This window comes from Rhinolophus sinicus, chromosome 14, assembly GCF_057876585.1.
Source record: "Rhinolophus sinicus isolate RSI-liver-muscle chromosome 14, RSI-T2T, whole genome shotgun sequence".
NCBI classification, from domain to species: domain Eukaryota; kingdom Metazoa; phylum Chordata; class Mammalia; order Chiroptera; family Rhinolophidae; genus Rhinolophus; species Rhinolophus sinicus.
In genome coordinates, this window is record NC_142514.1 from 187,482,638 (window position 1) to 187,705,471 (window position 222,834).

Here is a 222,834-nt window from a genome sequence, read left to right on the forward strand (position 1 = left end):
ATGGGTAGGTGTATGGATGGGTGTCTGTATGTATGGTGGGTGGGCGGGGGAGTGAATGGATGGATGGATATGCACATGGGTGCAAGCCAGCTGCAGGTCCACACGTTATCTACCAGTGTTCTCACCTGAGAGAGTCCCAGTGGGGGATGAGGGAGGAGAGCAAGGGGACTGACATCTATTGAACGCTTATTCTCATAGAAAGTCAATGTGCTGATTCAGGTTGTACTATATCCGGCTTTTGAGTCCAGTATACAATGAGAGTTAAACTATATTTGTTGATTAAATGGAATTTAGAGTCTTAGGTGATTAGATATCTGGAAATTGCCTCAAGAAGACCTAGGAAACCTGAACATGTTGGTGCTGACTGAGTGTAATCCAATCCTACCCTAGAAAAAGCACAGGGCCCAGACAGTTTTATGGGCAACTTCTTTTAAGAGTCAAGACCATTCTTGTACTACATGAAATGTTTCCAGTACAGAAGATGGACAAAATCTCAATTCATTTTCTGTGTAATATAACCCTGATCCCAAAGCCCAATCATGATAGCAGGAAGGAAGGGAAAACCACAGCTCAAGTTCACATGTGAAGATAGATGCAAACATTGTAAATAAAAGAATTAGCAAATCAAATCCAGGAGTGTATTGTAACGATACACCATGACCGAGTAGACTTTATTTCCAGGAAAGCAAGGATGACTCAACATTAAGAAATTCATTAAGATCATCCTGTTAATAGGCCAAAACAAGAAAAAAAAATGATAATATTGATAGGTGCCAGAAACATATTTAATGAAACCAAACATGCACTTCCCGTTATAAAACATGCTTAATAGACTAGAAATAAAAAGAAACTGTCTTAACACAAGAGGACATAGGTACTGTTCACCCCATTCTGTTATCTCATCACCCTCTGAGGGGACTTTTTTCGACACCACCAACATTTCTGTAGCCAAATTCAGTGGACACTTTTCTCTTTATCAGACTTAGCCCTTCAGGAGCATTTGCTGCTGCTGACCCACCCCCATCTCATCCTAAAACTTCTCTTGGTTCCCCTTCCCATTGTAAGTTTCTAAAAAAACAGCCCTCCTGCAGACAACTACAAACCCTGGACAACAAACACACGAATAAAAACTACCCAAAGGCTCTAGAGAGTTAGAAAAAGCAGGTCGTTTTTGGAAGGGCAGTCACAGCATGGTGGGGCATCTGAATTCCCAGTAGGAACCCTGCCATCTTTCTGGCCAGAGGAACCATGAAAAAGAGACTCAGGCACTCAAGGTCTCTGGAGAGTGAGGTGGAGATCCTGGAAAGGGCCAAAAAAGGCGCTGTCCCATATTTTATGTATAAACGCTGCCCAAGTTTCCGGTGCAGGGCAATCTGAAAGCAGTCTGAATTGATATTTGACCCTCTTGTCATGGCAGGCAAGACAGTTTGCAGTTAGGACTGAATCGAGTTAATTGCCAGCTGAAACAAATACAACACATTCCAAGTCTCCACAACATAATGTTCATAGTGTCCGGGGGATACAATCCAAAATCACACGGCCTACGTGAGGAACACTTGTTTCCCTCTCAAGGGAAAAGACAGTTCACTGAGCCCAACTCTGAGGTGGTTCCGTTGTTGGGAGTATCAGAAGAGGACTTCAGAGCAGCGATGATAACTGTGCCTGTGAAGATAAAGGAAAACACATTCACAATGTATGAAAAGATAGGAAATCTCAGCAGACAAATAGAAAATATTAAACATACCTAAATGGATATTTAGAACTGAAAAAATGTAATACATGATATGAAAATCACTGGATGACGTGAATAGCAGAGATGACAAAGAAAGGGTCTGTGAACTTGAAGACAGGTCAATAGAAGTTACCTAATGTGAAGAAGAGAGACAGAAAAAGAAAATGTTTTTAAAAGAAGAGAGACTCAAAGTTATATGGATGGTAGTAAAAGGTTTAGTATGTGAGTCATGGGGGTCCCACTAGAGTAGGAGAGAGAATGGGGGAGAAAAATATTGAAGAAATAATGACTAAAATCTTCCCAAATTGATTAAAAATATACATTTCCAGATTCGAGAAGTTCAGCAAAACCCACATAGGATCAATTTGACGAACGTCATGCCCGGGCTCATCAAAGCCACATTGATGAAAATCAAAATTAAAAAAGACAGTCCTGAAAGGAGAAACCAGCACATTATATAACAGGAAATGATGAATTGCACCCTTGCCACGGACTGCTCACCAGAAGCCGTGGAGGCCGTCAGATAATGGAACAGTGTCTTTCAAGGCCCCAAATGTGCTTTCTTCTTGGCTGCTGTGGCCACTGCACCTAGTTTCCCTGTTGGTTCTTTTGGTCGCCTTTCCTTGCATGTTAGTGTGCTTTGCCCTGACTGGGACGTCTTCCCCTGGGAGAGGGCCTCCACTCTCACAGCTCAGTGATCACGCACGTCCTGAAAAGCCCCAAATGTGCACCCTGGTTCCATTCCCCGAGTTTGGGAGCATGGACCCATGTCTGCTCCACGTACCCACCAGCAACGGAGCTCTTCATATTCCAAACATGACTTTCTTCCAGGGTTCCCATCTTAAGGAACCACCATCTCAGCCACTCGGTGGCCTGAACCCAAATTCTGGGTGTCAGAAAACCCCATCTCTCTATCCTTGCACATCTGAGGCATCTGTAGCCTGGCCAACCTGACTCTTTACAAGGCAACCTCCACCGTTTCCAGGGATTGGGGGCCCCTATAATCTCCCAGTTGTGTGTATGTGCTATCATGTAATCCTCAGAGGTGGAGCCTGTTCCCCCATTTTACAGATGGTCATCAACTGCTCCTGAGTGCCCCACGTGAGACATTGTGTTGGGCATTGCCCTGTAGGCAGACAACTTGCCTGTCCTGGGGAGCTCCCTGTCTGGAGGGAGAGACTGACAACTAACAAGGCGTTTAACGAGTCGATTGCATAATTACGGGCTGCGGAGAATGACCACGGGGCTGACAATCCCACCCTCCCCAGGCTCCCGAGGCTGGGGCAGGACATGTTGTGGGCCAGTCTCTTCTAGGCCATCCCAGACTCAGCTCGCAGACACTCCTCCCTCCCCTACCAGGCGTAGGGGTGGGGCAGTTTCCCTCTCTTCCTGCCCCCTGGCCTGTGCAGCTTGGAAAGGTGCTCGAGAGGCAAGAGCATCCGTGGTGCTGACCCGAGGTCGGGGGGACAGCTTTCCCTAGGCCGAGAGTCTCCAGGCGCCAACTCTGGACCCCACTTTCGGTCTGCCTGTAACCCCAGGACAGGCCTGTGAGATTCTGTGTGAACTCAAGCCCCCGCTGGGTCCAGCCTCACTTTCAATTTTGCGTGATGTCCCCACCACGGACACGGAGGAGAACAGAACCTGTTGATGACTGTCCAGCCCCATCCCCAGCCCTCCTGGGCTTCTCATGTGAAGAGTGACCGTTGTCATCACACTTCCCAAGCTCAGCAGAGGACAGGGGCCAGGACTGGTCCTTGAGCCCTGTGTCCATGCCCTCCCGCAGGCTCCGACATCCCAGGAGCCTGCTCTGTGCCCTTTTCTGCTCCCCACTCCAGCCTCTCCTAGATTGTGGGCCCAGGAATTACTGCCAGGAGCTTGCAGGAGTGGGTGCATATGGAGGGAGGCATGTGACCTTGTGCCTAGGCTCCCTTCTCTGTGTCACAGCACAGGCAGGTCTCTGCTGGGCCTGCTGCCTGAGGCAGGAGGATGGAAGGAATGACAAAATTGTGTGATGCTTCCACCGGGCAGGGACACGTGGCAGGCCCACATGAGGTGTGGGCCAGCTTGGGACCAAGTCTGTTCTCTCAGCTGGATCGAGGCCCTCCCACCAGGGGATGGGTCTCCACCAGGATGCAGCATATAGTTTGGGCCCCACATGCCGAGGGGTCTGGGAGGTGCCCTGCAGCTCCGTGACAAGGGTCAGGCTCTGCGTGTACTCGTCCTGCGGGGCTGGGAATATTGGCTGGGCACTGCCCTGGGGCATGCGACCCCCTTTCAGGCCAGGGTCTCCCCTGTGAAAGCACCAGCCTGCAGCCTCCCAGGAGAGGCAGGCCTGGGGACTCAGGCCCCTTAATCCTGGTAATTCCTGCCACCGCGAGTCCCATGGAAACGCCTCACACAGGCTGGGGTGTCAGGCCTAATTCCCTGTGACATTCTAGGAAGTTCATTACGGAGTGTTGTGCATGAGGAGAAAGCTGGGGCAGGGCCCGTGGCGGAGCCGCACGCTCTCACCACACTCTGCTTGTAATTAGCCCTCAGCGGGTCACCAGGGGGTCAAGAGAATTCCCAGAACCAAAGGAGGCTGGCCACTCCAGGTCTGGGGAAAGGAGCTCCCTGGGCTGCCACGCGCTGTGGAAAGGAGCTCAGGAGGCACTTCCAGCCCGGACGACGGGGAGGTAAACAGATATGCGATCATCCTGTGTTCCCAAGAAGGTCACACCTTAGTCAGGAGAGTCAGGGGGCGACAGGGACACACGGGGTGACGAAGGACGGGCCATGGTGCTCCAGGAAGTGGGTTCCTCTCGGTGGGGCTGGTCAGGGTGGGCTTCCTGGAAGCGGAGAGACTCAGAGAAAGCCTTAGATGCAGGAGAACTGAATCAGGAGGAGGGAGAAGGGACAGAGAAGAAGGCAAGCCTACAGGGGCTGGGACAGCTGTCATACCAGGACTCTTGATAAAAGGGAAGTTTGGTTGGGTTTCAGGGCCGAGGTGGGGCTGGGGTGAGGGTCTCCCAGAATGTGGGGTTCCACTCTGAGAAGCTGAGACCTAGGCCCAAGGCTAGTTTCACTTCAGAATGTCCCTGATGAAGCAGAAAGCTTCATTCCTTCCATGAAACCTCGACCCCGGAGAGCGAGGAGCGGGGCCACACACAGAAGGACCACAGTGTCCCCAAGTGACAGCTGGCCGCGTGCACAAGCGACTGACAGACACACGCTGGTGGCTTTCTCAGAGGAGGATGAACCAATGCTGTTACCTGAAGGAAAACAGCCGTAGATTTTGCGGTCAGTGATCACAGTTGACGTTTCAAGCGAACAGCACAACTGGGACATTTGCACCTGCCGCTTTGGACGGACAGCTTCCCAAGCCTCAAGGACCTTACTGATGAGCCAGTGGTGAGGAAAATGAACGTGAGTTTTTGATCATGGTTGCGATACGTGTAACCTTCGGAAGGTCTCTGTAATGGGCGGGTTGGTGTTTTCAGGATGACCAGTGCAGGGTGTTCCAGAATCACTCCCAGGACACCTTTCTCTCAAAGTGCAAGATGGACCAGAGGACTTTTCCTCCAGCAAACCTTCTGTCTGCAATAACTTTAGGTTTACAAAGTGCAAAAATATGAGGTCCGACAATTAAATTCAGGAACTCATCCTAGAAAAGTGCTTCATACCTCACTGCTGAATATCACTATGGTCACCTTAGAAGTACTCCCCGTGGGAAGCTATGCACCGACGCCAGTGCCTAGTCCACCCTTCAAAGCAATTCTGGAACTCTTTTTCTGGAACGGCCATCATAGCTGTCGTTGTGTTACCCTTGATGTCCTGAATGTCATCAAAATGTCTTCCTTTCAATATTTCCTGTATCTTCAGGTAAAGAAAGAAGTCATTGGGGGCCAGATCAGGTGAATAGGGAGGGTGTTCCAATACAGTTATTTGTTTACTGGCTAAACACTCCCTCACAGACAGTGCCGTGTGAGCTGGTGCATTGTCGTGATGCAAGAGTCAGGAATTGTTGGTGAAAAGTTCAGGTCGTGTAACTTTTTCACGCAGCCTTTTCAGCACTTCCGAATAGTAAACTTGGTTAACTGTTTGTCCAGTTGGTACAAATTCATAATGAAGAATCCCTCTGATATCAAGAAAAGGTTACAACATTGTTGCAACAAGTTCGCAAACTTAATTGTCAGACCGCATAGTGTGGAGAGTTCCCGAATGCCCCCACCCAGTCGCCCCCAGTGTTGAGACCTGGAAGCACTGTGACACGGCTGTGACACTTATGAGGTTCACATAGGCCCGTGACTCAGCTCCAGGCTTCACTTGGAGCTCACCAGTATCCTCTTTGCGTTCCCAACCCAGGGCCCCGCGTCACGTTTCTGTGTCTTGTTTCCTTGTCTCTGAGACTGGTGGGTTTTACCGTGACAGCACCTGAAAGGTTCATTGATATGGCGTCAGCTCCTACATCACATGTCACTTCTAACAAAAAACCGCTTGTCGCGTTTGGCTGTAGCATGAAGGAGGAAATCCACACGCGTCTGAGAACGTCACTAAAATGCTTCTCTTCCCGACGACACACCTGTATGCTTCTCGGATGTCCGTCCACCAAAGGCCACGTCGCAATGGGCGGAGTGTAGGTGCTGTGTTCCCACCAGCCAGAGATTTACAGACGATAAAGCAATGCCACTCTTCTCGCTAAATGTGTTTTGTTTTGAAAAGCATGGTTGTTTATTTTTTTTGAAAAAAATAATTTTTGTTAATAGGCAGTATCTTGTTTCTGTGACTTTTAATTTTTTTAAATACTTTTTAAATTTCTAAAGATTCAAATGTTTTGTTAAAATGTTCATGCCTAAGTTTCAACTTCTAATACAGCAAATCACAGTAGGCGCTACAACGACAATGGAAGCCCTTTGGGACCCTCAGTGACGGGTAGGATCGTGAAGCCGTCCAGAGGCGAGAATAATGGAGAACGTAGGTCACAGAGCCTGCGCTTGGGAGCAGTGGCTCTGGGTTTAAACCCTGGCACGTTGCTTAGCCTTTCTGTGCCTCAGTTTCCCTGTGTGTAAGACAGAGACTGTGGGAGAATGGGGCTCAAACAGGGTGGACCGTGTGCTCTGTAACGGGAGATGGGGGTCAGTGGCCTCAAACGCTGTGGCAGACAGGACGAGGATACAAGTCGTTTAGGTTTACAGAAAAATTGTGCAGTTCATACAGAGAATTCCCTTATTCCCGTCCTCTCCTCCAACACACACGTGCGTACACACATACACACACACACACACACACACACACACACACTGTCCCCTATTAACACCTTGCTCTAGCGTGATACATTTGTTACCAAATTGATACATTGTTATTAACTAGAGTCCACAGTTCACAGCAGGGCGCACTCTTGGTGTTGCACGTTCTATGGGTTTGTACAAACATGTAATGACATGAATCCATCCTTATAGTTTCACTGCCTTAGAAGCCTCTGTGCTCCGTCTTCTCACCCCGACCTCCCCACCCTCCAGACAACCCCTGGTCTTTTACTGTCTCCGTAGTTTTGCCTTTTCCAGAATGTCACCCAGCTGGAATCATACAGTATGTGGCTTTTTCAGTCTGGCTACTTTTACTTAAGTCATATGCATTGAAGTTTCTTCCATATCTTTACGGGTTGACAGTTCATTTTGCTTTAGTGCTGAATAATATTCCACTGTCTGGATGGACCACAGTTTATTTATCCATCACCTGCTGGAGGGAGTTTGGGTTGCTTCCAAGTCTTAGCAATTATAAATAAAGCTGCTACGAATGTTTATGTGTAGGTTTTCATGTGGACATAGGTTTTCTCTCTGCTCTAATTTCATGTCAAATTACTAGCGAGTTATGCCAACACGATGTTAAGGTAATTCCTCCTTGTCCCTTTGTTGGACATGCTTCCTGGGCCATATGCTGTTGTTTTAAATTTGTAATGTGCTTTTTCTTCATGGTTTTCATGCTCTTTGTATAGAAGTTGGGTCTATTACCAGATTTCGTTTGTCCCCACTGAGCTGAAGCCCCATCTTGCTATCAGTGCTGCACGGTTTTGATTACGGTCTCACTGGGAGATGTTGTCACATCTGGCCTCTCTTGTTTAACCCTGGTTTTAAAGACACTTGTCCCCCAAATTCGACTCAGGGAGACCCCCTTCCCCTAACGCCACCAACATGAAGTCAAGGTCGCCTGCCCAGGGAGATTGCAGTTACCCCGACCCACTGTGACCCTGCAATTCAGAGCAGGGAGTGGGACTGGGGTGCAGACACCTGCCTTTTAACCGGCAGCCAGATAAGCTGGTCGCAGCCGGCCTGGGCACATGGACCAGTGCAGCCCTCGGCCTGTTGGGAGAATCTGGGAGTCTCGCTCCCCGGCTTGGGACCTCCTGGCAGCCCCAGGGACTTGCTCCCTCCGGAGGGGAGCCTGGACCGTGGCTCTGCCCCCCGGCCTCGCCTGCAGCTGAACGAGTCCCTGGTTCTCTGGCACTAGAAGGACTTGCCAGCTGAGCCTGGGGCTGCCCAGCCTGGAGGCCGGATCTCTCGTCAGAACAGCCTTTTTTGTTTTTAACTTTTTCACCGAAGCATAGCAGACATCGAGCTGTGCCTGACCTCTCACACCCTGACCCGGACTTCGAGCCCCTCCCAGGAGCCTCGATGCCCGTCTGTTCTGCTCTCTCCACTCAGAGCCGAATCAGAGCCAGGGCGGCCTCCACTTCTGAGCTCCCGCTGCATGTTGAGGGTTGAGCAAGGTGTAACCTTCTGAAATGTTGTCCCCACTAAGGCAGCCCCCAGCCCATGTCTCCATGGGCCTTTGCCAGGAGCATGAGACACTTACAAGGTGGTCCCTATAGAGCCCAGCCTGCCCTGCCCATTCTGCCCGGCGCCTCTCTATGTTAGCCCCTCTTTGCACATTCCCATTGACAGGGAACCCATTACTGCTCAGGACTGACAGTTGCCTGCTAGCCCCTGACCCTGGCTGTCCTCCCGGAACCCCACTCGTGTCCCCTTCACATCAGGTAGGAGCCTCCTTGGGGGTGACGCCCTGCAGGGCTGGGCCAAGCCACTGTGCTCCCAACTTAGCACATTTCTCCTTGAGGTCCCTCCAAGCCTGCCCCTCTCAGCTCAGCCCAGCTGGGCTGCAGAGTCCCCATGACACAGCCCTGACCCTGCCAGGACCCCAGGGCCGGGAGAGTAGAAACCCACCTCCTCCTGGCCCAGAATTGAATCTGGCTGCAGCAAACAGATACGGGGGGCTCTCTCGGGGGTGGTCAGCCTTTCACAGACCCTGGCCGGCTTTGCAGGAGGCCTGCCCAACCTGTCAGCCCCCCGACACTCCTTGCCACCCTTTTCCTGCCCCCACCAGGAGCCCCTGCTTAAACCCACGTGCTCGTTTCCGCGTGGGGAAACCAAGCCTCCACAGTGACGGGCAGGCTGTGTGCTGGGAGCCCCATCCTCCTGAGATGTATCCTGGGCCCCCTGTGCCAGCCCAGAGCCTGGGGACGCCACTGACGGTTTCCTGGAGGACTTGGACAGTGCATCCAGCTGAGCCCCTGGCTCCAGTCCCACATCGCGGCAGCCATGCCCTGGGGACCCCAGCCCAACCAGCCCTCACGTTTGGGGAAAAGCAGCTGCTTCCTGTTTGTGTCAGAAATGCGGGATTTTCCTGCTCGGAGGTGGAGGGTTGAAGCGCCCAGTGGGCTGGGTGCTCCTGTCTTTGTGGAGCCTCTGTTCCCAGGACAAACTTAATCACTTTGTTTTCTTGGTTTAGGTTTTGCTTTTTAATAAAAAAATGACCCTGCTCGGCTCTGGCCCTGGGGCCTTATGATGTTCCTTGCATAACAGGCATCACTTTAAAATGCTCTGCCCAAGCAGGCAGGCCTGCCAGGAGCTCCTGGGGGAGGGCGGTGGGGTGCCCGGGCCCAGGGCTGGCACTGCTGCTCAGGGGGAAGCTGGAGGAGCTGCCCCCTCCGTCCTGCAGCCTGGGCATCAGGGCCCCAGCCAAGCTCCGACCCCTGGTCAGTGCTGAGGGGAGAAGGGGCCTCCAATGCCAGGTGGGTCTGGGGAGGGGGAGACCTCCAAGGCCCTCAGTAAGGTGGCAGGTCTGAGGGAGCACTGGATACCCAGATTCCCAGGCCAGCCCCTCCATGAGTCAGCTTCTTCCCTCCCTCCATCTTTCCCCTTGTCCCCCTCCCCTCTTCCCTCTGTCTCCCAGGAAATGTGGGGGATGGACCCCTCGCACCCCCACTCTTCAGAGACCTCGGCAGCTGAGCCAGGGTCCCGCGGTCCTAGCTGAGGGGTTTCCCCATGGACAGGGTGGAGAGGAGAGGCTGCAGACAGCACCATGGGTGGCCCCAGGGCTGGGTGCCCTCCACCAGCCGCCCGCCGCAATCAGGGCCTTCCAGAAGGCCCTTCTCCATCCCGCCCAAGGACCCCCTGGACTCTCCCCTCTCCATGGCTGGCGAATCTGCAGTGGTGGGGCCTGGGGGAGGACAGGTGACAGCAAGACCTCTTCTCCAAAACAGTATCCGAGGGGTTCAGCGTCCGGGGGTACCCCAGAACCCTGGATGCTTCCCTACCAGAGCTCCCAGCTCTCAGGGTGTGGACTCACCCTGAAATGAGGGAGAGGTGCGGTCACTCCAGGATAGAGGCAGAGTGGAAGGGGGTCAGTGGGATTGGATGGGTGGGCTTGGGCAGTGGAGTGAGGGGCTCACTCTGGGGGTGGAAAGGGTCAGGGTGGCAGACAGGAGGAGGGGACCTGGGGGAAGATGGGGCTGCGGGGCGCTAGGGGGCTGCTGTGCTCCTGGGGGAGTGAGGGAGTCACACGGGAAGCCCAGTCCAGCCGCATGCAGGGTGAGGTCCCCGGGTGTCAGGGAGTGGGGAGCAGCAGCAAGAACATGGCCGGCCTGCAGCATCACCCACCGCTTCTCTTATCAACATGTTTCGCCCAGTGTGGACCCCACACAGGCAGTGTCCGGTATCCCTTGACACTAGACATTCAGTCAGGGGTGAGACCAGCAGGATCCCACTTTCATGCAGCTCCCAGGGTAAGCCGGGGTGGGGGTGGGGAGTGGTACTGGGAGGCAGGAGAACATGTGACGAGGACCTGGCCCTGTGGCAGGCCAGGCCACTGCTGCCCGTTTACCTGAGCCAGCAAAGAGATGCAGTGCTGCCCGGGGCAACGTGGCTGGGACCTGTCATTGTCAGGGCAGAAGAAAGAGCATGTGTAAAACCCCTGCAGTGGGGCTTGGAGGGCGAAGAGATCCCGTGAGCATGGAGGTGGCAGGCCCCATCTCCATGAGGGTCTGGGTCTTTCTCTTAGGAAAAGTGGAGGGTTTGGGAAAGGGTAGGACAGGACAAGTCTGCATCTTTTCAAGGGCTGGGTCCGTGTGTGTGTGTGTGTGTGTGTGTGTGTGTGTGTGTGTGTGTGTGGATGTATGAGGAGGGCAAGAGAGGGTTCTAAATGCCCCTCCCATGGGCAGCTTCTGGAGGTTAAGAAGCCATGGGTGGGTGTATGGCCGAAGAGAAGGGAGCTGGATACGGTGGATGTGGGAGGTAATGGCCAAGAAGTTAGGGCGGATACAACCTTCCACCCATCCATGATTCGTGCACCGAGCCCTCCATCCATCCACCCATCCACCCCCAACCAAGTACCTACCTGGACTTCTGGGGAGAGTGAGCTCTGGCAGGAGTATCAGGGTGCAGCAGGCTCGAGAAGATACAGGTGGGGTTCAGAGTTGGACACAGTGCATCTGCGATGGCTTGGGACATCTAGGAAAGGGGACTGGGAGGGCCACTGAACAGGTGGCTGGGCCCCAGGGTTAGGCCTTGGCTGCTGTTTCTGCCCCCAACCCTGGCCATGGGCACCTTTTTGGGGCTGGCCTCTTAGCGCCTCCCCTTTTACGGCCCCGTGTCCTGGACGCTTCATCAGCGAGGGCTGGTCCTTAGCTTCCCGGCCAGGCTGCCCCCATGCAGTGTCCAGAGCACAGGAAGGGAAGGGAAAGGGGTGCAGGAAGAGGGGCCTTGAGTTGGCAGCCCTTGGGCTGGGCCGGGGAGTAGAGTTCCAAGGTGCACCCTGTGCCACGGGGCCCATTGGTTCAGATGTTTTCTGCATTAAGGCCTGTGTGTGGGGGGGGAGAGAAAGACGCTTGACTCTCCACTTAAGGCACAAAACGACTTGGTCACTCGTTTTCATTGCAATATCTGGAAAAGAGCTGATGCTGGAAACCTAAGACCTCCCTGGGCAGAGTGCTCTGTGGAGAAGGGCGCCTGCCGGGCTGGGGGTGGGGGCTCAGACCGGGCCAGCTTGGTGGGAAACCCCACCCAGGGGCTAGGCCCGCCCACCAGACACATGCAGCCAGGTTTCTATGGCACCCGTGAACCCTGCCTGGGGTTCTGGAAACTTGGTGGGCTAATCTGGTGCTAATCCTAGCAACTGGCAGGCCTGCAGCCTCCGGAGCCTGGGGACGCTGAGTGGCCCCGAGACCCTCTGTGTGGGGCCGGCCAGTGCACTGCCCCGGCTCCGGTCCCCGCACTGGGGGGGGCTGCTCTGGGACCCTGCCTTGTGCCCCCTGCCTAGGCGCCCTCTGAGCTGTGTGGGGTCCCTGTGGCTGCCCTCACCTAGAGGTTGTCAGGATCAGAGGAGATTAGCAGGTGCAAGGGCCGCTGGCTCCCTGCTAGGAGCGGGTGGAAACCCCGTAGCATCTGGGGCAGGCTCAGAGACCCTGCCACACTCACTTGGGTCCTGGACTCTAGGTCAGCCTGGTCAATAAAACCTGAGGAAGGCCAGAGCTCCGGTCAAGGAGGCCACTGCACGTGTGTGTGCGCGTGCATGTGGGAGGGGGTTCTCCTCTGCATCTCTGCCTCACAGTCTGCCCTGCGTGTCCAATTGTGTGCACACTCTGAATCTATCCATCTGTCATTCATTCATTCATTCAACAAGAGGCAGGAAGTACTGTGGTCAGTAGCTGACCAGGGACACGTGAGGCAGCTACGTCAGCCTGGCAGTGTGTGTCTGGGTGGCAGCAGTAGGCTGCGAGGATCCCCCTGCTGTGACCCCCACCCCTCGGCCTGCTCTGGGCTGGCAGATGGAAGGGAACTGGAGTCACAGGCTCCTCACTCTGCTACCTCCGGGACCCTGCCAGGCTGGCTGACCCAGCTGATACCTGGACGCTAGCCTGCTAGGGGCTTGGCCTCCACTGGGTTAAGTTGAGGTCCTGGGTCCCCAACTCCCTGAGGCAGGGCACCCTCTCCTGGGAGTCGTGGGCTAGCTGGGCACAGTGGCCGGGGCAGCAGGGGTGGGGCTGGCCTGCTGACCCTGGCACAGGCCTGAGGGATTCCCAGCTGAGTGATTGACCCTAGGAGCCACTGTGGGAAAACCACAGACAAGGTACTGACTCGGTGTCCCCGCCCCACCCTCTGCCCTCCCCTGGCATCTGGACTCACTGTACTCTTCTGACAACTGGTATTCTTCAGGAGAAAGCCACAGTCCAGCCTGACCATGGTGGGGGATGGGCGGGGGGTAAGGGAAGGGGGGTGACCACAGAATGTGGATGAAGGAGAGAAAAGGGGAGGTGTTGGGCCTTCAGATTAGAGACTTGAAGGAGAAAGACACAGATAAGAAATGAAAGTAGTGTCCTGGACAGTGTGGGAGGAGGGGGGCATCCTTCGCCCCCCGCAGAGAGGCCCATCTCTCCGGGGGGCCTGGGCAGCTGGGCCAGGCCGGGAGCTTTGGCCTCGAGGGATAGCACCTTTTCCACAGGTGGGTGCTTTGCAAGCCGTGCAGACCCCTGGCCCTTCCTTCCTGCACCTGCTCCCCCCCACCAGCTCCCTGGCATCCAGCTCAGAGGGCCCCAGCACCCCATCGGGGCAGAGGCAGCTTGGGTGGAGGCGCGTGGAGGAGGGCGAGGCCTAGGCCAGGCCCATTGTTTAGAGAAGAAGGAACTGACCTCAGCTCCGGGAGCAGGGCCTCCCACCCCACCCGGCTTCCTGCTCCCTGCGCTGCCACAGTGACTTTGTCCTCCTTATTTGGGGACTGAGAAGCCATACTGCCTGTGTGGCCCTGGGAGGCACAGTGTGGGACCACAGGCTCAGGTGGGGAGCACCTTTGCAGCCACCCTCCATGACTCGCTGTTGCAACGTTCTAGCAAACAACGTGCTACACAAGGGTCCAATTAATTCCTCCATCTAACAGTCCATCTATCCTCCTATGTATCCACCAGCCCATCATCCACCCCCTAACCCATTCATATGTCTACACCTGTCCTCACATCTCCACTTACCCATTCACCCGCATAGCCATCTCTTCACCTACGCTTCCATCCACCCACCCATCAACCATCCATCCACCCACCCATTCACCATCCACCCATCCGCCCACTAATCTACCTTCCTTCCATCACAATTTTGTAGCACCTTGGTTTGATAATTGGAAGCTCATTGCCAAACCAACTTCTTGAAGAAATTCCTTGGCCAAGTAACAAAATGCTGCCTCATTCCATCCACTGCATCTGTGGCTTGCAGATTTCGAACCGTCACAAGTCACGTCTGAGACAAGGGTTCGGTCATGGGACTGCTCCGTCAAGACCTTCCATCTTCCATGCGGCAGGTGACAGAAACATGCAGGGGGCAGCAGGGGGGAAGGGTCCCAGTGGGGAATGGGCGTCTCCTGGCTCAGTATGACCTTGGAAGGGCACCTCACCCCTCTGGTCTCAGCCCACTCCTGTCTAGTGGCCGCCCAGACTGCTGTGAGGGAGGGTCAGTGGGGAGCAGGAATCCACCTGATACAGCATTTTCAAAGTGTCTCAAGTGGAAGCTGAGATGGCAACACCAGGATATCTGTGGAGTGTGGCTGAGCCAGGGGACCTGTTTCCTGGGAGCCAGCCCCAGGAAAGGAATTTTGCAGTCTGGGCTGCAGCAGTCACGCCCCTGGAACTCTCTGGGCAGCGTTAGAGGGAGGAACGGGGTTTTGGATGATAGGTAGGTGGCCACAAGTCAACTTATGTCTGTTGTCCCAGCATAAGCATTCGTGGGCCCCCCTCCTAACTCTCAAGGATCTTGGTTTAGACAATAAATTATATGGTCTTGGTACTGAGAGCTCATTCTATGTGAATAGAGTTTTGAAGGATGAATAGGAGTTTGCCATGTAGAGGCAGGAAAGACATTCCAGGCAGAGGGAACAGAGGTGAGAGAGGGGTGGCATGGGGTTGGTAGGGAGTTTGCTGTGGCTGCAGCTGGCATGCAGCTTATGTCCAGGACTGGTTGGCTGGAGAGGGAGTGGGCGTGGTGAGTGGAAACCAAGGGTCTCCTAGGGCAGCTGAAAGAGTGCATGTGTCTGGGAGACCGTGGGGGCTAGACGGTAGGCTAAGATGGGGCTCCTGGAGGAGGGGGCGGGAGGGGGCCAATGGCCAGAAGCAGCTGGCTGTTTGGGGTGGGAGCAGGGAGGGGAGTGGGCCCCAGGCAACAGTGCCTGTCAGAGCGGAGGGTTCTGAGAGGGAAGGCAGTGAGCCCAGGAGCCCTGCTCCTCGTGCTGGCCATCCCTGCCAGGACCTTGGGCTCAGTCTGCAAGGCGTTCTGGGGTGCGATCAGGACAGCCCCAGGTCCTCTCCCTGAGTCTGCTCTGAGTCCGGCCTGAGCCCCTCTCTCAGACCCCAGCCGCCCCCGCTGGCTTCTCAGGCTCTCCTGACCCTCCTGCCCACCTCCCCCTGCGCCTGCAGAGCCCGCTCCTGCCACCGCGTCCGCCCTGCCATTCCCTGAACCTGCTGCCCGAGAGGCATAGCTCTGGAAGCCCCTTATCACCAGCCCCCAACATCTGTCCTCCCAGTCTGCACTCGGTGGCCACAGGCATCTAAAGGACGCCTGCACCCCAAAAGCCTAGACTCAGGTGGCTCAACAGAACACATGGGGCCAACAGCTTTCTCGAGATCTTGACTTAGGGAAGGGCTGCTGGAGGCTGGCCCGGCTGCCCCAAGGTGGCTCTTGGTTCTGAGGGCTGGGCCTCTCTCCCTCACTGGGTGGGTTTCCTGTCTGGCTCCGGGAAGTGACCCGTGCCACCCCCAGCAGACGGTGACGTCGGCGTCTGAGGTGACAAGGCATGGGCTGGCACCTGTCCTGCACATTTGTGCTGTAACCTGTCTGGGCCTCGTAGGGACGGTAGCCACCTCAGTTGGGGAGGGCTGCCCTCGGAGCAGGCTTCTGGTTGGGTTGAGGAAAACGTGTGTGCAGGTGCCTGGGTGAGGGGGCACCCTTTGCTCTGCACCAGGACAGAGCTGTCATCAGTCAGGCACTTGGGACCTGGAACCCAGCAAGTAGCTGCCCAATAAGTGTGTGGATAAATCAGTGAAGACAGACCAAATTCAGTGAGTCCCTAGTTCATGGAAAGCAGGACAATTTGGAGGCTGGGGAGTGTCAGACGGAATCTGGGTCTGAGGCCTCTCTGTGGAGGGCAAGCGGGTGGCAGCCCTGGGCACAAGGGCCCTGGGAAGAAACGTCCAGAGTGGGTGGACGGGCTCTGTCCCACATCTCCTGCTCAGGCCAGGCTTCTGCACGTCTTCCAGGACTGGGCAGCTTGGCAGACTGTCAGGTAGACACACCTGACCTGGGGGCCCCGGTCCCCCTTCCCCATCACCCAGCTCATGCCCCTGCACTGGCTGGGGGCAGGGCAGATGCGAGCAGGCACCTGCTGGTACTGTAGCCAAGCAGACTGCCTGGTACCCCCCTTGGGCAAGAGCAGCACGTGGCTGCCAGGCCTGGCGTTCTCCACAGGTGCTGCGGTGAGGGGCGTGGCCGGCAGATGAGTGGGCAGAAGATTGTGCCGGGGACGTGCCCAGCCCAGCAGCTTGGCACCACTGGGCCCAAGGCACCCGGAGGCGCTTCCAATGAAGCTGCCCATGCCAGCTGGCAAGGCAGCACGGGGATGTTTAATTATACTTTGCAATAAAAGTGGTGGTAATAGGAGCCATTTCCTTGGGGACCAGGAGTTCCTGAGGGTCCTGATGCCCGCAGGTGTGAGGACACACATTGGGGTCCTGGGTAATGGGCAGGAGGCCAGTCCAGGCTGCATTCTGCTCTCGGGAAGGTGGGCCGGGCTTCGCCAAGCTGCTTCTCAGAGTCTGGGGCGCTCATAAATGGGGGCTGGTCTGGAGTGCCAGATACTGAGCCCGGCAAGGACAAGGTGACCCTCCCTTGTCCCCTCCTAAGCCCCCACCTTGGCAGGAGGCTCGGAGACCCCGTCACTGACACCTGCCGTCCTGAAACAAGGTTCACGTGGCCCCTGATTAAAGATGCTCAGAGCACAAGGGAAAGTCACAGAAGTGGACAAAGGCCCGGCGAGCAGAGCAGGCGGTGGGGGGGCCAGCTGGGGGCACAGAGGAGGCCCCCCATCTAGGAGGATGAGGAGCTTCCTGGGGACCTCGCTGGCTCGGGGGGGCCCTGCCCAATGTGAAAGCTCCGTGTCACAGTTGGGGGCATGGGGGGCAGCGTGAGGACTGCTCTTCTGAAGGGAGGGGTCCCAGGGCCTCTGCTTCTTTGGCTTCATGCCCAAGGAGCGGCTGCCCAGAGGCCCCCCATGTGTCCCCAATGAGGGGGTCTCCTAACCCCCACCTGGTGGTCCACGTATCCTTGCAAAGTTGTTCCCACTTTTAGGTTTCCCAGGAGACTCAAAGACCCTCGGGGAGTGGGGAGCGCTCTCTTTGCTTCTGGCCCCCCACCCCGAGGGCCCTTCCTGCTCAAATAGGCCCTGAGGGCCACTGAGGAAGCCCAGCTGCCGGCCTTACTGGAGCTAGGCTGTCCTTGCTCCTGCCTAGGAGAGGACACTCTAGGCCTTCCAGCAGTACAGCTGGGGTTCTGCGCCCTGATGGGTGGTGGCTGGTTTGGGTTCTTGGTTTGGGGGTGTCTGCGGGAGGGGTCAGTGTCTCTACTGCAGGCTTCACCAGCCCTTTCTCAAAGGCAACATGGCGGCCCTTGGACCTGCCTGCACTGCACAGTCCTTGGACGACACGTTCGTGGCTGGTCCCCAGCCTTGGGCACCTGCCTTTTTCCCCCATAATCCATGGGAAGATGTTAGATGTCACCCTGATGCCCACCCAGGCCCAGCACGAGGGCCGCCTTGCTCTGGCACCTAATGTCTGACAGCCGCACAGATCATGGGGCTCCCCTCCCCAACTCATAGTGTCTGCTGAGGCCGATCGTGTTCTAAACCTTCTGGTCTGTGAACTCATTTGATCCCCAACCCAACCCTCCAGGCGGTGCTGGGGCGTCCCCACTTCACAGACAGGGAAACGCAGGCCCAGCCGCCAGCCCAGGGCCGCACCAGCTCAGGGGCCTGCTTCCTGAGCTCTGTGCCGAGGCTGTGCAGGGTATGGCAGGTGAGGGGGTGTCCCTGTGAAAAGGTGGCATTTAAGCTGAGACATGGCAGCAGATGGTGCTGTCCCTGAGCGTGGGGAAGGGGCTCCGTGGGCTGGGGGGTTGCGGCCGGAGCCCAGAGCCAGTGGGTGCTGGATGGGAGGCCCCAGGAAGGGGTCTGATTTGACTCTGGTTGAGTTGGGGGTCACACAAGGGTTCTCAGTAGGGAGGGCTGTGGTCACATTTGGGGATCATGGTAGCTGCCAGGTGGAGAACTGACTGGCAGGGATGGGGCACGGCTGCGTGATGGTCAGAGCCAGCTCCAGGCAGAGAAGGAGCATTCTGAAGGCTGGGACCTCAGGGAGGGCGGAGAGATGAGCCACGAGCCAGGACACAGCTTGGCGTGGCAGGGACAGCGAGGAGCTGGCATGGTTGCAGGAAGGCGGCAGGCGGGGCAGAGGCGAGGCCTGAGCCGGGTGGGAGGTCTCTGCAGGAACGGGTAAGAGAGCCCTGTGCCCTGCTGAGGACAGCCCACTTTGGCCGGCCCAGGAGGACCCAAGTGAATCCACGTGTGGCCTGCTCGGGTGTGTGACGTGGGCTGAGCCTGCGGTGCAGACGTTGCCCACGCACACGCCTCCTTTTTTCACTTGCAAATGACTCTCCAAGATCCAGATGTTTCGGGGCTCCCCAGGCTGGCCCGTGCCACATCTGGGCCCTTTGGCCTATGGAGGCCAAGGACGGGCCATGGCCAGGGGCCGGGGTTTGGACCGTTTCCGGACATTGTGGTTGCTTTCTGAACTGCCTGGGCAGAGCGGGAGCCTTGGGCTGTCTGGAAGGCTGGGCAGACCTGGCTGTGGGGCCAAGAAGAGCAGGAAGCCATGGGTCAAGGCGAGGAAAGGGGTGTCTGGCAGGAGCTCGTGCCAAAGATCCACTGGGCGCTGCTGGGCTGCGGCCTGGAGCCAGCCTCAGGCGGCAGCTCCGGCCCCTCGGCCCACGCTCTGGCTCGCTCAGCTCAGCTCCGCTTGACTGGGTTACAGCTGGGCGCTACCACACGCAGGCAGGGAACAGCCGTACGCCCCGGTGGGTCAGGCCGGTGGGCCAGACCAGCCCAGCCCAGCTCCAGCAGCCCTCCTACAGCCAAGTTGGCCTGGCAGGCTGGTCCCTGCTCAGCCTCAAATGTAAGGCAGCCCCACTTTCCTGCGGCCAGCCCAGGGGGCAGCACGGGCAGCACCCCAGGGGCACCCTGGGGGATGCAGGAGGTCTCAGGACAGGGTTTGGCAGTCCCAGTCACAGGTGCAGGCAGGAGGCTACAGAGGGGGTGCATCTGGCTTTCACAGGCTGGCCTCGAATGCCAAGGTGAACTGGAACCCCATCAGCACTCGTGCCCAGCTCCTGGTCCAGAGCACTCGGACCATTGCATGAGTGCAGCTGGCCTCCCTCTGCCCTGGCCTGCACCAGCCCCGCCAAGTGTGGGGTGCTGCAGACCCCCGGTGCCACTCGCACCAGCGGCAGGAAAGCCACCAGCGGGCTGGCCTGTCAATGCTGTGGTGTCCCCACCCCAGGCTCTGTAAAGGCACATTCCTGAGGCCACCTATCAGTGGCCCCCTTGGGCACCCCTAATGAAGAAATGGAGTCGCATTGTGTGACGGTGACAGCTTGGAGCCATGCAGCCAGCGGGCTGGGCTGGGTGGGGTTGGGTGGGACTGAGCCCTACCCTTGACCCCCCGCCTGACCCCAAGCTCCTGGCCTGTGACCCAGTAGGCCCAAGCCCTCCCCGCCTCCCTGGCCAGGCAGAGGCCGACTGGGCCTGGACTCGGTTTATCCCGAGTGAGTGTGTGTGTTTGTTTTTCGTCACTGAAGCCCGTGCGCAGTGAATTCATTTCCTGATGTAGTAAACACTTCGGAAGGCCAAGATTCTCTCCTTCCTGTCTCCATGCCAGAAAATTCCCCGAGCCCGGCCGACCTACCCTGAGTGAAGCTGCTCATCATCCCAGAGGTGAGACCCTCCCGCCGGCCCCTAGAGTCTCCCCTGGCCCAAGACCTCGCCCCCTATTCCCTTTGGGTGAGCGTTGCCATCCTGGGGGGTGGGGGGGGCAGGAGGACTCCCGGGGCAGCCCCTTGGCGCACAGAGCTGTCAGAGTTGGTTCTCAGTCCCACAGGGTTGTGACTGAGGGGCTTTGGCACAGAAAGGCCCCAGTTCGAATCCCAACTCAGTTTCTGAAAGCTGTGTGTCCTCAACCAAGGAACTACACCTCTCTGGGTTAACGTGCTCGTACACACACACACACACACACACACACACACACACCCTGGCAGTGAAGTAGAGGGCGGGGCTGGGCCCAGCAGATTGACGTCCTGCCTGAGTTATTTCTGCTTTGCAGCCAGGACTGGGGAAAGGGTTACCCTGCAGCAGTGTGTATGCGTATGCGTTCAGGTGCACGTGTGTATGTGTGTGCATGCATGCCTATATGTTTGCATGTGTGTTGGTATGTGCATGCATGGCAACGTGTGCCTGTGTGTGAGTTTGTGTGCACACATAAGTGTGTATATGTGCACATGTGTCTGTACGTGTGTGTATGTGTACACATGTGCTTGTGTGTGCACGTTTGTGTGTGCACATGTGTGCATGTCCTTGTTTGTGCACACATGTGCTTGTGCATGTTTGCACATGTATGTGCAGGCATGCTTGTGCATGTGTGCGTGTGTGTGTGTGTGCATTTCTGTGCCCCTTACCCAGCTCTGTTCGCACTACAGTCTGTTTTCTTGTACATGTTTGGCATTTTGTGCTGCTGAGTTGGGGGGCAGTGGTTTGGGGGGGGCTGGGCAGTGGGAGAGGGGTTGTTTATGCCAGTCATCCAGCCAGGATACACATTCTTGTGGTTGTGTCTTTAACTTGGTAAAAATTTGGGAAATTTCTAAATAAAACAAAACAAAGGAAAAACATTTTCAGAAGGATTTCAAAATCGGTGCAGTAACCGGACCCGCAGGGCCTGGGAGATGCCCCTGAGTGGGGAGCCGGGGGGGTAAACTTTCTAACAATTGAATGGAGTCATGCTGTAAAGGGATGAGCTCCCCATTAGGAGAAGTATACAAGCTGCTCTGAGACCCCAGCCTTCTCTGTGGCAGGAGTCCAAATGTCAGGATTTGGGGGAAAAGCTTGAAGTCTTTCTGTATGGTTGCCAGGCAGGGGTCCTGACCCCTAGTCTCCCTGAGGCTGGTGGGGGTAGCAGGGTGGCGGGGCGGGGCACCCTGGCTATCAGCCTGGGCAGCTGAGAGGGGAGACTGGAGACAGTAGAGAAGGGGGCTATGGGGTGAGGACCCCAGGGGTGGTCGTGTACTCAGTGACGGCAGCGGCCAGGGCTGGCCGGAGAAGTGCAAGACTGACTGGAGAGGGGCGAGGGGTGCTGGGCATGGCCCTATGGGTGCCACCATCCCAGCTGATGCCTGGCACTGCTCCTCCCAGCTGGCGCCAGGTCAGGAGGGGTGGACCTGGACAGCTGCTGTAGAACAAGAAGAGTGGGGTTCGCTGAGCAGCCAGGGGTAGGCCTGGCCAGCACACAGTGGGGCCCCACAAACCTGTGAGCAAGTTGGAAGCTACTCACGGGGACGTGTGGGGGCTGGAGGGGCTGACCGGTGGGGGCAGGCTGGCTGGGGAGCAGAGGCAGAGAGTGGGGCTGAAGAGGGAGGGCTGGGCAGCAGGAAGGCAGGAACCCATAGGAAAGGGGGCTGAGGCCAATTGGGGTCCTGGGTGGTTGGGGGGCAGGCCCAGGGCATAGTGATTGTGGGGTCCCAAGCAAGGGGCTCCTGCAGTAAGACCGGGAAGTGTGTGCTGCTGGGGGAACAGAGGTGGACAGGGAAGCTGAGTGGAGCTGGGCCTCCCATGGGGTGGCATGGCAGTGACAGTGGGGACTCCCTCCTCAGTGACGTGCGTGGGTCTGGCCACTGCAGTCCCAGGGTGGGCTGACCAGGAAGGGCTGGAGTCCACACCAGGGACCTCAGGGAGTGGGTGCCCTTGAGTGGTGTCCACGCAGTGACTCCTGGCTGTGTGGACCGTCTGTTTGCCACGACACATCTGTGATCCGGGCTGGCATGTACCCGTAAGAATCTGATCCTTGCTTCCTGCACCCGAGGCCTGGCCCTTGGCCAACCCATGGCCCCAGCTTAGTCCTGCTGCTCCCAGAGATTGGGGGAAGCCTGTGAGCTGTTTCAGGGGACCCCTGGGGTTTTGACTGTCCATTTTACACTCACACCCCTGTTTTGTTCACCACCAGAGTTTCTAACTAGTGAGGACACCCGGCTTTCTGCCAGGGTCGATGAGCACGTGCTTGGTGAGGAGGGGTAGCCCTGAGGCCTCCTGGGCAGGCTGCCCTCTGTGCCACCCAGTTCAAGTTCAGGCTGGCCGCTTAGAGTCTGGGCTTGAAGGCTGGGGTGCAAGGGGCCCCAGGATGCCCCAGGCCGCGTCTGTCCAGGCTGGGAGCCATGAGGACTGTACAGGCCAGTGGTCAACAGCGCCAAGCTGTTCCTACTGCTCCTGACATCGAAGGCTTTGGCCAAGTCCCGGCAGCTCCTTCCTATCCCGGGCACACCCCCTGGGCATTCCCATCTCTGCCCTTTGCCCAGGCAGTTCCCCCTCCCCTCACCAAGCACACTTGTCCTCCAGCCCCCTCCCACCTCTGGTGTGCAGCTGTGGGCCAGCATTGGGGCTCTGTCACTTTAAGAGGGCGAACCCATTGCTATGGTCAGCTGGGGGTGCCGCATCTTGCCCCCTTGGGTGGGACCACTGTGAGAGCTTGCCGATGGCTGTTTCATGGCCAGGCTGGCTCTGCCCTCTAGGCTGAGAGGGCCACTGCTCTCTCTCCAAATCCCTCCATTACTGGCTGGCACCATCAGTTCTAGTCCAGTTCCCCAGCGTGGTGCTCTGGGCACTCAGCGCCCTACCCCTGTGACATCCACACACCCTGGACTCCTGCGTCCGGGGTTTTTCTCAGCCCAGCCCTTCCCCTGGGAGTGCCTGCTCCTTTCCTACCCGCCACATTTCCCACACGCCTTCCATACCCAGCTCAAATGTCAGCCCCTCGGTGAAGCCTTCTGGATCTTCGCAGGGACTGATTCCTCCCTCCTATGGGGAGTCATCTGCCTCACTGACAGTCCTATCCTGGAGACCCTGCCCCTAAGGCAGGGACCCTGCCGACTTCCAGACCTTTGCCTCATCCAAACTAAATGTCCCCACAGGACCCTGGAAGGCAGGGGTGAGCCAGGGCCGTGGCTGCCTCGAGGCTGCCCACTGGCTCTGGAGTGGCCACTCCCCACGGAGGAGCTATGGGGTGCCGCCTGCCCCAGGGGCCCTGTGGGGCACAGGGCTCCGAGCCGGCAGCAGGCAAGCCTGTTTTCCTGGCGAGGCCACACCAAGCCGTCATGCTCTGTGATTCAGGGCTGGGGTGAGTCTGGTGATTACAGCTTGGCAGTCTGCTCCCCAGCCAGCCCCCTATCCCTGGGACCCAAAGCAGGTCGGTGGCCCCCCGCTTTTGATTTTTTTCTAAATTGGGATCTAAGTGACATATAGCATTGTATCTCTCAGGTGTATGTCATGACTCCATATATGGATACGTTGTGAAGTGACCGCTGCAATCACCACCCACAGAGACAATTTCTTTTCTCTCAAAAGAGGGCTCAGCTTTCCATTTCCATGTACACGGCTACACACCAGGCCCACGGAGTCTGAGGGAGACTCTGGCTCTGCTCAGCTTGCCCATGCTTCTCAGGGGAATAGGGCCAAGGGAAGCTGAGGAAGAGCTCTTCTCCCCAAGAGAAGATCAAACCAGGACAGTCAGGCTGCTGGGGAAGAGATGGCCTGTGACCCCTGGGGACCTGGGGGATAGGAGGGGCCCTCCTGGTGTGGGAAGAGCTAAGCCAGGTGGGTGGTGGGGCAAGGTGTGGGGGAGCATCCTGGAAAGTTCTGCACTTCCAGCAGCCCCTGGACCCCCACATGCAGTGGCAGCAGGAAGCACCTGTCGGCATGTGGCCCCTGGGGACCCAGTATGGCGGCGGCTGCTCTGAGCCCAGCTCCAGAAGCCCGTGAGCTACCGGGGCTTCTACCTGCCCCTCCAGGCCTAGAAACCCAGCCTGGGTGCCCATGTGTGTGTGAGCACACGCACACGAGGACTAGATGTGTGTCTGCGTGCAAACACATGTGGGGCGGGGGCAGGGCGGGTGGGTTTCCATCAGTCCAGATGTTGAAGGCCGTGTAGCCAGACCTGCAGACCCGCACACGGGCTCAGGGAGGAGAGCGGGGCTTTACGAGGCTGGTGGGGATGTTTGCCTCTTGGAAATGACGTGCAAAGCCAAGTTAACCCAGCAGCAGGCTGTGGTGGCTCCTGGGCAAGCCGAGAGGGGCCCGAGGAGCAGGAGGGCAGCGCAGGCGGCACGCAGGACCAGGAGGACCTGCCCAGCAGACCCACATGCCCACCACAGCCCATGGCCTTTTATCACAGGGAGCTGTGAACTGGTGCCCGGCGCCTCCAGGCAGGAGCAGAGATCTGAGGGACCGGGCATCCTTGGGGCAGGGGTGATGGCCTGGCCGGCAACTTCAGACTCCTCGGTAAAGCTGGGAGGCAGGCAGGCAGCAAGGTGGGCACTGAGTGTGGCCACTTCTTATTTATAACTTAGCAGTTCCTCACTTTCCTCCCTAATTCAATAATTTTTGGCCTGCCTGGTGGCCTGAGGGCCTCCACAATGACTTTAGGAGCCACACGGGCCTCCATGTCCAGGTGGCCTGAGCGCCAGCACTGGGGGAAGCCGGGGAGCGGGCGTGCGGAGGGGCAGCAGGTGGCTGGTCAGCGGTGGCACGGTTTCCAGGACCCCGTCACTCCAGCCCTGGAGGCCGCAGAGGCCCGAGGCCCAGCTGCTCTTGCTCACTCACCCAGGTGGCAACGGGCCTCGGGGCTCTACAGTCAGACGCCTGCCTCGATCCAAGTCCCAAAGCAGGGATCATACTAGCACCTGGCCCAAAAGGTACCTGAGAATCCAGTGCATGAACAAGCTCCTGGGGGGACCCCGCCCATGGCCAGCTGACATCCAGGTTGGTGCCTGGGCTGACAGTTCTGGGGGTGCTGGCTGGTTGGAAGCAGAGGCTGGGAGGTGGTTGTCCTGCACAGCAGGAGGCAGTCGGGGGGGCGCTGGGATGGATGGAGGGCTCCGCAGGAATAGAAGAGGAGGAGGCCAGGTCCCAAGACGGGTGTGGAAGAAAGAAGTAGTGGGTGGCCCTAAATGCCATCATCAGGGTCCTTGTAAGAGGGAGATAGAGGGACATTTGACTACCGAGGAGGGGCCACATAGTGACAGAGGCAGAGACTGAGGGTGCGGCCAACAAGCTCAGGAACACCCATCACCCCCAGAAGTTGGAATGGGCAGGAAGGACCCTCCCCCAGAAACTTTGGGGAGAGCGCATCCCTGCCAACAGCTCGCTATTGGCCCAGAGACATGCTGCTGGGCCTCTGACCTCCAGAAGTATGACAAGAAATCCTGTTGCTTTAAGCTGGGCAGTTTGTGCCACTTCTTCAGCAGCCCCAGGATGCTGAGCAGCCCGGAAACCCAGGCAGAGGGTCAAGGGAGGGGTTGGCTGCTGCCCACACCCCCTTCTCCATGCAAGGTTGAAATTCACCCTGTGGGGGACAGGGTGACTTGGGGGAATCGCCTGCACAGGCCACGATCATCTGGGGAGGTGGGGGAGCAGTGCAGCAGGTGCAGGGGGTGTGCGTGTGGCTTGGTTGAAGGGGGGAGGGGTGTCCTACGACAGCTCCAGGTGGGTGCTGGTAAGCAGTGCCTGTCCTGGAAAAGGCTTGGACACTAGGGCTGAGGCTGTGCACAGGAGGTCAGAGACCCTGGGTTTTGCTTCCTTGGGGCCATGGCCAGGCTGGTGGACATTCACTTTGCACCAACCATAGTCCTGTTATCTGGGGACATGGGTGGCCCCCCTGGAGAAGGGTCCCCAGAGCCCTCCCCAGCTGGGACAAGTATGGCCAGGAAGGAGCCTGGGAAGAGCTGAGGGTCTGGGCCACCGCCCCTAGAGCAGGCTTGCCTGCCTGGGTCAGCTCTATGGTACAAGCCTCAGCCTTCTCAGCCCTGGGGCCGGGAGCGCTGGACCCACCGGGCCCACAGGCTGGGCTCCCCTGACACCTGACTGCCGGGCTAGTCTTCTTGGGCTCTGCTCATCTCAGCCCTCTCAGGGATCTCAGACCTGACCCACGGCGAGCCAGGGTCCTGCTTCCCCACCATGCACATTTCCCACAGTGCACACCTCCCCCACCGTGCACCCCCCCACACCGTGCACCCCCCCCACCGTGCACACTCCCCCACCATGCACCCCCCCACCGTGCACCCCCCCCAACGTGCACACTCCCCCACCGTGCACACCCCCTCACCGTGCACACTCCCCCACCATGCACACCCCCCACCGTGCACCCCCCCACCATGCACACCCCCCCACCGTGCACACACCCCCACCGTGCATACACCCCCACCGTGCACACTCCCCCACCGTGCACACCCCCCCACCGTACATACACCCCCACCGTGCACACTCCCCCACCGTGCACACCCCCCCACCGTGCACACACCCCCACCGTGCACACTCCCCCACCGTGTATACTCCCCCACCGTGCACCCCCCCACCATGCACACTCCCCCACCATGAACACACCCCCACCGTGCACCCCCCCACCATGCACACACCCCCACCGTGCACACCCCCCCACCGTGCATACACCCCCACCGTGCACATTCCCCCACCGTGCACACACCCCCCACCGTGCACACACCCCCACCGTGCACACTCCCCCACCATGCACACCCCCCCACCGTGCACACACCCCCACCGTGCACACACCCCCACCGTGCACACTCCCCCACCGTGTATACTCCCCCACCGTGCACCCCCCCACCATGCACACTCCCCCACCATGCACACACCCCCACCGTGCACCCCCCCACCATGCACACCCCCCCACCATGCACACACCCCCACCGTGCACCCCCCCCCCACCGTGCACACACCCCCACCGTGCACACCCCCCCCACCGTGCACACCCCCCCACCGTGCACACCCCCACCATGCACACTCCCCCACCATGCACACACCCCCACCGTGCACCCCCCCACCATGCACACCCCCCCACCATGCACACCCCCCCACCGTGCACCCCCCCACCATGCACACCCCCCCACCGTGCACACACCCCCACCGTGCACACCCCCCCACCGTGCACACCCCCCCACCGTGCACACCCCCACCATGCACACCCCCCCACCGTGCACACACCCCCACCGTGCACACCCCCCCACCGTGCACCCCCCCACCATGCACACTCCCCCACCATGCACACACCCCCACCGTGCACACACCCCCACCGTGCACACACCCCCACCGTGCACACCCCCCCACCGTGCACCCCCCCACCATGCACACTCCCCCACCATGCACACCCCCCCACCGTGCACCCCCCCACCATGCACCCCCCCACCATGCACACCCCCCCACCGTGCACACCCCCCCACCATGCACACCCCCCCACCATGCACACACACCCCACCGTGCACACCCCCCACTATGCACACACCCCCCACCGTGCACACCCCCCCACCATGCACACCCCCCCACCGTGCACACCCCCCCACCGTGCACACCCCCCCACCGTGCACACCCCCTCACCATGCACACACCCCCACCGTGCACACCCCCCCCACCGTGCACACCCCCCCACCGTGCACCCCCCCCACCGTGCACCCCCCCACCGTGCACAGAGCCCCTCCCACAATTTCCCTCTGGAACACCACCTGCCATGATTTTAGCTGCCCAGGCCCTAATCCTGGGGGCACTTTTTTTCAGCTTAAACATTTGAATTTCTTATTTATTTTATCTTGCTCTATCACAGTCAGTTTTAATTGTGGAAGAAAGAAAGAATTTACAAAACTCAGAGTGGATATTTGGCAATTCAGTATTTGATGTATTTTAATCAGTGTAACTCAGGTGTTGGCAAACTTTTTCCATAAAAAGGCAAATATTTTAGGCTTCTGTTCCAAACCCTTCCTGAAGTTTCCAGAGCCCCCAGGATGAGAATCAAATGTACATTCTCCACCGTTTTTGACCAGAGCTACAGATGGCCGACACAGCCACATGCATGGCCACGGCCGCGGCCACCCTCGGCCGGGCTCCTCTCCATGCCTGCTCGTCCCTCTTAGCTCCCTCAGTCCCGGTCCCCACACGCACCACAGTGGGTCTTGGGGTCACACTGACTTTGTGTTTCTGTGTTCAGACCAAGTCAAAGTAAAACTCCCCACATTCTTTTTTTAGAAAGTCCATTTGATTTGCTTCAAAATAACACAGAGGTGGCGTGGAAAGGCCAGGGAAGGAGTGGGTGGAACCATGAGTGTCCATGTCGATAACAGGTGATGAGTACATGGGAGTTCCTTATTCTAGTCTCTGTTAATGTTTGAAATTTTCCATCCAAAAATTAGGGGGAAAGCCCAATATTCAAATGTCTCTGGGGATTGAAAGATACAAGTTGGGTATCAACACGCTTTGGGGAGTGGGGAGACCTCACGCAGGGTCCCAAAGTTGTGATGCCCCCTGCCTGGTGACAGGGACAAAGGCATCTGACCTGAGCGTGGAGGTGGCCGTGAATGCTGCTCTGTGGCCCCGCCTGACCCCTGGGGTGCCTGGGGGGCCTGGGGGAGGGGCTGAGGTGGGCCAGCGGTCTGCTGAGGGGAAAACCATGGTCCCCAGCCAGAGCGGGGGTCCCTGCAGGGCAAGTCTGTGCCTGCGGAAGGCAGAGAAAGCTGGGGTCTCACAGCCCCAGGGCCCATGGCTCCCAGATTCTTGTCATTGCCCCCCGGGAGGGAGGGCCCCAGGCACCCGCCTCGGCTACCAGCGCACAGCCTGGCAGGTGGCAGTGTCCCTGGGCGTGCCAGTCCCTCCAGACAGCCAGCTGTGACAGGGCACACACACAGCGTCAGGGGCCCAGCCCTCTGTGAACCCTATCCCTGCACTCTGGGACAGGCAGGGCCTCCAACATCTTTACAGGTCCCCAGGACCGGGGACAAAGATGGGGAAATGGCAGATGCCCTCTGTAGCCTTTTTGGGAAGGGAATGGACACAGTACTGGATGCCCCTAAGCGGGTCCCACGAAGCCAGTGACAGCCTGGGCTGTCTTCAACGCCCACCCACATCCCGGTGTGACCATCAGCCAGACACTGTCTTGGTCACAGAAGGGACCCAATGGTCAGGGCTGTCAGCACAGCCCTTTCTTCCAGTTTGCCAGGGCACTTCTCAGGGGCTGGGTCCCAGGCCACCTCCAGGAGCACTGCGGCGCTCTCCCATCTTCCCCAAACCTCTCCCCACAACACTCTTCCTCCTCTGACACTACTGAGCCCTCATCTGGGGGCCTGGGCTGGGAGAGGGAATGGTCCCCAGGGAAGACCTCTGCCCTCCGCGCGGTGTCCCAAAGGTAATCAGGTCACCCTCTCCCCTCTGCCCTCCCAGCTCCAGCTCCTGGACCCTGGAGCCAGAAGTCAAGGCCCAGGAGTGGTCGTCTGATGGCAGGGGCCAATGCAGGGCACGCCCCAGGCCCAGGACTCAGGGCACCTGCAGCCAGGGCACTGGGGCTGCAGTGGGGGAGGGTAAAAAGGGGGTGCAGATGGGACATGGTGGAGCCCTCCTCCCGGTCCCAGGGCATCACAATCTCTCCTGGCAGCGCAGGACTCTGGCCCAGCCGCTGCCTCTCAGGCCCACCCAGCTGGCAGCCAGCATGGACTGAAACGAGCAGGTTAACTGAAGGCTCACTGACACCTATGGAGAAATATTTAGACAGAAAATTCAGGCCTTCCGAGGGATTTCTGCTTTGGGAGACAAATTCAGCCTCAGCCTGGAGCCATCCTCACCCCAGTGGGGTGCAGCGCAGTGCTGTCAAGTTCACAAGTCCCATGCCTCAGGGCTGCAGACTCCCACGGAGCTGAGCGACACCCAATAGTCGATCAACAAATCCCATCTGAGCACTGTTGGCACATAGGCAGACCTTTTGGAGGTGAGGTGGGGTGGAGCTGCGCAAAGGCACACAGAACTGCTTGTCTGCATGCAGCTGGATTTCAGCATCACCAGCTGTCCAGGAGCAGCCACGCAGGTCCCAGGCTCTCAGGGCCGAGGACGTTCCTGGCCCCAGCACTGCAGATGGCATTTCTGCTCCCAGTGACCAATGAGGATGCCCCCTGGCTGGTATCTGCACTGGTATCTGCTTGATTGCCCCCAGCCATGGGGAGCTCACTACCTGTGCTTTCAGCACATTCCTGCATTGAGGAGCCATAGTTCTCCACCTGATCTTTTTGTCTATGGAGCTGAAATCTGCTGCCCATGGCGCCTGTCCCATCCCTCTGACCATGAGTCCTACATCCTGACAATCTGCTGCCTCACCTTTATCTGGGCTACCCCACCTTTAGCTGGGCTATCTTTAATGGTTGGGCATACTGGGCCCCTTAGGCACTGTTCCTTTCCAGCCTCCAGCTATACAACAGGCCAGTGGAGACTGGGGTGCTGCCTGCCCTGCTCGCCCCTTCCTTCTGCATTTCAGGGACCAGCCAGAATTCCCGTGGGAAGGTCCTAATGTCAACCCCTCCCAGAGCCTCCTAGCCTCACTCCTTAGCCCATCCTCAGGGGACACTCTTGCTCTAGCCTGGAGTTGGTGGTTGGGGACTGGCTTGGCCTTGTCAGTGCGACCTGGGAGGCCTGATGGAAGGGCCTGGCCTCTGCCCCTCCCAGGTCACCCCTTTCCCAGGTCTTTGCTTGGGGTTGCCAGGACAGGTGGCTGCCGGTGTATTAGTCAGAAACACAAGGACAGTGTCACAGAGTGTGGTCCCATGGTGGGCCAGGGGTCTGGCTGCAGCTGTCCAGGACCCTGCAACCTGCCAAGCCCCCAGATGGTGCTGGGGGCCAACAGCAGTGATCATTCCTGGGGTTCAGAGGAGCAGGGTGTCCATTTGGGCCCACTAAGACAGACGGTCAGAAGTGGCCCTTTCCCGCTTTGGGGGCCTGCTCGGACGTGGGTTCCTGTCCAGCCTCTGCCTACCAGCCACCGCAGAGTAAAGCCCGAGCCAGAGGTGAGGTGCGGGCATGGGGCCCGAGAGGCCTTGGCCACCCCGTGTCCCTCTGTGGGAGCTGGCCAGCAGCCACAGTCAGTGCAGCGCCTCCCAAAGAAAACACACAAACACAAACAAAGGCAAGCAATGCACAAGGGCACACCATGCATCTCAGAACCAGTTCTGGACAATATTTGCTCGGAACCCAAACCCCCGAGACCCAGCTGGCTGCAGCCTTGCTGCCAGGCACAAGGGGTGGGGGGAGTCTCCAGAGGGACCCCTTCTGTCCCCACTGCACACAGGCAGGAAGACCCCCCTGGACCCTCCATGTGTACAAGGGACTGACAGCGCCTTGGACCCAAAACCCCGTGAACATGAGATGACCCGTCTGAAGGCCAAGGGAGGACCCTCGGACCTGTGGCTGGCCGATGCATAAAGGAGGTGATGGCTTTGTTCTGGAAGTTTCCACCCCCTGCTTCAGTGCCATAGTCCCCCATGAGAGCACCTACTTAGGGGGGAGGCGAGTTTGGTGGCCAGGAGCACTCCAGCCTCATGTGGGTCCTGAGGGGATCTCTGCATTGGTCCGCTGTCCTACTTCTGTCCCCATCCAACCCCCTGGCCCAGCCGCCACTGGGTCTGACTGCAGAGGTCCCGCCAGGCTGGAGGCAAAAGAAGGTTCTGGATCTTTTGGGGGGTCAGAGAGCCCTGGGGAAGCCTTGCTGACTCCGGCCGGCTCAGCCATCAAAGACCCCTGCAGCTACCTGGGAAACCCTGTGCACCCCCCACCCAGAGCACCTGCTACCCACAGGCCGAGTCCAGAAGAGGCAGAGGAGGCCTGAATCTGCTGAGCCCGAGTGCCTCTCAGGAAGGGGAGTGTTTCATGTGCTCTGGGCATGTCCCTGCATGGCTCAGGTGGGCAGAGAGAGGACTGTACCTGTGCTCACGCTTAAGGGACCCACTGGTGCCAACCCCAGCACCGACCCTGTCTCTCCCCAGGCTGGAATCCACGTTGAGGGACGTGTTCTGGAGAACCCGTGACATCCCTGGTCTCCACTTGACAGGGAGCAGCCCAGGCTGTGCCGCGCATCTCTCAGAGGGGCTGCTGAGCCAGGCTGGCCCATAGGGCATCACACCCAGCTCCGGCACCCTGGACCCTGGGCAAGGGGTGAGGCCCCTTCTCCCCAGGGCGTGCCTCTGACTTCAGTGGGCTGGGATGGCTCATCCCCAACCAGGGACGCAATGATGGCAGCTTTGGCCCCAGCTGCACCTGAGGAGCAGAGAGGTGGTCCTCGTAGGACAGGTTCCACAGCGGGTGGGCTGGGGCGGGCTCCAGGCTCTGCTTAGGGCCTCATTGACTGTCCCTAGAGTCCCGGCTGTGAGTGACCCATACGAAGCACAGAGCTGCCTCTATTAAGCCTCTGTCTCCTCTCCACTGGGCCCGGACAATGTGGCCCAGCCCCACCTGGCTGAAGGGGATAGGGCGGGAAAAGCGAGGTCCTCCTGGGGATAGGGGAGGGACAGGTGTCCTCTGGGGACCCCAACCACAGGCTCCAGGCCCTCCAGGGCCAGCATGGACAGGAGGGAGGAGACAGGCCTGGGATGAATGGGGTGGATCAGAGGGACAATGAGGCCGTGCAGAGCAGGACCTGGAGGAGGAGGCGCTGTGGCTTCTGGGGGCTCTGCCGTCAGGGCTGGCCCTCTGCTGACCACCTCAGCCTCCGTCCGTGCCCAGCTGCTCCCTGGGATGGCACAATGAGGCCAGCTGGGGTCTGGCCAGTCGTCAGCAGTAGGTCTGGGCCCTGATGTGCAGCGCCATAGCTGATCATCCTCCCGTGAGGAAGCCCCTTCCCCCTCAGCCTCAGTTTCCCCATCTGTAACCAGGTGCAGTGCCACCACCTGCCCCACACTGGAACTCCAGCAGGAGCTATGAAAGAAAGCAACAGGGAAGTGTTAGGCCAGACGTGGCAGGCTTGGGCGTGTGTATGTATGTGTGTGTGTGTGTTTGTGAGTACAGATGTGAGTGTGTCTGGATGTGAGAGTGTGCGTGCACGAATGTGTGTATGTGGATGAGTGTGAGCTGTGTGTGTCTGTGGGTGTGAGTGTGAGTGTGTTGGGGGCGATGGGCCCGGGCTCACTCCAGCTTCCCAGCTCAGTCCCCTGGGCACCCATCTTCCCATGGGCATCTGCCTCCAGCCACACCTCCTCAGGCCAGGTCTCTCACGAGTGACTCACTCACATGTGTGTTCACTCAGCGTGCCTGGAGTGCAAACCATTGCCACCCCTGGTTCCCACCCTGGGGCAGCTCGACCCGGAAAAAAAGAAAGAGAGAGAGAGAATAGAGAAAGAAAGAACAAGTGCTGGCGAGGCTGTGGGGAAAAGGGGACCCTCATGCACTGTTGGTGGGAGTGGAAATTGGTGAAGTCACCGTGGAGAACAGTGTGGGGTTTCCTCAGAAAGTGAAAAATTGAGCTGCCATGTGACCCAGCCATTCCACTTCTGGGTATTTACCCAAACGGGATGAAAACACTAATTCGAAAAGATAAATAGTCTCCATGTTCGTGGCAGCATTATTCGCAACAGCCAAGATATGGAAACAACCTATATTCCCACCAACAGGTGAACGGGTAAACAAGACGCATGCATGTCTACAATGGAACATTACTCAGCCTTAAAAAAAAAAAAAAAAAAAAAAAAAAGAAAGAAAAAGAAATCTGCTGTTTGCGCCAGTAGGGATGGACCTGGAAGCATTATGCTGAGATAAGATAAATACCCCATAATCTCATACGTGGAATCTAAAATACCAAGCTCATAGATACAGAGAACAGATTGGTGGTTGCCAGAGGCAGGCGGTAGGGTAAGGTCAAAATGAGTGAAGTGGACCAAAGGGCACAAAAAAAAAAAAATGAGACTGTCCAGGGCAAGTGGGGTTCTTTGCCACCACTGTCAGCGCCATGAACTCAGGGGGAGGGCAGCACAATTGGGGGTGACTGCTCGGCTGGACTCCACAGTGTATGTCGGGTTAGGATGGACGTGAGCACATAGGGTGGTGAGGGACACTGGGTGTGGCAGGACCGCTGGGTGGGGTCCTGGGGGAGGGGAAGGGCAGTTGGATTGGAACCAGAGGCCCCAGTGGTCAGCATGGGGCTTCCACATGGCCATGGCTTCCCTAGGCTCTCAGGTTGTGCATTTGAGGACCCCCGAGAACCATGGCAGGAGAAGGTTGGAAGGGTGGAGGTGAGCAGGATGGGAAGTCCTCAGGAGACAGGCGGGACACTGCCGAACAAGACCTGCAGCCTGAGGACCACGTGAGACCCAAGGCTGGAGGTTTTAGGGGGACGAGGACAACGGGAGGAGGGGCCCAGCCACTGTAGCTGGGGCCCAGGCTCCGCCCACACCCACAACTGCTCAAGTCCCCCAGTTCCACATGGGAAAGAGGACCTAGGGAACCCCCTGCCCCTCTACCAGCTGTGTCCCCCAAGGCCCAGCACAGAGCTTTCTGGGAGGAAGTTCTTCCTGGGAGTTCCTTGATCAGCCAGAAACGCCCTGCACCCAGGGGACTGCCCAAGCGACCCCTCCCTGCTTAGCGGCGTGTCTCTGCTCCTCCAGGCTCAGGCCAGCCTGGCTCTTGCTAAAGCCTCTTGGCCTCCATCCATGGGGAGGCCCCTTTATCTGACACCCTGCAGGGCCTGTGGGTGACTGTCTCCGCTAGTGCCAAGGGAGCTCCCTGCCGGCCCCCGTGTCCACCCCTCAGAAAGTCCACAAGCCTGTGGGCCAGGACGTCAGGGCCAGGTTCCTTGCCTCCTGGGAGTTGGCTCCAACCTGTCGAAACTTGGCTCCGAGGGGAGCACCTCTCGGGGGTGCTTGGGAGCTTGGGCAGCATCTGGAGCCAGGACAAGCCCGGCTGCTGCCAGGGATACGCTGTGGTCCCGGAGTCACGGCAACCTACACCTACACCCACTGCACGCACAGAGAGTGTTTCACCCATTGGAGAACCTTACTGCTGACAGATACCCAGCAAGGCACTCTATGCCCATCGTCAGCCCTCCTCCACTGGGCCTCCCCCCACCTGGGCCTCCTTCCCACCTGGGCCTCCTTCCCACCTGGGCCTCCCCCCACCTGGGCCTCCTTCCCACCTGGGCCTCCCCCCACCTGGGCCTCCCTCCCACCTGGGCCTTCCCCCACCTGGACCTCTCCCAACCTGGGCTTCTCCCCCCCAACCTGGGCCTCCTTCCTACATGGGCCACTCTCCCACCTGAGCCTCCCTCCCACCTGGGCCTCCTTCCCACCTGGGCCTCCCCCCACCTGGGCCTCCTTCCCACCTGAGCCTCCCTCCCACCTGGGCCTCCCCCCACCTGGGCCTCCTTCCCACCTGAGCCTCCCCCCACCTGGACCTCCCCCCACCTGGGCCTCCCCCAACCTGGGCTTCTCCCCCCCAACCTGGGCCTCCTTCCTACCTGGGCCCCCTCCACCTGGGCCTCTCCCCCACCCCACCCTGTCCTTCCCCATATCTGGCTCCCGGTGCCTCTGGGCTGTTCTCACAAGCCAGGTCCTGTCTAGAAGAATGAGGATTTGCTGATTTAAAACAACTGAGGTCAGCAAACAAACCAGGACCCTCAGGAGCCTCTCCTAGAACCGCCCCCAACACACCCAGACCTGTGCCTCCGCCTGGCTCTGACCTTGGGGTGCACTCCCCCTTCCCACCCAGCCCCGGCACACAGCTAGGCCTGCAAAGAAAGCCCTTGCTGGTCTGGGCCTGGGGAAGCCACTGATTGAGGGTAGGTGGCCCCCAGCCTTCCTCCCCCGCAGTTCCCCAGCGCTCCAAATGCCCCTGGAGCTGCCGGAGTCGAGCTGGGTGCTGGCACCTGTGAGCTGCCACCCCAGGAGGAGGTGAAGCCGCGGGGAGGGGGCGCGTTGCACGAGGAGGAAGCAAAGGTTGGAGAAAAGCAAATTCCATCAGTCAGCTTTGATGCCTCTTTCCACAAAAAGAACCCCATTGTCCTGCGTTGTGGCTAGCAGGAAGCCCGCCAAGGCTGCTGGCCACACCCATCTGGTCCCCTCCCCTTGTCCCAGACCCACCCCCTAGGACCACCTGGAAGGGAAGGGGCTGGGACCCCACAAGTGTCTGGGCTGCATGGGACCAGGCCTGAGCCACCTACGTCTCAGTGAAGAGTGGCAGTGAGAGGCTGGGGAGTGACGCTGGGATACCAAGGGGCCCCCGTCAGGAGTCAGGCCCTTCTGCTTGTCCCCTCCATGTCCCCTTCACCCCCCAACTATGCTCTCCTAGGGGCTTCTCTGCTCCACACAGTGTCGAAAACGCAGGACGACACAGCAGACCCAGTGATTGGAGATCCGAGCACATGGCCTGGCCCAGCAATGGCCGGCTGGAGCCATCCAGGCCTCAGTTCCCTTGGCCATGTTCTCACAGTGTGGTGGGGAGGGAGGCTTGCTGCTGTAGGGAAAGTAAGTGAGGCAGATTCCACCCCGCGGGAGTTTATTGCGTCTGGCAGGGACAGCTGTGCAGCATGAACTGACCTGTGACACACTGAAAAGGGTTGAGGTGGGCTGGTGGGGGTGGCTGAGAACCTGCGGTGGGGGTGGGGTGGATGAAGCCCTCAGGCTGACCCTGTCCAGCCCAGGTCCTTGAAGTTCCTCCAGCTGGTCTCCCTGTCTCCGGTCTCAGCCCTGCCCTCGCTCAGCAACCTCCGATGGCCCCCCAGTACCTGGGGAAGAAGGATCAGCATTTGTCCCTGCTCCTTGCACTTGTCAGCACAGAGCCAACAGAATGTCCCCCGTCCTGCTCCTGCCACCCCTCGGGCTCCTGGACAGCTCTCCTTGGCCTCCTCTGAAGGGCCCTGGACTTGGCACCCCCACTGAGCATAGCAGACACCCCACTGCCTCTCCTGGGGTAGGGGACCCCCAGTGACCCCTGTCCTCCCCCTCCCCATTTCACCTCCTAAACATCCTGCAAACCCCTCCCCCACTTGCCCCAGGGCTGCCACCCTGCCTGTCTCCACCACATTTGCCCCTTGGTTCTGCCATCACTTCTTGCCACCCCGCTTCCCACCCAGGGCCTCCACCAGGCTTTGAGGCTATCCCCACCCAGTCTGGCCTCGGCTCATTCTCTCTGGAAGCCTGGCCCTGGAGACAGGGAGAGAGTAAGAGGGAGGGGAAGGAAGAACAGCTGTGGGGGGAGGAAGAGAGCTGGGGGCGTGTGGAGGGGGGCCATGGTCAGAGGCAAGGGCGGTGGGGGGGACGCTTATCAGGGAGCCCTGGGTCTGGGGAGCAGCTGGGGGCACAGCCTGGGAAGGGTGGACAGCGCTCTTCATCTTGGGGAGGGAGCTGGGGGACCCCCACAAGCTGGTTTAGCCCACAAAGCTCAGGCCACAAAGGGTCTCCCCATTAGTGCTGAAATTTTGTTGTCTCCTGCGCCCCCGTGAGGTCAGTGGACATCATGACACCCACTTTGGCCACTGAGGTGGGGCTTTGGGGTGCAGGCGGGAAGGGACCCCAGAACCCCTCCTTGCTGCCCCCAAAGTCGAGGCCTTCCTTCTGGTCCCTCTGCCCAGGCTGTCCAGGGCCCTGAGAAGAGGGCGGGTCTTTCCAGGTGAGACCCGGCCTGCTTTCCCTACCCTGAACCAGGACCCCCATCCCAGTAGACGGGGGGCCCCTCAGCTCCTGGGCCCACCAGACCACCTGCTCAGGCCCAAAGGAAGTCCCAATTCTGGCCTCGGCGGGACTAACCCCAGCTACAAGCAGGGCCCCAGCAGCCCTCCACCCTGTCCTGGGCTCTCCCCTGAGGAAAGGTTTTGGGGGTCTCAGTGCTACTCCTGGCCTTGCTGGAAACAGAGGTTGGCATTCACAGAACTTAGCTCTTAAACCCCTAAAACCAGGACTCAAGGGGGGTCTTCCAGGAGACCAGGCCCACCCGGGACCCCCACTGGCCTGCTGGCAGGGCCAAGTCTAAAGAACCACACTGGTAAGAGGCTGCTGGGAAGGGAGGAGAGGGAGGCAAGGGCTGCCCGCCACCCCTTCCTCACAGCCTCCCCAGTAGTCCTGGCTCCTGTGGCAGGATTTCCCAGGAGGGGCTGTCCAGCCTGCTGGACATTCTGCCCCAGCTGTGGGTAGCACTGCGCCCTGGAGGGTCTGGGGCCCAGGAAACTTACCACACTATGGGTCCTGGACGTAAGGTGAGGCTCACCTGCAGGCCAGGTCCTGATACTCGGGGTTCACTGGGGAGAAATAGTGGGGGGCATGTGCTCCAGGACCGCAGGAGCTGCTGGAAATACCCTGAGAGCTTAGGGGACAGGCGTCCTGCAGGCCCACCTGGTGGGTGGCTTCTGAGAAGGCAGAGGCTGGAGATGGGTCTCCCAGGACAGCAGATGGCTCACTGAGGGACAGGAAAAGGGGCTCAGAGAAAGGGCTGAGGGCCTGGCTGGGGTGCTGTTCACAGACCTGAGGGTCCCCTGCAATGCAGATATATTGTGAGGCCCTGGAGGGGAGCGTAGTGGGGCTGTGCTCCCCTCCCTCTGAAAGCCCCCATTGCTCACCAGAGGGAAGGGGCCCCTTCTAGCTGTGCTTGAGGAAAGTGAAGGTAGGTAGGTAATGGTGGCAAGGAGGGCTAGTGGGACCCCAAGCTCCCCTGAGAAGCTGGGGACACTGGAAGCTACATGTCCCTCCCAGAAGAGTGCTTTCTGTCCCTCTCCCCATGTCCGCCTGCTGGAGAGACTGTTCAGATCTGGCGTGGCCAGAGCTGGGGCAGAGAAAGGGGCTTGTGTGAGCTCAGCAGGGACAGAAAACAGACCTGGGGCCTCTCCTTTGCCTCATCTGCCCACTGTGTGGGGGCGCTGCCGGGCTGGGGGAGACTGCCTCGATTTTTCTCTGCACCCAGCGTGCAGCCAGACCCCAGGGTTAGCCTCAGCGTCCATGTCTGGCTGTGAGCAGCTCTGGCAGGACACAGGGCCTGGCTGGGCAGGGAGCAGGAGGGGGCACCAAGCGAATGCAGGGCGCTGGGAATGCCTCTGAGCTGGCAGGGTCGCCTTGCTTCTCTACCATCTCTTCTGAGGCCAGACTGAGTTTGGGGACCCTGACAGAAGCAGAAGCCACTCGCAAGTGGGCAAGGGAGTGGGTGTGGGGCTTCTGGAGGCTTCCAGCAGGAAGGGAGTCCTGGGAGGCCAACGAGTCCTGCTCTGCCCTCAGTGCCAGGCAGTGAACAGAGGCTACCATGTGGCATGAGCTCCACAACCAGGCCCCCTGCACAGGTAGGCACCCCTGCCCCCCGAGCTGCCCAGCAGGCCTGGGGACACTTATTCTGAGGCGACTGATGGTGAAGCAGCAGTCACGCTGGGCTCCTCTGTCCTCCCACAGTGTGGCCGGTGTCTGCCCCCGGCTGCCCCACAGGAGTCGGCTGGCCGGCTGCTGAAACCGCCATTGAGACGTGCACTCGTGAAAGGGCTGGAATCTGCTTGCCACCCACCCAGGACTCCGTGGGGTCCCCAGGGGCCTATGGAGCAAAACCCAGAGCTCATCCTTCTGGTGCCACCCACGCCCCTGGGAGCCCACGTGGTCATCTGTGAAGTGAGGGGCTGGGATTCCCACGTGGAGTGCTGTCCCATGAAGGCTGTACTTGAACCCTTCGGGCCTCAGTTTCCCCATAGGCCAGTGGACAGGAAGCCCTGCCAATTGACCTCAGGTCTTGGCAAGGCTTTGGACAAACAGGGCTGCTCTCCTGCCCACAGGTGTGCAGTGTCTCCCTGCACAGGTGGGAAGGTCGGCCACCCTGCGAGGGTCTCCTGGGCAAGAAGGCCCGAGCGGGGCGCCTAGCCCCCAGGTAGTCCTGGGAGTATAATTTCAGGGCCGCCCGTGGCTTTCTTCCTTACCCTCCTGCCTCCTCCTCCCTCCCCTGAAGTCTGTGGGTATGGGAGGTGGGACCGTGGCTCTGAGCAGGTGTGGGGGTGGCCCTGACCTTGGGAAGGAAGCCCCTGACGGTAGGGGCAGAGCAGGGCGAGGCTGGGCATTGGAGGCCGGGCTCCCCACACAGGGAGCCCCAGCTGTCCTCCCCTCCCTTTTGAGCCCACGGCTGTGCTGCTTGCCTCGTAGTCCTCGCCCAGCGTCTGCAGGCCATACCTCCACTGGTCACCCCGCTGGTGGCCTCTGGGTAAGGCCAGTGGAGGCTTTGACAGTTGGTGTCTTTTTCTTGGCCTCTCCTCTGCCACCTAAGGGACCTTCCTCCTAGGACGGTGGGTTTGGTCTACTCCGCGTGGCAGCCTTCTGAGCCCTTGCAAGCCTCCCTCCCCACTCGGCCCCAGCGTCCTAGGTGCAGGGTCCCCGGGGCGCTGCTTGCTTGTGTCTGATGGCAATGGGGGAGGGAGCGTGGCTGCAGCCGGTCTCCCAGGCTCAGGCCCACCCACAGAGGCTGGGGTCACTCACAGCCCCTCTCATGGAAGCAGAGTGGACGTCCTGAGGGCTGACTTTCCCTGGTAGCCCTGGCCGGAGGTGGGAAGGGAGGCTGTGTCCACCGGGCCACCAGGCCATCCAGCTGGCAGCCCACATCCTCGCTGACAGAACCAGGCTTCCCACAGGCAGAGGCTGTGGACTCCTGGCCGGCCTCCAGGGCCTTGCTATGGCCCATCCCCCCAAACATTCAGCATCTACTCCCAGGTCCCAGGGGCAAGGCCGTCTCTCCTCAGATCCCTGCTCCCATTGCAGAACCTCAGGAAGGAAGCAGTGGCCACTGGCTGGCTGTGCCCCTCCTGCCTAGGTTCCAGCGTCAGCTCTAAACTGCGTGATGGCAGCTGCAGTTCACCACTCGGGAAGGGCCCACCTTGGGCCATCAGAACCCTAGGACATTCTGTCACCCTGGGTAACTTACATTTGTCTGTGGGTCTGGCAGCCGCCCAAGTGTCCTCCCCACCTGCACTCTGGTGTCCCAGGGAACTCCTCCAGCACATGGGGTCCATGCCTCACGGCACCCTGCTCTTGATGTTTGGTCCAGGAGGAAGCAAAGTGTCCCGTCTGCCCACACAGCTCTCCAGGGTCACCTCTAGGGACACTGAGGTGTAGAGCTGGGCTGGCCCCACATGGCTGTGGCCTCAGGCCTTATCTGGCCCCTAGAGCCTGGCCGCTTCCCTGATAACTGCTTTCCATGCCAAAGCTCCTGCTAATTTGGGTTCGAACTGGACCATAAGCTGTTATCCGACCAACGGGCCCAGCCCATCCCAGAAAATCCAGCCCTTGGGCCTCTGCCTGGGGACGGGGCATCCCCAAGGGCTGTGGGCTGCTGCTCAGCCCCTAGGCCTGACCTTGAACCCTGGTGAAGAGGGTGTCCACCTGGGCTGGAGCCAGAGACCCCCCAGGCATCCGTCCAGCCCTCCTCCCTCAGCACTGCAGGGTCCTCATGCCCCCAGACCCTCCCCTTGGCAACCCTGGAAGCCAGGAGCTGGGGAAGGGTCCTGAGCCCTCTGACTAGAAGTGTCTCCCCCATCAGATGCTGCCACTTTCCCCACTTTGGACCCCACCTGTGTGGCCTGGAGCAGTGACCCCCAGAGAAGCTCTGATTCTGCTCTAATGGGGGCCAGTGGGGCCTCTGGGCTGGCATGTGGAGGCAGGCATCTCCCCCACAGCTCTCCTGAGGAAGGCCCTGGACCGCACCCCTGACTGGAGGCCATGAGAATCCCGGGCCCCTGCCCCACATCTAAATGGGTCCTTGGGGGACCCTCCCTCCTGTGGCCCCCCCAGCACTTCCTAATCTGCCTGGCAGGATAAACACAGGAAACAGTCTTCGTGAGCGGGGCAGTGCTGGGTCCTGAGAAGGCCTCTCGCAGCCGCCGACCCTGAGAGCCTGGCTGCCCTTCCACGCAGCCTACACCCGTGACATCCTAGGTTCTGGTGCACTGGTGGTAGGGTAGGACGCGACCGGATTCAAGGTTGGGAGGGAATGGGGTGCAGGAGGAGGGGGCCCTGGCTGGGCAGGATGGAACCCACCACAAAGCAGGACAGGGGTGGATACCAGGACGTGCACGCCCAAGGGGTGGCCAAGTGCACAGAGCAAGCAGGGAAAATGACAGTGCGTGGGGTGCACAGGGCACAGGGGTAGCCACGGCAAGGGTGGGGCCACAGTGGGAAGCTGGGGAGGCCTAAAGAGACAGGGGGTGGGTCCCTGTACCATGAGCCATCCCGGAGAGCAGCCAAGGCCACTCTACCCCTCTGCCCCCGTTCCCCTTGGCCTCCAGGGTCAGCACACAGGGTTGCTGGCTCCCTGCGGCCGGGCCAGCCCTGTGTGCTGACCTGTACCCAATGACCCACTCCCTAAGGACAGAAGCTGGAAGCCAGGCTGAGTACGCTCGGCGGCTCTCCATCTGCACGGTGGATGGGGACCCTTTCCCACCACGATCCCTTCCTGCCGTCCGGAGGGTCCGGGTTGGGCCGCAGGTGTCCTTGAGATGGCCACCCCTGGCCTGGGTCTGAGAGGCCTGGGAGCCCCTCCTGTCGCCCTCTTCCTAATTCTCGTTCCTGACAGCCCTTTGGGGTCTCACAGAGGCCCTGGACTGTCCCTGGGCTCCCTGAGGCCTGCTGGAGGCTGTTTCCTGAGCCCCTCACCCTGGGAGAAAGCAGTGGGCCCCACCTGCCAGCTGGTCCCCAACAGTGGGGACCTCAGTGGCCCTTGGCAGAAAGAAATGTGGACGCTGGGGGGGAACCAATTACGTTGGGGAAGGTGGAGATGGAGGCCAAGTGTGCCAGCTGCCCCTGTGGGAGCGGTGGCTGAAGCTACAGGTTGGAGAAAGGAGAGCGAAAGTAGGGGTGCCCTGGAGGCCAGCAGGAGAACATCCCGGCCGTGTCCCTAAGACCTCAGGTGCCTCTCAGCTCCCTGGGGCTCCCAGAAGGCCTGCCTCAGCCCCTACTGACCTGCTTCCCTTGGGACCTCACATGGGCTGCCAGGCCCTGATGGGAAACGTCCAGGTGCTCCAGGCCGCGTAGTCTGAGCCAGGCTGGGTTGAGGGTGACCTTGCTCAGACCCACTCTGGGTTTCCACTGGCCCCATCGGCCAGCTTGAAGCTTGAGGGTTCACACACGTGTGTGGGCATCTGTGGATGTGTGGGGGTGGCTCTGCCTCTCCGGCAGCCACTTGCTTCTCTTACCCTAATCCTGGGCTGGCCTGCTCCAGCCGTGTGGTCTGTTTGGCCTGGGGGTGGAGGACAGTAAGAGTGGGGTGAGGAGGAGGAGGAGCAACCTCACAAGTGAGGTTTGGGGTGCCACACTGAGGTGTGGCTTGGGGAGCTCTGCTGCCCAGAGCCAGTGCTGGGTTTGGCTCAAGGCTAAAGGCATCCATGCCTCCCCAAAGCTACCTGCTCCCCCAGTCCTCCTGGCCTTATCTCCCAGCAAAAGTTTGGGGGATTTCTTTGACAGAGCCCTGGGAGTGCCACAGGCCCGTGAGGTCCCGAGGCTCTGAGGGTGGCCCACCTGCTTCCTCCCCGCCAGGATCTCGGGGTCCCAGGGAACCAAGGATGCAAACAGCCAACTTACCCAGATCTGTACAACCTCCACGGGGCAGGAGAATTTCCCCAGCTGCGTTTGGGGGCACCCGAGGAGAGCCCACACTGTGGCCCTATAGGCCAGCAAGCCCAGACTGAAGGGGGTTTCACACTGGCCCCCACCATGGGTCGCCCACCTCCCAAAGGCTGCAGGTTTCCAGGGGCCCATGAGGCTCCGGGCCGGCCCAGCTGGCATTGGCCAGGAGCTGGGCCCTCCTTGGGACAGGCCACTGGGCGCTGTTGGCTCCAGCAGTGAAAGCCAAGGCACCCATCCAAGGCTTTGGCTTCTGCTGGGTGTCAGGGGCCAGCATGTCATGTTCCAGGGTCAGAGGAAGCAGGAGGGCTTCCTGGAGGAGGGATGTGGGAGGGAGGGCTATACCCCAAAATGTACTGGGAGAACTGAAGCCTGGCAGGACCGACAGCGGGTGAAAACCAGCAAGGTCATGGGGGCCGGGACCATCCCTTAAAGTTCCCCAGGTATGGGGCTGGGAGTGGGCAGGAGGCATCAGGGGACAGGGAGGCCACTGGGGGGACAGGGAGGCCACCGTATCTCTGCTCCTCCCCACACGCCTCCTGTCCTCTGGGCTTCGAAGACCGAGCTGGGAAGGAAATGTGTCCCCCATGGGACATCCCGGGGTCCATAGCCTGACGAAGCCAGGCCCCCTGCTTGTGTCTCATGTCAGCAGAAACTCAAGAGCTCTTGCCTGCTGGGGTGTCGTGGAGCCGAGGACCCTGAGCCAGCACCTCTGAATTCAGACACCCAGGGGTGGGACCCCAGGGTCCCCAGGCTGCTGCCGCTATGCTGGACCCTGAGCTTCCCACGCAGACTGGGAACAGCTTCCAGGACACCCTTTGTCCCACGATGCCAGACCTGCACGTACAACTCCTACCTGGAGCAGCACCTCGTAAATCACCGTCCACAAAGCAGCCCTGTGCAAGGGCCCTGATGGGCTCAGGGTCAACAAGACCGAATTCAGGGGCCGAGGAGGTCCTGGCAAAGCCGTGGGCTCCTGGGGAAGCAATTCCTACCCCGAGGCTGCAGCCCTGTGGTCAGTGGCCCCACAGTCTCCGCCTGCCCACCCAGCGCCCCTTGGCAGGGCTCCCTTCCCCAACCACCGTTAGCACTTCCTGCTGGCCCCAGGCTCTTGGGCCCAGAAGGATCCCTGACCCCTGTGTCCGAAGCCCCCAAAACCCGCCCTGCGCTCCTGCAGCTGCACGCCTGGCCTGAGGGGACGACCTCAAAGGGGAGGCATCCACTTTAAGGAAACCTGGTAGGTGAACCCTTCTGCTCATAGCACACAGGACACCCGGAGATGAGCTATTTCATAGAAGGGTCTCGGGGTGTCCCGTGCTTCCCCCCACCTCTGAGGCATTTCAGATGAGGTCTGACTGACATACCCTTTCAGGAGTGCACCCCGCGGCCACTCGCCCAGTGTGCCCTGCGTTTGGGCACAGTTGCAGACACAGTGGGCCGTTTCAGCAGCTGCCAGGGGAGACACGCTGGTCTGGACACCTTTGGCAAGGTGGCCACTTCCTGGCGGGGACGTGTCTGGGCACCACACATTCCTGGGCTCCTGGGGCCAAAGGGAGCTGGGGCAGCCAGGGTCCACAGCCCAAGACCAAGGCCTCCAGGCGGGGTGCCGGAACGGACCCCTGCACTCATACCCCCACCCCATCTCCTGGCCTCCTATGCCTATTCCGGGGTGGCCCGGGGCTGACCGCCTGCCCCCGCAGCCTAAGGAGGGATGCTGACCCGGATGGAGGCCAGAGCTGGCTCAGCCTGGATGGTCCCCAGGACCCACTCTGGGCAGAGACCCTGGAAGAAGGATTCCTAAAGGGGGTCTGTCCCTGCCCACCTCTGCCCGAAAGTCAGCCCCTGGGCCCCAGCCACCCCCAGTCTCCTGGCTGCCCCATAGCCAGCCTGGGTCTCACCTGCTTGGGGCAGGAGGCTGGTGGGGGCCTTAGGGGACCTTGGCTCTGCGCCTCCCTCCGAAGGCCTGTGGGGACCTCCAGCAAGTCCTCGATAGTTAGTGCTCCACAGAGCACCAGGCTGCATCGGCTCCAGGGTCTTCTTCACAACCCCACGCCCCCAGCCCCTCCACAGCCCCGTGGGGCCTGGCATAAGGCAAGGGCAGAGGGGTCCTCAGGGACTGTGGGGACCCTGGGGAGGGGGGTTGGAAAAGAGAGGAGAGGGTCAAACCCAAACTTTCACCTAGTCCTAAAGTCAGGGTGGGGGCTGGGAACACCCCTGCCGCCCCCAGGATAGACGACCCTCCCACCCCTTCCTAGGGGTGCAGGGCTCAGAGTGTGCAGCCAGCTCTGGGACTCCAGCCTGTCCTTGTCCTGGGGCTGAGGCTGGACCACTCCCTCTGGATTCAGTGGTCACTGGTCTTGGTCCTGACTGCTTGAGATCCCTGGACCTCTCTCTGGCTTTGTGGAGATAAATGTGAGGCCGGTCAACCCCCCACATGGAGCCAGCGCTGGGCCGCAAACCAGGGCCCCGGCACCCTGAGAAGGGCACGTCTCCCGTTTGCTGGCGTTGTGCTGCCCAGCTGGACATCCGCACCCAGATGGCCTGGCGTCCACCCAGACAGACCGCAAGCCCCCTGCAGGCACAGCTACCACTGGTCCTGAGCAGCAGGCTCCCCAAAGCTGACCGCGACTACCGCCTGGCATGGCTCTGAGCTTGTAGGGCCTGAGAAGCACCCCCAATCCTGCCTTCCAGACCCCCACCCCAGCTCAAGCTCCCCAGCAGCTTCCGTCTGGTGGGGAAGGCTCTGGGCCCTAGCTCCGTGGTGTGCAGTCAGATGGAAGTGCGGGGCCCATGGGTGGAGCCGGCAGCCCCCCCCCTTCCCCCGCAGCAGGCTGAGCTAATGCCCTACACACTGGCTGGGGAGGGACCTGGCTGCTGGTGCCCATCGTCCAAGGTGTGGGAGCAGCGGTGGGCATGGCCAGGGGTGGGGGCTGGGCAGCTCTGGGGCTTGGCGGGAGCTCTGCCCCGGACATGGGCGGGCAGCCCCGGCTGTTTTCGGGGGGCTCAAGCCAGGGCCTGGGCAACCTGTGTCCAGAGCATCCATGCGCCCAGCTGCCTGGTCAGGGCCTGTACCAACCCCTGTGTGTGCCCTGGGGCAGGAGTGGTCTGGCTGCCTCTGCAAAATCTGTGCCCATTTTGCACAGCTCCCTGGGAAGAAAACAGGTCTGGGAGGACGCTGCCCTCAGAGCAAGCGCCACGCACTCTGGAAACTTGTGGGAAGTTGACCGAGTCCCACCCTTCCACCCAGTGCTTCCCCACACCCTCTGCCCACAGCCCTCTGGGGTGTTGGGCTCCCTTGAGCTGTCTTCGCCCAGGGGCACCTGCTCTGGACAGGATCCCGGGATGTGGGGCGTGCTGACTGCACACGGATGGCCCCTCTCTGAGGGCCTGTGGCTGGCTGATGGCCCAGGGGACAGGTCTGCCTAGGCTCACTCTGGCTTACCCGGGGGCAAATAGAGGAAGATAGTAGATGCATTGGATGGGGCGAGTGTGTCATTTAGCCGACACTGTGTGTGCGTAGACTGCCTTGCTGTTAGGGTCCCAGGCAGGCCTGGTGAAGCCCAGCCCCTCCCTAGGACGCCCCATAGGTGGCCCTATCCTGAGCCAGCCTGCCGCCGGCTAGCTGGCAGGTGAGGGGGATCTCACTGTCCTCTGAGATCTCACAAGCCCAGCCCCAAAGCTAGCCCTTCCAATTGGACCCCAAGAGTCAGGTGGCCCACCAGAAGGGCCTGGGGACCATGAAGGGGTCATTGGGGGCTGAGGCCTGCTGGGTGCCCCCTGATTCTTGGGCGGGGAGAAGGTGTGAGCCCCCTCTGCCCATCACCTCAACTTCCCTGCTCTTGAGAGGGGCCACCTCCCCAAACCCTCTCAGAACATGGTTTAGGGAGATGGTGATGCTGGGGCCTTAAACGGCTGGCACTGGAGCCCACAAGCTCATGAGCGCAAAGAAGGCTGGACGGGCTGAGCTGATCTCTCCGTCCCAGCCCTCACTGCCCTTTTTGGGGTCTCGGAGCGCCCGGCTGACGCCTGGGAGGCAGGGTGTCCTCATTCCCTTCCTCTTTGGGAAGAGGACAAGGAAACCAACACCAGGCTCGAAATAGCCGCTGTGCTGTCTGGTGGGCCGCAAGCCTGCAGGCGTGGTCGTGCTGAGAGGCCTCCCCTGGTGGGCCCAGGTGCTCTGTGGTGAATAGGCCCAAAAAGGGCCTGCAGCCCCTCCCAGCGCCCCACGCCCCAGTGGAGCGGGGCAGGCAGTGGGCCGGGACCAGCAGCTGGGGCTGCCACTCGAAGCCAGTAGAGACGAAAGGGGATAGCTGGCAAGAAGGGACCGTGAGGACGTCCATGGGTGAGGGCAGGACTTGGGCTGGGGAAGGGGGTGCCAGGCAAGGCTACAAGGTCCAGGCTGGCCAGAGCCTCACGGGCAAGGGGCTCCCCAACCCCCTGGAGCCCCCGCTCATTCTGTGGGCAGCACTGCTATGACAACCCTGTCTCTGTGAACCCCTTCCGCTCCCAGGTCTGAAAGCCGAGGGAGGGGGAAAGGCACAGAGCAGTGGGGGCATCTGGAGGGGGTGCTGAGTAAGGAAACCCAAGCCCCCCGCCCTTCCATTTTCACTTGTCAGCTCAGCCACCCGTGTCCTTCTTGGGGTCTTGGAGCGCCTGTGTCTCAGCTCTCCCCAATGCCCACATGCCTGGCCTCAGAGAATTGGACCAGTGAGTCCTTAGGCTGGAAATAGCCATGGCCTGAAGTGCCCCTCAGGGACAGTCAGGGGGCCAGCTGTCCCCACCAGGAGGCCAGAGCACCCTGGAATCCTCCTCCTGCCCTCTGTCCTGCCTGTCCCTCGTCCCCTTTCTCCCCTGCCTGGGGTTTGAGAACAAGCAGCCCAGGGTCTTCCCACCCACCTGGTTTCCCAGCCAGCAGCAGCCCCAGGCTGGGTCCTGCCTCCCTACTGTGCACAGATGGTGGGGGGCTCACAGGGCAGGGGCTGGGCTGGGCTGGGTTGGGGCTGAAGGTGGGGTCATGGTAGGTGGGCGGCGGGGAATGGAGAGAACCTGCTCTGAGGCGGACCACCGGCAGGGGTGGCGGCCCCTTGCCATTTTTTGCGCATGCTGTCTCTCTCCTGGAGGCTCTTGGCCTTGCAAGCTCTCACTTCCTAAAGTTTCTCACTTTCAACTGCTTCCTGCTTCCCCTGTTTGCTTTCCTTGGTCCAGGACGAGTTGCCCGGAGCCCACTCTGTGCAACTTGGTTCCTCCCGAAAGGCGCTTCCTGGAACACTTGGCGGGGTCCCTACTGGGTGCCATCCTGCCCACGCTGCTCCCACCCACTCTCACCCCCATGCTGGCACATGTGGGGTCAGCAGCTTGAAGGGCCCCTGACTGTCACGGCTGCAGTGGGCAGGGGCCTCAGAGGCATGCGCTCATTTCCTGCAAAGCCCGTCAGTCAGGGGAGTCAGGAAGAAACAGAAACAGCCATCCTCTCCTCTCAAGCAGAGGCGCAGTGACAAGGGGTTCACCTGCCGGAGCTTTGCTGCACGCTCCTCACTAGCTCTGTGGCCTCAACCCCAGTGCCCTCCCTGGAACTTGGCGTCCCCATCTGTCAAGTAAGGGGTGGGATTGGCCCCCACCTGGCTCCAGAGTGCAGATGCCCAGACCAGACGCTTCTCCTCTCCTCTCCAGGGCCTGCTCACAGACCTCTCCTCTCAAAACCCTCGCCCATGAGACCCAGCTCGTCCATTGTTCTTCGTGCCAGGCAGGGGGACCTCCCTGAGGTCACCTGCTCATTGTGCTCCCAGGCCAGAGTGGGCTCTCTGTTGCTGGACCCCAGTCCATGCTCCCCAGGGCAGTCCCCCATCACGAGAGGGCCAGATCCCCTCAGCCAGCAGACACCAGGGGATAGGAAGGTGGTCCGGAGAAGCCAGGGGTCAGGACACTGGAATGGGAAGGAAAGAGGAGGTGCCGAAGGTTTCTCTGGGGTCTCCTGTGGGGTCCCATGGGTACTGTGGTCATTCGTGCCCATTCAGGGGGTAGAACCGGGGGTGAGAAGACGGGGTCGTGCCTGTCCTCGGAGATGAAGGTCCACCTGGTGCTGCTGTGGGGGAAGGGCCAGTGTTCTTGCCCCGAATTTGGGCAGCTAGTGGGTGCAGGGACCCTTTCTCGCCCGGGAGACCAAGCAGCAGGGCAATCAGAAGCTCAGAAGACACCCTGCACAGACACACAGACAGGTGTGGGGGGGGCGAGGGGCGGGCACTCAGGGACTGTCTGGCCCAGCTGTCCACAGGGAGGCCAAGGCTTTCTGCCCCCTGAGCCTCCATTCCGGTGGTGGGGGTGGTGGCCATTGCGTCCAAGAGCAACCATTTTCCCATCCTTCCCTCCGGGCAAGCCATTCCCACTGGACATGAGCAGATTGCCCGGGACACTGCTGCCCGCTGGGCCAGCCTTCAGAGTCATGAATGTTGGCTGAAGAGGGGGAGACTAGGAAGACAGAGGTCCTTGGAGCAAAGGGAACCACCAGAGGCCTCCACCCTCCCTGGCCCGTGTGTGCTCCACACGGATCCTGGAAGCTCTGCGGGCACTGGCCTCAATGTCAATCGGGAGAAGTCTTTTGTTTCTTTTCTTGTGTGTGTGTGTGTGTGTGTGTCATATGTGACCTTTACAATCTTTTATGCCACCTATTGGGAGGTACCAGGAAACACAGGCACCCCGGGGAATGGGGGGAGGAAGGTGCAGGCCTGGGAGAGACTGTGGGGAAAAAAGAGCGAGGAGGCACCCAGGCCTTGAGAGTCCACCCCAGCTGTCCGCTGGAGCAGAGCCTGTGGGGACATTGGGCTTGTGGCCCCAAGTCTGAGTTGAGCACCTTGGGCCCCCCTTCTCCAAGGGGGTCTCTGCGCAGCCTGGCCGCTCCCTCAGCGCTTCCCACAGGCTGCTGGTCCACACCCCCCCACCCGTGTGCTCCTGCACCCAGCCCCCAGGACTCCCCTGGAGCACCTTCTGGGGTGCAGCCCCATCCCACAGCCCAGGCTGCCTCCTAGGGAAGGGTGGCAGTCCCAGGGTAGGTGGATAGAAGCCCAGCGAGGGGTCCCTAGACCTGGGAGGGGTCCCTGTCTGGAAGGCACATAAGGAAAAATGGAGCCTGGAATTTTTTACTTTGAAAACAATTTTTAAAAGAAAACTTGTTTCAAACAGGGAAAGATTGATGTCCTTCTTGCTTCCCCACACTTGGTCTGAGGCCAGCGAGGTGGTTTAGAAGAAACCCTCCGCTCCCTCTATTAAATGTAACCAAACTCGACCTGCATTTGCAAATCCCACGAGGCCCTCCAGACAGCGGCTCCTTCCCGCTGCAGGCTCAGGCCAGAACACACAGGCCTCTTATCCTTGGGCCGGGGCCTGGGGGCCCGGGCTGGGGGGCCGGGCGTTGGCGGGCAGCGGGGCCTCTAGTGTCAGGAGGTGTCCGAGACGAGGGTGGAGGCTGCGGCTTGCAGCCAGGGGCCGGGCCCCACAGGAGCCCAGGGGGAGGATGGCAACTGGGCAGCCATGGCGGGTCAGCCGGCCTTGGCATTGCACACTGTACTTGCCCCTCTCAGCGGGCCCTCAGCACCCCAAACACTCAATGAGCTGCCCACCCGCTTGGGAGACCCAAAAAGCCAGGATGGGGCAGTGGGGTGCCAGGGACTCCCCCAGAGTACCCTGGCCCCCAGGCCAGGTTCGAAAGCCCAGCTGTGTGTGGGGGCCCCACAGTAGCATGCTTGAGTCTGTAAATGCAGACCAGTGTCCTCTCTGCTCCGGGTCCTGCAGATCCTCTGCCTCCCGGGAGAGGAAGGGAAAAGCTACCATAGCACAGCCAGGGGACCAAGGCCAGCCCGGTCCCTGTGCTCTTACCATGGCTCAGAATGGTGGCACATGGGGTCAGAGGCTCTGCTCACTGGAAGGGTGGCCCTCGTCCTGCCTGTCCACAGAAGGCTGCGTTCTGCCTGCTGGGCTCTCCGGCCCCATCCTTTGCTTCCCTCAGAAAACACATACGTGCACACACACCTGCATACAAACATGTGGACACAAGCATGCACACACTCATATACACGCACACATGCACACATTCATGTACCTGGGTACACACATGTTCACATGTATACACACAAGGTTGTGAGCACACACGTGCACGCACACACATGCACAGTGCTCACGTGGACGCACACATGCTCATGTGTGTATACACATATGGACTCAGGTGCACACACGTGCATACACACAAATGTATGGACAAGGAGCACACACGCCGGCCCTCACTCTTCCCGGAAGTGTGGCCTTTGGAGCTCGCAGTCAGGGAGGACTAAACCTCTAGAGCTTGCAGCACCCCTGTCCCCTCTCATCACTGCTCCACCTCCAACTACTCTCAAACTGAGGAAGGGGCAAGGCGGTGTCAGCAGAGCACAGGGGTGGGGCAACCATCCTGCGGGGATGCACAGACCCAGGGGGGGAGAGGGGGCACAGCCAGAACCAGCCCCATTGGGGGCTTGCCAGAGCTGGTGCCCCAGGGTTGGACAGCCTGCTCCCAGCACGTTGGGAAGCCTCAGGAGACCCACGCCTCTGCCCACCAGCCCACCCTGGGAAAGACACCTAGAACCCAGAGCAGGCCTGCCTCAAGCCACATGGAATCGGAGTTAGGGGTGCCTCCTTCCTGCCTTGAGCCGACTGTCTGCACACAGACCAGTGGGATGAGCAGGACCAGGGTCTGACAGGAAGAACAAAAAGTGGAGCAGAGATGGGGCATGGAGTGAGGATAGGACCCTAGGGATGCCCCAGGGGACATGGCGTTGGCCTGAGACAGCTGAGCAGCAGGTCTACTGTGCTTGGCCAAGACTCCATGCGTCCTTGATGGCCACCAGGAGGCCCAGTGGTGGCCTCTCCACCCCCGCTGGGACCACCTACCATGGGATAAGTCCAGACCAGGCTGTCCGGCTGCTGGAGGACCAACTTGTAACTTGTAGGGTAGCCAGATTAGCCAATAAAAACATGGGATGCCTGGTATAATTTGAATTTCAGGTAAAGGACAAGTGATCGTTTAATATGTGCATATGTCCATAACAGTGTCACACACACTGCATGGCACACACGCATGCTGAAACCCACGCGTTAGCCTGGGATTCAGATTTCACCAGGCCTTGTGCCTCCCCGCCACATGCACGGGGCTGCTTCTCCACGTCCCAGTCTCAGGGTCTCCCAGGCTGGGCAGTGCAACCCTAGACCACCCATCCCTGGAAGGTTCTACTGGGTGGCGGGTTTGCCTGCTGTCTGGGGACTGAAAGGTCTGTGTGCAGGACCCGAAGCCAGGGTGGCAGGAAGCAGAGCTGCTGTCACAGCCCCGGAGTGAGGTGATAAAATTAGGGGGGGATGGCAAGGAGAGGAAGGGTCTTGGAGCCCAGTAGGGACCCTGCCAGCATGGGTGTTGGCCCTGCCCTGGCCCCTAAGCACCCCCAAGTTTTCCCATCTCTGGTGCAGACGCCAAGGCTCCCTCATTAGCATGAAGGATGTCGCTGGTACTTGTCGGACCAACAGTACAGGGCACTGAGCAGGGTGGTCAAGTCTGGGCTGACCTTCGCCCACCATGCAGCCAGCTGAGGCCAAACAAAGCAGAGGCAGGTCTGAGCCACTTGGGGTCTGGGTCCCCTGCACCCTCGGAGCCCAGCCTTGGCACTCTCCTGAGGTGCCAGTGGGCAGGCAGAGAGGACAGCAGACCCTCTGCATAGTTGCCCTGGCTGCACGTGGGAGGTGGCTTTGTCTCATCAGCTGTGAGAGACAGAGCCCAGCCCCCGCAGGTGATTTTTGGGGAGCCCCTATGGTCCTGTGTCTCCAGACCTGGGGTTCTGCCCATGGGAACTGCAGACAGTTGAGAATGCCTATTCCTGTCCTGACTCCCCTTCTGCTCATTTTCTGTCTTGGAGGGTGCGGGCCAGGGGAGAGGGGCCGTAGGATCAGGTCCATGCAGGGAAGGTGACCTTGGTGGGACAGGGAGGAGGCTGGGGGTGAACCACTGGGACCCTGGGCATGGGGTGGGCAGCAGAGACGGGAGACAGACCTAGGACAACATTGGCTCCCCCCGCCCAGGTTCAGACCTGTGAAGTCCCACTGAGAATGCTCTACTTTCAAGTTCGCTTGTTGGGGGGCAGGTCTCCCCTTTCTCTGCATTCAGTCATGTCTGCTGGTATAGCTTGGAAACCGGCTGTTTCCAAGGAGGGATGTTTACAGCACAGCGATGGGCACACACTGCACATCAGGGCACCATCCCCACTCCCCCAGGCCAGGTGACAAATGGTCCCGCACAGCCTGCACGCAAGCCCCATTTCAAAGCAGTCAGTTCTTGTTTTTTACGGAATGGCTCCTAAAAACCAAAAACAGGCAATTCTTCCCCAGAATTTTATTAAAGGATAAACATTCACTCTAGTTAAACATGGACAGACCTGACAGACATGGGGGGCCGCCCACCCCTCCTTTGGTGTGTTAGGAGTGGAACATCCATAAAAGTCACACTCAGGGCTTCAGCCCCAGGCGGGTCCCCTCTACCTGTCACTCTTACCGCCTCCTGGATTCTATCCGGCATGCTCAGCAGAAGAACCTTAAGGAAATTCACCTTAAAAAATGATCGGTGTCTTCCCAGGGCCTCTTAGGGCAGATGGAGTGGGTCAGAGTGACAGGAAAACAAGGTTTAATCCTTAGAGCTGCCCCTGGGTCTTGCTCTATCCTCTGCCTCCCATCTCCCCACTGCCACTGCCTGGATTGTCCTCTTAGGGGGTTGGGAACATGGCCTCCTCCTGCACCCTGGGGGCTGAGGGAGGATGGGGCACGGGCTGGAACAAACAGCTTCTCCTTGGCACCCACAGGCAGGACACCCCAGAGGTAGATGGGGAAAAAAATCTCAAGGCTAACGGTGTGCCACATACAGGGGACCAGCAAAGGAGCCGCAGTGCCCCTTCACTTGTCCTGGGAGGGGTGTGACCACAGGAGCAGCTGGCATCTCACACCCAGAGCCATATGCTGGAAGGGTGTCTGTCAGGGGTGAGGGTCCCGTTCCCCCCCCATGCACACACACAGTCCCTCTGGCCCCGAGAGATTACACCCACAGGGGTGGGCTCTGCCTGCTTCTCCGTCCCTGGGTGGGCCGGCCAGCGAGTGTCTGGGGCCGTCTCCCCCCATCCCCGGCTGTTCCCGGCAGAGCGCCGAGGGGCACCGCTGCAAACGTCAATATTACCAGGAGCCATTTATAGGGTGCACTTTGTACACATACAGGGTTTACAATCCCTTTTATTAGTCATAAAAGGGAAGGAGAGAAGGCTGCAGCCGTGTTGGAACTGGAGCTGAGGCTGTGTCCTCCAGCAGCCAAAGCAGGGGCTGGCGTGAAATCCCGGCCCTTTGGGCCCTTCTCCTGGGGGACGGGGGCAGGCAGAGCTGAGCGGCAGGCCAGCCCCCCACCCCATGACTGGTACCTGGGGGAGGGTGAGAAGGGCTGTTGGAGAGCTGGGCTCTATCCCTGAGAGGTCCCCCTCTCCTGAGCCCCCTTCCAAGCACACAGGGCTCCGTGCTGACCAGGCCCCCACGCTGCTGTGTCTCACTGCACCTCTGCCGAGCCCCTAGACCTCCACCCCCAGCCCTGCGGAGATCCCCACATCCGGTAGAAAGGCAGTGAGCACAAGGGGCCTCCAGGGTTCCAGGACTGCCCTGGGGTGCAGGAGTGAGGCCCTCCGAGGCTCAGCCCCTCGCCTCCTGCTTGGTGCCAGCTTTCCCTGCCATGCTGGCTACCCCTCAATGGCTGAGTGGCCTCCTGTGACCTCAGCGCAGGTCACCCTGCAGCAGGGCCTGCCTCCCCCATCAGACGGGGGCTTCCCCTAGGGTGGGGGCTGCCTACCCCCTCAGACTGGGTCCTCTCTGGGGCAGGGGGCTGCCTCCCCTTCACAGGGAGCCTCCCGCAGGGCGGGAGGGGCTGAGACTTCGGTGTCTGCCCAGAGGCGCCCGGCGGGCGGCCCCCCAGACCAGAGATTCCTGGAGCCGAGGCGCTGCTGCCCCCACCACCATGGAAAGTTGGCCTAATCAACAAGGCCACACGCTAAATAAATCACTCGAGGGGCTTAGTGCGGTGTTTTCGCAGCGGCTGTAATAATAACATTAATAACAATGGTGCTCAGAAAGCTGGGGGGGCCCACGAGGCGGGGGGAGGCCGTGGTGGCGGGAGAGGGGCTGCGGGGGGGGGCATGGGGGGCCGTGGGGGGGCCACGAGGCGCCCTGGCCTGACCAGCCCCACCCCGGCCTCTGCCCACCCACCAGGCACGGCCACCCAGGGCCGCCTGGGGGACTTCGACTGAGCCCCTACCCCAGAGCAGTGCACATGGTGGGGGTGCAGGGGAAGGGGCAGCTGGAAGACCCGCAGAGACACCCAGAGGGTATGGGGGGGACAGTAGGCAGGGGTCCAGGACAGCCAGAGAAGGGGAGGAGTGGGTGTGGGCAGGGGTGTCTGGGGAGACAGAAAAGTGGGGCTGCCCAGGTTTAACCCTTTCCTCCCCCAGTCGCAGCCCCCTCTCTGCCCCTCCGAGCGCCCCCTCTGCTGAGCAGCTGCCCCTCTGCTTGTGGGTTTCTGCCCTCTCTCTCCACCTCCTCACTTGACCGCCTTCTGCCCTTTCACCTCTTCCTAAGGCAGCCGGGTTCCTCACCCACCCCACCCCACCTCGGGTCTCCCAGCTGTGGCCTGGAACAGAAACAGGAGTTCCCACCTTTGCTTTGGTCTTGTAGCCACAGATCTGGGGTTCCAGAGTATGGAGGGGAGGGTGTCCATCCACCACGCCCTTCCGAGACCACCTGAGACCACTGGAGCCCAGTGCTTGCTGCTGGGGAGGGAGCTAGGCTGGCAGAGCAGCACTCATTAGGTGGGGTGCAGAGGAACCCCAGCCCGGCAATCACGCCTGGACCTGGGTATGCTGGGGCAGAGAGCAGAGTCTGGGCTCCCAAGAGGTTTAGGTGGCCCTGGCAGCTAACAGAGAGGGGAGGGGCCTCAGAAAGGCTACTGCTTGGGAAGAGGGAGGAGGAATCTCGGCGGGGGGCCTGAGGAGGCTAATGGTGGCTGGTGTAAGGGGGTCTGGCTCAGGAGAGTGGCAGTGGAGGCAGAGGGGAGCCCGCTGTCCCATTAGACATCCCACACGCCCAGCCCAGGATGGCACACTGATGTCCCATGGCGGGGATCCACGGACAGTCAGAACTGCCTGGTGGCCACCTCTGCTCCCTGGAGCTGTGCACAAGAAGGCGGGAGTCCCTCTGAGACAGTCCCAGAGGCGAGAGGCCATTGTGAAGGAAGCCTGGGTGGGTGGGTGCATGGAGAGGACATGCAGGGACCAGGTGTGGGCAGGAGGGACCGTGAGCGGGTCTGGGCGCAGGGAGGTAGCAAGCGTGGGCAGTCGAGCTCCCGGCCATCTGGGGTAGCTGGCCCCTGGCTTGGCTTTATGTGTGAGGCTGATTTCTGGGGATCTGGGGAGTTCCCACAGGGCACTCTCTGAAGCCTAGAAACACCACTTCTGAGAAAGGGGTCCGTCCAGTGCCTGCATGGGCAGCCGCCCACTGGTTTGGGAAAGAGCGACTTGGTGGCTGGAGCAGCAGTTAAGACATCAAAGCCCCTTCTGAGTTTGAAGATGCCGGAGGGTAAATGTCATGGGGCAGCTGCCCTCTGTTTAAACATGGCCGTGAAAAGGGAAAAGGGAAGTGAAGGGGGAAATACAGGGCCCCCTCCCATCCCCCTGCCTTCCTGTGAGAGGGAAGAGGGAGAGGATTTCTGTGCGGCCTTCACGCCAGCCCTCTCCCCTCCCTTTTCTTGCAAAAGCAATAGAAAATAAACTCTCCCCTGCCCACCCCCCACCCCCAAATGAACCCCAGAGCTCGGCCCAGTGCAGGGGGGATAACTGCAGTGCTTGCTGCAGCCCCCAGCGCGATGTGAAAAATAAATTTCTTGTTTTATGGTGAGAACGGGAGGGAGGAGGCGAAAAGAGAGATTTATTACTTTCCCTTCTCATTTTTTAAGGCCCTTTGCCTGGGCACCAAGGCCCCATCCCAGCCCTAGGACGCCCACACCTGGGCCTGGGGCCTGCCGAGCAGGAGGAGGAGGGGGCGAGGGGTGACATTTCAGCTGGCTGTCCACCCAACCACCACCCGGAAACACAGGAACAAAGAAGAGAACCAGGGTGAGGGGTTGGCTGGTCAGGGATCAGGGGGCGAGGACAGTCACCACCGGGACCCAGCCGTCCTTGTTGGGAAGGGGCCACCCTTTCCACATGGCACATGGAGACGGGGGGGTGGGAGGGCCAGGGCGCAGCGCAGGCTGCACAGTGTGGGGGGAGGGGGTTGAGCTGAACGGACAGCATGGGGTCTTCTGGGTGGAGTCCCGGCACGGCCCTCTAAAGTGAGCTCCGAGGGGAGCCAGAGGGGCACCCCTGGGGTGATTCTGCACATGGGTGTTGCCAGATGCGTCCTGAGTCCCTGGGCCTGGGCACCTCCTTCACTGGCACAACAATGACCACGGTCTGATAGATGAGTGGGGGCCCCTTATGGGGAAGTTGCTCCTCATGGACCCTCACACTGTGGTGGGTCCCTACCCTCTGACAAGCTGGAGGAGCAGCCCCTTCCCCTCCTTACCAGAGGCCCCACGTGAGTCCCCAGACCTGCGCCTGCACAGAGCAACCAGCTGCTGCCTGCTGCCTTCAGTGGGGGAAACATGGCTCCCCTGGGGGGGCCAGGGTCTCTGTGCATCCTGGGAGCCTTCCCAGACAGGGCTGAGCCTCACGTGCCAGCAGGCACTCTGGCCAAGCTGGGTGCACATCAACCTGAGCTCCCCAGCACACAAGTAGGCAGGGCTAATCGAGACCCCATGTCAGCTGCAACCCTCAGGGCCCTCCCTGTGACCCAGGAGCTCTGCCTGGGGAAGATGCATCAGGGGTAAGTGGTCAGGTACCAGCCGATGCCCGGGCTGCCTCTGGAGTGCAGTCACCAAGGCAGCTCCTAGACCCCAGCACAGAGCTGGACATCCTCCAGCATGGCCTCTGACCCCCTGTGCATGGATTGTGTGTGGGACAGAAGTAGGCAGGCTGAGAGGACCCATGAAGGAGCCCTGGGAATGCCTGGAGCAGTCTGGATTCTAGAGGAACCCCAGGGAAAGGGGCCCAGCTAAGGGACATCGGATTAGGGACTCCACGGGCACCCCGAGTTGGGGGCACTGGCCTCTACCCAAGCCCCTTTGGAGGGCACCGGGCTGGAGTGCAGGGGCTGTGGGTCCCTTGAAGACGTGTGGCAGGAGACCCCCAGCCCCTGCACTGGCCCCTGTGCTCCCCTAGTCTCCACTGAGAAGGGGTATGCCCTCTACCACACTGGAACAGGCACGGGGTGAATGGGGAGCAGTGGGGACAGTGGAGGGGACCCAGGGCCAGCCCCAGGCAGTGGGCACCATGCTGGGTGCTGCATGAGTGGTGCATGGCTTCCAAGGCCATCCTATGTGTCCACCTGCTCAGTCCAGTCCAGCCCTGGAGCCTGTATAGGGTGGGCACCCCAGGCCAACCATAGGCCGCTGCCTGGGCTGGCCTGTCCAGTGAAGGATGGAGAAGAGGGCAGATGGGAAGGCAACAAGCAGGGACAGTGGGTCATCCAAGGCCCCAGAGCCCAGCCGGCTCCTTGGCCTGGGGACTCCAGGTGCCTCTGGCCATGAGGACCCTGACAGCCAGCGTTACCTCACAGGGGCCCAGTGGGGTCCATGACCATGAATCTTGCGTGCCCGGAGGCTCTTCCCGAGACTAGGCGTTCCCCTCTTTTACGACTTAGGAAACGGTAAGGTCATGCAAGAGCAGGAATGGGTGGCCCCCAAAGTCTCCAGTCAGCTCAGGAGGACCTGGGTTGCCTGGATGGAGGGCTTGGTGTGCGTGGAGCCAGGTAGCAGCTCCCCAGAGGCAGCTGTGGAGACCCAAGGCCCTCAGAGGGCTTCGAGCAGTGGAGGGTGATTTTCAGCACCCATTTTAAACAGGGGCCTGTGCCCCACCCTGGGCCCAGCTGAGCAAGGCAGACCCAGGGTTTCAGTGGGGGCACTTGGTGGGGAGACCCAGGCCAGACACACACGAGGTGGTGGTGGGCAGTGGCCCAAGGTCAGGGCGACCTCAGAGCATGGAGGGGCTCTGGGAGGCCAAGGGGAACACTTGGTTGCCCTAAAGTAAGGCTCACCAAGAGCCCTTTGAGGGCAATGGTGACCGAGGGAAGGTGAGTTCTATAAGGACTGGGAGGGGTTGATGGGCCACAAGATGGTGGGGAAACTGAGGTGGGGCAGAAATATCGCTGATGAGTCAGCTTGGGCAGCCATAACCCAGTCCCACAGACTGGCTGGCTTAAACCACAGACGTTTACTGCCTGCAGCCCCGGAGGCGGCTTCCTTCTGAGGCCTCTGTTCTCGAAGTGCAGACGGCCATCTTGTCCCTGTGTCCCCACACAGTCGTCCCTCTGTGCATGTCTATGTCCTGATTTCCTCTGCTTATGAGAACCCCAGCCCTATGGGATAAGAGCCCACCCTAGTGACCTAATTTTACCTTAAATGCCTCATCTCCAAACACAGTCACGTTCTGAGGTGTTGGGGTTAGGGCTCTAACATGAATTTGTGGGGGGGGGGGGCGGGGGTGCGACAGAATTCAACCCATGACAGTCACCCTTCCAAGAAGTGTCATCACAAAAGACCAGAGAGGCTGCTGCAGGGATATGGAGGGAGAGGCGGGTCACATTTGCAGAGTTTCGGGAAGTGGGGAGCTTGGAAGTGCCCCAAAGACAGGATGGGTAAGAGATCTCAGGGCAGGGCCAGGGTGTGGAGCCGTGGGTGAGGGTTCCTTTCTTCCAGAGGCTCGAGTTGGGGCCATTGCCCCAAGAGTCAGGCCCAGAGTTGGGGGTGGAGGCCCTGGGGCCTGGGTGGGATGACAGAGGCATTTCCTTAGCTGGGTTGATGGATGGAGTTGGGGGGCTGAGCGGTTGGAAATGCAGCGTGGGAAACAGCTTAGCCAGAGCCGGATGACAGAGAGGGCCCTGGGGAGGGGCCTGGAAGGGCCGCACGTGCAGAAACAGCCCCCATCTACCCGGATCCCAGCCTCGGAAATCCAGACCCCAGACCCACAGTCATGCCAGTGTCCTGGCAGGTGGGGGACCGGTGGGAGACGGGATGGGGTGGACGGTGTCGGCCCAGGCAGAGCCTCTCCCCAGCGGCCAGCTCCCAGCCTCGCCATCTTTCTGCCTCCCCTAATTGTCACCGCATGAGCTCGGCAAGGGAAGTGAGTTAACGCAGAAGTTTCCTCCAAAATAGCTCATCAACAAAGCCCAGATGGAAAACCCGCCTCCGTGGAGCAATGATTTCTTTCTGGAAATATGCAGTGCGAGGGGTGAGCTAAAGGACAGGTCCTGGGTGTTCCTAAGACAGACTGGCGTCCACGTATCACCACCCTCCTCCTCAGGACCCTCACCTGCACACACTCCTCCTCTTCCCTCCTCTTGGCTGCCCTCACACTCAGTACCCTGACGCTCAGTGCCCTGACGCTCAGTGCCCTGACGCTCAGTACCCTGACTGTCAGTGCCCTGATGCTCAGTACCCTGACGCTCAGTACCCTAATGCTCAGTACCATGACGCTCAGTACCCTGACGCTCAGTGCCCTGACACTCAGTGCCCTGATGCTCAGTACCCTAATGCTCAGTACCCTGACTCTCAGTGCCCTGACTCTCAGTGCCCTGATGCTCAGTGCCCTGATGCTCAGTAACTAATGCCCAGTACCGTGATGCTCAGTGCCCTGATGCTCAGTACCCTAATGCCCAGTACCGTGACGCTCAGTGCCCTGACGCTCAGTACCCCAATGCTCAGTACCTTACTGCTCAGCACACTAATACTCAGTGGGTGGAAGGGTCTGCGATGGTTAAGGTCCAAGGTGGGCTTGCTACACCCAGACCAACAGAACCACAGGGACTGGTGACCTCTAAACCACAGCCTTCCCTCAGCTGTTGCTCCTGTCCCTAGTGTGATCCAGTCCTGCTGACCATGTTCTCTGCATGCACATTTCTCCAGCTCTCACTGCTCAGTGAGGGTGGCTCATGTTGGGTGGCTGCTCTGCCCCAGCATCTCCACGACCCACTGTCTCCTGGCTCTGCGCTCCTGAGAAGGCTGGACGTCATCTCCTTCCAGCAGGGGTAGAGGGAAGAGAGAGAGGAGGGTTCTCTGGAGACTTTTATGGCCAGACCCGGAAGTGGGACAATCATATCTGCTCACGTGTCCTGAGGCAACTCCCTCCTGTGGCTGTATCTACCTTGCGTGGGGACTGGAAGATATGTCCCCAAGGCTGGTCCTCCCTGGTCCCTTTCCATCGCCAGGCCCTTGTCCCTCTGCCCTCTGCTCCCTCAGCCCTTCTCTCATGTCCACGAGGCGACTTCCTGGGTTTTGCAGGTGGGGCATGCTCCACTTGGTCTTTTCAGTTGCACTCAGCCCATCCTCAGGGGCTTCTACAGGCTCCATGTTCCCAGACGGCCTGGCTCTGCTGAGCCCTCCTCTGCCCTCAGTCTGGCTGGGAGAAAAGACTCAAAGGGGATGGTTAAGTGCCAAGTGTGGCCCAGCCCCAGGACCTGGAGGAGACAAGGGGAGGAAGGAGACAGCCCCCAGCCCAGCAGGCTACTTTGATGGGACCTAAGGGCAGCCTGTGGTGGCCTGCCCAAATCGGGCCCCAAGCATGGTGGGTGTTGGGAAGACAGGGGCCTCACTAGGGTAAAGACCAGAGTAGGCAGGCCCTGGTGTAGATTGCAGGAAGGGAAACAGGATGAGTGCCCATCGCCCAGGTCAACCCTGAGGGGCCAGGAGGACGGGAGGAGGACAGGCAGAAGCGACCCTCAGCCACGAGGCAACCATGGCCCATGGACCTGGCCCAGCCTTTCCAGCTCCAAACCCCCAACGTGTAGCCTCAGCTTTCAGGAATGTCCTGTCCATGGTGGGAGCTGCCAAGGAGCGGGGGCCCAGGCAGGTGGCCGGCAGCTCTGACACTTTCCTGGCCGAGGTCTGCGTCCCCGGCGGACGCCGCTGTGAGGCCGTGTGAGGCTTACGCATCTGGGGGTGTGGGAGAGTGTCCAGGCCTCTGGCCCATCTGCTCAGGCTCCCACTTGAGGGCCTGTTCTCGATGTCTGAAATATTTGTTTTCTAAGGGATTAACTGCCAGATGATTCTAGAAGGGGCCAGGAACAATTGCCGTGACTGGAGCAGGAAGGCCCTTATTCCCTCTTGGAACTTGAACCAGGAAAGCACCTTGGTACCTTGAAAAGATCAGGCCACATTCTCTTCCTTTCTTTAAGCATCAGCCCAGCCACTCACTCATTTGTTCATTCATTCATTCATTCATTCATTCATTCATTCATTCATTCATTCAACAAACATGTCTGCTATGAACCAGGCCCCTGGCCGGAGGGCTCCAGACCTCATCTGGCTGGGTAGAGAGTGAGGCAGCTGACACTCGGCTTCCTCTCCTCTTAACCTCTCTTACATACACCTGTGCCTCCTGGTACCTGTTCCTGCAGAGGGTCAGTGGCCACGCCATCCCCCCATCTGCCACTCTCTTCTGATGGCCCCTTAGGGGTCTGGTGGGGAAGCGGCAGAGCCTATGGCATCCCAGCGGGGAAACTGTTGCACAGAGAATCCTCCATCCTTCTTTGGTCTGGCCCACCAGCTCGGATTCAAATGACAGTGGCCCCTGTGAATTGGGGACAGCTCAGGAGAGGAAGACCACTTGGGACAACCAGGTGGGGCCAGCTAGTAGGGTGTGGGAAAAGGCCCCCGAGATAGTTTGTCTTTGAGGGGAGGTGGGTGTAGTGGACTGGGTGTGAGCAAGTTAGGGGCAGCCTGCAGGAGCCCTGGAGCTGCCTCAGGATTGACTTATTGATTCTGAGTAAAAGGGGGTGACCAGGGAGCTACTTGAGGAAAACTGGGGGCACGGAGGTTGAGGGACATGGAGGCTCCCGAGTGCAGGGGTGGGGGCCCTCTGCAGGGTCTCTCAAAACCGAGAGGGAAAGAAATATCCTGGAAAAAAGGCCAGAAATTGGGGCCAGCCTGGTGGCTCAGGTGGTTGGAGCGCGGTGCTCCTAATGCCGAAGTCGCCGGTTTGATTCCCACATGGGCCAATGAGCTGCGCCCTCTACAGCTAAGATTGTGAACTACAGCTCTCCCTGGAGTGGGCTGCCGTGAGCAACCGAAGGTTGGCGAGAGCTGCTGAGTGCTGCCGTGGGCTGCCATGAGCGGACGGCAGCCAGTGGCCGGCAACAAGCGTGAGCGGCCGGCAGCCGGCGAGAGCTGCTGTGAGCGGCCAACCCATGACTGGCGACCGACTGCCTCAATTGAGGGGAGCACAAGGCTCATAACACCAGCATGGGCCAGGGAGCTGTGTCCTACACAACTAGACTGAGAAACAGAGGCTTGAACCGGAGTGTGGGGGGTGGGGGGAGGCGGAAGAAAGGGGGGAAAAAATAAAGAGAGAAAAGGCCAGAAATCAGGGCCTGAAAGAGGCAAGGGCCCAGGGGTCCTCAGCTTGCAGGCAAGACTGTGGGACACCCCGGCAGACACTCCACAAGCTAACAAACAGCTACACTTGGTCCCTGAGGACGTCCATGGGCCATGTCTCTACCTTGCTGCTGTGGTGGGGGTTAGGGCCTCAACCTAATGAATAGGGGACACGACTCAGCCCACGACATCAGGCAACGTCCTCACATGGCCAACTCAGCCCAGATGCATACAGGGAAGTAAATCTGGGGGGCACGCATCTCTAGAGCAGCTTGTGGACACAGTACAAAGCCAAACCCCAGCCCCGCCACAGCTACGTGACCCCTGTGCTGTGTGGAAGCTCACAGAACTGTGCACAGGAGAGGTGAAGACAGAAACCATCAGCCCAAAGGAACCTTCTGAAGGTGTCTCAGGATGTGGTGGACACCGGCCATTTCTGCTGGCCCTGTGCCCAGGATTGTGACATACTCTTGCCGTACGAGAACCAGCGTTCTGGGCCACAAAGATTAATGTGGGTGGGCATGTGACGTGAGTCCGACCACGAGATCCATCTCCGGACCTTTGCTGGCACAGTTTGGAATGAAGCCGTCTTTCCATTATGATGGCTGCGTCCATTTCTTGGGGCAGCTGGAACCCATGACCTCACACTGGGCGATGCGCACAGCATTCTCTCCTAGTCCCAGAGGCTGGAAGGCCAAGATCCAGGCGTCGCAGGGCCACACTCCCTCCAAAGTCTCCAGGGGAGGCTCCTTCCCGACTGGTCTGGCTTCTGGGAGCTCCTGGGCTTGGGGCCGGATCACCCCAGTCTCTGCCTCCATGGTCATGAGGCAGACCTCTCCTCTCTCTGTCTCTCCTCTCCTGTCTCTTCTAAGAACGCTTGCCACTGGATTTGGGACCCACCTGGGTAACCCAGGATGTTCTCATCTTGAGATCCTTAATTCTGCCTGTGAAAACCCTTTCCTAATAAGACCACAGTCACAGGTTTGGGGCACTAGGATGTGGACGTAGCTTTTGAGGGCCAGCATCAGCTCCCAGGATGCTACACTGAGGGCTGTGAGCCTGGAGTTGGTAGCAGCTGCCATGCCATGGCCTGGGAGCAGACAGCCTGCTGAGAACGATAGCACCCAGGGGCAACTGGGGACACAATTCAGGGATCAGCCTATTTGCTGAAGCCAGTGTGAGTTGAGCTACTGCTACTTACGGCTGAGTCCTGTTGGGTGTCTGGGTTGGTCACAGTGGGAGGAAGAAAAAGGTGGGAGTGCTTCCTGGAGAAGGGTCCCAGAGAGACTGTCCAATGTCAGAGCAGGCCAGCCTACCCTCAGGACAAACATCTGCCAGCTTAGCTCACCTATCCTAGTTTAGGTGGGAGTGACGTCCTACTAATTGTCAGAACAAATAGCTTTTTCTGACTGTCAGCCCAGTCCCAGCTTTCTAGAACAGACCAGCCTCAATTGAGCAGTTGCTTAGTTCTTAGTTCGTACACTCTCCTGCCCCCAAGCCTCAGAAAGTCCCTACCAGGCACAAGACTGGCTCCTTCTAGCCCAGCCCACCCAGCCCCAAGGCAATCTGTCCTCAGCCCCAAGGCTCCTCACCGCACCTGTCCCCAGGTGTCTCTCCGTCTATGGCCCAACAGCCAGGTCCCAGCCGCCTCTGGATGTCCACAGAGCCTGTTCTAGAAGGGCTCATATCAACTCAGAGGAGGTGCAACGCTGCAAACCGGGCCTTCAACAGGCCGAGCTGACTTTTCTCTGCTGTCAAATGGTGAGGGTGGATATCATAGGCCCAGCCTCCTCAGTCACGCTGCTCTTCCCTGCCCCCACAGGCTTTCATTTCTGGGGTACGTTAGGGGCTGAATTGTGTCCTCCACAAATTCATGTTTGAGTCCTAACCCCCAGTACCTCAGAATGTGACCTGTTTTGGAAGTGAGGTCATGACAGAGATCACTGAGGAAGCCATCTGGACTAGGCTGGGGCCCTTAAGCCAATCTGACTGGTGTCCTTATAAGAAGCGGAGAGAGAGAAGATGGCCATGTGAAGACCCAGAGACACAGGAAGAACAGCACATGAAGACGGAGGCAAGGGCTGGCATGATGCTTCCATAGCCCGGGGATGCTAGGGATGGGGAGCCACCACCAGAAGCAGGGAGACAGGCCTGGAACTGATTGTCCCTCAGAGCCTCAGGCGGAGCCCACCATGCCGACACCCTGATTTGGGATTTCAGGACTGTGAGAGAAAAAATTCCTGCCGCTCTCAGCCTGTGGGACTTGGTTATGGCAGCTTTGGGAAACTAGCACTGGGCCCAGTTGGCTGCCCCAGCTCCTGCCATCTGTGCATGTCCCCACCAGTGGCAAGAGTGAACAGAGTGCCCCTCTGAATGGGTGACCAGTGGTCCTGCACAGCACCTGTGCTCGTGCCCCTTTGGTCAGAAATCAATCACATGGCCATACCTAGCTGCAAGGGAAGCTGGTGAATGGAATCCTATAAAAATGTAACATCTAGAAGCTTCTAACAAAACATTCCATTGGTATGTAAAGTGGAGAGAAGGGATGGGGTGTATGCCGTGTATGCCGGAGGGGCTAGAACAAGTGTCTGCAGAGTTCACCCAAACAAACAGCGGCCCCACAGCCCCACTGCCGAGGCTCAGCACCAACACCTATGGAGGCATGGTGGTGAGCCTGTTCCAGGAGCGATCAGACCCCCGTGCACTGGGTTTTAAGAATCAGACAACGTGCGGGTGCACTAAGGACAGCTTTCAATGTTTCAGGCATGAAATGTGCTGCCAGAGGCACTACAGGGAGGAGGAGGGCTTCGTGTACAGTGAAGGCACAGAGCAGGGGGCTGTGTGGGGCTAGTGGGCCCCGGGAACCAGGCCCGTCTAGGTGCAGTGGAGGAAGAAGAGAGCAGGTTTCTAAGCAGTAGCCAGGAGTCAAGAGTCACCCGGACACAAGGGACCCAGCCCCCACACGGACAGTCGAGGGCCAGTGGGAGTCTGCCAGCCAGGTTCACGTGCAGATGACAGCAGCGGACACTGCACTGGACCAGGAGGGCGGCTTCCCAGGGTGAGGTGAGGGCGGGGCCTGGACGCACACCTGTAGGCTCCTGGACTGTGGCTGGGAGGAGTAATTACAGACAGGAGCACACCTGTGCCCCCAGGAGCCCATGTGCTGCTGGGAGCTCAACCGGAGGGATGGCACCACTGAACTGGCTCCTGTGTCACCAGGGCCAAAAGAAAGGCAGTGGATAACTGGAGGCACGAGGGGTCCCCGTGTCCTGTGGAGGCCATCACTGAAAGCTCCGGCTGGAAGGCCAGGGACACGAGCCCAGGTCCAGAGCGGAACAGTTCCCACGGGGCTCCCGGTGGCACAGGGCCCTGGGCTGCCTGGCTGAGCACAGGATTTCGAGGTCCACCCCCTTGCATTGGGCCCATCATTCCCTGAATGGTGCCGACTCAGCTGTGAGAGGGGAAGTAGCATATCCATAAGGTTTCAGCACTGACTCTTAGCACCTCCTGAGGCACCAAGGCTGGGGTTCACCCACCCCATGACCCAGGTCTGTCCTGGGTTCGCCCATGCAATGTGTGGACAAAAAACGGGCCACATACTGAACCCTGACAAGCTCAGGGGAGGCCAGCATGGCAGGCCCTAAAACTTAGAGACTGAGATTAACCACATAGGATGGTCCAAACATAAAAATTCCTAACTGAAAGCAGGTCATGGGGGGTAGTCTCCTCCTTGGCCTGTAGCTTCCTTGACAAAGGTCAGTCTTTATCTTAAATGAGCCTTCCTATTGTCTTTCTGCATCTAAGATAACATACTTTTGAAATGTCAGAGTAATCCCTTTCTCCAGACCCCTTAGGGCACAACCCACTGCACCAGATCAGGAGACCACAGAAGCCCTCATTGCTATTTTGTTCCCTGAGTACCACCTCTGTGTGCTGTAAGTGTTGATTATTTACTCTCCTGTACCCACCAGTGTAAAAGTATGTGTCTCTCTATCTTACTTTTTTATCCAATCCCAGAGATTTCCAACTTGGCTTTCTCCCGCCCCTTTAACCTACCACCAATAGATTTCAAGTGAGCCTTCTTAAGTCTCCTCCTTCAATTCTCATGTATAAAATAAGCTGCAAACCTGCCATTCTCTGGAGAATTTTCTAAGTCCTTTGAGATTTTGCTTCCTGGCAATTGTCGTCAACACATGTCCCAGGTCTGCTCAGGCCTGGTTACCGCGGTGATCCAAAACAGTCATCAGGGAGATGGATGCTCATGGGAGCCACCCCAGGCCTCCCCATCTGAATTACCCCAGGCTATACGGTTGAAGCTGGGAAGGTGAGAGGCAACATTTGGGGCAGTGAGGGATCCCCGTGCCTGGATGACCTGGAGCTCAGCCTCAGAGGTAGACCCTTCACACATGGTCTCTAGAGACACAGTGTCCTGGGGGCTACCTGGCCGAACACAGGAGGCTTTCAGGGTTCTGCCCCTCGCAGCAGGCGCTAACCCGGAGTTGATCATGGCCCTGAATGGTGCCCATTGGTTGTGGGTGTGGAGACAGCAGTTGCCGCGAGGTGGCAGCCCCGACTCACGGCCTGAGGGGCTGAGGCTGGGGTTCACCCGCTCCACATCCCCAATCCACTCAGGTGTGACCCGTGGTGGTCCACAAGGGTCATCAGGAAGACAGGGCACTCACTCGAGCCACCTCTGGTGCCAGATTGAGCCATATCCGCAACCTCACGGTCACGATTCACCCTCCGAGGCCATCAGCACCATGGTATGGGACTCACATCGCATCTCCCAGCTACAAGGAAGGCAGCAGTTACCACCAAGTTCTGGGGCTGCGCACCAACCCCAGCGCACCGACCCCACCAAGCAAGGCCCCTAAACTCTGAGACTTCATTGAACCAGCATCTACTTCCAAGGGAGGAAGACTCTAAGTGGCCCGTCATTAGCACCTCCATTCACAGGTGTTTGAGATGCTAAACACCTGGGCGTGCCGCCTCCTCCCGGTGGTTCTGCTGTGGGAATTCCTGCTGCTCGCCCCAGTGTAGCCACCAATGTGCGTGAAGCAGACATCCTAGTGTCCCGGGGGGGTCCAGACGAGGCGAGCGTGCTCTGGCCGGGGTCCCATTCCCAGCACTTTGCTCGGGAAGTGCCAGGAAGTGCGTTTTCTGACCCTGGGTCAGAAAAGAGCGCCTGGGTCTGCCCTGCTGCCCACGCGCTGCTGGGAGTGGAATCCCAATCGCACCCTACGGTCATGGCCCAGTGTCACCCAGTCCAGGGAGACAAGGTGATATTTGGGAATCGAGGGGTCCTGCGTCGTGGTGTGATGAGGACATAATGGGGAGCCTGGATGACTGAGTGTCAGAGAGCCCAAGCTCAAGAGGGAACCCGCCACACTAGACCTGCATAGAACTGGGTCCTGGGGGATTCTTTCCAAGTGAAGAACATTTTGGGGCTGTCTCCCCTTGGTCTGGTCTTGGATTGGTTCCCGAAGGCCATCTGCACCTCCTAAATGCTGCCACATCAGTTGTTGTTCTGGAACAGTGGTGTCCGCGAGGTGGCAGTGTAACTCACACATCACTGCCCGAAGTGGCTGAGGGTTTGCCCGCGCTCTCCCGGATCCGCCCACACAGTGTCCGGGGTTCGCCCGTGCAACGTCCCGGGTCCACCCAGGCCTGATACCGCGGTGGTCCACGAGGGTCATCAGGGAGACTGAGCGCCCGCCTGAGCCACCCCAGGCCTCCCCATGTGAATCACCCCAGGCTGTACGTTTGAATTTGGGGAGATGAGAGTGAATACTTGGGGAATGAGGGATCCCCGTGCCTGGATGACTTGGAGCTCGGCCTCAGAGGTAGACCCTTTACACACAGCCTCTGAGGCACAGCATCCTTGAGGGTGACTGGCCGAACACAGGAGGCTTTCGGGGTTCTCCCCCTTGCATCGGTCACTAACCCGGAGTTGATCGTGGCCCCGAATGGTGCTGATCGGTTGTGGGTGTGGAGACAGCAGTTGCCGCGAGGTGGCAGCCCCGACTCACATGTCACTCACGGCCTGAGGGGCTGAGGCTGGGGTTCACCCGCTCCACGTCCCCGATCCACTCAGGTGTGACACTGTGGTGGTCCACGAGGGTCATCAGGGACACAGGGCTCTCACTCGAGCCACCTCAGTTTCCAGAGTGAGCCACATCCTCAGCCTCACGGTCACAGGTCACCCTCCAAGGCCATCGTGAGCACCATGGTATGGGAATCACATCACATCTCCCAGCTACAAGGAAGGCAGTAATAGCCACCAGGTTCTGGGGCTGCGCACCAAGCCCAGCGCATCGACCCCACCAAGCAAGGCCCCTAAACTCTGAGCCTTCATTGAGCCAGCATCTACTTCCAAGGGAGGAAGACTCTAAGTGGCCCGTCATTAGCACCTCCATTCACAGGTGTTTGAGATGCTAAACACCTGGGCGTGCCGCCTCCTCCCGGTGGTTCTGCTGTGGGAATTCCTGCTGCTCGCCCCAGTGTAGCCACCAATGTGCGTGAAGCAGACACCCCAGTGTCCTTGAGGGGGGGGTGTCCCGAAGAGACGAGGGTGCTCTGGCTGGGGTCCTGTTCCCAGCACTTTGCTCAGGAAGTGCCAGGAGGTGCGTTTTCTGTCCCAAGCGCCTGGGTCTGCCCTGCTGTGCATGCGCTGCTGGGAGTGGAATCCCAATCGCACCCTAGGGTCATGGCCCAGTGTCACCCAGTCCAGGGAGACAAGGTGATATTTGGGAATCGAGGGGTCCTGCGTCGTGGTGTGATGAGGACATAATGGGGAGCCTGGATGACTGAGTGTCAGAGAGCCCAAGCTCAAGAGGGAACCCGCCACACTAGACCTGCATAGAACTGGGTCCTGGGGGATTCTTTCCAAGTGAAGAACATTTCGGGGTTGTCTCCCCTTGGTCTTGAACCAGTTCCCTCAGGCCCCTGCACCCCCTGAATGCTGCCACGTCAGTTGTGGTTCTGGAGACAGCAGTGTCCGCGAGGTGGCAGTGTAACTCACACATCACTGCCCGAGGTGGCTGAGGGTTTGCCCGCGCTCTCCCGGATCCGCCCACACAGTGTCCGGGGTTCGCCCGTGCAACGTCCCGGGTCCACCCAGGCCTGATACCGCGGTGGTCCACGAGGGTCATCAGGGAGACTGAGCGCCCGCCTGAGCCACCCCAGGCCTCCCCATGTGAATCACCCCAGGCTGTACGTTTGAATTTGGGGAGACGAGAGTGAATACTTGGGGAATGAGGGATCCCCGTGCCTGGATGACTTGGAGCTCGGCCTCAGAGGTAGACCCTTCACACACGGCCTCTGCGGCACAGCATCCTGGAGGGTGACTGGCCGAACACAGGAGGCTTTCGGGGTTCTCCCCCTTGCATCGGTCACTAACCCGGAGTTGATCGTGGCCCTGAATGGTGCTGATCGGTTGTGGGTGTGGAGACAGCAGTTGCCGCGAGGTGGCAGCCCCGACTCACATGTCACTCACGGCCTGAGGGGCTGAGGCTGGGGTTCACCCGCTCCACATCCCCGATCCACTCAGGTGTGACACTGTGGTGGTCCACGAGGGTCCTCAGGGAGACAGGGAGCTCACTCGAGCCACCTCTGGTGCCAGATTGAGCCATATCCGCAACCTCACGGTCACGATTCACCCTCCGAGGCCATCAGCACCATGGTATGGGACTCACATCGCATCTCCCAGCTACAAGGAAGGCAGCAGTTACCACCAAGTTCTGGGGCTGCGCACCAACCCCAGCGCACCGACCCCACCAAGCAAGGCCCCTAAACTCTGAGACTTCATTGAACCAGCATCTACTTCCAAGAGAGGAAGACTCTAAGTGGCCCGTCATTAGCACCTCCATTCACAGGTGTTTGAGATGCTAAACACCTGGGCGTGCCGCCTCCTCCCGGTGGTTCTGCTGTGGGAATTCCTGCTGCTCGCCCCAGTGTAGCCACCAATGTGCGTGAAGCAGACATCCTAGTGTCCCGGGGGGGTCCAGACGAGGCGAGCGTGCTCTGGCCGGGGTCCCATTCCCAGCACTTTGCTCGGGAAGTGCCAGGAAGTGCGTTTTCTGACCCTGGGTCAGAAAAGAGCGCCTGGGTTTGCCCTGCTGCCCACGCGCTGCTGGGAGTGGAATCCTAATCGCACCCTAGGGTCATGGCCCAGTGTCACCCAGTCCAGGGAGACAAGGTGATATTTGGGAATCGAGGGGTCCTGCGTCGTGGTGTGATGAGGACATAATGGGGAGCCTGGATGACTGAGTGTCAGAGAGCCCAAGCTCAAGAGGGAACCCGCCACACTAGACCTGCATAGAACTGGGTCCTGGGGGATTCTTTCCAAGTGAAGAACATTTCGGGGTTGTCTCCCCTTGGTCTTGAACGAGTTCCCTCACGCCCTCTGCACCCCCTGAATGCTGCCACGTCAGTTGTTGTTCTGGGGACAGCGGTGTCCGCGAGGTGGCAGTGCAGACTCACCTATCACTGCCCGAGGTGGTTGAGGGTTTGCCCGCGCTCTCCCGGATCCGCCCACACAGTGTCCGGGGTTCGCCCGCGCAACGTCCCGGGTCCACCCAGGCCTGATACCGCGGTGGTCCACGAGGGTCATCAGGGAGACTGAGCGCCCGCCTGAGCCACCCCAGGCCTCCCCATGTGAATCACCCCAGGCTGTATGGTTGAATTTGGGGAGACGAGAGGGAATACTTGGGGAACGAGGGATCCCCGTGCCTGGATGACTTGGAGCTCAGCCTCAGAGGTAGACCCTTCACACACGGCCTCTGAGGCACAGCATCCTGGGGGTGCCTGGCCGAACACAGGAGGCTTTCGGGGTTCTGCCCCTCGCAGCAGGCGCTAACCCGGAGTTGATCGCAGCCCTGAATGGTGCTGATCGGTTGTGGGTGTGGAGACAGCTGTTGCCGCGAGGTGGCAGCCCCGACTCACACGTCTGAGAGGCTGAGGCTGGGGTCGGCTTACAGTGGAATGTGGAGGTCTGCCCCATTCTAATTTGGGGGTCCACCCATGGCTAAGTCTGAGTTTTTCCACAGTAAATCGGGGGTTCACTTATAAAAAAGGCTGGTTTTCAGGTTTGGCTGGCATTACCCCGCACTTCATGTTGGGGTCCACGGAGCAGCAAGTCTGCCCAAGGACCCTCCCTGGTCCCTCAGGCTGCTGAGCTTCTGGTCCCTTGCCTAGGTGGGACCCTCCTCAGTTTCAACACTCTAGGCTTGGTAGGTGAACCATTTGGACCTCAGGACTCCAAGGACCCCTACTTAAGGCCAAGGTAGTTACTCAGGGGATGGTGGCTTGGGGGACTCAAAGCTCTCAGGTCTTTGTTCTGTTCCTGAATTGGCCGAGCCTCCGGCAGACGGGTGCATGGCACGGTGCGGACGGAGCTGTGAGGCTGCAAGGGGAGTCACCAGAGCTTGCCCATGAGCTGTGCAGCACGGACAGCGTGCCGCATCCAGAAGACAGGAACACGACGGTGAGGGTACCCCAACCACAATGTGGAGCCCGCCCCATGTAAGCTGCTGTGGCTGCAACAGCCACCTTCACCTAAACAGCACTTGAGCTGGGAATCGGCTGCCCCCTGGCACGCCACCCCCATCGTGCTTCCTACTGCCCAACCTGAGCCCTGACCCCAACCCACACACCCCATGCGACTGCTTCCGCGGATCCTGGGTGAACATGTGGTCTCAGCCACAGAGGTGGCAGAGGTGGCTCTGAGTGCCGCGAGTCCCCCCGCCCAGCCGGGAATCCCATCCGTGGGCACGGTGAGCACCCAGTGCTGGGCGAATGGGGAGCAGCACATGTGGTCTGCTCTGAGGGAACCCCACTGTTTCAACCAGAGAGGGGGTGACATTTGGGGACAATGCCAGGCCCTGTTTACAAGCTGCCAAAGGAGGGGTGCGGGGGAAGGCTGTCTTTGGAGAATTCCAGATCGGGTGAGGAACGTGCACTGGACCATCCCAGTTGGAGGTGGTCCTGGCGGTGGCCCCAAGTACGGTCCCTGCTCTGATTGGCTGGCACAGCAGGGGCGGGAATTCTGGGCGGGGCCACCCCAGTTAGAAAAAGCCCGGGCTAGGGCCGGGAAACAGGGCGAGGGTGGGGGTGGGGGTGGGATGGGGGAGCCCGGGGGAAACTGGGGAAACTGGGGAAGCGGGGGAGCCGAGGGGTAACCAGGGAAGCTGGGGTGCTGGGGAAACCAGGGGAAGATGGGGAACAGGGGTTCAGGGAAGCTTGCGTGGGCCAAGGATCACCTTGGAAATCTGGAGTCTGGCAGGAGTGGCAAAGGGTTGAGGGACTGGCTGGGGCAGGGCTGGCGGGTGCCTGGGAGCATGGTGGGAGTGTGGTGTGGGCTCCTGGGCATCCTAGAGACAGGGCGACATCAGCGTGGATTGTGATGGGCCCGAGCTAGGGGTGCAGAGGAAAGAAGGGGGAGCCAGACATTCATCCCGGTCAATTTTGGTTTCAGGACGTGGCGGCTGGTGGACAAGGGGAGCTGGAGGAGGGTTCGGCCTGGGCCTGGGGCAGTGGAGGAGTAGCTGGCAGCCACGGGCAGGTGAAGAGAGCGCTCTGCCGGGCCAGGTGAGTCCCCTTCCCCTCCCGGAACTTGCTTCGATCTCCTTCTGCAAGAAGGAGGTTAAGGGAAGCAAGGACCAGCGAGGAGAAGGGACTGAGCTCCCGGCAGAGCGCAGGATGAAGGCAGGACAGGAAGCACAGGTGACATCGTCTCAGGGGGAGCTGAGACTGGGCAGGCTGGGGGGCCAGGGGCTCGTCCCAGGTGGAAAGAGCATTTCAGGAGAGCAGGATGGGAGATAAGGCAGGGCTGCCAGTGAGGGAGGTGACAGGTGGCCGCAGAAATCCATCACATGCGGGGGGCATTCCAGGCCCAGGTCAGACAGGATGAGATGGGGACTCAGAACACAGCAGGGTCCCCAGCCGCTACCACATCCCACCCACTGTAATTCATTTAGTAGCAGGTATAGGAGCAGCTCCAGCCAGGCCTCCCAGGCCTGTGCAGGAGCCTCGAAGGCAGGAGAGCGGGAACGAAGGTGCAGTGTTCGGGGCAGCCCGCAGTAGGACGTCACCTGGAGGGAGCGGAGCGGCGGCCACAGGTACTGGGCTCCAGAGAGATTTCTGCAGCAAGGAGGCTGCGGTGGGCCCAGCCTGTGGATGCGCCAGTCCCACGTGGCACTGTGGCCCAGAGGCTGGCGTGGAGAAGGCCCGCAGTGTACCTGGTGACACTATGTGTCTTCACCACACGGCCCCTGGGACTGATAGGGTAGACAGGACAGCATCCAGGGGAGTCAAGGGCATTGGCGAGACCAGACTAGGCGAGGCGGGCAGGGCAGAGTGAATGAGCTCGGGGGGAGGGAGTTCGGGGCGCAAGCAGGGGCGAGGAGCGGCAGCTGGCACGAGCGAGGTGTGGCACTGGCCTCCAGAGCCCTGGCCAAGGCGGGCCTGTGCGGGCGGTGATGGAGCGGGGATCGGTGCCTCTGTGCTCGGATTGGAGACCAGGTGAGTGTCCTGACCACTGGCCCACTTGATCCCCACCCGCAGCCTCTGCCCACTCAACCAGGGCCTTCTCCGTTCTCCCCAGTCAGGTCTCCGGTGGGGGTGGACGTACATGCCAGTCACCGAAGGCCGGACGCCAGGAGGTGCTGAGAGGGACATGACATGGTCTGGTGTGACGGTGAGGACAGATGTGATGCCGTCTGGCCTTCCTGGTAAGTACAGGTACAGGGCACGGCCCCTCAGGCCAACTGACCAGCGTCACCTCACTCATGACCAGTCTTCTCTCCCGTAGAACATTCTTGGCTGGTACCTCGGGGAGCAGAACACGCAGCAGGTCTCTGTCCCTTTACTTCTTGAAGGAGCCAATGCACTACTACTGCTCTCTGGACCTCTAGAACCCTCAAGATGACAAGGTGAGGGGCCCCCACCACACATGGGGGATGGGGTTGGCACGGGGCCCAGGCACCAGTGTTCACTCTCCCCCTACCCGCAGAAATGGTGCTACCCAGCTCATGCCTGGGCCTTGGAACCCGGACTTGTTCAAGTCCTCCTAGCTCTGACTCAAGAAAATGCTGCATCAGAACCACTACACCACTTGACTCAGGAATCGGCTCTGGAAGGTGAGTGCGGCACCCTTCTGGAAGATTCCTGCCCGCCCACCCGCCCACCTTGCCCCCACCCACAGGTCCTGACCTATCTGCTATCTCCAGGTTAAGCAAAGGAACGAGATCCATCGGCCTGACACCGCTGAGAGCAGCCTCTGCGGCAAACCCACCCCCGCCGGCCATACCATCTTTGCCACCGCCCCAGCTGTGGGCTGGAGACCACCACCAGCCGCGCCCCCCCACCACCACGCCCCCTCCCCTCTTTCTTCTCTTCTGCCTTTTCTCTGTCTTTTCTCTTCTTTTCTTTCCTCCTTCTTTGCTCAGGAGACACAGTCGTCCATGGCTCTGTCCCCCGTCCCTCCTGAATTCAATTTGCACTATAAGTCGTTTGCACTGGTTTGGAGCCTGGACGATCTTGAGTCTCTGAGCAGGAGTGTGAGCACTGCTGAGTGTGCCTGGCCGCCTGTGGCCTGTGCTGCATCCGTGCCCCCACCACCCATCTCTGTCTGGGGGTGACTGGGTGTGGCCCGAGTGTGTGGGGCCCTGCCCCCCCCTCACCTAGTCTGGAAGCTGTAAACATCAGAAACAGCCTTCAAGCATTCCATTGTGCGTCCATCTCGCCTGTGCCCCTCCTCACCAGGGCTTCACCAGACGCCCTGGACACATCAATAAACACAGTTACAGCACTTGGTCTCAGAGATTTTCCTGGGGGGTGCGCCTTTGGCTGAGGGAAACCGTCATGGGGCAGGGGAACAGGGTGACGGGAGGGGGGGTTGTAGGCTGGGGTGGGCAGTGGAAATGACATGGGAGGGGCCTGTGTGTGGCGGGGGGGGGGGGCATGGACATCGGGGAGGGGGAAAGAAGCTGTGGGACCAGGGAGTCCCCACAGGAAGGGGTGGGGCTGGGGTGGCAAAGGGAGTTCTCAGCCATGAGAGAGAGGTCAGGTACCACGACAGTCTCTCTAAGTTGGACACTGCCGTACAAAATACCTCCCTGAGCCCCAGATCCCAGAAGCCTGGTCTGGGGCATTTGGCTGAAGACTCACACTAGGGGAGTGGGCTTGACATGCGGAGGACACATGGAGCAGTGTACTCGGGGCCAGGCCAGCCATGCCCCTGGGAAGCCCCCGGCCCAGCCACTCATCAGCAATCCTGCTGCAGCTCAGCCGTCCAGTGAGCCGTGGGCTCAAGGACACACAGAGATGTCTCTCCCTGCTCGTGCAGCGGGGCAACAGACATGAGGGTCTGCTCAGCTGGGGGACAGGGCTGGGGCCAGGGTGGGGGTGAGCTTCTCAATAGCCAGGTGACAGAGATGAAGGGGGGTGAGGGGGGTAAGAAGGAATGAGGGGGGGGATGGTGACACGTCAAGAGCTGAGGTGGGGGAATGAGAAAATGAAACAGTCAAGGATTTGGGAGGGAACTAGATGGGGTGGTGAGGAAGATGAAAGGTCTTGGGGTCTTGCCACTGAAGCCCCAGGACCCAGCCCTGCTGGCGCCAGGCTTGGGTTTGTTCCTGGGCCTGGGTCCGTGCTTGGCGTCCCCATACAAGACAGCTTTTGGGTTGGGATCCCCAGGCTGGGCGGCACCCCTCTGCTTCCAAGCCCCGGGGCCTCCCAGCCCCTGGGCCCCTGGTGATGCAGAGGCTGGAACATGAGGAAGCAGCTGTTGGAAATGAGCCTGGGGTCCTCGGCCCCTCCCAGAGCTCAGAGTCAGGAAATGCCTCAGCCCCAGATAAAGAGCAGATAGCAAAGGTCTGAGAAACCCACCCCAGCTTACCTCCCATGGAGTCCCCACTGTTCCCATGTGTCCGGACTCCCCTCAGGGCCCCTCCGCCCCTCCTGCCCTAATACGGGGGACATGGGACATCCGGTGCTACAATACCCACGGGCGGGTGGTCACTCCAGTGCACATTTGGGCAAAGGCTTTTCTGGAAGGCCTGGCTGCTAGCGCCCTCAGGGTCTCCCACCATCCCCTGGAGGCTGTCGCAGGCGCCAGGCAGTGCCCTTGGGTAAGGCCGCATCTGTCTCCCGGCCACCGGCCGGGTCCACTCACCCAAGTGGGCTTTGCGGGGGGATGAAGGAACCCATCCATTAGATGTCAGGAGTAAGGACTGTAAACGGCCTTTATTATAAACATCCGTCTCTGCTGGAGCTTTGCAGAGCTGAGCCTCCGAGATGAAAGCTGGACTGGCCGGCTGGTGGGATGGTGGTGTGGTGCCCACACCAGCACCACGGAGGGCGGCCAGGCCGCGTGGGAGGGAGAAGGGAGAGGGGTGCCCTGGAACCCTCTTCTGGGGAACACAGGGACTGCCAACTTTCATGGGAAGTGGGTCCCCCAGGAAAAGGTGGGCACCCCTTGGGGTCCTGGGGTCCTCGGGGCCAGTTCCTCGGGGTGCTGTGGCCCTCTCCTGGTCACTGGGGGCACAAGTCCCACCCACACTCGCACCTGGGAGCCCTGAGGCCCCATTTCTGGTTTGGAATGTGGGAGGGTGGGGCTGCTGCTCCCACACCCACCGTAGAGAATGCTGAGGCCCCCTCTGTGCCCCCAGGTCTCCCGCTTTGCATGCATAGGGCAGGATCTACACAGGGTGTTTTTTCTGCTTAGGAGGCTTCCAGGCACTGCAACCAGGAGGGGACCTGGGTGCCTTTGGGGCCCAGGGAGAGGTGTGGGGCAGCCGGTGGGGCTGGGAGCAGGTGGGGGCAAGAAGCCACAGGCCAAGGCCTGGCTCTGCAAACAGGTTGTGAGCCCCGAGCCCGGAGCCTCACCCAGGGCTGGGAAAACAGCGGCAGCCCGCCCTGCCCCACAGAGCCCTCCTTGGAGCTGGGGACCGCCAGGTTGGAATGTGTTTACCTTTGGCCCAACCCGATTTCCTGCTTTTTAGAAAAGGGGCTTAGAGAGGGTTGTTAGACAGGCTCCTGGCGCCCCCGCCACCCAAAGGCACTTTCAAAATGCCCCTGCACTGAGTTAAGTGTCACGAAGCAAACAGGGGCTTGAATTTCATTCCCAAACCCCAGCCTGGGGGGTGGGGGCAGGAGCAGGGGGCCCCGGCAGCAAACATGCAGGGGAAGTCCAGGGGAAGGCATTTCCAATATTGGTGAGACCAGGGACAAGGCCCAGGCCTCTGGCTGTGCCCTCCACCCCGCTAGGCACCCAGCACAAAAACGCCATGTCGGCATTCCTGGAACACCCCCCCCACCCACACACACACACACACACAAGCCGTGCTTCTGTGGAGGGTGAGGCTGAGCAGGCTACTCATCTGGGTTACAGAAAACAGGACTTAATGTGTGTGTGTCCCTGTGTGTGCATCTCTCAGCATGGTCCCGAGGACCTGTGTGCAGTAGGTCAGCCGTCAAGCTGTGTGCTAGGGGCGTGTGCAGTCAGCCCCAAACGTCCCTGTCCTGGGTTGTGTGTGTCCACAGCTATAGCTGTGGCTGTGAGCAAGGGTCTGTCTTCGGGGGTCTCTAGCCATGTCTGTGCAGAAGGCATGCCTGTGGGTCCTGTCCTGTTTGGGGGCGCTCTGTGTGGCCTGCTGGCGTTTGCATGGCCCCGACCCATGTGGGAGCCAGTGTCCCCTGGAGGCTGGACATCTGAGCCTGGCTGTGTGTGTCTTGTGCCTTTGTGTGGGCTCTGTCTCAGCCTGGATTTAATAACCCAGGAGCCCACTTTCAGGCTGGGATTATGGACAGCTGGGGGGCGGGGTGGGGTCAGGACACTTGTTACACCACTGAATAGGGACAGAAAGGCTCCCAACAATACAAAGGAAATGAAATCCCTTAAATGGGAGGTTTGGGGTCTGACTACAACATACCCTGGGAAGCCTCAAACAAAACCGGCTGGGCCCTCTCCCCACCCCAGGCTCCCGGGGAGACAACAGTTTCCCTTCCCCCAGAGTTGGAGGTGTCATCTCAGCGTGGACTGGAGAGGGCAGTGGGTCCAGCCAGGCTGGGGGGCCCACGTGGCCATCACCAACATGGGGCCAGGAGCCATAGCCGCTGGTCCGGCCGCTCTCTTCCTGCCTCTTATTTGCACAGTCCATGTGTGCATTGTACCTGACAAGCCCCAGAGAGCCAAGGGCCTCAGCAGAGATTGTGTGGCTCCCGAAAGGGGAAACAGAAAGTTCTAGAAAAGGCACGGCCAGTTTTGGCCTCCCCTAAAGCCGTGGTGACCACACTAGGTTCCAGCCCAGGCTGCCCCTCTCTCCTTCCCTGCCTGTCCGCACCTCTCCCCAGCCTGCACCTGGTGACATGGTTGGCCCTTTTCCAGAGCTGAGGGGAGCCAGCCGGGGCCCCTTCCTGGAAGCCCACCTGCAGGCCGGCTTGCTGGGAAGGGAAGGGGCCTGCTCCCCTGCGCCCCCCCCCAGCCGTTTCCTGGAAGCGGTCCCTGTGGATATTCTGCTCCTTGTCAGCCCCTGCATGAAGCAGACACTCAGCTCCTTGTCCTCTGGGGGCCCAGGCTCCATCACCGAACACCTGGCCGGACGCAGGCGGGTAGCCCGGGTCCACGGGGAGCCCTGAGGACCTGGGGCTGGACCAGTAAACAAACAAGGCGCCAAGCACAGGGGCCCTTGTCCCTGCTTCCACCCAAAGCTTCCACCCGCGCCACGTGCCAGGCCCCACACTGCCGGGGCAGGGAGGCAGCTGTGCGCACAGAGCTGAGAAGGGGGCTGGGGCAGCGTGCAGACCCCCAGGGCCGTGGGGGAGGCAAGTCGTGGGTTCCCACGCTTTGCAGAAACCCATCTGCCTAGAAGGAAGGTTCTTGGTGGGAGCCCCCGCGGCTGGAGCTGCAGCCAGAGAAGGAGGGTGTGGCCGATTAGGCAGAAGCTGGACAGCAGGCCCTCCCTGCGCAGGGGAAGAGAGGCCCCCAGGGTTTTGGAGGGTGGGGGTGACACGCCGGCAGTTTGGAGCCTGTGGGTCTGGTATGCAGCCCAGAGGGTGGGAGGAGGGAGGAAGGCGGGCTGGGATGGGAAGACCATTCCGGGGCTGGGGCTTTCTGATTGAAGAAGGGGGAGAGGAGCGAGGGTGAGGGGGAGCTGCGACACACGTGGGCCACCAGCACGGTGGAGACCGGGACTCAGGGCACACAGCTGTCTTGGGGTGTCTGGCAGGACGTGGGCCACTGGAGGGCTGGGAGCAGTGGGCCTGGGCAGGGTTGCAGGGCAGGGCTGGTGGCACAGAAGGGGGCACAGGGCCAGGAAGGGGAGCACAGACCCTCCCAAGTGATAGCCAGGGTATGGCTTTGAGGGGCCGTGATCACAGAAAGTGGAGCTGTGACCAATGGGGTGAAGAGGTGCTGAGGGTCAGGGTTTTGGGGGCCATGTGTCTGACAGAGAGCGCCGGCCCGAGGCATGAAGCCTCCTCCCTCTCCTCCCCTCCTCTCCCTGCTGCTCCCCCCCCCCCACCATGCAGGCACTTGAGTTGGGTGGGACATGCGGAACATGGGGCCTAGGGGGAAAGCAGGGGCCCCTTGGGTTTATTCAGGTGGCTTTCAGATCACGCCTTGTGTGTGGAGGGGCCCACAGAATGCAGAGAGGCACACACGGAGCCCCCGATGGGCTCCCCCCCATTGGTTGGCGGTGACATCACCCCTGTGTCAACACAGAAGTAGTCGACAGCTTCCCAGCCAGGGTTTATGGAGCGGGACCCGACTGGCCGGGGCCGCCCGCCCTGTGCCCCACACACTGGCCCACTGTTCTGGGGTTGGGGTGGAGGCCCCGCCATGGCGTTCTGCTCCACCCGCGCCTTGAGTCCCCAGTGTCCCCATTGGAGAGTGTGGGTTCAAGGGCCTGGCCTCCACCTCTTCCTCCCTCTGGAAGAGGCTTAGAGGGCCTAGGACACAGGCCTTTGGCTTTGGGGGTACAGAGTGGCCTCTGGGGTGGGTCTTAGGAGGAGCACTGTGGAGGGGGCGCCAGTGGGTCCCTCCAAACATGGGTCAGCCCCCTGCAGACCTCCCAAACGCTAGAAAGCATCCCCCCCACACCTGGCCCCGAGCTCTGGCTGACCATCCTGGGACCAAAGGCCACTAGTCAGAGGGGAGGACAGGAAGAGTAGCCACGATGACACCCTTGGGAACAGGGACGGTCCTGCCAGGCATCCTGGGGCCTCCTCTGGGGCTTGGCTTGCCTCCTGTCTCCAGGAGGGTGGTGGAAGGTTGGGGATGGAAACAGGGCAGGACATGGCCTGAGACCCTTGCTTCCCAGAATGCCTGCAGTGATGGGGACGTAGGAGGGGCCCCTCCTCAACAGAGGGCACCACGTCTGCCAAACTTTAGAGACCCCGGGGAGGCCAAGAGCTGTGACCTGGTGTCAGGCACAGGCAGCGTGTGCTCCCCACTGGCATCTAAGACAGCTGGGGGGATGGCTCCCTGCACACCCGGCCTGTGGGGGTCTGCTGTGAAGTGTCTGCCACTGGAGGGCATGTCACGTTTTGGGAGGTTTCTGGGGCCCACCTGGGCTGAGTCGGGCTGGAATGGCAAAGCAAACGTGGGCAGGAGGGTCTGGGGGTGGGGGTGGGGTCGCCCCTCCTGGGACCTGTCCCCTAGTGGGATGGAACCCCTCAGAAGACCCCGAGACACTGTGGGTCTGGGACGGGCCTGAGAGACCCCACGTACGGCTATGGGTGGGGTGCTGGGGGGAAGAAGAGGGTCCGCTGCCCTTCACTCTGTTTTCCATTGTTAGCTCATCAACCTCTGTCATCAAGGGAGGGAGGCGATGAAGGAGGGGACAAAGCTTCCTGGGCCTCCGTGAGGGTCCCTGCTATCTGTCACCACCATGCCAGGCCAAACGCCCCTTAGCTGCCTGCCTCCCCCTGCCTTTCTGCTGTGTCTCCTTCTTTCACACAGCCCTGTTGGGGATGACCCATGCCCAAGTCTCAGATCCCAACCCCCGCCATCCCTTCATCCCGTTTCAGGCCCCAGGGTGGTCCCCTGTTTGTCAGAACTGCAGCCTGGGTCTGTCTGCTTTGCTCTGATACCCCTCCCCTGGCCCCCGGGGCCCCTCTGAGGGTGAACGACCTCACCCTGGGACATGGGGCAGAGGGCATGTGTGCCAAGAGCAGCCCCCAAGGGACACGTGGCTGTTTGCAGAGCGGGAGGCGGCCGAGATAAAGCGGCTGTTTTCCCAGTGGGAACAGGGCCAGGGGGGGCCGGGGGCGGCCCGGGGTCAAGGCTAGGCCGCTGCTTCAGGCTCCCCTCCCAGGCTGCTCTGTCTGCACAGAGCACAGGGGGACAGTTGCACAATGAGGCCCCCCTCACTGGGTGCCCCACCACCCGGTGCTTAGAACCCCCACCACGTGAGACAGTCGCCCCATCCGCTCCCAAGACCCCCCTTCCCCGCAGGCCCAAGTGGGTCTCAGGGTATCAGCCTCCCCCACAGGTAGGACCCCGTCACGCAATAGCCTAATTAAGGCTGCATTTCATGGGCCCTGAGATTCGGTGGGCACGGCCCCTGCCCAAAGGGCTGCCAGCCTGAGACAGTGATCCAGACAATAGGGGGAGGGCTGACATTCTATCATGTCACCGTAAATGCTGTGGGGAGAAGGGAGGAGGCACCTCTGGGGCCGGGTGGGAGGACAGTCAGGCGGGATCTGGAGGAAATGGAATCTCAGATGGAATTTCAGACGGCCCAGCCGCACTGTCTCTGCGGGCCTTTGAGCCTTTCTGAGCAGCACGAAGGCCTCGACCTGGAAACTGACCCCACCCTGCCCACCCCAGGCTCTGTGGGCAGTGGGAGGTGGGACAGCTACCCAGACTCCCCGTTCCCAGCGGGGACCCCACCAAACAGCAGGCTGGGCGTCATGCTCAGCCCTGGCTGGGGAGCCAGGGGCCGGGTAGGTTGAGGGCAGCCGGAGGGACTGGCTGCCCACCCAGTACAGGGTGAGCCCACAGGTCAGCACGGCCCCAGGCATCTCCGCTCCCTGCCATCCATCACTGAGCTGTCACCCAGGAACGCAGCTCCAGACGTGCACTCCCTCTGGCTGAGGCCCCTGGCTCCGGCTCCCCTGCCCAGCTCCCCTCCATGCACCCCCTGGAATCCGTGTTCCCCTGTCCCCGCCGCCCGTGGTGCCCTGGGCGCCCCTTCTCTGGCCTGGTCTTGGGGGACACAGGCATGTACCCGCAAGTCTGCTCTGGGAGCCCCGGCCTCCTCCTCGGGAGCCTTGCGTGTGCTCACTGGGAGTTTCAGAAAGGGGGTGGCCCATAGACCCAGCCTCTCTTCGCTAGCAGAGGAGGCAGCCCACCCACCTAAGCCAGCAAGGGGCCTATCACTTCCCAAATGGCACAGCGGCCCTACAGAGGGCTGGGTGGGACAAGTGTACATCCTTACCTGTGAGGTTCCCCCCCCCCCAAAGGCCAGGCAAAGCACAGGGAGCCGTGGGGAGGGGCTGGGCAGCTGTAGGAGGCCCACAGTCAGTCCCCCCCCCCAACAATGCTGCCCATCGCCGGGCACTTTGCAGGACCCATGACTGGAGGAAGTTTGAGGATGAAGACGACACGGGCAGGGGGGCGTTGGGGAAACCCCAGAAAGAGTGAGTGGCTCTGGGACGGGACGGAAGCCACCCTTCCAGCTGACCATCTGCTCTGCCCGCCAGACTCATCTCCTGCTCCTGCCCTCCTGCTGGCCGGCCACGAGTGACCTGTTGTGTTGTTGCCCTCAGCTGCTCACCCCTCACCCCTCAGCAACCACACACACTTGCCCCTTTCTTTAAGCTTTAACACTTGAGCTGACAACTGTCTGGGGAGGAAGAGCAGGCAGCACAGGTCTGGCAGCCTGACCTCAGCAATGGTCGCCCTCAGCCACCCCTCAGGAGTGGCCACTGGCTTGTCCCCACTGACTGCAGGTCATTCCAGACTGGGGGGTTTCCTGGGAGGGGCTGACCCAGCCCTGCCCACTCCTGGCGCCCGGAGCAGAGGTGCTATCTAGTGGCTTCGGGCAAACCCTCTGCAAAAGGGCCCACGAGGTCTCAAACTCAGGGTTCTCTGGTCTCCAGCGGCCAGGAAGGGGAAAGGGGGTGTGCTCTGACCTTGGGGTCTCCGGCATCAGAGTCACATTGGTTGTGACAGAATTCAGGACTCAGGGAGACAGGTCTCTGTAACAGGAGCACTCGCGAGGTAACAGTGGGCCACTTGGCCACATGCTGGCTTTCAGGGCTCAGGGTAGCACCCCTGAACTGGCAGTGGGGGTTCCCTCTATATCCCCATTCTGCAGATGAAAAAAACAGTCACCGAGAGGGGTAGGGTGTCCCTGAGCTCCTGAAGCCACTCTGGGGACCACCCAGGATGTGGGTCCAGGCAGCCACTCAGGCCCCAACGTCTTTACTACACTCTCTTTGCGTGACCTTGGGGGGGGGGTTCGACCAGAGGTGCCCGAGGGCAGAATAGCCCACCCTCCACAGGGGGGACACCCACCAGCAAGAAGACAGCCCTAGAGCGTGAGGGTCTGGCTGTGGGGCAGTTGCAGATAGGAGGAACTTTCTGGAAGGTGAAGGCTTTGGAGGCGGAAGCTTGCAGAGGACAGGTGTCTGTTATCCCACCCCCCCACCCACTCCCCAGCCCGCAGATGGAGGGGTGCAGTGCACGTGGGCTCTGGGAACACCCCACCCCGGGCAAAGTCTGGGACACTGACCTTGGAGCTCAAACAGGGCCGCAGCTGGGCCCCCTGGTGGGTGGGGGCCAGGGGGCCGGGTCACTCACTAAGTGGAGTAAAGGGGAGTGCGCCTGCTCTGGGGGTGGACAGGTAGCCTCTCGGCTGACACCCCCCCCCCCACTGCAAGTCGTCCGTGCTGTGTTCAGCCTGAGGGCCACCTTGTGAGGGTCTCCTTCTGTCTGCACTCATCTCCAACCCCGGCTTCACCATGACAGGGATGAGGGTCGGCTGCCCACAAGATGCCAACCCAGGAAGGCCCTTTTTCTCTGAGGGTGCTGGCCCTCACGGCATTTCTGGGACACCCCTCACCCTGACAAATGCCCCCCAAGTGTCTGCAGGTTGCCTCTTGGCGGGACTGAGCTTTGGACCCAGGCTCCCAGGCCCTGTGCACAGGCCAGGGGTGTCCCTGCTGAGCTGGGGTGGGGGCAGGCAGAGCTGAGCGCAAAGCTCATGGTTTTCTTGTCTCTGCACAGCACCGGAGGCCATGAGGCCCCCCCAGAATGTGTTCCCCAGGCACCTTCCAAGGGGAAGGGGGTTGCTGAGCCCTGGTGCAGGCTGTGGGGATATACCTCAAAGCCAGCTCCCCCTTCCTCTCACCTGCCCCTCCTTGCCAGGAAAAAGAAGGGGTGCTTCCAGAAACTGCTCAGGGCACTGTCAGAGCTTCGAGCCCTCAGGCTGGCTAGGGTCTAGATACCCCCCAGATTCAGACCTGGGTCCTTGCTCAGGCTGCCTTCAGGATTTGTGGATACACTGCTCTGTGGGCAGGGGGAAGGTTGGATCCCTAGAGGTCATTGTGGGGCCTGGGCTCTGGTGACCCCTGGGTTTTGTTCCAAGACAAGAAAGTTCCTTAGCAGGAGCTATAAGGGTGGGAGGACCCACGGCTGTACAACCCCCCAGGAAACCTCTGAGCCTTCAGGTTCCAGGGCCGTGGATGTGGGGCTTGGGGCCTGGGGGAAGCTCACCACCTTGCTTGCAAAGCAAAGAGCAGGGGAGGAGGAGGAGGGGCCTCAGCCCCCCCAACAGAGCCCCAGGCGGCAGGAGACTGGCCAGGGAGGAATCAGCCGGGGATCCCCCAAGTCACCCCTAGCCACTGCATGCTGACCCAGCTGGCATGGCCCTGGGAACAGCGTCACCTGCAGAAGGAAGGCCACCTCTCTGACACGATAACCAGGCCAGACGGCCATTTCCCCAGCTCTGGGTGGCAATGGGGGTGCCCAGCCTCTAGAGCCATCTGCTGCAGTAGGCGGGGCGAGGCCTGCTCGGAAGGTCAGAGGCAGACCCCCACGCTGCCCGCCTCCCTCTTTGGGGACCCAGGGCAATCAGAGAAGCGCCAGCAACAGTGTTTATTTTCAAGTGACATTTTTAAAGAAAAACAGCTTCCCCGAAATGCTTGACCCTGCGTCTGGAATGTGGAGAGGCAAACAGCTGTCCACTCCCCAGACCCTGCACAGCTCCTGATTGGGGGTCGGAGCTGGGGGGGGCATCCTGCGGGACTCGGGCTGTACGTGGTCAGAGCGTGGAACCTGGCTCTGGGCTCTGTTCCCAGTCTTGCTGTGTCCCCAGCAGGGCGCTGACACCCCCACAGCCCCGGCAGGGACAGCTTATCTTGGCCTGGGACCCGTCACCCAGGCTTTGAACTTCTGGGACACAGGCTCCCTCCCCGCAGCACGCGCCACTCCCCGGGGCAGCCCCAGCCCCAGCCCCTGCTCCTGCTCCTGCTCCTGCTCCTGCTGGGCTCCCAGCCTGTGTCCCCCTCGGCTGTGCCCACAGCCAGCCCCAACCTTCCTCACCTTCCTCCATCCTCCTCAGAGACCCCACCTCTAGGAAGCCCTCCAGGGGGGCTCAGCAGGGTCTGCTTCTGGGAGGCAGCTGACAAGGTCCCAGGCCTATCTCACCCCCAGTGAGAGTCCTGTGTCTCTTGCCCACAGGACGTCAGGCAGAGGCTGGGTCAGTGGATCCCCCTGGAGGGTCACCGAAGGGCAGCTGGCTCCGTGTCCCCTGCTCTAGGTGATTTCCTAGAGCTCGGCCCCCGCCCTGTGAAAGCCAGTGCCCTCTGTATAACGGGGCTGATCAGGGGACCGGCTGGGGGTTAGGGAGTCAGCCCTGGACCCTGCTTTAGCGATTTCGCCGGACCACCTGGGCTCATCCGCCCTCCTTGGCCCTGTCAGGGAGGTGCAGAGGACCCCACCCAACCCCTGTCCTCAGCAATTGCCTTCCCTTCCCCCGCAGAGGGGACTGGCCCCGGGGTCCCTGACAGCCAGTGCAGAGGGGAGGAGGCGCCGGGTCTGCCCCCAAACCCCACGGCTTCCTGTTTCGCAGCCCACAAAGCACTAAAGGCCGGCAGGTCCCGACATCAAAGGCCCGGGAAGCTCATTGTGTTGAATTAAGTGTAAATGAACCAGAGGCATGTGGCTTGCATTTCCACAATGACGCCTGCTCTGGGAGGGCTGGGGGTGAGGACAGGCAGGAAGGGAGCCTGGGACCGTGGACCCTCTGGAACCGGCCCCCACCACTGCCCCTTGCCCGAGGAAGCAGCATAAACAGGCCCCTCAAGGCGAACCCCACTCTGAGCTCCAGAGAGAGTGGATTAAGGAGCAGGACTTGGGTGGGGGCCCCCCCTGCCCGCCTGGCGGGCCCAGTGCCCTCGGGGGTGGGGGGCCTTCATGATCCTCTCACCTTGAATCTCCCTGCCCTGCTTTCCTCCGAAAGCAGTGGTCAGCCTGAGAGGCACTGGCCTCCTGTGTGGCCAGCCCTCACGCCTGGGGCACGTGGGGCACACGGCAGACAGACAAAGAGCCAGGAGCTCCAGGCTCCTGGGCTCTCAGCCCCTACACAATTCTACTGGGGTGGGGAATGGGGGGGACAGGTAGCGGACAGAGGGGTGAAGACAGCCGTGGCAGACCGGCCTGCTCCCCTCCTCTAAGTGGTGGGACGCCCGGGGCAGTGTCACATTCCACAGGCATGCTGGCAAGTTTCCGGGAGAGGGGAGGCAGCCGCGTGGGGAGAGTCGGGGCTGGGGGCTGGGTGGGCAGAGTTGAGGTGAGTGAGGCCGTAGGAGGGGCGCTCAGAAGTCAATGACCCAGGGGGTTATCTTGGGTCTCTTTGCACATAGCGTCTCGTCTGCAAAGTTGGCTGAGCAAACATGGGAGCCAAGGGTCGAGGAGATAGGATTGGCGCCCCCCCCCCTACGGCCCCCTTTGTTGCACGGCTCCATCAAGGCCCGCTTTCCAGCTCCCCATCTGCCCCCTTTCTGACCCAATGTTCCAGGAGGCCCGGTGGTCCCAGCACCCCTGCCCACACCCCCACCAGCCAGCCCAGTGGGGCCCACTCCATCTCTCCCACGCCGCCCCGGGGGATGGCTGCCTTTGCAGTGTCCCTGCGCCCTGCCACACTTTGCATCATAGGCCCCCTGGGTAGTCAGCAGGGTTTTCTGCTCCTTTGGTGCTGCAAATTGACTTGGACCGGCTGGGGGGCAGCTACAATCTCATCAACCCCACCAAGCCTCTACTGGGCTGGGGAGGATTCGGTTTACCCAAGGCCGTAAAACCCTGTTTGGTCCACTTTGGGGAGAGGGGGCACCTCCCTTGAGAAGGCCCTGAAATCCCAGGCCGGAAGGAGCCAGCAAAGCCATGTAGGTGGTGGGGGGGGGAAGGGCCGCGTGGGGGACGGGGAGGCGCCCGGGCCCCTCAGCCCCTCCAGCAGCTGCTGGGCTTATCCGGCTCTTCCCCCTGGTGTGACTATGCACCGCCATCAATCATGGAGGGCTTAGCTCAGGGGCCGGCGAACCGCAGCGGCAGGGACAGCTGCTATCCAGAGGCTTCCCAGGGGCCAGACCCACCAGACAGCAGGCTCAGCCCCTCCCCACTGAGGGCCCAAACCGGGGGGACTGGGCTCCCAGAGGCCAAGGGCAAGAGGCAAGATGGAGCTGGTTCAAGAGATGGCCAGGGGATCCCAGCCTTTGGCTCAGAAGAGCCCCCAGCCTGTGAGCTCATCACGCCTTGTGCGTCTGTTCACCCTACAGGCAGTGGGTGCCTCTCGGGCTGGTTTTTAGCTCCCCCACCAGCCTGGGGTCAAAGGTCTTTGATGAGCCGCTGGAAGGAAGGGGACAGGCTGACAGATGGGGACAGCTGCTCCCCCAGCCTCTCCCACATGGGCAGGGGCCCCCTGCCCCATCCGTCACGGCCCACCCAGGACCATGCGTCCATCCTCCGTTTCTCCTAATCCCGTCCGGCTTCTTCCCAGTGCTCCTAGCATTTGGACACATTTTCCAAATTCTCGGGCCATTGCTGCTTCCTCTTCAAATTCCTTGGCCCCCTCGACCCATCCCCGCCATGGGAAAGGCTGCCACTGCCTGGACACATGCTCGGTCTTGGGCCGGGCGGGGGAGGAGCAGCTGGCTGGTCCCGGCAGCTGTGAGGTGTGGGGGTGCCAAGGAGAAGAGCCCAGATTACGGGGGCGTCATGGGAAAGCTGTGAGGGAATGCTACCCAGAGCCCCTCCTGCCCATAGACCCGTTCTGCTCCCTCGCTGGATTTCTGGCCTCCGAGGGGCCCTGGAGGGAAGCAGGTGGGGCTCCCAACTGGGACCGCTGTGTCCTGCTGGCCACAGGGAAGCCCCTCGGCCCGGGCGAGTACAGGACCATTGGAGCTCAACACCAGCTCGTCCAGCCCTGATGCTGGCCCAACACACTGGCGGGAGGTTCTGCAAACAGGCCCAGGATGGCCACCGCTCCCTCCTGTAAGGGGCCAGAGTGTGGGCTTCTAGCAGGAGAGGAGGGAAGCCGCCCGCATAGGGCAGTGCTGGTGGGAGCTCTGACCCTCGGGCCCACCTTGCTGAATCCAGGAGGCCCAGGGGACACACTGACAGCCATAGCCAGCATGACCACAGGGTACTGGCCTGAAGACAGAAGGGCAATTCTGAGCTGATAAGGGGCTGAGGGACTTTATCTGCCTGCTGGGGAGTAGCTGACGGAGGTCCCGGCCTCGTCTCAGACATTGCTTGAGCTGTCTCGATCAGTCTAAAATTGCACACCCAGCCCTTTCTGGATGGTAGCCCCGGGGAGTGGGGGAGAGGTTACACCAATGCTCAGGTCTTCCCGCCTTGGCCAGCGGTTCCTCCTTGGACCTTGGTCCCAGGCCTCCCCCAAGCCGGCCGGCCTGCCTCATCCACCTCCAGCACCTTCCCCCTTGAGGTTCTAACAGGCCAGCCTTTAGCAGCCATTTTCTCTTCCATTTTTCTAACCCCCTTTTCATGATAAAAATCAGAATTCTCTCTCCTGCTTGCTGAGATGGGACCCCAAAGCGACACAGCCCAAAGTGTCCACCTGGGCAGATTTGGGCCACTCCGAGGCCACATCCCTGGGCCTGGCCACCTGAAAACTCGCGTCCCACAGTTCCCGACCCCTCTGTGTGTTATGTGCTGGGGCTTTTTGAATGGCTAGTCTTTACACTTACCCCAAGTCCTTCTGTGTCCACCCCCCAGGCCTGGCCAGCTGCCCAAGCACTTTCCTGAAGGGGGCACTGAGTGTTTCCCAGGGATATGCCACAGTGCCCGGAGCCCACGTGCTTTCCTGCACTGCATGTCCCCACCTTTCACCCACGGGAGGCCACATCTGCCCTGCGACAGGGCAGGGAACACAGAGGCGGTGGCCCAGGGCAGTGAGGGGTCGTGGCAGGGAAGAGGGGGCTAGAGGAAGGTGTGCAGGTCCTGGAGTCAGGCCAGTGGGACGCCACCTCGTTGCCCTGGGTCTCTAGTGGGAGACACTGCCCAGTGGGGACACTTCCTGTCTCGGTCACACAGATGCTCCTGAGCTCAGCCTTTTGTGTTTTCTTGTGGCAAATACAGGTAACAGACTGGCATGGTAGCGTCTCCAAGGGACCATGAGTGGCACCGAGCACACAGTCACATTGTGGTGTAGCTGCCACCACCTCTCCTGAACTCTTCACCTTCCCACACAAAGCTCCATGGGCTTGCCCAGCCTCCTTGGCCCTCACCCCAGGAAGGCAGCAGGACGGACGGGAGGCAGCTCCGTGTTACACAGGGCTGTCAGAGACAGAAATGGCCGCTGGTCGCCCCACGGTCCCATGGAAAGCGCGTGGCAGCTGGGCACTGGGTGGACAGACGGGGATAGGGTAGAGAGGCCAGTGAGCCCAAGGCAGACAACGAGCTGCCCCGTTGGCTGGGCAAGACCCCAGCCCTGCGCCCACCTGGCGGCCGGAGGGTCGGCTGCACAGCCTTGTCAGCAAAGGGGGGTTTCACCTTCCAGCCTCTGGTTGTCATTAGCTGCTCCCGGGCAGGGGGTGGGCCCTGTAGCCAGCGAGGGTCGAGGCTCGCGAGGGGCCACCTGGACCTCATTATTCTTAAGTGGTTGGGTCTGAAAGTGTGGGGGAGGGGAGAAGGAACTGCCTGCCCCCCACCCCTGCCCCTCCCAGCCAGCACATGCTGGCTGCACCAGAGTGGAATTGAACACGGCCACCCCAGAGCCAGGAAGGGGCGCCTGTAGAGGGCTAGGTCCGGCAGGAGGAAACACTGAAAGGAGGAGACAGGAGGTCAGATCCTGGTTCTCCCCTGTCGCCTGGGGGTCCCTATGTCCTTCCCAAAGTTACCCTCGGGTATGTCCTGTTTCTGACAGGTGGGAGGCATTAGGGTGCCTTTCCCACCAGCCCCACCCTGGGAAAGACCTTTCTGGGTCTCCCCGTCTTCCTAGGAAGCCTCCAGCACGTGATGGAGCCAGGAGAGTGCTAAGGGGGCCCTGGACAAGCATGCCCAGGGTCCCCAAGATGGCCAAGATCCCGAGTCTGTAGCCACAGGAGTTCCAGGGTCTCCAGGAACCCCCCTCGAGGTCATGCCAGCAGCATCCTGGCTTATAGGAGGCTGGGTCCCGCCCGGGAAGGGGTCAGTCAGGGTCTGGGGTCGGGGTCTCAGTGTGGACCAGAGTGAGGCTCGTAGCTCCCACCCCATGTGCAGCAGAAGCCTCAAGGGAGGCCCGGGGCCCAGGGTCTGGCTCAGCGCTGCAGAGGCCCCACGAGCATCCACACCCGTATCCCAGCCCAGAGGGTCCCGGCGCCCTCCTGGCTGCCCACAGGAATGTGTCAAATGGCTGCTGGGGAGAGGTGGGTGGGGTGGGCGGGGCAGGCGGGTGGGGCCACCTCTCGCAGGCTGACCACTGACCAGAGTGATGGGAGCACGGCTGGGCCCTTGGCGTCCTCACTTCTGTGTTTTCACCCACTGAGCAAATATACACTAAATGAAGCACAAATGAGCACGGCCAAAGGAACGGTCGATTCTGTCCTTTCTTCTTAATCCCTTTGGCTTAGGGTTTCCCGGCCTGGACAGCCTGTCCGAGGGGAAGGCTGCCCAAGGGCACACGGGCATCCGTCCGGGGACATTCAGGCAGTGACCAATCCCTAGCCACCCTGGCATGCGCCCTGCACTGTGGGCCTTTTCCCAGCCAGCCGGTGGGGGAGCAGCCACTGTGGGTCCCCGAGTCTTGGTGAGACAGTCAAGGATGGACCTGAGGTGGGGACCGGTGTACAGCCGTGTCCCTGGGGAAGGAGCAGCACAGGCTGGGACAGAGGACCTCTTAACTGTCCCCTTGGCCAAGCTATGGAAAGCCACCCTCTCCCCCCAGCTCCCACAGCAACCCAGAGCCCACCCAGGGCTGGAGCCCAGCATGACCACCATTGCATCTCAGCCCTCCAGGTCAGTTCCCAGACATCCAGGGTGGAGCTAGTCCTTGAAGAGCCTCAGGGTCCTGCCAGGCATAGGAGGGCCAGGTGAGGGCTTACCGTGGCCTCCGAGGATGCGACTCAGGCTGGCTGGGGCATCTGCCCTGGATAGGAGGTGCTGCCCTTGCGACTGTGTTTGCTGGAGGAGATGCCCAGAGCCCAGGTCTGTGGGCTGCAGGGCACCAGAGCCCTGCCTGGAAACGCCCACCCCCGGCCAGGTCCCTGGAGTTCAAGTGTCCTGTGTGGTCCCAGGGAGGAGCTCATTCCCGCCCCGATCAGAAACTCCCTGATACCACCTGACTGCAGCCTATTTCCTTCCAACCTGGCTTCCCAGGAGATGCGGAGCAGAGCCTGGCCCCAACCTGAGGCCCCTGAACCCAGAGCACGCCCCTCTTCACAGAGGAGCTCCTGTTGGATGCGTGAGCTGCTGCCTGGCCCACTCGCAGCCTGACTGGCCTTTTGGGGTAAGCAGACCTCACTGGGAGAGAGCTGTGTGTCCTTCACCTGATCCCCCGGCCCGCAACCCACGGGGCTGGGAGCTTTGACTTAAGCAAATCAGTAGCACCTATATCCTGCTTCCTCCCACATGGGTCTTGAGCTCCACACCAACGCTTTGCATTTTTCTGGGGCTTTCTCCAGGCATCCTCCAGCCCCAACCCAGTGGAGAGGGCGTGATGGCGCTGGCATCCCATCCTACAGGAGGATGGCAGCTCAGAGAGCAGAGGGGGCTCTGGTCCACGCTGGACCAGAGGGGGTCAGGCCCTCCTCACCCCGAGGGGAGTGCCAGACACTACCCAGGTCCAGTGAGGGTCCTGGGACTGGAATAGGGATGATTGAATGGCCCTGGGTTTCTAGAAGCTTCTTCCATATCTCTTTTTGGCCCCACGGGATGACGCTCCCCTCACCAGTGCACCCACCTCCAGCCATGGGCAGAGCACTCATCCCTGAACTGCAATCCCCAGGGCCCTGCCCTCAGCCTGGCAAGAAGGTTGGTGGGCCAGTTCCGGAGACAACTGCTTCTCCAGAGCCCCTTCTTCCTCCCTGTTCCCCATGTTGCCCAAAGATGCCCAGCCTGGGGGAAACCACGAGGAAAGAGTGTGAGCCCAGGACCCCCAGCCCCTACATACACCTCACCCCCAGGTCACCCTACCAGCCTCCGAAATGCAGACATTTTTCTTCTCTAGTTTTGTGTCTGTGCTGGAGGGGACTCCTGCTGCCCGCCTGCCCACTGCCCAGCGTGGCCTGTGCTCGGGCCATGGGTGGCTGAGGGCTTCCCCGGCCCGGGCACAGTGGGGTACAAAATGGTGGCCTGCCACACCTCTCTCAGCAGGAAAGAAAGACTCTGCTATTTGGCCAGTAGACACTGCACCACTCTCTCTCCGACCCTTGCTTGGCTGTCTCCTCCCTCCCAATCATGGCCATCGGATTCCCTTCCTGGGCCCCTCACTCCGGGCTCCCAGCCACCCCAGCCTTCTTGTTTCCACTCTCGGGACATGGCCCCTTCCCCAAGGCCCCAATCTGTCCGTCCTCTTTGCTCTCTTCCCAATCAATGACCATCCTCTTTTTCTAAAGGTCCATTTGTCCCCACGAAAACCCTCCATGTTTCCCAAGTTCTCCCACCTGCGCTCCTGCCCTTGCCCCATCCGCCTGCCAACCTTCTCTTCCCTGTCCTCCCGGAAGCTTCCAGCTCCTGCCTAGCCCCATCTGTGTCCCACAACGGCAAGAGGGACAGCGGGGGAGACCAGGCTCAGAGGAACTCTGGGCGTGCATCGTGGACTGGGGATATCGCTGACGGTCTCCCAAGGAGGTTGGAGGAAGTGGCTTTGTGGGTGGCCATGTGGGTGGGTGGGCTGGGGCAGGGTGTCTCTCTCTGCAGGAAGCACGCCTCCAGGGGTGGCCAGAGCCTGTCCTGGGCCTGGGGTGGTCTGCCTTGGAGCCAGGCAGGGCTGTGTCTGGCTGGGGCTGGCTGGCGGGGCCTGAGCTTCCTGGCCTGAGTGCTGGGTGCTGCGGGCAAATCCTTCACTGCCTTGGCCCGATCTGCCATGGCACAGGGCTGGGCACATATGCACTGCCACTCACGCTGGGACTGTGGGGTCCACACTGTGGCCCTCGGACCACCCTGGAGCCTCATCCAGACCTCATGGAACCCCAGTGCGACTGGACGTGGGGCCCATGGAAACGTGGAGGGACTGGGGGCCCAGAAACAAACCAAATGGCCAAGGTAGCCCAGACCTTACTTGAACAGGACTTCCATCCCAACAGATGAGCTGGCCAGTCGTCCAGATCCAGCCCTCTGTGGCTGGGGCTGCCACCAGGCTCCAAGCAGGTCTGGGATGCCCTCCTCCTGGGGCTGGCCGCCCTTCTCTGCAGTGGGAGCATGGCCGGCTGGAAGAGGAAGCGAGACCAGCTGGGTGGGGACCAGACGGTGCCCTGGCCGCCCTGCTGCCTGTAGGCTTTGGGAAGGGTATTGGGCAGTCAGTCAGGAGAGGCTGGGAGGGACCAGAGCCCCAAGAGAAGGAGCCACAAGGCAGGAGGCAGCATGGTGGGGAGCCTGCACCAGGGAAAGGACAACTGGCCCCCGGAGTCATGTCATGCACCGCAGGGCCGGGCCAGGTTCTGTGTGGGGTTTGTGGAAAATGCTGACCTGCTGAGCCCGCAGGCCAGGCTCGGAGTGCACAGGAAGGAGCTCATTGCCCGCCTTGGGCACTGCTGACCCATCTCCCATTTCCAGGGCACCAAAGCCACCAAATCTTCCGGCTCTGTGCCCGGGGACGGGCTCGCTGGGACACTCAGGCTGGGCTGCCAGCCTCACGGGGAGGAGGGTTGAACATCCACCCCTTGCCCAACGCCCCTGCCTGCATGCCGAGCGCCTGTCTCCCATCACCTCCTCCAACATCCTGGCCTCTCTCCCTCGGGTGCAGGAGAGGGGGAAGTGAGGGAGCTGCCCAACCCTGGAGCCCCCACCCACGCCGCCTCCCCTGTGCCCTAATTTCTCACAGTGGAGGAAGGCTTGACCTGGGGGCTAATCAGCTCCCACCAGCTCCCGGACACATGACAGGGCCGCACTGGACAGTCCTTGGTGGCCTGAGGCTGCAGGGAGGGGTCTCTGAGGAGACCTGAGAGCAGCCCAGAGGCAAATTCCAAAGGTCTGCCGGGAAGGAGGAGGGTTGGCGGGGAGCAGGGAGAACCTGGGGGTGCTCCCCTCGGTCTTTGTTGGCCCCAGCCAGTCAGTGTCTGTGGGTCGCAGGCCAGGGTGTGAGATGAAGAAAAACCCAGACACAGGGCCAGGGTGGCCAGGCCAGACCCTAGGATCTGTCAGATCCCAAGAGAAAAGCGGGAAGGGACTGGGAGGGTGAATGGGGTCAGTGGCAGGCAGATTGTCCTGAAATTTGGTGTGGGGGCCTCACGCTGGGGCCCAGAGAGGTCACAAGGGGAAGGCGAGTCTGGGACCTGAGCCTAACAATGGCCCAAGAAAAGCGAGTGGGACGGGAAGGGAAAGGGGCCCAAGAGGGACCCTGGGCCAGGCCGGGGTCGGGGTCAGGGCCGGGGTCGGGCTGGGTGAGAGCCAGCTCCACTTTGCCAGGATGGGGGTGTGGAGAGCAGCTGCAGGGGCCCTTGGGGGATCCATGGGGCTGGAAGGTGGAGCGGTGCTGGTGGGAGGGGTGTGACATGGGGCATGGGGGTCATGCTGAGGTTTGTTCCTTACCCCCCGATATTTGGGAGGGGTGGAGAGAAGTCAGGGGCCGTGTCGGAGTGGAATCAGGCCCGTGAGGGTGAGGACATATGGGCCAGGCCTTTGTTTAGAGCATAGTTAGCAGGACTTGGGGTGTGATGGCCCAGGCTGGGGTGCTGGGCAGGGCAGCGGGGGACGAGGGGGTGGGACAGGGCAAGCAGGGCAAGCAACACACAGACCCCTGGCCAGCCACCCTGCCCCCACCTCCGGCCTGCCCGTTCAGGGGGCCTTCTGGATTCCATCAGGTGTCACAGCAATCTGGCTGTGACATAATGAGGCAGGCCGGGGTCAGCAGGGTGACCTCTTGTGGCCCCAATGTTTGGAAATCCCCAAATCAAAATGACCCAACAGACAGGCTCGAGACTGAATTTTCCAAGCGGGCCCCTTCAATTACCAAAAGACACATCGGCCAGGCCCTTTTGATTACAGCTTCCCCAAGGACCACCTGGGGCAGGGAGCGGTCCCCAGCCCCAGGCTCCTCGAGGCTCACCTCTCCTGGGGGGTTGGGGGGCTAGGACAGCTGGCCCTGCTGCCCCAGCAGATGTGAGCAGGGCCACGTGAGACAAAGAACAATGTACGATGGAGTGCTAAACGCGGTGTGACCCCGTGCCCACGCTCAGCGCCTGCCATGAGGCCAAGGGGCAGGGGCAGCTGTCAGGACTTGGGTGGCAGGAGGCGGAGGGTCTGGCTGGAGCCAGCCCAGCAAGGAGGCTCCGCCTGGGGTGGGGTGTGGGGAAGGGGCGCCAGGGGGACACCCAAGTTCAAAGTCTTATGTGAACAGACCTGACATCCATCTTCCCGCCCCTCCAGGTGTTATCTGGAAAAAAATACTTTTCAAAGTACATGTTGAAACTTCAGCATGAAAATTTAATGTCAGAAACCTGTAATCTCTTTCCCAGAGATAAGACGGAGCCCCACAAGGAGGGGCGAGCCCAACCCCTTGGTCGGAGGGCAGCCGTTGGGCCGGAAGGCAGGGATGGGGGCCTGAGCATGGCCCTGCGAGGCTGAAGCTGCCGGGGGAGGGGGTCTAGTGGGGACGGCATGTCCACACTGCGGACGTGCCTGAGCTTTCTGGAAATGCTTATCTCCTGCCGGTTCCTCAGGGTGGCCTGGCCCCTCGGGGTTGGGACCGGACATTCCTGCTGCTGTGGAGGTTTCAGGTGTCCCCGTGATGCTGGCGGCTTTTCCCTCAGACCTGAATTTAGGCCTTGGGACTCCCAGCCAGCATGGAGGGGTCGGATTGTCAACAGCTGAGCTGAAGGACAGCTCTGCCACCACCACACATGACCTTTCCAGGCAGCGTCCGGCTCCCTCCTGGCCAGCAGCGCCGCCCTTGGGGGACACGGCTCATTCAGTTGCGCTTCCAGGCCCATGTCCCTCGTGAACCCTGTCCCCAACCACGGCCCTGGCACTGGGTCCACACCAGCCCTCAACCTACAGGGACCAAGCCTGAGTGTGGGTGTTGGGTGTTCTGAAAACTGGCCTGGGGTGGGGGACAGGTGAGCCAGAGATGCCAGTCAGCGCTGCCTCAGGTTACCCCTGGTGACACAGACAAAACCTCTCTCGTGGGCCCCCAACAGTCCCCACCTGGAACAAAGCCTCGGCTTCAGCCCTTAGGGAATGACCAGAACCCTATGCCCTAGGCCACCCCTACCCGGGGTCACTGCTCAGGCCTGGCAGGCACCCGGGAAGGTGAGTGGGTGCCCCTCAGGCATGTGGGTGCCAGACCCCGATTTCCGCGACAGAATTCTGAGAGAGGGGATGGTGGGAAGGTGCCTGGGGTTGAGAATTGGCCTGGCTTGGGGGCAGGGGCTGAGGCTGCCCGCCCGTTCACCGTGTGATACTACTGCCCCCGTCAGGTGGCCGCCTCAGGGCTCCGACCTGGTGACCCTCCTCGGCCCTGCTGGGAATGGTTCAGGGACCCCAAGATCCTGATGGGTGGAGGCAGCTGTGACAGGGTTGCTGGAACCCTGGTTGTTGAACAGAAAGAGACAGGGACCCCTTAGTGTGGGAACCCGCTTGTCCTGTGCATGGCTGGTCCCGAGCCTCCAGAACCTGGGTCGCCAGCAGTCAAGCCCCTCTTTCAATAAACCCCAACATCCCGGGGGGCCCTGAAGCCGGAGGGTGCCTGGCCACCTCACTCCTGCCCCTCACCCCCATGTACGTGTTGCTGCGGGGCGTCCTGGCTCAGGCGGGTCAGGGGCAAGGCGGACACACACGTCCCAGGGAAGGGCTGGAACGAGGCCAAAAGGCAAGCTTCTCCCAAAGAGGCTATCTCATCCCCTGGAGGGGACCTGGAGTCAGGGGGCCACTCTGTTGTGGGCTGTTTGCTGGCCCCTCCCGGTGTTGCCATGGCAACGGCATGGGTGCGGTGGGGGCAGCCATACCTCAGAGGTGACTAACTGTTCTATAGCCCCCGGCACCCTCCCAGGACTCTCACCTTGGCCCCTGGCCGCTGGCCCCCCGGCCCCGGCCCCCACCAAGAATGTCCCATGACCCTGTGGGCAAGCATGTGTCCCAGCGTGTCAGGCCGAGAGCGCCTGGCTGGCGCCGGCTCCCCCTCCCGCCTGCGGAGCCAACCCGCCCACGCGGCCACCCTGTCCATCTCAGGGTCCTTTCCCCGCACTCTCAGGTCCCAGCTTCCGGGGGTCAGAGGCTTCCTGAGTTTCCCTGCTCTCCGTCTGGTCCCTGCATCCACAGTGCCGGCCACACGCACTCTCCCCTTCTGCGCCCCACACTCTGTGGGTCACCCCAGGGCCTTGGTCTCCCAGCTGCCCCCACAGCCTAACTCTGCTGCTCAGGACACATGCCTAGCACCCCAGTCAGCAGAGAGGGGCCTCGGATAGAGGGGAGGACCCAGGGGAAGTAGGCAAATATTAGGAACCAGAGGCAGGGGTGGCAGAAAGGGTCTTTGTATGACCAACGTGGCCCCTTCCCATCCCTCTCCTGGGGGGCTCTCAGGGGAGGTCAGGGGAGCTCCGAACTGCCATTCTGGCGGGGGCTATCCTGACTGATGTGGACAGCTGTGTCCCACCTCCCGAGCTATTTCAGTTTTTGCAGGAGTCGGGGAGGGCTGGCACACATCTCGGACATCAAGGCGGGCAACATGATATCTTCAGATAGAGGGCATTCCTGACGCCCCTCATCACTCTCCCTGGGCAGCTGTCGGCTCCCCTTACCCCCTAAGCCCCAAAGGAGGCTTGGAACACATAGTTTTCCCATTTTGTAGCAGCCGAGGGGCCAAGGCGGATTTAGCTGGGGTGAGGCCGGGGGACAGTGGCAGCCGGGGATGCTGGGAGGTGAGGACAAGAATGACAGCTGCTCCTAATCCCACTGGGCCTCCTGCAGGACCCGCCCGCACCTCCCGCCATGTTTGATTTTCAGGAGGCACCTTCTAGAACGTGTGCCACCTCATCCCAGGGGCACAGGGACAAGCTCACTGTGGCCACATGCCAGGGTACCCCAGGGGCCACGGGAGACCTCAGCTACGGGAGGGGTCCCCAGCTTTGGCCCCTGGGCCAAGTGACCTAGAACCTGGGGTGCTGAGGTTCTGAGTGTGTTCTCCCCAACACACTCAGCCACACCTGCCCCTTAGCAGGGGCCAGCCCTCCGGCTGAGCCCTTCCTGTGCACACCGCTCACCAGGAACCCCCTGTCCCCCTGCAGTGCCATCCAGAGAGCAGTGTGAGGGAGAAAGTCACAAGCCCAGACTCTGAGTGACCCTCCCCAGGTTCCTACTGGCCAGGCCTCCATACACTGAGGGGGACACGAAGTAGGAAGGAATCAGGGGACGGTGGGGCTTGTCTTTTTAAAATGAAAGCAAACCCATGGCAGCACAAATCCCCTCCTGAAACTGGGCAGGGGACCCGGGTGGTACCCCAAAACTGCGGAGGGGAGCAGGGGCAGTGGGAGCAGCACATGGGTCTGGATACTCTTTAAGGATGAGATTTCACAGGGTCTGAGCTAAGCGAACGCTGAGGAACAGAGAACCACTGGAACTGCTGTCATCTGCTGGCTCAGCGGTGACAAGAAGCTCAGTGACGGGTGGGTCAACCTTGCCACTGTCCCCCCAGGGGTTGGGGACCAGCATGAAGGGAAGTTTCTGTCCCAGCCCGGCAGGACCCATGGCACTTCCCTGGACGTGGCCTGATTTGGGGCCGCACTGGGCAGCGGCGGCAGGACTGGGAAGTGCTCGCCGGCACCACCTCCCGAGCCTGGACAGTCTCATATGTCAGAGCAGGACCCTGCCCTGTGGCTCTGTCACACTGCTACCTTAGGAGAAGCCTCATCTGGGACACAGGGTATGGCAGGCCACAGTGGGGTGGGGCATGGTGATGGACAGCCAGTGGGACAGAGGCCCATGCTGGGCAGAGGGCTCCAGTCCAGGCCACACCTGAGTGGAAAGGAGGGCCGGACACAGGAGGGCAGACTCCGGTGTCTCCCCACCTGGACCAGCACTATGATTCCCACATTTTAGACAAAGTTGAGTCTGCAGCCAAGGGCCTCACCTTTGCAAGGCCAGTGGCAATGCCCCCGGCCCATGGGGCTGCCTTACATGTCCCCCTCACGTCCGAGGTCCCAAGGGCCTGCCGGCAGCCGGGACGGGCCTTGGGAGGCCAGCATGGCAGGCACCTCAGGGCCGCCATGCCCACCACGGCCTGGCCCCATGGGCGACTGGTGGCTGAAGCATGTGGCTCCCGGCCAGGCTTGGCACATTAACAGCAGAAGCCCCCACGCCCCTCGGCCGACTGCTCTGGTCGGCCTCCCTAATGAGGCTGTGTTTCCAGGGCCCTTTGATCTGGCCTTTAATGACCAGTCCCTGCTGAGGAGCCCAGCAATGCCCCCCCAGGCCCCTGGCCCACACAAGGCTGGTTGTCTGGATTCGCCCCCCCACCACTCCGGCTGACAGGGTGCTGTGGGGCTCTCAACCTGATCGGGGGTCAGGAGGGCATCCCTGGCGGTATTCTGGGTGGCATGTGCCCAGGCCTGGCTGTCCAGAGTCACCTGGGCACATTCCAGGTCCCATGTTGGGGGGAAGGAGCAGCCAGAAGGAAGGAGCAGCCACCGTTTCGTCCCCCGGGGGCTGACTCACGATGTCGAGAGAAGCACAAAAGGTAGGCCCAGGGCTGGGCCTGACCCTGTCCACTCGGCCTGGGGAGAAGACTCTGAGGGCGGCTGGAGGCCACCTGTGAGCAGGTGGCAGGTGTGTGCGGCCCCCCCACCCTCACCTCTGAGCACCGACATCGGTAGTCACACTGGTCAGTAGCTGGTCAGTCACACCAGCCTCCAGGTCCACTCCAAGGCTGTCCAGTGGCCATAGGAGGCCTGTGCCTTCTCCAGCCACAGCTGTAGTTAGCGAGGCAGGGAGTGGGTATGGGGTGCAGGGAGCAGCTTCGAGGCTCAGTGGGGCCCTGGAGCAGCAGTAGCCCCACGCTTTGGGGTCACCCCTCCCCCAAGGCACCCCTCCCTCGCTCCCTCGCTCACACACATGTGCACACACACTCCAGCGGGAAATGAGGCCTCTGCAGAGCCGCGCTCCCCCCACCCCCCTCTGGCAGCAGGCGTGGGGTTTTATTAGTGCTACAAATCAGATATCACACAGTTTGGGGCTGACATGGTTTTTATAAGAATTATTTAGGGCCCTGGCCGCCGGTGAAGTCCCAGGGAGAACCTGGCAAGGAACATCCAGCTGTTTGGGCCCTCGGAATTCCAAACACTTCGTAAAGTGAAAGGCCAGCACCTTGTTCTGTTTAAGGGGCTCTTCACCCCTGCCCTGGGCCTGCTGCAAAGGCTTATGGGAGGCCCCTCCCCCAGCCGGCGGGGAGGGGCAGCCTGCAGCTGCGAGGGGAGAGGGGCGAGCTCACGGGTGCTCCGCAGTTGCCCACCCCCATCCTGGAAGCACCAGCGGGGACACTGAGGCCCAGCCCCTCGTGGTGGCCTCCCACACTTTCTCCAGAGGATCTTCAAGCTTCCCCTGCCAGGCAGTCAGTGGGTACGCTCCCGCTGCCCCCACTACCACAGCGCCATGCTTGTCACCTGGTTCTGAGACAGGCCAGTTCAAGGGGACCACGGCAGCGCCCCTGGGGCCAGGGCACAAGTTCCGGGGCCCTCCTCCAGCTGCCCCCCGCCCCCTCCCAGCCCTGCTCCGTCTGGAGTATCACGGCCTCAGGAGGGACAGCCCAGGTCTCCCGCCTCCATGTCCACACGCCTGTGCTGGCTTGATCTCATGGACAGTGAGAGTTGCTTCCCAGGATGTTCGAGCACTTTCACAATCATGCAACCAGCAGCGTCTTCCTATGACATTGGAGCGTGCACCACCCTTTCACCACAAGCAGCAGCATGACATGGGCATCCGGACTGGGCTGGGGGAGGCCTGCTGCCCCCAGGACAGGAGGGTCAGAGACAAAAGGAGCCAACCTCTGCCCGCAGGGCAGCCCGCTGGCCACCCAAACCAGGGCTGCCTCGGGGACACTGTTGGGGGTGCAGAGAGGAAAAGAGGGTGGGGGAGTTCCTTTCAGAACCAACCCATCAGCCATCTCCCAGCCTCAAGCTTTCCGAGGAGGGAAGGTGGTGGGACCCCACCTCTGGCTTACGGGCCCTCATCGTTGCAGGGATGGCACACAGGGGAACCTAGCAGGGCTGGGATCCTCCCTGTCTTATGTCTGTTCACGAGAGCGGACGGCAGTTTCCAGAGGATGGAGTAGCCAGTTCTGTCCTTGGGATGATGGATACCAGGAGCTGAAATGTATGCTGCATGCATCTGTGGGACCTCTGTGGAGGGGGGAATCCCCAGGGCCCCAACTCTGAGAAGACAGAACCAGGGACCCCTGCTGCCAGTCCCAGGCAGGGAGCACAGCTGTGCGGGGAGAGGACTGGGGTCCCCCCCACCCCCAGGCCTAGCCTTGCGCAGGAAGGAAAGCAGGCCACCTCTCCCCTCCGCCATAACGTCAGGGCTCCAGCATCTACCCCACGAGGCTGGGGCCAATCAAAGCCAGATGTGGGAGCAACAAAAAATGCTGATTATTTTGACTAGGAAAAGCCCTATTTACAAAGAAATAATGAAGTGATTTGGGGGGATTGGTGCTGGGGATGATCTCAGCCAGGAAGGAGAAGTGCAGATGCTAAACACGTTCCGTGCGTGGACCACGTGGGGAGTGGTCCTGGCCGGCTGCCTCCAAAGCTAGGGGCCCTCGGTCCCCATGGGCATCTCGGGGTGTCTGGGGCCGAGCCTTGCGGGCTGCAGCTCCCTCCAGGCTGAGCTGGGTGCAAACCTTGAGAGGTCCCTGGAAGGAGACTGGGTCCCCTTAGCCCAGGAGGCCGAGGCGTCCCGGGGGCCAGCGAGAATGTCCTGGCACAGCTCAAGGTGCATTGTGTGCCCTGAAGGGACTTAGAGTCAGCTGCAAAGATGGGACAGGCACCTGCACGCACTTCGACTAGGGGATCAGCCTGAGGCCCCCCGACATTCAGGGAACAGCACACACAGGAGGCCAGCCACCAAAACTGGGCCAACCAGGATTTCTGAGGGCGAGAGCCGAGTGTCCTTTGAGGGTTGGATCTTGGGTGCAGCATTTAGAGAAAGAGAGAGTCACAGGGAGGGGGTCTGGGAACCCCAGGGCCAGCCTTGCTGAAGTGGGAGCCCCCGACCCCACCGCCCGGCTCCTGTGGAAGCTCTGTGGGACTGGACTGTGGATGATGTGCCCTTTGGGGCGCCCGCCTGTCCAGGCCTCAGCAGCGGGGACCATCTCCGGACACGGCCCCATCTCTCTGCAGCCTTCGGAGGCTTTTAGGGACTTGGAAAGACCCTCTAGAGCACCACAAACATACGTGCACCGGAAACGTGGACCCAGAGGTAGACAATCCACAGCCACGCTGAGCGGAGCAGGCTGCGTCTGCACACACATGAGGAATGACTCAGCAGTAAAGTGGGTGGACCTGGAGGGCATTGCACTGAGTGAAAGAAGCCGATCACGAAAGACCACATACATATGATCCATATCTATGAAATGTCCAGAACAGGCAGATCCACAGAGATGGAAAGCCGCTCGCGGGCTGGCGGGGCCAGAGGGAGGGGGTTGGGGCGTGCCAGCTAAGACTGCTTCTTGGGTAATGGAAATGTCCGAAAACGGATCACAGTGCCAGGCACCCAACTCAGGCATCGAACACACGTTCAGTGGCTGGACTGTAGGGTATGTGAACTGTGTCTCAGTAAAGCTGTTGAAAATAGACAAGAACGCCCTCCCTGTGCCTGCCCTTTCTGCCCTGTGTGACATGGGTGTTGCCACTTCAGCACAGCTGGAAGTCAGGGGACACAGCCTGTGGCTTCAGCGAGGATGGTGAGCAGCGGCAGAAGTGCCTGGGCTGGGCATGTCACTCAGTACCTCACTGCTCGCCGGCTCAGGCCTGACTCCTAGACCCCCAGGGACAGGCCAGCAGGACTCTCCCGCCTGGCCAAGCTGACCCACTGAATTGTGGGTCACCATCCATTTGTTTGTTCACTAATAATTTAGTCACATGAAGGTCAGGAGGTGGGAGGCGAACCCCACGACCATGGTCCCTAAGGGACCTGATTCCTTTAGCTTCTGCTATGTTTTAAGACCAGGGTGGGGTGTTTCCCTAAGTCTGGGGCCCCTGCTAAGGGCTGGGGGCCTGAGGGAAGGGGGCAGTGGGGAACACACAAAGGCCAGAAGATATATGGACGACCTCAATGTGACTTGGGGCTCCTTTTCAGCAGAGGGACCTGGCCAGCCATCCACTGCAGTCACTTTAGGGGTGCATTTGGAGGTGGGGTAACAACCTCTGCTGGCAGAAAATTCTGCTGGCTCTTGAAAGGAAAAGCAGATGCTGAGGAGAAACTGGCCAGATGGGTTCCAGCTCCCTCCCGGAGGCCCTGGGTAGCTGGGCCTCACCTGGAGCTGCTGGGTCACTGTGGGCCACGTGGCCCGAAGCCATCAGCAGTCTAAGGAAGGAGGCCCTTTGGCGACAGGGCGCAGGGGCCCAGAAGGCACTGGCCCAGCCCCCACGGCCCCGTCCCTCGCAGGCCTCTGGCTGCTGCAACCTGGGTCTCATTCCCTCTTGCAGAGTGGTCCACGGGGCACATGAACAGCAGAGGATGGGACCTGGGGACAGTGCCGTGGGCTTTCGCTCTCACCCTCAGCCATTTCCTCTCCCCCTCAAGCTAGGCTGGGAGTATCCAACAGGAGGTCTCCACAGGGGAAGGGGAGCCCCGGGGGGGCCCCCAGGGTCAGGCACCTCTTGCGTTCTGGGCCCCTTGTGAGGGTGTTCAGCAGAGGTAAGTCCACTCGAGTTCCCTCTGCAGGAGCAGACAGGCTGTTTGGGTCATGTGGGGGTTTTGCCCAGGCAACCATGGAGAGGCTGCTGCCCAAGTTGGGGGGGGGGCCAGGAGACCCTCCTCTGGCCCCCATGCATGGGGGGGTGCACAGTGGGGCAAGGCCAGCTATGCAAGAAAAGGGGAAACTGAGTCTCAGAGAAGCCAACGTATGGGGCCCATGGTCTCAGGGGCAGATGGGACCCCCCCCTTCCCCCCACCAAGACAATAGTCCTCTCTATCCCTTAGCCTCAGCTCAAGCCCAGGAGCTCCTGTGTGGGGAACGGGGCGTCTTTCTAGCCCCTTCTCAAGCTCTGCGCCTGGGGTGGGAACAGAGCAGCCCCCAACTGACGGTCCTCTTCCTGAAGTTCTGTGTCCTGCGAGGCAACTCCCACCCCCGCATTCCCTCCCCTTGCTGTGGGGCCCTGTCCAGGCATTTCCATTTCACCCCCATTCCCATAGGGCACTGTGCTGAGCCAGGCAGGAGGGGCTGTGCTGGCCCTGAGCGCTGGGGAGACCTAGGACACTGCAGCTTGGGGCCCCTTCCCCCTCCCCTGGCAGGAAGAGCGGGCAGCAGCCGCCAGGCCTAGAGGGGCCCCTGGGGTGCCGCGATGGGGAGGGTCTGCAGGCCCAGGCCCTGGGCAGGCGGGGGAGCTGTGTGTGGGGGCGGATGCTGCTGGAAGCGCAGCCGATGAAGGATGAGATTCCCCCACCGGCCTTGAGTTGGGGTCCTCAGGGCCGCAGGGCCCCATGAATTATTTCTCTAAAGAAAATACCGTTGCCTAGGTCTCCGGTCCACTTCCGGACCTTCCCCGTCACTTTAAATCAACACTGAAGGGCGGAGTTTGCCCGGACCTTCACCCGGCAGGAGGCGGAGGGGTGCGTGAAGCCGCCATCCTGTCGGGTGTCCCTCCGATCCCGCCTATCGGGTGTCCCTCGGGGTGGAGGGGGTTGGCTGAGCCAGCTCCTCACTTCCGGCTCCCCTTGCAAGGCCTCAGGGGCAGCCCCCTGTGCAGGGAAGGGGGCGGCCCTCACTCAGACCACAGCTGGGCAGGGCTCCAGAGTGGGGTTCCAGGACCCAGTGCTCCCCTCCCCCAGAAGCGACGTGGCTGGTTCCCTTGCTTGCTCCCCAGCTCTAGGCCCAGCCTCTCTGTCAGCGTCAAACCTACACACACACACACACACACACACACACACACACACACACACACGCACACGCGCGTACACACACGCACACGCGCGCGCGCGCGCGCACACACACTCAGTCCTGGCTTCCATGCAGCCTCATTCCTTTTCCACCACCCAGGGAACAGCCCGGCTGCCTGGTGGGATTTTTAGTGCAGAGCTCAGATTCAGACAAGCAGAGCTGCAGATGGGTCTCAGGAACCAGGCAAACAGGGGCCACTGAAACCCCACCGGCTGCAGGTCTCCAGGGCTGCTTCTTCCCCGACTCATTGCTTCTCACGGTCCGAGCCCTTGGACAGGGATTGTCCCTGATTTGGCCCGTTTCCTGTCGCCTCGCTCTGGCTTAGCCCGTTTCTCCCAAACACCACTTCCTTTGAGGCCCTCTGCAGCCCCCTGCCCACTCAACACCCATAAAGCGTACCCAAGTGGGGCCTTGGCCTGGATGGGCCCTGGGGGGCACACACGCTGCAGCCCACGCCGACTGTGCACTCATGGAACCCCTCCTAACACGCCTGCGGGGGGAGTTTAGATGCAGGTGCTCAGAATTGCTTTCTGGGTGCCCTTTCACAGGCACACATCATGCCCACACTGGAGTGAGGGTCCTGGCCTCGTCTCAGGTTCAGGGGACTAGGATTAGACATGTGGCCGTGTAGGCCACAGGTCAGCCCAGGCCCGCCCTCTGTGCAGACAGGCAGCCAGGCTGTTGTGGGCGCACATGGGGAGCAGGGCACCCTGTGACTGGCAGCTCAGCCTCGGCCTGCTGCACCCAGACCCAGGGACAGAGGAACAGAGCCTTTGCCCCTTTGTCCACATGCAGCACTTTATTTGAGCTGTCAGTTGGCAGATCACAGGCCGAACCACTCGGGGACACCCCCACGCTGGGGGTCGCGGCTCTCCTTGCGCTGCTGGGCCTCCAGGAGCTGGTCCCGGATGTTGTCATCAGCAGAGCCACCCTCAGGGCTTAGCTTCTTCTCTGGAAACAGGTCTGGGAACGTAAAGGTCTGTCCATGTGCCTGTGGAGAGAAAAGCCAAGCTCTGACAGGGCCGGCTCTGCGGCCAGCAGTGGGGGGAACGCAAGGAGCCCCTGTGGGGCCTGTGGGCCGGCTGAGGCCACCGTGCTTTACAGGAACCATGGCCCGACCCGTCTGCCCAGGGCTCGGCTCCCACGCTGCGCCCCCAGCAATGTCCCTGCCTGGAAAAGAAACACCCTGGGTGGCCGGGCTCCCGCCTTTGTCTGGCACAGAGGCCCTCTGCGTGGCCGTTCTCCTTAGGAGTGGTGTCTGCAGGCAGCCTGGTCAAGCGCGGGCAGGAGAGAAGTGAAGGAAACGGCCCAGTAGCAACTGGTGTGCCTGAAACTTTTTCCACCTAAAAGACCTGAGTGAGGGCCTTTCCCCACATGACAGACCACCCTCTCCCGCTCAGAGCTTGGCAAATAAAAGAAGTGTGTGCGTGCAGCAGTCTACACACCAGGACCGGTCTTCACGTTCACAGCTTTTATGCCTCTCACTAAAGGCTCAGAACATGTCCATGTCCACCCGGACCCCCAGGCTGAGGCCGCGGTGCCAGCCCCCCAGTGTGGAGGAGGGAGGGAGGGTCCTGGCTGCACAGATAAGAGCTGGACAAGAGGGTGCCCTGGACAGGTAGAGCGGGGCGGGGGCGGCAGGGCCTCTGGGAAGTTCTAACAGTGAGCTCAGCTCAGCATGCTGGGCTCTTGCAGACCCTTGTTTTGTGAAGAGATTTGGATGTGGGCAGGCAGCCAAGTGCGAGCGGACACGGCCCTGTGCGCCCCCCAAGAATGTGAGGTTTATACATTCGGGTCACGTGGTGCACAGAGCAGGCCTGGAGAGACGAGAAGCAGCCGCGGGCGCTCGGTAGCCAGCCCACGGGAGGGTTATCTTACACATTTCAAAACTTTTTTTTCCCTTTTTTAAAATACCAAAGGGCAATAGTTTACATGCGGGGCTGGCTGCCCAGAACGGGGGTTTATGTTTAATATATCGAGGTGATTCTGCTAGTTTTCTGAGGTGGGGGAAACCCAAAATGACATTTTAAATATAAACACAGAGATGGCAATTTGCAATCGCTTGGGAGAAAACTGGAGGAAATGGTGAAAGGAATTGTCCGTTCCTTACAGGCGGGTGATAGGACGGTGGGTGCCGACGGAGGCCCCCGTTCTGGAGAAATTCACCTTGTACTTTCAAAGTAAACCCCTCAACGCTTCCAAACAGGAAAGCAAGCTGACCATGGAAAAGTACAGGGAAGCAGGAAAATGTCATAAAAGTGAAGAAACCGGCCCAGGCAGCAACCCCAGGGCCCCCGAGCCATTGTCTGCGGACGTGCTCCTGCTGGGCCCGCGGAGGCCCGGCGCTCATTCCTACGCGCTGTGTAAACACCAGGCTTCACGCAGCAGGTCAACGCTCTGTTTGTTGTGTGGGCCATGGAGGCCCTTGCTGGAGCTGGACTTTGGGCCAAAGAGATGTTTATCAGGTTGTCAGAGGGGGGGAAAATGTGGGACTCCCACCGGGTGAGACCGGCTTTTCCGAAGCAGCCAACTCAAAATAAATCTGGTGATTTAATTTGTCTTTCTGATTGACCCTCTGTGTGCTTTACAATTAGCTCTGTTTTTAGAAGCCCCGGAGCGGGCCCAAAGGGACACTCCAGCAGAGGACGCCGGCCTCGCCCCTCGGCAGACAGGGGACAGAGGACGGACCCCTGCACAGGGTGTAGGCCCAACCTTCCAGCCGTGTGCTTGCAGGCCGGGCAAAGAGCTGCTGGAGCTGGGGGGACGGAGGAGGGGGGGCGTTACAAATTTAATTTTGGAGTGGCAGGAACTGTGCCCAGCAGGGACACCCTGTGCTCCCACTGGGGCGGCCTGTCTCTCGCTGCCTGGGGTTCACAGAGGAAGAAAGGCGGCCGAGCGGCAGCTGCAGACAGCAGATCTAAGCGCTGCTCAGTTCGGTTTTCATGAGCAAGGGGGGGCCCGGGCAAAAATGTGTGAGGCTCGGATGACTTGTAACTATAGCTCTCCTGTGAAGGGCCTCGTGGCGAATGCGGACATATGGGATGTCAACCGGCGTGCCATGACAAAGACGGATGGCCGGGCCCAACTCAGAGGACACAGGCGTCTTTCTTTAGAAGGCCAACGGTGCTGTCTCCCCCTGTACTGGCTGATTTTATGCACGGCAAATATTAGGCCAAATAATTACGGGGCCCCTGTTTAGGACAACAGCTGTGACTGTTTTTCAGAAAGGCTGCCATGTTGACTTGCTCTCTTAACAAAATGCCTCCTGAAGCCCGAAATAGGCCCGCAGGCTGGAGGGTTTTCGCCATAGCGCTACTGCCATCTAGCGGCAGGCCGCCCTGGGCTCCCGCACGCGGGCTGTTTACACAGAAACTGGAGAAATGGGAGGAAGACCCCCCAGGTTTCAAACAGCAGGGGGGCAGTTAATAGAGCCTGCGAGCAGGGCCTTCCCTGGCAGGTTCCCACGGAGCCCGTGGCGGGCCAAGGCTGCCCGCCCAGGTGAGAGAAGACCCTGCCTGGAGAACACAGGGCCTGGTGTCCGTGCAAAGCATATCTGAGGAAACTCGCATTTCTGGGGGCAGCTCACACTTGGAAGAGCCCGAAAAGGGGGCTTTGAAAATGTGCATCTTACTCTCCACAGCTCTGGGTTTGGGTCGGTAAAGGCCCAAGACAGGCCGGACCCTTCCCCCAGAGCCCCTGGCCAGGCAGGAGACAGTGAAGACAGAACCTGCAGGAATGTGCTGGGGGCCACAACCCGGATGGGAGGGGGTCACACCAGCCGGGTCTGGGATCCAAGCCCAGGCCCCCGCAGCAACTTGTACCCATGGCATTAAGAGCAATTAACTGCCTCCTGGCCTGGGGACAGTCCAAGGACAAGCTCTCCAGAGGAAGGCGGCCTCTGCCGCTCAGCTCAGCATGATCTGCTTTCTTTCTGTCAGAGCCCAAATCCCCTAGGCCTGGGTGGGCCTGCTTTTGCCCACAGCACGTTCAAAGTTCAAAGGCTCGACAAGGGTGGCCCCTGAGAAGCTCCGAAGTGCCCCAGCCCGTCTCCTCCCACTGGCTTAACTGTGCTTTGAACCCCAGCTCCTCGCGGGCTTCACTGCGGGCTTCACTGCGGATTAGAACTAAGGCAGTGGACCTTGAGATCCTGCCCCCAAAGGCCTCCCTGGCCCCCCAGGCCGGGCGTGGTGGAGGCTGCACAAACACAGCCCCCCGCGTCAAGGTCACTGTCGGTCACGACGAGCTCCCAGGACGCTGCCCCTGCCACCCGATGCCCACGCCCTTGCGTGCTCACCAGCTGTACGTAGGCCACCTTGTAGTCTGGTTTCTTCAGCCTGACATTCCTGTGATCCCTCTTCCTGTTGGAACCTGTTGGGGGGAGAGAAACTTTACTGCCAAGCACCACATTTTCAGTCCAACCAATCCAGGAACCCACTTTCTAGAAAGAGACAAACACTGTAAGAATTAGTTTGTCTACAGATGACAGCACATCACACCCTCGAGGGGGCTGCTTCAGAAGTCCTGACTGTGCTCACACTGGAAGACCCGGACCTCGCGTGTCTGCTCTCTGCAAAAACCCAAAGGTGTCTAAAATCACTCGAGGAACCGACTTCTCCCATTGGCACAGCGCTCTCGCTGGCTGTCCTCACCTTAGACTTAAGGTCTTCAGATTCACAACGCAGGGACACAGGTGACAAGGGAGGAAGGAGAAAGGGTTGAGGGGATGAAGGCAGCGCTTTGTGGCTGGGCCTCTAGGGCTGGCAGCCGCGGCGTGCTCATGGCTGCCGCAGCCGCGGGGCCAGTCCATCGGCTCTGCTCTCCCATACCCAGCTCTGCCCCGTGAGAAGTGTGACCCCAGAAGTCACCTAAACACCCCGTGCCTCAGTTTCCTCCTGTGCCAAGAACCAGAGTCTGCGAGGACGGCACAGGCCAGTGGCTCAGAGAACCATGGCCCACGTGAGCCAGGGGAGGGGGACCCACATACACAGCAGGGCACCAGCCCGGCCCAGGCACCCACCGTGCTGCACTCTAGTCCTCACGGCGCTCACGGGCACGTTGTAGATGCGCTCCAGGTAATTCCTCAGGTCCACCCTGGTCATCCTGGGGAAGAGCACAGAAAGGGGAGTCTGACCAGGCTGAGGGCAGAAGTAGCCCAACCTCCGGGGCGAGGGCACAGCCTCACAGGTGACGTCAGGGAAAAGCCAGGACCCGGGCCGGGCTGAACAGACCCCAGGGATCCAGCAGTTGGTCCCCACCCAGCGCTCTCCCACTGACACGTCAACATGAGGGTGACAGAGGGACTGGGCCCCTAGGCGCCCTGGACTCGTCAGTCCCATTCGCCCTCCTGCTGGTTCACGCTTGTGAGGCCAAGAGGCCAACCTCCTGGGAACCTCCTGGGGAAGTGACAGTCTGCGAGTGCCCCCTGGCTGCCGGGAGCCCGGCCCGGCCTGTCTGCAGCTGCCACCCCACTACGCGGTCCTAACAGGCTCGTCCCAGAAATGATGGTCTTTGGCAGCTTAGGCCCCATTCCCTTTTCACCTTAAATGCATCACAAACTCAGGCCCTTGGCCTCTCCTGCTCCTACCCCTGCCTCTGAGGGCTGACAGGACCCTTGGCTCCCACAGGAGCTCAAACCACTCCTGGGCCCACGCCTGGGATGGTCACATCCTAAGGTCCAGAGCAGTACCCTGAAGCTTGCGTGACAGGGAGGCTGTGCCTCTTCGGTCCACACACGGCCCCGTAAAGGAACCATCTGGAGCATGAAGGTTTTGGCGGCTGTGGGGAGCAACTCTGGGGACATGGCCTCCTGGGAAGAGCGGTGATACTCCACTCAACAAGAGAGGGAGCAAGAAAGGAAGCCCGTCTCAGGCTGCTCAGCTTCTCCAGGAGGAGGGAGCCCAGCGTGGCCTCTGCAAACACCAGGCCTCGGTCAATATTTGCAGAGCCCCGGGGAGCTGCCTGCAGTGTTTTCCGTAGCAGGAAGCCACCGGCCAGGCCTGCGTTGCCCCCACTCACTCCATGGGGATCCGGAACTGCACGGTGTCGTCGGGCTGGGCTGTGCCGGGCCGCACGAGCTGGATGAAGAAGTTGGTGCGGAAGACGCGGAGCTGGGGGTTGCCTAGCTGGTACAGCGGGTACCTGTGAGGGAGAGGTTCATGTTCACACCGAACGCCCGGAGCATGGCGCGCCAGGAACACCCCCAGCAGGCCCCATCGCCCCTTGCTCACCATGTGGTGCTGCCCAGTCCCCGGCCCCCGCACCAACTCGGCATAGCGTGAGCAGCTGACCCCCTGGCCAGCCTTTGAAAAGGGCCAATGGATGATTCAAGAAAACAAACAGAAGCCACAGAGAGCATGTCCCCACACCCCCCGACGTGCTTGTGCAAAGCGATAGTCCCACAGGCACACGGCCCCAGCGTGGCTGTCACCATCCCAGGAGTGGGCCTCACGCGGGCAAGGCCACAGATGTGCAAATCACCCACCAACTCCCTCTGCCCAGGTGATGGGGAATGGACGGAACGGGCCAGCTGACATGGGTTTTGCCCTCACAGCACGATGGGGGCCGTGTCCACCCCCACCCCCACCCCGAGTAGGAGTGCCAGCTCCCCCAGGATAAGAGGCTGAGGGTGGGGGGGCAGTGTTTGCAGCTCACCAACTTCGAGTTCACCGCACCACCTCCTCACCCTGAAAACCCCCCGAGCAGAGGCAGCAGGAAGATGCAGCCACCACCTCCAGCTGGACCTGTGCTCCAGGGTGGCTGGCAGGCCAGGAGGACCAACTGCCAACCGGACCCAACTGAGCCTCGGGGTCCGGGGGTCTGCTGGGAGCCCAGGGGCAGGTCTTGATGGAGGGTGCGTGTGGGGGTACAAGATGCCGTTGAGGGTCTCAGCCATACCTTGGTGACCAGTCTGTAGCGGCCAGCACACAGCACCAAGGAACAGGCTCATGAGGCCGAATTCCACCCTGTCCTTGCCTCCCAAGCATGGGGAGGGAGAGGAGGGCCAGGGCCTCGAAGGTCTGGGTGGGATGCCCTGAAAGGAGCAGGGCTGAGTGGGGGCCGGGGATTTGGACAGTGCTGGTCTGCATGGCTGGGGCAGGCGCAGTGGGGGGCCCCCATGGCAAACAGGGGCCGTATAAAATGGCTGGGTTCTGCCTACCCTCTACCTGGGGTCTGTAGGTGACTGAGTCAGCACGTGGCAGCTGCCCCGGCAGAAGCTCCTTGATTGACGCACAGCCCTTGTGCAGAGTGAGCACCGGTGAGGGGCTGCAAAGGAAGGGCTTGCCTTCTCAGGGCCCCTGGGGGCCCAGGGCCTGCCTCATTCTACCCTCGTGGGCGTTCGGGATGACAGCTGGCCACCCAAGGGGTTCTTTTTCTCCCCTGGTGACTAACTGCAGCAGGGGGCAAAGGCTGGGGCCTATGGGTAACTGTGAATGCCGGATCGCTGGCTTAAACCCCTCAATCTCTCCCAACCCCCCAGATTGGGGCCTGAGGGGCACACTCAGCTGAATGTGGATAGAGGCCAGTGTGAAGGTGGGAGGTGAGGACGGCGGGGGTGAGTCTATTCCTCCCCCCACACTGAGTGCCAGGCCCACTCCCAGTGCCCTGCCTGAGGCTTGGGACCCCCCAGCTTGAGAACAAGCAGTGCTGCTGACCGACCACCCTCCCGCTGGGCCCTGGAACACAGCTCCCTGGGCCTCCTTGAGGCCCGGCTCCCCTGTGGGGCCCATCCCTGGCCTCCGGCTGGTTTCGCCCACCCCCACTGCCTCCCTGACCGCTCCCGCAGTTTCGCAAGCACCTCAACCTAACATCTCTCAAGTGGAGATCTGAATTTCTCCTCCCTCCTCCAAACAACAAGCTGGCTGGCTGCCACCAGCCCGCCCGCCCTGTGGCCCCGAGGGTGACTCATCCGTGATCCCACCCTCTCCCTCACCCCACCCGCGTGGCTCCACTGCAAGTCTCCCCTCCAGGGCCTCCCTGGCCGGCGAGGGAGCACGTGCACTCACGGCCAGGCCCGCTGTCCTGGTTCCCTTCCAGCCCGCACAGCCCTGGCTCCCAGGGTGGCCTTCAGGGCCTGGCCTGGATTTGAGTTTCCACTCCTCGATGCCCCTGCCCTTCCCGGGCTGCTGAAGGAAGCAGTGTCTCCTCCTGAGAGAGCCCTGCGGCCTTCACCCCAAATCCACACCCGGGCAGGTCCACCGCGTCCGCACCGGCGCCTGCACCAGAGGTGCCGCTCAGATGGGCCACAATCCCGCACCCGCACCCGCACCCGCACCCTGCCAACGTGTGTGCGTGCGTGCGTGCGTGCATTCATTCGTTCATGCGTGCGTGCATTCATTCGTTCACGGGGCCTTCGTGTTTACAGGGCCATGAGTGTGAGCTGCTTAAATTTCGGGTGGTCGAGGACCAGGGGTCACTGCGGGGGAGGGGGTGCGGACAAGCCCAGCACGGCCCCGCCCCCTCCGGCTGCGCGGGCTGGGCGGGCCCTCGGGGGCGGGGGCTCCGGCGGGGGGGGCTCTCCGGCCTGGACCCCGGGGGTGTCCGCAGAGGTGGCCGCGGGGGGTGGGGCGGTGCCGGCTGCCGGGACCGGGCTCGGACCACTCCCCGGCCGGCTGCGCCCGTCCCCTTCCGGGCCTGGGTCCCTGGCCCCCTAATCATGCCCGCGACCGCGCGCCCCGCCACGCCCCGCGCGGGCCTCCCTACTCACAGCACATTCCGCGCCATCGCCGGTTCCGGTCCGCGGGCGGAAGGAGCGGCGCGCGCGGCCCGAGTGACCCCCAGCACAGCGTCCCCTGGTGTCGGGAGGGCGCGCTCCACCGCCCACGCAGCACGGCCCGCAGCCCTGCCCGCATCGGAGCCCACTCTCCAACCCTTTCGCTGCCCCTGCCCCGCCAGGCTGGCCTGTGCCTCTCTGCGCCCACAGCGCTTTACAGGCGCTGCAGAGCGGGGAGAACATTGAAGGAGGGTGCCCAGCAAGCTGCAGGGAGAGAAGGGCCCCAGGAAGCAGGGTTAGGGTCTGGCTGCTGGGGGGTGGCAGAGGACCAGGCCTCCAGGGTGGGGGTGGGACCCGGGAAGGGTGGCAGGAGGCTGGACCTGGTGGAACATGCAGGCAGCAAGTGCTGTGCCTCTCTGAAAGGCGGGCGTGGGGAGGGGCTGCAGTGCCCCCCCCCCTTGGCCTGTATGTTGATGGAAATGACATAAGTGGGTTCACCTAGGGTGCAGGTACTGCACTGAGGAGGGGTAGCAGTGACAGTGGCCTCTAGCCTGCCTGCTGAGGAGTATCAGGGAAGGGCAGAGCTGTCCCCTGCTGTTCTCCAGCCGCCCCCCCACACACACACGCGCACACACACACACACACACACGCACACACTGTGGGATGCAGGGGGCCAGGCTCTTGTGGACCCTTGCTGGAGGAAATTGTGCTGTAAGGGCCACTGTGCCCAGGGCCAGAGGACTTGCGGGCGGGAGGTGGGAAGAGGGATGGAGCCGGAGAGGGGGCCGCCCCGGAGCCAGGATTCTGGGACCATGGTCTACCTCGGAGGTGAGATGTTACCCTCAGAGATGTGGTCGAAAGTTGGGTTCGAAGTTGTGTGTGGCTGATGAGAGGGCCGGTCGCAGACGCTGTGCTGGGTTTGGTGGCACTGCTGCTCCCTGGAGAGCGGGTAGTGTGTGAGGGGGATGGAGCTCCTTGACGCAGCTGGCGGCAGTGATGGGGTGTCCGCGGTGCAAACCTCACAGCACTCAGACCCTGCTTCTCTGATTATATGCCACCGAGTCCTCCTCATAAGGCCTGGGGTTTCTGCCCCTTCTTTCTTCCCCTTTCCCTGTTGCCAGACCCGTCCCCTCACTGCATGGCTGGCCTCCTTCCCAAATTCTGCAGCATGGCTTCTCCAGGTGAGGCTTGCCAGATAAACAGAGGATGCCCAGTTCAGCGTGAAGCTGTGCTACACAACAGTGGTTCCCACCATCAGTCAGGTATGCTCTTCCTTCAGGGCGGGGGGGGGGGGGGGGGACGACATGCCCTGGGTTTCTTCTCTAGGGGACTCAGGCAGTAAGCCAGACAGCAGGGCCTGGGTCCCTGTGACCCTGAGTTTCACTAATGGCAGTTTGGCAGTTCTGCCTCAGTGCCTCCCTCGTGGTTGGGGTGGTTCCTTTCTGATACGAAGGCACCATGGATGTCAGGTGACCCTGTGTGTGGCTGGTGGTCAGACTGGTGAGGCTGGCACGGGTACAGGCAAGACAACACAGGCTAAGGAGGCAAGCTCACTCCAGTACTTCACTGGAGTGGCTTTGGGACTCTGAGCAGACCACACCCCCAGAGCCCAGGTCACCTGGACAGCCCAACAGGTCCAAATTGACTGAACATGCTGAAGGAGTATTTGCCATCCATGTCCAGACCGAGCCCCATGGGCTCTGCCCACCCTCATGGCCCGGCTGAGGACGCCGCCCGTGAGCCCTGTGGTGCCGTCCCAGGGGCTCCTGGCACCTGATTGGCACCCGTGCCTGGCTTCCCGGAGGCATTCTGGTTGCTGGAGGGTCTGGCACACAATGACAGATGGCTGTCACCACTGTGAGCAGCCTTTGGACACCCAGGAATGAGACGTGATGTGTCCTTTGTTTGCGGAGATACTTATGTGGTTACAAGGTTTGTGCTTTTTTGTACATTAATTGGTCCTTTGTTTTCCTGAATCTGTGACTTGTCTATTTATGTCTTTTGCTCTTTTTTCTCCCCAGTGCCGGTATGGTAGGGGCTGAGTTGTGCTCCCCAAATTCATTATTGAGGTCCTAACCCCCAGCACCTCAGAATGTGACTGTATGAAGAGATGGGGTCTTTCAGGAGGTGATTAAGGTAAACGGAGGTCGTATGTGTGGGGCCCTGATCCACTGTGACCGGGGTCCTCATCAGAAGAGGTCAGGACACAGGCACGCACAGAGGGACGACCGTGTGGGGACCCAGGGAGAAGACGGCCGTCTGCACGCCGAGGAGAGAGGCCTCAGAGCCAGCCCTGCCGACACCTGGCTCTCAGACTCCAGCCTCCAGGACTGCGGACAGTGAGTGTCTGTGCTTTAAGATATCATCTGTGGGACTTAGTTATGGCCGCCCTGGTCCACCTACCAGGGTGTCCATGTTTTCCTGTGGGTTTCTGAGTGCATTTCATGTATTGATTACATTACCCTTTGTCTGTCATATTTGACTCAAAATGTTTTCCCAGTGTATCATTTGCTTTTTAATATTTTTAAAACATCTCTATTGTGTAATTAACATACAATAAACTGCACACATCGAAAGCACTGTTTGATAAGTTCTGGTGTATGTGAGGGTGAACACATCTGTCACCCCCAGAAGTGTCCTCAGGCCCTCATGGTCCCTTCTACCATCCCTCCCCCCCATCTCCAAGCACCAGTGTGACGTGGTTAGCTTGCATTTTATAGAGTTTTCCATAAATGGAAGCGTCGTATGTACTCTTTTTTGTTTGGCTTCTTTCTCTCAGCATAACTATTGTGAGACTCGTTCGTGCCTTGCGTGCGTTGGGCCTGCATTCCTTCTGGCTGCCATGGTATATGGACACACCACAGCTTGTTTATCCATTCACTGTTGACGGACATTTGGGTTGTTTCCAGTTTTTGACGATTAAAAACAAAGCAGTATTTACATTCATGTGAAAGTCTTTACAAGGACAAACATTTCCTTTTCTCATGGGTAAATGCTTCGAAGGAGAATGACTAGATCACATGGGAGGTTTATGTTTAACTGTTTAAGAAACAGGACATTGCCAGCTGAAGCATTTTACATTTCCGCCAGTGAGGTGGGGTTCCTCCACAATCTGGCCGACATTTGCTGTGCTTGGCGTTTGCAAGCCATTCTTATAGAGCGGTATCCTGTGGTTTTATTTTGCGTTTCCCCAGTGACTAAGGGTGTCGTGCAGTTTTCACGTGCGTACTTGCCATTCATTTGTCTTGTTTAATGAGGTGTCAGCTCTAATCTTTTGCCCATTTTTAAAAATCGGGTTGTTTGTTTTCTTATTATTAAGGTCTGCACTTTTTTGTACACTTACTATTCATTTGAACTCCCCCCGCCCTTTTTTTATTCTTTTTTTTTTTTTTAGAGTTCTTTATATCTTCTGGATCGGGTCTTTATGAAATATTAGCTTGGCAAAGATTTTCTTCCAGCAGCTGTCTTATACTTTCATTCTCTCTCCAGTGTCTTTTAGAGACCAAATTATAAAAGTTTTTCATGCATTTTAAGGGTCTGATTTGCTTTCTCAGGTATTGTGCTTTTGGTATTGTGTCGAGGAAGTCTCGGCCTAGTCCACGTTCACCAAGATTTTCTCCTGTGCTTTTGTACTTCTGGTTGTACATGCAGGCCTATGATCCAGCTGGAGTTAATTTTTGTATATAGTGTGAGCTGTAGACCCGTTCTCCTCCGCCTCCCCTTCCTGCTCCTTCTTCTTCTGCACAGGGACATGCAAACATCCCAGCCCAGGCCACTGGGAAAGCTATCATTCCTGCACATGTGTACGTTTATTTCTGGACCTCGTTATTTTATTCTCTTGATGTGTTTGAATATCTTTACACCAATACCAGCCAGTCTGGGTTACTGTAGTCTTACACTGATTCTTCAGATGTCAGTTCCACTTTCTTCTTCTTTCTCGGGGTCCTTTTGACTGCTGTAGATCCTCTGCATTTTCACACACATTGTAGAATCAGCGTGTAAATTTCTACACAAAAATACCTGCTTGGGTGGCGTTGACTCTATGGGTTAAACTTAGGGACAGCTGATGACATCGTAACAGTATCGACGGAGTCTTCCATCCATGGCTACCAGATCTCGCCTCCTTCATTCTGGTCTCTTTTCGTTTCTCTCACCAACATTTGATATTTTTCAGTGTGCGGCTCTGTCACACCCTTCGTCACATTTGTCCCTATTTTCTGGTACTATTCATTAGGAAGTGGCATTTTGTGAAATGTCCATATCCGACCGTTCATTGCTATTTTGTAGACATGCAGCTGACTTGGTATATCAACCTTGGGTCCTGAGAACCTTGCTAAGCTCACTGGTGAGTTCTTGGAGCTTTTCCTTTGGGTTCTGTGGGATTAGATGACAAGGTTGTCCGTGACTGAAGCCAGCCCCCTTCTTCCTCTCCAGTCTGTCTGACTTTTTTCTTGCCCAGTTGCGCTCGCAGGCACCCCCGGTACCGTGCTAGGTGGAGGTGGTGAGCACAGATGTCCGTGGCTTGGCGCTGACCTTAGCAGGAATACTCTCAGTCTCTCCTCACGAGGCACCCTGTACTATGGATAGAAGGTTTGCCGAGAGCTGTTTTTAAATTAGGAATGAGTGTTGAGTTTTGTCGAATGCCTTTTCTGCATCTATTGAGATGATCACATGGGCTTTCTTTTTCGGTTTAATACAGTGAATCACTCCGATTGGCTCTCCTGTGTTAGGCCAGCCCTGCCTTCCTGGGACAAAGCACACTTAGTCTGATGTGGTATCCATTGCACGTGGCGCTGGGTTCTGTTTGCTCGTATTCTGTTTAGACTTTTTGCCCCGTGTGTCTGGGGGAGGCTGGCCTGTGGTTCTCTTTCCTTGTACTGTCTTCGGCTTTGGTCCCTGGGGGGTGCCGGCCTCAGACACTGTGTTGGAAAGTCATCCATCCTCCTCTTCAATTTCTTTGCAGAATTTGTATGTAGTTGCTATTATTTCTTTAAATCTGCCAATGAAGTTGTCTAGGCCTGGAGTTTTCTTTGTGGGAAACTTTTGAACTACACTTTCAGTCCCTTGGTAGATAGCAGGCTTACTCAGCCTGCTATCTTTTTCTTTTTGAGTGAGCTTTGGTATTTTGTGTTTTTCAAGAAATTTGGCCGTTCCATCTACCCCGTCAAATTTATTGGCCTAAAGTTGTTCGTGATACTCCCTTATTATTCTTTTAATATTTGTACAATCTATAGTGATCCCTGGTAAACCCCTCGTTCCTGGTAATTGTTAATGTCCATTCTCTCTCTTTTCCTGATCAGATTGGTTAGAGGTTTATCAGTTTTTATCGATATTTTCAAAGAACTTAGTTGTGGTTTGATTTTTAAAAATTTTCCTGTTGTTTTTCTGTTTTCCATTTCATCGACTTCCACTTGATCTGTATTACTTCCTTTCTTGTGCTTACTCAGGATTCATTTGCATTTCTTTTTCTACTTTCCTTCAGGTGCACACTGAGGTCACTGGCTGAGCCCTTTCTGTAGGCACGTTCTCAGCTAGGCACCGTGGTGTGAATTTCGCTCTAAGTGCTGCTTTCCACACGGTTCCCATGTGCTGAATTTCCATCTTCATCCTGTTGAGAACACTTCCCAGTTTCCTTTTTCATTTTCCTTTGACTCAAGGGTTATTTAGAAGTGTGTTATTTAGATTCCAAATATTTGAGCATTTTCCAAGGCTCTTTCTGTTACTGATTTATAATTTAATTCCTTATGGTCAAAGAACATAATTTGTGTGACTTGAATCCTTCTCAACTTATTAAGTCTTGTTTTATGGCCCAGAACATGCTCTATATTGGTAAATGTTCCATGTGCTCTGGGAAAGAATGTGTGTTTAAGTGGAGTGTTCCATAAACATCAGTCAAGCCGTGCTGGTTGGCAGTGCTTCGTCTCCTACACCCTTGCAGCGTTTCTGCCCACTTGTCCCGTTTACTGTTGAGAGGGGTCTTGATACCTGCCTACAATTGGGGATTTGTCTGTTTCTCCTTTCAGTTCTGTCATTTTTCACTTTGTGATATTTCCAAGGTCTGTTGTTTCTTTTTAACCCATTCGTGTCTTTCTGTGTCACATGTCTTCCTGGTAGGCAGCATCGAGACCTTGTCACAGGCCTTTGGGTGCAGCAAACCCGTGGTCCCCTTCCCAGCCTTGGACGGGTCCCTCCCCGACGATGTTGATTGCACCCTGCTGGGTGCCGGAGGGGCCCCCCTGTGGGTCCCCAGGGCTCTCTCCCTGTGCTCTAGCTTCACCTTTCTGACACTTGGTCCTGTGAGTTTTCATTGCCTGGGCCTCCCTGGAGCCTCAGCTCTCTCTCCCCCTCAGGGATCCTGTTGGGCTTCCCCTCAATTCCTCCTTCCTGCATGGAGGCTGCAAATGGTCAAGGAAACGAGCTGGGCAGTTGTAGGACTCAACCTGACCCTCTCCCATTTCCCGGGGACCTTGTTGTCCACTGCCTGATGGCCACTACCTTGGCAAACACATTCTTTTGTGTATTTGTATGGTTCACTTTTGTTGTTTGTTTCTCGAGTTGTTTCAGGCAGGAGGATAAATGTGGTCCTGTGGTTCCAGCTTGACTGGAAGTGATGAACGTTTATTGATATGCAGAAACTTAACAGTTTCAAGCAATGAGATTAACTGAATTTATCTTTTTCTTTCACGGTGCTTCCTTTGTGTGTAAGCTCAGAAAAGTGTTCCCCAGCACGGAAGCAGAAAAAGATGCACCTACTTTTTCCTCTAGTTTTATTTTTAACAAACTTTTTTTCTTTTTTTTTCCACTTTGAACCCCAATCCTCCTGGCTCATATTTTCCTGTTTGGTGTGGAGGGACACTTTCGGTGCCTTTTTCTCCCCCACGTCCTCCCCACATATCTGACTTCCTCAACCTCCTTTATTCAACATCCCACTCCACTCCCCTCCCTGACGGAGATGCCCCCAGTTCTTACGTACACATCTATCAGCTGAGAGCTACTGGAGAATTGGAAAACATTTCACAGCCTGCAAAAGCAGAGGCGTTGGGCTTTTGTGTCGTGGCCCATAGCTGCTGCCACAGCCCCGTGACCTTGGGACTCTGCATAACCCACTCTGAGCCTCAGTTTGCTCTGCTGGGAAACTTTTGTCTCCTTGGGCCACTGCACGGACCAGGATGGCCTGGCCTGGCGACTGGTCTGCAGGGAGCCCTCGACATGACACGCGGCAGCTCTCTCACCTGGACACTTGAAGTCAGCTCGTGACTTTCAAACTCTTCTTCTCTCTTCCTGCCCATTTTTCCTTCTGGACGAATTTGACATTCATCTTGGCCAACTCCCTCCCCACCTTCTGTGCACCCCTCACCCCCAAATAAACCCTGTTGGAATTTTGGTTGAAAGTCTGGCAGACCTGTACATTCATTTGGGAAGAATGGATTCCCGTAAACGTCCTGCCCAGAACATGCTGTGTTTTTTCCTCTCTTTCTTGCTTTTTCCCATTTTGTTTATACATTTCTCATTAAAGTTCGTTGTCTTCTTCCTGCCGACCCTGAGCGTTTCTTACGAGGGCTGTTGCTAACTGTTTTTATGGTCTCTGCAGTCATGTTTTCTTTTGTTTGAGAATGGAATGTTTTTTATTCTGCTTTATCTCCTCACCGGCCGTTGCTGGAAAATAGTAAGCAATATTGATTTGAAATATGTGTTTTGCGTCTGGCGACTTTCCTGAACTCTCTCATCATTCTCAGAGGCCTTCCCCTGGCTCTCGGGGGGCCCGAGGAAGGGCTGTTCGTTCTCCTCCTTCCCAGAGTTATTCATCTTATTTCCGTTTCACATCTCCCACATTGTCTTTGGTTTCCAGAGCTGGGCTGAATGGTAATGGTAAAAGCAGGCATCCTCGCTCGCTTCCGGCTTCGGCCTGGAATGCTGCATGTCCCATCACGCGGGCACAGAAAGGAAGTGCATGTTTATCGTTTGCTATAGTTTCTGGAGGTTTTGTTTGGGTCTCAGCAATAAGAATTGACTCTCAGCAAATGTGCTTTCCCGATGTTTTACAGTGGTGAACAATTTCAGAAGGCGAAAATAAAAATAGGAAGAGCCTGCACTGACCCCTCCCCACCTCTTTGGCTTAAGAAACAAGCTGTGATGAACCCATGTCCGTGCTCAGGTGACCCCTCAATGTGGACCCCGCCCCCCCAGGGGACCGTTCACCTGAAGTGTATGTCCCTCGTATCCAGGCGTATGTAATTCACTGTCATATTTCAAACAGCGTGTGGAAATAATGTGCTGTATTGTTCCTTTTGCAGCTCACTCACCACCCCCAGTGCTGCGTTTGCAAAATTCTGGCCATGACAGCGTGTTGCTGCAGGTCCTTTGTTCTAGGTGTGGAGACTCCATTTGGGGACACACCACCGAAGGAGGTCTGCGGCTGCTCTAACCTTTGCACTTACCATCAGTCACAGCTGTCCAGCGGAGGACTGCCAGGCCTCCCCGAGCCGACCAGACACGGCCACTTGCTCTCCCAGGACACCAGCTCCGTGTGCCTTGTCCCCTGCACGTGTGAGCCCCTGGCCTCAGGGCTCGCCACCTCCAGACTTGATCTGGCCACATCTGCTTCTCACGTCTCTCCCCTCCTGAGCCTGGACAGTAAGTCGAGGCTGAGTCTTGTAAGAACTGGCACCTCCCGCCCCGGCTTCCCTGATCCGTGATCACACCCCTGAACAGGCCACAGAACGTTCTGATGGCTTCTGTTTCAGGGTGGTGTGAGCCCCAGGCTGGGGGCAGTGTACGGAATTGCTGTGCCCCTTTAGTCTCTTTTAATCTAGAGCAGTCCACCACTGTGTCATGAGTGTGTGTGTGTGTGTGTGTGTGTGTGTGTGTGTGTGGCTCTTTTAGGTCTGTGACAGTCCTGAAGCGTCGTGCCGGTCATCTTGTACAGGATCCTGCAGGGGGACTTGTCAGGCTGTCTCTTCCCTGTGAGGGGGAGGCTGAACAATGGGGCTTGGACATGCTCAGAGGATGTCGTGTCCTCCGTGTGACTCATGCTCAGGCAAGGCTGCCTGTCGGTGTCATTGTAGGTGATGCTAAGATGAAATGCCCGTTTCCTCCATTCTCTGTGACTTTCTAAGAAATGGGCCAATGTCACCTGCCGCCTGACTCTCCTGCCCTCCCCTCACGCTCCCCGGGTCCCGCTCGCTGCACGTGTCATGGCCAGCCTCCCATTTAAGGCTGCAGGTCTTCCCGTGGGCTTCCCACCAGCTGGCCGGCTTCTGGGAAGAGAGCCTTCCCAACTGACACCTACTCTGTGCTTCTAATTTCTGTGAACAGCCATCCCTTGGTGCTCGACTCTGCCTGTGACATGTGTACTGACCTTCAGGTTCTCCCCTGAACTGCTCGCTCAGCCCTTTGGCCCCATTTTCTGTGCGGTGGTGGCCTGTCTCCTAATGGGACCCTGGTGTCCCTTACATACACGGGGCAGATTCTTCATCCGTGGCCTCTTACCTCCCCCCAGCGCCTCGCCAGCATTCGCACTTGGCTTGTGGTGCCTTTTGATGCAAAGAGGGCCTTTTTCTTAACCCTATTCTTGTTGACTCCATCCGTCTCTTGACGTGTGGCTTGTGGATTTCATGCCTGTGGAAGAAGCGGAGCCTCCCAGTACGCTCCGGGAGTGTTTCCCTAAAGGGTTGATGTTTTCTTTTTCCAACTTAGGGCTTTAAATGACCAGGGCTTGGTTTTTGGTGCATGATAGGAAGGAGGCCAACACTTTTATTTATTCTCTGTGGCAGGCAGTTGTCCCAGAGCTCTCTTTCCCCCAGTTATTCCAGGCAATACATGGCCACCCATCAAGTCCCTCCACATCCATCCGTAGCACTTTCTGTTCTGTGTCCCTTTGGGGGCCATCCCTGCGCCAGTTCCTTCTATAGGACCTTTAGAATTCCCTGTCAATTTACATGTGAATCTATTGGAATGCGGCTGACTCGCCCTGAATTCATAGATTCATTTGGGGAGAATTAACATTTTTAAGATGTTCTATCTTGCTCTCTGGAAGGTACTAACAGGCTCCTGTCATTTAGGTCTTTGTTTAACACTCCCTATAAATGTATTTTATCGTGTCTGTAATTGTCTGGCACGTGTTTTGTTAGATTCACTCTTATAATCATATGCTTCTTTACCTTTCCACTGTAAATGACGTCTTAAACATTGGCGTCTAACTCTCCGTTTTTCTGCATGTGCCCACATGAACCCGTATGGAATCTTCTTAATTCACATAATTTAGATTTTCTTGGGTTTCCTTGTAGACAATTATTTGGTTATGAATTAGAGTAGCTGGGTTGTGTTTTTTTTTAAGGGATTAATAGGCTAGAAAAGATAGTTTTTTTCTTACCTGCTAGTTTTTTCTCTCTCTCTGTTTTTTAAGTTTTTTTCTTGTCCTACAGCTCTGGTGGTGACGCCTGGATGAAGGGGAGTGGAGTTTGTCACCCCGAAATATGCTTATTAGGGGATATTGGTTGTTTTCATCTGGTTCATTTTAAGAAACAGCAGACGTGAGAGAATCTGGGAAGACCAGGCAGCAGTTGCCCTTTGTGAAAGGTCATTTACTTTTGTGAGGAAAATCTCCACTTGTAAAAGGCGTCTCCCTCCCTGTACCAGGAAGAGGAGGATATCTAAATCTCCAGAAACTGTTGTCGCCTGAGAAGGCACAGACGCAAATCTGCATACCCTTGTTTCCTGTGCTTTTCCTGGTCAGTCCCCTCCACTCCCCCCCGCCCCGCCCCCATCTTCTTTTGTCTTTAGCTGAAGGTGGTGGTCTCTGCCATTTTGGCCAGTTGCTCAGTGTTTCTGGGTCTGTCCCGTGTGTACAGACGTGCACATGCTATTAAACGTTCATTTGTTTTTCTCCTGCGAATCTGTCCCATGTCAGTTTGATTATTAGAGCAGCCGGAAGAACCTAGAAGGGTAGGGGATAACTTTTCCTCCCCGACAGGGATGGTGAAGGGAGCTGGCTGACGGTCCTGGTTTACTCTCGGTTTTCAAGGGAAGCTCCTACCGTTGCTCTATTATGATGTTTGCTGTAGGCTTTGGAAATGGGCCTCTCCGTTGGCTACGCATTTTCTTCTCTGTGCTCTGTTTCATCCCATTTCCCCTTGAGGCTTTGAGTCCCCACGTCGGTCCGTTTGCCGAGAGAAAGCTACCTTAGCGTTAGAGAGGACCCTCTTGGTCAGGATGTGATTCCAAAAATGTCTTGGGATTTTCTAGTGGGAGATAGTTAACTGCTGGTTCAAGTCCTTTAAAGTGAAATCAGCCTATTCAAGTTTTCTCCTTCCATTTGAATCAACACAGTAAGTCACGTTTCCCCTGGAAATTGGCCATTTTATCTAGTTTTCAAACAGACAGTCACAAAGTTGTTTATGGTGTTTTTTTATGACTAGCTCTATCTCTACACTGTCTCATTGTGTCCCCCTCTTCATCCTCACAGTGTTTATTTGCATCTTCTCCTTCTAATTGATAACTGTCATGTTAGTTCTTTGTCAGAACCAATTTTGACTTTGTTATTCTTGTCCGTTAATTTTGGTTTTTATATTGTTTTCTTTTTTTCCTTACTGTTTCCATGCTTCTCTTTTGCTTTATTTTAGATTTTTAAAAATTCATTTTCTAGTTTCTTGAATTAGATGTTTAACTTATTAAAATTTGGGGTCTTTGCCCACCCTTTGGTAACACAGCATTCAGACCGCACCCCAGAATTTTCTTATGCGATCTTGTATTATCATTCAGATCTAAAGTGCTTCCTACTTTCCATTTCAATTTCCTCTTTGATCCAAGAACTATCAGCACATGTTTCTGCATTTCTAAACATCTGGGTTCTGACTCAGCTGGGGAGCAGCGACAGTGGGCTGGGACCTTCCTGTTCGAACCCTAAGTCCCCTCTCCATGTTTCATGCCCTGAAGTTCAAAGGCAGGCACTCTACCTGAGCCCATGGTCAGGCCCAATTGTTTTGTTCCAATCTTGCACATGCACCACGATTGCTTTAGGTCATCCTGACCTCTCAGTGACTAGGAGGTACTCTCAAGTCTCCCACTTAGCTCCCGGCCTGCTTGCTGTCCCTGTCGTTCTGCTGTTCCCCATGAAACTCATCCCTTCGAGCCTACACGGCTCCTGGTGAGCCGACTATCATGCTGTAGGTGCTGACACCCAGGGCAGCTTGGCCACCAATTGTGTGCCCCTCAGCTGCCCTGTCGGAGCAAGGTGGTGGAACAAGGCAGTGCGTGCCCTCTGATGGTGCCCCAGGGGCAGTGAGTCCCGCCATTTATTAAATTCCTTTGTGCGTCTTTGCATCACCGCAATAAAGCATGTTGGTCACTCAGTGTGTTTACACCTACTGCATATAGTCTAGTGTGTGGGGGCAGGGGTGTATGTGCAGGGTGTGGGGGCATGTGTGTGCTTGTGTATTATGAGTGTGTGGGGGGGTGTCCACATGCAGGAAGCTGTGTTCGGAGGGAGCATAGCTGTGTGTGTGTGTGTGTGTGTGTGTGTGTGTGTGTGTGTGCACACATGTGCAGGTGCTCTCTGGGGTTCGACTCGGTTGTGGGGGCCTGGGCCCCTGCTCCCCATTCCCCCTTCCCCCTCTCTGCGGAGCCTTCCCGGAGGGGCGGTCCCGGAAATCTCCCCCCGTGAATACCTGGCTGTGCGAGGCTGTGCGTCTTGATCCAATTTTTCTGATTTATATTTTCCATAATTCCATTTAGTCAGGACTTTCAAATTTATTACACAGTGTGCACTGTGTTCTCGTATAATATAGAAAGAGCGGTCTGTGTCTGCGTGTCTGCTCTCACCGAAACGTGCTTTTCCACTGCTTTCCTCTGGAGGGGGGGCCCTCAGAGCCTCAGGCTGTGCCCCCACCCCCATCCTCAGCTCCCTTCTGCTCCTGCATTTCTGGGGGAACTTTGTGAAGACTCCCACTGTGAGCGGGGGCCCCTCCTCCCAGACTCCCTCCAAAGCAAAGCACGTCTGCCCCAAACCGGTTTCAGAGCTGACCCAGGCAGCAAAGGGGGGGGCTTCCCATGGGGAGCAAAGACCCCAGCTGCGGTGGAAAAGAGGGCCATATGGGCCTCAGGGGCAGTGACTGAGGGGGCTTCTAGGGGCAGAAGCCACTGGCAGGGCTGGGTGGGGTGTCCTGGCCCCAGCCCCTGAGGCAGAGTCGAGCCACAGCCTGGTGGCCTCTTGAGAAGAGCACCCAGTGTCTCTTGGGCCCCCAATGCTTCTGCCCTCCCTGCCCTCTGGCTCAGTCCCTCCTCAAACCCCCCCCTTCAAGACCCCTATCCATGAGCCAGCACACAGCTGGTAGAGGGGAGTCTGATAGCTTTATTCACAGACCCCAGGGGGTAGGGGCATTGAGGACAGAGATGTGAGGGGTTCTCCGGAGTGGGCCCTCTGCCCCCAGGCCTGGGGGCCAGACACCAGCATGTGGGCTGCACGTGCCCAGGGTCTCTGCCTCGGGGGGCCTTTCCAGCTGCTTTACTTCCAGCGCCCGCCGACTTTGCCCTTGGCCCCGGCCCCAGCCTTCTTGCTGCTGCAAACGGGAAGCAAGTTGGTGCTGAGTGTCAGGGTGTCCTGGACCCTGGCCGAGGCCCCTCCCCAGCCCCCGGCGGACCCCCGGTCCTGACAGCTCTGCCCACCCAGGCTGCTAGCAGGGCGATGGGCCCGGCCTGGCCCCCAAAACCCCCGGCACACACTCCTCGCTCTGTCCATTTGTCCAAGCAGCAGCGACTCACCTGTGCCTGGCCCTGCTGGCCCTGGGCGGCCTTGTCCTGAGGCGGTTAGTGTGGTTAGGACAGGGACCCCACTTAAGGCTGACACGAGGCCCGCCCTGGAAGCTGTCTCTCCACATGGCTTTCATCTCCCCAGTGACTTTGGCCAGGGCATAGTGTGCCCCCTGGGTCACAGCCTCCTGGGCCCAGGAGCCTGGAGAAGTGGGCTATTCTGGTCCATCACTCTGGGTTGCCAGTTCAGGCCTGATGAACTCGGGACCTGTGAGGCCCGTGTCTCATTCCAGAGTCTCAGCCCCTTGGCCACCAGCTAGAGCGGGACCTTGGGGACAGGAGGTCACCACCTGGGGGTGGCGGTCCTCAGGAGTCTGCCCCTTCTGTCTGAGGCCCTTTGCACGCCAGTGAGCTGGGTGCTGGGTTAGGTGAGATGGGTGGGAGAGCCACACTGTGTGAGCCCTGAGGCTGGCCTTTGTGGACAGCTGGCTGGAGAGAGCCAAGGCTGACTTCAGGAGAAGGCCTGGCAATGGTGGCCTATGGCCCATGTCCTGCAGAAGCCAGCCTGAGGGCTCTTCCATGCATGCATACACATGCACACACACACGCACACACACATACACACATGCACACCTTGCCAAATGGCCCACTCTCAGGGACCTGCATCACCCCTGCCCCATACAACAGAGCCAGGGAGGAGGGGTGTCACCTTCTCCAGCCTCCAGGGAGGAAGAGCCCATCCCTGGGAGCAGCAAGGAGGCAGAGAAACACCTCCTTAAACCTCCCAACTCCAAGCCATCCTGGGCACACTGCAGTCCCTAGAGTGTGGCTGGCTCAGCCCAAGCTTGGAGATAAAACCCCAGAAGCGAGACAGCCGAGCACAGGCCCCAACCAAAGGGAGCTGCCACAGCCTTCTGGGCCTCTCTAGCAGCTGTTGCCATGGATTCCCTGGAACCTGGGCCAATTGGACAGACAGGTTCACCATCCCGAAGAACCGGGGTCGCAGAGGGACTGGTGACAAGTGCAGGTCTCCTCATTCCCTGTCCCATGTCACCTTTGAAGTGACATGCTACCAGGACGTCCTGGAGCCCAAGCTGGCTTTCCAGGCCCTCTGAAGGCTGCCCAGAACCACCCACACCTCCTGTTGGCCCCTCTCCAAGCTGCCGTCCTCCTGGGCTCAGGGCAGGGCCTGCACATGCTGGCTCCAGGGGCCACCTCGGTTAGTCTTGTCACTGCTCTGCTGAGGGACGGCTGCCACTGGGACTGGCTTAAATCGCCGGGCCCTGGGTGGGGCAGTGGCAGCCGTCCCCAAGGGCCATGTGCCTGGTGCAGAGCAAGGGATTGGCAGGGCTACTCACTGCTTCTGGGCCTGGTCAATACGGCTCCTGAGGTTGGTGATCTGTGAACAACACGGACGACTTACCGTGACGTCCTCATCGGGCCAGGCAGGGCGTGGGCGCACACACCCTTCCTCACCGCAGGCCTCCTCCAGTGGCCCTGGCAAGGCCTTGGTGCCACACGAGGGCCACTCACTCCCTTACTGTGTCCTGCCTCCTCTGGCTGGAGCACACTGTCCATTAGCCCTCAGGCTTGTATCTCTGACTTACTGTTGGTGGCGTGCCCTGGAGACCTGGGCTAGACACACAGCAGCTCCGGAGCCCGCCACTTACCTTCCCGCCTGCGAGGGGATGTGGGGCAGGGGGCATGGGTCGGGAGGAGAGGCTCTGCCCGCTGAGTTCAGAGCCACCGTCTCCTTGCCCCAGCTGTTCCCTCCTCCTGACTGCCCAGGGGGGAGGCTCAGGGAAAGGCAAGGCCCTTCCCGCCTGCTGCAAAGGACAGCAGGCCAGTCTCAGAAGCCACTTGGTTGCAGGCAGGAGGGAGGAGGCAGGGGCAGGAGGAGGGGAAGGCCTCCGTCATCGCCATGCCCACTGCCACCAACATCCTCTACGACCCTGGGTTCTGCCATGCGAGAGGTTCACCGTGCACTGCACACCATGAGCCTGGTCCAGGCTGGACCCGGCTACTTACAACTTGGCCAGCATCTCCACTCTGGCCCGGATGTTCATGATCTGGAAAGGCCAAATGGTTACCGGGCTGGGTGGGTGGCTGAGGCCCCGGCCAGGCCGGGACCTCGTGGTTCCTCCAGTCCCCGGGGACCCTCTCTGTGGGCAGCACATGAGTGTGCCTGTGCCAGGAGGCAGTGGAGCCGGTCTGGCTCCGCACGGTGCAGCCCACTTCTACAGGCCAGCCCTCCCAGGGGACCACTGAGAGAGGACAGTGCTGTGCCCCAAGCCTGGACCCTCCATGCTTGCAGGAAGTGTGTGCTCCTGGGGCGGCCAGCAAGGGGAATGATTGTCGTCCCCACGCGGACTCGGGGGCAGCGTCTGCACAGGCTTCTGCTCTGAGTCATGAGCCCCTGTCAGAGGACTCGGCCACCCTCCAGAGGGGCACCGTCTGCGCCCTCCAGTCCCAGCTGCCCGGTGGGGTGCGTGACACCCCTAGGGGCTCTGAGGAAACAGATATCTTGGTGGCAGTGTGTCCGGGACTTGGGGTTGCAGAGAAGGCTGTAGGAAGAGGACACCCCAGTGCCAGAGGGACATAATGCTGCCCTGGGGACTTTCTACAAGCCCCAGGCGATTCAGAAACTGGACCCGACACCTCTGTCCGCTGCTCCTTCACGTGACACTCAGAGCAGCGGCTGATTGCCCAGAGCACGGAGGACACCTGGGGGAGCAGGAGACCAGGGTCCGTGTGTGGGGACAGCCTGTATCAGTTTCTCAGGGGCCAGGTCCGTGGGGACTCAGGCAGGTGGGTGGCAGGTGAGATCCAGGGGCCCGAGGCCCACAGGCGCCTGCACTCACGTCGTATTTCTGGCGTTTCAGCTTCTCCCCAAACTCAAACTTCTCGGTCTCCAGTTGGTACAGGGTGTCCCACAGCTCCTTGGCCTTGTCCCTGGGGAGTGGCAAAGGTCAGGCGTGGCCAGATAAGCCCTGGAAGGCAGGGCCCAGGCCACCCGTTGTCCTCCTCCGGCCCCAGTGGCCTCACAGAAACCCCAAGGCTGGTGGTTTCAGGGAGGCCTCTGCCACCAGGACCCCTGGTCTGGGCCACAGTGCCCCCCTCACCTCAGCTTGTCTTCACTGAGATGGTCAATGTTGAGGGGCTTGCGCCTCTCAGCCAGAATCTTCTTCTTCATTTCCCGGGCCGTCTGCTTCTTGCCTCTCTTCTGGTCGGCCTGGTGGGACAGAGCGGAGGGGCCTGACCTCGGGTGGGGAACGCTGCCCTGTGCACTGCCCAGCCCGCAGGCGGGTGGCGGCGGCCCCGGCCCTGCACCCCTGCACTCACCTTGGCCAGGTAGCTGCTGTAGGTCGCGCCCATGGAGGACAGAGCCTTCTTCTTCTTGAGGTCGTCCTCAGCTCTCCTCTTGGCATCTTCCTCCTCCCTCCGGGCTTTCTCCTCCTGTGGAGACCCCACCCCCACGACCTTGAGGGCTGGGCCAGGGCTGCCCTCTCCGGGCAGGCTTCCACACTTTGCCCTGGCTTGGAACTTTCTAGAAGCTCCAGGCCCTGATCAGGGTATGCCCTCCCACAGGGATTCTGCAGGGCAAAGGACACTTAGCCCGTGGCTGCGGTCACTGGCCAATGTCGGGGGAACCTCAGGAGAAGAAAGGACAGAGACCCTGGCGTTTCTCCAGCCCGCGGTCAGCGGCTCAGGGTGCGGGTGGAGGAGGGGCGCCCGGCCTCACCGCCAGCCTGTTCTGGCGCTCGCGCTCCTTCTCTGCCCGGATCCTCTGCTGTTCAGCCCTCTCCGCTCGGCGCTTCTCCTGCAGCCAGAGGAGCCCATCAGCTGAGCCCGGCCAACCCTGGCCCCTCCGAGCGGGCCCAGCAGCCCCCGCCCCCGGGACTGGCCCCACTCACGATCCTCTCCTTGAGCGCAATCAGCTCCTCTTCCTCTTTCTTCCGAGCCTCAAAGTGGCTGTCGATGAGCGCCTGCAGCTCCATGAGGTCCTTGTTCTGGCGCTTCTTCTGGATGTCCTGTGGGTGGGACACGCCCGTCACACCCCTCGTCCCGCAGCTCGGAGCTCGGCCACCCATGCCCCAGCAGAGAAGCCCTGAGTCCTCTGGCCAATACGAAAGCTGGGAGCAGCAAGGGAGCTCTGCCCTCGCCACAGCCCCATGGCCCTGCCCTGCTGGGGGCTCAGAGCTGGCAGATTCCTGAGCCACAGGGCAGGGACAGTGCCAACCCCGCCATGGCTGAGTCCAGGCCCGGCATAGCTGTGAGGTCCTCAGAACCCCTCCACCTACCCCGATGGACTAACGCTGACTAAGCCCTGGCACCGTCCTCAGATGTGTCCTGCATGGACCAGGCAGAGGGGAAACTAGTGAGCCAGTGGTTTGTTGAAGAGACACATGGATGGGCGGGTGAGTGGATGAGGGACAAAAGAATAGGCAAAGATAAGGATGGATGGACGAGTGGATGGAAGGATGAATATGGGCAGATGGATGGATGATGATGGATGAAATGGGTGGGTGGAGGGAGGATGGAAGAGGAAGAGAGGGACGATGGATGGGTGATGGATGGGTGGAGAGGTGGAGGAATGGGTGAGTGCATGGCCTGGTGACTAGATGAATGGATGGATGGAGGAGAGAAGAATGGTGGGGGGAGATGTCTATCGCTGGAAAGTTTCCTCCAGTCCATGAATAAATGAAAGCAAAATTGCCTGGGACCAGGAAGGCCTAGCAGTGACTGCTGGAGAGACGATCTTCTTGGGCCTGGAGGCTGACGACTGGGGTTGGGGGTGGCGGGTGAGTTGATTGGGTTCCAGAAACTTACATCGAAGTCTACTTTCTCCCCTTCTGGGATCTTAGGCGCAGTGAGTCTGAAGAGGAGAGAGAAGCTCATGAGCAGGGACAAGTGGGCGCCCACAAGGACAGTTGGTCTGACCCAACGTGGCCTGGCCCCAGGCTGACCCTCCACTCTTCTCGCCCTGGCACCTGGCTCGGCACATTGCCTGACCCTTGTTCTTATCAGATGAATAACCCACTGTCCCCAGGGTGGCTTGACCCCCTTCAAGAAGATTTCAACCTCTTTCTGTCCCTCTGTTTTGCCAGGTTCTGGACATCGAGGGCTGTTTCACCCCCAACTGTCCAGGAAAGGCACCCTCAGTTTCTTTCTCAAACAAATAAACAGATGCCACTGGGTCAGACAAGGAGGCAGGGTGGTCACCGCAGGTCCTCCGGAGTTGGGGTGGGGAGGGCATTGGCTTCTGTGGTCAGGAATGCCTGTCTCACCCCTTTGTGTTTCTGTGGCCCCTCTTTAATCTTTCTTTCTGGGGACCCAAAAGGGGGACTAGGCAGAAAGCAGTTTGAAGAAGAAAGGAGCCCCCACCCCCACCCCACCCCGCCCCCGCCCCCGCCCCAGCCCCAGCCCCGGCTGTAAGGAGCCATGAGTCTTGCTCCTTCCCCCAATGCATTCCAGATGGAGCAAAGAGTTAAAACGACAACAACAATTTTTTAAAACAAGCCATAGAAGAAAGTGGAACTGAATATCGATCAAACTGCTGGACCGGGAAAGGATTTTCTAAGCTCAGAGGTCCCGCTGAGGAAAAGATGGCCAGATGATTCCATGCAAATGAAAAACTTATGTATGTGAAAAAAGGCAAAAATTGAAAAGGGGAGGGGGAAACCCAGACTAGAAAAATATTTTCAGCAAATACAGAGAAGACTTATATCGTTATGCAAACGGATGATTAAGAAAACATAGGGCTGTCTGTGTTAGATGGATGGGCAGAGGGCATAAGCCACGATTCTCAAAGAAGAAAGAGCACCAGTTAACAAACAGGGGAAGGTTTGCCTGCAGTAATCAAAGGAATGCAACGGAAACAGCCCTGAGAGGCCCTTTCCCATCCATCAGTGGCTCCTTGGGTCCAGCGGTGTGGGGCGCAGACCCGCTCACGTCCACGTAGGAGACCGCGCTGGCAAGCCCCTCGTGGAAAGCCATTTGGCAGGGATGTCAAAAGCCTTAAGAGCGTTCATACTCTGACCCATTAATTCCAGTTCTGGGAATGTGGCCTAGGGAAATAACCCAAAAGACAGAAAATGCTTTCCACCCAGCGTTATTTATGATAGTAAAATATTGGGGAAAGCCTGAACCTCCTGCACTGGGGGAATGGTTAGGAAAATTATGGTTTGTCCAATTGATGGAATATTATGTGGCCATTCAAAATATTTAAGAAGACTATGTAAAAACATGGAAAAATACTTATGAATAGTGCTACATTTTAAAAAAAGCAGAATTCAAGGTTGTATAGACAGTACAGTGTTTGAAAAACAGCTCAGAGTTTAAATCTTTTTTTCCAAGCCCGACGCATGGAAAAAGAGTAGGAAGAAATAAGCCTTTTTTTTTCTTTCTCCTCTTTTCCGCAGTCTGGCTGGCTGGGTGGGAGTTATAGATGATTTTTTTTTCTTCATTGGACTTTTATGTATTTTCCAAATTTTCTTTAATGAGGTGTTTTATTTTCATAATGAAAACACAAACATTTTTTTAAAACTAGAAAATATCTTGGGATCCGGCAGCTTTATTTAAAATTGCTGAAAAATAAAGTGCAACGGATGGAAACGTGCTGGCTGTGTGCTTCACGTGCTCTCAGTCTTCTGCTGGGAGCCCCTCACACCTCCCCCTGCGGGGAGCCTGGCGGTGCCAGGACTCAAGTCCCATGTCCCATCTCATGCGAGCAAACGCAGGCACGAATATGCACGGGGATAAAAGAGCTGAACCGCTACAAAGCTCTGGCTTGAAACCAAATCTCTGAAATACTCACAAGTGGGTGAAATGTGGGAAAGACCCTCCCAACCAGGATGATGTTTCCCAGGGGCTCAGAGGCCCCAGGGCAGTGAAAGGTCGGGGGAAGGGGGATGGGTCTGGGCTAGGTGTTGTTCTGAAGTGGGTTTCAGGGGCAAGGCCCTCCCTCCCACCCACCCTGCTTTCGTGTCTGTTGCACATCTGGGGCCTTGTGAGACCCACAGCACGGCGTGGCATGGCGGGGTCCAAAGAGGGCAAGGAGAGCTCCATGGGGACCCCCTCTGTGTTTCTCCCCCAACTACTGTGCCCCTGCTTCCTTGGCCCATAGCCTTCTCCTACAGGAAGTCCTTCTTGCCTACACTGGGTGGCCCAGGTCAGAGCCACAGCCTGCTGCCACCCCCTCCCCAGTCCACCTCTGCTCTCCATGGAGGAGTCTGGCCCCCACCTATGGGGGACAAAAGGGGCTGCCCCAAGTAATCTCACCCTCCCAAATCACCCTCATCAGATACGTAGAATTGTAAACTCCAAGTTGAGGGGCAAAGAAAGAAGTGACCAGCTTCTCTCAGGGTTTTAGGTGCCAACTCGGCCCCCACAGAGCTTAAATGTCTGTCTTCCCCTGGGGCCAGCCGGGCCCCAGCCCCGGTGGGTGACGTGGCCCGCATCCAGCCAGCACAGTTTCCCTCCAGGCGTGGCCCACCCGGGTTCAGTCTGCCCGCGCCCTGTACTCACTTGGGTCTTGGCTTCTCCTCTGATCACCACAGTGACGGCAGGCATGGAAAGAGGGGAGAGAGAGGCCACATGAGACTGGGGCCCATTCCTGACCACGGGCCCCTGGGGATCACCTAGCTGGGCGCTTGCTGGGCTCAGGCCTGTAGGGCTGCCTGTTCTTCTTCCGCTGAGCCCACCACCCACCCACCTGACCCACCAGGACAAGAGAGTCTTGTCCCCACTAAGGGCCAGCAAAAGTCCCTGTGGACTCCAAGGAGAGCTTGGGGTGGAGAACCAGGATGTGGGGAGGGAGACGGCTGAAAGGAAGAAGGAAGGAATGGAGATGAGGGAAGGCAAGAGAGGCCGGAGAGAATGAAGGGAGAGGCCAGGCGAAGGAGGAGGTGGTCCGATGGGAGGGGGTGAAGACGGGTGAGGAGGGGAGGAAGCATGCCCCTAGCCAGGCTCCTAGTCTGCTGGCCCTCCCACCGACCACCCCACCTCCGTGCTGGGCAGAAGCTCAGCGGGCGACAGCGCCTGCAAGACCCCGCTGTGGAGCCCATGGCGGTAGCCCATGCGAAGCAGCCTGGCCTGGCCCTCGGAGGGAGGGAGATGGCTGGAGAGCCAGCAAGACAGACGCCAGGCTGGCGGGCAGGTCCTGTCCCTCTCAGGGTCACCGAAGCCTGGGACGCGGCCCTTACCTTCCTCTTCCTCCCGTTCTTCCTCTGCGGCTTCTTCTGGGCATAAGCATACATGCAAGAGAAAAGCCGGCGAGGCTGCGGGGAGCGTCCGTGCGAGCTGCGGCGCGGGCATGGAGCAGCTCCTGGACCCTCGTCCCCATGGGCACGTTGGCCTGGACCCCGTTAGTGTCCCCAGTGGGGGTCAGAGAATGACTGTTTGGGGCGTGGGTGCAGGAGCTGGGTGCGGCCATGCTGTGGGTGGCCCAGAGACCCCCACCCACCCGGGAGGCCTGGCAGGGAGTGGAGGCCTTCGCGGCCTGAGGGTGCTGGCTGCTGGCTTCTCTGAGTCTTTCCACGGAGGCTGAAGGGGCCCACGTTGGAAAGCTGAGATCCTCCCCGACATGGTAGCCTTGGAGCTGGGGGTGGATCGTTGTGGGGGCCTGACTCCTGGGTCTGGTTGGGTTGAAACCCAGCAGGTCCAGAACAATGAGGTGAAGCTAGCCTGTTGGTGCCTCGCGCCCGCAGAAGCCTTGCTGGTTTGAGCCCAAGGGAGCCAAGGGAGCCCTCAGGCCTAGCCAGCTCTCCACTATTCCCCCCAGGGGCCCGAGGGGCCCAGGCCTGCTCTCCCTGCCTCCCTAGGGAGCCTGCCCCTGACCTGGAAGAGGCTTCTCTTCCCTCCCACCTCTGGGTCACCTCCGGGGCCTGCCCTGTGGCAGGTGGCTGGTTGTCCAGGCTGGAGCCTGCAGACCCTACACGAGACCCCCAGCTGCCTGGGTGGACCTGGCCGCCCACACGTAGGGGCTGCTTCCCTTCATCAGCCCCACCCCCAGGGCCCTGGGGAGGTCCTGGCTATCCTGGCCGTAGCTGGGGTCTGTAGCTGGTCTGGCAGCATCTGACCCAGCCCCCAGTCGCTGCTCTGGGCCCTTTGGTGGTGCTGACAGAGCAGGAAGGCCCAGCTGAGAAGCCGTCCTTGACCACGTGTGCTCCTTCCTCTGCTCCTGCCTGTGGCCAGCAGACCTGTCGGGGGAGGGGTGGGGTTCCGGCCTCACCAGGCCCTGGCCTGTGTGTGCGCTTTGCAGACCCTCCCCTAGAGTCCCCGGAGCTGTGCCTCACTGGGGTTGCTTAGGAGCTGGCACATGGCCCTTTGCAGGTGGGCCTGACGTCACCATCAGCCAGCACCCTGGGGCGAGGGTGTTTGGGGAACAGAAGGCTGGTCAAGGGGTGGGAGGCAGGGCTTGGTGAGGGAAGGAAATGGGCTGCTGGGGCCTGGCCTTCTGCGGGGGCCTGGCTGGGCCCGGGGGTCTGGGAGGCTGGGGGCCTGACCAAGAGCTGGAGGGAAGAGCCGCCATGCAGCTAAGCCCCCCGCAGACGGCCTGGAAACCCCACCTCCTGTCTGTCTGTCTATCTGCTTTGGGGCTGGTTCAGGTGACCTGGTGACGTTGCAGCCCCTACAGGCCTATTCCCTGGACATTTTCTGCCTGCTCGGCCACCACTTAATGTCCCTCTGAGGCTAGGGAAGGAAAGACAGCTTTGAGGACGTGCTCGGGGTTCGAGCCCAACTGGGAGGCCTCTTGAAGCCTCACTGAGGCGCCCCCTGACTAGAGCCTGCAGCTCCCCTACCCCCAGCTGCTGGTGGGAGGGCGGGCCTAGCAGGGGCTCCTCACTCCTGGGCCCAGCTGGCCCAGACCCAGGCGCTGGGTGGGTCACTGGGACCTGACTGCTTGCCTTTTTGCACTCAAGGCCCCTGGTGGTCTGGGGCTCAGCCTGACTTTACGCTCCGCCTCACTCCGCCCCCTGCCCTCCTGCCAGCCTCACCTCTCCCCACTTGCCCTCTGGTTTGCAGGGTGTAAGCACAGGTCCTCTTTCTCCTTCTCTGCCCTTCCTCCACTCCATTCTGCTGGATCCAGAGGGTCCCAGTGGACCCCAGAGCCGTCCTCCCAAGGCCTGCACCCCTCTCGGGACCTGTACTCAGCTTGACCTGGAGGATGGCTGCCCCCACCTTCCTGCTGGTGGCGAGGAAGCGCCTCAGTCCCCCAGCCCTGACTGCTGTCTGCCAGGGAGGCCAGGAGGAAGCCTGCACCCCTTCAGCAAGCCTTGCCTGAGCCAGCACTCCAGGCGCAACCTGGCCCCACTCTGACAGTCATGCAGGCAGGGAGGGAGCGGGGAAGAGAGGACTGGAGGATGAGGCAGGGCTCCCGCCTTGTGGGGAGAATGTACCTTCTTGGACCTCCTCTGTGGAAGCAGCACCGTGTGGGGAGAGAGAGGGAAGAGAATCAGCTGTGACCTTGGGGCAGCGACAAGGGCAGGGGTGGGGAGGGGGCAGACAGGCAACAGGAGGTTGGGTCAAACAGCCACGCTGTGAGTAGGTTACATGGCCTCTTGTTCCTTCTGGGCCAGGCGCCTACTCCCCTCACGCACGGCCACGTGGGTGCACACACGCCACATGGGACTGACGTCATGGCACATACCTGGTTCAGGAGCTTCGAGGGGTGAGGAGGGCCATAGAACAAGAGGCAAGGTCACAGGTCAGAGGTCAAAGGAGAAAGGATCCGAGGTTAATGTACACAGCTGGTCGCCACTCAGGAGGGTCAGTGGTGGCCAAGGCCGAGGGGGGGGAGCATGCGGGAAGCGAGCAGGACATGGTCAGTGTTGGCCCTGGGGTGCCGTCACACCCCAATCCTGTCCTCACCTCAAGGACGGGGAAACCAGGGCTCAAAGGCAGAGTTTCGACCTCTGGCTCTTGCTTTTGTTGGGACAACACTGCTTTGGCCATGGGGACATTGGGGTTCCCGCCTGTCCTCAGGCCCCTGGAAGGACTTCCACTTGAGGACGCAGAAGCCCATGCTCGGGGTTGTGGCTGGGGGTAGCTCAGCACCCCCAGCAAGGGCAAGGCCTGCAGCCCAGGGCAGCGTGCCTAGAGGACACCAGCTTCCTGCCCCCTGGAGAGAGGGGCACTGATGCCCCTTTCTTTCCCAGCCTCTGAGGGTGTGTGGACATAGGGCACAAGGCCTCAGCTGCTTTGTCCACTCATATCCCAAGGAGGAGGCCCACTGGGGCAGGTTGGAGGGGTGGCCAGGGAGTGACAGGGGCCCTGCTAGGGGCTGACGGGCCTGGGCTGGGGGTGCAGCCCTCGCCCCAAGGCCAGGCTGCAGGGGTTACCCTCTGTTTCCCTCTGCTCACCTGGGAACTTGTCTGGGGCCCTGACCTGGCTGAGGGGTGAGACGCCACGTGGGCTCTCAGTTACCCAGCCTAGGGCCAAGGGTTCATTTAAGGGATGGAGGGTCCAGGCCACCCTGCATCTGGTCCAGCAGTCTCCTACTGCTGGGGATGACCTCTACACAGCACAGCCCATGTCGGGGAGTGCGCAGTTCTCGGGATCCCCCCAATTGGTCAAGCACTGATCATGGTTAGTGGGTTATTTTGGAGCCACATGTGGGGGCCCCTTGGCTGGCTGGCGCCTCGATGGGTCCTGGCTCTCTCCCCAACCCCTGCGTGGGCTCCAGCCAGAACTTGGGCCCCACATGGGGACCAGAAGTCCTGTGTGTTCATACCTTCCTCATGGACTTCTGCAGGCGGAGGGGTGCCGGGTGCGGGCGGCAGGGGGAGAGAGAGAAGGTCAGACCAGGAGCACACTGCACGTCCGTAGGGATGGGGGTCATGACAGAGCGGAGGGGTGGAGCTCACAGGGTCACTGAGAGGGTGAAGGTTGGTGGGATGGGTGAGCTGGAGGGTCATGTGGGCCGGGGTCCTGGTCCCTGCTTACCTTCTTCCTGAGCTTCAGCTTCTTCTGAGGCGGGAGCAGCAGGGAGCAGGAGGGAGAGAGGGAACAAGGGCAGTCATTAGGCGGGCATGCTGGAGTGGCTGAAAACGGAGGCTGGCACCCTGAGAAGGGGCAGTGGGCACTCCAGGTTGGAGCAGGAAAACTCCAGTCCCGCATTGGTGGCCCTCAGCAGCCCACCCCATAACACAGCGATGCTTGGGGCGCCCACTCAGAGGCCGAGGGCCGGGGCCCTGCCTCTGCAGTACCGCCTCCTCCTAGGCGTTGGGGGACCCTGAAACCCTCAGCCCCGGGGCCTGCTGCTCGCCCGAGCACTGAGGTGTCTGTGCATGGGACAGTCTGGCTCGGTCTTGTTCTGGGGGTGTCGGAAGTGAGGACTGGATGAAATCCACATGCTATAAGAGAATGCCAATGCCCAGGAGAATGTCCGAGTGGGCAGGGCGGCTTCTGAGTGGGCCCGAAGGTGATGGTGGTGCTGTGAGGGTCTTGGAGGAAACAGATGCTGGGACCCTGCCCACCGGCCACACTATTCCCCCAGGAAAGGGCTGGCTCCCCAGGACCACAGTTCCCACTCAGAAGGAGTCTTTCCACCTTTTCAGCAGAAAAAGAAATATTTGCTCACGTTGTTAGGGGAGCCAAGTGTTTTCAAAATATTTTCAAAACATAGCGCCCAGAAACGCCTCACAGGAGAGTCCTGCTGGGAAGGGTGCGTGAAAGCACTCCCAAGGTTGAGTGGGTGCCAGGGGGTTGGGAGGACCTCCCATCCGAGCCTGAGAACGGCCTCTCCGCATAGTTCCCAGGTGCACTGCCCGGGCACGACCGAGAGGTTCCCACAGACGCCAGGTGGGCCTGAGGGAGGGGGCTCCAGATTACGCCCGAAGGTTACATACTGAGGAAGGGGAAGATGCTGAGAGAGAGAGAGAGATGCAGAGAGACAGAGAGAGAGAGAGAGAGAGACAGAGAGGGAGAGAGAGAGAGGCAGAGGAGCTAGAAAGAGCTACAGACAGAGACAGAGCGACAGCCCCAGAGCTGTTGTGAGGCAGCGAGGGCCTGCACAACCAGACTTGATATTAATGAGAGTCAGTCTTAACGACCAAATCCCAGCGAACAGCACCACCACGGACATGGTGAGGATGGAGGATTGATGAGTGATTAATGAGCGTTTGTCTATTAATTGATAAAGAGATGAGAGGTTAGCAGTGACGGCCAATGGAAATTAGTGGTGAGGCAGGTGGACGGTTAACTGCAGAGCCCGCGGAGGCCCCCCGACGTGCAGGACAGAAGGGTTGAGTTCAGGGGGGAGGTTTGGGTGGGGGACTCCAGGGGCTGCTGCAATTACCTTCCTCCTCGCACTGTTCTGTAATGGGGTGGGAGAAAGGGGAGGAACGTGTTAGCAGGGCAGCCCAAGCCGGTCCTCAGGCCCAAAGGAGGCCGCCTGGTGCCAGAGGACGCAGAGGCTCTGGTGACGACAGTGGCGTTCGGGCAGAGGTCTGGGCCCCGGATGCCCGTGTCTTAATGGGGGAGCATGGCGGAGAGTGGCCAGGCCCGTAGGCCGCCAGGGACCCTTGCAGTGCAGGCTGGGTGGTGTGCAGGGCAAGGCTCACGTGGGACCACATCTCAGGGATGTGACCTTTGAGACAGAAGAGGCCTCGGGTGCAGGGGTAAGAGTGAGGAGCCCGTTTTCAGAAGGGTGGGGTCTGCCAAATGGGGCAAACCTAGACTTCTACCAGGGGTCCCCAAGGAGAGACATACTGTCTACCAGCGGTGGATCGCTTCCCCAAGGGGCCATGCAGAGAGAGGACGTAGCTTTGACACTTACCCTCCACCTGTTCACTGCGGTGGGGGAGAGAGAGAGAGAGAGAGAGAGAGAGGAGAGGGTGAGGGGCTTTCGCTCAGCTCAGCAGGTTCTGACACACACCAAGTCCTCAACCTCTGAACACAGCCCAGGGGTCCCGAGGCGGGTGGGGTGGCTATGCAGATGATACTCACACTTCCTCGTCAGACATGGTGGTGGGCTGTTTCTGTAGGGGGAGGGGGAGACCAAGACCACAGTTAGGAGCTGCCTTGGACCAGAGGTGCTGGAAGGGGTGGGGTGTGGGTGTGCGAGGGGACATCCACGGGCAGGGGTGGAGGGTTCCCCGGCCTGGTGTGGCCTCTCATGAGGCCCCTCACTTTCTCTAAGGCCCCAGCCCCAGATCCCACACCCCCTTCCTGCCCTGGCTCCAGCCCGGATGGGATGTTGGAAAGTCATGACGTCCACCCCCCACCCCAGGACAGACATGTCCTCTACAGCATTCCCGAGGGGGCCTGTCCAGGTTGCTCTGGACACTGCACAAGACTTGCTGACACTGATTCAAACCAGCCCTTGGGCAAAGCTGGGGGCTCCCTGGGAACCCCTAGGTTACAGAGCCCAGCAACCTGAAATGCGTGTACTGGACTTCCCTGGTCTTCCCACCCCACTGTCCCCACGAGAACCTCTCTTACTGATGTGAGCTCAAAGCTCCCTTCTCTGACCGATGCTTTCCTTTCAGGACTGTGTCCTCTTACAGGTGGCTCAGGGTCCCTTGCGTGTCCCCATAACCCTCTAGGGACTCCTCTTCCAAAATCACAAGACTGTACAAGCTGTTCTCCTTGTCTCTCCCTCACCCAACCAGGCAGCAGACTTGAGTCCCAAGCTCACGGGGATGGGTGGCGGCTATTTCCCTGTGTGTCCCCCCCATGCATGTGAGCTGCAAAACTGAGGGGACAGGCCCATCCCCCTAGCCCCGGTCCTGCTCTCCCGCCTGCTTTCCCGGGTCCGTGGGTGCTCTTGAATTTGTCAACGTCTCTGTGCCCCGGCCTGGCTGCACATGTCCAGGTGCGGCCGGCGCTGGGCCAGCACACTCGAGGACCGCCTTCCGGTGAGCCGACCACCATACACTCCTGAGCAGCCCGGGCCCTGGGAATGTTCCGAGCAGCTGCATCAGAACATTGGCCGGGGTTTTAAACAACCAAGTTTATGACAACACATTACAGCTCACTTGAAGACAATAGTTATGCCCCCCCAGGGAGCTTTGTATAAGAAAAACACAAGTTCATCATCTAAAAATGCATTTACGTCGCATTGCTAAGGTGGGAGCAGTTTTCCGAAGCCTCAGTCAAGAATGTTAATTTTCCCAGAGCAATTTCAGCTTCATGCGAAATTAACGAGCAGATCTCTGCTAACCCCTCCAGGAAGCTGGGCAGCCCTTCCCATCCCAGAGTTCCTCCCGGACTGTGCTGCCCCCCCAAGTTACAGCCTCCTGCCTTGTCTACAGCTGGGGTCTCACTGCTCCCCTGGCAGCCCAGCCCCTGCCTCCCAGCCTCCTCCAGGGCCACTCTCTGGAAGGTGGGGGGAGGGTCAGTGAGAGCCCAGGTCTCCCTCTGCTGCGCCCACTTCTCACCCTGGCAGTGCCTGACACCTGTCAGCCTCCTCAAGAGGGAACAGTCATGGCCCATGCCCAGGGAGGGGTTATTTTTAAGGATCCAGCGGCAGCTGAGGTGTCCAGAAATAGGTGCCCAAATCGGCCAAGGCTCCTCTGCCCAGAAACCCAAGACGGTGGGAGGGGGGCTGTGAGAGCAGCTGTCGGCTCAGGTCTTGGCCTTGGCCAGGCCACCCCCTCACCACGTCCCATTCCAGTTCTCCCAGACCAGCCTGAGTCTGAGGGCACCAAGGAGGGCTCCTGAACCTCAGGCAGGGTGCCCGTAGGGACCCCTTGCAACATGAGGCAGCAAAGGCCTACTCTCCAAGTGGGGAAACTGAGGCCTCTCCAGGCTGCTGCTCCTTTGCCCAGTGAGGCCCAGAGGGTGACCTCATGGGCTGCTCCATCGGGGAGGGGCAGAGGATGGGGTGTGCTTGGGGGCAGGGGGTGGCATTCCGACAGCTGAGAAGGAAACCAGTTGTCCATCTAATGTCCTGCCCTCAGAGGGGCGAGGGTGAAAATAGCCTCTGAGGTCAGTGTTCCTTGGGGGACACACACCCTCCTTCCCAGGTGACAAGATGTGCTGGGGGGTGGGGAGGCAGGAGGCCCTGCCACTCACTCGCTGTGAGCCCCTGACCGTGTCCCATCTGATGGTGGCTGCTTGCCCATCTGTCTCCTCCCAGGACGGCCGTAAAGACGGAAAAGGAGATACCAGTGAGGGAGCTCGGTCTGGGTGACGTCAGGAGGGACAGCTGAGTCCTGATCTGATGGGGACACCGAGAAGGGTGGAAAGGGTGCCAGGGCAAGGAGCATGGGGCAGCTCTCAGGAGCAGCCCTCCTCCCGCCTTGGGCAGAGGTGGCACGTGTCTTCTGGGCCAGCAGGACAGCGGTCCAGCTCCACACTCCTCCCTCTGTCCTGCCTCAGTTCTGGCCCTGTCCACTCCTGTCCTAGCCACTCTGCCCTGGGGTGACTGAGACAAGCCCCTGCCTTAGTTGTCAACGGCGATGGCCATTTGGGGCCCAGAGGCCCCGGCTCCTATGAGGAGTTGGCTGGCGCCCTGAGCTGAGTGGAGCCGGTGGGAAGGCCAGGATGGGCCTGGGGGTGAGCCAGGGCTTGGCAGCCGCACTGCAGCAGGCAGCCCTCGGAGCTCCGGGCAGCGCCCTTCCTGGCTGCACGGTCTCCAATCCCCCACCTCTCCCCAGCTCGCCTGGGAGCCCCACCTCCCTCCTTCGGGGGCGGGGGCTGCATTCTGGTGTGGAGTGGCTGCTCTCACACTGTTCTAAGAGCTCAGCACACGATGCTAGCCCCCCAGCCCCTTGGGGTCCCGGGTCATTGAGCCTCTTGGAAGCAGGGCATCCTGGAACCTCAGCATCCTGGGACCCCAGCATGTGCCTCAAACGCCGGGCAGGCCTCGCCCAGCCCCAGGCCAGCTGCTCTCGGCCATACCCACCTGTGGCCGAGTCTGGAGGAAGGGCTGGAGCTCCCTGTGGACAGGACCGTCTCAGGCAGTGCACGCACGGCCTTATGCCCTCATGTTATAGTGACACTTGATCTTTCCCAGCAGCGATTGGCCAGGGGCTGGGTGGCCGGGGCGCGTGGGGCGGGCGGGAAAGGGGCTGTGCCCATGCAGGCCCCTTACCAAGTATAGGAATAGCTGAGGAGGAGGCTCGAGGAGGTGAGGATGGGGACGTGTCTACAGAAGGAGGCAAGGTCCACCCTCCTCCCCCAGGAAGTGTCAGCTTCTATTTTTACTCCCCCGACAGCAGGCACATTCTTGATGGCTGAGGAGGATGCAGGAAGGTGTCGGGTGGCCCCAAGGACCCAGCAAAGGTTCTCCTTGGGACAGGCTGGTGCGGGGGTCCCCAGAGCTGGGACCCCAAGTTCCCCAGCCCAGCTGCCTCCTCCGTCCGAGGTGACGGTGGCAGTGCACTTTGCCCAGAAAAGGGGTCTGCACGGGCCAGGTTGCGTCACACATCATCCCCAGCCCACTCTGCCTCCCCCATCAGAGAAGTGACTGGGGCCCAGAAACCTCCATGGAATGGGTGACTCTGTGTCATCGGCCAAGCCCCCTTCACGTCCGAGCCACACTTCGCGGCCAGACCCGGTCCTCTGGGTAGATGCCATTGGGGCACGCAGAATAAATGGGCAAGAGAAATAAGTCCACCTGCAGGGGGCTGGCATGTCCCCTGGAGCTGGTGCCAGGGACCACCGCTCTGTTGTCAGCCTGGAGCTGGACCCCCCGTTAGGGGGTCCAAACCTTGCAGGGCTGTCTCCCACAGGCCGGGCTCCGTGTGCCACTCCCAGTGGGCTTGGCCAGTACCCATGGGGCTTGGCTTTTCTTTTCTCAGGACTCCAGGTGGCACCATCCAACCGGCAGACATCTCGCTCGAGCCTCTAGTGGTCCCCACATTCGCCAGTGAGACCATGAGGTCCCACAGCCCTGCCCTTTGGGTTAGGGAAACTGAGGCACAAGTGGGTTGAGAGCAGCCCGACACCTCCTTCCAGAAACCCCTGGGCACAGGCCAGGGCTAGCCGATCATGGACGATGAGGTCCATGGAACGGCTGATACACGGCAACAGCTGGTGGGCTGGCACCCAGGACAGGGGGTTCCAGGAGACGCTGGCGAGGTCCCTGCTCTCTGGAGGCTTAGAATCAGGGGCTTCAGGATGACCCCTAGCAAGAGACTCACACCCCAGCCCCAGCTCTAACTGCTCCACGCCCACTCTGGGTTCTCAGAGGCTTTTGGAAGACTTTCGTGGGCACCTCATTCAATCCCTATAAGTTGGAGATAAGGCCAGAGGGTCCCTAGACAGGCAGAGATGTGCCCACGGTCACAGAGCAAGGGGGGGGGGCAGATGGAGGCCTTCTTCAGCCTGCCTCCCCCAGCGCCTGGCAGTCGGAAGCCCCTGAGACCGGAGCTGCTGGGGACGTCCAGGCCCTCCTGGTCAGAAGTCTGAATTCCTCCGGCCTGATGCCTTCTCCTTCACCTGTCCAGGTCTTTGATGGGCAAGGGTGTGGCGGCCACACACAGCCCTGACCCTTGGCCAACTTGGGCCCACTGCCCAGTGGGATCAATGTGGAGCCCCTGGGCGGCTCCTGGGGCTGCCCTGCCTGTCTCCTCCTCCCTGGTGGGGGCTGATGTCCCTTCTCAGGCTGGTGCCTCTTGCTCTGCTAACAGAGACCTGAGGACCCCCCCGTCCTGCCCCCCAAGCACACAGCTGCAGGTACACATATGGGGACGGCATATCAGGGAGCAGCTGGCCTCGTCTGCAGGCTGTGCTGGAGCTTGGCCTGGGCAGCCCTGGGAAGCACCCACTCCACTCAGACTGCGAAGGCCTCACGCTCAGGAGCTGCTGGCTGCATCCCGCCCCTGGCCCAGGGTGGTCTTAGGGACTGCATCTGCCGCTGGGCCTGCCACGGCCCCTGCAGTGGCCCTGCTCAGCCAGCAGAGGAGAGTGGCTACCCACTCAGTGGCCTTGGCCTCTGGCAGGTGCTGTCCCATGAGCTGGCTGAGCCAGAGATAGGGCGTTGAGGTCAGAGGGACCGGGCAGATTTTATTTTGGGTATCGGTGGCCTTCCCTCAGGGCGCCAGGCCCATGTACAGCAGGACAGTGCTCGCGGGCACTGCTGGATGGGCCACCGAGGATGGGCTGCCGAGGACCTGCACAGGTAATCTACACCCCATCTACCGGCCAGGCTTGGGTGGGAGGAGGGGGGCAGGGCAGGGGCCTTGCCTGGGGTCCACAGGGGAACTGGAGACCTGGGGGGAGGCAGGGGATGGGGTGGCCCAGCCAGGTGTGCTGGGGGCTGGTCTCAACCCCAAGAAGAGTTTAAGGACTGTGTAGGGCCTGGGCCCGGGGACAGTGTGGGGTGGGCTTCCAAAGTCAGCGAGGCTGGCAGAGACAGGGAGGGGCAGCCCCCATGCGTCTTGGCTCCAGCTGTCCTTGCGGAGCGACCCCCAGAGTGGTGAAGGAGGGCAGGGGTCCCTCGATCGGGGCCTGACCCCCCAATGTGCATTGTTGGGGGTGGTAGGGCCCAAGGGACCTTGAACGTCTCTTGGGAGCCCTGAGCTGAACTGGGCCCCGCCTGGTGCCAGCTGGAGCTCCAGTCCACCCAGCCCCATGGGCTCCGGCTCTGCCAGGCTCCAGGTAGAAGCTGCTGACACAGCGCTATCCCGGGCCTCACGCGGCTGCTGCCCCACACACCCTGGGTGCTTCTATGCGATCTGTAGGTCACGGTTCTTCTATCTCCTGTGTATGCAACTCTGGTTCCCAGAGTTAGGGAGCAGGGGCTGTCGGGTGGGGCCTCCCAGGCAGGAGGACAGATAGTGAGGGGATTACCCCAGCAAGGTACCCTTTGAGCAGTGGTCCCTCTGAGCCTCTCATCCTCTGTGGTGGGCAGGCACTGGCCCCCGGGTCCTGATCACTGAGCAGTGGGCATTAGCGGTACTCAGAGAAGAGAGAGCATGGGTCCTCGTCCCCGAGGCTGGGCTCGATGTGGATGGTTCCTAGAGGGGCTGGGTGGTCAGCGCAGCGCCTACGGTGCCTCCATGACACCATCCACCCCACCTGCCTCTTGCCCCTTGGGTTGTCCACTCTGGTCCTGGCTAATTGCCCAGCGGTGGACCTTGAGACTGCCTCCACCCGCTGCCCTCAGCTGACGTCCAATCCAGCTTGAGAAGGGAGACAGCACTGTCCCCTAGATGCTGCCTCAGAGCTGGGCCAGAGTGAGAAAGGTGGCCGTGACTTTTTTGAGTTTTAATACTTCTGAACTGCCATATTTACTCTGTCTTTGGGGAGGTTGGCCGCTACCTATCCATCCATCAATCCATCCATCCACCATCCATCCATCACCCATCCATCCATCCATCCATCCATCCATCCATCCATCCATCCATCCATCATCCATCCATCCATCATCCATCCATCATCCATCCATCCATCCATCCATCCATCCATCCATCCATCCATCCATCATCCATCCATCCATCACCCATCCATCATCCATCCATCCATCCATCATCCATCCATCCATCCATCCATCCATCCATCCATCCCCCATCTATCATCCATCCATCCATCCATCCATCCATCCATCCATCCATCCATCATCCATCATTCATCCATCATCCATCCATCCATCCATCATCCATCCATCCATCCATCCATCATCCATCCATCCATCCATCCATCCATCCATCATCCATCCATCATCCATCATCCATCCATCATCCATCCATCCAACCATCCATCATCCATCCATCCATCCATCCATCCATCATCCATCATCCATCCATCATCCATCCATCCAACCATCCATCATCCATCCATCATCCATTCATCCATCCATCCATCCATCCATCCATCCACCCATTCATCCATCATCCGCCCATCTGTCCATCCCCCAAACCTTCACCAAGCACCTCTTGGGTGCTGGGATGCGGGATGACCCCAAGGCAGAATGCTCACTATTTCAGGTGCTGTGAAGTTTCTATCAGGCCAGTCATGTGTGCCCCAACTTAGGCCACCACACACCTCAGCTCCCAGAAGTCATGGGACAGGACAGAGTGTCTGAATCCAGAAGCCACAGGCCTGGGTCCCACCGCCCTATGGGGGGGATGGCCTTTGCAACTCAGCCAGTCCTGCTCCCGTGTCACTCCCGCAGTTAGTGAGCACTGAAGGGCCAGAACATGGTCAGGACGAGCTTTATTGCACAACATGGAGGGGGCTGCAAGCAGGGGGCAGGGAGGGACACAGGGCCTGAACATCCAGTGCAGGCATTGGTGGCTCTTGACTGGGAGGTCCCTCGGAAGGTGCCCTGTCTCTGCACAGGCTGTGCCTCCCTCATGAGCTCTTGGCCTCTGTGGGGACAGTGCCTTTCGCCAAGCATCAGTGAGAGTCCCTTTCCTCCCTGGGCTGTGAGAGGCAGAGCCCAGGGGGTCAGGGAGCAGGAGGGGGAAGAGGTTGGAGGGTCCACGGATAGAGGTTGCATCAGTGGCAGGTGTTGGAGGGACATGGGCTGCCAGGTGGGCAACGGGAAGCAGCTTCTTCAGCAGAGCTGGGGGTGGACATGTGGCTGGACTCTCTCCTGGGAGCCTGGATTGGGAGTGTGGAGGGAGCCGCCAGTTTGCATCAGGAGAGCTGCAACACAGGTGGGAGGGGACTCAGGCGGCAGTCCCAGGAGGGCGGTCCTGCCTCTCCCAGCCTCCAGCCTCTCTCTGGTGGCCAACCTGGCCCTGCCCACACACCCCCTCCCACCACCTGGAGCCACCCACCTCCATCTTGGAGGCCAGCTTCCCCAGGCTGAGCTCTGGTGCCCTGGGCCCTTCTGGGGACTCAAGGCTGAGGGAATGTTGCCCATCACCTGTTTGTCTGCTAGCCTGGCAGCCCCCAGAGATAGACCTGGAGTTCTTGGGGGCCTGGACTCCCAGAGGTAGGCAGCCCAAAATGAGCCCTGGGGCATACCCCTCTGGCGCCTCTCCAGGCCGACCCCTCCTACCTGGCAGAGCCCCTGGCGCCCAGGCCTCCCTCCTCCCCCACACCAGCGGCCTCTGGCTTGGCCCAGACAGCATTTGTCAATGTCCTTGCAAGCACGTGGCGCCCAGAAACAAGGGCGGGCGGCTTGGCCGGGATCACCCCAGCCAGGAGGTCTGCGGGAAGACCCCATTTAGCATAGCTCAGCGAAATGGCTCCCACATCCAGGCCAATCTACCTCTGATGATGCAGCCTCAGCTCTCTGAGCCTCTGGCCGCCACCTCACCCCTGGCTCACAGCAGACGCGCCTGTGGTCGGGCCGGCGACGGCACGGCGCCCCCTCACGCGTTTGCGGACAGGCCCTCTTCCTGCCCTCGTGGGTGCCTGGCCCAACACGTGCCCCCCACTTGGAGCTGGCCCATGGGCCTCCCGGCCCTGGCGGTGCACACAGGCAGCACGTGGAGGCAGGCTCCAGCCCTCGTCCATCACCCACCAGTGACTCAGGCCTCTGTGGGCTCATTTCTAACTGGGGGTGATGGCACAGCCGCCCCATGGAGTTGCTGCGGCCGACAGATGTGTCTGGAATGCACCTGGCAGGTGCCCCCTGCTCAGGAAACAGGGCTGTGCTGGCCAGGCAGTAACTCCTCTGGGCCTCGGGTCCTCCGGCACAACAGGGGGACCACGTGCCCTCCCTGCCAGCTGACGGCTGTCCCTCCCCACCCCAGGGCACATCAATGCTTATCTCCACTGCCTCGATACCCCCTGAGGCGGCTGGCCCCTGTCCCCAGGGGCCCCCGGGGGCCCCCCCACCCCTGATGCCCAAGCCTGGGAAGGAGAACGTGCGTCTGCAGAGACTACTGAAGAAGGAAGCCCGGAAGAAGATGGCGGGGGGCGGGCTCTCTGCCCCGCAGGGAGCTTTTCGCACCTCCCTGTCCCCTGTGAGCGAGGCCAGCCACGACCAGGAGACCACGGCCCCACGCCCCACCGAGGCCCAGCATGTGGTGGCCTCCCGGGCCCGCGCGCCCCCCACACCCGTCAGCCACCATGTGGCATCACCCCTGCAGAAGCCCTGCTTCTCCCTCAGCTTCACGCAGTGCAGGGGTCTGGCAGCTCACGTCCAGGCCCCGGGGCCCCAGCTCACAGCCCCAGCCCCAGAAGACCCCTGGCCCCACAGTGGCTTTGCCCAAGTCTCGGCCACCGCAGTGGGGGGCACCCACATCAGCCAGGTGCACATCCAGCTGGTGTCGTCCCCACGGGCTGGGACCCCTGAGCCCCCTCAGACAGCCCCAGATGGGGGGCCTGGTGGCCAGGACCAAGACACAGTCCCCTGCCCTCCTGGGACCCAGCCCTCGATCCCAGTTGCCCACATCCGCCCACTTCCCACCAGGGCCCCAGCTGCCAGGCCCTGGCCTGAGGTGCCCCCTGTGCCCAAGCCGACCCCCAGCTTCCAGGCTTCGGGGCCCAGAGAGGTCAGCAGCCGGGTCGTGGTAGCTGTAGTCCCCACTTACTGCTCACCGGGCCCCTCCGCTTACGGGACGGCCCCTGCGGCCCCTGATGATGAGAGCCTGGGGGAGCCCCCCACGGCTGTCTCTGCCGCCGAGACCAAGCAGGTCTCCAGCCTCCACGGGGCCTCAGCCTCCACCCCGCCGTCAGGCCCCCACCCCTGCCCTATCCCCAAAGTCGCGCCCAAGCCTCGTCTCAGCGGCTGGACGCGCCTCAAGAAGCAGCTGATGCAGGAGGCAGAGGAGCCCCCGTTCCTGGGTCCGGAACAGAAGCCCAAGCGCACGGAACAGGAGGTGACAGCCCCTGCCCACTGGGTGCCCCGGCCCCCCGCCTCCCGGGCGTCAAGGCTGTGGGACGCGGTGCTGTACCGCGTGTCGGTGGCCGAGTCCCGCGGAGGCTCAGAGGGGCCCAGGGACGAGGGGCGCGCCCTGGCTGGCCTCAGCCGCCTGCCCTTCCTGTGTCGGCCCCACTTCAACGCCCGGAAGCTGCAGGAAGTGGCCACCCGGCCTCCCCCCACCATCCACTCGGTCCTGGAGCTGAGCCCCCAGCCCAAGAACTTCAACCGGACCGCGACCGGGTGGAGGCTCCGGTGAATGGCCAGCAGGGCGGCCCCAGGGCCCAGAACTATGGAGTGGACAGAGGGGGCTGAGGGTCCAGTTGGGAGCCACAGCCACTGAAGAAGGCAGCAGGGCCAGATGGACCTGGGAGGGGCCAGTCGGGGGCTCAGGGAACCTGGAGGTGACTGGGCGGTCAGGGGGGACAGGTCTGGTGGATGGAGCATGGAGGAACAGGGTGGGGGGGGCGAGGCTGGCAGCAGGTGGGGACAGAGGTGAGTCGGTTTCTGTGTGCAGAGCGTGGGGGCTTACAGCGTGAATGAAGCTCAAGGAGAAATGCCCAAACCTACTGTGAGGCACACGGCTGGACAGACTGACCCGGTGTGGAGGGCCTGCCGCCGTCTCCAGGGAAGCCTGGCAGGGAAGGAGGGAGGCCAGGCTCAGCCTCTGGACACTCTGGGCTGTGAACTGTGAGGTCGATGGGAGAGGGGCACGGAGGTCCTTGGGGAGGCCTCTGGACTCAGGAGGGGAAGGAGCGTAGAAAGGGGGCTGGCTGACCCACCCTCCCCAGGATGAAATGGGTGCTGTGAACGGATCCTGGGACCCAGGCCACTAATAAAGTGTGTCACGCCATGGCAGTGGGTCACCTTTCTGACTACACCAGATGAGGGGGACGGTGCTGGAAACTGGAGCGGCCCCACTGGGGCAGGAGGCTGACACGAAGGTTCGGGCCCCTTTCAGACCCTCAGTGCACACTGGGCGGGACCTGAGCTCCCAGGCCTCCATCCCTTCCATTTCCTACGATGCCAGCCCTTCCGTGGCGGGGGACACCTCAGCTGCCTAAGGAGCCCAGTGTGGATGTGTGGCCTCTTCCCAGAAGGGAGGTTTGAGCTCCCCCTTCGGAGAATGGCTGAGCGGGGTTGAGGCCTCGGAAGGAACAGGGTTCGGTGTCAGATGGGGTGGGGGCAAATCCGCAGGGCCTGGGAGACTGAGCCGTCTGGGTCCTGGCCAGCTCTGAGGCTGGGCATTTTGCCCTCCCAGACTCCCTTGTAGCCTGTGACATGGGCAAGCAGGCTTTGTCCGTGCCGCCACGTTCTCAGAATGGCCCACTTTACCCACAACAAGTGGCTACTGCCTGAACTCACCAAGAGGGGCAGCCTAGGGCACTGAGCCCTCATCCATGAGCACTTTCTCGTACTTCCCATGTCCGGTGGCCACAAACTTGTACCTCTTCCCAGACGGGGTGCTCTGTTGGGGAAGGAGACCAAGAGCAAAGGTGAGCACAGCATCAGGGTGAAGACGTGCCTCCGGGAAGCCCTCCCAGAGGCACCGAGGATGGCACCACGTTGCTCTCAGCTGTGGGACCCACCCTCCCTGCATCAACCACGGTTAGGCTACCTTAATTGTGGATGAAGTCTTGGAGCCTCCTGTCTGCTCCCAGAGGTTTTTCTTGCTCATGTCTCCAGCTACAATATCCTGGGGACAAAATGGAGGCACATGTGACAGATGCAGACCGCTGACTAGGGGGCACTGGAAGGCCTGGGCCTTTCTCTCCTGCCTAGCCTCACCTGGCCAGGGGCCCAGGACCTGCCTCCTTGGATGACAGCCCAATGGAGAGGAGGGAACCAGCCTTCTCCACGTGACTTTCCGTGCTTGGGGCCAGTTCCCCTACAGGCCCGTGTTCCCTCTGCCCACCCTCTGCCCAGCCAGGTGGTCTCACACTTGCCTCCCCAAAGGAGCCCAGCCTGGCCTGGAAGGGGTCCTACCTTGCAGGAGGGGCCCTTGGAGGAAGACTGAGCCTGCACCTCTCCTGTCTCCCACCGGCTCTTGGTGCTTGCCACGGCCATGCTGGGCAATTCGATGGAGGGCTGGCGAGCCAGCTTGGGGTTCCGGCCAGCAGTCTGCAGAGGAGACAGAGCCCAGCACTGCTTAAGTGGAGAGCCACCTGGGACCCATCAGAGAGGCCCAATGAGACCTTTTCCCACACAGACAGTATCCTCTGTGTCTCCGTATTTCCCCAGGAACGCTTTCCCAATGCAGGGTGGGAGCAAAGCACTCTGAACAGATGTGCATCCTTCCCGTCAATGTGCCTGTGAAACACCCCTTATTCTGTAGAGCACAGGTGACATGGTGGGTTACGAGACAGATGTGGGCTGTCTTCACACTGCACATGGCATAGGGCTGGGGGAGCATGGGATGGACGGAGGGGGTTGGTTGGATGAAGGGGTGTTGGTTTGATGGAAGGATGTTGGTTGGATGGAGGGACATTGGTTGGATGAGGAATGGCTGCATGAATGGAGGAGAGAGCCAGCAGAAGCAGGGTCCCAAGCATACCTCAATGGCCTGCGTGTACTGCTCTAGCCGCTCATCAATCTTGGAGATAGGCAGGGCTGGCTGGGACTTCTTCACACTGTTACTGGAGGGTAGGAGAAGGTCATGCCCCATGACCCTTGCTTCACTTTTACACTCCACCCTGAGCCTCCACCAGAGCCCCCTCAGCCTCCCAGAACTCCACCCTCTGGGTTCCTCGCTTATCCCGCTCTGGGAAAACCCTGAGTCCTAGTCTGGAAAACAGTCAGACGTACCTCTTCTTGATGGAGCGGTTCAGGGACTCGGTTCTGTCAATGAGCTGTGGAGGGCGGGCAGAGACGTGAGCCTCCGGAGCCAGGGCAAGGCCCACATTCCACCCCCCGCCCCAATGTTTCTCCTGTCTGGATGCTGGGGTGGGGAGGGAGGGGGGAAGGGGGAGGGAGGGCAGTGTGGGGCTGGGGGCACTGGCAGAGAATGAACAGGAGTGTTCCCTATTCTGGGGCTGACGTGGAGCTGCTTCTCGCGCTGGCAGAGAGGGAAAGGTGGCGGGCTTTGGGGTTGACCTACTTTGGTGCTGGGGCTCAGGGGAGGTGAGCCGTGTTCGGTGGTCTCCTCCAAGACCAAAGGGCTGGGTGTCCTGGGCTGCTGACATTTCTGGTGCCGGGAAGAGAACATCTGAGGTTATGGGGCCTAGATGACCACCCCCTGTGTACCCCACTGCCCCACCTAGGACCTGTTGGAGCCAACTCTCTCCCCTCCCTGGGCCTCAGTTCCTTCCCAGTCCTGACATGCTTCGGTTCTGGAATTCTCTGCCATGTAAGATCACTAAGCCCCCTCCACTCTGAGTGTGGGGGCTACATAGTCTACCGGCGGGGTGCTGGCTCCCTCTGGGCCAGTCCCATGAGGCCCACAGAGCGTGCAGGGAGCAGAAATACACTGAGCCCAGACCCCAAGGGATGCCACCGTCACCTGCTCATCTGCCTCCTCAGCCTCTGCTGGTGCCAGACTGTCCTGGACGGTCACCTCTGGTTCTGGCCCCTCCTGGGCCTCTGAGCTGGGGTGCAGATGCAACCCCTCCAGGCAGGCTGTGGCTGGGTTCACCTCGTCAGCGTCCTGGTGCCCAAGGGGCCTGTGGAGGAAGAGGGCGATCTGACTGAGGGCTATTGCTTGGTTCGAATCCCTTCCCGTTCCACATGGGGAGAGTCAGACTCCCTGAGCACCAAGGTATCCTGAGACCCCAGCCTCTTTGAGGAAGTGAGTGCAAAGAACTAAGAGCCGGCCCCTCTCCCTGGGCCCCTTGGGGAACAGCGCCCACTGTCCCAGCCCCACTGGGCAGGTCACCCCCGTGCCGAGGCTGGCCCTGGCCTCCAGGCTCTCTGGACAGGCCGCAGCCTCGTGTCCTGCTTCTCTTTGTCTACCCTGTGGCCTGGGCTGCCCTGCTCTGTGTGGGGCGAGTGAGCCTCAGGGAGAAGTCTGCCGGGTGGGGGTGAGATGGGGTCTGTGAGTGGTGTGGGGGCTAGTCAGCTGGAGGACAGGCAAGGGCAGGGGTCACTGCTAGGGCCACATCCCTGAGGAGAGGGGCCCACGGTGCTGGATGTAGGGGAAGGGAGGCCAGCCCGCTGGCAGCCAGCAGCTCTGCATTTGAGCGGGACTGAACCTGGAGAAGAAGGTGGGAAATTCTTGCATTTTCCATGATTTCAGTCCCCTTGGTGTTTGTGCCAACCAAGACCCAGACCCACCGCCCAGGGTGGGCCGGGGTCCAGCCCACGGCAGGCACACAGAGGGCCCATTGAGCTGTGGCGGGATGCAGGGCCAGGCAGGTGGGGGTGCGGGGGCAGGGAGGAGAGCAGGAGCTTCCACGGAAGAGGCAAAGCGCCCCCTGCTGTTGAGGAAAGGCTGCCGCTAGAAGGGGAGGGAGGAGCAGGCCTGGCCCACCGGCGGTGGACAGGCCACCCTGCGTACCCAGCCCCACTTGAGAAATGCAGAGTGTACACCAACTCCCAGAGGCAGATGGGGGGGAAACTGAGGCCTGGAGGGGTTGGTGGGCAGAAGGCCAAGCCAGAAACAGGGCCTCATCTAGGCAGATAGATCGTGGGGTGTGGGAGTCAGCCTGTAGGATGGCTGTGCCACGGGAGGGTTCTTAGCTGTAGCTCAAGGCTGCCTGGAGGGGCTGGGAGGTGGCCCAGAGTGGGAGCAACACGGGTCTGGTGACATTCAAGGGAACGGGGGACTCTGTCCCCCAGCTGGAGCTCCTGAGAAGAACTGGGACCCTGGGCACATGGAGGGACTTGAATGCAGTGAGCAGCTTGGACCCCAAAACTTGGGTGGGGGCGAGGCTCTAAGAGCAGCCCCCATCCTGGGCCCAGGGGCACTTTGGCCCCCACTCCCCGCCCGCCCCTGTTCAGACCAGCAAACACGTTTGCACATCTGGAAAGCTTGTCCCCCAGGCTGACTCTCGGGCCCGCACATCTGGAAATACCTGCTCCCCTCCGTGGGAATGGAGGCCAGCCAGCCCCGAGGGAGGAAGGGGCGGGCGGCGGGGGCCAGAGCCTCCATTACGTAAGTGGGCTGCAGATGTGGCAACACCCCGCCGGCCGCAGCTGGTCTGGATGGGGCCCAGGGCCCTGGGGAGCCCAGGAATGAGATTTCCTCACCGCCTCTCCCCACAGCCCCTTGCCGGGCCGCCCTCCGTCTCGCTCTCTTCCTCCCTTCTCCCCCTCTCACAGGCACGGGGGGCCTTTAGGGGGGCTGGCTGGGAAGGGGAGCGGCGGTCATTGCTCAGGCCCAGGTTGGGGGCCTTGGAGAGAGCCCCCGCCTGGCAGCCCCATCTCCAGGCTTGACCCCACTTGCCTGTCCTCCTCCTGGTCACCCTCTGTGCTCTCTCCCTCGGGGGGCTCCTCAGCCGTGCTGTGCCGAGGCTTCTGCTCTGGCTTCTGGCTCCAATCGCTGAAGCCCTCGTCCTCGTCCAGCTCAGGGGCCTCCGAGGCCTTCAGGCTGCGGCCGGGAGAACAGCACAGGGGCTGGGGCTGGGCCAGCATGCCAGGCAGGGGTGACCTCCCATCCACCCCTCCTGTCTCAGACCCTGAGTGCCACACAGGCAGCACGCACAGCCGGGCTGTCTCCCCAACATCCAAGGATCCCTGAGGGCAGGACTGTGTCCCCTCCATAGTCTGGAGCTTTCTGAGACCAAGGCTGTGTCTCACCCCATTAAGGCAGGGCTCCGCACCGACAGGGCTGTGTCTCCCCCATGAGCTTAAGGTTCCCCGAGAGTTGGGCTGTCTCTCCATCAGTTTACGGCCCCCAGAGACCTGGGCTGTGTCTCCCCCATAGGTCTAGGGCCCCCCGAGAGCTGGGCTGTGTCTCCCCAATCGGTCTAGGGCCCCCAAGAGCTGGGCTGTGTCTCCCCCATCAGTCTAGGGCCCCCCCGAGAGCTGGGCTGTGTCTTCCCCTTAGGTCTAGAGCCCCCCGAGAGCTGGGCAGTGTCTTCCCCTTAGGTCTAGAGCCCCCCGAGAGCTGGGCAGTGTCTCCCCAATTGGTCTAGGGCCCCCGAGAGCTGGGCTGTGTCTCCCCCATCAGTCTAGGGCCCCCCGAGATCTGGGCTGTGTCTTCCCCTTAGGTCTAGAGCCCCCCGAGAGCTGGGCAGTGTCTTCCCCTTAGGTCTAGAGCCCCCCGAGAGCTGGGCTGTCTCCCCCATCGGTCTAGGGCCCCCCAAGAGCTGGGCTGTGTCTCTCCCATAGGTCTAGGGCCCCCCGAGAGCTGGGCTGTGTCTCCCAGCATCCCATGTCCCTGAGTGTGGGTGACCAGTCTCCCTGTGCTCTCCCAGCTGAGCTCCCAGGGCCCTGCCTTCAGGCTCCTTTCCTGGGCAGCAGGGTAACTAAGCCCCTGCACCCTGTCCTCCCACCTCAGGCCTCTGGTCCTGGTGTGGTGGGCTCCCCCCTACCCCTTAGCCTCTGCCTACTTCTTCAAGGACCTGGTCTGAAGGGCCGTGACCGCTGCAACACCCCACCCCGCCCAGAGCTGCTGACTCGGAGAAAATGGAACAAAACGGGGCCGGGAAGGGGGCAATATTGGAAAAACAGCCCAGCCCAGCCGTGGAGGCCTCCTGGGCCTGGGAGGAAGCGAGCCGGCTGGAGCCTGCCAAGTTGGACATGGCCTCCATGAGTCACCGGCAGCAGGGAGCATGGGCGGGGGGCTCGGGGGCCAGGGCCACGCAGCTGGGGTCAGAGTTGGTCCAAGCAAAGGCTGGGACCCCTTGAGGCGGCCAGAGCCTGAGCAGCCTGGAGCCTGGCCGGGAAGAGCTGCGTGTGTCTCTGGCCAGGCATCCGGCACAGTCCACAGACATGCGGGGCTGTGACGACCCTCACCCAGGAACACTCCCCAGTCCTGCCCCTACTCCTGGCCGACTCCTCTCCAGTCTCAATTGCTCTGGGACCCCCAGTGTGAGGTCTGACCACCACAGCCCCCTCTCTCAGGGTGCAGGACCCGGTGACCTGCCATGGTGGCTTACAGCTTCTCCTGCTCTTGAGGCTCTGGGGACTGGTTGCCTCCGTCCTCGTCCTGGGCCCGCAGCTGCCTGTCCCTCTCCCGCCGGCGTCGCTCTCGGGCGGCCTCCTCGCCATCCTCCAGACCCCACTGTGTGGCGAGCCTGGAGACACAGAGAGACGGTCACATCTCAGCCCAGACCCTACTTCTCCCACCCAAACAGGCCTTGCTGAGCTGTGTGCTGAGGGGGCTGGACAGCCCGGCCCTCTCTAGGCCTCAGTTTCCCCATCTTTAGGCAGAGGTCATGTGACATGGTGGTGAAGGTGCCCTTGGCTGGGGGGAGGTCCCAGGGCTCTGTAGGCGTCTGATATCCATGTGCCTCCTGGTGATAGGGGGCCCCCAGTGTACAGGATCGGAGAAGACCCTCCTTCCCCGTCTACCAGCTACACCCCTGGACCTGATCAGAACCAGGATACAGGCCAGCGAGGCTCTGGCCCCAGGCAAGGCCCCGGAAGACATGGGAAGGTGTCGATGAAGGTACGGAGAGCTGTGGCCACTCTAGACTGTTCCTAAGATGGGGAAACTAAGGCTCACTGCAGAGTCAGGCTCAAGAGGGCCTCCTCCCTCAGGGTGTGCTGACACCCACAGCTTCTCGGGGTCCGTCAGGGCCATGCAAGGGTGGCCTGGGACTGGGGGTCCACAGCCCGGCCGCCCCTGCCCCTGCCCAGCACGTCCCTGGCCCTTGGTGTCCAGCCAGCACGGCCCTGCCTCCTCCCCCAGCCCCCCTACAGCCCGAGAGGGGAGCCCCGGGTCCCCACTGCTGCAGGGCTCACTGCCCCACACTGGGGTCTCAGCCCCTTCCTGCCGGTGTCCGCTGAATGACCCCGCAGTGCTATCTCTGGGCCTCCGCCCTGAGGCCTCAGCAGCCAGCTCGTGATCTAATCTCTCTTAAGACTCCTTGGAGCCTCTCAGACAAAAACCAGGCCCCCCCACAGCCTCAGCTCAGGCCCACTCCCTCCCCCCGCGCCCGTGGGACCCAGGCCTCCACACCCCAGGCTTCCCACCCCCGACGCCTGACGCCGCCCCCACGGGCCCCAGGGAGCCCTTCATCCCCACACCTGGTCCCATCACGTGGCACATGAAGCCCTGCCTCCCACTCCAAGCCCTTGGCTGGGGGCTGTGGGGCCCCGTTCTGCATGGGAGGTAGGGCTTGGGGTGCTCATGCAGCTGCTGGGTTTGGTGTCCCTCCCCACCGTGTGCACCAGCAGCCCCTCCAAACGGTGGGTGGGAGCAGAGAGCTGGGTCCCATGCTGTGGGGTGGAAGGAAGGTGCCTACCCCTCTTCTGAGGTGACCCCAGGGGCATCCCGAGAGGGTTCCTTGGAGGGTGAGGCAGCCATTTTGTTCCCCTCGCTCCCTGTCCCAGCTGCACAAGCCTAGGGACGTGTTTGAGTCGGGGTGTTTGGGCCAATGTGTGATACATGAGTGTGTGTGTGAGCCCACGTGGGCTGTGTGCCTGGGTCCAGGTGGGGTGTGAGCGGTGGGCCCAGGTGGGGTGTGTGCCTGTGCCTGAGGCCTGGGACTGAGCCTGATCTCCTCCTCAACCTGGTCTCAGGTTCCAGGGGCCTTTCCTGCACAGGACAATACTCCCCGGACCCTCCACCAAGTCCTGGGGACACTACACCAGCCAGTGCAGAGCCCACACTGTGTCTCAGGCTTAGACATGTACAAACTCCCTGGGCTCGCCCTCTGGCCCTGTGTCCAGGCCACAGGAGCCCCCATGCAGGCCTGTGCATGGCTCCTGTACCAGGCAGAACACAAACACACAGCACGCAGCTGGGCCTCCCTTGCACACACAGACATGTACACTTTCTCATGAGCCCCACGCTCAGACCCACGTAGGCACATAGACCCACAGTCCACATGTGGGCACAGACACCCCACACCATGCACACACATGAACACACACGGATGTGCACGTGCAGCTGAGACATGGGACCGAGGTGAGGGCCAAAGGCAGAGCCAGCCCCCCAGCACACTGTTTACTGTTTTCCCGGCCATCTCCCCGGCAACGGCCCTGGGAGAGGCCAAGAAGTATTTTCTGAGAACATCCTCCCTGAGGCCCCTTTGAGGGTCACCCCCTGCTCTTACCACTGCATGAGACACCCCCCCCCCGCCCCCAGCCCTGCTGGTCAGGGAGTCGGGGGGTGGGGGGCAGAGTGGGAGTGCAGGGTAGGGGTCTCCCAGTGTCTCCCCAAAGCCCCACGCTGCGAGCAGCTACCCTGTGAGCAGCCCCTGACCGAGTAGCAGCCCCAGGACAGGAGCCAACTAGGCCCCTTCCCTCCCACCCCCTCCCTTCTCTCACTGCTGCCCCAGGATGTGAGTAATGCGGCCCCTCCTGGCCCCTCCCATGACCTCAGCCCCTCACTGATCCACAGCTGGGCTCTGTTCTGGGAACTGAGGTGGGGGTGGCTCTCTTGGGGTGGGGTGGGGGCCTCTGGCCTGGGAAAGGCGCCCCCGGCCAGAGGCCCAGACCCCTTGGCACGCTCAGCAGAGCTGTCAGGACGCTGGCGACAGCCGGCCGCCTGTGGCCCCAGCTCAGCCGGCTGCAGCTGCGAGGGATTTGCTGTTCCTAAGCAAATGCAATTAGGCGATTTCCTGTGTCTGTTCTGGCTCCATGCTTGAGGCCCAGGGCTCAGCCCGAGGGGCGCGGAGTGGGGCTCCACACCCGCGTCAGGCTCCACCGCGGGGCCCTGCCCCACCCAGGTGCAAGAGCATGCCAGACCCCAACAGGCCGGGCAGGCGTGGGGCTCCCCACACTCAGTGGGGGTCCTTGAGTTCAGGGGCTGCCCCACCCCCGCTGGCCGGGTCCATCACCTCCAGACCCCTGACTTAAGACGCCGGCCCCCCTCCTCTGCTTCCTCTGCAGCCCCCAGTCCCCACTGAGGGCCAGTGGTGCCAGTCCTGCACCAGGCCTGGCCCTCCCCCTCCCTCTTCCCCTGCCAGCGTGGCTGGCTCCAGAAGGGGCTCCAGACCTCGGTCTCATCTCTCCTTTGCCCCCTGCAGGCAGCAGGTGGGCTGCCCTGCTTGCCTCTCTGAGGAGCCTAAAGGTCCACTTAGCGTCATGGGGAGGGCTTGGGGCTCGGCTGGGGGTAAGGGCCACAGGGAGGATAGCCAGGCCAGGACTGTCACCAGGAACTTTTTCTTTAGGCCCACAGGGGACCCTCCTGACCACAAGTCCCCTGAACACCATGGGCAGGAGTTGGCTGGGAGGCCTGGGGAGCTGCACTCGTCCTCCACCCCCGTCCCCAGCCTCCCTGGGGTCTCGTACACCATGCACCAGGGTGGACACTTGCAAAGTACTGGCCCCTCAAGTGACTGTAGTGGCCACAAGGGACAGAGAGTGGAGGGAAATGACCCATGTAGAGGTCCTCTTAGCGCTGGCTTCCGGGGGTGGAGGGAAGCCCACGCGCCCACCACCTCGGTCACAGACCAGGCCTCCAGGGCAGAGGTCAGGCCCTCTTGGGGGCTTGGGAGAGTACAGCACCCCCACCCAACAACTGGGGGTGCCTCTCACAAGTTGGGCAATGCAGGGTCCTGCCCAGGCAGCCTGGGGAGGGTCTGCGGGTACAGAGCTGCCAGGGTGCTGGCTGTCACTAGTCCTTGCCAGGGCAGCTGGGGGTGCAGCTGTGAGAGGGGAGGGAGAGCCTGGAGCACAAAGAACCTGAGCCAGCTAGCAAGCAGGTGGTGGTGGGTGGGGCGGCCAGAGAGCCCCAGGCGCCCCAGGCAGGGGTGCGGGCACTTGGCTGCAGCTACAGGGACCTGCTCTGCACCAACCTGGAGCTGGTCCAGCCCGCCCTCCCTCCAGGGGCACCTTTCTGGGTGTGCCCGTGCCCTGCTGGGCCTGGGGGGAGGCAACCCCTGTCCTGGTGGTCACAGCCTGGTGGGCCAGGCAGACACGCCGCCAGACACCCCACTGCTTAGGGGAGCTCAGGAAGCAACGCTGAACTTAGGTCTGAAAAATGAGCAGGAGTTTGTGGGCCAGGGAGAGGGTGAGGGCAAACACGCAGGCGAGAATGTGGGTGGCCGCAGACCCCGTGTGGCCAGGCCAGGGTGGGACGGCTGTGGGGACATGGGTGGGCAGCTCTGTCAGGTCCACGCCAGCACAGGTACCATGAAACTGGCATTCCAAAGAGGCCCAGCTGGCATGTGAAGGGGAGGGGAGGCAGGGCATTCGGAGGAAGAAGTGACAGGCTGGGACGGACGGTGGGGTGATCAAAGGGACAGTGTCCCCCAGAACCCCCGGGCATTCGTCCTGTGCCTGTGGGGGGTGGGAGAGATGGGGAGCTCCACAGGGTAGGTTTGGGGGAGGTACCAAGTTGAGCTTGGGCGTGCAGGGTGCGGGGTGAGTGGGGACCCCCAGAGATGGTCAGTGGGGAGGGACTGCAGGAGAGGGTCACAGGCTAATGAGGGAGAGCCCTGGGGGTACCAGTCCTGAGGCCCCTTCTGCCTCCCTGCATGACCTCTCTCCTCCCGCACGGCAACTTGTGCATGTCAGAGCTGAGGCCCAGAGCGCCAGGCTCCTGGACTGGCAGGTCACACTGTTGCAGGGGGCCTCAGTGTCCCCACATGTGAGGCTGATGGCGCTGACCTCTGCCCAGCGTTCAGCTCTGTGCTAGCTCCTTCTGACTCCCCCCCATGGTCCTCACTGCCAGGCAGGACCCAAGGGCCTGGGGCAGCTGCGGTCTCAGGAGGAATCAGGACGCAGCTAAGCTGGAGGCTCCAGGGTTACAGAAGGTTCTGAGCAGGGAGGAGTGTGGTGTGGAGTGGATGGTGATTGGAAGGGGACATGAGGTGGGGAGCCTGCTGCCGTCCTCAGGGTCACAGGCTGAGGCCCGAAGGGGCAGGGGCGTAGGGTGGGAGGGAGGCCTGAGTGGAGGAGACAGCGGCCAGTGTCTGTCAGTCACCCCAAGGAGGAGGGGCAGGGAGGAGGTCTGGCAGCAGCTCCGCCCCTCCAGGGAGGACAGTGGCTGGGACGGACAGGGCTATGGTCTCTCTGAGCCCTCTTCCCTGTGAGACCCCAGGCCTAGCCTCTAACTCCCCAGCGATAAAAGGAGCACTGACCCTCCCCAGCAGGGTGAGAACCGAGACCCTCCCTGGCCAGGCTAAGCTCCTACTCCCCATGCCCTTTGCCCACGCCACACACCACTTTTCTCTTGGCCCTTGTGGGCCGGTCCTGGGCAGGCTCCCTGGAGGAGGGGACATGTGCCTGCAAAGTTGGCTTCTCCCACAACCAGAGAGAGGATGACACCCCAAAGGGCTCAGGCTGGGGGTGCAGATCTCTGAGAGCCCAAAACTGGCAGGAGAGAGACCCACTTGCAATGTGCACTAAGTGCCCCGGGCCTCAGGCAGGGCGTCCTGGGGCGGCCCCAAGAGGGGACGCAGGGGGACCCTGCCCAGCCCATGACTGCAGCCCCTTCCCAGCCCCCAGAGGAGGACGACGGCTCTGCAACCCCAGCAGTCAGCTTCTCCTCTCTGAGCCCTGCCTTGGGAAGAAGCCACGGCAGCCTGCTCATGGGCCTGTTTGCATGACAGTGACATTCGCCCAGAGCACCCACCCACGGACTGGACGGGCCTCACCCCTTCTCCCGGCCCAGGCGCACCTCTCAGATCCTACCCAGTGTGGTCTGTGCGGGACCCTGCTAGGGCTCTCTGCCCGACACCCCCTCATCTTCCCAGTGGGGCAGCACTTGGGGATTCTTGTTTGGGGGACCCCTACCTGCCGCACCCAGAGCCCCTAAAGCCAAGGAACCCCTTCTGTACATCTTTCCCAACCCCACAGGCAGATCAGGGAGAAGGGCCTTGGCCTCTGCTCACCGAGGGCTCTTCAGGTCAAGCTCTGGCCCTCATCTCATGGTGCCACTGGTTTCTCACCCCACTCCACAGCTGAAAAGTGGGGCCGGACACCACAGACGCACGTGCCACGGTTCCCCCAAATTCCTCCCTGGGCCGGGCTCTCTGCTCCCCCTTGATAATACTCAATGTCTGCCACTGCTCCATCATGTCCTATCCAGCCCAGGTTTTCGGTCCTCATGATTCTTCCCTCCCCACACCCCAGTACAACCCTGCCGGCTCCCTCTTTCTCCCTCCCCTCCTCCCTTCTCCCACCAGGCGCTAGGGGCCCAAAGCTGGGTGGGATTTCCTCTGACCCCAACACCCACCCCTGGCACCACGGACGCCACCATAGTGTGGCCCAAGGGCCACGGAGGAGGCTCCTTATTCCAAGCTTTTATTTGGGGAGGGGAGTAGCTGGCAGGAAGCCCTCTCAGGAGAGGGGCTCCTGTGCCTGGGCCCAGCCCCGAGGTACAAGGGCACGTGGTGGTGGAGAGGAAGGGGCCACAGAAGGATGTGTGTGTCTGGGAGACGTTGTGAGGACCTCCGCCACGGAGGCACAGGGACCGACCCTCACACAGCTCCGTTCTTTCCCCATCCTGCCCGGACCCCAGATTCAACGCCCTCACGACCCAAGTTGCAGTACTGTGCCCCGCCGGTGCCCCTGGGGGACAGTGCTGTGGGAGGGAGGTCTTTCCTAAGGCGTTGCTGGCTCGCACACCCCGCTCCATGGCCCAGCTGCGGCCGCTCTGCTGGTCCCCAGCACTGCCTGCCCACTACTCCCGTGTGAGCCACCCACGCGGGAGGAGCACGACCTCAGCCCGGATTCTGGAGTGGAAGGCTGTCCCTGAGCCCCCATGATACACCTGGCCCTTGGGTTCCTGCGGCCACCTTCACCCCACACCTGTGACGTGGTGGCTGTCTCGGGCCCCACGTGGCTCCTGGGGGACCAGGGTCTGAATGCCTGTTGGGGCAACCGCAGCCAGACCTGGCCCCCAAAGCCATCCAGGTGGCCAGTGGACCGCCGTCATCCACCCAGACAGCCCGACGGAAGGTGCCGTGGCAGAGCCTCTGTCACCCAGCTGCCCACGCAGCGGCGGGCGGGTCCAGCCTCAGGGAGTCTGTGACCCCGAAACCTTCCTCATAGGAGCTTCGCCACTCTCAGGTCTCCCTTTACAACTTGGCTCCACAAAGCTGAGCCTTGAGCTCTTAAGACCCTTCCAAGACTGGAAAATGGGCACCGGGACCCCTAACCCCTCTAGCCCAGGCTTCCCCTGGGTCCTCAGAAGCTAAGTCAGGCCCCGTCCACCTCTGCCCCAGAGTGGGATCCAGAACCGAGCTTGGCTTCCCGCTGACCAGCTGGTCACCTCCATCTGGCTGAGTATCCTACCTTTTGTGATGTGCTCCGTGGACAGCCGCTTCCACACCTCAGCTCCCATCTGCTCTGACCAGCTGCCCGTCTGGGCTTCGGGTTGGAGGTCAAGGCCTCACCCTCCTTGGGCTCGTTCTGCCCTTGGGTCCAGCATGACTGTGGCTGGACTGGCCTGTGCTTGCATTCCTCCCGCCGCCCTGTGCTTGCAGGTCTTCCCGTTCTCCTCCGAGTCACTGACCACAGCACTGCAGGGCCTGCGCCAAGTGCCACACAGCCCCAGAGACCTCCCCGGGCGCCCCGCCCCTCCGCACTCAGCATCCTTTGCTTCAGTCAGTCATCCGCCTACACACTGCATCCCTCGGTCCGACCTCCCAGGGACTGGACAAGGGGGCTGACCACACGGCGCCCCAGCTGACCGGCAGCCCGGCTGCATCTCCAGGTCCAGCCCAGTCTCCTCTTGGCGCCGGACGGCCCTCCAGGAGAGCCAGTCGCTCGCGAGCCGGGCTGGGACTGCCTGGCACAGCTCTCGGAGTGCTCACGAGGCCAGGCCTTGGCACGTTCCATGACACGCGACTGGTGGCTGGCACTGGCTGGGGCTTCTGCCATCCCTCTCCCCTTTCTTCCTGCCCAGAACCCGGATCCACCTCACACCCCTGAATGCCCCACGCAGGGTTCTACCCACAGCCATCACCGAAATGGCTTCGTGTCAGCCCAGTCCCCGGGTCTCTGGCTGCCCACCTGGGCGGGAGCCGCCGCAGCCTGGCATACGACCACCTGTCCATCAGCCCCCGTCCCGCCTTCACAGCGAGTCCTCGACCCCAAGTGCCCAGAGCAGCCAGACCCTCTGGCTGGTGCCTCCACACCAGGCCTCCAGCCCCTCCTCTGAAGCCACCTAGCTCCCCAGTGCCTCGGACCGATCATTCCAGGGGTGCAGGGCCGTGGCAGAACAGAAAGCCCGGATTCTGACACAGGACCGGCCCCAGTTCAGTCTCCATCACGTCAGGCCCTGGCTGTGTGTCCTCATTCTGCAGACCCCCATGCCTGCCCCCCCGGAGCAGGTCTTGCCGACCCCTAACCTTCCTGGACCTCAGCTTCCTCATGGGCACAAACAGGGAGATGGGGCCAGGCTCAGTGGCCCCATGAGACTCCCGTGTACTCGAGATGCCCCACCAGCCGAGGTCAGAGGGTCATGCCCCAGTCCTCTGCCCCAGAAGTCACAGCCAGGAACTGGGGGCTCAGCTGGAGCAGACCCTCCATAACCAGCATGTGGTTCCTCAGGGCCGTCCTCCCACCAGCGCATTACACACGAGGAGACGCGGCTTAGCTTAGCGGTGCAACGTCTCCCCGGGGCTACGGCACACAGGGGTTCCAACCCCACGGCTCCTGAGAACAGGTGTGGGAGACCAGGCAGTGATGGAGTCTGGTCCCCATTTAGGGGTGCCAGTCCAGGCGCAGAAATCGCACGCTCAGCAACGCCCCCCCAGGGGGTTCTGTCATTCCCTTCACTTTTCCCCTCGCCCTCTCCCCGGCCTCATGGGACCTTCCTTTCTTTCCACCTTCCTGCCCGCTCCTGTCTTCTCCGGAGACGCAGGGACAGGCACGAGGTGGGGCTGCCCATCTGTCCTGCTCAGCCCCGGCCCTGCCGGCCCTGGGCTCCTTCCCTCTGCTGCGTGGGGACAGCGTGGGGGCCCTGACAATCCTTGGCAGCGCCGTGGCCCCTGAGCACCCCCGTCTCCTGCCTCGTCCACTCCTTCTGTTTGTTGCTTTCCCTTGGCCTCTCCTTCCTCTTGACCACGGCCCGGTCCCATCCAGCCCTGCCTGTCCCCACACTTCCTCTTTCTGCCTTCCTGGGGGTCCCCAGCCCCACCTTTCCCACTCTGGCTTTTCCTTCTTTCTCTCCTTTGTCTCTCCGTCCTTCACTCTCTCTCACTTCCTTTGCGCTTTTCCTCTCCGTCCTCCTCGTAGCCCCTGGACACATCCGGGCAGCCCTAAGCTCATGTGGCGTGCTGGCCCCCAGCCTCACCCCAGGACTTCCCCTGCCCGCTGTGGGCAACAGCCGTCCCTCACAGCCAGGCTCTCGCCTTCTGGGCTCGGCCGGGGTCTGATCCCACTCAGTGCCCGGGTCCAGGGTGCTGCACCCTTCTTCCTGCCCTCTCACCCCCGAGCTCTCACCTGTAGCCTGGTGCCCACCTGCCTCCTCAACACCTGTGTGGGCCGACCCCTGGCCACCCACCTGTACTGAGCTGCTCTGAGCGTGATGAGGTGTTTCTGGGGGCCGTGCCCCCTCCAGCCATCCCGTAGGGGCCAGGAGTCACGGGGTGCCCTCTTGTGGCTCTGGTAGGGGTTCGAGGGTCCAGCCCCCAGGTGCCGGGTGCACCCTGGCCGCTGCTGGCTTGCGGCTCTGCCCACTCTTGCTCCCCAGCTGGAGCCTGGCCTGAACCTCAGTGCTCTGAGCTCCTGCCCTGACACCCTGCCCAGGAGGCTGGGCCATTAGGTTCCTGTACCCTGGGCTCCCAGGGCAGCACCCGCTCTGGTCGACAGACCACCCAGTCCCAAGGTGGCGCCGCCCACCAGACGCCAGGCCCTGCCAGGGCTGGGGCCACCCCGCCCCCAAATCTGGGCCTTGGGTGGGCCTGAGGCAGCCACGCCCCTTTGGACACTGTGGTTTGGAGGCCTGGCTTCCCCCAGCCCCCTCGGGCCAACCCAGCAGGCTGCCGGCCCCAGTCCTTGCCCTGCTGGCCATTGGGGTCCCCAGAGGTCTCCTGGGGCTGGCTGCCGCAGGTGGGACAGCCAGGCGCAGAGATCGCTGTCGTGTCCATGGTGGATAGGTGCCTAGAGCACTGGCAGAGGGTCCCACACAGAGCTGCTTCAGCCTCCAGAATCTCCCCTACTAGGAATCCGAATGACACAAGGACGCCAGCCAGGGTCACTCAGCCAGCCCCCTTGCTCTGTGCCAGCCCAGCCTCTACCTCACAAAGCCAGGTGCCCAGGGATTGTAGGACCAGGCAGGCAGCCCATGGCCTAGGGTCCCCTTGCTGCCTGTTCCCTGTCCCTGACACTGGCCTGGCCTGATGTGGCTCAGGGGCAGCAGGCCAGGGGAAGGGGCACAGCTTGGCATGGGGCAACTATGGGGCAGGGGGATAGTGCCGGGGGTCCGGCCTACCAGCCTGAAGCGTCCTTGTGGGCAGAGACAGCAGGGGAAGATCCTGCCTCTGGGTGGCCACAGCCCCGGAATAAGCTGGATTTAGAGGAGGAAGACGTGTCGCATCGGTCAAGGAAGGTGGTACCCCCTGGCCCACAGCGTCATTTGTAATCTGCTTAAACTGGATTCAACTTACACCATGGCTGCTGATGGCGCCCCACTTGTCACAGAAACAGGCCGTGTGGTGTCCCCCTTCCCATCTTACACCCAGGCATGTGGGTGCTGGGAGAGCCCAGGCAGTCCGCGGTGAAGGACCGGGGTGAAGTGGCAGGTGAGGGAGGAGGGCTCCCCAACTCCCGCAGTGACCTTGGACAAGTGATCAGCCTCTCTCATCTGTCAGATGGGACAGGGGCCTGTCTGCCGGGCCTGGGAGTTAAATCCCTTAGATAAGGAGAGATGCAAACCATCGGGTGGCAGAATGTCACCAGCCTGGCAGGTGTCATAGGTCCCTGTGGGTGTCGCCAGGATGGAGGCCTGGAGGGTGTACGGGTTAGTGTACGTCCCGTATGTCCGTGAGCACGTCCACCTGCCGTTCGTGGGGTCATTCACAGCAGCGGGACAGACACACTTCTGCCTTTCTTTACAAGGGACTGTCCCCTGCTCCCCCCCACGACCCCACAGCAGAAGTACCCAGGGAGTTCAAAGGGACATTTCCTTTGGCCCAGACCCACTGGCCGGCCACCTGCACTCCCACCTGCCCTGCCCAGGTGCTCAGGGGCTCGAGCCCAAGTCTGGTCTCACCCTCAGCCGAGCTGTACCCTCCACACCTGTCTGTGCCTTACCTAGGACAGCAGCCTGGCACTGGGTTGGGAATGGAGGCAAAGCCACAGCTGGATGGATGCTTGTGGCCCATGTCCTCCTGTGATGAAGGGAGTGTGCCTAGCCAGGCCCTGGGTCTTTTCCTGTCATTCTCCATAGGGCTGTGCTCTTCCCCCTTGGGCCTCAGTTTCCCCATTTGTTAAGTGGACTGGTTAGCTCTGGACACCGACCCCAGACACACCTCGGTCCGTGGACCACAGAGCACCCTGGAAGGTTACACTGCTGGCTCCTGGGAGGACAATCCCAGCCACGCGGAGCCTGGAAAGGACCGGTATGAAGCCCAGGCTATGACACTCGGGGGTCTGCCTTAGGAGCATGCCCAGTGGGTCTCAACCCTTGGTGGCGGCCCTTGGGCCATACCGGGGTGGGGCTGGGAAGGAGCAGAGCTGGAAGGGCCTGGGGCTGCTCTCAGCTCCGCGCAGACGCTGCTGAGCCCAGCTGCATACCTCTTTGTCCCTCCTCCCTGCCAGAGCCAGGGCTTGGGGGGACCTGGCGATGCCAAGAGATGCCCATCCAGGAGCTTGCCCAGCATGCTCCATGCCATCAAAGGAGGCAGGAGCAGGCTCACAGGCCTGGGAGAGGATAGTCCTCCCAGCTTGGGAGAAGCCGAGGCAGGCTGCATGGAGACAACATTTCAGCTGGGCCTCAGATGCCTGGAAGGGCAGAGGAGGAGAAGGAAGGGCATTATAGGTGGCTCAGAGGGAGGTGGGGAGTGGCCCCTGGCGAGAAGCAACGGCTCTGAGCCTACCTACAGCTGAGCTCTGCAGAGCTCCCGGCCGTTTGCCTCTGCTCTCTCTCCACGACACAGCAAGGCAGGTGACTACTTTACAGAGGAGGAAACTGAGGCCCGGAGAGGATAGGGCACTGGCCCAAGGCCCGAGGAGGCAGGAGCCAAGATAGTGGTCCAGAGAAAACCTGAGTCTGAGGCCCAAGCACTCGACATGGCCCAAGGTGCCTCCCACTCAGGGCTGGTGCACAGAGGGCAGTGGGTACATGGGCTGCAGAGTCCAGTTTCATCATGTGTAAAGTAAGGATGACTGCATGGTCCCCAAGGGTCAGTGGGACAACAGGTGAGGCCTCAGAAGCCTTTTGCAGACGTGCTCTCCATCCTGAGAGCACTGAGCCAGGGCAGACCGGCCACACAGGTAGAAGAGGAGGAGACACGGCTCGCGTGCACGCACCTGCACGCATGTGCATGTATCCAACCGGACTGGCACACCCCTCACCCTGCCCACAGTGTGGGGGCCACTCCTGCCGGGCTGGGCCAGGCTTCTGGAAAGAACTGAGGGAGCCCCACGCCCGGGGCTGGCCTGGCACAGCCACCCCGGCCAAGGCTCAGCAAGTGCCAATCGTCCGTGGGTGGCACCAGCGTGGGCATCCTGCCCTGCCCTCAGTGCCCCGGCTGGGCCAGCAGCGACCTACCTCAGGAGGTGCTCCAGGCCCTGTTTGCTAGAATTCCTCCTCAGGATTGCCGGGCTGCTCATGCTGCTGGCGGCCGCCCGCCTGGCCGGCGACCTGGCCTGACCCCAGCCCTGGGGACGTGCGGCTCCTTCTTCAAAGGCTCCTGCCTGTACGCCCTCTGTCTGCTGCCCTCTGTCTGCTGCTCATCCTGTGACTGGGACCCCTCTCTCCCCCTTCTCTTGCTTTTTTCTCTTTTTCTTTTCTTTTCTTTCCTTCCCTGCCCCTCCTTCACACCCTCTGTCTATCCCTCTATCTCGGGCTGTCACTCACTCTGTCTGACACCCCCTCCCTGTCTCTTCTCTCTGTCTGCTGGTCTGTCCTGGCCCCTCTGGCCCCTGGGGGGGGGGGGGTCTCCTGGGCTGGCTCCCTGCGGGCTGCCCCCCGCTGCCTAAGTGCCCCTCTGTCCCCCGTCTCTGGGCCTCTGGACTCTGTGGGTCTCTGGACCCCCTCCTCCTCAGGCTTAGCAGCTGCTTCCCTTTCGTTCCCCCCAGCCCCCTACTCCGCCCCCCTTGGTCTCCTCCACCTCCACTGCTCCCTCCTTCCCAGACTAGTAAAAATGTCAGAGAGAAACCCTCCCAGCCCAGCAGAGGGGCTCAGTGGGACCTGTGGCCTGTGATGGGCAGGAGCTGTCACCTCTCCCCTCCACCACCTTCACAGCTGCTTTCTGCCTCAGCCACTCTCCGTTCTCCTTCCTGTCTTCTCATGAGCTTGCAGGGCGCCTGGTCCCCCATACCTGCCTCTCCATCCCTTCGAGCCTCTCTCCTCGCCCTGGCCTGGCCTGGCCTGGCCCACTGTCTGGCCCTCCTCTTTTTCTCTCCTGCATCTGTCTTTTAGGTTCAAGTCCCCTGCCCTGCCCTCTCACCCCCTGCCCTGCCTGGTCCTGGGCACTGAGCCCCTTCCTCTCGGTCCCTTGCCTCCCTGGTCCCAAAGCCAGCCCCTCTCTCCTCTCTTTTCCCTCTGGTGTCTCTCTGTCCCTATCTCTGTCTCCCTCCCTCCCTGCCCTCCCCCTCCCTTCCCTCCCCCTCCCTTCCTCTCCCCTCCCTTCCTCTTCTCCCTCCTTCTCCCTCCCCCCTCTCCCCCTCCCTCCTGGTGCTCCATTTTTCCTTTGTTTATTCCCAGCCCTTTGCTCCTGTTATCACCTCTAGGGGGAGGCCGGGCACCCCAGGAATCCTCTCTGCTCCCCAAATGGAGAAACTGCTGCCCTCCCCAGCCACCCACCCCCAGACTGCACTGGGAGGTCAGAGCAGCGAGACCCCAAGAGGCAGACACCAACACAGCCTCTGTGGTTTGGTACCCATCCTCCCAAGAAGTGGCAACTGGGCACAAGGTCAGGCGGTGCCCTGGCCAGCCGCGCCCCCTTGCCCCTGGTCCTTTGGCCAAGGCCCCAGAGAAGCAGCCCAGCCCATTGTTTCTCTGGTTGGGCTTAGTCACCGTGACTCACTTGAGAAGACTCGAGGCTAGTGGCTGGACAAGGGGAGGGACTGGACTCCCTTTCTGGGGGAGTCACTGAGGACCAGCCATCTTTCATCTAGGAGCTCGCCCTACTGGCTAATGCCCACACCGCCCTGAGAGGTGGACACCATGTACCCATGTCCCAGGTGGGGAAACTGAGACTCAGGCTGGTGTCCAGGGTCTCAGAGCCAGGGCCTGTGAGCCAGACCACAAGCCAGGTCTGAGGACGGCTGGCCACCCCAGCACTGGCCCGGAGAGGCCATCTCTGTGCACATGGCCCGGCCTGAACCCTCCAGCCCCCCTGCCACAGAGGAATGGCCGCTCTCGTTTCCTCCACTAAGGGGACATGTGCGTGGACAAAGGGCAAGGTTATGATCACACGGGCAAGCGAGTGGACACGCCAGTGAGTCACTGTGTGAAGACAGTGTGTGTTGGAAGTGGCGGCAACAGTCGGAAAAATTCCACGTGGGCCCACAGCTCCAGTCTGCAGTGACTCAGGTGGTGGCCGGCTGGTGGAGGCTTTGTGGGGGTCAGGAAGTCTGGCTCAGAGCCCCCCGCCCACACATCAGGCTGGGTCCCGTGACTGTCCTGGAGGGGAGCCCAAGCGTCTTCCCTCCCCTCACACAACCCAGGAGGAGCCGAGAATGTGGGGAGTGCCGAAAGGCAGCTGTGCCCATTGCCCAGCCCCAGCGCCCGGCCCAGCATCCAACACAGACCTCAGGGTTCTGGCAGAACGAGGACGAAGGCAGGGCAGCAGGGCCGGGACGCAGCAGACCAGCCAGGGACCAGAGAGCCTGCACTGCGTGTCCATGTCACCCTGCCAGTCACCCCCTCACCCCTTGCTCCTAGTCCTGGAATCCAAGTCACAGCCAGGAATGGAATGTGCCAGGGCATATTTTGGTTCAAAAGAAGGAAAAATATTCGTACCTGGGATTGAGCAAAGTCCCTGTCACGAAGAGCTTAGAATTGCACAGCTTTCTACCAGAAATGCTAATAGGTGGGAAGTGGCAAGTACAGGTCTTTAAATGCAGGGACCAGGATTCATGGTTTACAACTAGGAACAATAGGGCAGCACATTTGACCTCAACTCTACTATGATTTGTCCATCTGTTCATCCATCTTCCATCCATCATTCATCCATGCACCCACTCATCCATCCATTTCTCCATCCTCCCATCCATCTATCACCCACCCATCCACCCATCCACTCACCTATCCATCCATTTATCTGTTCACCCATCCATCCATCATCTACCCATCCATTCATCCATCCCTTTTATATAGTTATATTTATCGTATCATTCATCAATCTATCAATTTCTCAATACATCTACACCTTCAATTATCCGTATAAACACAATATATCCTTCCATCAATCCATTCGATCCATTCAAGCATTTGTCAATACATATATACCAATGCCCATCCATCTCTCAGCTCTCTTTGCATTTCTTCATTGAGCAAGTATCCATCCATCTAGCCATTCACCCATGCACCCATCCAACCATCTATCTAAATGTCTTATGAAACACTTAGAAGAAGCATTCAGCTAGCCACCCACCCATTTGGAACATAATAACCACTCACTATGTGTCAATTACTATGCTCTATATGGTCGTCCACCAATTTGTGTATCCGCTTGCCCAGCTAACCAACCAGCAAGCTGTGGTTAATACGCCTTTCTGTCTCTTTAAATATTCTGCTGTCCCTATACACACGTATTTTAGTGTTTACCCATCCCACTCATACATCCATCATGTCTGTCTGTCCATCCATCCATCCGTCCGTCCATATGTCCACCACCCACTTTTCCATCCAGCAAGTGATGCATCCAATTGTGCATATATATGTGTGTATATACATAGATATATATATATGTTTCCCCAAACACGGTATATAATATACGTATTCTATTCCTGTCTTATATTAATTTTTGCTCCAAAAGATGTATTACAGCGTATTTTCAGGGGCTGTCTTATGTTTTCATGCACAACAATCTACATTTATTCAAATACAGTCGTGTCATCTTCTGGAACATCGTCATAACGTACTAAACGCGTCCATCTGGCTGACGATCTCAACTGGGGCTTATTTTCGGGGAAACACGGTAGATACATATTTGTCCTTTTATATACACATCCGCCCATCATGCTGCCCGTTAAATCATCCAAATGAGTTAGTGCTTAAAGCAGTTGCTGATACTTGGTAAACCTTCAATAAATGTTAGTTACTATCCTTCTCATCCATCCATTAACTAATCCATATCTCATTTGACCAACTATTCATTCATCCATCTCTCCATTTATCTTCATGTAGTTGTCCATCTATCCTTATATTTTTCAAAAATCTATCGAACATTTACTATATTTATTTTTTAGGTGCTGGGGATTCTGCATGTCTCTCTTCTGACATTTTTGTGGGAACAAAACAAGTAAATATTTGTATTTACATTAAGTAAATATTTACTGTAACATATTAGATGATGGTAAATACTATAGAAAATGTAATTCAAGGTAGGAGGACATGGAGTTTTGGAAGGGATTTGGTATTTTATGTATACTAATCAAGGAAAGCCTCACAGGAAAGACTCAGCCTTTCCTTATTTCAAAAGCAACTTGGAAAAAGATGAGAGCTAGCAGTATACATTGGTACATTGGTGGGAGAAAACGTTCCAGGAAGAGAGAGCTGAGTGCAAATGTTCTGGTGTAGCCATGTCTGTTCATCAGCCTGTCTCTTCAGCAGTTCACCCAGCATCAAGCCATATGTCTATTTACTTACTATCTGTTATCTCCCCCGTTTAGCTATCTCTTTCTGTACTTGCCCATCTATCCATCTAAAAATCTATCCATCATGCATGTGCATCCCTGTGTCTACCTTGCCTTACAACCTTCTATCTGTCTACCTTCCATCCATCGACCCACCCTCCCATTTATACTTCCATTCCATGTGTCCACCTGCCAATCCATCCAAAGTCCATTCATCTCCTGGACACCTGCACAGAAATCTATCCAAGTGGGTGATCAGCTTGATATACACAGGTGCAAAATAGTTAAACACATGAATAGAATCATTAAATGATCAAAGTCAGCATCGACTTGATAGGCTAATATTTGTGCCATAGCTGTTGGTACATATTCTAAATATCAGGTCTGCACGTCTCCATCCATACATCGATGTGTCTGTTCATATATGTATCCATCATTCTATTTATCCATCCACATTGCCGCACATCTATCCATTTGCCCATCCAGTATTGCTACCACTTCTACCACCACCGCCACTAGCTAACATTTATGAGACATTATGTGCCCGAGAGTTTTCTAAGAGCTTTCCTTCATTATATAACCCTCAGTAAATCCCTATGGGGTTGATAGTATACTATTTTAGTGAGGAAACTGAGATACAGAGAATTAAATAACTTGTTCAATGTCATATATACCTATTTTCATTACTTTTATAAGTCAATCATGTATATTACATCACTCCTCTCTTCCATCAATTTATCTGTCTATCTATATAGTCAATTGACCATTCACACATTGATCTATCCATTCATCTATCCATCCATCCATCCATCCATCCATCCATCCATCCATCCATCCATCCATCCACCCAGCCACCCATCCATCCATCCATCCATCCGTCCATCCATCCCTCCATCCATCTCTCCATCCACCCATCTACCCTCCATCCATCTCTCCATCAATTCATTTTTTCTTACTTTCTACTTTTCTTCATCTATCTTTCCCTTAATTCACACTTTTCTCCATCATTGAGTCTTTCATTTTCTCTTTTTCTTCTTTTGTGACTAAGCCATGGTTCATAAGCGTGGGGCCCAAGAAGGTAAGAGAGCAGACCTTCATGGCCCGTAGGCTGAGTGCCACAGTGGAACCTAAGCAGCGGCTGGAGAGGTAGGGACTTGTCCTCTTGTTCAAACATTGTCACACCACACACACCGTACCCACTCACAAATATATGCTCACAGAGTGGTGTCCCCGTGGAAGGTGAGAGCCCGTGGCGGGGAGGACAGTGGGTCAGGGCGGGTGGCCTCAGTGGCTCCTGGGTGACTCCAGGCAGAGAGCAGTCTCTGACTTACAGAGGAGGCAGCCCCAAATGGCACTAATCTGTCATCTGTGTTCCTCAGTCAACAAAGGGAAAGGGGCCAGGGTGGTGGGACGTGGATGGAGTGATGACACTGGGTTTGGGTTCGGGCTGGCGGGGAGAAAGGCTGAGGCTTCTCTCTAGATTCTTCTGGAATCAACTGGCTAGACCCACCTGTCCCAAGTTCCATTTCCTTTGCAGGGGAGGCAGCTGGGAGAAGAGGAAGTGAGGCAGGAGGAGGCAGCCTTGGGTCACCTCAGAGGTGAAGCCAGCAGAAGGGCAGGTGCGTTAGGAAGGAGGGGCACAGACACCTGGCGTGAGGGGCTGTCCCTTCCCTGCAGTGGGAAGGGGCAGCGTCTGAGACGCCGCCTGCCACGGATGGGACAGGGCAGTGATGTTATTCCTGTCCTTACTCATAGCCCATGTGTCAGCTGGGGACGCCAAGGCTCTGGGAGGGATGGGAAGTGGGTGTCCCACCACCGCTACCCCATTGTTACTGTCACAGCCCCACAGGCCTAGTGTCCTGTGTGTGTATGTGCCTGTGTGTAGGGGGTCCTCCCTTGCAGAAGCACCCACAGTACCTGGCAACCAGGAAAACGGGGACCCCAGAAGGGCAGGTAGGTGTAGTGTTGTTTGGGTGTCCATGGGGGGCTGCCCCCCACCCTGTTCCAGGAGGCCTGAGCCCCTCCCACTCCTGCAGGAGGTGGGTGCCTGCAAGGGGACACAGGCACTCCCTGGGGCTCGGACGACCCCTCCCTGCCAGCCCGTGAGATCAGATAGCACTTTCTCCCACCCAGCGACTCCCAATGTCCCAGCTTAGTGGCAGTTAGCAAATGAAGTCTGGCCCCAGGAGAGGACAAGGGACTTTCCTCCCCCTGCCCCACATCTGTCTGTGTCTGGTACCTCAGTGTTGTGCTGGCAGAGCAGAGCAAGGAGGCCTGATTTTCTCAATCCCCTAACCTCCTATAAAGCCCACACAGGCCCCCCAGCCCCTCTCTCCATGTGGGGGTCCTGGCACACGCAACTCCAGACAACTTTCTCCTCTAAATCTCAGCTCATTCCTGGCAGAGAGGCCCTGATTCTATCTGCCTCCGGGGAACTTGGGGGTAGGGGAGTTTGGGGGACCCCTCTGCTGGATGCCTTGTGGCCTCAGCCCCCAGTCTCCAAGAAGCCTTTTGGAAGCTCCTGGAAAGGACATTTCTGGTGCCAAAAGCTCGAGGCGGGCATTTGGGAAGGGCTGGGCTGGAAAGGGCTGAGACTCCTTTCTAGACACCTCTGGACAGAACCACCTCGTTCTGGTTCTGGCAGGGCCAATCCTATTTCTGCTTTCTGGGCAGGTCGCTGGGGTGCTTTCTCACTGTGCCCCATGCTGGGTGGAACTCAGAAGCCCCTCCCTCACCCCCACGGGAACTTCCAGGGGCAAAACTTCCGGCAGTGCTGCATGGGGGGTTATTGAGCACCTACAAGGGGCAGCCGAGCCACTCCTGGGTCCCCCAGGCCTTCCTGGGTCCCCGGAACCCCGACCTTGAGCCCACAGGGGGCACAGGCTCCCCAGAGTCCCTGCAGAGAAGGGAGCTTCTGCTCCCAGCCAAGGCCATGCGGGGTCTGTCTGCTGCTGGACAGACAGATGACTTCCGGCAGTGCCTCGGCCCCTTAAGCCAATGAACCTGTGAAATAGGAGGTCCCGGGACCACCTCCCTGGGTCCAGGAGGACAACCTTGGTTTGAAGCGTTGGGTGAAGTCTGGCAGGGGAGCAAGCTTGCAGTCTGAGCAGCTACGACTCCACATGGGGAAACTGAGGCCTCAGGGGGGTGGCGCTTATTTGCCCAGAAAGTACTAGTCCAGGCATCAGGGGCTGATGCTGGTCATGACCCAGGACCCAGCCCGTCCTCCTCCTCCCGCTGGCACTTGGGACTTGGAGCCCAGGAGAGCAGAGCTGATGCTCCCGGCCCCACCCTTGCTGGTGAGGACTACAAGGGCCTCTTCCAGCTGCCACCCACAGGCCCATCACTCTGGTACCCTGCGAGGGAAACCAAGGCACAGGCAAGCCAACAGGGTCGTAGAGGGGAGGGCAGCTGCTATGCCAGCTCACGATGGCACCGTGGCGGGGCCTTACCCTGTCTGGTCCCCGAGACCCTCCCAGCACTGCCCCTGTGTGACCCCAGGGATGTTTTATGAGACAGATAAAGCCCTAGAAGGTGGTGGGGGTGCAGAGAAGGATTTCCGGCTTCCCAAATCGGCAGGGGTCCCGCTTCCCAGCTCAAGGAGGGAACGTGCAAGGCCCTGATGGAAGGTGGGAGGAAGCCAGGACCTCCGCCAGCCTCGCCAGGGGGAAGGCAGCCAGCTCAGCTTTCCCCTTCCCCTGGGAAATTTCCAGGTGCCCAAGACCCCTGACCTGGGGGGAGGAGAAAGGGGTCCACCTGGGTGTCCTAAGGCCTGACGCAGCTCTGACGGGGAAATGATCCAGGACTCAGCTCCCCAGTTCTTTCACCCCAGAAGCCTGAGTGGCCTTTGGCACTGCCCACTGCTCCGGGGCCACGTGCCCTGGCTGTAGCAGGGTGTCTGCCCTGCTGGGAGTGCAAGTGGGTAGGAGGGCCGCCTGGGGGCCTGGCTGCACGGGGGTTTCTGACCCATGGGGTCCCACCACACCCTCCCACCCTTGGCTCCCTTACAGGAATGGGACCATCCTAGGGCACTCTGAGGGAGGAGGCTCTAACCTGGGGCAGTCTGAGGGGGCTGCCCAATTGCCCCATTGGAGAGCCATGGCCTGCCCTGGGCTGCCATGCACGTTGGTGTCCGAGGCCCGACAACCTCTCTGAAAGCATGCAGCATGTGTAGGTTTGGGGGAAGGTCTCACTGGCTCCACTCCAGTCCAGCAGACCCAGCAGACCTCCTGGGGGCTCCCAGGTGGGGCTTCCCAAGACACAAATCCCCTCCCTGGGTGTGGGGACTTCTCACCCCCAAAGGAAAATCCCCCGTTTCCTCAGTCACCTTATGAAATGAGAACGCGCCCTGCCTCTCAGTTTCATTCTGAAAGGTCGGTGTCGCACACCACATGGGGGGGGCGGGGGCTTGCCACAGGCAGCCCAGGTTCAGGGACCAGGGATGCAGCCGTTGGCTCTCCAGCCCAAAATCCCACACCGGCGAAGCCCAAGTCCCCAGGATAGGCACCAAGACACCTTGGGGTCGGCCACACCGAGCCCCTCCTCCTGCTGCCTTGGTCTCCTCTCCTCAGCTTTCACGACAGCTGGGAGGGGCTGGTCAAGGATGGGGCCAAGGAGGGAGGCAGGGTGCCCGGCCAGGCAGCTCGAGCTGTGCCCTTCTACGGGCATGAGGTGGCTGAGAGCACAGGAGCTGAGGGTGCAGACGGTGCTGACGTGAGGAGCCATTTCGGAGCGGGACACAGCTGTCCTCAGTCACCTGCTGTATGCTCAGAGCACCTACCTCCTCTAAGGACGCAGCGATCCCCCTGGGCACACAGCCTGGGCCCAGCCTCCCACCATGGGGTGCTATGAGGGGCAGTGTGCCCCGGCAGCCCCACCTGGCATACACACCCTGACCCAGACCCAGGCTGCCCGGCTCACCCCAGGCCTCACCTGGGATTCAGCAAGTAGAAGGTGACCTGCCACTTCCCTCGCATGCACATGCACACACACGCATGTGTGCACACACGCGTGTGCACACACACACGGGTTCACATTCATTTCCCTCATCAGTAAAGGTATCATCACAGTATCAGCCATTGCTGTCACCAGCCTCCAGCCGAAGACCTGGCGTCAGAATCCACTTTGCAAGCCAGCCCTGAGGCTGTGGGGACCCTACCCGTACCTGCTTAGGAGGCCCTGGGCGTCACCCCGTTTCCCCTCTTCCCCTCCCGAGCAGCAGCTCTGGAGCAGGTGAAAGAAAGTCGGCCCTGGGCAACGCCATCTCCATCCTTGTGGCTCTGGACTCTCCCCCTTCCCCTTCCCACTGACCCGAGCTGCAGGCCCACTGCCCTCCTCCTGGCTGGTGGTCTCCACCGCATACGCTCCCCACCCATCAGACATCCTCCTGCCCTCCAGCAGCCCTTTCCCCGGGCCTGGTCCCCCGTCCTTCGCTTCTGCACAGGCCTGGTCCCAGCGGCTCCTCCTGAACAGCCTGGGGACAAGGGCTATCTCTACGCTGTTCTGGTAGCCGCGGCCACACAGGTGGCCCTTTCTGCCAGCAACCCACACACAGCCTTTGCCCGTACCCCCAACCAACAGTGCCTGCCTGGCACTCGGAACAAGCATCTGCTGGCACCCTCAGCCTCGCCACTAGAGGGAGGGGTCTCAGCTGGGCCCCAAGTATGGGCTCTGAGGGTCCCGAAGCTGAGCAACCCCTCTGATCAGGCCTGGCCCTCCCCACCTCACACCCACCTCCAGCCCTTGCGGCTTCGGCCCTGCCTCCCCAGGCCCAGTCTCTGCCCCAGCTGTCCAGACTTCGTCCTGGGTCCCTGCATCGGGCACCCAGCCCTCCTTGTCCTGGGTCGGCATCCTACTCGCTCGTAGGGAGAACTTCCTTTCCCAGGAAGGCCCAGCCACAGAAGCAGGGGCCACCGCGGGGTGACGCGGAGTCCCGGGAAGGTGGCCTGCAGCCTGCATGTGGCCTGGGTCCCCCACGGCGCCCTGGACCTAGTGTTGAGCGTTACCCCGTGTAAATGCTTGGAACAGAACACCGGTCCCGTGGCCTCCCGATGCACGATGCACGGCCGCCCCACAGGCCCTTACCCGACACCTTCTTCTACCAGCAGCTCTTCCTGCTCCTCGGAGCCCGGGGGGCTCAGAGCCTCCGCCATGGGCCTGGCGTCTGTCTGTTCGGAGATGTGGGCTGTGGGCTATGTGTGCCAGGGCTCTGGGTGCTTCCTGGGGCGGTGGCCTGATCCCCCACCCCCTGCCGGCTTTCACTTCCCCTTTCCGGCTGCAGGTTGAGGTTTGGGCTGGGGTTGGGGTGTTGTTTTTAATCTGTTGTTGCAAGAGAAGAGAGAGAGAAAAACCCAACCACCAGGAAGCATTAAGCAAGTTGCAGGGACCTGGGGTGAGAAGCCCCATGAAGGCAGGGGGTGGTATAGGGACTGGGACACCGTGCGTCCAGACTCCCGGTGACACACAGAAGCCCCACCAGCAGCCGTGGCCTCAAAAGGCCTTTCGCGTGGCAGGCTGTCCCCAGTGCCAGGGCGTGGTTCTGGCCCCTGGGACCTCCATTCTCAGCACCTATCCTCTCTGGAAGGAATCTTCTGGGTGTGCTCGCAGAGCAGGGCACACCTCTTCTCCACCCTCTCTCGACGCCCCGACAGGCCTGCACTGTCCAGGTGACCTGTGGGGTCCTGCCTGAAAGCCCCCACGTACCACATGCCCATGTCTTGTCCCTATACTTTCTTTACTTGCCCCATCTGTTGGTCTGCGGGTCTATCTGTGGCCCCTCCCCTTGCCCCTCAACTCTGCCTCACTCCACCCCCCCAATCTGTGCCCAGGGAGCAGAACTGATGGGTCGGGTCCTGGGGTAGGGTGGGGGTGCAGCAGGACTGAATCTGTTCCCCCCTTTACTGTTCTCAGCTGTTGAGAGTGGCCAGAGCAGGGGCTTGGAAATCTGGGAGGGATGGTGGCAGCTGTGGGGGCCAGACCCCAAAGCTGGGTGCCTTGGGCTGTGTGCCATCCGGCCATGCTGGAGCAGCTACACAGGTGATGGATACTTCCCTTACAAGACCTGGGCTGACTCCTGGGCCCACGAGACAGGAAAAGCGAGCCCAGGGCCATCTTGCCAAGCCCTGGCCAGCAGCGGACCTGAGAAATCCAACTGGAAGGGACACGGAGGGGCCCCGAGGCCAATGGGGGCAGGAGAGAAGCCCATGGGGAGAGAAGGCAGTAAGGCCCCCTGCGTGTTTGTCCATCAGGGTGGGGCCTGGTTGAGGGAGAAGCTGACATGGAAGGCAGTGAGGTCCTGGCCCCCACATGCACCAAGGTGGCTTCTCATTTACCTGTGTGGGGAGGCAGGAAGGGGCCCCATACCCTCAAATACAGGGCAGGCCTGAGCCAGACCCCAGGCTGCAGAGAGACCACCAGGGTCCTGGTAGCTCTCAGGTCCCCTCTGTGGTTTCCAGAGCCACTTCCTGTCCAACCGCAGACATGGTAATTAGTCGTCCACCCAAGCAGGGCCCAGACACCAGTCCTGGCCAGAACCCCCAGGGCACAAGGCCCTTTTGCCCTCTTGGCACCTTGCTGGTGTGTATGACCCGGGTTGACTGCTATTTGGGTCCTTCCTCTGGCCTGTGGTGAGGTCGGCCTCAATGTCACTGCTGGGATGTTTAGGAGCCTTGGCAGGATTGGGGGGCAGGTACAGGCTGGGCGCCCTCAACATATGTTCCCCCACCACTACGCACTGCTCAAAGGCTGGGCTAGCTCCCTCATTTGTGGGGCTCAGGGCAAAATGAAAACCTGGTGCCTTTGTTCACATACTACTAAGAATTTCAAGGAGTGTGAAACCAAGCGTGGGTCTTTGGGTGCTCACTGGACCAGCTCTGCACAGAGTGGGAGGTCTAGGGGCTTGGCCTGTCTGCCCAAGCCCCCTTGTTAACCCCGTCTGAGGCAGAGGGCACCTATGACCCCCAAGTGTTTGCCAGACTCCAGTGCCCTCCAGAGCAGGCTCCTCTGTCTGTCACCCCTGCCAAAGGCCCAGAGGCAGCCTGGTCCCTCCTACTATGTATTGAGCTGTGTCACCCCAGTTTCACAGGTTGGAGTCCTGAGAATGGGACCTTACTTACCAATGGGGTCGTTGCGGATGTAACTAGTTAAGATGAGGTCACTGGGTGGGTCTTCACACAATATGACTGTGTCCTTATGAAAAGGGGAAGTTCAGTGACAGACCTGCACGCAGGGGGAACGCCGCGTGAACACAAAGGCAGAGACGGGCTAATGCGTCTACAGCCCAGGAGCCCCCCAGGAGCTGGGGAGGGGCCTGGACTAGACTCTTCCTTGCGGCTGCAGGAGGGACCAGCCCTGTCGGGCAAGGTGAGTGGGGTCAGAGGGGCACAGCGGATGCACTGACTGCTGCCTGGGGGACATCCGGGGGACCCTCCAGGGGCAGCTGGGTACGTGGGCAAGGTGGCCTCAAAGGTCCAGGAAGGCAGTGTTCAGACCACAGGCTCAAGTGACATCAGGTGACAAGACACGAGGGGGGGGGCAGGGGGGGAGGGGGAACGGGAGAGAGTAGGTGGAGTCAACAAGGAGAAGTCAAGAATGGGGAAGTGGTCAGGCCAGGAAAGGCCAGGGCATGTCTGGTGTGGAGACCTGGCCGGAGCGCCGAGGGCGTCAATCAGCCAGCAGAGAGCTGTGGGAGGACCGAGGGTCACCGCCTGTCGGCACGTGGACCCGTTGGGCACCGGGCTTGGCGTCCCAGGGCCAGAGGAGTGGCAGAAACTTCCCCGGGGCTGGGAGGCAGAAGGCTGGGCAGTGTGACGTGGGCATAACGGGAAGGCTCAGCAGGATGGAGAACGTTCGGGATGATGACAGAGGCACATAGACACGTGGAAAGTGTTTTGAGGACCCGGGACAGAAATGGTGGGTGAGGGTCAAGAAAGAACACAGGGTGGGCCAGAGAAAGAGGCGGGCTCAGGGAGTGCCACGGGTTGAATGGTGTCCCCTAAAAATTTACATGGGCAGGCCCTAACCCTCAGTACCTGTGAGCTTGACCTTATTGACCTTATTAGGGAATAGTGTCTTTGCAGATGTTTAAGGTGAAATGAGGTCACTGGGGTGGGGCCCCATCCACAGTGACCGGGGTCCTCATAAGCAGAGGTCAGGACACAGACACACACAGAGGGACAACCATGTGGGGACACAGGGAGAGGACGGCCGTCTACACGCCGAGGACAGAGGCCTCAGAGAACCAGCCCTGCTGACACCTGGCTCTCGGACTCCAGCCTCCAGGGCTGGGGACAGTGAGAGTCTATGGTGTAAGTCGCTAGTTGTGGTCCTTTTTTCCTGGTGACTCAGGACACTGATACAGGGGTCCTGTTAGTCAGGGAAAGAAGGCCAGTGGCTGTAACTAAGAGCCCCACACCTCAGGGACTCCATTCTCACTCCAGTGCAGTGCTCAGGCCAGCGTGGAAAGGGAGAGGGACCCCGGCTCCTGCTCCCCAAGGACCTTAGCATCCCGGCTGGTCCTCTGTATCCAGCTGGCAGGGGAGGGGAAGGAGACCTGAGAATAGCAGGAGGCCCAGGGGCCACGCCTGGACACACGTGCCATCAGGACTCACTGTCGCAAGGTGCGTGTCCAGGAGGAAAAGGGCAGTCAGCCAGCTCCTGCCACAGCAGGCACGAGACCTGGGGGCAAGGGAGTGAGAAGTCGGGGTGTCCAGGATGCTCTGGGGTCCAGGTGGTGCCACCAGCAAGTGCAGGCATGAAGCAGAAGGGGAGTGGGGTGGGAGAGGACTCTGGACGTGGATGCCGTGGCTGGAGGCACTGTGGGACCCAGAAGGAGGCGTCCAGGGGGCCTGTGTGCACGCAGCCCACTCAGAGGCCATGGCAGAGCTGGTCAGAGTGCCAGCCGGTCAGGGCGGAGTGAACAGAGCCCCGCGGGAACTTCTCCTTCGCCTCGCTCAGGCTTCCAGGGGTGAATCACCCCATGGGCACAAGCAGAGTTCAAGGCTTTGCCAGGGGAGGAAGGCTGTGGGGTTCCCTGGGGAGCTCCGACCCCCATCCCCCACCCCACCCCCATCATAGCAGGCTGAGTCTTGGTGCCCTGGCCTGTGTCCGAGGAGGTGTAGGCCACAGGTGGAGCCTGGGGACAGATGGGGACAGGGTGTCCACAAGGTGGGGGAGTGAACAGGTCAGAGGGACGCCAGGAGAGGACAAACAGATGGGCAGGTGGGGAATGAGCCACCAGAATGGACATGCTAACAGGTCAGGTAAGGTGAGAGCCGTGGGGCTGCCACTGGGGGACAGGTGAGGGCAGAGAAGATGACAGGGCACTGCTGGGAAGTGTCCCCATACAGCACATGTCCCCTGGAAGTGTGTGGCCAGTGTGGGGAAGTGTAGTTGATAGGCGTTCAGGGGCCCAGGTTGTTGTTGGGGGTGTGAGACGTCCTGGTGGGGACCTGGTGGGGTGAGGTGGGGGCCAGACCGGCCTGCACCAGGCCCCATCTCCCCGCAAAGGGAGAAGCCACAGTGAGCTAAGCCTGGAATTGCCAGAACTTCCCTAGGGAGTAAAGTCAGGACGAGCTGCAAGGGCTCGGGGTGCAGGCAGGAGGCCCCTCCCTGAGGCCAGACGGAGCCGGAATCAGGGGTGGAGGGTTCTGTGTGCCTGTGGGTGGGCACAGCGGGAAATGCTGTCCGAGAGTCTGCCCTCGGCCAGGCCCCCTCCCAGGACAATGGCAGGAGGAGGACTTTGGTGTTGGGGGTGCTTAGGACGGGGGACAGAGACAGGGAGAGGGAGGCAGGTGGCTGGAATGTGGTTGTCAGGGGGCTGGGAGCTCATAGGGTAGCAGGCCGCCCAGGAGCGAGGAGGGCTGTGTGAGGCCCAGCAGTGCACAGCTCCTGGGGTGCTGGCCCCCATAGATGGTCATCAAGGTCCAAACATGCCAGGCCCTTGGGGCTAAGGGCCATCATGGGCAGCTGAGGACTCATGGAAGGCTTCTCGGAGAAAGTGACCCTGACGGAACCTGAAGGTGGGGAAGAGGTGGCTGTGGGAGAGCCCCGTGCTGAGGCGGCATGGTGTGCCCAAGAGGGCTGGGAAGGGCTGGGCTGATCCCCAGGAGGTGCCAGTGGTCCTTCCTCACCTGTCTGTGCTGTGATGCAGGTGAGCTCATCTGCACGCCCATTTTATAGTTGGGGAAACTGAGGCCCAGCAGCCCATCGGGAGGCCGCGAGGAGTGAGTGGGAGTTGGGGAAGAGGGAACATGAGAGCAGGGTGACGGGGAGGCCTGTAGATTGTTGGTCACTGAGGCTCTGGGCCCAGACAGCTGGTGCTGGGGGCCCGAAGAGGGGACAGGGCTGAACAGGTTGCGGTTCTGTCACCTGACTACATCTCATCTGTACATTTCACATGAAACACTTTTAGCTCATTGACCATTCTGTGCCCTCGTGACCTGCTCCCATAGGGTTTATTTAATTTATTTTTTGGTTTTGTCCACTTCTCTGCTTTCTGGCACACCAGGACATTTGGGTTCATTTGTGTACTGGCTGCCCAGCCCTGTGCTCAGCCATCTCCCCACCCCGGGAGCCTTGGTCCCCCATGTGTCCCCACAGCCCTCCCTTCCTCACCCTCCATAATTCCAGCGCCACCCTCCATGGCCCCCACGTCACCCACGCCCCTCTGCCCCTGCACTCTGGCTGTCCTAACCCTTCCCTGGGCCCTCCTGGGGCTGTTTCCCCTCCTCCAGCTTCCTTTGGGGTCCTTCCTGAGCAGAGGGTCTAACTCAGGCCCTCCAGGAATTGTCTTGTCCCTCTGGTGCCCTGCTCACCACTCACTTCTGAGGACCCCACCTCCATCCTGGACGCCTGCACCCAGCTGCTTGTGCCTCTATCCCACGGGGATTTCCACAGCTCCCCCCAAACCCACAGCCCAAAGCCAGCCCCTCAGCCACTCTGGGCTCTGCCCGTGGATGAGCCGCCCACCCCTTTTTCTTCCCCTCGGCATAAGCCTGGGTGTCCTGTCTCCCACCACCAGCAAGTCCTGGGGGCTCTGCCTCTTACCTGGCCCTCCCTTCCTGGCCCACTGGCTGGCCTCCCTTCCAGGGTTGACCGTGGCTCCTTCCCCTCCCCAACCTCCAGCCTCACCTCCTATAGTGCCTATTCTCCACCCTGCAGATATCTTACTAGAATCCTCACCATGTACCAGGTGCTGGACTACACGCTTCCCAAGACTCTACCCTCAGGATGCCCCGTGGCTGTGTGGACACAGACCCTTCCAACAGGGACACCAGACCGAGCCAGCCAGCGACAGAGAAGCAAAGGGGTGTGGAGCCAGCCACGGCTTTGCTGTTGGTTTGCATGGCCCTCCCCTATTTCATTCATTCATTCATTCATTCATTCATTCATTCATTCATTCATTCATTGAAAAACGTGACAAACACCAGCAAGAATTACAACGGCCCCTAAACCTACATCTACTCAGATGCTTCCAGCCCCTCAACCATGCCCTGCACTAAATTATTATCTGGACTTTTGTGTTTCACATTTTCTTGCCTTTAAAAACAAGTTCGTTTCCCCCGTAATATGTCTGCCCAAACCCAACAGCATTGAGTCCTGCCTGTGGGAGCCACGTCCCAGCGTCCTGGCCTCCCCACTGCTCTGGAATCAATTCACGCCCCCTTTCCTAGCGGACATGGCCCCCGAGAGCTGCCCGGTTCACTCTGTCGGGTCCACAGAGGGATACGGCTGTGCCGCTGGGCGATCTGGCCCCCAGAACCCATTCCTTGAAGCCCCTGGCCGCCCCACCCGCCCTGGCTCCACACAGGATGTGCCTATGCCTGGAATATCCCTGGGTGCCCTACACCCTGCCTGCCTCTCTGCTTGTCCTCCTCCTCCAGCCCCGTCTGAGAGCTCACCTTGCACAGTACCCCACCCCAGGCCAGGCCTGGGCCTCGCTTCTGAGCCCCACGGGCCCCTAAGCCCTGGATGGGCTCCGTGCCTCGCACTGCCTGGCTGCACCCACCAGGCAGGGACACTGTGGTCATCTGTGCTTGCCCGGCCCCAGGGGTGAGCGAGGGACTTTCCCCGGAGGCCTGGTTTCCTCTACAGGAGCTGGAGCAGGCGGCCCAGGCAGAAAGCAGCAGGCTTGGGAACGGGGGTTGACAAGTCTGGGCCTGGGCTGCAGGGCCACCTGGTTGGAGGGGCTGTGGGGAGCTATTCAAAGGACAGAGCTGGATCCCAGGCTGCAGTGGGGCTGGGAGCGGTGCTCGGTGAAAGCCGTCAGGGCGCCAGCTGACATCGGTGTCTCGGTCCTCGAGGCAGCCAAGGCTGAAGTAAGCTGCCCTTCCCATCTCTGGCCCCACACATCAATAGCTGGGACCTCCAGAGGGCAAGGGCAGGACAGACAGCTTCTCCATCACAAACCGCAGCCTGGCCTCCCCAGGCTCCCCACCAAAGATCTGAGCACAGGGACCTTGGCAGGCGGGCCACTGCGCCACCCATCACTAGGGAGGCCGACAGCGGCGGCCTTGCTGTGACAGTCCTTACCCGTCCCTTGATGTGTGAGGTGGGCTAGGGCCTTGGGCACAGCACAAAGACCCAAGCCCTCCCGTTGGCCCATGTGGGGCCAGTTCGGCCAATCATCAGTCCCTGGGTGGGGGCACAGACGCCAGCCCAGGCGAGCCCCTGCCCCCTCGGCACAAGCCACCTTGGGAGGGCCGCCAACACTGTCCCAGTGTATCCCCTGTGGGAGGGTGTGGGGTCTTAGGACAGGCAGTCTGACAGGAATGGGGGCTGCCCACAGTGTGCATGCCTGCCATGGCCCCTCGCCGGGACTTGTCTCTTACGGAGAGGGTCTCTGTGTGGGTGGGGGCCTCTCATGAAGACTGTGCAAACGGACAAATGACCTCATTTTGAGAATTCCTGCTCAGACATGACTTGGGCCATCTGTCACCAGAGAAAGCTCTGGAGAGCACCCGGGAAATGACCACTAACCGTACCACGCAGTCTCAGGGTGCAGGCCGGGTGGATTCCAGTATAAGGGCCTTCCCAACCCGGCCTGAAATTCCCGAAGCCCGTGCCTATCTCCCCCATGCCCTCATCCTGGGCTTCCCCAGCACGTTGCTGACAGCTCTGGCACACCACCGTCTGATGGGGCTTCCCGGAGCGTGGCGGGCACCCAGAGGCTCCAGGCAGCCAGCGGGCAGAGGCTGGGGCAGAACCACAGCAAACCAGTCTCGGGGTTGGAAGCCTTTATTGACAGCTGAGATGAGCCTGGTTGTGGGCCAGCGCTGTCGGCCTGCCCTCCTGCACTGTGTGCTGGGAGCCCAGAGCGCCCCACCCACCACAAGGCGGCGGGGCTCCTAGGACTCGGACTCGAACATCTTCTTCCGGCCCTCCATGCCAGACTTCTCCTCGATGTTCTTCCGCCAGTCACCCACATCGCGCAGGTCCCGTTCCTGGGCGTGGGGCCGGGACAAGGCTCAGGCCCGCCCGGCCCACCAGGAAGCGGGAGACCACCCTCAGCCTCTGTTCCCCCTCTGTGAATGGGCTCCCGGGCGGGAGCTGTGGGAGTCAGCCCTGCAGGGCTGGCGGAGGGGCCTACCTTCTCGGTGTCCTCCTTCTTGACCTGCTTCAGGTTGGCCCGCAGGTCCATGCACACCTTGTGCTTGGAGCCCAGCAGGGCCTTAAGCATGGCGTCGGCCGACATGCGTACCCTTCTCAGCGGCGGCCTCTTGAACTTGCCTCTCAGGTCGAATAGCTTCTGGTTCATGTCCTCCAGCTGTGGGTAGGGGAGGGCCGTGTAGGAGCCAGCGGGGCCAGACCCCACCGCGTCGGGGCGCCCGCCCCCGTGTCCCCTGCCTGTCCCCTGCCCGTCCCCTCTCACCTCCTTGGTGCTCTTCTGCACCTTCATTTCCATGTCATATTTCTCCTCCTCGGCCTTGTCGATCTTGGCGTGCAGCTGTTTACAGAGCTCCTGGGGGTGGACACGCAGGTGGGCGGCCATCCCGACACTCGGCCCCACCTGCCCTGACCACCCTACTAGTCCTCTTGCCCAATGGGGAAACTGAGGCGAGAGGCAGGAGCGCGGCTCGGGCTCGGGGTACCTGCACCTCGGCCGTGGAGCCAGGGATGTGCAGCGGGGGGCAGCTCTCCGCCAGGTAGTTCTGCTTCTCAGACTCGCGGCGACTCTCCTCCTTCTCAAGCTCCGCGGCTGCGATCTGGAGCATGACGCTCTGTGGGGGGCAGGGGCAGGCGCGGGTGAGGGGCTGCGGCTCAGCCTGGGGGACCCCAGCGGCCCTCCCCCAGCCGCACCTACCTTCAGGTGTTGTCTGCGGGCCGTGAGGGCCCTGTTTCGCTTCTGCAGGGCGGGGAGAGGAGGCAGTCAGGACCAGCCTGGAGCCCCCAGAACCCCACATCCTTTTCACCCCCCCACCCAGGCCAGGGGGTCCTGCTCACGAGGCAGCTGGTCTAGGAAACCCCGAGGCCCTGGTTGGGGGCTTGGCCCAGGACACTGCCCTGCATGATGTGGAGAAAAGGCTACAGCTCAGAGGCAGTGGGGAGGGAGGGGGGTGCAGGGCCGGGTGAGGGGGTGCAGTAATCAGAAAGAAGAACCAATCCCCCGGTGACCAGGCCACAGCCGCACTTCCCCTGCCCCAGGAGGCACCGGGCAGCCACTTCCTCTGTTGCATCAGTGTCTGAGGGTGGGGTGTCTTCTTGGGGCTTGAAACTCTGACCCCTGACCTATCCCCAGTGAGGGTCCAAGTCCCTGGGTTTCACCCCAAGAAGGTACTCACCTCATCACTGTCCCAGGAGGGCAGGCGGAGGTGGAGGAGAAAAGACAGAGGTTAGGGCCATGTGCTGGGGCGGGTGGGGACAGGAGGTGGCCAGGGTGGGCAGGGGTCACTGCTGGGAGATGCAGAGACTCCTGCCCGGGGAGGGGGGAAGGGGGGCGGGGTTGACGGGGAACCAGGGATGGGGACTCCACTTACTCCCCCATCTTGAGGTCCTGGGCTTAGAGCCTGTAGGAGAGAAAGGCAGGGGTGTCAGGGCCACAAACCCGTTCTGCCATGGACATTAGCTGCTTGTGGGTGTGGGTGGCTTGTGCAGCACCTCACATGAACCCAGCCCTTTGTCCCCAACTCTGCCCTCCTTGGGCAGTGGGGACGATGTCTTGGAATCCCCTGGGGTGAGAAGTAAGAGGAGAAAGTGTTCCAGAAATGTCCCAGGCAGGGCCTGGGGTGCAGCAGCTGTCCTCAAGGGAGGAGGGAGATGGGCCAGCACAGGTGGCTGCCAGAGCCACTGGCTACTTTTAGCTCTGCTCCTTCGGCTTTGGGCCCAAGTGCATGCGAGAAGCTGCTCCCCAGTTTGACCTGGGGTCCCTCAACCCTAAAGCCCCCTTCCTGTGTCCCAGACATGAGGCCTGGTCACCAGGGGCTGTCCAGGACCCCTGCCCGACCTCAGCCCTCCTGCTCCTAGCTCCATGGACGCCCCCCAGACAGGGCTGCTAGAGGCCCCCAGCCCCCAGCCCCCCACCCAGGGAAGTCCTCCTGCTAGCTATCTCGAGTAGTGCCTGTTCCCAGCCTCAGCTGGCCCGGCCGGCCTCACCTAACGTCTGGGCAGCAGTGCTGGGAGCGAGGTCAGGCCGGCAGTGGCAAGTTGGGCTGGTGGGCCCAGGGGGAGGGGTATAAATGGCTTCCCCCAGGCTGGGCCCCTGCTCAGAAAGGGCATGGAGCCCTTCTCAGACCAATGGGGGCACAGGGACCTCACCACCTGCCCAGGCTGCCTGGCCCGGCCCAGCCTCGTGCCGCCGTCTAGTCCAAGAAGTCTTGGAGGGGGGGTACTGAGGTTGGATTGCTCTATTTAGGGATCTCTGACGAGTTCAGGAAGACTCCTGGTTCTCGCTCGCAAGGAGCCTGAGGCAGCTAAGCACAGCCTGACTGGGCTGTTGGGGGGGGCCGGGGGGGGCCGCGTTGCAGGGCTCAGGGGTCTCTGAGGGGACCCTGGGAGCCTGGCCCCATCTGGTACTACAATAGGGTCCACACTGCAGCCACCTCTTCTGCAGCTCACAGTCCCCTTTCAGCCCAGCAGGCGCCTCAGCCATGAGCTGGCTGTGCCTCCCTTTTTCCAAGCCAGCTGGGGCCTGCAGCAGTGGTGGGGGTCTCTGGGGTGGGGCTGCCCTCCCCTGGGTGGGATCCTGCCTTCCCTCGCCTGCTGGGGAGCAGGAACGGGGGTGCTCTGGACGTGCTGCCTGCCAGGGACGCCCTGCCTGAGGGACGTTCCTGCACAGCTCGGAACACGTCCCTCATCGAGGATGGTGACACCACCCTCATGAAACCCTCCCTGACCTGAGGGGCTTGGGGCCCAGGCAGGCCCGGCATTGCCCTTCTCACCCTGGTTGGGGCCTGTGTCCCCCGCCCGGGCCCCCACCCAGGAGAGGCATCTGGAGGACCATGACTTGGCACCCTCTGAGCTGGGGTGCGGGCCCCAGCCCTGCCCATGTCTCGGCCGTGGGGAGGGTCAGGGAAAGCTGAGGCCTCCAGATGTGTGGGGGATTAAAGCTGCGTTCTTTCCCAGCCACGCTGAGCCCCCAGAGGCCCCAGCAGCTTCCAAAGGCATCTGCTGCCCCCTGCTGCTCGCACAGAGGAGGCCCTGCAGCCATTGTCCCGTAGGTTTTGGGGCTCTGCGAGGAGCCACGGCAGCCCCTGGAGTTGGGGTTCCTTCCATCTACCATCACCAGCCCCCCAATGCTTCCCAATCACCCACCATGTGCCTGGGGGGCCGTCTCTCCTCCCCCACGCCATCCCTGATGCTCCAACCCCCACAGACAGGAGGGCTCCCGACCTCCTGGTATTGTCCCTGTTGAGCTTGGAGGAGCCCCCTCCACCCCACCCGGGGTCAGGCGTTGGTCAGAAGCCTCTGGATCTGGCTGAGTCTGGAGAAGAAACCCTCTCCTTGCCCTTGGGAGGGGCTCCTGACCCTACTGTGTCCCCTGAGGGCTCAGAAAGGACACTTAGCGGTGGTAGGAGGAGGCGTTTATTGCAGTGGGCCCCACAGAGGGGCCTGGACGGGTACCCACAGCCCAGTCCAGGGAGATTGAGGCACAGAGACGCTTTCAGGAGCCAGGCAAGGGCAGATGCAGGCGGGGCTGCAGGGCCAAGGCCTGGTCCACCTCCCTGGGGGGCTGCAGGCGGTGCCACTGGGTGACAGGTCGCCGGGCATGTGCCAGCATGTCCGCCCAGTGCTGCAGGGGCTGACCAGAGGCCCGGGTGCCGAGCACCACCTTACCCACCGGCTCGGTCCGGAGCCGCGGGCCCCGGGCCCAGACGGCCAGTACCAGATCCACACTCTGGGAAGAGAAAGACAGTGGTCAGTTTGCCCCCCAGTGAAGACCCGCCCTCCCCTTTCCTCCAGGCAGGCCCACCTGGATCTGGCTGAAAGGCACGAGGAAAGTGAAGGCCTCGTTGAAGTAGGGGGTGGTCGTGCTCTTCCTGGCAGATGTCTTTCTCCTCTTCCATTTCCTCTGGTTCAACATGAGCTGGACCTTCACGTAGGGCTCTGGGCAGGCAAAAGAGGTTGAAGGGTGATGCAGATCTGAGAGCTAAGCCCTCAGGCCCCGCTCTGTCCACTCGGTGTGGGCAGGTATGGTCCTCACCTGCCAGCCCTGGGGTCAGGCCTCGGGCCTCCAGCACAACCACAGTCAGCCGGCCTGAGCCGGGCACGTACTGGAGCGAGAAGCACAGCTCCCCGGTCTGCTCAGCCTGCGGGTGGCGAGAGGGGGCCTCAGCCTCCCTGTTGGCACCAGACAGAGCCAGGCTTGAGCCTGGTGGTCAGTGGCCTCACCTCGGTGGTGCCTGGTGGGCCCAGCTGGTGCCAGAGCTCCAGGACGTGCCGCAGGTCAATGGCGCCCAGTGGCAGACTGAGCTCGCCCAGTGGCTCATGCTGGGAGAAGCATCTGGAGTCCAGTAGCCGCACCTGCAGGGTGGTCTGGGGCAGCTCTGCTGGCGGGACCTGCGGGCAGGGGTGTGAGCCAGCCCTTGCCACCCGGCCCAGGCTCCCCACCCATCGGGCCCGGACTCACACGGAAGCAGCAGGTCTCGTGAAACACGGGATTGAGTGTGCCACGGTGCGCTTTTGTTTCATATCTGTGCCCGGGCTGGGTGGAGAGGCTGACGCAGGCGTAGGGGTCTGCTGTGTCCCCTGGGCCCCTGGCCCTCAGGTCCACTGCTTGCTTGAGGCCCACCTTGATCTGGGAGCCAGGGTGTGGCTCAGCCAGGGCTTTCCCTGGTCAGCCCCACACCCAGCACCCAGCATCCAGTGCCCAGCGCCCAGCACCTAGCACCCAGCGCCCAGCACCCAGCACCCAGCACCTAGCAATCGCCCTTCAGCCACCACCTCTCCACAAACCCACAGACCCTCTGGGTCCACAAAGTGGGGCCCTCACCTGCTGGCTTCCTGAGTCGTACTGCAGGGAGAGCTGCAGGCGCCCCCACTGCTGGGGCCCCCCTGGATTGGACTCCACATTACCCACCTCCGGCTGCACCTGAGTGGGTAGGGACTGCTGACAGGTGCTGCTGGAATCGTGCCCCCATGGGAGCCCTGGGCCTACCAGGCATCCGTTCCGGGACTCGGGTCAAACCACCCACCTCCAGCTAGGCCACCGGAAGGGCTCACACCCTCAGCTCAGCTCTGAGACCAGCCAGAATCGATGGATCTTCCCTGAATCCATCTCTGGCACCACTGCTTCCCTCCAGAAACTGCTGTGGCACCCCGTGGCACACGGCCCAATCCCTGGGGCTGGCACTCCCGGCCCTCAGGTCCTGGTCCCACCTGTCTCTCTTTGTCACTTTTTTCCTCTCCACTTTGCTCATGGCTCCCCTGCCAAGAGGGCCCCCTGCCCCTGCATCTGGGCAGACCAGCCGGCCCTGGGGCTGAGCTCAGCCTTGGCCGCACTGGGCCACCCTGAGCCCCGGAGCCTGGACCTTGAGCTGCCCTCTGGGACGGCCCCAGCTGAGAGCTGGGCACTGACGAGCACTGGCAGCCACTCCTCACCAGGTGGGTGGTGATGCTGCTGCGGGCACTGCCCAGGCCCACGGCCACCTTGTCCCTGGGCTTCTTCCTGCGGTGTCGGTGGCAGCAACGGCAGAGGACACAGAGGAGGCAGGAAACAATGAGGACGCCGGCGGCAGCAGCAACGGTGATGAGTGCCCAGCGGGGCCCTGGGTGGGCACACAGACGGGCCCGACGGGCCTCTGTGGCCGGTGGCTGCCCCCCCAACTGGGCCGGGCCAGCCCCTTGCCCCTCCCGGGATCCCACAACTCACAGGGGATCCTGGCGATGAGGTCTGGGATGAGCCCAGGTTCAGCTGTGGTGCCCACCGGGGCTGGTGTTCTGTAGGGGCCTGTGGGCCGTCCCATCTTCCCACCCTGCTGGCTTGGAGGAGATGGGAGACAGCGGGGCAGCCGGGTCACCTGTGGGGATAGCCCCTCGGGCCCCTGTCCACCGCGCCATCAGCCCAGCAGCAGCAGCTTGGGTTTGCCTGGGCCAGGAGGCAGCCTGGGGTGGCCGGGGTGATGGTTCTGAGTGGAGCCCAGGAGAGGGAGGCCCTGGGCTTTGGCCAAAGTGCCGGCTCAGCCGCCACAGGCCCGGCCTCCTGGCCACCTCCCCAGCCCCCAGCCCTAGCCAAGCACGCCAGGCCTGGGCAGCCTGGGCCCTGCCCTCGCTGGTCCTCCCTGCAGAGCCTTCCGCCCTCACTGCAGGGCCTTCTCCTTCAGGAAACCCCCTTGTTCCCCCGGCCCAGGGTCCTGCTTATTGGTCGTTGTTGGGGTCCCATCTCATCTCTGCCCTGGCCTCAGGCCCACCGTGGTTTGCCCACCACACAGGTGGGCCATGTTCACACATGTGATCCCCTGGCCCAGGAGTAACCTGGGAGCATGATGATGGGGGCTCAGAGGGGTCAGGAATCTGCTGGGGTCATGGGGGGAGCAAGAGGGTGAGGAGTGGGGTTGGCTGCCGATGGGAGCTGGTCTAAGCAAGCTCGGCATGAAGGTGCGTTCCTGGCACGGGCGGGCCCGGGGCGAGCAGCACCTGGGGAGGAGGGCGAGGTGGGGGCAGGCAGGGGCAGGGTGTAGCTGGGAGCGGCCAGAACATTCCTTGCAAACTGACTCAGCAGCCCGCCGGCCCAGACCTGCCTATCTGCCATGCTTAGGCGAGGGGGTAGGAAGGAGGGCGGGCCAGCACAGCCGCCTGCCTGGGGCCTAGGGAGGGAGAACACCTGGCCAGGCTGGCCCCTCCCATCCATGGCAGGGACCCAGAATTTCAAGCTGGGGGCCCAATGCCACAGTGGGGTACACTGTGATCCCCTTGCCCACCGGCGACTCTGGCTCAGCTCCTCCTGGCCTCCCCCTCCCCTGGGAAGCACTGGCAGCCAAGAGGCACAGTTCCCCCAACTTGGGGCTCTCCCTCTTTGTCCAAAAGAGCCTGTCACCCCTCTCTTGACTTAGGGACCCAGCCCAGGCCACCCCCTCCAGCAATGACCAAACACCGGGGACAGACGCCCTGACCTCTGCAGCCCCACCCAACGTGGTGCTGAGCATACAAAGGGACAGAGAAGGGTCCCCCACAAACATGGCATCAATGCCCCACTCCCCGATTCGCTGGGCAGAAGCAGCCCCACTCCCAGGAGCAACCCATTCCTCAGGGTTAGGAGAGAGCTGCAGCTCAAAGACCGGAGAGAGGTGCCGAGACCCCTTCATCCTGCCTCCCAGGACTGGCTCTGTCGCCCCTCGAGGGGCTGGTCCCTGTGGGTCATAGCATAGAGGAGGGGTATGGAGGGCCCCGTGCTTGGTTTCATGCCTGCCGTTGCCGTCTTGAAATTCTAACCGGTTTTGAACAAGAGGCTGCACGTTTTTGGCATGGGCCCTGTACGTTATGGAGCCGGTCCTGGTCAGGGGGCTCCTCGGGTGAGGCCCCCACGATGGAGTGTGTGGTGCTCAGGGACACTCCCAAGCCTTGGCAGCCCCTTGGTACACTGCCCACTCTCCTGCGTCCACGTTCCCAGCTGGCTCCGTGTCCAGCAGGGACACTAAGCAGCACCCTGGAGGCCAGATTCGGATGGGTCGCGGGGCCTTGGGTGGCATTGGAAGTCAGCCTTTCCTTTTTGAACTGCCAGAACCCATGTCATGTATTCTGCAATTAAAGGAGCTGCATTCAAGATTGTTATGGCCCAGAAGTCAGGATCAGTGGTCAGCAGAGAAGCCCCACCTGCACGTGTTGTGTGCATGTGCATGTGTGTGCCTCTCCCCTGCCCCTAGTTTGCTGGTGTCCTCACCTGGGTTAGGGCAGGGCTGGGTGGGCACTGAGTCACAGGGATTAGGTGCTACTGACCCGGTAGGATTCCTGGGCCAGCTTAGGGAAGGTTGTCCCCCCAGAACCACAAGGGATGCCTGGAAGCTGGCCATAGAGGTTTCTGGAAACCTGGGGAGACTGGTCACAAGCACAGAGGGGCCTTGAGGCCTGGGGAAGCACAGGGTCCCTCAGGACCGCCGGGTCCTCATGGTGGTAAAGGTTCAGGCCGGCACACAGCCACCAGGTGGCGCCATCTGCTCCGCGGGACCCCGCCAGCCGGCCATGTTCCTGCCTCCCGGCTGAGGCTTCTGGGGAAAGCTTGCAGGAGCCCAGGCAGACACATAGCCCAGGGGCAACCCTCCCAGGCCCACAAGGGCTGCCTGGTTCTCCGCTCCCACACTAGTGCCTCCTGCAGCCCTGCTGCTCTGAGGCTCCCTCTGGGAGGGAACTTCCCTGCCCACCACTCAGAAGGCAGCAAAGCCCTTCCTGTGGTCTAACCCTGGTTGTCTATCTTCGGTAGCCTGGCTGTAAAAACCTTCTCCAGGAGTTCAGGCCGATTTTCCCAGGAACGGGAGGCAGGCATCCTTCCTAAATCCAGCCCCTCTTCCAGCTTCCCCCTCCAGGAAGCCGCCTTCTACCACTGTTGACCCAGCTCTGCTCTCTCCTTCTGGACACAGGCTTGTTCGCTCCTGTTGCTCCATGCCTACACTGTCCCTCCCCATCCCCATCCCTGTCCTACTTGACTTTCAAGAGCTGCGTAAGACCCACCTCCTCCAGGAAGCCCTCGCTGGTCACTCCTGGCCCTCAGACCTGCCCTGCTTTTTGTGCTGGATTCCCCGCTGAGTCCTCTCCCAACTCAGCATCCCAGCTCACCCAGGCGGTGGAGCAGGTGGGTCCCTGCCTGTGGACTTCCCTGGCAGCCTGGGCAGACCCTATTAAAGCTGTGCTGACTAACCCTTCCACCTTCAGGCCGACTGGAATTCTTTGTGCTTTGATGGAAGCAAGTTTCTGTGGACCTTCCTTGGGAAAAGCAAGGTTCTCCCTAATGTTGGGGGTGGCAACCCCCCAGGTGTAGCGCGTTCTCACCTGATGCCTGACTCTGTGGCCCGCCCAGCCTCCAGGCCTTCCTCTGGGACCCAGGTACCTGTGGGTAGTGTTCAGAGGCCGTGGCCAGAACCCAGCACTCAGGGCCTCTAGTGACTGGGAAGTTCTTGGTGGGTGAGAGGCTGTGGGAGGCAGGACTTCGGAGAGCCCCACCTCAGGGCCGGAACTGCTGGCCCTCAGGGCCGGGGAACTCCCTTGGGAGGAGGGTGCCTCCCTTGAGAGACCCAGGTACCAGGCATCGGGGTCCGGCCCACGTCCGGGGTCCCCTGGGCTGGGGCATCTTGACAGGCCTTTTGGGCTGAACTTTGGGTCAGGCAGGGAGAGGGAGGTCAGCCTGGACTGCACCTCAAGCAGGGTGTCCTGAGTCAGGAGGGCATCTGGGTTGGAAGGAGAATGGCTTTCTGTGGCTCTGGAGCCAAGCAAATGGAGTCCCAATGCCCAGCAAGGTGAGCTGTGTGTGCTGCTTTCCTGGGGCTCTCCTGGGTGTGCTGGGCAGGGACGGCGGGCGGCACCCTCCCTAGGTGACTATCTGGGCCTGCTTGGCCCTGCTGCTGCCCAGGCTTCTGGAGCTCAGAGAATCTTCTGGAAGTTTCCTGGGTCCAAGCCTTTGCCTCTGGCTGGGCTGGCCCCACCCCCAGGGTTCCCACTGAGCTGGAAGTCCTTTCTCCTGCTGCCCCAGCACCTCTGGCTCAGTGGGCCCAGCAGGGCTGGTAATCTGAGTTCCCGCTCTTAGCTCTGGCCGGTTTATCCGGTTCAGTCACTCTGGGTCAGGTCCCTCTCCTGGGCCCATCACTGAGTGGCCCTCATGTCTCTTGGAAGCCATTATCGGCTGGTGGCCAGACGTGGAACTGGTTAATGCTTAACAGGGAGCCTGCTGCACCAGGGCCGCCTGCAGGGCTGGTGGGGCAGGACTTCTGGGAGACACTGCCCAGGCTCTGAGGCTGCTCTGGGGACACAGCAGGTGGGGTGTGTGTGTGTGTGGGTGTGTGTGTGCACGCGTGTGCCCATGCTGGTCACGAGATGCTCAGGGTGCACATGGCACGTGGGGAACATGCATGTCCCTCCGGCACAATGTTCCCCTGGGCAGACCGGGCCTCCCTCCAAGTCCCACCCAGTGATGTGGTTTGGAAGGAGCGTGTAACAACACAGGGGCCAGGAGCCATCCAGCACAGCTCTGGGGCCATAGAGGAGGCCTGTTGGGGGGCAGCGAGGCACACTGGCAGGCTGGCGCCCTACTCTGGGGGAGACACATGGGCAGGGCGCCATGCCAGCCCCATGTGCTGTGGGGGCTTAGAGCGCAGCTGAGCACGTGTGCCCTGTGTGCCGCCCAGCCGGCTGTGTAGGGCCTTTGTGCCTTTCCCAGGATACGGGCGCCCCCGTGGCGAGACGGCGTCTGAGGTTCCCGGGCAGGAAGGAAAACCAAACAGAGCTGGCAGCCCCAGGCCACGTGGAGACCCTGGCGGGTGGGGCTCCTGGACCGGGGCTTTCTCTGGGGTGGCCTGGGGGATGTTTGAGGTTGGAACGCAGGGAAAGTGCTGGCTCGCGGAGACGGGAGCTGCTGGCGTGCAACGGTGGGACGTGCAGGCACGGCACGTGTGCACCCTGCCCACGCTGACCCCGGCCACCGGCATCCTGTTCATGGGCGCAGGACAGCCGAGGATGGGCACTCAGCTCACCACAGTCCTCTGTGGACAGGAAGCCCTGTGTCCACTCCCTGGGCCTCAGCCTGTGTGCCCGCCATCCTTGATTCAGGCTGTCTACGTCCTCGTCATCTGGGGACCCTGCACCCCATCACCCAAACATCTGGGGAGACTGCACCCCATCACCCAAACATCTGGGGAGACAGCACCCCATCACCCAAACATCTGGGGACCCTGCACCCCATCACCCAAACATCTGGGGACCCTGCACCCCATCACCCAAACATCTGGGGAGACAGCACCCCATCATCCAAACATCTGGGGACCCTGCACCCCATCACCCAAACATCTGGGGAGACAGCACCCCATCACCCAAACATCTGGGGACCCTGCACCCCATCACCCAAACATCTGGGGACCCTGCACCCCATCATCCAAACATCTGGGGAGACTGCACCCCATCACCCAAACATCTGGGGACCCTGCACCCCATCACCCAAACATCTGGGGAGACAGCACCCCATCACCCAAACATCTGGGGAGACAGCACCCCATCACCCAAACATCTGGGGACCCTGCACCCCATCACCCAAACATCTGGGGACCCTGCACCCCATCACCCAAACATCTGGGGACCCTGCACCCCATCACCCAAACATCTGGGGAGACAGCACCCCATCATCCAAACATCTGGGGAGACTGCACCCCATCATCCAAACATCTGGGGAGACAGCACCCCATCATCCAAACATCTGGGGAGACAGCACCCCATCATCCAAACATCTGGGGAGACAGCACCCCATCACCCAAACATCTGGGGAGACAGCACCCCATCACCCAAACATCTGGGGAGACTGCACCCCATCACCCAAACATCTGGGGACCCTGCACCCCATCACCCAAACATCTGGGGAGACAGCACCCCATCATCCAAACATCTGGGGACCTTGCACCCCATCACCCAAACATCTGGGGACCCTGCACCCCTGCACCCAAACATCTGGGGACCCTGCACCCCATCATCCAAACATCTGGGGACCTTGCACCCCATCATCCAAACATCTGGGGACCCTGCACCCCATCATCCAAACATCTGGGGACCCTGCACCCCATCATCCAAATATCTGGGGAGACAGCACCCCATCATCCAAACATCTGGGGACCTTGCACCCCATCATCCAAACATCTGGGGAGACTGCACCCCATCATCCAAACATCTGGGATCCTGCACCCCATCATTCAAGGAGTTGGGGAGCCTGTACCTCACTCTTCTGGATATTGGCATTGTGGTGCTGGTTCCTGGGCTTAATTCACCATCTTCTGAGTCTGTGTGCTTGTCCGTGAGTCTGGACTTCTGGGGATGTGAACCCCTTTTGGGGGTTTCTGGGTGAATTATATGCCATTCACCTGGAAATCAAGGGAACACACCGCTCTGTCTGACTGCATGTGCTAACCCACTCACTGAACGGTTCCAGTTCTCACGTCAGAGAACTGGGGTCCCCTGTAATCCAGGCACCGGGGTCCCTCCTGGGGCTGCTGGCACCCCTTCCCATTACTGCGTCTCCAAGGGCCTCTGGGACTCCAGCAGCCAGGGCCTGGGTCCTCTGCAGCTTTGGGGGACCTCATTCATCCAGGGCACCCCTGCCGTCAGAGCGCCTTTTCCCCACTCCTGCGAATACCTGGGGATACACCTGAGCCCCTGAACTTCCATGCAGGCTTCTCCCTTCACATCCAAGGTCTGGGCACTGAGACTCTGCTGTGTGGTCACCAGGGTGCCTGGACAGCCTGTACCCACTCGCTGGGCCCCTGGGTGCCTGAATCCCCCACCAACACGTCTCACTTGGCCTGTGTGCCAGGCCAGGCTGGTGGCCTCCATCCTGTGGTTTAGACGCCCGTGCTCCATCCGCCTCTCTCTGCCTGTGTGGGTCCCATTCATCCCTGTCTCGGGTCCTCTATGTACTATTCATTCGTGTGCTGGGCTGACTGCCGGCCCCGCCACCCAGGTGTCTAGGACGCCCTACCTATGTCTCCAAAGGGGGGTCCCCACCCCAAACATGTCTGAGGCCTGTACCCCATTAGTCTGAGCATCTGAAGTCCTGTATCCCATTAGCCTGAGTGTGGGGGCCTGTACCCCACTACTCAGTGTCTGGGGTACCATACCCCACTCTGTTGAAGGGCTGCACTGTGCATGCCAAATCGCCTTGGGACCTATAGCTTGACGTGTCTTGGTCACCCAGGGCTTGCAGATTCTGCTCTTGGGGCCCTAGGTTCTGAACACCAGTCTCTGGATAATTGGGGTGACTTATATGTCATCCAGTCTGCTCAGCCTTTCTGTAGCCCAGATAATGTAACTCTGCTAGACTCAGAAACTGGGGAGCTGGAGTCCCACCTATGTGGGCATCGGGTCAACACGGACCCCACACTGTAAGCGGCTGGGCGCCTGGCACCGCAGGTGTGGGAACACCTGGGGACTCAGCTCCTCCATCTGAGGGGCTCATCATCTCAGCATGGTGCCGCTGGGACCCCACCACCTGAATCCTCAGAGGGTCTGGATGGCCTTGCACCTCCTTGCACCCTGCAAGTCAAGGTCAACAGGCCCTGTCTCATTCACGTGAGCACATGGGAGCCAGCTGCCTGTCACCCTAAACTAGTGGATTCCACCACCTTCCTCTGAGCACGGGTCAGGACCACTGTCCCCATTCCCTCAGTCTAACTGCAGCCTGGATCCTCTTCCCATGGAGGCTCAAGAATCAGGGACCCCATGGCTCAGTCTCACATTCTGGTCCTCGGTTTTCTGAGTATCTGGGCAGCCCGTGCCCCACTCCTCCACATGGATCGGTAACAAGGACTTCAACTTGAACTTGACAGGCACTCTGCCCCCTATCATCTGAGCGTTACAGTGTCGTCCCTGTTTCCCTCGAGCTGCCTGAACCCCCTCCACTGAGGTCTCGGGCAGCCGAACCCCCACTGCCTGCCTCTCACGCAGGCCCACACCCAGCTCTCGGCCCACTGGCCAGTTCTAAGTTCCACCGCGTCTTTGGACGCCTGGTGCCCTCTCATGATGTCCCGGCCTGTGTGAGCCCATTCGTGCCATCCTGCGTCTCTGCAGGGTTCGTGCGTGACTACAGGCAGGCAGCTCCTCACCATCCAAACACCTGGGGGTCTGTGCCCTCCCTCTGGGGGTCTGAAGCCTCCACAGCCCCTGCAGCATTTGATGGGTGTGAGCCCCTCATGCAGGGCCCCCACGACCCCACTCATGACCATGAAGCCCGATCCTAGAACCCCACACGTCCATGGACTGGTGACAGGTCCTCTGACGATAAACGTCCAGACGCTCACCTGCACGTCCTGGTTCTGTGGTATGCACCCCACTCCTGAGTGGCTGAATCACATGTAGTCTGAGTTTTGGGGTGCTCTGTTCCCCATTCACCAGGGACTTTAGCATTGTACCCTCAGCATCCTGCATCCACACCTCATACAGGCCCATGTCCCAGGTCTCGGGCTGCCGGTGGCCAGCTCCAAGTTTCACCGCGTCTTTGGACGCCCGGCGCCCATTCAAGGGTGTCCCGGCCTGTGTGAGCCCATTCATCCCGTCCCCCCATCTCTGCCGGGTTCATGCGTGACTCCAGGCAGGCTGCACCCTGTCCGCCCACATCTCAAAGACAGTCTGTGCTTTGTCGTCCCTGTTCCAGGAACAGCCGCCGTGCAGCCAGCAGGCACATTCCGGGGTTTGGCTGAAAGCCAACGCAAACCTGGTGTTGCTGGCGCTAGCAGCAAACGAGGGGGGCGGGGGCGGGAGTGACCGAGGAGGGAAGAGTGGGACCCTCGGGTGGGGCGCATGCGATCAAAGACTTCCCTCCATGGTGCATGTCCCGGACAGGCTGCCAGCGGGAGCGGCGTGTGCACATTCCAGACCCCTCCACCTCCTGCCATTGCCTGCCCAGCCCGCCCCGCCTCCCGCCCGCTGGCCTCTTGGCCGGGAATGGTGAGGAGAGCCTGCCTGTAAGACATCAGGTCCCAGGTCCCAGGCCAGGGATGGGGGGCAGAGGTGGGCAATGGGGGGATTCCACCTCTGGGGACCAGAGACCCCTGCCCCCTGCTGCCATCCTGGCTGGGAGTGGCAGGCCACCTCCCTGTTCTGACCACCACTGCCAGCCCTGTTCCTCCCTGGGCACCTATGGTCTTTCGCAAGATGCACACAAGCCCCTTTCAAGCAGGCATGTGGGGTCGGTGGGCCTGGCCGAGCTGTGCCTTCACCTTGTTGGTTAAATAGGCCGCACGAAACCAGGCCCAGTGGGCCCTGGGACCCAGGCCACCCCGTCCAGGGTCATGGGCTGTGAGTGCTGACAGGGCCGCAGAGCATATGGAAAAATCACTTTCAGGACTGGTCCTGCAGTTGGTGGCCCCCCTTCTTGGTCACCTCTTGGGTTTCTGGGCTGCTGGGAGGCACCTGTCAGGTGGGGACAGTGGACAGGACCCTGAGCCTGCAGTGACTAGATGTCTCACTATTTGCAAGGACCGCACTATGTGTAGGCCCTGAGCACACATGGTGATGGCCCACAACAGAGAATTAGGAAGCCCCACTCCACCCCCGCCATTATGGCCAAAGGGTCCCGGAGCTCCAGAGAGGCATCCACTCCAGGCCCGCAGATCTGCCTCCCTGAAGCCTGCAGCTCTCCCATTCCGTCCCTCGCTCAGGTTTTGGGGTGTCCATGAGGCCAGTCAGGGACTCCCTGGCTGGTCTCTGCAGGGCCCTGACTGGGTCCCCTGCTCTGTTTTGCTGGTGGTCTGCAGGTGACTGAGTTGAGTGCTGGGTGGCCCAGGAGCGTTCCCCACAGGTGCGCTCTCCAGGGGTAGTCTCAACTTCCCCGTGGTCACCCCCAGGGCAGCCCCCCCATCAGCACGCCTTGGCGTAGGACCCGAGCGGCAGAGCCAGAACCCAGGCGGCTAGGGGGCCAGGGCAGGCCCAAGATCAGTCAGGTTCCAAGCTCCCCCTGCTGCCCGCTGCCTGCTGCTGACGGCAGCCTGACCTCGGTCTCCCGACCGACCCCCGCTGCCTCCCCGCGGCCCCGCCTGGCCCCGCCCACCAGCCCAGCCTCCGCCCAGCCCGGCGTCCCTGGAAGGCGTTTTGGCGCCCCCTTCCGTACACAGGCCTCTCGCTGGTCCCCCTTCAGCGCCGTTCACAGCCCGACCCTCCTTCTCCCAGACAGCGGGTCCTGGGACCCCTGACTGTCCCAATGTCTCCGACCTGGAGTCCCTCTCCACGGAATCGCCATGCTGGGACCCCCTTCCTCGATCAGAGATCCCCTCCTGGGGGCCTGGTGTGCACAGTAGCCTCTGAACTGAGGCCCCTTCCCAGCAGCCCTCCCCCTGGGAACCCTCCCCACCCAAAACAGCTGCTGGTGGGTGCCCTGGGGTCCTGGGAAGTCCAGAATCATCATGAAAGAGCTATAGCTTCCTGACTTCAGATCTTCCCCCCAGGCCGTCACCCAACCCAGAGGGTCACCTTGAGTCCTGGCCATCAAGGCATGAAAAAGGCCACTGATGGAGTCATGCATGTGTCTGGGAGAAAGGGAGGCACAGGGACATTACCTGGTGCCCAGGCCCCAGCACAGGCCGGCGGCATGGGGGGACAATGGCCCACAGATGAAGGGAGAAATGAAGAGACTTTCTAGGGTGACAGCACCTGGGGAAAACAGGGTGGGCTCGAGGGAGGGAGAGTGACAGGTGGGGCTGGAGGAACTGTGAGTCAAGGGTGGCAGGGGGGGAGGTGGAGGGGAGAAGCCAGATGGGGGCTGAGTGGGGCAGTTCACGGGGCAGGTTGCTGGGGCCGTAGGCAGCTGGGAGCCAGGCCTGAGGGTGCCCAGCGGGCCTCTCTTCCCAACCAGGGCCTCAGAGCCCTCAGCTCCTCCCAGGAGGTCCAGGCAATTCACACACACACACACACACACACACACACACACACACACACATGCATGCACACACGTGAGCTCAAGGGGAGCTGACTCTCGGGAGGCAGCCCCCAGGCGACCCTGCACTCCGGAACAGCCGTCCTACTGCCCTCGCCCGGTGTCTTGGCCATAAAACCTGCCCTGGAAGGAAGGCATCTCGGTCGTACAACGGCCACTGTCCCCTGCACACCCACTGTGCACCTGGACAGTTACGTGCTGACCACTGCGGTGCTGAGCCAGCCCTGTGTGTAGATAGATTCGGGCCAGGGCATGAGAGGGCACTGGTGGGGCTGCCCACCGTTTTCTGGCAGGGCTCTGGCTAGAACCCAGGACCTGGTCACCTCCATCCCTGCTGCTAACCGCTGGGCCACGGCCCTGGGTCCCAAGTGGGGCACAAGGGGACGGATGTGTCTAGTGCCTGGTCCAGAACCAGCCTCATCCAGAGGTGCGGGGGAGAGGCTGGGCTCCTCCAGACACCTGCTGCCCAGCCCCATCCGGCCCGGCCGGCCTGGCTGGTCTGGCACTCCTGCCTTTCTCTCCTCCGGCCGTCAGGGCATGTCCAGCAGGTCCAAGCTGGATCCACAGGCTGAGGGCCTGGAGCCACCCCAGCCCTGCGGGGGCCACTCACTCTCACGTCAGCCACCCCTCCCAGGCCCCCAGTCTTGGGCTCTCCGTCCTCGTGTCTCCCCTGAACTGGACCCGGCCAAGGGCAAGGGACCCCCACGCTGAACCTGACCTTGGTCAAAGGGCCCCCAGGGTCTGAGCAGGCCCACCCCATGGTGCAGCCTGTCCTTTCCTGGGGGTATAAATAGAAGGGGAGCTCGGGGCCACCGGGCCACACTGCAGCAGAGCAGGGTGCAGACTATCTGTGGGAGAGGCCTGCCCTGCGCTAGGCAGAGCCTTGAAGGATGAGTGGGAAAGGAGATGAGATGCAGTCGGTGGGCATCCCAGGATCTGAGAAGGGAGTGTCCCAGGGAGGGAGAGGGTGACATCCCAGGCAGAGGGAGCAGCCCCTCTCAGCACGGTGGCAGGAAGTGCAAAGCCAGTGGTGTGTCTAGCACGGGGGGGAGGGGGGTGCTGTGGAGTTGAGGTAGCCCTTTCTTCACCTGGGGACCCTGAGAGATACCCGGCTGCCCTCCCCATCTATCCATCTCCTTGTCCCCGGTGCCAACAGTGCAGGGGCATTGATACAGGAAAGCTAAGAGCAGGCAAATAAAGGGAAGGGTCCTGGTCAGGCTGTGGGTTTCGGGGGCGGCGACTCCAAATACAGGGCACCTGGAGGGTCCAGACCCGGCCCTGGCTGGGCCTGACCTTGGACCCCTACCCGACTTGCAGGGTGCTCAGGCCTGTGATTCTCGGCCTGGGAGGGGTGGCAATGGGGGCTGTCTGCTGCTGCCTTCAGAGGCTTCTTCATGCCCGAGTCACCCCACGGTGACACTGTCACCTGCTGCTTCTGCTCAGTCCCGCTGCATGTAGGTGGCCAGAAGCCAGCCCTGCCCTGGTCATTCTCAGCTACCTCCCACTAGCCGAGGTGTCCGCAGAGCTGGACACTGTGGGATGTGTGGCCGGGAGGGTCCCTCACTGAGCTCCTCCCCCAATCACTCATTCACTGCCCTGGAGTCCTGGGAAAAGACTCATCTGGAGCCTGGGGTCCGTGGGTCTGCGTGTGTGGGTCCTACCTTGTGGGTCCCTCCTGCTCTGAGAACCTTCGTCTGTAGCTCTGCTGGGCCCCTGGGCTCGCCTGGGTGCTCCTGCCTGCGTTGACCCACTGTGTACTTATGGGAGTGTCCCTGGCCAACCTCATCCCCTTGTCTGTGGGTCCGTCTGATCTCTGGGGGCCTGTGTGACCACTGCATTTCCGTGGGTCTCAGCTTAGAACATGGAGACAGTTGGTACGGGTCCTTCCCCCTTGCAGTGGTGCCACACTGAGCAAACTGGGTACCGTTCCCCACCTCACTTTCCTCCTCTGTACTCGGGACTCATAGCAGTGCCCACCTGCAAGGGCTGCTGGGAACTAAAGGGGTAACACGTGGAAAGTCCTGAGAATGATGGCTGGCGGTGAGTGGTTATTACTGTCAGTACCTTACCTGTTCACCTGCACAGCCATGGGCTGTGTGTGTGCCTGTGTGCTCATGTAACTTCCTGCCAAACAATCAAGCAACCAATCCTCTCTCTATGCGTGCATGCTTCTATCCACCCATCCATCCACACATCCATCTACCCACCCACCACCCATCCAACCACTTACCCACCCACCATCCATCAGTCATCCACCCATCACCCATCCCTCCGTCCATCCTCCACACATACATACATCACCACCCCTCCGTTCATCCACCCATTTTGCCATCCTTCCGCCTTTCCTCCCTACTTCCCTGCTCTGTCTCTTCCTCCCTCCCTTCCATGTCTGGCTCCATGTTGCCCTGACTCAGGGCTCATGATTGCACATGTCCTGAAGCCAGGGAGCTTGTTGGGCCCAAAGGACAAGCCAGGTGGACGTGCCCAAGCTCAACTTAGCATGAGGCATGGGAGGCTGTGCACAGGGACCCTGAGACCTGCGGGCCCCCCGTAGGAGTGACCATTGCCAGGTAGCTGTCCCAGGAGCCTTCGGTCACCTGAAATGGGGCCCCTGCGGCATCGGTTCCCCCACAACTTTGTTGGGTAAAGAGACGGAAGGGGCCAGCTGCAGGGCTCAAGCACCAAGCCCCCCCTGGAGTGCCGAGGCTGGAGCAGGCAAAGCCCTGGAGTGCCCCCACCCCTGGAGGCAGAGTGGGGCTGGTGGGGGTGAGGTACGTGGGCCTGAGGGCCAGGCAGGAGGTTTGAGAGCACCGCTGGCCAGCCTGAGATCCTGAGCTGCACAGCAAGAGACAAGGCAGAGGAAGTGCCAAGCCTCTGTGTCTGGAAGGACAGCATGGGTCAGGGGACATGGGACCTGAAATCTGTGGGCCACAGCTGCTCTGCTCACAGGCCGGGTTTTAAAGCCAAGCTGGGCCAGGGCTCTGCATCCAAGGGGACCAGGTGAAAGGTGGTAAGACCCCAGGAGTGTTCAGGTCAACCCCTGGGAGACCCAGAACGTGGTCTTGACCTTTCCTGCCTTCCGCCCCAAGGCCGAGCCAGCTCCTGCTGAGAGAGCCCCCAGGCCAGCGATGGAGGGGAATGCCAGCCACATCAGCCCTCTGGTAAGTGCTGGTCACCGACTGTCCTGGCCTGGGGTCTGCCTGTTCCTGCCAGCTGCCCCCGCTGTAGGTGTGGGGCCAGCTGTCACCCCTTGCCCCGTTCCCCTATGTTCTGTGTCGAGCTCCAGGACCTGTTGGGTGTCCCTGGGAAGGTGGGCCACATGGAGGGGAGGGGATCCCACAGCTGCCGAGGGATCCCACAAACACGCTGCCCCAGCTCACAAACCCACAGCTAAACCCATGAGGGGGGCCGGGGGCTCCAGCCGCCCAGCCCAGCTCCTGGTTCCTGTTTGTCTAGAGAACCTTTGCTGACAGCTCCAGGAGCTCCCCACCAGGCCCTCCACCGACCCACCTTCCATCTGAGGCCTTGCAGTGTGATTGGCAGGCAGGTGTTTCTAAGCCTTTGTTGGGAGAGTTTCACACACATACAAACGCACAGAGAACATCACTCTCTTCCCCAGATTCAACAGTCCCCACCAGACGGCCTGTCATGTCCCCTGAGCCGTCTCCACTCTCTCTCCACCTTCCCTGCCACATTGTTTCGTCCTAAATACTTTAGCCTTCATCGGCCGTGGGCCCTTATCGCTTCTCAGGCGTCAAAGAAAGAGTTTAAAAAACAAAAAAGGCATCACACTAAAAAATGCATCACCTTCTCGAATAGCATCACACTTCCCCACTATCTCTAAAAGGGGTTTTATAGGTGGTTTCTTCAAGTCAAAATCCACACAGAACTCACACGGGCACCTGTTATGTCTCTGAAGCCCCTTTTTATCGATAAGCACACACACACACCCCTTCACTATTGCCACTTGTTTATTGAAGGATGGGGTCATTTGTCTGGGGGAATTCCAACACTCTGGATTTCACGGGCCGCACCATCCAGTGTTTTCCCACACTCTGTATTTCCCGTTGGACCTGATTGCTTTGAGGTCAAGTCTTTGGGTAACACTCTTGCAGGGGTGGAAACGGTGCTTCCTGTTGCACCACAGTGGATGTCATGCAACGCTGGTGTGTCATCTTACGTGAATTTGACCAGCAGACAGGTGGTGCTGTGCTCAGCTGCAGCCGTCTGCCACGAAGCTCCCCACCAGCTGTCCACGTGGTTTTAGCAGCCACTGGTGACATTTGCTAGACCAGGGGTCTGTCTGGAAACTACGGTAGCCGCAGGCAAATCCGGCCCACCGTCAGTTTTTCTTAATAAAGCTTTATTGGCACACGGCCCTGCTCTTTTGTTCACAGGCCATGGATGCTTCTTTCACGGCCCAATGACACTGTTGGGTTGGATTCTCAGATGCGCCCACATTTCCTGCCCTAATTCCCAGAACTGTGATGCTGTAAGGTATCCTGTGCTTGTGTTATGTGATAATCTCTTTAAAATAGAGATTATCCAGGTGGGCAGACGCCAATGACACAAGCCCTTTACAAGCACAGTTTTCTTCCTCAGCTGGTGTCTGACGAGGAAGAGTCAGAGAGATTCAAAGTGGGAGAGATTGGACACGGAGGGACCAGAGACAGAGAGCTAGGAAACGGGGGCCTCAAGCCTACAACCACAAGGAACTGTATCCTGCCAACAACAGCCCGAATGCGCTGGGAGGGGACTCTTCCCAGAGCCTGCAGGGAGGACCCACCTTGACCAGTGAGGCCCTAAGCAGAGACCAGCAGAACCGGCCTGGACGCTGTCCTTCGAAGTGTGGGTATCATTTGGCTCAGGTGTCACCCGGTAATAGAAAACTGATGCAGTGATGGAGCTCAGTAGTTGCCACAGAGACCGTAAGCCTGCAAAGCTTAAAATATTTGCTCTCTGGCTCTTTACAGAAAAAGCAACCTCCCTGGGTCAGGATTTCTTGACCTTGGCACCACTGGCATTTGGGGCCAGTGTGTTTGTTCATTTTCTAAGCTGTGTAACAAATTGCCACACACTTAGTGGCTTAAGACAACACACATTTATTCTTATCTTCCAGTTTTTGTGGGTCAGCAGTCCTGGTACAGCCCGGCTGGTTCCCTGCCATCCAGGGGTTGCGTCATCAGGGCTGTGTGCTCACCTGAAGACTAGACTGGGAAAGAAGGGTCCCCCATCGAGCTCACTCAGGCTGAGGGCAGAAGTCAGTTCTTCGTGGCTGTAGAACCGAGGTCCTCGCCTCTTTCAGGCTGCACGGTCCCCTCAGAGCAGCCCCTCCGTAGGCAGTTCACACGTGGCGGCTTGCCTCTTCAAGTCCAGCAGGAGAGAGTGAGTGACTAGCATCTTCAGTGACATGACCTAATCGCAGGCAGCACCCCGCCCCGTGTCTATACAAAGCAGGACACAGGTGCCATTCACACTGGAGGGGACAGCACTGCACACAGGTGCGAACAACGGTGGGGGACCCTGGGCTCACCTGGGGTCAGCCCAGCACAGTCACGTAACCCTTGCTGGGGGGCCGCCCTGCGCTCCACCCACCAGATGCCAGGAGCAACCCCTCCATCAGGATCATCCAAAGCATTGCCACCTGTCCTCTGGGGGACAGAATCACTCCTGACTCAGAGCAGCTGCCCTGGACCCACAGTGTCATCAGGCGGTAACACGACGGCAAGTTTCTAAATCCAGCACTTCAGCATTCACCTGTACGAATTCTGCCGTGGAGATGCCTTTCCCACCGCATACATTCAGAAAAAGAAAGGAAGGGAAAACCCCGACTACTTCCAATGTATACGTACCAGTATGGACTCAGGAATTTAAACACTTACCTAAATGCATTTCTGAGGCTCAGAAGTCCTCTTGGGACTGGGCCGATGGTGGGCCCTGCCACCAGGATGAGGTCAGGTGTGTGCTGGGCTGCGTGCTCGGAGCCAGCGAGAGGGTCGTCTACACCTGAGTCTCTAACTGCAGGGAGGCCCAGACCTCTCCTGAAGGGCCTGCCTGTCAGGTCAAGTGCACCTGGGGCGAGGGACCTCGATGACCTCTTCACCCTACCCTCATCTAAGTCACAGGTGCCACCCACACTCAAGGGGAGGGTGTTGGTCACTTAAGGGCGTGACTCCCGGGGCCACTTTCAGGTGTGTCTGCCCCTGAGTATTTCAGGTCCTGTCCTCGTTACCCTGACTGGTGACCACACTGTGGTGTCTGACCAATGGGGACACGTTCAAGTTGACTAGTGTGCCACTTTGAAGTGACACCACACCTGGGCGAGAGTTCCTGTGCATTCAGATACCACCAGAGGGTCTAGGCTCAGCTTGTCTGAGCCGGGCCCCAGTGCTGGGGCAGCCGCTGCCCTGAGAGCCCTGGGTCTTCTTCGTGGAACTTTCCTGGGTGTTCAGAGGCCCCCTGTGGGGGCCAGGGTGCTCAGAGCTGCTGGTGTGGTCACTGTTTCTAGTCTTTTTCAGTGGACAGATTCATATTCTTTACAAATGTTTATTGTGGCAAAACACACAGAGCGTAAAGCTTCCCATCCCAACCGTTTCTAAGCATACAGCTCCGGGGCGTCAGACACACTCACACTGTGTGTGGCCGTCACGACCCTCACCTCCAGAACCTTCTCATCTTCCCAGACTGAGATCCTGTCCCACGAAACACGAACTGCCCACCCCAGCCCCCAGGACCCACATTTGGTCTCTGAATCTGACTCGAGGGACCTCACTTGAGTGGAATCATGCAGTGTTTGTCCTTCTGCATCTGGCTTAGAAAATTCACATTTTTGGAAATAAAGTATGTCCTGGAACCATGCTAGCTCCAATTTGAGTGCAGGATTTCACGTTGTTTTCTTGATTATGTATTTCTACCTGACTTAGGCTGAAAATCTTGTTCCCTAGTGGCATTTAGCACAATTGTACACACACACACACACTCACACACTCACGCACACTCACACACATACACACACCCACACCCACACACTCACATGCTCACACGTACACAATCCACCACTTTTAACAGATGTCCCCAAATGACTATTTTAAAGTGACATGAATTCTTTCTGGCTGGCATAGTCACCAACTTGATGTACAGTCAGGCCCACGTTTTTCATTTTCTCTTGCTTGGGGGCTTGTCTGTGCCCTGATCTCACTATGTCACACACACCTATGACTTTGAAGTCACAGCTGTAACACACAGAAAGGCCACCCTCCCTTCCTGGGCCTCGGGGCGGCTCCTCTCCCCCTCGAGGGTGTCCATTCCTTTGGCTTTGATTTCTTGGCCCACGTTCAAAACGTCCTCATTCCCGTCCCAGACCTTTTCTCACCTGAAGGACACCGGGTGCCCGCCTATGCCCTCCTTGTTCTCATGTCAGGTCCGAGAGCCCAGCCGGGACGCACCATTCTCCACTGCGCAGTCAGGCGGCTGTCCCGTGGTTTATTCTCCCAGGCCCCACGAGGGACCTGGGAGTCACGCCCAGTTCGTGTTCCCTCAGAGAGCGCCACGTGCGTGATGAATGTGGGCTCCCCCTTGCACGTTTGGAGGCATGTGGGGTTGTCCTCGGCTGCCCTTGACCTGGTCCTGGACGACACCTGCCTGTATCCTAGGCTGGTCCTGAACCTCCCGTCGGGGCAGCACACTGTGCCAGGAGTGCCCACAAGGCTCCATGGTCACTCTCCAGACAGCAGTAGTTGGTCCCCACATGGGGCCCCACAAGGTCCCGTGGTCACGTCACCAAGGAGTGACGCTCCTACCAGTCTGCAGCCCCCGCCTTCCAGACATGGTTGTCTTGGACTTTTCTAGGGAAGGCCTGGGGTCACCAGCCCTGGCAGCAGACAGGGTGGTGTCCAGGCCTCACTGTGGCCTCCTCTGTCTTGGGAGCCATCACTGCACAGCCCCCAAGGTGGAGGCTGTCCTGGAGGCCACACGGCTTGCTCAGGCCAGGGCCACTGCCACCCACGTCTGCCAGGCTGGCCGCTCCTGCCCCACTGCCCTCAGGAAAGGCCCCAGCACCCATTGCAGAACCCTGGGTGATGCTCTCCAAGTAACATGGCAGCGCTGGCTGACCAGAGCCGGAGAGGAAAGAAAAGGACTTTACTGCAGGAGGGGCAGCGGTCGGAACCAAAGAAAGCCAAAGGTCCAGGCTGGACTGAGTGACTCGGGCTCCTGTGCAGGGGACGAAGGGACAGTCCCTTGGGGGTAGCTGACTTCCTTCAAAATCCACATTACAGGTGGGGAGCAGGACAACCGCGGTGACCGAAAGACCCACTGAGATGACCGTAGAGGGGGCGGGTCGGATTCTTGAAGGGAAAGGAGGTCTCTGCCCCCAGATGCTGGAGAGCGGGTGTCAGCAGGGGCACACACAGCTACCCCTCACCCACCGTGGGCCGACTCGTCTCGTCCCACATGCTTGCCCCTTGGGGTCACTCTCCACGCCTCCCTGGTTCCGCTCAGCAACAATGCGTGTTCTTTGCAGTCTCCTATTCCTGGGGCAGGCCAGTGCTGGGGGGCAGTGCTGGGGAGGGGTGGTGCCAAACAGCCTGAGCTCTGGCCCCTCCCTGCCGTCCTGGTGTCTCCGCCCACAGAAGTCTGTCCCAGGAGCCTTTCCCACCAGAGCCCTTGTGTCTTGGGCGGTAGAGGACACATGAGTGTGGCCCCAATTTGGGGCACAGGAATCCCCTCACTACTGCAGCCCCCAAATGTGTGTTGAGCAGCCATGTGTCTGGCTGAATTGTGTCCCCCAATTCATATACTGAAGTCCTAACTCCCAGGACCTCGGAACGTGACTGGATGTGGAGATGGGGTCTTTAAAGAGGTGATTAAGGTAAAATGAGGTCACTGGGTGGGCTGTTATCCCATAGGGCTGGGGTCCTTATAAGAACAGGAGATCAGGACAGAGACACACACAGAGGGACGACCGTGTGGGGACACAGGGACAAGACGGCCGTCTGCACGCCGTGGACGGAGGCCTTAGAACCAGCCCTGCCGACACCTGGGCCTTGGTCTCCAGCCTCCAGGGCTGGGGACAGTGAGTGTCTGTGGTTCTAGCTGCTTGTCTGTGGCACGTAGTCACGGCAGCCTAAGCTGACTGCTGCAAGTGCTTCGCTGGCTCCAGCTCCTGCAGCTTTGGCCGGCTGGCACCAGGCCATGTCCCAGGTATTGGTTCTGTTTGGACGCGAGTGGTGCCCACATGAAGGAGTGTCCGTGTGTGGCGTGAAGGTCTTCCTTTGCATCCCCTCCTGCCTGTCCATCCACACTCCCGACCTCTTTGTCTCTGATCGTCAGTCCTTCAGCTTCCCGGATCCTGACCTTTGGTCCCTCCCCAGGAATCTGTATAAATCTCAGCATGTGCCACTTGCTGCATTGCTCTCAGCCCATCACTGGAAAGACTTTCTTCTCCTCTGTCTTTCACGGTCACCGGTGACTGTGGACGCACCGTGGCTGCCATGCTTTTCTGACTTGCAGTTACCTGTGGTGCCGACCTCTCTTTCCTTCTCTCACCTGGTCATAAGCGACCCTGCTGGCTGTAGGCTTGGGCTGGGGGAGGGCACTGTGACAGGTGACCTGGTGGCCTGGACGTGTGCTTGAGTGGCTCACGTGGGAATTGTGGTCCTGCTTTGGGCTTCACCTCTGAATGTCATTTCCAAGTTCCCAGGAGTGCTACTGGGCCTATGACCACGTGTCCAACGGAACCCAGCTCATAGCTCATGGCATGTCCGTCAGGGCCCGGGACGTGCAGGAGCCGTTGCTCAAAGGTACACAGTTCTGGGCCTCGGGTGGCTTGGCCTCACGCCCTAATCCCAGGAGCTGCACGGGGCCCACCACCACCGCTTACCACCGGCTCCCCGTGCCGCCTTCTCCCCTGGCTGACTTGTCACCACACAGGGTCCACGGGCCGGTGTGCTTCACCAGCCATGATGCCTCGCGTCACAGCCGAGGCCTGTGGCAGAGCCTGTCCTGCTCAGGGTGCCCTGAGCTGGCAGCCTCCGTGGGCTAGAGCAGAACACCTAAGTGGACCAGGTTCCATACAGACCCTCACAGAGGGGCAGGGGTCAAGAGGAAAGAGAGGATTTTACTTTTAATTGTTCTGGGCACCTGGTCTGCATGCTGGCCAACAACACGACCAACCCACCGCCTCTCCGTGACTGCTGTTTCCCAATAGGATCCAGCCTCCATGCTTCTGGGATGCTTAAGAAAATAAGCAGACACATAATTTATAGCAACATGGAGAACTGGAAAGCTCAAATATCTTCCCCACACGGAACAGCCAGACATGCGATAGTGATCCTGTTTAAAAGTACTCCGAGCTTTCCAGAAAACGATAGTATCCCAGAGTATAAAAAAGGCAGGTATAACTTGGCTTCTGGGAACGGCTGACTCAATTGTTTTGACCAACTCTCCTGCTGAGAACAACTAGAAAAACGGGAGAAAACACACACACACACACACACACACACACACACACACACACAGACTGTCTGAAGACGCTGGAGGGCTTACCATGGCGGGGAGCATTTATTTGCCCAAGAGACAGCAGAAGACAGAAGACGGAGTGGGGGTTCAGAATGTGAGAGCACATTTTCCCTTTGGGAGATGATCCTTTCCTAAAGCCATTTCTGCAGCTGGAAGTTGGAGAAGGTGGGGAGAGCTTGAGCCTGTCTCGCAGGTCCTGGTGGGAAAACAAGTTGGGTTGGGACCCTGGCATGCCACAGAGGAACAACGAGCTGAAAGTGGACCTGTCCCGTAAAGACTGAAACCCGCTTTGAATGAGCTCAATTCATGACAGAATCAGCGACCTTCTTCAGCGTGATCAACAGACAGTTGCAGAAGCAAACACTTCCTGGAAGTTCACAACACTATCCAGAACTTTTCATTACTTCTTGGAGGTTTTGTGCAGCAGATCGGGTCTTCAATCAGCACGCAAGCACAGACAACCGTGAGAACTGATTGAAAACAGAGAAAAACATAAGTCGAGAGGAGGAGACCGACAAAAGTTCAGATTCGGGAGCCGTCAGGCATCTCTTTGATATAACTCTGACTACAATGCTCAAGCAATTAAATAAATGGAGGGGAAAATGTGGCAGAAAAATAGAAATTATGAAAAGGAATCAAATGGAAATTCTAGAATTAAAAAAAAAAAACTCTCAGTGGATGTTATAGCTTAATAGCTTAGACGCAGCTTAAAGGAGAATTAGGAAACTGGAAGAAATAGGAAAGGATGAGAAATGCAGAACAGAGCATGAGAGATATATGGGACATAATGAAAAGATCCGGCGTGCAATTGGAGCCCTGGAAGGAGAGCATGAACAGAATGCAAACAATATATTGAAGTGATACTGAGAGTTTCGCAAAAGTGACGCAAGCACCCAAGCCACAGATTTAAGAAGCACCATAAACTCCAAGTAGAATAAAGTAAAAAACATCAACCACTAGACACATTATGGAAATCTATGACAGAGAAAATCTTTGAAGGAGCCAAATCTGAAAGACAAATGACCTGAATGGAAGCAACACCTGAACTGTCAGCTGACTGCTCAACAGAAGACAATGGCGGGAAAAACAGAAAACAAAACCTACTGACCTGGAATTCTATACTTGTTGAAAACATCCTTCCAGAAGCCTGCAAAAACTCACTAGCAAGAAAACGAGCAACCCAGCTGAAAAATGGGCAAAAGACCTGAGTAGACATTTCTCAAAAGAGGGCAGGCAGATGGCCAACAGATAAGGAAATGATGCTGAGCCTCCTGTGCCATCAGGGGAATGCAAATCAAAACCACAGGGAGAGGACAGAGGGAAATGAAACCAGGATCTGAAAGAGGTATCTGCTTCTACTCCATGCCCGTTGCAGCACAAGTGCGCTCGCCAAGACATGGAAACAACCGGAGTGCCAGTCAACAGATGAATGGATGAGGAGGGTGTGGTATAAACACACAATGGAACATTATTCAGCCACAAGAAAGAAGGAAATCCTGCCATTGTGACAACACGGATGGACCTGGAGGGCATTATGCCGAGTGAGGGAAGCCAGACAGAGGAAGAGAGATACTGAATGATGTCATTTATATGTGGCATCTAAAAAATGCCAAACTCATAGCAACAGAGAGTAGAAGGGCGGTTGCCAGGGCCTGAGGTGGGGGATGGGGAGAGTCGGTCCAAGGGTGCAACGGTAGGTAGGGTGCAGTTACAGAGGGCGAGGAAGTCTAGATAGCTAAGGCACGGGCATGGCAACTGTGATTACTGATCCTGCACCACACACTGGAGACGGGCTGACAGCCCGTTTCAGGTACAGCCATCACACACAAAAATGGCAGCTCTGTGTGGTGATGTGCTGATTAACTTGGCTGCAGGAATCATTTCACTGGGTATACGCATACCAAGTCCTCGTGTTGTACCCTTTAAGTACACATAATTTTTGTTTAAAACTATATAAATCAATGAAAAAAATAACGCAAAAATATAGACATCTTTAATCAAGACCTGGACAGGATTTTTCAAGAGCAGATGGCTGTTTTCGGGCACTGGACAGCAGCAGCAATCTGTCCTAAGGAAGGAGTTGGACCCCTTGGTCGGCCCAGGGACAGGACCCAAACGCTGTGCAAGAAGAGCAGCCCAGGCAGGTGAGGCAGTCCTGCTGAGCTGAAAAGGCGGAGGTCAGAGTCGGGGCTGCTGGGGTGACAGGGACCCGTAGGGCAGGGGACTCCAGGGGCCGTGTGGGGGGCCCCTCACTGTCCATCCCTGAGGACTGGGCTGGGCACGTGGCGGGAGAGACTGCACGGGGCTTGCAGAGAAGACGCTCTGGGTCAGGAATAAAGGGGACGTACTAGCAGCTCAGAGGTGCTGAGCCGCGTTGGGGTTCAGCCCCGTGAGAGTCCATGGGCCAGGCACCTGTTTTGTAAACACACCGCTACTGCTGACAGGGGCCAAGCGAGTAACCCGCCCTCCCCCCCACCCTTACTGAAAAACCTGAGGTTTTCTTTCCTACAGGGGTTTTAGGTTTCCTTTTCCCCAGTTTCTTAGCTCCTACCTCCCTGCTTCTTAATTCTTTTGTAAATCAGTTTCTTAATGTTAGGCCACAGATTGTTTTAGCCTGAACCATAAGAAGTGTTTTTACCCCCTGCTTTAGATAATGACCCTGAAACTTGTGATTCATGCTTATTGATCGTAATCATTGAAGCCTAGTGTTCTTTCCAACCCATCCCGTTCCGGGCACAGCTCCTGGACAATTAACGCCACCTGAGGGACCAGTTCAATGGTCACAGACTCCACTAGAGCTGATGGACTTTCTATCACATGACCACCCTGCATCAATACTTTTAAGCTCTGCTCTTTAAGCCAACACTTTTAAATTTATTAATTAAAACCTATTTTTCCTCATTCAGGGGCCTTAGGGGTACACAGGATGCCCCAGCAAGATTGCCAGTCCCAACCAAAGAAACCAACACGGTCTTCCAGGTGGATCTTGAGACCCCTTCCTCTCTTCTGAGATCAGATAGGGCGAGATTTCCATGAATCCCCCAGTAGGTAGGGACAGCTCTACGCCCCTGCCCAGCA

The 222,834-nt window shown here is 60.0% G+C and overlaps 6 protein-coding genes and 3 long non-coding RNA genes across 37 annotated transcripts; 4 read left to right on the forward strand and 5 right to left on the reverse strand.

The window, feature by feature from the left end:
* The first annotated feature begins 74,398 nt into the window (after positions 1–74,398).
* On the forward strand, positions 74,399–77,111 carry LOC109438589 (uncharacterized). The gene is made up of 5 exons (XR_012497684.1): positions 74,399–75,823; positions 75,906–76,032; positions 76,113–76,233; positions 76,314–76,440; positions 76,531–77,111. It is a non-coding gene; the product is annotated as an uncharacterized LOC109438589 (long non-coding RNA).
* A 31,722-nt stretch (positions 77,112–108,833) lies between these two features.
* MRPL23 (mitochondrial ribosomal protein L23) lies at positions 108,834–117,836 on the reverse strand. Of its 8 annotated transcripts, XM_074336922.2 has the most exons (7): positions 116,759–116,872; positions 115,211–115,317; positions 114,949–115,084; positions 114,070–114,192; positions 113,072–113,154; positions 112,349–112,422; positions 108,834–109,045 (listed from the first exon to the last, which is right to left on the reverse strand). In XM_074336922.2, the coding sequence occupies exons 1-7, from the start codon at positions 116,773–116,775 to the stop codon at positions 108,878–108,880; spliced, it is 708 nt and encodes a 235-aa protein (XP_074193023.2). In that variant the 5' UTR covers positions 116,776–116,872; the 3' UTR covers positions 108,834–108,877. The 8 variants fall into 8 exon arrangements, with proteins under 8 accessions (XP_074193023.2, XP_019574129.3, XP_074193026.2 ...); XM_019718570.3 differs by lacking the exon at positions 115,211–115,317 and having other exon boundaries at positions 116,759–116,903; XM_074336925.2 differs by lacking the exon at positions 114,949–115,084 and having other exon boundaries at positions 115,218–115,317; positions 116,759–116,903.
* LOC109438599 (uncharacterized) lies at positions 116,924–129,551 on the forward strand. 4 transcript variants are annotated; one of them, XR_012497686.2, is made up of 4 exons: positions 116,924–117,059; positions 117,886–118,026; positions 118,448–118,696; positions 118,786–119,340. It is a non-coding gene; the product is annotated as an uncharacterized LOC109438599 (long non-coding RNA). The 4 variants fall into 4 exon arrangements; XR_002136408.3 differs by having other exon boundaries at positions 117,059–117,592; XR_012497688.2 differs by lacking the exon at positions 116,924–117,059 and adding an exon at positions 125,059–129,551 and having other exon boundaries at positions 117,887–118,026; positions 118,786–119,103.
* A 541-nt stretch (positions 129,552–130,092) lies between these two features.
* TNNT3 (troponin T3, fast skeletal type) lies at positions 130,093–147,474 on the reverse strand. Of its 12 annotated transcripts, none has more exons than XM_088789808.1 (18): positions 147,363–147,474; positions 144,461–144,492; positions 144,291–144,304; positions 143,811–143,828; positions 142,457–142,477; positions 142,245–142,259; positions 141,162–141,173; positions 140,911–140,925; positions 138,715–138,750; positions 138,038–138,056; positions 135,341–135,386; positions 134,425–134,541; positions 134,253–134,330; positions 133,853–133,966; positions 133,633–133,742; positions 133,372–133,462; positions 131,869–131,909; positions 130,093–130,320 (listed from the first exon to the last, which is right to left on the reverse strand). In XM_088789808.1, the coding sequence occupies exons 2-18, from the start codon at positions 144,475–144,477 to the stop codon at positions 130,266–130,268; spliced, it is 819 nt and encodes a 272-aa protein (XP_088645934.1). In that variant the 5' UTR covers positions 144,478–144,492; positions 147,363–147,474; the 3' UTR covers positions 130,093–130,265. The 12 variants fall into 12 exon arrangements, with proteins under 12 accessions (XP_088645934.1, XP_088645931.1, XP_088645933.1 ...); XM_088789805.1 differs by having other exon boundaries at positions 142,245–142,325; XM_088789807.1 differs by having other exon boundaries at positions 138,715–138,747; positions 142,457–142,480.
* A 1,996-nt stretch (positions 147,475–149,470) lies between these two features.
* Positions 149,471–155,076, forward strand: PRR33 (proline rich 33). Its single transcript, XM_019718536.3, has 2 exons — positions 149,471–149,582; positions 153,112–155,076. Exons 1-2 carry the CDS (start codon positions 149,559–149,561, stop codon positions 154,480–154,482), a joined length of 1,395 nt encoding a protein of 464 aa, XP_019574095.3. The 5' UTR covers positions 149,471–149,558; the 3' UTR covers positions 154,483–155,076.
* On the reverse strand, positions 151,602–184,438 carry LSP1 (lymphocyte specific protein 1). Of its 4 annotated transcripts, none has more exons than XM_074336934.2 (11): positions 184,281–184,438; positions 161,261–161,398; positions 159,604–159,747; positions 157,723–157,882; positions 157,321–157,407; positions 157,029–157,072; positions 156,778–156,853; positions 156,210–156,344; positions 155,842–155,919; positions 155,589–155,691; positions 151,602–152,053 (listed from the first exon to the last, which is right to left on the reverse strand). In XM_074336934.2, the coding sequence occupies exons 1-10, from the start codon at positions 184,346–184,348 to the stop codon at positions 155,602–155,604; spliced, it is 1,020 nt and encodes a 339-aa protein (XP_074193035.1). In that variant the 5' UTR covers positions 184,349–184,438; the 3' UTR covers positions 151,602–152,053; positions 155,589–155,601. The 4 variants fall into 4 exon arrangements, with proteins under 4 accessions (XP_074193035.1, XP_019574097.2, XP_074193034.1 ...); XM_019718538.2 differs by having other exon boundaries at positions 156,778–156,859; XM_074336933.2 differs by lacking the exon at positions 184,281–184,438 and adding an exon at positions 173,941–174,928 and having other exon boundaries at positions 156,778–156,859.
* A 1,886-nt stretch (positions 184,439–186,324) lies between these two features.
* LOC141572308 (uncharacterized) lies at positions 186,325–190,709 on the forward strand. 2 transcript variants are annotated; one of them, XR_012497690.2, is made up of 2 exons: positions 186,325–186,557; positions 190,356–190,709. It is a non-coding gene; the product is annotated as an uncharacterized LOC141572308 (long non-coding RNA). The 2 variants fall into 2 exon arrangements; XR_012497689.2 differs by having other exon boundaries at positions 190,387–190,709.
* A 1,706-nt stretch (positions 190,710–192,415) lies between these two features.
* Positions 192,416–193,657, reverse strand: TNNI2 (troponin I2, fast skeletal type). The gene is made up of 5 exons (XM_019718578.3): positions 193,498–193,657; positions 193,286–193,414; positions 193,066–193,155; positions 192,784–192,960; positions 192,416–192,637 (listed from the first exon to the last, which is right to left on the reverse strand). Exons 2-5 carry the CDS (start codon positions 193,406–193,408, stop codon positions 192,542–192,544), a joined length of 486 nt encoding a protein of 161 aa, XP_019574137.2. The 5' UTR covers positions 193,409–193,414; positions 193,498–193,657; the 3' UTR covers positions 192,416–192,541.
* A 2,539-nt stretch (positions 193,658–196,196) lies between these two features.
* Positions 196,197–206,782, reverse strand: SYT8 (synaptotagmin 8). Of its 4 annotated transcripts, XM_088789812.1 has the most exons (10): positions 206,609–206,775; positions 204,532–204,676; positions 198,502–198,611; positions 198,231–198,397; positions 197,623–197,721; positions 197,260–197,427; positions 197,022–197,189; positions 196,834–196,939; positions 196,603–196,736; positions 196,197–196,527 (listed from the first exon to the last, which is right to left on the reverse strand). In XM_088789812.1, the coding sequence occupies exons 1-10, from the start codon at positions 206,754–206,756 to the stop codon at positions 196,294–196,296; spliced, it is 1,479 nt and encodes a 492-aa protein (XP_088645938.1). In that variant the 5' UTR covers positions 206,757–206,775; the 3' UTR covers positions 196,197–196,293. The 4 variants fall into 4 exon arrangements, with proteins under 4 accessions (XP_088645938.1, XP_088645939.1, XP_019574136.3 ...); XM_088789813.1 differs by lacking the exon at positions 197,623–197,721 and having other exon boundaries at positions 206,609–206,782; XM_019718577.3 differs by lacking the exons at positions 204,532–204,676; positions 206,609–206,775 and adding an exon at positions 201,612–202,273 and having other exon boundaries at positions 198,502–198,607.
* Positions 206,783–222,834: the final 16,052 nt, after the last annotated feature.

Coding starts and splice junctions, on each gene's coding strand:
- MRPL23 (XM_019718570.3), bottom strand. CDS start 116,903: ATGCGGGCAGGGCTGCGGGCCGTGCTGCGTGGGCGGTGGAGCGCGCCC. Junction 115,085..116,758: donor GCGATGGCGCGGAATGTGCT/GTGAGTAGGGAG, acceptor TGCTCCTTTCAG/GGCATCCCACCCAGACCTTC. Junction 114,193..114,948: donor GCTACAGACTGGTCACCAAG/GTATGGCTGAGA, acceptor TCTCCCTCACAG/GTACCCGCTGTACCAGCTAG.
- TNNI2 (XM_019718578.3), bottom strand. CDS start 193,408: ATGCTCCAGATCGCAGCCGCGGAGCTTGAGAAGGAGGAGAGTCGCCGC. Junction 192,961..193,065: donor TGCAGAAGAGCACCAAGGAG/GTGAGAGGGGAC, acceptor CCCTACCCACAG/CTGGAGGACATGAACCAGAA. Junction 192,638..192,783: donor AGAAGGAGGACACCGAGAAG/GTAGGCCCCTCC, acceptor CCCCACGCCCAG/GAACGGGACCTGCGCGATGT.
- PRR33 (XM_019718536.3), top strand. CDS start 149,559: ATGGGCTGCCGAGGACCTGCACAG. Junction 149,583..153,111: donor GCTGCCGAGGACCTGCACAG/GTAATCTACACC, acceptor TCCCCACCCCAG/GGCACATCAATGCTTATCTC.
- LSP1 (XM_019718538.2), bottom strand. CDS start 184,348: ATGGCGGAGGCTCTGAGCCCCCCGGGCTCCGAGGAGCAGGAAGAGCTG. Junction 157,073..157,320: donor CCCTGAGCCCCAGCACCAAA/GTAGGTCAACCC, acceptor CGCCCTCCACAG/CTCATTGACAGAACCGAGTC. Junction 156,345..156,777: donor AGTACACGCAGGCCATTGAG/GTATGCTTGGGA, acceptor TCTCCTCTGCAG/ACTGCTGGCCGGAACCCCAA.
- TNNT3 (XM_088789804.1), bottom strand. Junction 134,542..135,340: donor GGGAGAAAGTAGACTTCGAT/GTAAGTTTCTGG, acceptor TCCCACCCACAG/GACATCCAGAAGAAGCGCCA. Junction 133,967..134,252: donor AGCGCCAGAACAGGCTGGCG/GTGAGGCCGGGC, acceptor GGGTCTCCACAG/GAGGAGAAAGCCCGGAGGGA.
- SYT8 (XM_088789812.1), bottom strand. CDS start 206,756: ATGGGCCTGTATGAGGTGTGGATGCAGGATGCTGAGGGTACAATGCTA. Junction 198,398..198,501: donor CCTCATCGCCAGGATCCCCT/GTGAGTTGTGGG, acceptor GTGCCCACCCAG/GGCCCCGCTGGGCACTCATC. Junction 196,940..197,021: donor GCCCACCAGGCACCACCGAG/GTGAGGCCACTG, acceptor CGCCACCCGCAG/GCTGAGCAGACCGGGGAGCT.